The sequence below is a fragment of the Diplotaxodon limnothrissa genome, linkage group LG2, assembly GCF_057381915.1.
Source record: "Diplotaxodon limnothrissa isolate DT_005_m linkage group LG2, D_limnothrissa_male_GT1.1, whole genome shotgun sequence".
Taxonomy (NCBI): Eukaryota; Metazoa; Chordata; class Actinopteri; order Cichliformes; family Cichlidae; genus Diplotaxodon; species Diplotaxodon limnothrissa.
Genome location: NC_140597.1, coordinates 7,166,618 through 7,376,519, shown reverse-complemented (window position 1 = coordinate 7,376,519; position 209,902 = coordinate 7,166,618). Strand labels below are relative to the sequence as shown.

At 38.0% G+C, this 209,902-nt stretch overlaps 8 protein-coding genes across 10 annotated transcripts; 4 read left to right on the top strand and 4 right to left on the bottom strand.

The window, feature by feature from the left end:
* Positions 1-19,343: 19,343 nt before the first annotated feature.
* Positions 19,344-26,975, top strand: tmem33 (transmembrane protein 33). The gene is made up of 8 exons (XM_085366465.1): positions 19,344-19,400; positions 20,494-20,561; positions 21,274-21,368; positions 21,480-21,667; positions 24,822-24,889; positions 25,319-25,452; positions 25,681-25,764; positions 25,975-26,975. The coding sequence occupies exons 2-8, from the start codon at positions 20,514-20,516 to the stop codon at positions 26,102-26,104; spliced, it is 747 nt and encodes a 248-aa protein (XP_085222591.1). The 5' UTR covers positions 19,344-19,400; positions 20,494-20,513; the 3' UTR covers positions 26,105-26,975.
* Positions 26,976-28,503: 1,528 nt separating this feature from the next.
* Positions 28,504-35,583, top strand: bbs7 (Bardet-Biedl syndrome 7). Of its 3 annotated transcripts, XM_085366436.1 has the most exons (20): positions 28,504-28,539; positions 28,639-28,704; positions 29,434-29,496; positions 29,571-29,746; positions 29,846-30,032; positions 30,120-30,189; positions 30,281-30,388; positions 30,712-30,842; positions 31,021-31,105; positions 31,212-31,314; positions 31,421-31,613; positions 31,738-31,812; positions 31,913-31,981; positions 32,099-32,238; positions 33,329-33,433; positions 34,083-34,247; positions 34,361-34,470; positions 34,581-34,684; positions 35,222-35,345; positions 35,450-35,583. In XM_085366436.1, exons 1-20 carry the CDS (start codon positions 28,504-28,506, stop codon positions 35,581-35,583), a joined length of 2,244 nt encoding a protein of 747 aa, XP_085222562.1. The 3 variants fall into 3 exon arrangements, with proteins under 3 accessions (XP_085222562.1, XP_085222570.1, XP_085222579.1); XM_085366444.1 differs by lacking the exon at positions 33,329-33,433; XM_085366453.1 differs by lacking the exon at positions 33,329-33,433 and having other exon boundaries at positions 30,120-30,193; positions 30,273-30,388; positions 31,916-31,981.
* A 2,845-nt stretch (positions 35,584-38,428) lies between these two features.
* ccna2 (cyclin A2) lies at positions 38,429-41,003 on the top strand. The gene is made up of 8 exons (XM_085366425.1): positions 38,429-38,638; positions 39,152-39,410; positions 39,492-39,598; positions 39,767-39,990; positions 40,081-40,285; positions 40,366-40,479; positions 40,708-40,841; positions 40,952-41,003. The coding sequence occupies exons 1-8, from the start codon at positions 38,429-38,431 to the stop codon at positions 41,001-41,003; spliced, it is 1,305 nt and encodes a 434-aa protein (XP_085222551.1).
* A 12,597-nt stretch (positions 41,004-53,600) lies between these two features.
* Positions 53,601-76,242, top strand: anxa5a (annexin A5a). The gene is made up of 12 exons (XM_085366411.1): positions 53,601-53,639; positions 53,795-53,879; positions 55,120-55,214; positions 57,486-57,599; positions 60,472-60,562; positions 62,366-62,445; positions 62,788-62,838; positions 64,879-64,972; positions 67,522-67,617; positions 67,840-67,898; positions 69,115-69,237; positions 76,183-76,242. The coding sequence occupies exons 1-12, from the start codon at positions 53,601-53,603 to the stop codon at positions 76,240-76,242; spliced, it is 987 nt and encodes a 328-aa protein (XP_085222537.1).
* A 9,735-nt stretch (positions 76,243-85,977) lies between these two features.
* fgfbp1a (fibroblast growth factor binding protein 1a) lies at positions 85,978-86,613 on the bottom strand. Its single transcript, XM_085366398.1, has one exon. It carries the CDS (start codon positions 86,611-86,613, stop codon positions 85,978-85,980), a length of 636 nt encoding a protein of 211 aa, XP_085222524.1.
* A 2,235-nt stretch (positions 86,614-88,848) lies between these two features.
* Positions 88,849-89,484, bottom strand: fgfbp2a (fibroblast growth factor binding protein 2a). Its single transcript, XM_085366386.1, has one exon. The coding sequence runs from the start codon at positions 89,482-89,484 to the stop codon at positions 88,849-88,851; it is 636 nt and encodes a 211-aa protein (XP_085222512.1).
* A 6,247-nt stretch (positions 89,485-95,731) lies between these two features.
* Positions 95,732-177,197, bottom strand: prom1a (prominin 1a). The gene is made up of 29 exons (XM_085366374.1): positions 176,969-177,197; positions 143,963-144,021; positions 143,427-143,453; positions 137,598-137,803; positions 118,234-118,354; positions 117,719-117,782; positions 117,231-117,320; positions 116,906-116,929; positions 113,148-113,377; positions 112,691-112,765; positions 112,446-112,509; positions 111,920-112,079; positions 111,348-111,500; positions 111,005-111,128; positions 109,812-109,915; positions 108,976-109,060; positions 107,116-107,262; positions 106,012-106,083; positions 105,110-105,202; positions 102,448-102,465; positions 101,880-101,933; positions 101,716-101,796; positions 101,564-101,632; positions 100,505-100,594; positions 100,013-100,128; positions 99,250-99,273; positions 98,760-98,828; positions 97,168-97,268; positions 95,732-95,759 (listed from the first exon to the last, which is right to left on the bottom strand). Exons 1-28 carry the CDS (start codon positions 177,195-177,197, stop codon positions 97,199-97,201), a joined length of 2,718 nt encoding a protein of 905 aa, XP_085222500.1. The 3' UTR covers positions 95,732-95,759; positions 97,168-97,198.
* Positions 177,198-182,549: 5,352 nt separating this feature from the next.
* Positions 182,550-207,664, bottom strand: tapt1a (transmembrane anterior posterior transformation 1a). Its single transcript, XM_085366361.1, has 14 exons — positions 207,465-207,664; positions 205,754-205,884; positions 203,972-204,090; positions 197,995-198,157; positions 195,820-195,955; positions 195,044-195,141; positions 194,707-194,776; positions 193,707-193,787; positions 192,269-192,378; positions 192,077-192,136; positions 191,883-191,951; positions 191,599-191,675; positions 189,925-190,094; positions 182,550-183,375 (listed from the first exon to the last, which is right to left on the bottom strand). The coding sequence occupies exons 1-14, from the start codon at positions 207,652-207,654 to the stop codon at positions 183,044-183,046; spliced, it is 1,806 nt and encodes a 601-aa protein (XP_085222487.1). The 5' UTR covers positions 207,655-207,664; the 3' UTR covers positions 182,550-183,043.
* Positions 207,665-209,902: the final 2,238 nt, after the last annotated feature.

Genomic DNA, 209,902 nt, shown 5'->3' with positions numbered 1-209,902 from the left:
GAGGGAGAGAGAAGGGTGTTATTTTTCTATAGAGGTAAAATTGTCTTACAGCTGCTGTTGCTGCTGCTGCTACCGCTGTGTGAATACTGATGTTGTAACACATTATGCAGCAGAGTCTATCAGTAGGATAATAAGAAAAACCTCAGTATTATTGCCATTTTGATGTTTGTCAGGACTTTTAGAGAAGGACAATTAAAAGGAAATGTATGATATTTTAGATATATCTTTATCTGAAGAAAGATAGATTGATAGCACTCTAATGTCTCTCCATTCATTGTGAAACTAGTCAGTGAGCTTGTCTTACAACAAAGACTGGAAATAAGTGGAAACAGTTGGCCAGTCTCTGTCCAGAGTTATCAGTGCATGTCCACCATCACATCTAAAGGACAAATAACAAAATAGATACATCTTGTTTGTTTAAGCAGCCTTAAAAATACATTTAAAAATGTTTTATTCATCTTCTTCTTTAGATTAGAAAAATCCTTTTACAAAATTATAAGCATTCATTGTTTCTAGAAACTATTTCCTTTCTACTGCTAACTAAAAAAAGGGGGTATAGCTTAGTCGCTGTATATAAAAGATAGAAATATCCAATGTTAGAGAAGCATTAAGGCACAACAGATTAACCAGTTGCTTAGGGCTCCCACAGCAACTGGGGGTGTCCAAAAGTGCTTAAAAGTCATACAAGACATGTGGATAAATGTATATTTGCTGTGCGTGTCATACATCACTAGCAATCGTGCAAGACTAAACAAAATATGTTTATAAGTATGTTAGCTGTCTGCAAATTTAATACCACTGGTCTTATCATTTCTACTGCCTTTGTCAGAACTGAAATCATGTTCATATGCACTGTAACTGTTTATAAGTAGATTTCTGCAAGTATGCCCCAAAAAAATGGTTTTTCCCTCTGAGGGAGAAAAGCAAAAAATGAATGCACAAGCAGAACAAGCATTGACTGGTGGTGCTCAGACAGGTGGGGGCGAGGACCCCAGTTCAAAAACTTAAGGCTCCATAACACCTTAAGCTGGTTCTGGAAGGACATTCACCAAAATTTCATAGTTCAAGTTGTCCCATTTAATATGGCAGCCAATGGGAACTGACCAAGTGAAAAACTCTGTATCTAAAGAATGAAGTGTGGAAGTGACAACAACTGCAGTTCCTTTAGGTACCATTTGAGGCTGGCTCCAAAAGGAAGTTGATCCTCATTGACACCTTTGTTAAAATCTCCAATTCTAGTAGCAACGAGCATATTTTCCAGCCTGGTATAAAAACAGTTTTGACTTCTATGCATAGTTTCCACAAAAATAAAGCTAAACTCCATGGACAGGCTAGTCTGCATAGCAAGCCAGATATCTCATAACAATTCTGAATGTGGTGAGTTTTAATGTACAGTAACCCATCCCAATCAGCATTTGTTTGGCCTCTGCTACTCAAACTGGAACTTATGCTGAATGAAATTATACTGCTTTAGTAATCTGTTACTTAGCACCAATTAGCATGCCATCCTTTTATCCATATAAGGTAACCTTTGGCCCCAAAGTACAGCAGTGGCTAAAACTACCAAACTGTAGATTTCCCAATGTTGCATGAGATGTTACACATCTTGTGCTTCATTTAACATCTAACATGAACTTTACCTCTTTATCATTTAAACTGAGATGTTTGTGCTTCATTATGTTTAAGACACAAAGTGAACCATAAACTACATTTGTTTTTGTAAAACAAATTTGAGCCATATATTTTTTGCGTGAAGTGTAAAGTTCTGTAAAATAACTCCAACAAATGCTCTTATCTTTATTTAAATCGGGAAAAAGATGTTCTATTTCAGACAAAAAAACGTGTTTTTAAGACATTTAAAACATTTAAACAGCATATTGGGTTGCTAGAGGATGCCTTTTTTGTTTTGTTTTTATTTTTGTTTTGAAAAGCTAATACTTACTTACGTGACCTAATGATAAGAAGAACAAACACATGGCAATTTCCTGCAAAAACTGTGACATAAACATATAAAAATAAACGATAAAAGAAAATCATGTGCTATGGATATGTTGTGTGAACCTTTTCAACAGACTTTTCTATGAATAAATACCAGTATTGTTGAATAAATGAATTATAAACATTTGATATTTGTTATGAAGGAAATTCTTGGTTTGTATGTGATATTGAGATACCCAAGAAATTTAATTTGGTTCATTTGGATGAAACTTTTCCACCGCAAATACGTTCTTACCTGGATTATTGAACATTTACAAAGGCATGCTCATGAGATACTCTCAATAAATACAGCCTCACTCCCTCCTCTTTCTTCCTTATCTGTGTCACACAGCTGTTACATGCACCTTCCCAAGAATAGGGAAAAAGCTGATGAGAGCTGGAGAACTAGGGGGAAGGTGGGAGGAGGTGAGACAGGATGAGATAGAAGATGGAGGGAGAAACCAGGCAGTAGAGAGAGAGAAGCTCTTAGACAGATTATTGCTCATTAGAGGCTGCCTTGCACCATACCATTATGTCAGGAGGAATCCTTTTTCATTTGCACAAATTTGCCTGGAATTTTTCTTATTTAGCCTGGCCTCCATTATCAGAGCTGGAAATCAGATTAGCCTATGATTATTCTCTGGCTCGCTTGCCAACATTTCCCCATGCGGCCAGCGCCGGTGGCTTGGATTTGTCTTGGCCTTTTGTTAACCTCTGCCCACCAACAATGCACACAACAACAGCAGCAATATGAAATAATTCAGTGCTGGATAATAGCTCCACCTGAGAGCACGCATATTGGATTTGTCCGTGCTGTACAACCATTTCCAAAAACAAAACAAAAAACAAAAAATGGTATGCTGAGTAAAATATAAATAAAAATACATATGCATTTTAAATTTTACTTCAATAATACTTTTTAAAAAACAATTAGGACAGGGCCCAAAAAAGACTATAAAAAGTGGCAAAAATGCAAAAAATTAGATGATTTTATCACCTGAAGTATAAAATATCGTTAAAAGACTCAGAGAATGTGACTGAATATGTGACCATCATTAAAAACATCCATATCAACAGTGTCAACTTTTTGGATTTACTTACTTGGATGATCAAGCATGCATTGAGACTACTGTGCGTAGAATATACGTATAAAATACTGAGAGAAGATTCCAGAAATAGCATTGCCCTTTCCAGGCTTTAACTTCTTCAACATGGATAGAGTGAAGTGGAAAACTGCCCTGTGGCAATGAAAATTTGAAATTCGTTTTGGAGTCCATGGACAAAGAGTACATCCCAGCCACAGATAAGGGGGACTATACTTCATGTTACGAGTGCACATTTCAAAAACTATTACCAGGGATTGTATGGGGGTGTACACAGTATGGAAAACTTAACATCTCTGAAAGCACCATTCATGATAGTGGAGAAACATATGCAGTAATCAAGTCAATATGAATTTTCTTATTTCAGCAAGAGAATCCTGCACCAATTCTGCACATAATGTAACAGGATGGCTCCATGGTGAAAGAGTTCAGGTGTTATACTAGCCTACAAGCTAAACTCATCTCACGTTAAAGCAAGAAGGAGAAGACATTTTGCTTTTAAAATTAGAGCAACTGTTCTCATCAGTTTCTAAATGGTTACAGGAAAAAGTGGGAAATTGTTACAAACCTTCTAATTTGTTTCCAGCACACAAGCATCAGTGAACATTGCATGTATCCCCCTGATTTATACCCAAAACACCATAAACTCCAGCCAGCACCACTGAGGTGAATTTGTGCTAGTTTCCACTGCCCTGAACTTACTTTGGAGTCTGACATCTGACAGATAATTTTCCAGACATTGTTTGAGGACAAAGAACTAAATGTACTTTCAGTTGTAATTTGGAAGATTGTTCTCTGCCACTACATTAACATTTCAACCACAAATATGAAAAGAGCACAGCCAGCTTTCGCTTTGAGTGTATATAGACAAAGTCTTTTTCAGCTTTTATTACTATGAACCATTGAGACCAAATTTTGGACATGCACCATAAAAATAAAAAGTCTATCCAAATATTGCATTTTTATGACAAAGGATGCATCTGAGGCTTTCCTTTTTACTGGTCCTTTAAGATATCTGACTGCTAGTAGGTAAACTAGTTTAAATCAGATTAACCTCATCCAGCTAAAATATTAAATTATGAATGGATGTCACATAAAAATAATTTACTGCAAAAGGAGTTTAGAAGCAGGATTTGAATGCAGGGGCTTTTATTTGCAATGCAGAACTTGTAACTGTATGCTTCAACATGACTTTCAAGCACTGTTGACTCATTCACGTGTACAGAGGGGGGAGCAGGTGGATTGGTTTCCCATTGCTAAATAATCACTCCAATTAAGCAATTAAAATATGAGACAAAATCAAGTTATGGATACCCCACGAATGAGCCCCCCACACTAATCACAAATCAATAAAGACACATTTGATTGTTATCTTTCATCAACCTATTGCTTTTGAACTGCTCACACAGATTTTTCTTGTGGCTTTAATTGACTGTAAAGCAATAAGATGTAATTTGTTGCTAGCTAGGCAGTTTTAGGTTCATTAGTAAATAGTACAAGTCATTCATTCACATCATAAGGAGATTACAAAACCCTAATAACAGGCCATGGATAAGAGGGGTTGACAGAAAAGCCAAGCAGCTTCACACTCCTGAACATTAGTCATTATCATTATTGTTTATTTCATAAACCTAGTTCGTTTGTTTGTTTTTAAACCAGTCTTCCTGTGTTGTTTGAATCTTGAAACCTGACCAGTGTTTTCTAGCTTTGCTGTCTCCTTTGTTTTTATTTTTCTCCTTGTAAGTCCGTCCCCAGAGTTCATACAGTTCATCTAAAAACCCCGAAGTCCTGTCTGATCAGACAGTGTGGCCCTAAACCTGCTTTAAGAGGGTTTGTGAATTTTTTTCGCCCTGTGCAATGCTGCTAAAATATTAAACAATTTAAAATGCTCAGTGTCCTGATATAATTTGTGCTCTATATATTTTGAATTAGTTAAATACACTACATTAATAATCAACAAACGGCAAAAGTTGAGTACAGGTCTAATTTACAATCATGTTGCTTTATGTTTATTTTGAACATCTCTACATCCACCTTTATTTCAAATCAATCCTTATGTGAGTGGATTATACTGGTCTGTCACCATTTTTGACAGAAGTACCTCTTTTCTAGTCTACTTTTAATTTGTTAAAGTGCTCTTAAAATATATTTTAACTCAGGGTTAATTCTTGTCCAGTTAAGTGTTTTTTTCTTCTTTTAAAAGTTCTTGCCTGGTTATTGCAGCACTGCAATAGAAATATCCTAAAAGACAAACTTAACTTTTTCTTTAGTGTTTGGTAAGAAAATGTGTATTTGTAGTGCTTCTATAAGACTCATCTACTTTTTTGCACCTTTAGCAGTCATTTCAAATGCTCAGTCGACTACCACCTTTGATTCAGGGTGTGGGCATTTTGGCCAGGTCAGCAGCAAGGCATCATTGTTCAAGGACAGCCCCTGCACCTTCTTCAATGTTTGACTCTTTGGCTGACATTCATTGACTCTTCCTTTACCTGCTAATCCACTGCTGGAGGTTAGGTTCTGTAGGTTTTGATGCTATTTTGGCTTTAATCGCTTTAATGAATCACATTTCTTTCTTGTTCAGGCTGTTCTACTCAGTTTACAGATGGAGTTTTTTCTTTAATGCTTCCAGCTTTAATAGGAAATTGCGTGATTGTTGTTTCAGTATGTCTGCAGTGTGTCTATCCTGTTTTTTTAAATTATCCTTAGGATCAAATACTTGAAAATTCAGTGACTGATACAACTTTGGATATCCAATTTAGTGTTGATGTTGGATCGGTGATAAATATAACTGCAAATATCTTAAGTTTAGACTATTTATTGGACTTTTGGTACATCTTACATGGCAAACATACAAATATAAAGCATGCTATAGCTATGCCTTCTTTATATTGGTTTTATCATAACATATCAAAAAACACCTTCTCCTCATTCTCTAATCTACTAAAATTACAATTTGCTATTAAAATGTTGTTGACTTGAATCTTCTGCTTAGGTTCACCTAAAATCACCCAGTCAACTACTGCTTTGAGGTCTCAACAGCCTGAGGACGTTAGACTTGAAAGCAAAAACTTGATTAGTTTTGACCTCATAAGGCAATAAAAACTGACCTCACAGTCAATGCCTTCATTCACTGGAGAAATTTGTGCTCTGGGTTACTAGTAAGATTTGGGAGATGTGTGTTTATTCTGTTATTGTGATTCCATTTTTGACCTCCATTGTTTTGACCTCCGATGCTATGCCCTCCTGTCACTGTGCTGCAAGGACACATCAGCGGTAACTATGTCCTGGGATATGTTGTTCTTATATGGCTTACAAACCCTTATACCTTTCCTTGAATCTTCATGCAGGTGAGAATCCTCCATTCAATGTCCAGTGCCAGATAACCTCTAAATTTAAATTTAAAATCTTGACTTCCTTTCTAAAATTTGTGAGATATGGTTTGGACATGTGCTTATGAATATATATATATATATATATATATATATATATATATATATATATATATATATATATATATATATAATATTATTGCATGGTGTGCAAGAGCAGATTAATCAAAGAGCAGATGTAGTTGGTGAAAACTTTGGTAGATTTATTTTTAGAATGCGTTAACACAAAGATGTTCATTAACATGCAATACAAATCCAACGGAAGAAAATGCAGATCTGAATGAGTTAAAATCTGTGCAAAGTATTCTTGGGAGAAGCGCATTCAAACCAGGCCGCAACTGTTATGAAACTTTCATTTATTTGTAAATTGATAGCAAACTTTTTTTTAATATTCGTCCTTATTAGCCCAAGCTCTGGAAAATGTTTCCCTACAACTTTGATCTTTCCAGACCCTCATCAGGCCAACAGTCATCAGGCCAACAGTCCATTCTCTCAACTCCAGCCAGGAGGGTCTGCAGGACATCGTGTAGCCATGCTGGAGTCGCTGAAAGCTGGCTTGGTAGGAGCAGATTATTGCCTAATTGTGCTTTTCAGAGTTGCTGTGAACTAGGGGTTGCAACAGGGCTGCATGGGGCCACAGCCGTGGACGCAGCACCGAAGGAATCCAACCTAGCAGGGTCTCATTGATTTGCTGAAGCAAAGGTCACCGCAGTTATGCATCTGTAGGCTGAATAATGGCCACCAGAGTGGCAGCACTGGGGTCAGATCACTCAGTTTGAGTCTCCAGTCACTTTCTTGTGGTCAACTTTTTTGGCTTTTGATCATTTATAGTGTGCGTGTATGTATGTGTGAAAAGCAGCCTGCAGATCTCATTTCCAGTTTGGTTCATCCGCTTCCCTTTTTTCCATTATGCATGCTGAGACTGGATGATCCATCTCTCGCTCTGTTTTTCCCTCTCTCTCTTTCCCTGTATCTCCCCTCCAGCACTCCACCAGCCAACCCCTGCTATTTTCACCCCACACACATCCGTCGCTGCACTTATCCAGCCTCAGACGGCTGCTGGCTCGATAGCTAAACAGATTATCCAACAACAGAGCACCTCTCCTTCTCCCTCTCTTCCTCTCCCTCTCTCCATGCACTCTTCTAGCCGTGGGTCCTTAGAGGCGGAGGGGCCCTATTGAGCGGGGCCCAGGCTCTCCACTAGCCAGGCTCTTTATTGAGGCATCTATGGGGCTTTATGCTGCTAGCGCTCGGCCTTGCCCTCGCCATCATCAATCATCCTCGGCTCCAGGGCTGCTATCACTGCCCAGACAGACGGCCAATCACAGCCTTCCAGGAAGCTCTATAGGAGATGGAGAGAGAAGCAGAGGAGATGGCAAAAAAATAAAAAAATAGAGAATCAGTGTGTTTCTGTTGCTGCCAGTCTGATTTGATTGACATCTTCTGTACCTTCTGGGTGAATGACAACAGTGGACTGTGTGATATTTGATTAGATCATGAACTAAGAGTGCGAGTCATGAAAGCACATATAACCATGTTAAAATAATAATTATAGAAGGCGCATTTGTCAGCAATATCAAAGCCTTTTATGACAGATCTATATTAATCTTGTAAGAGTTCAGTATAAAAAATATTGCAAACCTATAAATCCCAAAGGAGAAAAAGGCTATTCTGAAAGATTAAAAAAAATCACTAATGAGTGCTGCAGCCGCACTGGAGGGTTCTATAGTAATAATGTGGGTTTATTTAAAGAAAAGTCAGGCAATTTGTATGTTAAAGCCGACTTTCCTCTTTTTCATCAAGCCTCAACAGTATGTTGAATTTCTACTCAAGGCTTAACTTTTTTAATAACGATTTTTTCCCCCCCTGTTCTTTCTTTTTTTGCCCCATCTCTTTCTCTCCGCAGCCCTGAGCTCTCATCCTGCTCCAGGAGGAATAGGCGGAATCTGATTACAGACCTATTTTACAGCAGACGCCGGGGCGCAATAAAGGGAGAGAGAGCACGGAAACGGGACTCGGCCCATCAATTAGATCTCTATTAGCAGCCAATGCAGACCTCACCTCAGGAAACGCCGGGGCTCTGAAATTAAACAATTCTTCAAGCTCGACAAGCCAGTCAGTTCTGTTGTATCTTTTAGAGGGAATGAGGGAGGGGAAGAGTCCTTACAAGAATGCACTACTAGCCTAAAACCATTAAAAGAAAATACGCTATATGAAAACAGAAATATAACCGTGATGATAAAAGCAAAAAGAAAGATACAAACCTAAACCGAAAGTCGCTACTTATAAAGTAGAAACTATAAATTCTCATTTGAATAATAAATAATGTAGGAGGGCCATTGATGGGATTTTATATGAGCAGTAAACACGAAGGTAAAAACCACCCCAACAATGTCTGAGTAACATTACACGGCCTGTTATAGCCGAAAACATTGAAGTGAACAAAATCTTAAGTATTATATTGCAATATAAAAAATTACAGTCAGGTTTCCTTGTTACCTCTTCCTACAACCTCCTTCCGGTGTCATTAATCTCCAACTGCTGACCTGTTGACCTGAGGCGGGACAATATGTCAATACTGGATAATTAGCCGCGGCATTAAGGCCATTTAGATAGAACACCTTCATGGGCTTCTGAATGACCATTAAATCAAAACGGCTTTTTGGGGAAATTAAAAGTTTTAGTCCACTCTAAAGATGCTGAGAGTCTGCACATAATTGAGTTTTAGTCAATGGGATGTGACATTTCCATGTTAATAGAGGTTTATTGGATGGGAGGGAGGGCAGGAATAGTGGACCAGCTCCCTATAGTTCCAGGCCAAAACCTCCTTTAAGTTTATGAGCACGCGTTTCATTTGTTACACTTAACCTGGTAAAATAAAGACCAATATTATCGGTATGATATGGCACCCGTTGGTGAACTTAATGTCTGTCTGTCACTCACTGTTTCGGCTTGAGTAGTTGAAAAATAACCTTCATGGCACTAGTGTAAAAAGAGTTTTAACATTTTTCTTAAGCGTGCGTAATACTTATCGTTCTGGTAATAGTGGCCATTAAGCTACTTAAGTTTTACGTAAGTGTGGATCAGTTAAGATCTAGCCTGCTCTTAAGCCTTACAGATTTCCAGGGTTTGGGAAAATGCAGTCGCTTTTATAGCCTAATGATTTGTGGTGATTCATTTCTGGCATGATCTGACACAAGACCATGAGTCCTCGCCTCACAATCTTCGCCTGTTTCTCAGTACTATGGCACGTATTTCTCTATTTGCTCAATCAAAGGATGGCCATTTATCATCGAGAAGGACAGCTTCGTATTTTCTACCTTGCCCGCTCGGTTCCAGGACCAAATTCAGCATTTTTATGGAAAACTGCAGTCATTTTGATTGATGAAATCCAAAGATGTCCAAAACAATCATGGAGATCCCCAACTGTGGCGCACCGGCGGGGTGCTCCAGTGTTGTCATTGTTCCGCAGAAAGAAAGGAGCGCGTCCGGAGAACACCAGGGGAAAAATCACGATTTTCAGTTCAAAAGGCCCAGAAAAGCAGCATTTCTTTACAGGCAGTGGGAAAGTGCAGGAAAACCTTTTTCCACTTGCAGACGAAAACAATACTTGCTTGGCTTTTTCCTCCTGATGCATTCAGCTATAAAGACATGGTCTAATAGAAACAGGCCAGAATAATGAATTGATTATTTTACTGTGAGGGGTGATGTTATTTGTGTCTGAGCCAGCTGAATGGCTGGTGCAACACATCCCCCTGAAGTCATCCGATTTGCGCATACAGGCTCATTGTGTGTCATGTAGCTGCGAAAAGTAAAATAACTTTTCCTTAAAAGCGATTTCACATAGCCTTTATTTACCCGCGCTTGTCTTGTTTGCTGTGATTCATAATGTCACAAGAAATGTCACCTGTCTGGCCTAATTGCCACCTTCTGTTATTAATACCAGGAGTGTGACTCCCTTTTGCACCCGTGGATATAAGCCTATATTGCGTACTTAATACAGCGTCACCCAAAGGGAGATTCAATAAATCTCCCTTTAACGGCGTTTCCCCTCAAAACTCCTTCAGGCGAGTGGAGGCCGTGTCAAGATTGCGATTGTGCGCCAGTGCTTAGGACCAGCTGCTCCCAGGACAGACAAGCCCTTGTCAATTAGGCGGTGACAAGCAGGTCCTCCAACTGCCTGCAGGCGCTCCACTAGCCAGCAGTGTACAGTCCCTGCAATTAGTATCAATTTCTGTCGAGACCTCCTTGGAGCGCGCAGACACAGGCTGGGTAAATGGCCAAACATTGTCCAAATAACACCAAGAGCCACAAATGACAACGTGTAATGGGCCCAGTGTTAACCGCACGGCGCGCTGCAGAGAAAGAAAAACGTTTGAATTTAGGAAGAGCGGGACATAAACCCAGGATAGCTTTCACATAAACGCACAAACCTTTCGCTTATGACCGCCTTATTGCCTATAATTACCATTACTATTTGCGTTGCTGCAGTTTACCCCAGGCACTGTTTATATTGGTGGAAGAATGACAACATTATTAAATATTTAATCGGAATAATCTTGTTAACTAATCACTTCTCTGGCAGGCGATGCATTCATTAATCAGTCTAATGAATAAACACAAAAATATGTTGCATGAACATTTTGCATTGCTGCGAAAGCACTTTCTGGTTTAAATGTTGCTGGTATTAGCAATTCATAGATACTTACCGCTGTTAGACTGCAGATCGCTTTTATTTATTTATTTATTTATTTACTGCACTAAGAAAAAAGCTGCAAATTTCTAACTACTGACTTTCAAATGATCAAACACAATGCTATTAGACCTGGGGTCTTTCCTCCCTTAATTACGATGGCAAAAGTTACAGCGTGGGTCTACCAGGTTGTTAACCTCTGTATTTGATGCCTTATTTAAACATATTAATACTTCACTGATAAATTGTATGGTTCTTGTCTATAGTTATTAGCATTAATACGTTTTACGAGTCAGTAATTAACACAGATTATCTACAGACTGTTCTCCCCAGTCAGGTAGTTTTCATCACCTGCCAACTGCCAGCATCTTATTATTAGTGGAATATAACTAATTTATAAAGCATTAGCAGATGCTTTCTTTACCTTTGAACCAATGTACAACTTGGCTCTTTGCTTAAGCCAAACCGTCAGTTTTGATCCTACAAGTAAATAAATGTCAGAACAGCACTGTCACAACACTGACAACCCATAGAAGGATTGCTCACCAAGCCCCCTTTGTAAATGGTGTCACCGCAAGCAGCTGGTGGTGACATTCCCGGGCCTTGGACGCTGCCCTTTGCCCTCTGTGGGGGTTGGACTCCGGACAGGGCGGTCCAGCCATCTACACAGCTTCGTGATAGCTCGGGTCAGCAGGGCCAAGTTTCCAGCGGGGGAAGTTGGGGGAAAGTAGGCGAACAAAAACCCCGAAGCTCACCAGGCCAGTGGGATCATTAGTATGAACGTTTGTTTAACTAATTAGCAAGCTGGGCAACCAGAGGGAGGCTTGTATAGACGACATGGACGTCATATATGGCAAAGGTACGGGCATCCGTCACTCTGATTCAACAGAGGATGAATGCAGTTTGGATGATGTGGATGGAGCACACAAATCCAGCCAAGACTGCGTGGATAGTGAGCATCAAGGATCCGATAATAATCCGTCACATCGGCCAAATTATGATGCTCGGACAGTCCGTCCACTCTGTTTTATAGCAAATTAAAGAGTGTGCAACATTTAAGGGACTGACTCCATCCGTTGGCGAACAATGCGTGTTTTTTTTTTCGACGGAAGATTTTACTGCAGAGTTCAAAGTACAGGATGAGGACAGGGCAGCGCACTGAAGTTCAAGAACAGTGCAAACAGCACATGCCAACAAAAGGAGCCACTGAGCATTCAGCTATGGCAGAGCAGAAGAAGTTGGTGGGGAGGAGGCTGCGGGTCCCGCGTTAAATATGGGAAAGTTTGGGGAACGAGGTCGGCAGGTCAAGAAAAGTCAACAAGAGAGCAGTCTTGATGACAGAAGGAATTTAATATCAAAAATACATAAATCTTCAAGTGAGGGCAGGCGCATAATGGGCACAATGGAGGCGAGTGTTAGAGTCAACACAGATTTGTTGGCGATTAAATGAATCAGGCCAAGTTGTTAACATTTAACACAAAACGTTGGCACTAGAATAGAGGTTGAGCGGGATGGAAGGGGGTTTCCTGGCTGGAGCAGAACTGTCAGGGCGTGCAGAAAGACAGCCAATGTGCAGCGACAGATCTGGCGCAAGACTGCACATTTTGTGCGTTTGATATTATGCAGCAGCTTCGTTATTTTAAATTTGAACAAATAATTCCAATTTAAGTTATATGAGTGTTCTTAGACGATTTGCTGATCATTTGTGCCGAGTTGTTGGTGCGCAATTACACACTAAGTTTTAAGAATTGGGTGACTTATCGCGCGTTAAGATAAACCCACCTCAGTTTGTTGAATCATATGTCACTGCAAGGATATCGGTCATCTCGAACAATAGGTATTAATCTTCCCATGGTGTAGGAAATAAGCCTACATTTGTCTCCACTTCCCTTCTGACTGCTGTGCTACACTGGACGCAGCGCTGAGAACTCTGTCTGACCTTCGCCCTCGCCCCTGCAAAGCCCTGCAAGTTCCCCGGCAGTCGCAAACAACTCTGAATTCCATAATTCTTCACGAAAAGGCACTATTAGGGAAAAATCCTTCCTTTTTGACAATTTAATAGTGCAAACTAATCATCTGGTTGACACGGGCCATTCATCTCCGTACAGGCAGACAAAGACAAGGCCTTTTCCATAGGTTTGTCTGGATCCTGGAGTCAGACCAGCCTCTATTTTGAGATCAAGTGCACAATAAAAGCATTGTGACTGCTTAATGGCTATGTTTGCGAAGCCACCCAAAACCCAGTGTATTAAATGCATTTTTTTGTAAAGAATGAAAAATAGGCAAACGTGGACAAAAGGCCGCAGAACTGACAATAAACCTGTTTCCACGGTATAAAACTTTGTTTGGGTGCTTAAAGCAATCAAAACACGAAATAAAAGAAAAGATTGGGGATAAAAACTGGGCGCCACAAAATTGCTTAAACGCCTCAAGTTATGAATTCGTTTCTGAATCAATTTAGCGGTGCAGGCATTTTCCAAACATCCTCTTGCGGGAGTAACAAGACAGGGAAATTGATCCGGTGAGACCTCACCTCTCGGTGCGCCTCAATAAAAGAGACATCAGCCTCTCTTGACGACTGTATAATTTTTAATATATATGCAATAAATGTTCAATTTGTTTCCAGAAATGACGGGAAATAATAACGTCAAATTTTAAAGCCATCCATTACAACCAAACAATGCTCATGCATAGGTGCTCTAGCGCAGAGTGCTTTGATTAATTCGCATTTTGATTGTGTTTGATAAAGCAATAACGTTACGGCGCTCGACTCTGGACCATTTTACACTCCTGGAAAACAAATACGATGGTGGCTGAGTTTTGATTAAAAAATATATGTATTTCAGGATCATTTCTGAAGCCAACAGATCCTCTTTTAAAGGCTTTACTGCTTGTTGTCCGGGTGGAATCTGATAAACTTCAAGAAACCCTAGGAGTGAATTTCCATGGAAATTAAGTAAATCCAATATGAAGAAACAATCTGATTGGTGTCACAGTCCTCGATTTCTGTGGTCATTAAGTGAGCAGTCACAACACCCCTCAACAGAATCTAGTTATAAATTCTGTTTTAGGGGTTGTTATTAGCAGTAAATTCATCAAGATCTTAAATAAACTAAACTTCAAAATAGTAATAGTAAACAGGCTGATTTGTTAGAAAATACATAAAAAAAAATAGCCATGTGCTGTTTAAATTGTCTTCCACTCCAGACTCATACAGTCCAATAACATCGCAAATATATGATTTAGCCTGTTACATAAATAACATTTTTAAAAAATGGTGCCATAGACACATAGCTACTTTCAATACCAGTATATTTAACACCTAATAAGTACCTACAGAAATGATGAAATGGCAACTCATGCTATATTATAAAAAGTCTCTTGGGGAAAAAAAGGGCAGAGACAATTCAGTTTTTGTGGCATAATAAATGTCCCTTTAGAAATTTGATTCAGCCAGGTTACAGTCCATGCATGGATATGTTCAGATGCAGGAAGTCCAGGTAGAAGGGGGCTGAGGTCCCAGATCACTGCAGACCTTGACACAAAGTGCATTAAGTTGGCTGATCTCTCTCAAACCATTTGATTAATTCACTCCCATTCAAAACCAAGCGAGCAAGGAGTGGAGGGACGTGACCAATGACATAATAGGTTCTGTCAAACAGCCTTGCAGAACGCCCAGACCATTTGTGGTGACAATCCTGATGCCATCAGTTCCATTATAGAACCCCCATTCAAGCCACAAACAAACATGGCTTTACTTCCAAAAAAGGGGAAAAGTCAGCTTTCTGGTAGATCCCTTTTTGCTTTTTATCTCAATAGATTTTGGCTCAGTGCTAAGCGTGGACACCAGATACCCTGACTGATCAGTAAATAATATACACTGATCAAAAAGAAAGACAAAAACCAGACCTATGTGCATCTATGCAAATTGCTCTAATTTCATATAATGTGAGCTATAATATCGATAGATGTACGTTAGACTTTAAAAAGAAATAAGGGCTCACATAATACATTTAAAATGGCTACACAATACAGTATGATTGTACACATCTCCCCTGTTACAGGAAGATAAATCTATTTAACGTTTTACCTTCCAAACAAGTTCATTTTCATTTGCCTTAAGTGTTCTGTGATCATTATGTCAATCAAAGCCAACATGTCAGGGAAGGTTTTATTTCTGAGCACTTGCATAAAAAAGGCTGGCATGAAAAAAGATTTCAGAGATTTTGCAAAATGTGATAAAACAGTTTTTAGTGTGTAAACACATACAGCAGCAGACAGTAATGGCCATCACAAACTGAGGGTCGTTACAAATGTAATGAAGAAAACACACTACATGTAAACAACAGACAAAAATGTGGTACAACTGGAGCCACTTGTCTGTTAAACAGTAGATCACATCTCCTCCAAAAGTGTTTAGCTCAAATAAATATTCCAGGTCTAAATCTCCAACAAGATGGTCCAATATCAGGAGTCAACATGCTGTTTTTGTCATTTTGCCTTATATAAGAGCAGCCTGTTAAAGCAATAATGTGTAAGATGACCACTTGCAGGATATCTTTTGAAAATTGTGCATGGTCTAATAAAATTAAGGGATAATTTGTATAACCTAAAATATTTAATCAAAAACATTTTAGTGTGCTGTTTTCTATCTTTTGTGAAAAAAAATATTAAGATTGTAAGAGAACCCTAATCCAAATAAAATCTGCCAAGAGAACAAAGTATATTTTAACCAGCTGACAGAAGTGAAAACAGGCACAGCAAACTCAAATAAATAACTTAAATAACTGACAAGTTACTGCAGGTAAACGGGTATGTAAATATTTGTCTTTCCTTTAGCCTTGGGGGAGATCTGGTACGCGTCTGACTTTATTCCGGCTTTCTTTGGGAGTTTTAAAGCAGTTCAAATGTTTTTCCAACGCGTGATTGGATAAAAATTAAGCAAAAACATTCATTTGTATAAATTGTACAACTTCACTTTTTAAACCTGAAGATATAAAGATATCATTCGGCCTCATCAGTTCGCCTAGAGGTTTCACACCCACCATTAATCACTGCAGTCATCGTGAAATAAGCTTGAAACGCATTCTTTGAGAAAAAAGGCCAGAGTCTGTTGATAACTCGTTTTATTGTTCTTTTAACCAGTCTGAGGGAAATTCACCGTGTCCTTCTTTTCCTCCCTATCAAACCAACTCTCTCTTAACATCTTCTTCCTCGCTTGTCCCGATTTTCATCCCCTTCCACGCCCTGTTTGTTTTGTCCGAATAGATTCAGAGACTAAGATGGAGCCACTACAAGCGCATTCCTTTAAGCATACACGACTGTTTATTTCTTTAAGAAGCTTTTCGCTTTGGTCTGTCACTCACACTCCTTTCTTTTTTCCCTTCTTTTTTCTCTCGAAAACTGTTGAAGAAGCTTTGAAGGAAAAGATTAAAAGCGGAATAAAGTGAGTGCGTAATGCGTAAAAGGGTGTTTCTTTAGATCAAAGACAATAGATATTGTTCTGCTGAAGTCAATTTCTGTAAGTATAATACTTGCATCGTTTTCCCTGTTACTGATAGTCGTACGTGTCCTCGGACGATAAATAACCACAATAACACTTAAAAATCGAAATTTAAGTACAGTTTAAAAAAGAAAAAGAAAAAGAAAAAAATGAAAAAACAGATTGAAGGGCCCCACATTATGAAGGCAAGACAATTTCAAAGCTTATCATTACTTTGGCTGGCTTCCGGATTGTTTATTTTAGATTTTATTTTACTTTATTTTATTTAAACGCAGACTTACGCTGTTTGTGTTCTATTATATTTTTTTCTTACTTTTTAGGAAAAAAAATCGTGTCATATTTTAAGTTCTGGGCTCCTAACCCACAGAACTCGACCCACAGAAAAGGAAAAAATCGAGTAAATTATTCGAAACTGCGAGTTTGTTGATGCTGGTGTTTGATCTCAAGGGGTTTCTAATCATTAAAATGTTTAAAGGCAGTCTGGCTTTCTAAAAGCCAAAATCGTGATAAATATAAAACAGTAATGATATATATTTGTCCCATTTGCTTTCAAACGATAATGTTGAGATTTCAATAACCTTCACCTTTAGAAAGCTTCCTCAGCTGGTTCTCATCCACCCAGCAGCAATGCGGGACTTATACTGGTATCATTAACGTCCCCGAAGTCCCACATTTCTGCAAAAACATCGACATTATAATTTTTGTGACATATTTCTCTCTGCGAAACTTATCAAATACCCGCTCCATTCTTCCGTGGGAGCTCGGCCAAATTAAAAGTTGGCCACATAATGTTCTCTCATTTAAATTCTCACCTTGAGCTCTCTAGTGACTGGTAATGGTCCGAGAGGAGCTGACACCTAAAAAAATCATCAAGGTCTAGTCTCAGTGTACGCTATCGTTCGGAGAGTTCTGTCATGCCCAAAGAAGAAGAAAAAAGATAAAATAGTAATAACGTTTTGAAGCAGGCAGGCAGAATCATCAATTAAACATAGAAAATGCATGCAAGGCAGGGCGCTGCAGCCTTACTTACTCTGTGCTGTGCTGAGTCTCCGCAGTTTAATTACAAGCCCTAATTTCCGATCGCAGATAGTGTCAAAAATCTGCGACTATTTCTCAGAGATTCCCTTTAACAAGTGGAAACTTAGTGTCCTCCTGCACCATTTTATACATGATGAGCCGTCAGTAATGGGATTATTAAACAAAAACGTTTCAGGCGCTGGCGTTAACCTTTTTTAATGCCTAATTAGGTTTTGCAAAGAAATAATTAGATTCTACAGTGCTTACACTGCCTATATTTTCAAATGGCATCTGCAGCAAACACATCATCCTGCGACACTCGTGCCAATAATCTGCGGACATATGCGCCACAGCAGCAGTCAGATGCAAGATTTTAAAACATGATGGGACCAAATAAGGTGCACTTAAAGCTAAAATAATTTTCAGCACATGCTATAGGCCAACCTGCAGCAGAAGGATGCTCTGGTCGACTGCGCCCCCTTGTGGTAGTAGATTTAAGGTTCACCATTACTGAAGGAGATTGGTTAAAGGGAAAAAATAAATTCGATATTGTTATTGTCTAATAAAAAGCCCAGTAAACCTAAAATTTTTAATCCAAGCAGTACCGTTTCTGAGCAGTGCTAAGGCTAAAATAAATAAATACCACTGAAAAGAGCTCTGTGAGGACCATAATATGGGCGTTGACTTTGACGCAGGCGCAGTTTTTCCTTTAAACGGGCATAAGAGGTGCTTTTTAACAACACCAATATCGTTACTAATTTTAGATAACGTTAGACTTCCATCTCCTAATTGTCTTGTTATGACATATAACATTTATAACATTTTTTTGCACATGTCGAGGAGCGTGTCAGGCTACATTTCACTGTGTGTTATACTTGTATAACTATGCATGTGACAAATAAAGAACCTTGAACCTTGAATATCTTTGGTGCCAGACAGCAAAATGGACAATAAAGATGTATCCTCTATATGGGGAATAAATAAACAAAAATAAGTTATTATCTCTTTCTATTCATAGAAAAAATAAATAGAAAATTATTAAATTAAACAAAATATTTTTTTATTTTTTTTATTTTTTTTTTATTGTTAAAAGATACACACTGCGTTTGAAGTACTTCTAATCTTTCGCTTCGTGGTTTACCCTTCTCTTCATGCTATGTTCCTAGCTTTCCATGTTCATGTCACCTCTGAATATTTCGATTTTGTGTATATCACTAACGTAAAACTGCTTTTAATGTTTTCGTTTTTGGTTATCATGTTCTGTGCGAAACCTATGTAGTTTTTGATTTATTACAGCTGTTTATATTATATATCCTTTTTTATTATTCACTGTTCTTTAATTTCGAGTTTGAGCTTTCAGTATTGTTTATATTGGGGGGAGTTTACGGAATGGATTTTGTCGTTTCACTTCAGTTAGAATGCTTTGGATGTATAATTTTAGTTTAGTCTTCATTAGTTCAATTGTAGTATTAGTCGTTTAATTGCCTACAGCCTAATATGGAGGGTATCTGTCAGGAGCACAATTTTCAATAAACTTATAAAACAAAGCTTCATTAGGTACATTAAGACAGTTTTTGATATATCGCGAGAAATAGCGTACTTCCCGTCTTACGCTACAAGGTCAGCTGATCGTTTACTAGAGTAGTTCCCAGAGTGCCAAGCTTCTGCCTGTCACGTTAACCGGTTAGCACGCGACGTAAATCAACGCTGTAGCGCTGGTAAGCAGAATGCTTTATTATTGCCATATATAGGGTCAGGTGTAGCTATTAATTAAGTCTTCTTTAAACTGCCGGGCGACCTAACGTTGACAAAGTAATCAGGGAAGCATTCACGTACGACCTAGGTAGCAACTATTAGCTGAGGCGGTAGCTGACGTGCTAGTAACGATGGTAACAGAATATTCTAGATACACCTGCTGCTAAACAGCGTTAGCCTTAATAAAATACACACAGGGCTGCCTTATGATAAATTTGCAGTCATCAGTCTGGGATTTAACAGCAGTATCTGGATATTTTAACCATTTGGCCTTATAGTGTCTGTTATTAACAAGTCATTACCAGCATAAATTAGCACATCCGCCAGCTAGCTACCGGTATATCTTTCCTTTAGAGGGAATGATCGTTGTTAGATTCCATGTGTCCCATTCATATGTAGTTTGTGCTTACAAAGGTTAACCATTTAATCGTCCCGATTTTACCTTAGCGAATAGATCATCTAAGTGTCCATCTCCAGCGTCAGTTAATAGATGAATCCGGAACCTTTGTGAAAGTTAAAATTTACCAGTATATGGTGAAAGATTCATAAGGCCAAAGGTGGCCTCTTTTGTTTGTTCATCAGACTAAAATCTAAATGAAGCCAGTTTAAAAATAACAAAGGATGGAAAAAACTAACAGAGTGAAACACAAAAGTTGTGGTTTCAGCTTGAAAAACTCAGAATCAATAATAATTAATGTTACTAATTATTTTACCTTTGCAATCAGTCATTTTTATGAGATTTCTGTAGAATAATTGACAGATGTCTGGTGGAAGATTTATGTTTTACAGCAGCTCTTGGTGATACAGTTTGTCAATGGTTTTATATTGACATATATTTTGTTCAGGAAGCTGATGAAACTCAAGCCAGAGAGTGAAAATCATCATTGAGGAAGGGATGATATTTTCATCACTTGTACTCATGTCACACTGTTGTGATCGTGTGATCACATGTAATTGCTAGACAATATTATCGATTGTCCATCTAATCACAGGTGACCTGAAATTTCAATGAGCAGTTAGGGTTACTTCTAAACTTGAATTTTTTTCCCCCAACAGAGAAACCAGCACCCCCAAAGATGGCTGATGCAAACCAACAAAACCCTCCGCCGCAGCTAGGCCCTGTGGTAGGTTGGCTGCTTTAACTCTGTAGTTCAAATATTCCAGTATTATTGTGCCCAAAGGTGTACTCTGATTGTACGCATCCTGGTCAGAAAAAAAAGAAAGAAAATGGTGCTTCATTTTCTGTTAATTGTTTCATCAAGAACTTTTATCAGATATTTTGAAGAAATTGGGAACAGTTTTGCTAAGATTTAAGATATCTTGAGCCCCTTACAAAATGTATGTGCTATGCATAGTTTTGACTGAACAGTTTACTTTTTTAAAATTGATATTATTTATTTGAGTGCTTTAGCCCTAGATTGTTTTATTTTCTACATATAATTGGAATGATTTCATCCTAAATCTGTAATTTTGACACCCAAACGTGTTTATCTTAGGGGGCAAGTAGAGTAGGGATGTGTGGCATGTATTTCAGTGCTGTTTGCAAGAGTTGGATGACATACACTACCAATCATTCACTTGAGTAACATCAGTTGAATGAGGATGACCAAGATGAGTTGCAGCTGCCCCCTGACTTTTGAAGGCAAGGCGGTAAAATTAACTTGTAGATTGCATTAAGATGCTTTTTAGTTTGGCTGAATTTTCTATGCTAGCCACTGAGAGAACCTGACTGTAAGTTTAAAGTCAGTAAATCTGCTACCAGTATATATGAGAAAAATGGAGACAAGAACAAGGGATTGGTTCGGTTTAATGTTGAGCATCTTTGTGTCTCTGCAGCAATTTCTAATGAGCAACAAGCTGGAAACTGCAATGTGGCTGTCACGACTCTTCACTGTCTATTGCTCTGTAATGTTCATTCTACCAGTTTTGGGGTGAGTTCACTGTGCAAAATCATCTAATTATAAATGTCAATTAGCTTTAAAAGTAATTGTAATCCAGCCAAAATCAGCATTTGAGTCTTTGTCACTGCTTGTATATTTCAGACCCTATGCAGCAGCTAACTTCTATCAGAGAGCGTTGTTAGCGAATGCCCTCACCAGTGCGCTTCGCTTACACCAGAGGCTTCCACGCTTTCAGCTGAGCAGAGCTTTCTTGGCCCAGGCTCTGCAGGAGGACAGCTGCCATTACCTGCTCTACTCACTCATCCTGGTCAACTCCTACCCCATTACAAGTATCCTTTCATTATGAGCAAGTCTGCAAGATTAAATGGAGATTAGAGCAGGGCAATATGGCCAAAAATATTTATCACGATATATATTTGAAAATTTGCGATAACGATATAACCGACGATATAATTGATGCGAGACAAAATACAACTCCACAACATTACTAGCGCAAAAAGACAACCTTCCATTTATTTTCACTTAAACAAGAAGCTGGTTTTTATGTACATTAAAGCTTTATAAAAATGTAACAGTGCAAATGCAAATTCCTTGCTGAAAGTTTAACCAAAAGGCATTTCCAGTAGAAATGGGCTGACATATCCTGAGCATAGAGCTGGGCGATAGAACGATAACGATATGTATCGCGATATAACTTTTACTCGATAGAGAAATTAAGCTATCGCGATAGACCTCGCCGCTCTTGTCCTCTTAAAAAAATAAAAAAATCAGCCAATCCAAATTAAGTAGCGCAGAGCCGAACCAATCACAGCCGCAGCGTCACGTCACGTGACTTGTAACGTACAGCACAAGTGCCAAGCCGCACGTGTGTTTGTTTGGGAAGCAGCCAGCAGGTAATGGAGGAAATGAGTGTGCCGACTAGAAAAATCAACCGAGCGTGACCGAAGAGAAAACAGATAATGGTTCCAACGCCGGAGAGATTGTCGAACGGAAGAGCCATAGAAGTTCCGTAGTGTGAAGGTATTTCGGCTATTTCAAGTCTGACAAAAAACAGAGTAGCGTGCACTGTAAATGTGCCGAAAGCAAGTCTGGAAATACAATAAACTGGTGCATGCGTCACACTGTGCGCCACGTTATTGTTTCGGTGAAATGAATTTCTACAATACTGTTAATTCTACTCTCTGCAGTGTTTAAATGCTTACATATACACACAGTTACTGTCCGTCCACACATACGACTCGGTTCTGCTTCTATGCCCCAGCTTTGTTTACTTTTTCCCACCGAGGCTTCTAGACTTCTGATTGGCCAATATTTCTGCACGGTTAGGAATCTAGCGCCACCTGCTGCTTTGGCATGTTCATAGCAGCGTTTTCCTTCATTTCTGCCTTTATGTGTGGACAGGATTATTTTTTAAAATGAAAACGGAAAATCTCCGTTTTCAAAAATACCCGTGTACGTGTGGACGTAGCCTCAGTCTCTGACTGGAAGCGCTAATTCGTCATTCGGCTTTTGTCAGACTAAAGTAACTGTTAAAACTGTTTGAAAAGCTAAGCTATACAACAAGAAGAGATTGAGAATTTCCTTTTAGTTCTCAGTTTATTTGATATTGACAAAAGTTAGTCAGTTTTGTCTGTTCTTCTGTAACACAAACTAAGATTTATTTTTAGAATTAATATTTTGTTTCTAAGTGGAATTGACAATTTAGTAGTCTGTTTCGTTTGTTCTATTTTGAAACTTAAACGCTTTAGCGGCTGCCTTTTGTGTAGTTTTCAATATTTGCCTTTATTTATCTGAAAAAGTCTGATGTTCCTTAAGTACATCTACCCTGTTGAACTTATTATGGGAAATAAATATTTACATAAAAACAAGCTGCTGATTATTTCACATTTTACTTGTGAGCAACGGCACATTTAAATCTTACAAATATAGTTATTTGGCTTATATCGTGATAGATATCGTTATTGCCTGAAATGAAAAAAACATATCGTGATATGAAAAAATCTCATATCGCCCAGCTCTACCTGAGCATAACCATGTATAATATCCACTGAAGTTAAAAAGAGGTGCTTTGCAACATTAAACTGCAGTGTGCAGTACGCATTTTTCGGACCATAAGGTGCACGGGATTATAAGGCACATTAAGCGAAACAAAGCAGTCAGATAAATCAAACTTTATTAAACTCATTCTTCTTGCTTCCTCCACTTCTGTACCATTGATTCATTAATGTTGAATTCTCTGGCAGCTGCTCTATTCCCATGTTGCTGCAGTATATTAATGACTAACCTCGTATTGTGGATGGATTATCTCAGTTGTTCTCCTGACTGAAGTTTGGTCCGTTTACAGCATCCTGCCATGCGATTGCATTTGTCTCTAACCATGAAGAACCTTCACGTTAACTTTTATAAGTGGAAAAGTGTTAGTGTTCGTCCTCCAGCTTCACTGTTTATGTTATGCTAACATAGCTGTGTCGCTAGCGATCACGTAGCACATCATTATATACCAGCTAGCCCAACTTCAGTAACCCTACAAACGTCACTGCTGTTTAGTTTCCTGTCTTTATTTATGTTGGAAGTGATAGCAGAGCTGTGCGTTTGATTTTTTTCAGAAATCTCTCAGTCAGAACATGCAATATCATGCTTAGGTAACTAGCGAAACTAGCGAGCTAACTTCCGCTAGCTTCCTGCTAACTTCTAACTCCGTTAAATGTAATAACTTTTGTTTTCATGGATGCCTGGAAGTTAAACTTTATAGTTACACCTGGTAAAGCAGCAATGCTGATCGTTTTATTAAAGATGAAAGAATTTAGACAGTTTTTAACTCTAAGTGATGCTGCAGTGTTGTTTGACCTGAAACATACGGAGTTTAGGACCCAGATTACTCCCAGATTTAAGAGCATCTTAGTCCGACAAATATGACAATAACAACGGCCGCTTGCATGTTCTGCAAAAAAATGTGCTTTGTTGTGTATCTGATGGACAAACACCAAACCAGTTCCACATCACGGAAGTTGCACCATTTTTACAAACCAGTTCTGGTTCATCTGTTTCACTCAACAATCGGCCATGTGCGTATGAAAACAAAGGCACTGCGCATGCGCGTTTTACTCCCATTCTATCGCGATATTTCATTTTCCTATCGTTGCCTAACATTATACCGGTATTACCGTGAACGGTATAATATGGCCCAGCCCTAATGGAGATGATAGCATTGCTACATACATTGTGTGTTTTTTAGTTTTAAACAATAATAAAACACTATTTCACTGCTATAGTTGGACAGACATTTACTTGTTGCTGCAGTTTTTTTCCAAAGACGGTCTGATAGGAGTCCTTAAAGGGTTCAGACCTGCAGTATTACAAATCAATTAGTCTTAGCAGTAAAAGATTTAGTTTTTCCGTAGTTGGAATCATGCTCCCTTATTATTGTATTATTTAGGAGGAAGTTGTTCTTTTTTGTTATTTAATCTTAACCTTGTTGTCCAGTGAGCATCTTTCCAGTTTTTCTTTTTTCCTTGCTTCACGCAACTACCTACACAAAGAAAGTTCTTGATGTAAGTATGAGTCACCACAGTGACTTATTGAAAATTACTGTGAAATCAGTTTAAACATTATATAGCCACAAGATGGGATATTAGTACCAGCCAGGCCACCATGTCTGAGGCAGCAGAGTAGGTTTGTGGTTGGGTTCACACAGTTGCAACAGAGCAGCGCTTTACATGGCTGCTCTGCTTGTGTGTGTGTGTGTGTTTGAGAGAGATTAGGCAAATGAGAAACACAACGTAAAGAACTTTATACTTAACTGTTACAGTTAAATTGAACTACGAACGTATAATGTACCATTAAGCGACTTAAAGTCTGGAGGCTAATGATTTTTAATGTGTTTTCCTTTACCTTTTACTTCTTGCACCCACTGCTCATTTCAAAATGTTGATTTGCCAAAGCTTTCATTTCACTTTGTGACTGTTTTCTGTTTCTTTAAGACCATGGGCCCAAACAGCATGATGTTTATCCGGGGTCTCCTGGACAAACTGACAACTAATCAGCAGAATATCCTGAAGTTTATTGCCTGTAATGAGATCTTCTTGATGCCAGCAACTATTTTTATGCTGTTCAGGTATGCTTACAACTGTCAACGATTTCTTTTTCTGAAGACCAATTGTAGCATCCCTAATCTAGAGATATGTGAATATTGATTAGTTGCAGTGACTGTTTTGTGGTTATTGTTGTGTTAATCTCATAAATATCTATCAGTTTTCTCTTAACAAATGCAAGCCCTTCTTTGTAATCTTAATACAGAGTGTCCAGTTTTCACATGTTCATGTCAATAATATTTTGTCAACAGCGGCCAGGGGAGCCTATTGCTGCCTTTCATTTATTACCGATTCCTCACTCTGCGCTACACATCCAGAAGAAATCCATATTGCCGGTAAGACTTTGAATTATCCGTTATTGTCACATAGCAACATGGTGACTCAGTGTTTTGCGCTGTTGCCTCACAGCAAGAGGCTCTGGGGTTCAACCAAGGACATGGCCCTTCTGTTTAGAGTTGGCATGCCCTGCTATTCAGAAGGTACAAAGATTAGATTAAATTTGCTTTCAATACAATCCGAGTGAAGTACTTTTCTTTCTATCTCAGCACCTTGTTCACCGAGCTGCGAATTCTTTTGGAGCATTTCATCATGAAGCCTGCCTGCCCTGCCTTCTTCAGGAGGATGTGCCTCAGCAGTATCGCCTTTATCAGCCGCCTCGCCCCCACGGGGGTTTGATTACACTAAATTTGTTTTCCTCATGTTTTGTTTTTCAGTAAGATGTACGATGTGACTTAACTTCGATGGGGAAAGACTTTGCCATCAATGGAAGGAACCGTTTTTTTTGAATGTCAACTTTACAGTCTGTGCTCCAATTTTTGTGTATCTGAGTGCAGCTGAAGACCAGCCAGTAATGCACTGAAGGCTAATGCTGATATTTGCGTTTCCATCCTTTTAATGTGACCTCATTGAAGCGGTGGACATCCTGTTCTGTTACCTTCGATGGGCCGAGCACATTAGCTTGACATCAGCTGGGTTCCCTGTTTATCGGCTGTTATCATTCTTTCCTTTCATGTCTTATTTATTCATTAAAATCACTTATTATATAATGAAACATTAACATTCTCAGATTAGTAAATTAATGAACATGTGTTTATAAACAATGGATTATGATCATTTCTTTAAATAATTATATTGTACTTTTTCAGTTTCCAACTATGTCTGATTTGTAAAGCATCCAATGCTCTTATGTGTCTAAAAGCCTAAATATTAAATGTATTCTATCAATGCCATTGACTCACATTTCAGCAACATGCAAAATCTTATGTAGCTATGATGTCAAAATGGATGTTAAACTGAGAAAATAATCTGCTGTATTTTATAGGATATTTTAAGGTACCAGATGTTCTGCTGTATGATTCACAAATGGAATAACTTGCAGAAAGCATGCCATGCTTATGAATGCACCCTGACCTCATTTCTCAGTTTAAAAGCTGTTTTGATTTTGAGTCATTCATTTTTTATTAGGCTATAGGTTTCTTGCTTAATGCATGCCCTGGTATGTTTTTCTTTCCCTGCCATGTTAATTGTGTTTACTTGCCTACAGACAAACCACATTTTTATAATGAGAATAAAGTTATCTCCTAAACAAACATAGTGTTGAAGAATGCTAATTGGGTTTGGTACCAATAATTTCTTGCATTATAATAGTTGACTTCAATATGAACAAATCCTAATAAGGATTTATTTATGCCTGTTTTTAATTGTTATTCAAAGCATAGGTCTAATATAAAAGTATTTATCACAGATAATTTCAGTGTAATTGTATATTGTTTCTCACTAGAGAAATGTGAGTTAGTGAATAATTGTTCAGACCCTATGAGTACATTGTAAAAACAATTTTACATGTACATATCAAATACATCTTATAGACACACTGCACGCCATTTATCTGGGATATATTTGCAAAAAACGATGTGTGATATTTATGTGTCATTTTAAATAAGAGTTCTTTGATTTTATGATACAACAGATATTTATGTGGGAGAGTAAAAAGAGCTTGTTCTTTCATTTAAGTTCATCCACGTACTCTTCCCTGATTACTCCTGACAACGCCAGTTAGTCATCTGAAAGCACAAGAAAGAAGACAATTTTCAAGAAAACTCTGACAAGATACCATCACTAAAACCAAATTTTAGTTTCTCTACAGTATGTGCCAGCATTTGTATAGGTAAAGGACTGTGTTTATTAATGGTGTAAATGAAAAAAATATATGACTATGACTTTTAAGTACCTTTAACATTGACATAATAAATGTGTCACTATAATTAAATGGTGTTTTATGTTTATAAATGAGAGGTGCCAAGAGGGTCTGGATAAGTAGTAAACTTTGTATTTCCCAAAAATAGAGAAAGAGTAAAAGTTGGTACAGATCCTTGAGTAAAAACTATTCAGTTGTTTCCAAAACTTTGAAAATTCAAAAGGCTAATGGGATTTTTCACATTACTGGCAGAATGGCACACTTAAGCCACTTTTAAAAACATTATTGTCATTATTTGCTGCTTTTATGTTTCATTTCTCTTTTTGTCTTTTATGTATTCTTGTATTGTCTGCTAGATATAGAAGTGATATGACGCACCGGTAGAAAACGTGAATGAGATAGCCAATCAAAATGCAGCTTCAATGTCCGTTACTCCCTTTCAACCAGTGGAATTGCAGTTTTGTTACAGCCTGCAACGTTGCCATTAGCAACGGCAACTGCCCTCTACAAGTCCCAAAATGTTGCACAGATCGTTTATACCTGATATCGGCGTTTAATGGGAATTTATTCGCGCTCACATCTACACACATCGACTTCCTTCGTGTCTTTTTTAAAGATGATTTTCGGTCGTTGAGGAAGCCTGCGTGCCAGTACCAGTTAGCTCCGATTGCTAAAGCTAGCACGTTGAGCTAATCCCATTGCTTTAGATAATCCCAGTCTCAGCTAGCATCGTTATCGTCTTGGAATTGGGTTGAACGTTTTTCTGACAAAGTGTTAATTGTAACGGGCGGCTATGGGCCAAGAGTAGTGTCTGAATAACCTGCTTGGAATATTTGCAGATTTTTTTTCCTACTTAAGTTGAAACAGTAGAAAGAAGATGGATCTTCGCCTCAATAGAGTTGATTACATTCAGGTAAAACAAAGCAGACTACGTCGGGTTTATGCTGTGTGTGTTTTTCTCTCTCTTTAATTAATATTAGGAGTAAAAGTTCTCCTCCATTCTATCTCTCAGGTTGGCGTGACATCTCAGAAAACTATGAGGCTTCTTCCTCCACTGGGAAAAAAGGCAACCCAAAAGGTATCGTTTATGAGCCATACAGTAACCTAAATTAATTAACATTTGTGGTGTTAGTATTGTTTTCTGACTAAATCCAGATTGTTTTCCTGCTTTTGCTGAAAACTGCAGATGATTAATTTTGTTAATTGACCCTTGGGGATAAATAAAGTCTTTCTGATTCTGATTTTAAAAATGTAACCAGTTTTATTATTTGGGTTTTAGTTTATTTATCTGTAATACATATTTTGTTTACTAGATGGTCAGAAATCAAAACCAATGACATTGATTTCTGATAAATAATTGCTTTACCCGAGCCCTTCAAGAAGTAAGACTTGTCATGCTGTGCAGTAAGTTGGGCAGTTGTTTTGAAGTTTTAGTTTAATTGAAAGAGGGACATGTAAACTGCTTGTATAGTCAGTCAAATTTCATAAAGATCAATAGACTTTGTCTCAAAACAAGATTTAGACACTATTTTTCCAACAGGCTTTAATTAAACATGTTTTCTATTAGTTCATTGTAGAAAACTTTAAAAAGTGCATTTTGGGTAAACCTCAAGGGTCATATCACCATGTGGGATCAGTGCTCGGTCGAAACAAATTATAGTATATGTAAGGTCTCTTTTATACTCTCTTTTGATACTGGGCTTATCTTCTAGATATGACTCCTTGCCTTTGCTACAATCGTTAATTAAACTAAAAAATGAAATTGGTAAGTATTAGAGTGCTTGACTGGTGTCTCCTCATGTTTTAGGTTGCTATTGCTGATCATGATGGAATACTCACATGTTTTGGCATCAAGAAGGGGGAAGCAGTGGTGAGTAAATATTTTCCTGTCATCACAGAGATTTGAAATGAACAGCTTGTAAGACTTTTGACTCTTTGTTTCAGCCTGTCTTTAAAACACTTCCTGGCCAGAAGATAGCCCGAATGGACCTTGGAGGTGCTGCGGGAACTCCCCAGGAAAAGATCTTTGTCTGCTCTGGTTCTCAGGTCCGAGGATTCACCAAGAAAGGCAAACAGTTCCTCACTTTTGAAGCCAACCTAACTGAGAGCATTAATGCAATGTAGGAAACATGTTTTGTTTTTTTCCTTCATTTTGATTTACATTACACGATTGAGCTGTGCAGAGTTGTGTCATCTTTACCCCACTGGGTCTTTTCCAGGCATGTCTCAGGCGCTGACCTTTTTGTGTGCGCAAGTTACATCTACAACCACTACTGTGACTGCAAAGATCAGGACTACTACCTCTCTGGAGACAAGATCAATGACATCACATGTTTGTCCACTGAAAACCTCACTCACCTCGTCCCCGTCCTGGCATGCCAAGATCGAGTGCTCAGAGTCTTGCAGGTAGACTGAGCTCTCATTTACTGTTCTGATTATGAGTTGCTCTTTGTCAAATGAGAGATGCCAATTGTTTTATGGTTTTGTATGTAGAGATCTGAACTTGCATATGACATAGAAGTTCCTGGACCTCCTTCTGTGTTGGAACTGTATAAAGAGCAAGGCAAGTTGATTTCTTTGTTTACTGTAACCATAAAGCATAAAGCTGCTTTATATGTACCCGTTTGAACTTAATTTCTGAAATTTCTCTTTAGGAGAGGAAATTCTCTTTGGAACCACAGATGGAAAAATAGGATTGGTTGAGATTGGTGAACTTTCAGCTACGACCAAATGGGAAATTGACAATGACAAAAAGAAAGGAGGTATGTACAGAAATGCATTATTTTCTCATGAACACTGTTAGAAAAGATGGGCATAGCATCGAGTTCTTACACATGAAGCCAGTGTACAGGTGCCTTAAAAGTGCAATATTTTTACTGTCTAGCAGAGGGTGATTGCTCTGAGTCAAAGCAGTCATAAAGCGGAGTCTACTGCATGGGCATGCAGTAACAATTTGTTTCTCAAACAGATCTATCTGATCTCATTTTATACACAATGTATGTTTCCACAATGTTTAAACAGATACTCATGCATACTAGGTGATGACTTAACCTCTGGCAAAGTGATCATGTTTTCTGTCTCCCAGGAATTCTTTGCATTGACAACTATGATATTACTGGTGACGGAGTGAATGATATCCTGGTGGGGAGGGATGATGGGACGGTTGAGGTCTACGGCTTTGACAGCTCTAATGAACCGACATTGCGCTTTGAGCACGTAAGTGATTAAAAATTCACTCTCCATAGATTTACAGTTGTATTTTTGTAACTGTTACAAACCTAAAGTTATTTGAATAATTGTTGCTTAATTTACAAATATTAATGCATTTAGGTATTAAATGACAGACTCCCTTCTTAATCTTCAATATTTTCTCTGCTGTGTTTCCTCATAACAGGTATTGTCAGAGAGTGTGACCTCCATCCAGGGTGGTTGTGTAGGGAAGGAGTCTTATGATGAGGTCTTGACTGCCACCTACACGGGTTAGATGATAATGTTTCCCTTAATACTGCAGCTTATGCATTTTTTCCCCTCAGGAACAATAAGTGTCTGGTGTCTTGTGTCCACTCTTTTCTTCACTTCTTACAGGATGGGTGACTGGTTTGACCACTGAGCCTCAGAAGGCCGAGGCTGGCCCCGGAGATGAGGTCAGGATGAGCAAGGAGACACAGTCTAAAGTAGAAGCACTCAGGTATTAGCAAAATCTTGTTCCCTTTTTTTTTTGTTTGGTTTACTGTGAAGTGTGATTTCAAAACAAGTCTTTCAGTTTTTCAGTTAGTAATGTTGTTAACTTTCAGGGCAGAGCTGGAGCAGCTGCAGGTCAAAGTCCTGCAGGGACGTGAGCAGTACCAGCAGACCTCTCAATCAAGCACGGCTGTCTCTGCTGTCCCCGTCTTCAGCATCAATGACAAGTTTACACTCTGCCAAGACGATGCCAGCTACAGCCTCACCCTGGAGGTGCAGACTGCCATCGACAACCTGCTGTTGCAGGTACATGTGTCTGTTATACCGCACTGTTAAAAGACAAGTTGCAATACCAAAAAAAAGTACACTTTTCATTCCGTGTAGCAAAAGTAAGCTAGCAGAATATGACTGAGACTAATGTTCTACACAGAGTGATGTCCCTATTGACCTCCTGGATGTGGATAAGAACTCAGCTGTCGTCAGTTTCAGTGAATGTGACTCAGAGGTGAGCTGTGTAAACTATGTGCACACAAAAACTTTTACAAACTAAGTCATAAACCTGCTTCTGTGATCAAAGGCCTCACATTCATTCAGTTTATGTTTAGCAGCCCAATGGGAACTTCCTCCTGGCCACATACCGATGTCAGGCCAACACTACCAGAATTGAGCTCAAAGTAAGTGAAAGTGTGGCATTTTTAAAATGGCTACATAATCAACTTGCCTCAGCTATTTGTGATATGATGTGTTACAGAAGAAGTAATATGTTTAATCCACAACAAACTGTTCTATAGGTGAGGTCCATTGAGGGACAGTATGGAACCCTGCAGGCGTATATCACCCCAAGACTGCAGCCTAAGACATGTCAGGTACGCCAGTACCAGATCAAACCTCTGTCCCTCCACCAGCGGACTCACAGCATAGACCAAGAGAGGTAATTAAAAGAATAAAAGAAAAATTTGCACTACTTTGAATTTTGAAAACAGTCTTTTCAAGTATAATAAAATCATAGAGATGTGAATTGAAATTTGGTAATCTCATTCTTTTTGAAGCAGAACACAAAAGATAGTTTTAAAGACAAAAACACATTATTAGCTTTAAACCTAGAGTTGTGAATGGTTCCTACATTTAGACCCTCGAATTGAAACTAAAATTGTCAGTGCAACATAAGACACAGTGTCCAGTTTGCCTTCCATCACAGTGATAAAGAATCCTGAATTTAAAAAAAATAATCTGGATCTGAATTCCCAACAAACATAAATCAAGCCCCAGCTCTGGTGAAATTCTGATGTTATTTTTCCATAACTTTTAGAGTAACAAACCCACAAACAAATAAAAGTGTGAGTGACTACACACATATATACTGACAGTTCCTTTGACATCATGCATGCGTTCCTGGATCCACAAAGACATCTGAAGATTAGTAGCAACTAGAACTGCGATATCTCCCAGTTTTTGTTATTTCACTTTATTATGTGTTTGTTGTGAAATGACATGGAATTTCTAGTTTTGCTTCCAGTTTTTAGCAGACACATAATCTCCTTGGTGGATTTAATATTTTTATTTTATCATTTTTTGTGTGTTGAAAATAAATATGCTTACTTCTTGCTTTTAGGGTACGTTCACACTGCAGGTCTTAATGCTCAATTCCGATTTTTTGATCAAATCCGATTTTTTTGTCTGCTTGTTCACACTACAAATAAAATGCGACAGCAAATGCGCTCTAGTGTGAACGTCCAAAGCGGCCCGCATGCACAAAAGAAGACGTCACACACACAACGCGCTCTGTTTAGACCCAGAGAAAACAATATTGTTTGACTGATGGCCCTTAATGTAAAGACTTCGGACTTTACGTTTCCCAATTTTTGCTTTGAGTTATTTTGTTATTTACATAATAATGTAAATAACCTAATAATGATCCTTATTGCTGTTTTAGAGGAGCGGTGCTTCAAAGGATAGTTGCAGATTTCTGTCAGAATCTGCAGATTATACAGTATAAATAAAATGTTCATGTTTCTCCAAAGTTGTCCTCCCAACAGTTTCACTAACATCTACACTGGATGGCCAGGAAGTGTTCGCGATGTCTTATCGGGTGCTTCTCCGAAGCTGATAATTGGCGTCTGTCTTGTGTAAGTGATGTAAAAGATGGATTTAATGCGACTTGACCTTTCAAATAGCAGTCGCTTTCTAAAACATCGGATATGTATCGGATTCAGTACCACATACGAAAGTGACCCACATCGGATTTGAAAATATTGGATTTGTGCTGTTCACACTGTCATAGCATGATCGGATATGGGTCGCATAGGGTCAAAAAAATCAGATTTGATGCGCTTTCGCCTGCAGTGTGAACGTAGCCTTAGTAACCTCTACTTTTACTATGGTTTTCTATGAGATATGTGTCAGCAACTTTGTGTTGTATGTATATATTACTGTTAATAGCAGCAACACAGGAATGTTCTAACACGGTTCTTTTATCAGGATTTCCCTTTTTTCTCATAAAATCCCATATGGAAAACAAATAGTAAAAACTTATATGTGATTACTCATGAAAGTGGCCACTTTCTCATTACTTTCATACATTGTTTTAGTAAGTATCCAAAACATACAAGTTTCATTATATAATTTTTCAAGGGATCTTATATCTGTTTTCACTCTTATATGCTTTTCATACAAGTTTCACACAAGACAGATACAAACTTTATAAGATTTATATATATCTTTCCCAGATGGGATCATTTGTTTTCGTTTCTCTTTGCTTTTCTCACTCTATTTAAGGCCAATGAACAGGCTCAGTCTGGTTGGGCAGTTCAGTTTTGCAGAGATCCACTCCTGGGTGGTTTTCTGTTTGCCGGAGGTACCTGAGAAAACACCCGCAGGAGAGAGCATCACATTTTATTTCCACAACACCTTCCTTGGCACACAGCTTGAAGCCACCTACTGGTAAATGCAGGCACACAGTAGACAAGCTCTAAACTACATACACTTTAAGTTTTTGAAGAGTTTAATAGGTAGTTTCATATAGTTTAATATATTGAACCATTTTGTATTCACAGCAAAGGGGAGGGTCACTTTAAGTCTGACAACATCTCTACGATCTCCATACTGAGTGATGTTCTGTCTAAAGAAGCTACCAAAAAGAAAATCAATCTCAACATTTCGTACGGTAGGTGTATTATTGTTCTATTTCAATACCATCTGTCAGGTTTTATTTTTGTTTTGTTTTTTTAAATAGAAGAAATAGAAAACCTGTATTTATGTTTATTAATCTTCCAGAAATCAGTGATGACTCTGTGAGCCACACCCTTAACATGATCCATCCAAAGCTGGAGTACCAGCTGTTGTTGGCTAGAAAAGTTCAGCTCATCGATGCCCTTAAAGTAAGTGTAAAAGCAAAAAAGATATTCATTCCTTTGAACTGTGTTGTGGAATTTGCAGTAAAGACCACCCGGTTTGATCAGAATTTAATCAAATACCTTCTAGAAAAAAGTCTTGCAACTCGGCAGCCATCTTGCTAATGCCACAAGCAATTATTTTTAATGGTTATGTAAATGAGAGGTGAGAGAGTTATAACTCTAAGCTGACATAAATTGCACGTATAGAATCTTCAGTTAAACTGATGATTTTAAAATGATGAAAACTGTTTTAAAGCTATTTAAACCTAAAATGAGGATTAAAAAGCTGTAATCCCTGCAGGTTATATTTTTATTACAGAGGCACCAGTTTCACAATATGGCAACGTTATTTCCATTGCATCCCTGCCAATATACTGTTGAAACTGTTGCAAATCTGCTGTGCACGATTTAGTGAAATGATACAGTTTCCTCACATGTTTCTTTTGAGTGTAATTTAATGTAGCTACTAATATCTGCTTCCTATTTCCCAACATGCGTCTCTACTTCCTCTGTGGTCATCAGGAGCTTCAGGTTCATGAGGGGAATGCTGATTTCCTCATTCCAGAATATCGCAACATCTTTGATGAATCCGCTAATCTCCTTGAGGAGTACAAGAAACAGCCTGCACACCTTGAAAGGCTTTACGGTGCAATGTTTTAACAGTTTCATTTAATTGATCTCATTGTGATCCTTACCGTATTAATATTGTTGGCCTATGATAGTTAATATTTTTCATTCTCTTTCCTGTAGGAATGATCACAGACCTCTTCATCGACAAATTCAAGTTCAAGGGCCAGAATGTAAAAACCAAGGTGTCCTCATTGCTGGAGATACTTGATAACTATGACTTGAATTCTCTGTTAGATTTTTTTAATGAGGCCTAAGTTTTTAATAGGTCAGAAGGTATTCATTTAGTTGTCTTTGAATGTTTGTGCTATTTTTGTATTCTAATGAAACACTTGTTTCATGGTAGTATCTCTGTGTTTCTGTAATGTTATTAAATATATTTAGTTACTTTTTGTCATAGCTACTGAGCACAATATTTAAATATTTATGTATTTTAAAGTATCTGGAAATAACTATAAAAAAAGTTACCTGTATGAATAGCTGGCATTTGAAGTGACCAAATATAAGGTTGTTAAAGAAATATGTAATGTATATTTTTATGTTATGGTTTTCATATGAGTGATGTTCATCTCTTCAAATAAAAATGAGATGATGTAAAGTTCATTATTCACTGGACTAATGCTACTACAAAAACCTACTTGTATAGAAGAAGAAATGCATAATACAGTGAATTTTAACAAAGAGCCAATCAAGTCTCATTCATTAAACTGTTACATCTACACTATCATGGACAGCAAATCTATAGATTGCCTATTTGCTTCCATTGTCTGATAGAGTACCAGAGATCAAGTCCTGCAAAATCACACCAACGTTGTGGAAGTTAATTGAATACATATACTTTGAAGGACTGAAAGTCCCAATGTACTTTTTCCACAGAATTTGTATTTTTTGCTACTTTGTGACTTTACACTTTTTACACTTTACACTTTACCATTTATTTGGTATCTAGTTTCTTTGCACTTTTAAATTTGACATACAAGTAGTTTAGAGAATATAAAGCAGAGGCAGATTTAGCAGTTTGCATTGTCCTTTAAACTGGTGCCATCTGAAACGCTCCCTAAAAGACGAGCAAATATATCCTCCTGACTACCAGGAAAAAAAATGTTGTCCTTTTTTTATTTTTTTAAATCCCCTAATGTTTGTAAGGTAATCAGAAGGCTGAAAGGATTTTTTTGGGGAAAAAAAAGTTTTTACTTTTTAGATATCACATGACATTGGAAGGCCAAACATGTAAAACTGATCTTTGATGGCAAACATTTACTTCAACTCTTCACCAAGGAACAGTTTGAAGTCAAGGAACTTGAGTGGTTTCTTCCCCCAAAACTGCAAGTCACTGCTATACTGAAGCCATGAGTTGGTGATTGCCAGATCAAAAAAATAGAGAACTGCACGTGCTGTCAATTTCCGAGTGCGAGAGACCATCCTATAGAAACTCAACATTCGGTCGACAAGGTCCACACCACCTATGTTGGTATTGTACTCAGCAATTGCCAGTGGCCTTGGCACCTGGACAAAACTTTTGTTTTTCTTGGACCATCCTATGTGTGTGTCCTGAGGTTGATTGCCATAGGCAGAGGATGCCATGACAACTGGCTTGTTGTCCAACCACTTAATGACAGCAAGTTCAAGAGGACTTCGTCTGAGTACCATCTCTGATGCTCCTCTTTCTTTCTTCTTGAAGGCCTTATTCCCTATGATCTTCTTCATCAGACAACTCAAGATCCTTGTTTCCCTCAACAAACTGCAATAAATTTCTTTCTGCTTCTAAAAAGGACTCCTTTTCTGGTCATTTAAAAGAAACAGAACAAAATGGAGGAAATGACTGCAAAAGTCCACTACGGAGGACATTTAGGAGGATATGTAACATGCTCTGTAAAGGAGAATTTCCTTTATTATTGTAAGTATATTTTGCTGTTAACATTTAGTGAATATTTAAACATTATATTGTATTAAAGATTAAATATTTAAACTTTTACTTGCAATAAAATACTCAAGGTTATCAAAATTGTTAACTAAATAACTGGATGGAAGTATAGTTCAAACTGCTTTGTAAATAAAAAATATATATATATAAAAAAACAGTCATATCAGTAAAAGCTGATATTTAGTTGCGTTTATAGCAGTGCCTGTTCATATGTCATATGTAAATTATAGCGGTCCACTATTTATGCAAAAGTAGAAGGATATAAACTTTGGTTTTATGTGCAATTTGCAGACAGCAAATAATTAGTTTCAGACTGATTTTAAAGGCAAGCGCACTCAGTTATCCAGGTAACAACTTCTCTGATTATGTATTCATTAAAAATTAAACTATAACCAAGCTAATTCAAAAAGTGGTTTAATTATTGTGTGTATTGCATGCAGTTAGTACTTCCCAACACAAGTCTTTAGTCACTAAGAACAGATTACAAATGGTTCATATGATTAAATGCCTTGGGTAACCTGTGTGTCTGAACATATATGAAGATAGCAAAATTAAAAAAGGAAAAAAATAAAACAAGATCTTATCCTTTATGCGTGCATTTGCTACACAGGCCCAGCTGACTTAATAAAGCGATTTTACGTTCAAACATGCCAAACCGGTTTTGAATTTAGTAATCAGAAGATTATTGTACTCTTCGGTTCCCCGTACATTTTACGCGTCACTGCCTTCGCGGCTTCTGATTGGTCTGTTTCAATCCTCGCGGGCTACTTGAACTGAGAGAAAGCTGCAGTCTCTACAGGTTTCTGTGTAAATGGATCGAGGTTAGCTCCCTTGTTTCCAGGTTTGTAGTGAATTCGAAACTCGTGCGTTATGGCGACTTAAATTCTTGTCTTCCGACTGTAGCCATTGTACCACCAATTGTGCATGTCTTGTTTTTGTCTGCTTTGTTTTAGCACGGGGATTCCAAGTGTGGTTACCATCTCAACAGCTTAGTTTTGATTGTGAACAATTCTTTAAGCTTCCTCGGCAAGGTAGACGCTAATGATAACCTCGCTATAATATCCATATACTTGATCCCTTTATCCACGCATCATATTTGAGGGCTCATTTCACTAGTTAACAAGTACTCAACAATTGTAGTTAAGCTAGCGGAAGGCAGGCTGGAGTTGGAGGGCAACATGTCAGGCGCTAACAGAGCACAGGGAAGCGCGGCTAGTGACTACCAGAATCAGGAAAATGTACTGCAGAGACTCAGAGGCTCGCTTAAAGCCCGACCTGTGGCGACTGAAAACCAAGAAAACCTTCCTCCGAAGCAAGCCGCCAACAGAACCGTGCTAGGAGCCCTGCAGAGCAACCAGAGGAACAAATCCCAAGTCGGCGGAAAGCAGGTAACAATGCTAACTGGTAGCTGCTTAGCTGGTGCTGCGCTTTGCTGTTGACTACATGTTTTGGAGCCAATACATTTTACCATGTCCCTGCTTGTTAAAAAATACTTGATGCTTTTATTATTTCTTAAAACTTAATATTTACAAACTCACGAACGTGTGTGTGTGTGTACGCCCCGTTCCCACCAATTGACCGCCATTTTAATATCAACATTAAGGTGAAGTCAGTCATGTAGTTGGCTGCTTAAAACAACAAACATGCCTTCTTGAGGGTGCTTTATTAACGTTTCCCTCCCGTCAGCGGATGTAACAATTGAGTATTAACATTGAACCTGACTAGTGTAATATCATCTGAATGTTCTCAGTCAAGTGCAGCACACTTAGTGTTGTAATGAAAAGTCTTCATCTAACCACTAAGTTGAGCAGCATGTATGCCCTTGGATGGTGTTGCTGTCAGATCTAATCTAACAAAGTTTCTATTCTGTGGGCCATGTCTGAATATTTCTTTGCTTCCAGGATTCAACACAATCCTTGTCTTGTAAAAATGAAGACTTTGGGAAAAGCTGCTTTGATAAACCACTGGCCAAGCAACCCGCTTTCCAGATCCATATTGATGAGCCTGATGGAGCCTGTGTCAAGAAGCCACTGCAAGCAGTTGAGAGTATCAAAGCCAAGCCCACAGTTGAACAATCCCCACTGGAGATCAGTGCTGTGGCACGGCTCCGGCAGCCCCTTGCCACTATTGAAATTCCATCAGCGATGGATGTCAGCTTTGGTGGGTTTAAAGGAAATGACGCTAGCAACTGTTACTCTGATCTGGGTTTTTACTGTTTACTAAATATAAAACTCTTCTCAGATTCTCCAATGGACATGTCTGTGGTTGAGGGGGAGGAAAAACCAGTGAATGTAAATGAGGCCCCAGAATATGCAGCTGAAATTCACAGCTATCTGAGGGAGATGGAGGTGAGAAATTGGCATACGAAGTGCTAAAGCAAAAAGCATATGAGAATTTTCTGGCAGTGCTGCCATCTTAGACATGTCCCCTGGCAACATTTTTCAACCTAAACCTGTTGATGGTTATCTGATCCTGTTTGCAAACTGGCTCTTTATAACTAGATTGTCACCCCACAGGTGAAAACCAGGCCTAAAGCTGGCTACATGAAGAAGCAGCCTGACATCACAAACAGCATGCGAGCCATTCTGGTTGATTGGCTGGTCGAAGTTGGCGAAGAGTACAAGCTCCAGAATGAGACACTTTATCTGGCTGTTAACTACATTGATCGCTTCCTTTCCTCAATGTCTGTCCTAAGAGGCAAACTTCAGCTGGTTGGCACTGCAGCTATGCTGCTAGCTTCGTATGTACCTCTTTGCATGTCAGATTCTACAAATGTTCAAAGCCCACTACTTTGCAAACATTACATTTGTTCCTTTTGAATGTTATGCAGGAAATTTGAAGAGATCTACCCACCAGAGGTGGCAGAGTTTGTTTACATCACAGACGACACCTACACAAAGAAGCAAGTGTTAAGAATGGAGCATCTGGTGCTTAAAGTGCTCTCATTTGACCTGGCAGCACCAACAATAAACCAGTTTCTCACTCAGTACTTCCTGCAGCATGCTGTTACCAAACAAGTGGAGAGCTTGGCAATGGTGGGCATGAGATTTCTGTAGTCTGAAAGTGATGTCTTAAGTGCATTGTCTAAACATTTGTTGTTGTTTTTCATCTTCAGTACCTTGGTGAGCTCAGCCTGGTTGATTCAGACCCCTTCTTGAAATACTTGCCATCGCAGACAGCAGCTGCGGCCTACATTCTGGCTAACACCACAGTGACTGGTGCCTCATGGGTGAGCTCTATAGACTTGTACAAATGGGCAACTAGGAGGTATTGGTCTATATGTAGGTGGAAATGCCAATGGTGTCCAGCAGCACAGCCAATAACTCAGAGCTTGCATCTACTCTTAACTGTTGTTTAAAGTTAAACTTGTCCAAGTTTATGCAAGCTTTAGTTTAGTGTGTGGGGAAATGTATTTGTATATTTGAAGACACAAACTGACCAAAGTTGTGCTCCTTAGCCCAAGTCCTTGAACGAGATGACTGGCTACTCTCTGGAAGATCTGATGCTGTGCATTGAGGATCTTCACCGCATATACCTCAATGCCCCTCAGCATGCACAGCAGTCTGTCCGGGAGAAGTACAAGGGCACAAAGTAAGTCAGCAGATTTGTTTGAAAACTTCATGGGGAGTCTTTGTTTACATTTGGAACAGTCTGGGTTTCTTTATTTGTGCTAAAGCACTAAACCCTTGTCTCTTCCACAGGTACCATGAAGTCTCAAGCATCAATGCACCAACTAAACTGCAGCTGAACTGACTACATTCCCTTCTATCCATGTTGTACTCCCCTGTCACTTAATGATGTGTGCCACAATATCAAATGCCCTGCTCTTTTTGGAGTAGCACTAGGTATTTTAGATGTTTTGCCTTTTTTTTTTGTAATTTTTATATTGTAAAGTCTAAGATTCATGCCACACTACAGTTATTGGCAAAATCAAGAAATTTTAATCAGACAAATTATAGGCTTTATAGCACTGTTGGGCTACTTGGCTCCTCAGTGTTGCTAATTGACCTGCACATGTACCTAAACCCACAGAACAGATTGTGGCCTCAATTTTTTTTTTTTCTAGCTTAGTTTCCTAAGCAAGGGTGCAGGGTTGCCTAGTTTTTTTTGGGTTTTTTTTTTAAGAGGTGTAACCTTGGACCATTTGGCCTAATGGGATGCAGATTAAAGTGTAGTTTGTCTGTCATTGAGTCATTTGATTACATTGGTGTCTTGAAAGCTTTTTTTGGGACATCTTCTGCACTGTTAAACTATGGCTCTTGTAAATAAAATTCTTTTAAATACATTTTCTGATGCTTTATCAACACCCTAGACTCAAGAGGGCAGCAGAGGACAAGTTCTTAAAAGCTTACATCCGCTTAGGAATGTGCCCTGGTTGTTTGTATAAGGCTAAACTAATTTCTGGGTATCCAAAATGGGATTTCTGTTTGAATTGAGGACAAAGTGCCATTGAGGAGTGGTAATTATGGGAAAGGTAAAGTCAGTTAGTTCTTTAAACCAGTAAGGTTTTCCTGTGCAGCCTTTCTTACAACAGGATAAGTATGGTTTTTGAAATATCAAAAGCCCCTCAAGGCATTTAAGGTTCTGTTCAACAAGGGAAGGGGAAAATAAGGACACACACCCCGTGTTTGGAGTTTTTGTTTCAAACTAAATGCTTTTCCACTTGTCATTCAACAACGGCTTGATTTTTATCTGAACGAGAGTCGGCCAATAGCATTGAAGGTATTGCACGCTCCCCCTCGTGATAAATTGGGAGGCTGGCTTTGTGCAAGGAGTCTGACAGGAGAGGGGAAGTGGAGCCCAGCCGCAGAAAGGATTTTCATCTCAGAAGCATGGACCGCTCAAAAAGCATGCACTCTCTCAGCAGGTTTCCTTTATTACTGACTGCACGCACTTGTGACTAACGGGAGGATTTAACCATGGAAACTGATGGGAATTCTATAACATAGCCTAAACGGCTGGATACCTGGCTGAATGATGACTCGTGCAGCTACGGCATAACATCTGTTTAACTCCTAAGATCTAACTTTGTTAAAGACCATTTTTGGTAGTGTAGAGTGGCTTGCTGCTTAACCCCATGCCTGCCCCCAGAAGATTTGTTGTGGCGTCCACGTCGCTGCCGCTGGCACTGGGCTGGGGCTGGAACCTGAGCTTGTACGTGGGGATGCTTCTCGGTCTCCTGATGCTCATGATGCTTCTCCTCTGGATGCTTCTCAAACAGCTCAGGAACTCTGTGGCAAAATCGATGCTGCAGCCCGTTCGCTCTTTTAGGCAGCCTTGCTTTGAACAGAGGTTGGAGCGTGTGTTGTGAAATATGGGACAAATCTGCCAAAACACTGCCAGGACTGAGGCATGTTGGCGTACTTGATTGTGCCTTTGCAGAACTGTGTAAGAAAATTACTTTAAAAATGATCTGTTATGGACTCGTGCTGAAACTGCCTCACAAATAATAAAAGCTCATGATTTTATTCATAGAAACCCGTTTGTTCTTTCACCAGCTTTATATGTTGCTTATTTTCAGATAAGCGTGAAGCAGGGAGCCTTATCTGTGTTCTCCTTCAGTAATTAAAATTACCGCTAATTTTATGCAAGAGCTATTAAGTGTATTTACACAGCCATAGCCCAAACATCTAAACTGCTGAGTAAAAGCAGAAGCCAAGATTAAATCTGCATCCTGATCCATGCTGATTAAAGCAGTGCATTCAGTAGGCCAATTTGCACTCATCTCATTTTCGTGAATTGGCAGGAGGAATATTAAGGATTTCTGCTGATGAAATATATAAAAGGTGCTATGCCACCTTTATTTTTAAGTATTGTACATATCAAGGGGCAAAGTGTCATGAGACTTAAGGTGAGAAAGCTAATATCAACTAAAAGAACTCACAGGGTTAATGCCATTTAACATTTCCCAGGGATGTAAAAGTGGCCAATACACCTGATCTATTGACCACAGATACAACAACAACAACAACAACAATCTTTATTTATAGAGCACATTTAAAAGCTTTGGGCATACCAAAGTGCTTTACATAAAACAATAAAAGGTTCAAACAGATAGGAAGCTATTTTACTGCCAAGTGTGGAGTCCACTTTTCCACTTATTGAAGGACATGTTTATGTCCTGATGGGAGTGATCTTTTGCAGGATGACATAAGGGATCACTGAATTATCTGATGCATATCAAAATAATGTGCACACTATGGCTTTCCTGATCGCCAGATTTCATACAGCACCAGATAGATGCTCAACACAAACATTAAATCATCAAATGCATAAATATCTTTCGGAAGAAAGACTTTCATCTCTTCAGTTCAGCTCCAGGAACAGAGTCAATGCCAAGATAATTTGTGTTGGGTTTTCCTTTAATTTGCCATTTACCTGTGGTTCTTACTGTGTTTTATTTTTATTCCTCTTCAGTCATTAGTCAGAGGAGGTCATGCAGGCTTTGAATGATTGAATAGTCCCAAAAGGATCAATATCCTGTTAACCTAGAGGGGAGCATGTTCATAACACAATGGCAGCTGATTTCCTTATACTTCAACACAATAATGAAAACACCCATTATTCATATGTAGTGTACCTGTGTGATGCAAGTTATTTCTTGCAAATCATTGTTGCCAGAAATAATATTGTTAAGATTTCTCAAGATCTGTAAATATTTGCATTCCTACATTAACTTTATATTTAAAAGTCAACTAATTTGGAGGTTTTCTTACATCTTTGACTAGAAATAAACAGAAAGGGGTAGCATGGCTAATCCAGCTGCCAAAACTACTAAAGGTCACTTACGCAGATGTGATGGATGTAGAAATTTTTCAATGTGGCTCTCTGCAAGAAAGCAAAGAAGCATAGTGTTCCAAGGTGTCAAGCTGTTTCTGTGAATACTTTCTCTGAGACATGTCTGAAAACACTTCGCCACCTCTCAGCTAATTTCACACCAGTGAATCTTAAGGGATTTTTCTTCAGCAGATTCGTGCACGGGTTATTTCAAAATAATAACAGTTTGTTTATCTGCTCACTCCAGCTGTAACTCAGAGCTCTGCCAGCTCTGATTTATTTTGCACATGTGCTTTTGAGCTTAAAATTCTCCTTTGGTTACAATACTATGATCTCTTTATTTGCAATATATCGTAAAAAAAAAATAAAAAAAAACCTTAGTGCAAATCAATCTGAATCCTGAAAAAGTCAAAAGCAGCAGCATCTGCGGTGTAGGTTCCTGTAGAGTCTATGCTGCAGACAACAGAGAGTTAGACTATGACCACGAAATAATCAAAGCATCTGATCTGATGAAGATGAAGAATTCTGCTGAAAAGAGCAACAAAACTGCTGAATCGGACTCATCTTCTGAGACCAGAGATACACTTTTTAAATAGAGACGTGTTCAAAACACCTGCTTGGCAATAATAATAAAATATAAACCAAGGTAAACTCTGATCAAAACACTAACCATTTTATGGACAAAGATTTTGTTCTTTTTGGTATTTTTAACATTTGGGTTGGAAAGATATTAATAAAATTCATTACCTGTAAAATGGGTAGGCTAGCATTTTTTAATTTTCAGTGAATATTCAAGTGTTGTTTTCTTGATTTTATTAATAAATTTCTAAATTTACTTATTTTGCATTTATCCTCGAAAAAGACGCGTTTTCTATATAAACAATATATTCTAAAATGCTGCTAATCTGACATGCTTACATAGTTTTATGCTGTAGTTTAAGCGCAAAGCTAAAGTCAATCCTAATAAAATATATTTATTATCAGAAATATTAGCTGGAGTTTTATGTACTTTACATCTTTGATTATTGGAAATTAACTATGTATATAGTCAGCCCCCTACCCCCAACCCCCAAAAAGCTAAAAAATAAAAATAAAATAAAGATTACATTTCATGAATATTTGTCTAAATTAAGTCTGCTCTCAAACACGACAGTAGTCTATTTGTTCCCTAATCGCAAATGTTGCATCTAGCACAACATTTATTCACTGGCTTCATACACAAGAGCTGTGGATGGTTTCCTCTTAGTAGAGGCAGTTTATCTGCTCTTTTAATATATTATGATGAACGTTCCTGAAAAGGTATAAGACACAAGTTGAACCTGGCCTCAGCAAAGCTGTAATTTGTGGAAAGTAGTAAACATGTGATCTATGGTGACCCTTTGATTGATGATAGACCTTATTGTCGGTCATTCAGTACTGCATATATTGAGTTGTAGACACAGAGCTCTGTAACACAGCTGTCGCATGGCACACCGCTCATGAATGAAAATCTCTCAGTGATTTGGTTTTAAAGCTGACAACTTGGGAAGGGCAATGGGAAGAAACTGCTGACTTTTGGTTTCACTTCCCAGCAGTTTGCAGGATCACTGATTTAGATGATAAATAATCAATAGATGTTTTCTCATATAAAAACAAATAGATTTTAATACATAAATGTCACATATGATTTTAGAAAGTGCAATTTAAAAAACAAGGTTAACTCACTAACTTTGGTTTTAACATGATTTTCCTGCCACACAAATTGTGCCAAACATTGTGCACATTTGTCTCACCTAAATGTTTCTGATCAAACAAACATGAAAATAGTTTTAATATAAGACAAAGATAACGCATGTTAAATGCTTTAAAAAAAAAAACTATCCAAACTATCTGGCACTGTTGCATTGCTCCCTAAACCAATAAGTGGTTGTGCCACCCTTGGCAGGAAGAACTGCAATCAAGCATTTGTGATAACAGGGAATCAATGATGAACACTGATCTTAACTGAGACAAGTGAGGTCTGGAGTTCTTTGGATGATGTTTTGGGTTCTTTTGTGACCTCTTACATCAGTTGTTGATGTGCTCTTGGAGAAATCTTGTTAGACTTTAGTAATTTTGTTACTGTTCCAGTTTTTTTTTTTCCATTTGTTGATAATGGTTCATTGTGATTAGCTGGAATGCAAACCTTGTAACTTTTTCCAGACTGTCAAGGACTTTGCTTCTCAGCTGTTTCTTTAGATGGTCTCATGATGTGTTGCTTTTTGAGAGCTGAAACTAGAGTCCAAACATTTTGATTAATCTCAGTTAACTCATGATTTAACAAAGGCGACCTTTACTTTTTCACACAGGGCCAGAAAGGTTTGGATAGCTTATTTTCTCTTAAAAGAAATGAAATCATCATTTAAAAAATTGCAATTGGTATGAACTGGCATTACTAGAATTTGTTTGATGATCACAGTGACAAATGTGTGAAAAAGATAAGAATTCAGGAAGCAGCAAATACTTTTTCATGGCAATGTTTGATGTTTTTTTGGACTAGTCTTCAACTTACAGACAGTATGACCAAGTATGTCTCCTTATGTAAGCTTCTTTTTAAGTACATATGTATCATTAATCACTAACTGTCTGAATTTAACCACAACAGCAGTGATTTCTGTATGACTTGACTTGTTTTATTTATTTTTATTTTTTTACATTAATCTTTAAAATTCAGAAAATTAGTTAGGTTACAGGCAGAAAAAAAAGACTTATTAGTTATTAGTTATTGCACATATTAATAGATATAGTGTTACTGCATATTTTAACACTTTGCAAATGAAAAAATTGCAATTTGTCTTATTTAGGCTTAGATTAATTATAGTCGTTAAACACAGCTAATGACATCAATGTTTTTAAGACAGCCAATGTCATCCATCACATTGTCATTGGTAGGAAATTATAGGAAAATCCCTTGCAGACTTGTGTGTATATATATATGTGTGTGTTACAGTTGTGTGTTACTGGCATTCAGAGCTCCCTGCTTGCCATTTGATGGAGTGCAGATTAAAAGAACTTTTGCACTGGTTTTACTTTTCAGACCTGAAGTTATGTCCATCTTTTGTTTACTTACTTACTTTATTTACAGCTTACAATCAAAATCATTACAAATAGATATGTATCTGAAACTATCACCCCCCCCCCAAAAAAAACAAAAACAAAAACAAAAAAACCCAAACATTTCATTTGAGAGATAAAGATGATCAGCTAAAATATTTTTTTAGGTTAATCCAGGCATGAAGTTTGGTGCACTGTATGAGGATTTTGCTAAAAATATGAATTGTAATTCAGTGTCCGTAGCGTTTTTAACAGTCATTATCTACATGCACATATCACATGAGAGAAAGAATGAGAAATTAGTTTTTGTAAAAACTGCACATATTATCCAAGCACTTCATATGAACACTTGTAGCTTATCCGATTGTGAGATATTAAATACTCAGAGAAGTACATAATCCATTTAGTTTGTGTATGTCTGCCTCTGGTGAGTAGACGATATCTCAGTTACCTGAAAAATATCTCCATTCAATCTGATATGTTTGTTATTAGCTGCTATACGCTTGTTTATGTGGGAATCAAGGAAATTGGCTCCTTGTCAGCCTGGGAGACTGTGAAATGAAACTGTGAGCTTCCGTAACTGGATCACCTCAGAGATGGTATTCACACTCCCATCTTCTCACAGGTGCTCACTTTAATTAAGGTTTGCTGCGAAGGAGACAACTATAATGATATGTGAGCTGCGCCGCTGATCCCTTCCCTCCTATCAGCCATCAAGCATCTCCTCTTTGTGTCCTGTCTGCACATTAACCTCTGAGTAGCCATGCTTGAAACCATGTTAATGTAGAGCATGAAACAAAAAGCTAAATGTAGACAGAGGCAGAAAGAACACTGAATTAAGCCTGCATGTTAAAATACTGATTTATTATTTAATAGAACACTAGCTCTCTCAGGCATTCATTCAAGACACTGGAGTAATTATGGGCACATGCTATTAATCACCCAAAGACATTTTCTCATATGCCATTCTGGTTTCTGGGTGGAAGGCAACCAAGTACTGCCAAGTACAATATGTGAGACATGGCTAAGTGGTGGGGCAGAAACAAAGAGCCTTTAAACTGTTCATCAGGTCAAGTGGATCAGTGTTTTATATTTAGTTTGACTGAAACTAATAAAAAATTATCAAAAAAAGAGAAAAAACAAGAAATTAGAAAAAAGTCTGCAGCACCTGCTTTTTTTGACACAAAATAATGCTGCAGCTCCTGTCTGTAATGACAGTATTGCCTCTGATTCCAGGAAATAACAATAGAGTAATAAATTAAATGAATCTTAACTATTTCCTACAATCAACACATCCTGCAAACATTCCCCTCCTGCATACTATACTTAGCACATTCTCCCCAGGAAGTTGACCATAAATGGAATTAAACAGGGCCCTGAATGGTTTTGCAGTTCTTAGTTTCAAACAAGAGAAGAAGTGAGAATAACAAACAAAAGAATCAATACACATCTTAAAGCTTCTGGCCTTCTTTCAGAAAACTCGGTTTTTGCATTTCACTTATATTATACTTCACCTAATTGCTAATTAGGATTTTATACAGAATATATATAAGCTATATGATGATGAATGCATTTTTGTAAACTACTCAGTATTGTCCAAAACATATCAAATTTGCTCCACCTCAGCCAATTGTTGGTCATAAAAACAGAATACAACTATTTTAACTGTCAAACTCAAAGGAGCATTTGTATAAAGAACTACAGAGTACTACAGACTTTAGTCAGGGTTAAATTTAAGATAATTTAAAGCAAATAATCAACCCCATCATAGGGCCACTAAAACAAAGAAAATGTATTTCTAGAGTGCAAACAAAGTTTACCCGCAGAAAAGCTTGGAAACAAAAATATTCAAGACTAGTAATAAAACTTGGAAAAAAGAACATAAGAAAAGAGGAAAGAATAAATGATTTAAAAAATGTATTACTAACAGTTTCAGATAGACTGGTGGAACTTTAACATGTTTGCAATTTTTTAAAGAGTTCAAATTAATTAAATACGTGATCAAAGCTGCTGGGCAGCATCACACATTCTAAAAAATAACAACTGCTGTCTGTGAAAATTTGTAGAAATTTTTAACCGCTTAATAAAAGTCACACAAAGGTGACTTGAAGCATGAGCTAACCATCTCACGTTTGATTGTCAGTGAAAGGCAACACTACCTGCAGATGAGGATGTGCATCTTGTCAGCTTTCCTTAGTGAGGAGGAGTTTTAGGGGGAAGAAAATAAAGAGCGTACCTGACTCCAGATCATCTGTGTGGAGGAGAAGACAGACATCAGTTGGTAAGAACAGAAACTTGTTACTGTTGAGTAATTCCACTCGATTTATACTGTTTTTGAATAAATCCAGTGAATCTAAGCCTTTGTTTCAATATTTTTTAAAATTGTTTCGTTTCCTTTCAGTTGACAGCCATTATCTTCAATCATCAATAAAAAAAAAGCATGGTAAGTGTGTCCTTTCATTGTTTTGTGCTCTGTGAAAAGAGAAGCTATGCAAAGTGCCAAGAATCCCTCCTGTTAAGCTGCAGCTCTAGGACTTTCTTTGTGTAATGAAGTGTGGCTTGACTCTTGAAAGGTCATTCCCTTTTCAAGTCACTGTGACATTCGTTCTGAAACGATGCCCATCACAAATAGCTCAATCAAATGGCTTGCATGTAGCCCTAAATTATTTTTCCCTCTATATATTTAGCTAAATTCTCATTTTTCCAATTTCCTTTTTCCACGAAGACTTGGTGTGTGTGGATACCCTGACTCTTTGATGAGCCTCATTTCACCGAAAGGAGTTTCTGTGTGAAGATGCACTCATTACAAAAACATTAGTATGCCTGCGCTGTATACTTACATTGGCACAAAAAGAGAAGCAGCAGCTTCATTTGATATCCTTGATTTGATTTTATCCCCATCAGTGTGCTGAGATACCTCAGACTGTCTAATGAGGAGACGTGAAGAAAGAACTCAGTTTCAGTTGATGATGGTGGTCTAGTTTGTACCATATTGAATTACCATGTACATGGAAACTGCAGGCACCTGTCTCTATTGTATCCCCACTGGCTTACAATTTCATCAAGAGACAGTTGGGAGATGGCACTGCATGATGGTTTAAAAAGGAGACTACTCCATCTTCACTTAAAAACTAAAATAAGTGAATAAAACAACCACATTTTGAGGTTGGGTATGACTTCTAAATGAACTAAGGCTAAAACCATTTATTTATTCCACCATATAGTCTAGTCGTGAATGAGGTATATTGAAAATGTTGTCATTACAAAGGTCAGAAACACAGGAATAATGATCCACAGTGAAATATATATATATAAATCTACATCAGTAATCCTCTTAAATGTCTTATTTGATGTTCCAGCAGGTGACGTTTTTAGATACAATGAACAAAATATATCCAGCTTATTGCCTCTAGAGAGTTTATATTTGTGTTTATGCTCATTTTATAAAAAGTGCTGGACATAAACACCTTGCTTAAGTAAGTCTAAAGAATCCCATATGTAATTTGGGCATCTATAATCCATAAATCTCAAGTCATCTTTAACTGATAGGACCTGACCTGTGATCTCTCAGGATTTAGTCAGGAACAGCTTTTAGCCAAAAGAGAAAAAAGAATAAAATTTTAGAAGAGGAGATATTGGTGAAGATAAAGTCAAAGGCAAATGTGTAGTTTTTGAGCATGACTTCAATGGTTATACATTGAATGTTATACACAAAAAGTTATTCTGGTCTCTAAAAATGCTCAAAGGACATGTATCAGTTTTCAATGTTTCCCGCTAATGTACAGAATAGGTAACTCATTTACAGTTTGACACACTCACAAACAAACACCCAGTGCTGCTTTTAAGTTAAAATTTGTGTTTGCTTACTAATCCCTTATATCTTCATTTAATTATCCATCCATTCATCCAGACATCTAATGAAAAGTTTGCTATAATACCTACTACAGCATAAAATGGACAATTCCATCTCAATTTTTCATATAATAACAACCAAACAAAGAAAAAAAGCCTTCCCCCTGAAGCTTTTGCCTTGAAAAAAAAAAAAACAATCCAGGGAAGAGACACTTCTTAATAAGAATAATCCCTGATGATAGAAGCCTGTATGTAGGTAGCTGAAAGAACAAGTTTCTGTTAATATGCTAATATGCTAATGCTAATATCCTACATTTCTGATGGTTCTCTCTCTCGTTTTCCCGTTTGAATTTTTGAGTTCAGTTATTTGTTTATGGCAGCCAAAGACTGTTTCAGAAGTAGAGCAAGATATTTTAATTCAATTTATGCACGCTCACTGCCCAGTAAGAAATTATTTTTCCTGGCCAAAAAGAGAGTATGTGTAATCAAGTGAGTCCTATTTTCCTTGTGGAGTTTTGCTCTGGCAAATCCAAGCTGGTCAGCTGGGAGGCAGTTGATAAACTGACATGGAATTATCCATCAGTCGTTTTGCTTTTTGTGTGTTATTTCATGTGATGCAGATTTGACTAATTATCCTTCAGAGCTGTTCTTGACCCCAACGTTCAGTGTCGTTTGGACAATAGGTTCCTTCACATGTCAGAGTAAGAATTTATAAAGGACTTCTTTACATGGTTTTATCTTTCAGCCACACATGACTTTTTATCATAAACTGCTTTGTAAAACTGTTAAGATTACTAGTGTATTTCAGGACAGTTGATCTGATAAATGCTGAGACACCTCAATTAATGTTGGGAAAAGGCTAAGTAAACATTTCCAGATGAATATCTGTTCTAGATTCAAGCCTTTGCACCATTTTTAAAACACCAAGATTGCCAAAGTGAAAATGCCCAACTACTGGGAGATGTTAAAACAGATGTCCATCTTTTGTATACATTGTGTGTCTCAGTAGAAAGGTGGCTTTATAGTGTAGTGGTTTACAAATGCTAGTGCAATTCCAGCCAGAGACACAAATTCCCTTTTGTTTTGCAGTAGGAAGGGTGTTTGGGATAAAACTCAAACACGTTGAACTACTCTTGTTACAAGGAAGCATCTAAAACGAACTGTTGTGTGTCTTAGTAGAAAGTCTGAATGATACAATTTGTAGCAAAAAGCAGAAAGAACAATAATGCTAAAAACTGTAACATAAAAAGCTTTTGAGAGGTTGTGGTGCCAAATTGAACTGGTTGACAATACAGGCAGAATAAACACAGTGACAGTAGCACTGACACTTCAAGGAGACGCTGTCAAGTTGCAGAAGGAGGTTGCTCTCTTGAGCACGCTGTAACATTTATAAGCCATTTTTGTATGAACATACAGAATAGCACACACAAATGATCAACAAGAGAAATAATACAAATCTTTATAAAGAGGTGTAGGAGGTGTATTTGTTCATTTCTCCACCTGCACAGTTTATTACAAGGCTGCAGCTGAGGTTTTACTGCTTCTTCTACAAATGGCCTTTTCCCTTAAGAATGTGTGCACGTCCAAGTAAGATGAAAACACATTTTTTTTTAAATTACCTGCTGACAAAAACCAGCAGTCAGACCTGATTTAGGTTCTACTTAAAGTATTGCCTCACTGTTGGGTTAGACAACATTTAAACCCATGCAGGTTTTTGATGGCCTTTGGCAAAAGTTTATAGTGCTGCTACTAACAGTCGCTTGCAATTTTCAGTATCTTAAAATTTTTATGCCCACAGAATAAAAAATTTCTGCTGGAGTTTTATTCTCTGCCAGAAAAGGGCATTGCATGAAGCACCATCTACCCGACTAGCTGAAATGGTGCTAAAGTTATGAAAGTCTTGTACTAATTCACTACTACTGCACTACCATTGGTTTTAAATTGAGAATTGATCTGGGAAGGATTTAATTTTAAGTGCAATAGGTGCACAAAAAATAATATAATTGTTTTTTTTTCATGTATGATTCGAGCCAGAATTGGTAATAACCTATGTGTGAAAGTACAGTGTTACGATCCAATGTTGTCAGTGTTTTGTGTTAGGCGTGACTGTTATGTGTTTCCTGTTATACTTTGAAGGTCTGTCTTATCTCAGTGTGTTCAGTTTACGCTTCCTTGTCTCGTCAGTTCTGATTTGCCCCAGCTGTGTTTCCCTCCTGTTGTCCATTCCCTGATTGCTCCCTCTATGTATTTAAGCCCTGTGTTTCAGTTTGTCATGGGTCGTGATCTCCCCCCGTGTTGTAAATAGTTTGTTGTATATAGATGTAAATAGTTGTCAATACTTTTTTAACTCGTTAGCTGTAGGGGTGAGAAGCCATTTTTCTTTGGGAACCTTTTCTCCTGTTTTTGGTTAGGGAGGCAGGTAAGACACCTGTAATTTTCATTTGGGGTTTTCTGTGAAGGTAAGCCAGCTGCATTTCATTTCTAGAGTTTTTGTTTGTTTTGGCCATGCTCACCCTGATGCCTGCTACCTTTTGGGACTCAATAAACTGACTGGCTGTTGTGAAATCCGTGGTAGCTGTTTTTTGTTGGTTCGTCCTCCTTGAGAGCAGGGAGTGTGGGGGGCATTTTTTCCTTATTTTTATTTTCCTTATGTCGCACGCCGGTTCCCTGGTCTGGGGTGTAACAACAGTGAGTATTGGGTATATAAAATGCATGCATACTTGCACTTACATGAGTGCATTCACATCAGCATGCTAACTGTTGTTACTAACAAAGACAGATGAAGGAAACCTTTGCTTGTTACAAATGTTTTATTACTTACATGTGTTGCTCTCTTCCTACAGGCATACCGAGGCAGCGTTAGACCTTACGTCAACTTCAATGCCAAACATGATGCTGAAATCCTCCATAAGGCCATGAAAGGGATGGGTCAGTATCCTGCTTAAATGTATTGCTGCTCACTTTCATTTCACATTGACACTAGCATGTCATACGACATTAACTAACTATTGTATGCAACATTTCACAGCGATGACCATAAATACAAAAAATGAATTCTTTGCACAGTTGAAAGCTTTTTTTTTTTTTTTTTTTTTTTTTTTTTTTTTTTATAGCTGCTTAGGTGTGTTTATTTATTTACTTGGCAGGTCCCTATGTAAGTCATTCAATGAAAAAGCTGTACCTCTGAAAATGGGGAACTAAGTATAAAACCACTGTAATTTCTAAATAGTCATGCACAATTTTTGTAACATTCCTTGGTTTAAAGCTGAAATTCTGCACATAATTACATATTGACTGCTTGATTTAAAGTCCACTGTGGTGATGTAAGGAGGCAAAGCTACAAAAAGCATGACCAGTCATTTCATCCTATATTAATTTAATAAAAAACTGTTGTCTTCTTATTTGTCAGTAGTGGTTGTAAATACAGGAAAGGATGTGAAAACAGATAATGAACAAAGATAAAAACACATTACTGACACAGCTGTCAGAGCATCTGAACTGCTCCCTTTTGTAAGCATCATCTGAAAGATGGGAAAGCAATTCATTTTTCTAGTGTGTTTTACCAATTAGTGTATCACCAACATTAAAACTGACGCATGTGTCAGAGAGAGAAAGCGATAACACTGTAAATTATATTTCCTAACACTTTATGACCAGTACAAGCAGAACCATTAGATCTAATTAATGGTTTCCCTGTCTGCAAACTACTGTGGACTCAAACTTGAAACAGCAGACTTGCACTACTTAAGTACAGTTCTTTAGTCAGTGCTGTCACTGCAGATCAGCTGGGCTTTGTGCCATAATTACCTTTCACTAATTTAACATTTGATCCCTGAATTGAAAATGATACATGCTGCTTCAGCCTGTTTGCGTCTCTGAGCCTTTTTTTTTTTTTTTTTTTTTTTTTTTACTAAGGTGCTGTTGACTTTAGAAAGCTATTGGTTGTTAGATCATCTGCCATGCCAATCCTTTTGAATCCTGATCTCATGCTCTAACAGGCTGACTCATTTAGGTTAGGATATACTGGAAGCTATCATAATAAGGATTTGTGTTGTGTTTGAAAAGAAAGACTTGAAATGAAAAGCTTCTTTTGTCTTGACCCACATTGCAGATGATTTCAGAGTCATTTTCCACACATTATTTAAGGTTTATATGATTTCTGGTGCAGGTACAGATGAAGATGCCATCCTCATGCTTCTTACAGCCCGCAGCAATGATCAGCGCCAGCAAATTAAGGCAGCATATAAAAAGGCCCACGGAAAGGTGAGAAGAGCCACTAGGAATTAAACAGAGAACTGATATACAATTACAGGTCGTGCCATCCACTCTGCATTCCTCACTTCACAAAACCAACCTGGCTGATGGTCAACTTCACCCCAGGCACTGAAGACTGAGAATATATCATCCTTCTAAATATGCTGCAGATGTTTCACTGAGCGTGAATAGTTGTCTGTCTTTCTGCATTCACCATGGGATGTATTAGTCTTGTCATGAGTGTACCCCACCTCTTGCACACTGTCAGCTGTTATGTGCCTCCCCACCTTCCTGCACCATGCTTCTGTGTTGGGCTCACAAGTAATAAGCCCAGAAATGAGTATCTGTCTACAGTAGGTTTGTGCATGTGTAACATCTTGACTGTTTTAAGAATTGTATATTTAACATGCACTTCTCATGCTCATTTCCAGCCCAGTATATTTAGTCTTAGACTCCAGCTGTGTGTGTGTTTCACAACTCAAAATAATCCTTATTTATGTCAAATTGGGCCTTGATGCAACCTCTCACTACTTTCTCTGTCTCAAAAAAGACAGTTTAGCTCCTCTTCCTTTAAGGTAACTGTCTTCTGATTGGCTGCCCCTCACAAACTAAAACTCTGAACAGCGGGTACTTGGGGCTTCTGTGTTATTTGACATCAAAACAAAGGGGACTACAACGTGTCGTAGCTTCCAGCTATCGTTTACACCTGAAGGCAATTTACAGTCATTATATTTTACTAATTTATTTTTTTTACTAAAAATAATAATAAAAAAAACAAAGAGGCCCTAGCCTGAATTTAAGGACCTTTTTGCTGTGAGGTGACGGTGCAAAGCACTGCACTAGCATGTCAGAGTCACATTTTAAAGCTATTAAAGAATGAATTAGCTATGTTCAAAATACAAACAAATGTGCTTAAGTAAAGACCTCAATATTGCACTTGATTAGTTTTGAGCTTTTCCTTGGATGAGTTCTCCAATACCTATTTAATCAATTAGGGAGCAGGTACAACTGATAGAGGAATAAATCCTTATGACTTATAACATTTCCATTGCTTTTTGTGCACCTAACTAGGTGAAATTTTGCATACAGGACCTTTGCTTGTAATTTTTTCACATTGTTATATTACTTAAGTATAGAATCTTGCTGGTTTTTCACCATTGGCTGTCTTCTGTTCATCAATTTTTAACAGCAAAAAGGCAGCCAAAAACATTAAGTCTGTGATTTAAAGGGCAAGATTTTGGATCAAGACTGAACAGTCCTCAAATAAGTGGCAGGAAGGGCAGTTCTCCCCAGTCTCTATGGCGCAGAATTCAGTGCAGCTAGTTAGACAGAATTTTAAGCATCCATAGTCTCACTGTTCTGTCACACAGTGAAGATTTTTTTTATGCCCACCTGTGGATTGAAAGCTGAAAGCTAATTTTCTTTCTGTCTCAAGTATAAGTAGATGGAGGAGTTTGAGAGAGCATAGATGTATCACAAAACAGCTCCAGGGATAGCTCTGTATATTACAGTGTTTTATCAAAATGACCCAGAACGTGAGACTTTTTGCTTTGCTCAGTATTGCAGAGAATCTTTATGAGATGTATTAAAATGTCATGACGCCATTACACAATTGTGCTCAACTGCAAAAATATCTGAAGCCCGAGTCTACTTTTTTCTATATAACCGAACAAAATATTACATCCTCTGTCATTTTCTTTTTTCCACATTCTTTGTAGGGATTTGATTAGTCTGACTTGAGAAATTTAACTCGTTCTACACACAAAAAATACGGTAACAAATAGATGGATTGTGTTATCCAGAAATATGGGGAATTTCTGCTTAATATCTAATGTATTCAGCTAGAATCGTGATTTCTGGACTTCTCCAAAGAGCACTTGGATGAGCACAGTGCTGTGGGTGTTTTTCTGTACACAAATAGAGCCACATACTCAAATAACAATGGTATATGCTGTTGTTCATTTGGTTCCTGCAATGCACAAATCATTGGAGGCAGAAAACAATTTAGAGAAAGCCAGCTGTGAGTAATTTGCAAAGTAAATATATTTTCCTCTTCTGCAGGTCACATTGAATACTCTAAGTATAAGCGAAGCAGTGAGATGTAATTTTTTTTCCCCTCATCTTCTTCACATCAAGGTCCTGAATGGCCATTTTGTGTTTTTTAACTTGTTTTTCTGGTTTTAATGTTGGGATCTGGTGTGGTTTATATAAATGTCCCTGTTACCAATATAGTTATTACTGTTTTAGCTCCTCTCATTATTATTAATTATTTGACCACAGGACTTGGTCAGTGCACTGAAATCTGAGCTCGGTGGACTGTTTGAGAGTCTTATTGTGGCTCTGATGACCCCATCTGTCTTATATGATGCTACTCTCCTGCACAACGCTCTCAAGGTAACAACTTAAACCACGTTACAGGTCTCATGTAAATGTGAATGTAGCCTACGTTTTTATTGTGATGTTTTTTGAATAATGTTTGATTAGGAAACACTTCATAGTTGACAACAGACATTTCAACTTCTCAAAGCCAGACAAACAAATGAGTAAATTAGGGACCACTGAAATTTCAATTTTTGGTGTATGTGTGTGTTTTGCTGTTATTCATTATTCACTTTGTACATAGAAACAAAATAATACTGTTCAGCAATGCAGTGGCTTCTCAAATCAATAGGTGATGTCATTATGATTATGTCCATCTTTTATTCAGTCAATGCACTATATTCATATTGAAGCCACTTTACAGATTTCAACTACAAGAGATGAAAAGGTTTAATTTTTTTAATCTACATTACACAGAGTTTCAACATTAGCAATAAAGCATCTAATACATGAAAAAAGAGTTGCAAACATAATTGCTAGTAAGCTATCATGCACACTACCAGCTCCCTCCCTCTCTTTAGCCCACATAAATGGAACTCAAACATTACTGAAAAAGTGTTCTGAAAAGTTTGGTTGAAAAGGTAAAATGTTTGCCACCAGAAGGACCTTTTTCCAGTTTGTCTTTTTAACTAAAAGCAACAGTGGCAGGAACTCTTTCTACATAATAAAAAAATAGTTCCTGCCACTGTTGCTACTAGTCTCTTAACTCAACTCAGCTTCGTTATAAATCTTTGGGCCAACAGGTAGGCCACCTAACATGTATTATTATCTGTTTTCCCACATGACGTTCAAAACCTTTTATTTTATGTTAACAGTATGCGATAGAAGCTGCTTGACAACTCCACAAAGACCATTTAGACCAATCTCTGATGCCCATTCTTTTTTAGATCAACATTTTGGCATTACATCACATTTACTGATATGTTACAATGCTATCATCAACCTCGACTCCAACAGCAGGAAGCAGCTGTTTTCAACCAATAGCCAGGGCTCGTTTCCAGAACACAATAGTTTAGGGTGCTTCTAAAATTAGTGGGAGTGCACTTGTACTGACAGCCAAAGTGATCATCAGCCATTTAAAAACTCATTACTCATACTTCTTATTATCTGACTATTCAGTTTTTGTAGGTCTGCTAATTCATATATCTGAATCAAACAGAAATATAATGAAAATGCAGTCTTTGTAAGTCTTTAATATTTTGAACAAGCAAATTTTCAAAAGAATACCATAATAATGCATGCAACCACTAAAGTATTATTTATTTCTCATTAATTCATACATATTTGTTGTTTCTAATGCCCCTTTTAGACTTCCTAGATTAAGAAACTATGATTATGTATTAATGTAATAATAGCTGAAGTAGAAAAATGTTAAACTCTAGGCTGTCCAGCAACAAATAGCTAGTGGAGACATTATATTTATCTAAGAGTTAAAATTAATAAATTGAATTAAATTTGTTAAAATTATAACATTTATCCAGAGTTTGTGGATGACAAGAATAATATTGGACCTGTTTGTCAAAAGTTTGCTGGAAGTTCACCACAGTTTGATAGCAGTAGCAGCTGTGATGACTGCATAAGGTGATCATACTGCTGGCTTTGAGTTTGTCAGCTTATTGCAGAGCTCTTTTCTTTCAGATTACTTTGTTTGTATTCAGCAGCTTGCTTTAGACTTCAGACAATGTAGCCATGACTAAGACATGTTTAAAACTGAGAACAAAGGCAAGGACAAAACAATTAAATTCAGGCACAAAAGACTTATTGTGTTTTGTCACAGGTACTACATGGTGGTTTTAGCCTTTTTGTTTTCATTGTTACAGTAAAATTGAAACTGTCATCTGATGACTTAGCTGCAGGGGGTAATGCCTAATGATTCAGGGGGTTTTGGTGACATCCAGACAATGAATGACTGATAATCAATAATAGCCAAGACTTTCGGTTCCATGCACTTGATGAATGCACATAATTGTATTTAAAGTTAATTCATAGTTAACTCGTTGGCAGACCGTAGCTCAATATTTTGAGATTGCAGATTTGACAGTTTGTTAAATTGTCAATACAATTTTAAATTCAAACAGACTAAAACTAGAATCTAGAACGTCTCAAATACCATAACTCTTTTTTTCTTTTGCCAATATATTCCAAAAATTCATATACAGATATCTTTAAATTGGTTAAGCTTTCTCTCTATATCTCCTGCAAACATTTTGTTTTGCAGCATTGGAGCATTGTAGTCCATTAGATCTATCTTTTGTACCTTCAGTGAAACTCAAATGAAAAAAGATGTCAGATCAAACTGGACATATTATATTATAGACATTTCAGACATTTTATGAGTGCTCTTTTTCAGGTCACAGGAGGCTCATAAAGTTAGAAGGGAATTGCATGAGGGAAAAACATTTAGCAAACTCTCAGATTCTCATATGATTTACAAATGAAATTTTTTTTCTGTCTCATTATTCTTCAGACACATTTACATTTGCATTACCCATGTGCAAATGAAGTGTTTAGTCAAAGTGAGAGCAAAGCATTTAGGACTTGGCCTCAACATTCCTATCACACCCACTCCTCCATTAGTTAGGTTTGCCAGACAGTCTTGCTGTAAGGTTAATTGCAGCATAGAGAAGTGAACGTCAAAGATAATTCTCTTTAGTATTGAACCTATTCGTTCTCTAATTGCAAACCTTTTAACTCTGCTATGCTCTCAAGTTGTACATCTTTTATTATTTCTATATTTTTCTTTATCGACTTTTAGGCTTTCTTTTTTTCATATTACTAATCAATGATATAGCCTAATGTATAATAAACATGTACTAAAATTTAATATTGAACAGATATGGATATTGTTTCACACTGACTCCATTTATCTCATGCGTCGGGTTCCCAGGGTGCCGGGACTGAAGATGAAGTGCTAATTGAGATCCTGGCCTCAAGGACTGGCGAGCAGATTAAAGAAATCACCAAAGTGTACAAGAAAGGTAAAACACTCCACTGATGAAGAGGCAGAGAAAAACAGACAAACATGGTTACTGTGACTACTACAAATAATGACGCATCTAGAAGAATGCATTAAGATGTTTTGTTTTACTGGCACTGCATTGGCAGAAGATATCTGCGCCTTTAAAAGCTTTATAGCTTTTTACTTTTTAAAAGTAAACTGCCATTAATGTTTTGATAGTTTTTGGCACAAAGGGGATTTGATTAATGTCAAGATCATGTTTTGATTAAAGCTTAATTGGTTATAATTGTCACAGTTAAAAATAACAACGAGGAAATGAGTCATAATTAAAAGAATCCAGTTTGGATTATTAGTGGAAAATGAGAACTTACCAAACGTAATTTAGTTACATGCCCATGCCCACAAGTTTTTTGGGGGCGCTGAAAAAAACACAACAGTTTATAAAAGAACTAAGATGACTATGCCACTTCCAAGTCATCATTTTTCAATGTGTAGGGTTACTGTTGTTACAAAAGGACGTGTGTGTGTGTGTGTGTGTGTGTGTGCGCCTACGAGGCCTTCAAATATTCAAAATCAAGATACCCAGTCTGTGTCTGGAGTGATTTTTTTTATAGGTAATTAATTGTCTTAAAACTATAGAGATGAAATTCGATCCATCCATTTTCTTAATTGCTTATTCCATTCAGGGTCACTTAGTAGCAGGAACAGTGTGTAACAGTGTGAGAGGCGGGGTACACTAGATAGGCTGTGAGTCTATCACACGTTTAAGGATTACACTGACTTGCTAATTAGCTAATAGGCTGAGTTAGCTGAAAATTATCTGGCCTTTCCTTGTGCTTACAATTCCAAGTTGTCCAACTTCTCACTCAGTTTAATTTGTTCCAAATCTTCGTTAAATTTATATGATGTTTGTGTAGGAAACTTGGGGATCTACATTAGAGTACACAGGACAAGTTTGAATCGCTTTATCCTTATGACTCTGTAAGCAAACATAGATTTTATAAGACAACTGTGAATAAGAAATTCACATTTCGAAGCCAAAACATTCATTTTGGACACCACAAAAGCCAGAAGTGACCATATTTAGACAAGATGGTTGAGTGCTAAGTTATTAGCTGAGGGTAGCAAGCAAGGGTATACAGCTTGGATATCCAAGCTGCATAGGAGCAATGCACAGGCACTCATGCCTGCTAGTAAAATAAAGGTCTGGGCTCATTCCCAAGGGCTCACCACAGCAGATGGATCTGCATACTTGAGTTGTAACAGATTTTACATTAAATGCCCATCCTAATGCAAACCCCTCCCTCAAGTATTTTAGTCCCAAACCTATGATGGCGTGCCTATTGTCAATTTACTGCATAGTACAGAAATAACAGTATATCGTATATAGTTTCTTTATTCATATAGATTTATAATATCTCCTCTTTTCTCTAGAGTACCATGCTTATTTAAAGCCCATAGCGTGGTGCTGATCCTTTTTATTTTCAGTGTAATATGTTCTGTCATCCGAGTAATAAACACACTGCACCTCTGTATCACCTGTCACACTTTAATGAAAGGTCTCTAACATAGCAGCTGTGACTTACAACAAACCGTGATGGAAAATATGTGATAACAAAGGCTCAAATGGCCCAAGGCAGAGAATGCAGTTTATCTGATCTGGACGAAAGCATAGACCCTTAGTCAACTAATCAAATCTCTCCTCTCATGGCTCATCCTGCAAAACAGAGGACAGCCTACTAAGGTCGACTGAAATCATTAGCAACTGTCGTGAACAGGAACTGTAAGCAATCGTCTGACCCCCTTCTCTTCTTTCCTCCAGAGTTTGGCGGAAAGCTGGAGAAGGATATCTGTGGTGACACCTCAGGGCACTATCAGAAACTGCTGGTGATCCTGCTGCAGGTAAAGAAGGGCACTGCTGGAAAGACTTATGTTTCTTTTCCTGATAATGAGATCCTACAGTGATGCCATTAGAAAGTCATGAGACGTGTAGGCTGGAAAGGGGGAGGGGGATGACAGCACATTTAGTTTCTTTAATGTGATGTTTATACAGAAGGAAAAGTAATTTTCATGGTTCTTGTAGATTTGAGGGATCATTTAATTAGGTGTTCAGATGTTACCTGGGTTGAGAGGTCTGAGCGCACCATGTTTCCATCCACACTGACCTACTTTACTCTATGTTTGTCCACCTGTCTTTGTACCTGTCTGGTTTCCTACCTCTCTTTTTTTCGTCTGGCTGCAAAGGGGAGTAGGGAGGAGGGAGTAGACGAGGAAAAGATCGAGAAAGACGCTAAGGTAAGAAGGAAGAACATGAGATAAAAATACACATGGCAAGAGCTGGCTTTCCACTTTAGCTTTGTGAGTTTGTCCAGCGAATTCAAGCAACTTCAACACTACATTAACAAGAAATCACTGTTTTTATTATTACCCAATTACACTGGTGTTAATCGAGCCGGGTTTTTTTTTTTTTTTTTATGTCTAATTCCATTGTTTTTACAGGACTACTATGTTTTCCTTATTTTTTGTATACAGTACTTTGAAAAAGTCTTGAGTTACACTTCGTTTCTTAATATTTTACTTGAAAATGGGAAATAAGTGCAGCAATTTATTGAAATGTGGAACATATATGACAAAAACAGAGCTTATGCTATTCTAAAAAGGATGAAAGTCAATATTTGACCATGTTTTAACACAGCCTGAGCTTTCTTGTAATTTCTTTAAGTAGCCTTCAGGAATAGTTGCCCAGGTTTCTTGAAAGATATTCAAAGCTTTTCTTTGGAGGTCGGCTGCCTTTTTGTTCTGTTCTCTATCAAGATGATCCCACACTGCTTCAATAATGTTGCTGTCCAGGCTCTCCTGCGAGCGGTCAATGCCCATAATAGTGTTCCATTGTGTGTTTTTTCTATCTATGCATGCTTTTACTGCCCTGGCAGTGTGGGATCATTGTCATGTTTAAAAATTAAGTTGTTGTTATCAGCTGGTATTGCATGCTGGATCAGAATCTAATGGTTCTTCTCTGCATTAATAATTCATCATTCCATTAATTTCAATAATCTCCAACACCTGTGGCTGAAATAAAGCCCCAAACCATGACAGAGCCTCCACCATGTTCTACGACTGCAGACACTCACTGTTTGCCTATCAGAACAAGGTTAATTTAAATAGGAGGAGATAAAATGGGTTGTTTCAGAGAAAGAATAAATGGAGGCATCTCACCAAAGCCCATTAAAGGGTCAACAGGGATTACTTTAAACATTTCGTCACTCATCCCAGTCACTTGGATAAGTGACGAAACGTTTCTCCGACTGAAATCAATACATCCAGATCAACAGAATTAACTTTTTGGGTAAGGTATAGGGAGGCTTAGAAGATCATTTTTAACATGGCAAAAAAAAAATGTAATAAATAAAAAATAAGGATTATTTCTCAACTAGTATTGATTTCCAGCCACCCAGTGAAGATTCCAAGAAGTTATAGCTCTCTACCAAAAAGTCCTGCACATATCCCCTGCAGTAAATTATTGAACTGTCACGTACACACTTCGATCTTTGTACTGGATAAATAATGTGTGAGGTGTTGAGGTGTAGGGAGGCGGATTTTGTTACCTTTGGAGAGACACAGTCTAACTGTTTCCACATGTCCAGTATGTGTGCTAAGCTCACTGCATGATGTTTAATAGATAGACATTGGGGTATCACTATAAATATACAGTTTTCCACATATTCAATAAGTCTGTTTAAGTTTAAGGAAATGGAAAGTCTGTGCCTCAAGGGGAACTTTACACACTGATATAATTTGTATTACTTCCTATACTTGCACCAAAAGTTGGCATTAGACATACAGAGGTGTGTGTAATTATGGCATCTTGTTTTAAAACCATTACATGTAGCAGACATTAACATTCAATAACATGTATCTAAACACACACCAAATTATCATGACTAGCAGTCCGTCTTGACTCATAACACCAGAGCGTTGTTAAGCCACTCTGTGATCAAATTAGGAGAAATAAGCAATGCTAATTCATTAAAAAGCAATAATAAATGACTCATATGAATATGTTATTATTTTGGTATTTGATCATATGATAAAATATTTCTGAGCAAGGATAGAAAAAAAAAAAAGCAAAAACCTTCGTTTGGTGAAGGACATAAAATCAGGAAATCTAGATTTTCTTTATAATAACAAATAGGGGGAAAAGACATTGTTGATTTGGCACAGTACAAGGCTGTCATTTCTTAACATGTGTTTCAATAAATCAAGTCAGCACGAGGTGTGTGTGTGTGTGTGTGTGTGTGTGTGTGTGTGTGTGTGTGTGTGTCTCTTCCATTACAGGACTTGTATGCTGCTGGTGAGGGAAAGTTTGGCACAGATGAGGAAAAATTTATCACAATTCTGGGCAACAGGAGCGCTGAACATCTCAGAAAAGGTGAGTTTGCCAGTTTGCCTGTGCCAGCCCATTTGGATGTCGTGATATGCTGTGTAAGACAAACACTGAAAAAAAAAAGGAAAACAAAAAAGTCAAAGTGTAAGAAAATGTGCAGGAAATATCAGTGAAGCATGCTTAAACAGCACAGATTGTGGAGAGTAAGTTGAGAGCGTAGAAAGTGCAATGGTTTAGTCAGATGTGAGCAAACAACAAACCGATCGATGTGCTTTAGCAAGTCTTTTAAAAGTCAGTTGTTGGCAAGTTTCTATCAAATTACTTTGACTGCTCGTTTCACAGTTTTTCTGATCTAGTAACTTTAACTTTTTTTATTAAAATAAAAAATGTAGACAAGTTTGGTTTAGTAAAATGACGCAGCAATACTAAGATAAAATACAAAGTAACATATTAATTTCACAATTAAACCAATATAACATAACATATGACAGTGGATATAAACCTGTTCAAACACGTATGCTGACCTATTCTCTGAACTCTAAAAATTGTGGTCCTCATTAAGAGGCGAAAAGCTACTAACTTGCTCCACAACTGCAATATGTTGTTTATCAGGAAAGAGTTAAGTAAACAACAGACAATCTGTGTCTTTTTTGTGGTTGGGACAGTCTCTTTTGCATTTGCGTCAACATTCAACTTTTTAACTGATGAGGCAGTGAGGTACACCAGGAATATGTCAGTTATTTCAGTTTACACTGATGCCTCTGTATCTGTGCCAATTAGTGTAGATTAGCCTTTATTGTCTTCCTTGACAGAAATTTACTTTGGAGAATCGAGAGGAACACGTCATGTACAATAACACACACATATAAACACTTATTTACAATTTCACCTATTACCATTCAGTAATGGCACTAGAGACAGTTTTAACCTTAAAGTTGTCACTTGTTCAACCTTCTCTCCACTAATGAAAACCAGACCGTGATCTCCAATAGATCTTGGATTTATTGGAGATAATAACTACTTGTACCATCCTTGAGAACAACAACAACAGTCAAGCATTTGCAATAATTGGCAATGAGCCTTTCACATCACTATGGACACATTTTGTGAATTTTGACCCACTCTTCTTTGTAGAATTGCAAAATTCATGGTTCCATTGATGGAGTTTGGGTAAGTTGTCCAGGCCCTGAAGCAGCATAGCAGCCCCAGGCCATCCCACTACCACCACCACATTTGACTGTTAGTATGGTGTTATTTTTATACAATGCTGTTAGTTTTGCACCAGATGTAATGGGACTCAAAACTCCCATAAAGCTCAACCTTTGTCTTGTTAGTCTACAAATTTTTTTCCCAAAAGTCTTGGGGATCATAAATGGCAGACATGAGACGAGCCTTTGTGTACTCTCTGATTAACAATAGTTTTCATCTTAGAACTCTCCCATAGGCATGATGCCATGATTACCCAGTCTCCTCCTTGTTGTTGAATCATGAACTCTGACCTTAACTAAAACAAGTGAGGTTTTCAGTTCTTTGGGTGTTGTTTGGGGGTTTTTTTTGTGACCTCCTGGATGAGTTGTCAGTGCGCTCTTAGAGTAACTTGGTAGATAGTGCAAAATGTTCTCAGTTTGTGGATCATGGTTCACACCATGGTCCACTGGAGTCTGAAAGTCTTAGAAAGTCTTGCTTTGTAACCGATTTACTAACAGAAGTCAATGACTTTGTTTCAGAAACAGAATCGGAGAATGAGAGAAACTTTATTAATCCCAGAGGGAAATTGAGTTGTCATAGCAGCAAATATACAACAAACAACAAGTACTCATAAAATGTGAGTGTAGAAACAGTTATGATAGATAAATATTAAGATGAATAGATAAATATAGAGATATAGCATACATATAAACATAAATATACATATATATAAAAGTATGTGTGCAAAAATGTCATGGTGTACAAAAGAGACAGGGTTCATTGAGGTGCAATTAATACTGTATGGATGAATTAGAGAGTCTGATAGCAGCAGGAAGGAACGACCTCCTATAACGTTCCCTCAGACAGCAAGGTTGAAGGAACCTGTTGCTGCTCTTCAGATTTCCAGTGTGTTATGGAGGGGGTGGGAGTCATTGTCCATGATTGCCAGCATTCTGTCACTGTTTCTTATCTCTTCTCGAGTTTCTTTAAATTGTGGGATGATGTGAGATCTTCTAACCTACTTCATTTTCTCAGACAGGTTATATTTAAGTGATTTCTTGATTCAACAGGACTGACAGTAATCAGGCTGGGTGTGGCTAGTGAAACTGAACTTGACTTTCCAAAAAATGTGGTTAATCACAATTAATTCATGATTTAACAAGGGATGGTCAATTACTGTTACACACTGTGCCAGGTAGATTTATATAAATGCAATAAAAAAAATGTAATCCAGTAAACTCACCAAAACACTCGTATTGTGCACAAAGAGATCATCTAAGGGCTGAAACTGACATATTTTTTGCCCTGAAGTAAAAACAGGTTCAAGTTGAAAATTGCTTGATGTGTTTCTCTCTAATGAGGATGTATGAGTGTCTGTCACTGTGGCTGTTTTGGTTATTTTGCAGTATTTGCTGCCTACAAGAAGCTTTCTGGCTCTGACATAGAGGACAGCATTAGAGGCGAGACCACTGGGAATTTGGAGAACTTGCTGCTGGCTGTTGGTAAGAGCCGCAATTTATCTGGGTGATAATTTAGGCGTCACATACGGGGACAAGTAATCAGAATATCCCTGGATGGGGTTTTCTTTCAAGAAATTTTGAATAAAATATGACAGAAGATAACACTTGATAGCAAAAAGTGAACATCAGACAGTGTCAGCTTAACTTTGCAAAAAATGTAGTCTTGCACATAGCCTCATCAGTTTTTGTCTTTTTCCTCCACAGTGAAATGTGCCGGGAGCATCCCAAACTTCTTTGCTGAGAGACTATATAAATCTATGAGGGTATGTCTCATTATCACATCGCTCTAGTCTAATTAATGAAAATACTCACCGATCACTCACCTGTAAAATATATGATATGTATATAATAAATAACAATCTTAACAAAGTTAAATCTGTCAAAAAAGATAACTTGACTACATTAGATTTTGAGGTTAGTGTTGGTGTCATTTTTAACCCTCCATGATGCTTCAGCAAATTATTTTCATGTTAGTCTTGCTCAAATATGAGAATATCAATATATTAAGAAGACTTTAAATTCAAATCAGAAGAGTAGCTACAATACAAGCTGTTGCATTAGAATGAATAGGGCAACAAAAGTGAAGTCAAATCAAGGAGTGACTGTGTAGTCATTTTCCAGTAAACTAAAAGGCTGTTTTCTACATCTAAACAGCAAAAAAAAAAAAAAAAAAAACCCAAAACAAAATGGTGTTTACAGTGATATAGTTTAAAAGCTTAACTAACCTGGAAGAGGCCTGAACCTGCCTTTCAACTCTGGGCAAGAAAATGTACAAGCATTTTTTTCCGAAATGTTGAATTAATATTTGAAGTGCAAACTAAAGGTTCACTGTGTAATAACTGTAGATTTTGGGAAAGAAAGTACACCTTCCATTCTGAAGTTATAGTCATCAGAACCTCTGAGGATCACCACATGACATCATTCAGCGTGTGGAAATTTAACACAAAAAAGCCAAAATGCTAAAGCCGTGTAGGCGGAAGTAAGTACACCCTTATTGTAGCAGCCAGCTACTGCTAATCAAAATCACTTGATCAGCTGATCATCAGCATGTTTAAAATTCTGTTTAGAAATGTAATGTTAACAAAATGTTAAGAATGAACAACATCAGCAATAACTCTAGAGAAGTCATTGTTGCTGCCCATCAATCAGTAAAGGGTTAAAAAGCTGTTTACAAAGAAACTGAAGTCTATAATCTAGAATGATAAAGACTGTTAATATAAAGAAAACATGTGAGGCAGTTGCCAATCTTTCCAGGAGTATTATTATAGGGCCTTTACCTTACAATATAAAGTGCATTGAGGCAACTGTTGCTGTGATTTGGTGCTCCAACCCAGTGTTAGACCACGCAATGCCACAGAAATTGCAAAGACCCCAGAGCTATATCTCAGACTCTACTGGCCTCAGTTAGCAGATTTCTTTCTTTCTTTCTTTCTTTCTTTCTTTCTTTCTTTCTTTCTTTCTTTCTTTCTGTGTATTTAGCGAGCTGGAACTGATGACGACACTCTGATGAGGATAATGGTGTCCAGGAGTGAGGTGGACATGTTGGACATCAGAGGCAGTTTCAAGAAGATATACGGACAGTCTCTGTACACCACCATTCAGGTACTGCTTCAGCCCCCTCAGGATTTCTGTTCATTCCCTTGTGCTCTTTTTTTAATGAAACATACTGAATAGTCTATTACTTCAGAAGAATAACACATTTCTGTAAAATGTAATTTTCCTCAGTTGTCTCCATATTCTGCTAAATATACTCATCTGTCCCTCTGCATGACTTTAGAGCACCAGCTGGGTTTACTATGGATATGATGGCTGTACACTACTCACGTCAGTGCAGTGATGGAGTGGGGATTAGTGATTTACTTTAAATGTCTCCCTCAGTGTGCTTCCCTTCTTTTCACACCAGATGAAGTGAATAATCTGTTCTCCTAATGCCAGATGTTCCTCCATTGAAGAGTTATTACGATCCTCCTGTAGAACTAAATGGCCAGTACTGAATAGATAATAACACATTATGAAATAATCTTGAATAAATATATTATATATTTTTTACAGTTCACCAGAGTTCATTTTTTCCTTAATTATGGCAGTTATTCTACAATTTCTCCACTTTTTAAATAATTTATAATTCATTCTGCATGTTCACAGTCCCCGTACTGTGTACTATTCACTTTGCCTTCCAAATGAATCAGAGCTACATAAAGCTAATGACATTAATTACGCCTGTGCTTTTCCTGCTATTATAAGAGCACGTTTATGTCACACAGTAGTTGCCACAATTAATGGTGTCTAACATGTAAATAATGATAATTTCAACATACAAGCCGTAATTATGACTTGGAGACTTGCTTTTTGAATATTTTCTGACAAAAAAATACCAACCAACCATGGATGCCTGACATTAAAAGTGGAATAAAAATGTAAAGCCTTAACTAAGCTTATTTAAGGCTTTACATTTTTATTCTAAAGTCAAAAGCTATTTTAAGCTTTTGGCTCATTGCTTATACTTAGGCTTACACCCTAGCGTCCACCATTGTAACTGTATTTATATGAGAGAAAATTAAAAAGCTTAATAGGTCTCCTTTAAAGGACAGTGTGCTAAAGTTTCAATGGAAGTTTTCAATGAGGAGTGATTATAAAGTGATATCAAACTTTGCTTTTCCTTATCAATATGATGTAAACATGGATGGTGTAATCTAATGTGTATTGAATAATAATCAACCATGAGTAATTAGAGTGGATCGCTGTAAGCAGTACTGTATAATGCAGAGTATTAATTGTCCTGAAAATAACGTCTCGATTATGCAGGAAGCACTTATTTCATTTGTATCATGGATATAAGTGACGCTGGGATCTCGGATCATTTCCCAGTTATATTTGATACTGGCTTATGTACTAACGAACTACATCCTGCGGCTCCCCTTCGCCCACTACGTGTAATCAATGCTGAAGCGGTGTCAAACTTCTCTATGTCTTTCTTGGATTCTGCATCTGTCACTCCCGACTGTTGTTCATTTCGCTCGGTTGATGACTGTGCTAATACCTTGCTATCATTATTTTCTTCTATCCTTGATACTCTTGCCCCTGTTGTGCCAAAAAGTGATTGTCTGCCAAAAACTGATTGCTTGTATTTAAACTGCTATAAATAACTTGTTGATCTACAATATGTGAAACATATGTCAAATATATCCCTCATGAATTATATCAAGTCATCTTGACCAACAAACAACATTCCCGTAACGAGGTAGAAGCCGCAATCACTTTTTGGCAGTGACTTTTATGTATCCTTTATTTATGCAGTTAAAAAAAAAAAATTCTTGTTTGCTTTAAAAATGTCTCTTTTAAGAGTAGTCTGGCCAAGAGGACAGCTGAAATTGCAACAAATGCAAAAATAGTTCTGTAAACATATTTTAAGTGGACAAAAGGAAGCTGATTGATTATAATTAAGTACAATAACACAGCTACAAAGATAATTGAGAAACAGGTAATTTTTTTAAATTGTGTATTTAACCCCTTTGCAATACCTGTTCACCGAAGTCTATTTAGCAACATACGTAACAATATTACACATAAAAAACACACGGAAACATTGGAAATCAGTTTTTGGCAGGCAATCACTTCTTGGCACAACACCCCTATTAAAATGAATCGCCCTAGAACCTATTCTCAGTGTTGGCTTAATGACACTACGGGCGCTCTACGTCGCGTGTGTCGGCGCGCTGAGATAAGGTGGAAAAAAGATAAACTTCAGGTTTCTTACGACATGCTACAGACTAGCCGCTTAAAACTCCAAAGTGCTGCTAAAATGGCCAAAGCGTCTTTCTTATCCAAAATCATCCGGGCCAATGGTCATAACCCCCGCACCTTATTTAGAATTTTTAACTCAGTGGTTAACCCTTGCCCAGACATGCCTTTACCTTATTCTCAGGTTCTTTGTGAGCGATTTCAAATTCACGTTTTAGAGAAGGTCTCATCTCTTAAGTCCTCCCTTCCCCATGTCCTCTCCCCATTCTTGAGTGCATTTCAACTTTCCACCAGTTTTAGCCTGTGTCACTTTTGTCTCTTAAGCGGCTAGTTGATCAAATGAATAACACCAATACTGTGCTTGACATTCTTCCATCTCGCATAGCTAAGGACTGTTTTGATGTAATTGGACCTAGTATCGTATTTCTTATGAACTTTTCCTTGCTCTCAGGCTGTGTTCCTTTGGCTTTTAAGCATGCTGTAGTCCACCCGATTCTTAAAAAAAGAAACAGACTGTTATGACCTTTTAAACTACAGACCGATCTCTAAGCTTTCGTTTTTGTCCAAGATCCTGGAGAGACTAGTTCTCTCCCAGCTCCAGGCATACTTGGACACGAACAATATTGCTGAGAAATTTCAATCTGCCTTTAAGCCATTGCATAGCACTGAAACGGCGTTGGTTAGAGTTCTTAATGATATTCTTGTAATTACTGATACTGGACACTCTATGGTCCTAGTTTTATTGGACCTCTCTTCAGCTTTTGATATGGTGGACCATAACATCTTATTATTAAGACTTGAGCACACTGTGGGTATTAGAGGCGCTGCCCTTGACTGGTTTAAATTATACCTCGCTGACAGGTCCTTTTCGGTTAACTTGGGCACCTTCTCCTCTTCCTCCGCTCCGGTGTGTTGTGGTGTACCTCAAGTGTCAGTTTTAGGCCCTATTCTTTTCTCATTGTATTTGCTCCCTCTAGGCGTAATCTTTGAAAAATACAATATCGTCTTCCACTGTTACGCCGACAGCATACAGATCTATTTTGAACTTACTGACGACCTTGCTGTGTCCCTGCACTACTTTCAAGAATGCATGCGTGAGGTCAAAGAATGGTTCCTGAGTAATTCCCTCGTTTTAAACGATAAGAAGACTGAGATTGTGGTGTTCAACAGTAAAATCCCTCGTGTCCAGCTTTGTGCTGCCCTGGGTCCCTTTGCTAGCTCTTCCTGTGACTATGTCAGTAACTTAGGTGTACTGCTGGATAGCTCGCTCAAACTCGATGAGCAAGTCTCTGCTGTAGTGAGATCTAGCTTCCACCAACTGCGCCTTATCTCTAAGGCTAGGTATTATGTTCCGCATGAGGACTTGGAGAAGCTTATTCATGCTTTTGTGACCTCCAGGTTGAATTATTGTAACTCCTTGTACTACGGTCTTCCCTCTTCTCTTCTTCCTAGACTGCAAACAGTCCTGCCTCTTGACTGGTACAAGGAAATTTTGCTCTATTACTCCTGTTCTAGCTGGCTTGCACTGGCTGCCCATAAAGTACTGTATTCAATTTAAAATATTACTCCTTACGTTCAAAACTATTGATAAATTAGCACCGAGTTATCTTAGTGAACTTCTCAGGCCGCATACTCCTGCTAGAACACTTAGATCTGCCACTCAACTACTTCTGCCGCAACCTAGATCTCGGCTGAAATCTCGGGGTGACCGTGCGTTTGCACTGGCTGCCCCGGTACGGTGGAATTGATATCCACGCCTCTGATTCTATTGCACTGTTTAAATCACGACTAAAAACCCACTTATTCAATCTTGCCTTTCCCTCTAGTTAACATTTCTTTTATGATTTATTATTATGCACTTTTATGCTCATTTAATTCCTTGTTTGTTCCTATGTATCAGTGACAGCTATCTGCTTGCATACCTAGTACTTGCTTTGGTCCTATTTCTGTTATCTTCCTTTTATTCTCTATGTTACTTGTTAAGCACCTTGGCATACCCTTGGTTTTAAGTGTGCTTTTTAAATAAAGTTTATTATTATTATAGTCACCTCGGCTAGCTTTGCCTCAGTAGAGGAAATGACTGATGGTAGCAGAACTTGAGTACCTGTGGAAATATTTCCCAGCAAAATAGGAAAAGATCCAGAGGAGGCAAAGAACATGAAGAGAGAGAGTCATCAAGCATGCTGGAGCATGACTCTAGACTTGAGAGATTTGCCAAACAGTTGGCATTTCTGTTATATTTTTGATGTTTTGTTGCTTAGTAAACTTTAAATTCAACTGTCTGCATGAAAATCTCTGGGATGATAAATAACGTGCAAGCTTATAAAACCATTCCACCATAAGTATGGTATGGTATAACACATGGTAGCTAGCTGGATAGCCATGTAGCATTTTGCTCAGAGAAGCAAAGTAAATTGATATTTTATTGCTGTATTTATTTATTTACAGCAGTACCTAGGTGACGTAGCCCTGTGATGGCCTGGCGATTTGTCTATGGTGTCCCACCTCACCGTTTGTTCGATGACAGCTGGGGTTGGCTCGAGCCTTCCTTCCAATCAGGATTAGATAAGCAGTTAAGACAATGGATGGACAGGTTAGCTGACCATTAAGAACATGAATGCTCTAGATAAAATATCTGTAACATCAACATTTCAAGGTTTTTTGTCAACAGTTGCAGTTATTAACTTGATATTTTGAGATAACAGATGAAAAAAATGGGACTTTTGATGGCAGAAAATCTGCATTGATATCAATGCACGTGTCAGGGGGAAAAGGTGCTGTGGTTAACTCAAACTGGACACTCTCTACCTTACTCTGTGTAACATCAGATCAGCAGAAGTTGAAGTCAATGTGGAAGGAAAGCTCATATATGTTTATAGCTTTAGCTTCGATTAGCTAAATGTTAGTAGCATTTGTGAAGCTGCCAAAAGACACTGGGACATGTGACTAACTGGAGGATGTTGATGTTGAGTTAAATGCTTTTACTCAAGGACAAACTGACATGTGGAGAGGAGGAGTAGGAGAGCCAAACACCTGAGCTACCCACATGTCAGTATACAGGGAGTGCAGAATTATTAGGCAAATGAGTATTTTGTCCACATCATCCTCTTCATGCATGTTGTCTTACTCCAAGCTGTATAGGCTCGAAAGCCTGCTACCAATTAAGCATATTAGGTGATGTGCATCTCTGTAATGAGAAGGGGTGTGGTCTAATGACATCAACACCCTATATCAGGTGTGCATAATTATTAGGCAACGTCCTTTCCTTTGGCAAAATGGATCAAAAGAAGGACTTGACAGGCTCAGAAAAGTCAAAAATAGTGAGATATCTTGCAGAGGGATGCAGCAGTCTCAAAATTGCAAAGCTTCTGAAGCGTGATCATCGAACAATCAAGCGTTTCATTCAAAATAGTCAACAGGGTCGCAAGAAGCGTGTGGAAAAACCAAGGCGCAAAATAATTGCCCATGAACTGAGAAAAGTCAAGCGTGCAGCTGCCAAGATGCCACTTGCCACCAGTTTGGCCATATTTCAGAGCTGCAACATCACTGGAGTGCCCAAAAGCACAAGGTGTGCAATACTCAGAGACATGGCCAAGGTAAGAAAGGCTGAAAGACGACCACCACTGAACAAGACACACAAGCTGAAACGTCAAGACTGGGCCAAGAAATATCTCAAGACTGGTTTTTCTAAGGTTTTATGGACTGATGAAATGAGAGTGAGTCTTGATGGGCCAGATGGATGGGCCCGTGGCTGGATTGGTAAAGGGCAGAAAGCTCCAGTCCGACTCAGACGCCAGCAAGGTGGAGGTGGAGTACTGGTTTGGGCTGGTATCATCAAAGATGAGCTTGTGGGGCCTTTTCGGGTTGAGGATGGAGTCAAGCTCAACTCCCAGTCCTACTGCCAGTTTCTGGAAGACACCTTCTTCAAGCAGTGGTACAGGAAGAAGTCTGCATCCTTCAAGAAAAACATGATTTCCATGCAGGACAATGCTCCATCACACGCGTCCAAGTACTCCACAGCGTGGCTGGCAAGAAAGGGTATAAAAGAAGAAAAACTAATGACATGGCCTCCTTGTTCACCTGATCTGAACCCCATTGAGAACCTGTGGTCCATCATCAAATGTGAGATTTACAAGGAGGGAAAACAGTACACCTCTCTGAACAGTGTCTGGGAGGCTGTGGTTGCTGCTGCACGCAATGTTGATGGTGAACAGATCAAAACACTGACAGGATCCATGGATGGCAGGCTTTTGAGTGTCCTTGCAATGAAAGGTGGCTATATTGGTTGCTGATTTGTTTTTGTTTTGTTTTTGAATGTCAGAAATGTATATTTGTGAATGTGGAGATGTTATATTGGTTTCACTGGTAAAAATAAATAATTGAAATGGGTATATATTTGTTTTTTGTTAAGTTGCCTAATAATTATGCACAGTAATAGTCACCTGCACACACAGATATCCCCCTAAAATAGCTAAAACTAAAAACAAACTAAAAACTACTTCCAAAAACATTCAGCTTTGATATTAATGAGTTTTTTGGGTTCATTGAGAACATGGTTGTTGTTCAATAATAAAATTATTCCTCAAAAATACAACTTCCCTAATAATTCTGCACTCCCTGTAATCTCCATTAATTTTCTCAGGTCGCCAATCTGTTACTGGGCAAAACTAACTCTGTCAGTACTTAAATTAAATGAAAAGAATTCAGTCATTTCTAAAACGAACATACAAGAGTAGATAAATGAATGTTCAACCTCCCAAATTAAATGAGACTCTTTTTCTTCTTCTTTTTTTTTTCTCTTTACAGGAAGACACAGCTGGAGATTACCAGAAGGCTTTACTCTACCTGTGTGGTGGGAATGATTAATGCAACCTTATGACGCATTTAGCAGCAATGAATGATGAGCCATCATGTTGCTGCTATACACATGAGATGAGGATATTGATCTATAGTTCTTCTTTCTGTTAGTGTGTGTTTATTGAGTTAGTGTGAATTACCTGAGTGTCATTTTGACTTATGACAATATTATATTGTATGAATATTATTTACAAGGCACTGTTCTTTTTTTGTTTGTTTGTTTTTTAAATGCCAGACAGAACATATAGCTCTAATTTAGTCCTTGGTAAACAAGCAGTTTTAATTTTAATGCTGATAATAATGCTTTCTGAAATGATGAAATGCCTGATTAATTTAAAATCTTTGACCTCTTTCTCTTGTCAAGCGTACACACAATGTTAGCAGCTGTTTACCTTATTTGAGCTCGCTTCTCACAGCATGTGTTAAATGCAAGTTTGAAAATACAATATCGCTACTCAATTATTAAACCCTACATGTTGACAACCCCGATGCTCTCATTAATAAGAAATGAGACTGTGATCCAGACTTGACGTGCAATGCGGCTGTCAGTGATCAATAAGTAATGGGACGCTATTAGACATTTGTTGATGCATATAATGAGATCTATTGCTTCCATGCCTTTCTGCACGATGAGGCCAAATGTCAAACAAACGGGGTCCCTATAGGTCACTCGGTGGAAAATGATTTTATTTTGCTGGAACTGAACCACAGGGTGGCAGCAGAGTTTGAAATGAGGACACAATGTCTTTATATTGTTTCTCATTACAGTGATTGATGAGATAGTGTCAATATATTTTACTAAAAAGTAATTTTCTTTTCACAAATTCAAATGCAAATAAATGGAGTGATTACAACAGGGCCTTCGCAGACTAGTACTCGGGCCCTAACTATGTTTTTCAACCCTCCCATTTTAACCACACCGCATATCTTAGGCAACATGTGTAATCTTTCTCATATATCACTGCAATGTTTCCTCATTTTCTTATAATTCAACTTCACATATTTAATACCTTTTAAATACAAATGGGTTATTTAAGTAAAGTTCTTGGTTGGTGAATTTGCTCATTAATGGGCATATTAGCCCATTAATGAGTGCAAATGATGACTGTTATTGATTAAATTTGAGGAGGATGCATATAAGGATGAGTCATATAAATGTTGATCTGTTTAAAATTATAAAGTCATTAAAATAACCCAGAACAGATGTGCATGTCAATACTCTCGAAATGTATCATTTCTCAGTGTGGTTCAGAAATATTCAGTGTTTCAGTTCAGTGTGGTTTGACATATTTTACAGTCATGTGACCTAGACACTGTTAAGTATTCAGAAAGCACCTCAGGGTTAAACCTGCAAAGTGTTTTCATGTATAGTCATGCTTTCTTCTGAGGCTCCTGCTCTCTCTGCAGACACAAGTCCACACTGATTCATTGCAAAAATGACTGGAAAGTTGATGCTCCACATCTCTGTTGGTATTTATTCATCCAAAGAGAAAATTACATTTGCTTTTCAATGCAGCTATACTATTGCTTTACAATGAATCTGCTGTTTATTTACAACTGGATAGATTCCACAGCTCAACAGAAATGCCAGTGCAAAATAAGAAAATAGCACAATCCATATAACATTACTCCAACCAGAATAAAAATACATACATACAGTACAATGAATAGCAAAAGAGAGACACATTAAAATTTAACATATTTAACATCCAATGATTTGAAGGGTTTTGATATATTTAGGTGTAGTATTATAAATTATGAATAGCAGTGCTGGCTGTTAATGACAGTCCAGTAATTTGAGATAAATCACCTCATTTTAAACTTTTTAGTTTTAAGTTTATGAAAAGGGGGTTAATCAGGAAAAAGTTTAGTTAAAGTTGGTAAACCAAAATATCCTTAAATTTAGTACACCAGATGGAGGAAAACAGGTACCCATGTGCAATGTAAACCATACACATATTTTGTGTATGGTAGATCTTTGAAATGTGCAGTTTAAAGTCTTTCCTGTAATCACTGTCACTGCCAGTGCCTATCATAAATCAGGCTTGCTCCATACTAGATGATCATTTCTACTGCAGGACGACGCTGTAGAACTTAATTGTCAGTTATTTCTGGGAAATCTTTGCTCTGAGTCACATTATTTTAAAATGCAGCTTATGCATGCATATTGAGCCTTTATAATATGTCTAGAAAAACGATACTCATACAGCCAGATGGATGGTGATATTTGTTTGGTCTAGACTGCCCACAACAGCACACACTCATCTGTCTAACTTCACACTAACAGTGCCATTTTATGGCATTTATTTTTATTCCCTTCAGTTCTTTGTTATCTTGGCTCCACTGAGCCTAAAGCTTATAAACGAAAAGCTCACTTGCACACATACAAAGGCATTCATATAAGCTTATAAGCCTGACTCACATACACACTGTGCCAGATCTCCTTTGTGTCAATAGTGCTGAAATGTGTTTTGAATATTTTCAGCTTGACCAAGCCTTACATCGCCTCAGCCAATCAGGAGTGGTTGCAGGCAGTCACACCACCTGTACGCCCACCCTTTCCTGGGTTCACTTACTGGGGAAAGATTTGGCTTTACATCCATTCACGTATCATGAAATTAATAGCAGGAACAGACCAATGTTAACATTTGTTTGGATTTTGTTAGAGGCCACCTGATGAAAACATCTTACTAGCTGTTTTTGTTTTCACATACTCATTTCTGCTAATTGGAGTCACTAAACAGTTCTTTTTTAAAATGGTGCTGGGGCTTTTAGAAGCATTTAAATGCAATGATATGACAAATCTGGCTTGGATTTCTTTTAACACAAAGTCTGAAATGAGGTTGTGTTAGTGAGTGAAATTCTAGTTCATAAAGATAAAACTTGCTAGCCAGGTTTTTTGTTAATAGCTGCCTTTTGTTTCCACTTCTGGCATCATAAAACCAATATGTTGATGTATACAAGGGTAAACTGAAGAACCTAAAATTGTAGTCCACAAACGAATTGGTGACATCATGGAGGAAACATTTGTCTGATAATTCTTTCTGTGTATTTGTGACTGCTTTCAAAATGAATTCCCTTGTTTAACTCACTGGAAATGAGGAGATCATTAGTGCAGCTTTAACAATGCCATTAAATACATGACTTATTGACTGTAAACAAAATAATGAATGCAGAGACCTACATACATTTTTAAAGCTATGATGAGCTCATAAAGATAACGTTAAAATAAAATAGTACAAACAAATAAATCAATGTTAAACAATAAAATCATATTTACAAGACATAATATGAAAACACATTGTCTTTAGCCCTATTCCTCAAAAATGCTCACCTTCATTTCCTGTAATCATTCTACAGATACATAACTGAGATGCATGATGTGCTTCTGAATAACACTGGCAAGAGGAATCACAGTGCAGAAAACATACCAAAAAATACATAAATAAATCAGTCGCGCTTATCCGAAGCTTTTATGCAAAGTGTGCCACAGCATCACAATAAATGTGTGACCCCTGTTTGTTCACTCGCAGAGCTATAGAGCTCAGTCCTGGAAAGCAGTTCATTTTGGTCTTTTCTTTGGATCCTTCACTATAAAGCAGAACTAGAACATGTGGCAGTTATGTGCTTTCTGAAAAGTGTCTGGGTTAAAGCTGACACATTGTTGGTCAGGAAAAAATTAATGCATATTGGAGTATAAAACAACTTAAGAGCAATTTTGCAGCATTAGTCTCAGTATTATTTTTCATAGCTTGATTGCATTTAGAATGACATTTGGTGTCCATGTAAGACCCATTTCATTAGCTTTAAATACTGCATTTGGAGTTTTTAAATTCAATTATTTCTTTGCAAAGCTGGCAGAAGAATAGCTCTTAATTTAAAGTACCATTCTTCTGGCATTTTATTATTTTTAACACATGCATCCCCAGGCTTTTACCTTTCTACCTATAAAACCCGGAGAGCAGCCAAATGGGTGGTAGGCTTTTAGCTAAGCTTTAGCTTCAGCCAAGTGGAAGCTAAATTGGCTAGTCATTCATATGTATATTAGGTTGTTACCTGGGAATTCTGGAGGGAGGGGAGTGGGGGTGTGTGATTGAGGGGGTGGGGGAGCTGCTAAAAGCTGTGAACTTCCTTTTGTGTTTCATCTTGATGCATTCTCAATCATCCAGGGAAATAAATCTCCAAAAGTCACCAACTTGGAGTGTTTCAGTTTGCCATCTTAGGGAGAAATCAACACACATGGGTGTATGTCCTTTGTTGCTGAGATTTATTGATAAAAACAGAATAAAAACAGAATGGAATCCAGAGCCACACCACTGTGCCAGCCTCTCTCTTCACATGGCGCTGTTGCCTCCTGTGAGATTCCTGACACCCCTCCCCCACCCATCACCTTCACTCAATACCAGGTTGAGATGCAAATGAGGAGACTTCACTCAGGCAAGTCTGCTGGACCAGACGGAGTGAGTCCCCTTGTCCTCAAGACCTGTGCCCCCCAGCTGTGTGGAGTCTTTCATAAACTGTTTATGCTGAGTCTGAGTCTGCAGAGGGTCCTGGTGATGTGGAAGACATCATGCCTCGTCCCTGTACCAAAGACGCCACGTCCCAGTGGCCCCCAGGATTACAGGCCCGTGGCATTGACCTCCCACATCATGAAGACCCTGGAAAGGCTCATCCTGGACCAGCTGCGACCCATAGTAAGACCACACCTGGATCCCCTTCAGTTCGCTTATCAGCCTCGTCTCGGAACTGAGGACGCCATCATCTACCTGCTCAATCGTGTCTACACCCATCTGGACCAGCCGGCAAGCACTGTGAGGGTCATGTTTTTTGACTTTTCCAGTGCTTTCAACACCATCAGGCCAACCCTCCTGGGTGATAAGTTAGCAGCGATGCAGGTGGATGCTTCTCTGGTGTCCTGGATTGTTGATTACCTGACAGGAAGACCACAATATGTACGTCTCCCACAGTGTGTGTCTGACAAGGTGATCAGCAACACAGGGGCACCACAGGGGACTGTCCTCTCCCCCTTCCTCTTCACCCTCTACACCACAGACTTCAGCCACTGCACAGAGACATGCCATCTTCAGAAGTTTTCTGATGACTCTGCGGTGGTTGGATGCATCAGCAGGGATGATGAGACAGAGTACCGGGCTGTGGTCGACTCCTTTGTCACGTGGTGTGAGCAGAATCATCTGCAGCTCAACGTGGCAAAGACCAAGGAACTGATCGTGGACTTCAGGAAGACCAGGAAACACTTGACCCCTGTTTCAATTCAGGGGGTCAGTGTTGACATTGTGGAGGACTATAAATACCTTGGAGTACACATTGACAATAAACTGGACTGGGCTAAAAACACCACAGCACTTTACAGGAAGGGCCAGAGTCGTCTCTATTTTTTGAGGCGACTGAGGTCCTTCAACATCTGCCAGAAAATGCTGAGGATTTTCTATGAGTCTGTTGTGGCCAGTGCGATCCTCTATGCTGTTGCATGCTGGGGGAGCAGGCTGAGGGTCGCAGATGCCAACAGACTTAATAAACTGATCCGTAAGGCCAGCAATGTTGTGGGGATGGAGCTGGACTCCCTCAAGGTGGTGTCGGAGAGGCGGATGCTGTCCAAGATAAAGACAATGTTGGATAACACCTCCCACCCACTCCATGACATGCTGGTCAGTCACAGGAGCACGTTCAGTGAGAGACTGAGATTACCGAAAAGCACCACTGAACGACACAGGAAATCATTCCTGCCTGTGGCCATCTCCCTGTACAACGCATCCACTTAACACACTGTTTGCTGCTACAACTACACATGTTTCTTTTCCAACTATTTATTTATGAGTGACGTATGTATGTATGTATGTATATATATGTATATATTGTACTATTCTTAGTTAGTGTATTGTCTGTCTTGTCTTAATGTTGGTTTAAAATGGAGCACTGTAACAAAAAATAATTTCCCCCAGGGATCAATAAAGTATTCTGATTCTGATTCTGAATAGAATAGAATAGAATTCAACTTTATTGTCATTGCACATGCACAGGTACAGGGCAACGAAATGCAGTTTGCATCCATCCAGAAGTGCTTTAGTGATATAGATATATTACAATATATATTAGCAATAATATAGATATGTGAGTATATTACAGAAATGGGTCTATTATGGTATGTTATAATGTACACGGTATGAAGTATGTTGTGAATATTCTATAAGTATGTACAGGCTGTAGTGAGTACAAGCTATGTACAGGATATGAACAGGATATAAATATGAAAAACTATACAGAATATGAAATAAATAACTTTACAGAATCTGAGATATACAGCTATACAGAAGTGGGAACTATGCAAGTTGTAAACAGTTGTAGGATTAAAGATTATCGAATGTACAGAATGATTATTTACACAGAGCTATACAGTAGTGCAGTTACGATAAGTGAGGGTGTAGATAGTTTCTACAGAGGCTATATAAAGTGCTAGTGGTTGTGAGTGGTGGTTCAGTCCATGTTATTATTGTGTGTTTGAGGGTACAGTTGTCCATTGTGGGTGTGTGTATGTTCAGTCCATGAGTTTAACGTGAGTCAGATGTCAGGAGGCAGAGTTCAGGAGTCTGACAGCTGTGGGGAAGAAGCTGTTCCGGTACCTGGTGGTCTTAGTCCGGAGGCTCCTGTAGCGCCTCCCAGAGGGCAGGAGGGTGAAGAGTCCATGCGATGGGTGACTGGGGTCTTTGATGATTTTCCCAGCCCTTTTCAGACACCGCTTCCTGTAGATGTCTTTTATGGCAGGAAGTGGTGCTCCGGCGATGCGCTGGGCAGTTTTCACGACCCTCTGCAAAAACAGTACAAAAAACCAACCATTTGTACACATATTTACAAATAATAATAAAAAGTGAGTGAGTACATTTCAACATTTTCAGCAATCACTCACAATCCTGGTACTGCCATGGTATCTGTAGTCTGCATTTACCACATGTGTATCTGTTGCAGTGAACACATCGCACAGTGGCATGATTGTTCTTGCATTTGTGTTTGACCTGACACATGGCTCTTTTTCCAGGGCTAGGTGTGGAGGGTTGTGTCCAAAGCAACTGTTCTTTTCTTGCCTTCTTCGCAGCTACATGAGAGTGAGCCAACTCTCTTGCAAGCTCCACCAGGAAGTCCACCCGTCTTTTCTTCGTCCCGGTGCATGCTTGATACAGCACATGTGCATTCAGTGCTGCCATGTCAATCATGTTCGCTGCAATTTCCAGTGTGTGGGGATCATTTGTCACCAACAGCATCACGTGCTGCAACCCTGATCTACATATCACCGTTGATGAACAGCTTTTCCCATCAAAGACTCGGTGCTGTTTCCTGCAGTATATTGCAAGTAAACCTGACAAGTTTGGGATCAAGTTTTGGGTGGCTTGCGACCTAAAATCCAAGTACATTTGCAATGTCTTCCCATATCTTGGCAAGGACCCCAATCGTCCCACTGGGGAGAGACTTTCTGAAAATGTAGTAATGAGGCTGATGGAACCATTCCTAGACAAGGGCAGAAATGTTACCACGGACAATTTTTTCACATCGCTTTCACTTGCGCAAAAACTTCTTAGACGGTGTGTTGATTTCTCCCTAAGATGGCAAACTGAAACACTCCAAGTTGGTGACTTTTGGAGATTTATTTCCCTGGATGATTGAGAATGCATCAAGATGAAACACAAAAGGAAGTGCACAGCTTTTAGCAGCTCCCCCACCCCCTCATTCATACACCCCCACTCCCCTCCCTCCAGAATTCCCAGGTAACAACCTAATATACATATGAATGACTAGCCAATTTAGCTTCCACTTGGCTGAAGCTAAAGCTTAGCTAAAAGCCTACCACCCATTTGGCTGCTCTCCGGGTTTTATAGGTAGAAAAGCCAAATGGCTGCTCTCTGGGAGTTTAAGTTTAATAGAAACTGTTTAATTGAGCTCAGCAGAATTTCAGTCTTGTTTTCAGCAGCTGTTGTTTTAAAGTCCTTCAAGGAAAGCTACTCCTTATAAGTCTGTATTCACTACATTCCAGCAGTGACTTTGTGGCTGCTGTATAATTTATTTTTTTCTGCAGCCACACTGTTTTGGCCTTTCTGATCCACCAGCAACAGATTTCCTACTAAGCCCAGAATGCAACCTGCTGAGAGTCTGAACTTGATGGATTTAACCTGTGGGCAAACCATTAAGTTTCAGCAGGAGATGAAGACTAAGTGATCACAGAAAGCAGAGTCATTCCACTGTCTAAAATGACAACATGTCTTCCAGCTCTGGCTGAAGAATGTTCTTTCTGGCTTTCACAGAACTGTGTATGATTGGAGAATATTAACAATGGAACTTTTGGGAATGGAATTTTCTGGGATTCCTAGAACATAAACAGCCAGTGTGTATCTTTACAGGACTATTCCCATTAAGTTTTATTTACTTTCTCCTAGTTTGTTGTTCATGGATTGTCAGTACTAGTTTTTTTTCTTCTCTTTGACATCACCTCCCAACCAAGTGTAGCAGATGGCTCCCTGTCCCTGAGCTTGGTCCTGCTGGAGGTTCATTACCACTTCACAGTGTCACCAAGTGCTTTCTCAAACAGAACTATCAGGCCATCTGTATTTTCTCTATTATAGCAGAGATTTTATCTTCCCGTGTGAAACAGTTTTAGGTGATATATAAAAATATAATAAAATCAAGTTGGTTTAATTCAGACTGACGACCTGTCCAGGGTGTACCCTGTCTCTCACCCTCTGGCAGCTGGGATAGGCGCCATCTACTACAGTTTCCTTGTAGTACAACTTTAATTGTTCTGCAAGTTTTTATTTAAATTACTTTAACTGGTAACCTCTCCATTATCAAGTAAATATTGACAGTAAAAAAAGGAAATCAAATTACCCAGGAATGTACTTCATTAGTTAGTTTATACAGCTCATTGATACAGTAATATTAGAAATATTAACTCATATTCCAGTACAGCTTTTCCAAAGCAAATAGTAAGAATTTTACAGTATGTACAAGTGTGGTATGCAAACTTAATTCAAGCTAATTCAAGCTAATGTTATCACGGAAATGATGAATAAGTATGAGAACTTCTACTGATCATAAGTGCCAAAAAATTATGCTAAAGTCTTCGGTTTAACCTGCAAAATATTATTTCTGTTTTATTTTGTCCGTTTAGATACTGGTATCCCTTGATTATGCAAGATGAACATATGAGGTTTTTATGGCTTCACACAGTGACTGTGGCTTCACAGACCTCTCGTTGCCAAGGTATGCAGGCTGAGGTTTCTAGAAATCACACTCCCCCTGGCTTAAATTGCTATGTCAATACCAGACATTCCCAAACATTTAACCTCCCATGAAAAGACTTCAGGCAAGACTGTGCACATTTGGGAGAGACAGAAAATGGTTTGACATTATTTTAAGGAGTATTTTGTCTTTTTATTTAAGTAGGCATTTTATATTGAGAAGGAGAGGTAATTTCAATATGGCTATAATAGGAAAAAAAAAACCCAAGTGAAATTACAAGTTACAGGAAAAGAAATAAAAATCGAGAAACTAATATTCTACATATTATATCTGTCTCAATAGGCTTGAACGCTTACACAAATTTCTCCAAAAGCGATAGATCAAAAACTGTTCATTGAGTATGTTTTTGTTGAGCAGCAAGCATCTATATGAAGAATCTATGGGACAAGTATTTACTGTATGTGACTGCAGAAAAGCTGAACTAATTCCAGTTTTTCTGTATCAGCAATCATAATCCCGCACCATAGTAAATAGAAATGTGCAAACACTTGACCAGGAGTTGTTGCAGAACTCCTCTGCTCTCTTCCTGTTATCAGCTTGACAGGATTTTACAGCTTTGACTGGAGAAGTTGGGGTATACAGTGGAGAAGTCTTCACCCTCTGTGTTACATTCAGTCTGAAATGAGCCTCTCTGGCAGCTCTTCTGCACATACCTGCCCTGACAAAAGCACTGCTGTCCTGGCAGAGACTGTTTAGCTTCTTCAGCTCCCTGCCGATCTGCTTCCAGTAAAGTTTAACATTTGAGGCATACTCAGGACAAGCAGTAGGTCTGGCAATATACTCGCAGCTGAAGCTCCTGTCCTCCTTCTTGCACGTGATGCTGAGAATGACGATATCTTCACCTGTTGCAACCCAAGCACATTCAAACTTGTCTTTGGTGACCACTTTGCCTCTCATGAGCTGTGCAGAGACGGGCTTTGTTTGGCGGCCCACTTTTGCTCCCGACCTATTCTTGTGCTGTCCTTTGTCCATGCCTCGTCCCCTCCGTCCACCGCTCTTTTGGCAGCTACCCAACATCACCTGATGGGAAACACAAGCCAAGACCAGGAGGATGGTGACGTTTGTGAGGAGAGCCATGAAATCAGTAGAACACAACCTGCCAAAGGATTAAATCAGATTTAGATATTTGACCTTAAAACCCTTTAATTTCCCTTTGGAGAAAGACATGTCTTAATCCCTCCGTTAAACTAACATTTCAAATGGAAACTGAATGTTGTGGGAATAGTTTTGGCTTTAGACAGCACAAAACAGCATTAAGTATTTTTTGTACAGCACATTCAAGACAATTTCAAGTCAAAGAGGTATTTTGAAGAACAAAAAGAAGAATGCAAAGATGCAATCTAAAAAATATTCCATAAACGGAATTTTGAAAAAAACATGGAGCACATGCACCTTTTAGTTTGACTTTAAGAAAGGAAGAGGTTTAAAAACTGTTAAAAAGAAGCACAGATTTAAATACTGATTAAAAAATAAAAATGTAAATGCATCATATTACAATTGTGATGGTGCAATTATCCCTTGATTATGCAGTTATGCAACTATATCGCCTACAGTATAACTACAACAGTTATAAACAAAATACAGACTAGTAAATATTGGAAATAGAAATAAAGACAATGTGTTTAACAGGTATTTTATAAATATTGAACCTGGCAACAAGGATTTCACAGAATGCATTTTACAAAAACTTAACTGTGAGCACATTAAATATATACTAGGCTGATGTAAGTAGCACACCCCAAATATTATTGCCAGATTAGGGTGCAGCTTAAGTTGTGGTGCTTTTCCTTACCTGAAGTTTTTAGAGAAACTTCGGTTTGCAGTCCTCACACATGAGAGTGTTGCCCTTACTTGCAGATTGCAATATGCTGCCACATAATCACCCCTCCCCTTCAAATATATACACTTGCACTCACACGCTCAGTCACACACCCTCACACACACACAGCATGACTGAAGAGCTTATAAAGTTTATTGAGGTCTCGAATAGATTAGGGATTCTTTGAACCTGGTACCTGTGTCATCAAACTAAACTGTGTGTGGGGGGGGAGACATTTAAAATTACATGGCTGATAGAAAATGAAATTACCCTAATACATAATAAAAACTTTTTATAAACACTGTCAATTTAGAACCAAAACTTCATCAACCCACAAGTGATACAAGTGTTAAACTTGTTTGCAGCTTCTATGGACCTGAATAATCATGAGCACTTGCAAGGCTTATGTTAAGCTCCCAAAACTAAAAGTTATCTGTTGTTCCAGATTTTCTGCTTCAAGTTCCACCTGCTTTAGAATAATCTAAGTTCATATTTTAAACAAATGCAAATAACCTAGAGTCTTAAAGGACCTTCACAGGGCCAACTGTAAGTGCACCGTGCCAGAGATGAAATGGCTTTGAATATCTTGAAAGGAGCCAGATGTTTCTGCTGGATAAAACTGCTGATTGATTGAACTTAGTCTCAAAGCACCAAACACCTAATGGTCATATACGGTACAGTAGACGAGTCATATGGCTTAAAAATATTAAACTGCACACTGCCATAAGACATAACACCCTAGACAACTCATTTTCACAAATACTGCTGCTTGCAGTTTTATTATCTAATATTTTTAATCAGGAATGTTAATGAAATGGCATTAATCAGCACATAGAGATTGAAAATGGTTATTTAATAAAACATTTTCACATTTATACATATTTTGGGACAAATACACCAGCATGGAAAACCAGAGCAAAAAAAATAAAACAATCCCCCAATAATTCTGAAGGTAATATTGAGTGATGCAAACAGATAATATGCAAGTAATAAACATAATAAACATACATTATATGTTAAAGCAGTATCATTCAGTACAGGTTGTTCATGCAAAACATTTGTCATTACATAGTCAAGTGAGACCTTTAAGTTCTTCCAGCTTGGCTCTTAATGGAGGCTGATAATTGTTGGTTTGAGTGAGAGGAGTACTTGAAAGTCACTGTAATAGCACAGCTTGCCCTGAAGAGGGTGTTACAGTTCTACAACAGGCTAACAAACTCCTCGTTTGGAATTTTCCTCCAAGGGCTGCTTGAGCCAGACGCCAAGTTATTTTCATTAGCGGTTAAAAGCTGTGAATATAACACATAATGTGTGCAAGGTGGAAACTGGGTGCATAGGCAATATAATTAGGAGCAGCAAAATAAATAAATAAAAAAAATGCTGGAATCTAACTTAATTAAATAGCCTCATTCTAGATTAGTTATAAATGAATATTTTTTTAAAAAGTGTTGCATGTTAACAAACAGGCCCAGTACTGCTGCTCACCTTTCTGGTTAATTACGAAACAAACCAATGAAGAACGAGCAGATGCCCTGCAGCGACCTCCAGCAATTCTGCCGAGCCATTCTTTTAGCGTTGCTCTCAACAGCAGGTGTTGTTGGTGGTGGTTGAGTACTAGTTTCCTGAGTGGTCTTTTCTTTTTGTGGCTCTTGAATGGATTTTGCGTCAGCTTGTCTTGTTGGTGTAGGCCGACGTTGAGGTCTTGCTACTTTCCTAGAAGAAGCCTCTGCTCGTGACTGGGAGAATGAAGATGATGAGAAGACCATCTGAGAGTCATCAGTTGCCTTCCTGCACATGTGAGGTTTAATCTGTCTTGGTGCTTGGCAGGCATTGTCCAGCTTTCTCAGATTCCACATCATCTGCACGAAATAGTGTCGAGGATTTTTGTTGTAAGGGGTGCAGGTGTGAGGCTTGCCTATGTAGTCACACCAGTAAGAGCGCTTGTTCCTCTGGCATGACAGTCTCAGCCTCGTGAATTCCCCTTGACCGGTGACAATCATGGTGCATGAGTCTTTAGCCTTGGTGCTGAATTTGATAGGTGGATCCCAAATGCTTTGACCCCTTTCAGTCTGAGCCTCAGCTGGCCAGAGGCAGCAGGCGAGCAGCAGAGCAGCGGTCTGGGCCCACATAGTTTCCAATGGGTGCTAAATGTGAAACTACTGGAAATGAGCGTCCCTCCTGCTTTTTATTGGCCAAGCAAAGAAGGAATTCAGGTTCCAAAAAAAAAAGAAAAAAAGAAAAAAAGAAAACAACCCAGTAGACTAAAAGAGGCCAGCTCCATGGGAGGAGGAGAGTGGCCTTACCAGTTACAGCTGCCAGAAAAAGGAAAGCGCTACGTGCAAAACGATGCTGACACATGTAGGTGTTCTGTTTAAAAAAGAAAAAGAAAAGTACATCCTCTCATGCATGTAACCACTTCTCAGTCATGTTAAATTTACCTCATGGAAAAACATCTTAGTTTCACTTGTTAATAAAAGTTCATTGCAGAATGCAGGCTTAAAATGTCTTGCTTGCTGTAGAAAACAGTAATAACTCTTAACGATGTAGTGCAACCTATTTTCCTAAAAGATCTAAAGTATAAAGAGAAGTGTGAGAAGCCACTCAGACATTGGTCATAAAGTGTATTATGAGTGTCTTTAAGAGGCTTTATTTTCTGGGTCCATCTGTATCTGCATTGAGAGTGCTGTCAGTGATAGAAGAACAAGACATGGTACTCAAAGAATCTATACAGGCAGTATAACTTCCAGGGTTTTAGTGTTTTGAGACTAAGAAGCAATATATCATTGATCTGCATTTAGACCACAATTTTAGAATAGCTAAAAATTATATTCAGTTGTGAATTTTCCATCAGTAATTTGTCTCAGTTTCTAGATGCAAGAGATGAAACTCTTCAGCTATAGTGCCGGTTGGTGCCAAACACAATATTAGCAGTTTCTTCTTAAAATATTCACTACCCTTCCCTGTGAATGTTTCCATTTCCCTGAAATATCAGCATGTTCATTCCCACACTTGAAAATCATAATATGTGGGCTGCCCACTGTGCATAACGACAGTGATATCAGAGCTCAATTTTGTCCTGTAAAGGCAAAAGTATGGTGGCCAGGTGAGCTCACTACACTATAAGGAAACATCATTAATTTTTCATTGAATGTGCAAAATACAACATAACCAAATAAATAAAATCTATTTATTTAGGAAATGGAGTAACACCTGCAAATTGCATGTGGCAGAGCGATACTCGTCAGTGGTGCTGAAAAACAATGAAAAAATGTCTTTTGTGTTTCCTGAAAAATTTTCCATTGTGTTCTTTATAGTTGCGCTGTGTATATTTTAAAACTATGTCTGAAGTATTCTCCCCGGCACAGCATTTGATCTGATGTAAACACACTGAAGAGGGTTTCTCTGAACCGCTGCTTCTGTTTTTATGTAGTTTTGTGCTCATCTCTCTCTACACAAGCCTTTTTAGAAGTAGGGCTGCTATGCGGTTGTAGTGGTGGTGGTTATTCATATACTGAACTATTTAATGTCTCAGAAAACCTCCAACCAGAGGAACAAACAAATGCTTATGGAAGATGATAACCTCTTATAGAAATAGCTGACCAGTAACATAACAGTGGCAGCACCACATAAGAATGTGCACTCTTGCGTTAAACTGTTTTCCTTTTTAAGTTTTTTTGTCTTGTTTGTTAGAAAACCAAATAAAGAAAAAATGAAATTGTTGTGAACTACATTTGCCCATTTAAAACAAGTTGATCCAAACTGTATGGCTCATTCAAAACACAGACCACAAAAGAAAAATGTCACTGAAATGCAAACTTTGGATTTTAAAACTTTATTCACAATTTATACACTTTCTTTCCATCACATCATATAAACCTACTCTTCAGTGGCTCCATCAGTGCCCAACTTTGGAGCATCACAGTTCAAACCAGTTACCGCTGTATCTGATCCATCCAGGGTTAGCATACAGGATATCTAGTGTAAGCACTTAGTAAATTCAAACATTTTTCTCTCACATCCAAACTTTCGCAGAAACCCAATGATAGTCCTGTGAGCACACGGATACTTCAAAAATGTCCATTTTAACAAGAAATGTGTCTCAAAATAAAAAGAACATCAGTGACTCAATAGAAGCCCGTCTGTGTTTAAAGTTCAATATAATTCAGAAACTTCATCTTGATGCTGGGAGTTTCCTACACTGCAAATATGTTCTATTACTACATCATAATTTAGGTTTATCTATACAGAGTATTTCTTTTCTCATCGTCACTTAGCCCTGGTTTACAATAACACAGCTTTGGAAATTAAAATATTGAAATAAGATAAATAAACTGGATATTTCAGTCATATTTCTGATGCTAATTCATTGATGCCAATGTTAGAGACAAATATTCTTATCACTTTATTTTCCCCTAAATTAATGATTGTGTGGTACTTGAAAGAACAACTGTGCTATGTTAACAGAAATATATGTTTCAGTGTTAAGATGGACATTTTTTTTGAGAGTGTGCATCAACACCATGCTGTGCAAAACATGAAGCATGCTTATTTTTCTACTCTTGATTGACAGCACTCACTATTCCCAATCATGGATTGTCTAATTTCTTTTCGCCATCATTACTCTGCTAACAGCAGCTGCAAATCTAACCTGTAAACATAAGGGCAAAGAGAGTGGGACAACTGGATCTGTTTGCCCGTTGCGTTACACATAGATTTCAGCATATTTCTCAAATTCCATATCAAGCAATGTGAAATAAAAAGAAAATAGCTCTTGAATACATTCACTTTTTTCATAGCTTTAAATGTATCCATAGCTACTGTGGGTTTATACAAAGCAGAGGAACAAAATAAGCACATAGTTGATAGACCCCTAAAGACCTGAGAACTACAGTTTAAAAAAAAAAAAAGAAAGAAAGAAAGAAAAGATTTGGCTTGAGAATTATTCTCCACTGTAAAAGTATCACCACTACGAAAAAACAAATCATAATAAAAATATTATGTTAGTGAACTCAACAAAACTTGGTCCCATGTGACAAAGGATTCAATCTGCCACACAGGGAACCTAAAAGCCAGACATATGTCTGTTTGTGTTTTGAATTAAGTCTATGATTTAAAGGGAAAATCCACCTAAAAAAGCTTACACTGTTGGAAAAAAACTGGTGTGATTTTGTTTTATGGTGCTGAAGGTCTGTCCACATCAGTAACATGCTATATGGGGATGAGACTTCCTCAAGGTTCTTGTATACCTGAGATATCCAGAAATTATTATCAAAACAAGGGCCGAGGAGGTGGGGGGTTAGCCCCAACATTTCTGCCCCATAGTACCATTAAAAAACCAGCTTACCTAATCTATGAGGTTTCATTGACCCATCAGGAAGCATTTAAAACCTAAAAGATTAAAACATATTCAGAATTTGAATTGGAGCAATCTTATTCCCAGGGCATCAAATACAGTAATTTTGTCTGAGATGCACATTTTGAATGTAGGACGTTAGTACTGAGACGCACCGGCTAATAGTGAGATGAGTGTTGCTATATGGACTCTTAATTACAAGAGTCCAATTAATATCATTTTTTTCAAGTTGCAGCGTTGTTAAGGGGAATATTTTAATCAAAACGGCCATTTTTTCCTAAAAATAACCAGCTATTCTCGTGCCTAAACCCAACCAAGCACCCAGTGAAGGTGAACGTAAAATGACAACAAAACGGACATGAAACACAAACACTGGAAAACCTGTAATTTACATCATCACCACCTTGCCTCCCACATAATAAAGATGAATATCCTGGTCTCTCAGTATCAAATATTACAGTCAGTGCGTCTCCATATTAACACCACAGAACACCTCGCACGGATCAAAGAGGCCAGCAGCCACAGACAGAATGGCGGTGTTTGACACCCTGGGAAGATAATGCATGAGCAAAACATACTGCGGACATCATCGTCACAGTAGAAAGCATTACAGAATCAGTTTGTTACATTTCATTTCATCTTTTTGAAATAAAGTAATATAACATCCCCACTGGATACAAATGACTTGTTTAAAAGGCATTCTGGAAAAATGTAGGGAATTGCCACCTGTAGATGTAGATGACACAGGGTACGGGAAGATAGGTATTCTAGGAAAAAAAAGAGTACAGTTTGGATCTTTACTGCACAAATAACTCCCAGATTGTTGATTTTCAGCAGTGTAAGATTAGCTGTTGGCAGATTTCCTCTTTTAAAAAGTAGCAGCTCTCAAACTCCATACAAAGGCAACCAGTCTTTTGTAATGCGCATCAAACCAGCAAAGATAAACGTTCCTGTGATATTGTAAACATTTTAAAGAGACTAATGTTTTTGTAGAATACCCCCTAACCTCTATTTTACCACTTTACTCAAATTCTCAATCATGAAGACACCACAGATCCACCACTTCACACATGCTGCACTTAAAAAAAAGTATTTGCACTATTCAACACTTTTTAACAGGCTGTTATCGTTAATTTGCATTCATCACAGATGTAATGACACACTAGTTTGCCACTAGTTTGAGTTGAAAGTGTCACATCTCTTTTTAAATGCAGGAAGCAGGAGAAGGAAAAATAAAGAGTCCTCTGCTTGCAGTTACCTTCGTCTGACCTTCCAGCTTTTGTTTTCGTAAGCACAAAGAAGCACATTAAAATGAACAAGCATCACAGTTAATGTCATGTCCCGTCACTGAATATTTTTCTGCTTTGTTTCATATCTGAACAAATGTAAACGCAGACAAAGCAGTCCTTTACAAAAAATGCAGAACAAGCCTGGCTCAGATTGATGCTGAGGGGAGAGGAGTTTGATATCCTGCAGGCTGTAACCGTACTGAAGGCCGAGAAGGTTCGGTTCATCGCTGAAGATAACGCCTGCAGGGCAATTGTTCTTTTGTTGTGAGGAAACCAGCTTTCACTGAGCCTCATCTGGTCCAAGGATTTAGGAAATTAAAAGCTTAAAAACAGATGAGAGAATAACATGCTTTAGTTAGTCAACCCCAAAAAAGACACCTGGTGGATGTGATGCTGGATAAAGTTAGTTCATAAAGTATGTAGACACAATCACGTTTTGCACATTTTACTATAATGTACTTTACTGAACTGAAACATGCGTTTAAGAAAGTATTTCAAAAGGTATTCAGACATACAGACATAGATCAGATCACAGGTATAAGCCTATTTTTAAATCTTTAAGCAGGGTTAAGATATATGCCCAAACTGTGTGAAGAACAAGCAGTTCTCTCGTCAAGGAGATGACTAAAAATCACTCTAACAGAGCTTCAGTTGTCCTCTGCACAGATGGACGACAACTCAGATAAAAATTCAACCTCTTTCATTTATCAGGTTTTTACGGTAGGGCAGGTATAAGAATATTCCTTTGAGAGTGAGATCCTGGATTATCTGGGCAGAACTCCAAGGATGATATTAGTTGTAGCTGTCAGGGTCAAGTGGTTGACCGTTTGGTCAGAGTGGACTAGAAACTAATCAATACAATGTCAAAGAAGCTGCCAAATGCAACTTGCCTAACAACAAATTCTAAAAATACTGTGAGTACTGTAGTAGTGAGTACTGGCATTTGTCCAGATTTGGAGCTGAGCATAGTGCTACCTTACAGAAAAACAGATCTGATGCAATTTGGATTTTGTTCACATAATTCTGCAGAAACAGCAAATTGGGTCTTTGTCTTTATCATTAAACGTCCATCCTCATTTATTATAATGAGCAGGGTGGCTATCAACCTGCAGCTTTAGCATCATTGTCAGGGTTTCCTTTAGAGCAATTTGCAATCCCAGCAGTAGTAGCGCAATGTGACCAGACTGCTACCACTGCATTGCCAGCTCATTTTGGCTGCTTTCTAAACATCAACTTCAAGTACTAATAGTTCAGTTGATACCTAATATAGCCCATCTTTTGACAGATGCCACTGTGATGATAAGGGGTTTAAATCTTATGGATGATTGGTGCACATTCTTCTCAACCACTGCCCTTTTTAAAATGATAATTATTTTTAAAGTGTAAAGAAGCTACATAGACTCATTGCACCACATAGCACAAATCAACATTTTCAAAAATAAATAAATAAATGAGATCTAAAAATTACCCAGGCCCAAAAGAATTTTTGTTATCTTCATAGTGATGAGCTGTCAAGTTACTATAACTACTCATTTTGCAAACTTTCCCACTTCCTTTGGGGAAAATTGGATTTGCAGAGTGTAAGCTGCTTGTTAAATTGTCACTTTAACAGCAACAGTACTGAACTACTTTAATACCAACTATTGATCCAGGAATCGAAACTCATTCTGTTGATAAAGCCACTGTGGATTCAATTTAAAATGTAAAAATAGTAAAAAGGCAAACCTACTATGACGTATTTCAGTTCCAGTTTTGGAGGGCACTGAGAACACAAATGTTAAGAGAAAAGAGAATTAAGATTTTGTTTTTTAAAACAATTCAGTAAATAACTTAAAACATACTGCATTTCTTGAATGAGATTTATGGAGCTCTGGCTGCTTTGTAAAGCAAAAAAAACAGTCTGTCATACTCCAGAGAATATTTTTAAAGACTACACCGAGCCTTTTGTGGATACAATACTCGCATGAAACCTGCTTTCCACAGAGCTTAAAGCATTTTCCCTGTTTTTGAATTTAAAATGATTCTGGAAAAAATTTGATATTTAATGAACTGCAACTCAAAGATATCATGATCATGTACCAAATTTAAAATGAGAATAAAAGCAGGTCCTTTTTAGTTCTGCAACTGTGAGAATTATATAAAAAAAATAGGGATATTTATTTCAAAATAAAGAAAGCCTGCAAGTGTTGAAAATAAGTTTTTTCTCAGAAATAAAATAAAACTTAATAAATTAAGAAAATAACAATTAATTGTGCAATTCATTACATCTAGCACTTGGACTGCAACAGTATTACCAGCATGTGATGTTAGCCATTACCCAGCTGGCAGTTTACATCACTGTAAAAATTGCATCAGCTAGTTTTCAGATACTGCAGCTTTTCTCTGTGCTTGTTCTGCTTTTCCATGACACAAGTACTCAGTTAGGAACAATTCAGTACAATACAGTCCAAAAAAACAACACGGCCATTATAAAGTGTCTAGACGTAACACTGTAAAAAAGTGCAGCTTGCAGCAGTGTGAGGTGTTGATGGCATAGTAGAATGCACAGAATTTAAAAGTACTCCTATTATTTTGTAGGTCCCATTAAGAAACCCAAGGAGAATAAAATATTTGGAGAAAAGCACATTATATCCACTAAAAACACAAGCTTTTTATCAGAGAAGTGCAGGTGTTACCACTGCTTTGTTGTATTCACACGTCTCAGTTTCAGGAACTTAAAAGCTAAGTGACTGAATGTATTTCACGGCTTGTAATTGTGACACATTTAACATTTTCTCCGAAAAAGGCATAAATGCAGCGTTTGTCAAAAACAAAACAGAACTTACAAGCGACAGAGAACAAACACAGCACACCGACTAAGCAAGCCGTCACACTGAATAAAGATGTTAATGATTCCAAAATTAGTCATTCTCACCATGATGGTTCTTCAGTGAGCAGAAATGCACTAAAACAAGCTGTAAAGAGGTGTTACAGTAAGAGAATTAGGTCAGGGTACAAATACAAAAACATAAGACCAAAAACAGGAGAGAGCACGATGGCACAGTTACTGCAGACAGAACGTCAGGATAAGATGGCAGCTGTGAGAAGGAAAGATGTGAGACTGGAAAGAAGGAGGATTAATTAAAATCATGTTAGAGAAACAGTTGTCTGATTCATTAGCTTTGCAGTACCTTTCAGGAGCCAGAACAAGAGGCGGCTCTGTCACCAGTCGATGTGCCTCGGAGGAGCCGAGGCCCGCGGGAACCTGTTCATAGTATCATAGGTAGGGATGCTACCAGCACAAGAACACACAAGATACACAAAAAGGAGACAACGTTAACAGCTAAAATTAAACAAATCCATCATCGTTTTGTAAAGCCGCCGGTTTCTCCTCTTCATTTATTTGAAATGGAAGAGGAAAAAAGACGAGCGGCTCACAAGGCAGAGAGCAAAACAGCTGCATCGATATCGACTCAGTTAAACTGGACGGCCAATTAAAGAGGCATTAAGTACAATTACTGCAAATGAGAAATGTAGTATTTCACGAGGCTGTTGCCGTTGTTATTGATAATACCTTCAGATTACCAAAAACTGATGCAAAAATCTTTCCATCTCCTGGACTGTTCCGAACAGCAGAGAAAGGTCATCAGGTTGTAGAATACTTACTGCCCCTTTATTTTTTTAGAGAGCTTTGGCTAGATCTTGGACTTTTAACTGGATAAATAAAGGAAAATGCAGGTTTCATTCCATCTCATATTTGTATTTAAAAGAAATATGAACTGCATCTCATATGAAATGTAGGACAGTGAGGAAAACTGCACAAGCAAAGACCATCTTGAGACTGGACTCATCTGTAATTTAGCTGTTTTGCTCTCTGCCTATAGCTCCTGTTAAGGTTGGCTGGTTGGCCAAATTCATCCTCGTCCAAATGCAACTTAAAAATACATAACATGCAATTAGATGTTTTGTTAGTTTAAGGGAAAACAAATAAAAGGAGCATTTCCAGCATCACACAAAAGCTTGACATGCTTGCCTCTCTCTGAACATAATGATCAGGTGTACATTCATCGGACTTTGGCTGACTCTAAACGAGAGGAAAGAGGAAGATTCTTCACTCCACCAGAACGTGTGCACAGAGAGCATGCCTAGTTAGTAACATATTCCTCAAAAGACACAAAGTAAAAAACTGGCAAAATGAGAAAGTGAAAAGCAATCGCAGCAGTTCCTAACTAAACATGTAACTAAAAACATTAAAGGTGGAGGAAGAAGAAAAACTACATCAACCAACCACAACACTTTAGTATCTTAATAAATAATACTATGTAAAGCACTTGAATACTCCTCCACCTCCAACACTGGTTGTTTTGCATAATAGTTGAGCATTAGAGGCCCGGGTAATTAGATTTTTTTCATCTTACACAAAGCCGGGCTATCCATTTTCCTTTACTTCCAGCCTTTAAATTACACTAGTACCTCTTGCATTGCTCAGTGCTTGCACAGAAGTCATGGCGTTACCATCCTGTTCTCCTCTAATCCTACAGAATCTAGATACTGCAATTCATCACACAATTTGTTGATAATACTCTGCTGGCCTTTTTAGGTTTTCACGTTTTCTGCTGCCATTACTTTTCAATTTTATGACCTCCAGATATTCAATATGTCTACACGTGTACATGCAATGAATCAGCTCCCCTGCAGTCTTGCACTATGCCAGGCCAAGCTCCTCCGGCATGCTTCCACCTCCACCATCACATGCACTTAACAGGATTAATGTAATGTTTACCTTGTCATCATAGGATTAGGAATACCTTGTAAGTGCTCACTATGATAACCATTATTACCAATTTCCATACTGAAAACAAAATATTGTAAAAACAAAAAAAGAGCGATGAAAAATGTAAGGTAATACGCCATGCTGAAATGCTTGCATACAAATGCTTTCTTTTTTTTTTGAGAAGCTAAACTTTTCAAAGATGTTAGGAAGTACACATATTTGGAGTAGAAACCATGTTGTTGTTATTTACACTATAACTTACAAAAACAGGTGGACTTGTAAGGTAATGATTGCAAGAGCCCTTCATGAAAGGTAAGGGGCACTTTTCAAAAGGTAGCACATGACAAGAAGCCACACCATCCACCCATAAGAGCAATTCCAAGCTTAGAAATGCAAACCAGCACCAAGAATTTAGTAAACAGTTCTATGTACAAGAATCAGAGAAAAGCACAGAGTGAGAGACGTTGAAAAGGAGAGGGAGGTGGATAAAATGTCTTACGTTTTCATGGGAATTGTCTCAGGGCTATAAAGATACACACAAAAGAAAAAAAAAAACAGCAACATAACATCATTAAGTTGGTAAAGGAAATGCACCAGATAGTTTCTTGTAATCAGTCAGATTACAAAGTAAGGGATGCCATTGATCATCCGAGACGTTATAGAAAAAACTACTGTATGACTGCAGAGTCAAAGAACGTTAAAAAAATGTGTGTAAAGAAGAAAAATAAACAAACAGATGTGCCAATGCTTCTTTTTAAAGTGCCAAGTGCTTGATAGAGAGTGATGGGGAAAAAATGAAAGTTTAAATAAGGGATGTGGGAAATGGAAATAGTAGAAATGGTTATCACAAAGTGAAATGCCAAGTCCCAGAAACAGAGGAACTACAGAGAGGAGAAAAGGGAGGAAAAGAAAGTCAACTGTAAACTTGTAGAGCCAACGTGACAAACAAGACCCATTCAAAGTTCATTTGACTGCAATAAACCCCAAAAATTCAGCTAAAATATTTATATAAAAAATAAAAACTTGATTCCTTCATATGATTTGCAGCTCAACATGCACAAAGCAGATAGAAAAGACAGAATAGAAATAACAGAAGGATGTCCTGCAACCATTATCAAAATGTGACATATAAACTGTCTTACAGTATGTGGACATTCACAGGGCAGTGTAGATGTTACTTAACTTTACACTGACTAGGTATTTAATATGAAAACTATAAATACATTTAAGGGAAAAGTAGAAGAGCATGTACAAATACTCACTCATCGTAAACATCCTCTGTGTCCATCCTGCGGTAGTACTTGGCCAGTTTTACTGCTAGAATAATGCTCGGGAGCAGGAGGAGAGTGCTGCAGCCCAGGCCCATCCAGAAAGTGTTCTGTTGGAAAGGCAAGTACTTAGGGTGGAAATGATAACCCATCAGGATATAAATTCATAATTATTTTAGCCTTCTGTTATTACTGAGGAAAGATTTCATGCAAAAGTTCAGGCTATGCAAGTAATATAAAATATGTCTTCCCTCAGGACATTATATAAATCAAATGAATAATAGATTAAGATAGACAGTAGTCGCTCCAGTTAGAGCCATTTAAAACTGTCACACTTTTGCTATGCTCATAACCATCCATCAAAACAGTACTGGATGTGACTTTTACAGTGGGAATCAACCTTCTTTACTCAGTTATAGAGTTTTTAACCCAAATATAATCTGTTACAAGTCTGTTTAAACAGGCTCTGTCTTCTAATATTGTTACCATAGAGTCAACCACGAAACTGCAAGCCATGATTTCTGCTGTGTCCACCATGTTGCTGAAGGGCTTGCATGGTGCAACTTCCATAGCCAGCTACAGAGGATATAAACAGGAAATGTCAACACACAACAGATTCAGTAACACTGTACAATTACGTTGCACGTTAAAGTCTGTCTTGGAGATGTAAACAATTGCACAACGTCTCCCTGCAGTGTTCTTGGCAAACAAAAAGAGACTTCTGAGATCAACAGAAAAGCTTCATGATTCAAGCATCTTGTTTTTTTTACTTTCATTCCTTTAGTTAACTAAAGCAGAAACCAACATGCCACAGAGCAAATTCCTCAAATTTATAGAGGTCGTAACTGTTATATTTGACTTTTCTTTATACACTCCAAAACCTTTATGCAACATGCAAAGTTTTGCAATGCAACATTCGCTTCAGGCTAAATTAACACTGTGAGAAATAGACCCACACCTTCAAAGGGAGACAGAATGTTCACATTCCAGCAAGTGAAATATGGTGTTACTGAGAATTATTTCTTGTAATTCCTTCTGAATTTTATTCTTTGTAGTTTGAAACATTTTATTGGAAGACTTGAAGTGATTCCAATGGAATCAATGTGAGTCGACAATATAAAGTCTCAATGTAGACGATTCAAGTAAAAGGCAGATTTAAATGCGATCTGACTACTGTAGAGCCTGAGACCTAAAATGTCTTGTGTGTCCAGCTCTCTAGTGTCGTAGTATCTAAATCTGCCTGAGAAAAGAAAGATTTAATATGAGCTTTACATCATTCCTGAAGTAAGACAAAGAATGAGCCGTGTACTATATATCAGATATGATAAATATCATATCTGCTGATTGAAGTTTTCATCGTTTGTGGAAGTGCTATCTAAATCTTGGTGCAGGTTCTTAATGATCAGTAACAGGTTGATATTTGCTTAAAAAACAAACAAACAAAAAAGCAAACAAACAAAAAACAAACAAACAACCTTTTTTGCAAAACTGTAATTTTGTTTCCCCTTCTTAGAAAAAATAGCAAATTAGAACACCAAAACTTACAGATGTTTTCACCCATTCAATGTATTGATGAAAGTAGCCAATAATGGTGTTGGTGTACTTTCTGGACTCCTAAGGAAGATTAGGACACAATGTAAGTACAGCATTTTATACAAATCAAGTATAAAAGCAAAGAAAAATAATTCAGCTGTTACCCGATTTATTAAATGCGTAGCGTTCTGCGAGATGAGGAACTGCGCAGCTTTGATGGCATCAAGAACAGCTAAGATTTTGTTCTACGGAGAAGAAACAACGGGTTTCGTTTAGACGATGATGATTAAATTATTTCTGACTTAAACTTGAGGACTATTTTACTTACAGGAAGATCAGAGGCTGTTCTTTCCAGGAACCTCATACTCTGGTTCAGCGCACTCTGTAGAGCACCAAAATTTTAGGTATAAAGGTCAAAGTTCAGAGGTTAATGACATCCGTTCAAAAAATAAGCCAGTGAAACAGAAATGGAAACCAGAATCAACCGACACTTGATGAATAACATCTTTGCATGCTAAAGAGTTCTGTTCCAAAATTAAATATCCACAACGAAAAGAAAAACATGATTCAGTTAGCTTCAAAGGCCAATTAATTGTAACATATGCAACAACTAACCGGTCTTTCCTTTGCTTCCACTAGTGACTAAGTAGATAGGGTTGCTACACAACATTTCTTTTCTTTAAGTGGATATTTCTGACATTTTAGCACAAAACTCTTCACGTATAACACCAGAGTACATGAGTATAATGTACATTTAATAAAAACACACAATGCAGCCTAAAATTGGACTTTTTTAAAAAATAAATAAAATTGCTCTAAATGATGTCAGTGTTTGTTAATGTTCCACATAATGAATGGGGACACTTATTACACAAGACGAACGCATTTCTGCTTACCCTTGCTCTAACATACTTCTTGAAGTTGAAAGAGGAAAAAGAACAACATAAAAAAAAGCAGCTGTAAAAATCTGTGTTGAAGAATATCACTGCTCGTCTGAACTGCTTGTAGCTGTAAATAATTGCTGTTATTCAGAAGAATGGCATAGAACTGAATATTTAATTTGTTTTTCACAGTCATGTCTTAGATGACACATGCCTGAGGGTCAGAATTTCCCATTTAAATTATATTAAATGAATCATATAAATGTCTTATCTCTGTCAAGGTTTATGTAATTCTCTGAAATATATATTTGCAAATGTTAACAGAAAATACTCCTACTTGGTAGCTTTGAGTTTGGGATCCTGACATCTAACACATATCGATATAGTCATTTATAACAAAATAAATCTACAGGGCTCATGTCTTTTAGCTCTGTTGTGGTCCCGAGTAGAGTAGGGCGATATGACCAAAAATATTTATCACGATATACATTTGTAAATTTGCGATAACGATATAACTGACGATATAATTGACACTAAACAAAATACTTTACAACTCCACAACTTTATTAGTGCAAAAAAAACCCAAAACCATCAATGTATTTTCACTTAAACAAGCAGCTGTTTTTTTATGTGCATTAAAGTTATATATAAATTTAACAGTGCAAATTCAAATTCCTCGCTGACAGTTTAACCAAAAGGCATTTCCAGTGGAAATTGGCCGACATATCCTCAGCATAACCATGTATAATATCCACAAAACTTAAAAAGAGGTTATACACACACAATACGGCAATATTATGTTGAAGCACAGTACGTATCACTCCGCGAGGCTCCGCCTATGATAGCCGTAATGCTCCAACAATCCATCAAGCGGTGCGGGTTCGTAGCTTAGCAAAGTCGTACTAAAACATTTGACAGATTTGCGAGCGCTGTGTAGCACATAAAATCATTTCGAGGTCAGTAAACACAACCAGAATTCATACATAAGGCACACGGGATTATAAAGGGCCACTGTCGATTTTCAGAAAAATCAAAGGATTGATTTAAAGTGTGCCAGTTCCACACCACTGAAGCTGCAGCATTTTTACAAACCAATTCTGGTTCATCCGTTTCATTCAACGATCCGCTTTCGCCTTCCTCATTCTCCGTCGCCGCCGGCATGCTTTTTCCCATATGCGTATGAAAACAAAGGCACCGCGCATGCGCATTTTACCCAAATTCTATCGCGATATTTCATTTTCTTGTTGTTGCCCAACATTATACCGGTATTACCGTGAACGGTATGATATGGCCCAGCCCTAGTCCCAAGTAAAATATGGAGCTCAACTAGCCACTGGTTGCTTATGTCTCTGTATTTTGGCACCAGACAAAGTGTTATGTTAGGCGTCAGTAACACAGGCCTAGAGACCAGTTGGCGATCCCCAGTCTGACTGAGTGGTCCTCAAGGTTACTGTATGAAATAGGTTGTAAAAAGGGTGCTGCAACAAACTCCTCCTTGTAAATGGACTGATTCCCATATAGCGCTTTTCTACTCTCCTGGAGTACTCAAAGCGCTCTATTCAACATGGTGCATTCACCCAATCACACAAGCACCGTCTTCTAAGTTTCTTAGTGCGAACATATCGGAGAGCAATTTGGGGTTAGTATCTTATCCAAGAATACTTGGCATACAGACTGGAGGAGCCAGGGATCGAACCATTAACCTTCTGATCAGTAGATGACCTGCTCTACCTCAGTGTTGTGATAGGTTATATCACTAGCAGTCCATGGTACTTTGCATGGATGACACTAAATGGTCCGCAGACACTCATGAGGCTAACCACTAAAAGGTAATGACACTTGAAAAAGTGTGTCACAAATTGGAAATGGAGACTGTCTGCCTATCTTGGAAACCAAAATGTTTCAAAAGGCACGACATGTACTTTGAAAGCAAATGAGGACGTGACCCATTTCACCAAGCGACTGCCAGCAAACTCCAGCAACAATTCACCAACTTGCTGGGGAATGCACATTTTTTCTTACCGACCAGTAGTTACCAACCAGTACACAGTATAGGCCTGTGCAAGTAGGGCCTCAGGTTTAAAAAGCCTAAAATCAACTACCCACTGAGGTGGGAAAAGTAAAGACAGTGGACCGAAAGATTTTAAATATTCTTTAGAGCTTAAGAGAACTGAATTTTTTGTTTACGATCATACAATATATACATAGCAAACAATATATATATAGGATGCTGCCACCATAATGACACCCTATTTTTTGTCAAGTAAATATCTTATATCTTATTCCGCTTCTTTCCCCATCCTCTTAATTAATTCATTTTTCTTCATTTTTTTAAAGTTTGGCCACTGTTTAGTTAAAATGAAGATTAGCTTGTAATACTTACTGACTAAAACTAACTTAAATAAACACACACCAATAAATGCATCTAATACATACTTTTATCACTTCTATAATTCACCTGAAAGTCATATCAATTCCTGTCTGAAGGGAGGGGCAGACAAACAACCATGACAACTGAATACACCAAATTAATGCAAATTAAATCAGCAACCACTGGCACATAGTTTTGAAATGATGTAGGACGAATCTTTCCTCAAAGAGAATAACTAAATGAATCTAAGCAGAAAACAGAAATAGCTATCTCAATAGTAAACAGAGAAACACAGTAGGGCATTACCATGGATTGCTCCATTGGGACGATCTGTTGCCTGTGGATCTGCCGCAGAGTGCTAACGTGGCCTTTCAGAGCAGACTGTAGATTACTTTTGGGCTGAAACGCACAAACAACCACACAATTTAGTATTTAGTATTTAGTATTTATTTATTTATTGTCATTGTCAAGAACAATGAAATTGCGTTTGGGGCTTCCATACAACCCAAAAAAAAGAAGAAAATAATAAATACCCCTTAAAACCCAAGTGTACATATTTAACCCAGTGTGACTCCAATGCAATAAGACAATCCTTAGCAATAATGTTCGTAGAAATTCAGACAAAGACCTGAGAAACATGAAATATATTACATATACATCTTGAAATATATTAAGATAAATATATCAAAGGCTTAGATGGAATTGAAGCACATATATTATACATTCTTAATTTTTTCCTTGCCTTTTATATAACAGTACATTAGAATATAGTTCTTTATCCCTTTCATCCAGGAGAGGAATCAAATTATTGAATTTACGGAACAGCTGGGTTTACTTCAGGACAACAAACTTATGGGACCTTTAGATTAAAATCTCTTTAAAAGCCCCTTTCTCTAAAATCAACTAACTACAAACTCCATCTTTCTACAGGACCCTAATGGACTTAGAAATTGAAAGTGAATGAGCATGTTGTGCTGCCCTAAATGCAATGGACGGCAGTCACACATCATTGAGAGCTTTTATTTGTTCAGGCAGAGCCGTTGAAAGAGAGCTTAGAGAGCAAGAACACACGTATTTTCTTTTCATTTTTTGCCATCAAGTGCTCCTGTGGCATTGTAAGTACATAAGCAAATTAAATCAGTGTGCACACAAAAGAAAACACTTTATACAACCACTACTGGGTGCTTGTATAAAAGTCAGATTCTTACCATCAGGTCTGTCTGGGCCTCCAGTTCTCTGGCAAATGAGAGTAGATCCACTACAGTGACCCCCTTATTCACCTAAAGACATCAAAGTAAAAGAGAACAAAATATAAAAAGTAAGGTTGTTTTCCTTTATAGTAGCAAAGTTAAATTAAAGATGTTTTTTTGTCCACTCCTTTTCTTTTAGCTACATTTTCACCTTCATCCTGTAGTTTCTTCTGTAGCAGCTTTTCAACTGCACAGATTCCAGTCAATTAGACCGCTAGAAAGCTATTTAATATAACTTTTTGTCACTTATATTATTTCCAACAGACAGCAGAGAGACATGCTGCACATAAAAATGTGTCAGCTTGACTTTTGCAGGGTGTGTGCGTTGAGTATCAGTCAGTCTTTAAAGCTTTTTTTATTTTATTTTCAGTCACTCTGGGGAAATAATTCTAAGGGAACCTGACGGGTTGTGTTAGACAAGACATGAAATGCCAAGTCCCTGCCTGTTCCTACATCCTCTTTGCCTTGGCAGGATCACCTTTGGATAATTGAGCTGCAGTGGTCCTCGACGAAACCCACTGTTCTGTATCACACTGAAGCTCTTATCAGGCGAAGCATGGCTGCCTGTTGTATGTTAACTGACAGCAGTGGAGGTGCCTCTTAGACTGCGCCCACAGAAGTGAGCTATTTCTGGTAGCACACCATTAAAGCACAGCTGAAATATGTTTGTGTGTAATTATGTAAGAATTTATAACAATTCATTATTATTTGACTCCCCACTCTTTCTACTTGGATTGTGCTTTCTCAGATAAACCGGTGCATCTACAGAACAATTCAGTCTAGTAATCACAAAGAAATACCTTGGTTGTGTAGCTGTTTTACACAAATATTGTGTGTGTCTCCTTCTGTGTATTGCTTCTTGTCTTTGTTGTGTATGCTGGCCTGTCCCTTGCAGGCACACAAAACCACACTACTTCCTGCGTGGTTTTGTGTGCCTGATTATCCAATTATGCCCTTCCCCCTTCATTCATGCATATTTTAAGGGATTTATTTGTGTTGCACATTTTTTTCTTTCCCGCTGATGTGTTTGCTCATTCCAGTATGCTTGTGCTGATGCGTCACCTCCTCCAGGTAGTCGGCGTAGTTGATCTCTGACAGCCCTGCTTCAGAGAAATCCAGGAGGTTCTGCCTTCCCTCTGCCTCCAACAGGATTATGCCTCTCAAGTCGATCTTAAGACTGTCCAGCTGACTGACCACATCCTTTGTGAACTGTTAACACAAAGATATAAAATACTTTTTTGTTTAGTTGTTCTAGAATGTATATATTAAATGTTATTCATGCATATTTTATGTGTATGTTCCAATTTTCTTGACATAACATCAGAAAAAAAGACAATCTGGTAATCTTAGGACTTTGAGTAAATTTCCAGTATTGTGACTGTATAGACATGAAAATAATGAAAGGCTTCCAAAAACACAAAACAAATGTTGGCACACGAGCGACCCAAAATCTTAAAGATGTGGTTTGGATGGAAGTCTACATATACCAGTGATGTTTTCTCTTGATTTTTTTTGTTTTACAGTCCCCAGTCATACATTTCTCTACATAATCCTTTCATTTAACATTAAATAGTAAGAGTACTTTTGCTTGCACTGGACTGTATGCTTTAAGGACTGTTGTCCCAAAAAGCAAAGCCATAGCCGTACCGAGACATATCTTGGCAAGTGTGATTTTCGTGAAGGATGTCGTGAATAGAAATATGTAATTTCACAACCAAAAAAGAAGTTGTTGTTTTGTGGCACTTTAAAGACAACCAGACCAAAAATACTGACAATAAAAGCTGTTCTCAGATGACATGGTTGTATGTTTATGTGTTTCCAATAACACTAGAAATGTCCTGCATGTGATGGGTTGCACAACTTTTATTTAACATAGAAAATTCTACAAAGAGATGAGCTGTGCAACACTCCATACACTGAATCCACATACGCCAATGACACCCCCATTTACTGCCTGAAAATATTAATTTTTTTAAAACTTTTTTTTGTAATGAATTTTGAAATGTGAATACTTATGATCAATTCAAAGGTATATATCATAGACTATATAATATAATATTTCATGTCACCATTTGGTGTTAAAGTTAGCACCCATGCTGCATACAACCTAGAGCCATGTGAGAAACTGCTGTGCATTTATACAGTGAGATAAATTAGAGTTACTATGGTGATAACAAGCATGTTAGCTTAAATGAGGGAAGCTCTCCTTAGAATAGATGTATATTCACAATGGGGGGGGGGGGCTTTTTAGATTTGCTGCTTATAGCTTGTATGATTGGTAAATTAACAGAATAAAAAGTGTCAGACTTTTAGAAAGTTTTTCAGGCTTTAATGAAGAAAAATGAACAATATCCAGAAGCCGCATGGAACATATCATCTGTTGGCGACAATGAGTCAAGGCAATTGTGCCAAGTGTCAGGAAAGTGCTGAATGTAGAAGTGGCTGGCTTAAATCAATATAATGTCACACAGGCATACACTGACTTAAGGGCTAAAGCATGCTGAAATTATCAGCTGTCAGCATCCCTTTTAGTTTGGGACCTAAGAACTTATAAGGTAATGCAAATGAAGTACTGCATGCAGCCTTGACTGCAGATGTCTGGGACCTTATTTCCTGTAGAGTCGTTTTTAATCCAGCTGTTTTATCATGTTTTGCGAGTGGGAGGGAAGAGAGAAAATGTTACACGTGGACAAAGATTACTCTGACTTTACCCTAATATGTGAGCAACATCAGAGTTATTCTTTTTCAGCTGATTAAAATTTGTCCTATTAAAGGTTAATATCATGTATCTTTATATGAACTAGTAATGTAAAGTGTATAACACTTTAGGAGAAAAAAAGTAGCTATTTTAGTTGCTCAGCTATTATAAGACAGCATCCTATCATAATAATAACTACAACAGAGTACGTAAAGGTTACTAACCACTGTGGTGTTCAGGTAAGAGGAAATATTGAAGACTTTGTCCAGATGCATGGCAGAGTAGATGCCTTGGTTCTTTTTGCAAGTACTAATGAAGACAAGTACACGAAAACAAATACACACAGAAATATCAGAAAGGGGAAATAAAAGAAAGAGAGAGAGAAAGAGAAATATCAATATGTAACTTTCTGTCATAGTAAAAATATTTGCTGCCACCAAGTGAAACTGACTGGAAGTACATGACTAATATGTCCATTTATGAGAGGACAGTGTATTATTCACGAAAAGCTTAAAATGTTTGCAAATATATTAAAGCTAAAAATGCCTTGAAAGCATTTAGGTAGCCACATATCTTAGACTTGCTTTATAAAGTGTGAAAACTTGAAAACACATTCTGTTTGAAAATGGTGATGATGAATCTGCCATCCCAGTATACTGAGAATGTGCAGCATCACACTGCAGGAAGATGATGAAAGCTCGTGTAATCACTAAGAAAGGGGCTGCAGAAAAGCAGTGCAGACAGCGTAGAAAAAAACGATCCTAATTAGCAAAGCCAGGTTAATAGTAACCCTCTCCTTCTTTCTCATTTGCATTTCCATCAATGGAAACAAGATACTCAGTCACATGCTTGATGTCTGACCCTAAGCCAAATGAAAAACAGCATCATCGATTAATTTTGCAGACTATACTTAGATAAATGGGTTGTCTTGCTGAAAAAAAATCATTCATATTGTTGTAAACTAGTGTATGCATGAAATATAGAGAAGACAGGTGGAGAAGGGTGTGAGAATAATGGCATGACAGTGTCATCTAAATACACAAAAAATCATTTTCTTTGCCTGTATAAGCTCTCTGTTGTCAACTTCAGCTCAGAGTCGTTGTACATGTAGCCAGGGATGAAGTTCTTCCACTCTGGGTTGATCATATATGGAGTATCCACAACCTGGTGAATTAGAGAGCAGGAAACAGGATGTATAATCAATAATTCCTATGGAGAAGCAAAATGAATCCATCAGTAAATTCATTATTGTAAATTCAAATTAGAAACAAATGCACATCATCATCCACGATGCAGTTCGTCCTCACTGAGGCGGCAAGAAAGTCGAGAAGAGCAATCATGGAGGCACAGAAGAAAATGCTGAAAATGAATTTCATTTGCAGAAACTTCTATAAATTACTTAAGAGACCCCGCTCCAAATCTGACAAACTTCGTTCTCTTTCATGAGTGCCGATGCACCATAAATTAAGAAAAATGGCAGAATATTTCAGCCTTTTTTTGCCCATTTCTTTATTTGTTTTTTAAACTTGAGGCAAAATTAGATCTTCTGAATTATGGATGGGTTGAGTGCAGATGCATTCAGACTTAACGCACATAACAGCTTGCCCTTGACAACTGGTAGCAAATGCTATTCCAATGAGCCCACCTAAGGGACACCAAGTTTTATGTAGTGTGCTTATACTAACAATTATCTGTGCCAGTGGTTCCCAGACTGTGGGATCTCAGAATTATAACTCGGGGTGGAGTGAAGCTGAATGAAAATGACACATTGGTTCTGCACTGCTAACAATGCATGGACACGTTTTTGAGAGGACTGCCCAGTAAAGCTAAAACAGATTAATCTACACCAAATGTCACAACCACCAAAACAAAAACTAAACACTATGACGAAGCACATGCCGGCCTCAGCTTCACCACAGTGGGTAATGAAGAGAGATCACAGTGTGCTGTGTCTGAAAATATTCACTTCTGAATGTATGAAGCTAAAGTGAGACTGTCACTTTGTTCACTATTTACATTTTTAGTTGTATCACACACAGATACACACGTTGGATTTTTCTATGAATTACAGTCAGTTTTCAAAGAAAAATATATAGAATGTTTCTTTTACTCTTCAAGTAGGACTTTTATTTAATAATATATATTAATCTTTGAAAGCAGGGCCCTTTGTATGCTTTATGTGTGGGATCCACTTTTACACAATCAAAAAACACTCTGTTTACATTTTATCTCCCTTATCATTGCATGACTTGCCTTGAAAAGCTCTTTGGTGTGGAATGGTTCGCACACAAGTTTCTCCATGTTCCCTCCAGCCAGGAAAATGATGGTCACCACTCCCATCAGTACCCAGGAGAAGAGAAAGCTAAATCCAACTCCACTGTGGAGAAGAACAAATAGTCCCTGTGGTACAGCTGATGTGTACAATTCTAACACAGTGAACTGTAGCTTTATAGTGAAACAAGCTGTCTGTCATAGTACAGTTTTAATAACTGTAAAAACTACTAGAACATGTACAGTTATACTACAGTTGTACTTGTAAAATAGCAACATAAACCTGAGTTGTGGCAGCTTTTTACACTTTGCATACTGGACTTACGCCATAAGCATCGTTCCTCCCGTATTGGAGATGCAGCCCCGTGTTGTAGGTGAGGCATGTTTGTCATAGCCCAGCGTGCCGCACAGCAGGCCCAGGTAGTTGAAGGCCAGGACCAGGACCACCATGCAACAAAGAGCAATGCAGCCAATCCACCTGAAGGCAGCAGGCAAAGCCAAACTATTAGAGATCTCACAGAAGGTGGTTTACCAAAATATAAATAAGCACAGTTCCCACTGTGGTTTATATCAACAAACTGTCAAAGCATCCTCGAGAAAGAGAGCTTTGCTCCACTTGCTTATACAGCCAAAAAAGCACATAAGCACAGAAACTAGGATGGGTACAATGAAAATAGAACACAAAGCTTACTAAAAAGGAAAAGAGAAAAAACATAAAGCAAGATAAATGTCAAACATCAGGCATATTGCATTAATATAGTTACCTCGTTTCAGCACATTTACATGATAGTTTCTATTTAATAAAAATGTTTTTTTTACTTTTACCCTTAGAGGTTTTCCTTTTATGCAAAGCACTTATAAATACACAGATATGCTTTGTGAAGTGAAGAAGAATACCTGTAGAAGTCCATTTTGTCAATTTCTGGGTAGTAGTCTTCAATCTTGGCGTGCACATGGTTAATGAAGATGGTGAAGTTGGACAGGCAGCTCTGCACTGGGAATGCCTTGGAAAAGCTGCTGATGTTATTGCCAATGCTATCCACCAAATTTGTTACACCTGAGAGAAATCATTTTTTCAAAACAGAAAAAATGAAGAGTGTAAAGATACTTGAAAAATAAATAAATTCATCAGTTTTACCATTTTAGGAAAAATATTAACCCGGATTTAAATTTAACATTGAATTAGACTACGATATCAACAAATGTTTAAAGTGAAATCTGTGCAATTCAAAAAGGCCCCATTCTTGCTACAAGAAACAAACTTACAGTACATAACAAAATAAACATAAAGAGAAACGCAGAGAGTGCAAGGAGAACACAAAAATCCATTCATTTATATAAGCACTTATTGTAATAACATATATCAAGAGTTATTAACTTTTGTGTTTGATTTCAGAAAAACATCGGTTCAAAAGCCACTTACTCTCAACAACACTTCTGGTCTGTTCAATCACCATATGCGGCGTGTCATTCAAAGAGGAGAAGCCCTGTGAAAGGAGGAAAAACAAGAAGGAACACCAAGTTTCTTTGTCCATTTTGTGGTTTTGGTTGGATTTGAAAAAAAAAATCAGGAACTAAAGATGAACAACTAAACAAGAAAACTGACAAAATACATCAGAAAATAGACTGGAAGACAAAAAAACTCCAATTAATGTGGTTCATGCTCACCCTCTGAACGACAGCGCTGAGGTCTGTTTTCAATACATCGTTCATCTTTTCCAGCTGTGCATTCACATCGGGTAGCTAACAAGTGAAAAACACAGCTTTGATAAGTATTTGCAATAAGAAATTATCAAAATGTAACAATTCCTGATTGCTGTTCAGAAATCTATTTTTTTCACTAGTTCAAATAACTCCTTAAAAAAATAACCTAAACCTTTCTATTGCTGTATTTCACTGTGCAGCACACTGCATGAGAAACAATGGGACAAAACAATTATTTCTAATGCTTAATATAATGCATAATCTTTAGGGTCAATATAGAAAGGTAGATGATTACTTTAAGACAGACGCAGAAAACGTTGAACTTATCCATTAGCCCAAAGTACTTAAGCCTGATTTTTAAGTGTGAACAATTTTATTGCAAACACGTGCCAAAAAGAGCACCACAGTTACAGTTTTGTACCCGTGTGAAATTTGAGTTGATCTGCAGCTGGGACAACGACTGGCGAATGTTGCGGCATAGCTGGGCTGTGGTAGCATCCGAGTCTTCATCATGGCAGTCAGTGTCATTTAGGGTGTGGTTGATGCTGGTCCGGACTTGGCCCAGGTTTAGGCTCAGTTTCCCTGTTCCATCCTGAAGCACCTCCAGAGATGCATTAACGCTCTCCAAGGCCTCCTTGGTTTCTCGCATGGCTGAAATAACGAGACCACAAGCGACATGGCAAGTGAACTGGGTTTAATATATGAGGGAAAAACCAATAAAGGAGAAATGCCCAAAGCAAAGTACCTAAAAAGTAAAAATGAAGAACAGTGGTTTTTGGGACTGTTCTCGCTGCAGTCACATGTTCTTCCAAAATGTAAATAAAGTCAGCTGGATTGTCTTATATCCTCAGAAAAATAAAAATGAAGGTGTTTTTTCACTAGTTATCTTGAAGAAAATTTTTAAATTAAAGGAGTTGTCATGTAGGGCTTTTCGATTAACTCTATTCCCATTGGATACTACTATGTGGTTTGGCTTCAGATGACTCAAAGAATCATGAATACTTTATATGAATCTTTCAGTTCTCTTCTGGAAAATACTGTAACAGTAAATGTGTGATATTAGACAGCCTTTGATTTCACCAGTGAAGAGGAAGTATGGAGCTGTTTTGTTTGTTTTGTTTTGCTTTTTTTAAACAGTGTATTGGTAACACAAATCGGGTAACCAGAACAAGGCAGTTGAGGCCAGAGGAAATCATAATGGTTGACCAGAAATAGCAGAAATACAGCTTAGAAACAGATATAGCATGATTTTTCATGCTTGTGTGCAACCCTGAACCCTGTTATAAAAAGCATTATGTGTAAAATGGGACTACGTAGGAAAAGAAAATTGTTTCATATTAAATAACTGTTTTGCTAAGTGGTAAAGGAACTATTAAGACCCTTTACCTAATTAAAATCACAATCCTACAATGTCAAAAGAACACATTATGCTGCTTGAATCATTGGATCATTAATGCGTATTTCATTTTAATGTTTCAGCTGGAGGTTATTTAAATTGCTAATATAGTAATAGGTAACTTTAGCTATATTAATAAAACATTATATATTAGTGACTTTATATAGTTAACATCTGCAAAATACTAAGCATTTCAAGTGTTATGTTATGGTATAGAGTACAAAGTACAATGTTTGTTTCAAAATATAATGTAGTTGAAGTAAAAGTCAGCAACAATGAATTATTTAAATAAAGCACAATGATATTAAAACTGTACTTTGTTTCCCAGGCACATACTAAGAAATCCTTACTATCAGCCCAAACTCCACAATCGGTGTATCCCTAGTAAAGCCCAGGCCTGATCCAAGTATATCTTTTGAGTTTCTCATCCAAGCTAATGGGGTCTGACATTTTGAGTGTGTCTGTAGTGTTCTCATATACTAGTGTGAATCTCTAGCATCTAAAATTACACTGTTAACTGCACTGCATGCAACAGAATCGCTTTTGGCGAACATTAAGCAAACAGGAATGCTATGAATAATATGAGCCATTATTAAAGATGTCGCTGTTCAGTAAATGACGCTTTTCCATGCATTTGGGTTCATTGTAAGACAGCAGCCAGTGTTAGTATAGAGTCTGTGAGCAGCCTGCAGAGGATGCTTAAAATTCAACAGGATAAAGAAAACAAAAACACTAGCATCCTTGAACAGAGGCATAAAAGGTGAACAACAGGAAACGGTAAATACACTCTCACATAGTGGCACGATTAGCAACACTGTGAAGCCATAGATGGACGCTTAAGCACCATTTTTAATTGTAGTAGTATATATCTCTTGGTTTTGTATTCCCTTTTTCTATCTTGTTACACTCTGCATTCTCAGTGAATAATAAAAAGCTTTGACAACTTGGCTCAAACCCAACAGAAACCCAAAAGGATATGAATATTAAAAACCCAAATTACAGTACAATCACTGCCATGCCAATGGCCAGACATTTTACCAACTTTACTTTTTTCATGCTTACTGACAGATCTTTCATCTTTTCTTGCTGATGTGGTGCAAGCCTATATATTTGGGTCAAACATCCACACAGTAGGGGTGGGGGAAAAAAATCGATACTGTGTAGTATCGTGATAATAATAATAATAATAATAATAATAATAATAATAATGGATACTTTATTGATCCCCATGGGGAAATTACTTGTTTTTCTCTGCATTTGACCCATTCACTCAGTGAAGCAGTGGGCAGCCCACTAAGCAGGCGCCCGGGGAGCAGTGTGTAGGGACGGTACCTTGCTCAGGGGTACCTCAGGGTAGCCGTTAAGTGGATTCGAACCGCCGACCTTCCGATCATGGGGCGACCACTTTACCTACTGAGCTATCCCTGATATTTTGTTTGCTAATAATGTATCGATACAGGGACAGCAGAAATCGATATTTTGTTACAAAAAAAGTTTTTGTGGACTGGAACATGCTCTGACTTCAGAGCATGTTGATCAGCTCCTTTTTCTGAGCAAGAATCCTGACATTCCTTCGCTGTCCAAATGTGTTTAACTTTTTTTATTGCAGCAATAAACATGACAGTTTGCTTATTTTAATTTAAGACATGTTTTATTTTAATTAAGTTTAAAACTTTTTTATTTAATGTAAAATTATATTTTGTTTTAATTTACTTTCAAATTCTTCATTTGCTGAAGGGGCTGCATAGTTTTCACAAATTGCATAGTTTAGAATAGCTATAATTGTACCAGATGGTTGCATTCAGTTAAGTTGGACTAGACTGTAATACAAACCGTTCAGTTTGTCAACAATAAAACTGACTGAAATGAGAGAATGACTGAGTGCGAGACTTTGTTATTAGATAAAATGAATATTGATAAAGTTTACCTTTATGTACAGAATCTGAATATCGCAAAATATTTTTAAAAATTGCAATAATATCGTATCGTGCGTTAAATATTGTGATAATATCGTATCGTGGGATATATGGTGATTCCCACCTCTACCACACAGCATCTAGTTGTAATTCAGAATTTAAAAAACAAGAGAAAAAGAAAACAAGGTACTCTCATAGTTACATATTCAAATAAAAAAAAAAGAAATAAATAATAAAAGTAACATGATTGGTTACACAAACATGTTTTTTATGCTCACATCACACTGGGGTAACACAGTTACAGTATAAAGGGTTTGGGGATTTTGTCAAAACACCATGAACTTAAAACTGCACTAGGCTGGATTTTTTTTTAATCATTTCCATTTATATTCATAAATGGAAAGAAAATTGAGAGAATTTATTTGTCCAATTTACCTGGTGACAACAGAAGCAGACATTCACATAAAGGAATAAAGCATGAATCTAAAGTATGGATGCCTTATAGTAAAATTATTTATATATATATATATATATATATATATATATATATATATATATATACATACATACATACATATATATATATATATATATATATATGTATGTATGTATGTATACTTCCACCCCCACAAGAAAAAAACCTTTCTACTTTCTTCACTCTGTGGTCACCAAAGTAAGATATAGCATAGTGCAGTTTTTATATACTGACTGTTTATTTTTCATCAAAAACTCAAGAACTGTAACTCGGGGCTCAGGTAGGCATCAAGGAAGAAAACAAAGGGGACGAATCACAGTAGCAACAATGGTGTCAAAATTCACAAAGTCAAGGGTCAAAGGACTGTGGGTCAGTTACTAAGTTATCATTACCTTTAATGGCCCTCTCGATTTTCACTTTATAAAAAAAAAAAAAAAAGCATAAAATACAAAGATTAAGGATTAATGAAACTATTATTATATGGTGGAGGACTTATTACTTATAGGAAAATACTGAAACGAGTCCTAAACCTGTATTTCCACCAAAAAAAGGTTATTCACACTTTAAATCACACATTTAAGGGAAAAACATTGTATTCATCACACAACTGGCAGCACTGCAATGTTTGCAGTGAAGCTGTAGCTGGCATTTAGTAGCTTAGAACCTGCAATATTTTGATCTTAGCTAGAGGAGGAAATTAAAAGTGAGCAACTGTACCTCCAGCCATATTGAGAACTTGGTCCAAGGCAGGACGGACCTCCTTATCCAACTGATCATGTATTCTTCCACCCAATAATGGACCTATGTCTGTAGAAAACATCAGCATAGACACGTTAGTCCAAGTCACTCTTGTTCCCAATTTTGTTCTCTAGTAAACTTGTGTTCTAATGGTTTGAGTATACAAGGCATAACTTCTTCCTTTTTTTGTTTTTAATTTAAAAGCTTAAAATCCTGGCTCTGCTTTTGCAAGTCACAACTTCTAGGAAAGAACTGCCTCCAGAAGAAAGTAGCAGGAATACTCAAGAGATGTTTTTTAAAAGTTGCTACTTTGCCTATGGAGCTAGTTAAGTCACAGTTGTGAAAACAAGTAAAGCAGACACATTAAATTCACATAATAAGCATGCTACACAACTGAGTGTATAAACTTAGTGACTTGTTTGTGTCTACCTAATTTACTATTGGAGAAACAGAGAAGAACTACTTACTATCTAGGTCATAGATGACTTTGTTCTTGGCCGTGGCATACTGTGATATTAGGTATTCAATTTGCTGCATAGAGGAAACACAGAGACGAGCAGAGTCTTAGAAATAGCTGCACAAAAGTACTTTATTGGTCTAGACACCAACAAACTACTTCCGTGTTACACAATTTCATTAATCCACTTGAGAATCTGGTTGGAGTTGGTTTCTTCAGCAAATACCACCCATAAGAGTGAGACTGATTGTTGGAGAAATTTCACCGTATGAGAACAATCTTTTCAAAAGCAACTTTGCAGGTGTTGCGTGCACAAAAGGTGAGAAAATTCTCTTTTCCCGTGTGAAAGGATTACACAAAGCCAGCATGACAAGAAACCCCAGTTTCAACAAAGAAAAAAAGAAATAATATGCACACTGATTCACAAGTGTACCCTCAAGGAAAATTCGTAACTGAACCATCTATAATGCTTCACCCCAATTCTTTATGTAACATCGTGTTTCAAATGGAAACTTTCTGCCTCACCATCGGTGTGTCGTTAGCAAAGGTGTGCAGATCCCTCATGTTGCTGTTGACCAGTCTCCGTACGTTCTTCACCTGAGAGCTCAGGTTCTGGTTGGCGGCATACGCACACAGCACTCCAATCCTAATAAAACAGTGGAAACAAGAACACAAACATGTAATCTGCCTGCTGTCGGACATGTCTGAGTGACCCTGCTGCCCCTGTGTCAGTCAAGAGTAAGGCAGGGGCGAGCCATGCAGAGCAGGGTGATGACAAGCCATCAGCAGTAGGGGTCAGTGTGCACCACCACATTCACTTTACTTTGTTTTTGCAACTGCCACTGAGTGCACCTGTAGAGTGCCTTCATTCTTTGAAAGCCAGCATTACATTGGACTATTCTCGTACTCAAGAAAATAAATTTACCTTAAATCCATTTTAATTAACTGTTACATACAATTTCATTCATTTAATGTAAGTGTTGACATGAAAACACAATTTCCTGTTCATCAACAATGTTTTTAATAGGCTAGAATAAGGTAACATAACAGGCATAGAGGTCTTGTGTAAATGCATCTTTACAATACTGTATGTGTGTGTCATATACTGACATGTTCTGCAGTCTCAAGATCTAAACAACTATTATTTCCCCAAGTAATTTAGAAATAGACTCGTAGCTATAAACCCAGGTGTCTTATCTTTATAATCTAAGGTCCCTGGGTTGTAAGCATATTCAAATTGAATGTGAAAACACAGAATCGCATAGAGCAGACCATTAAAGTGAATCTCTTGCATACTTCAAACAGACCTGAGTAGCTTACTACAAGGCTTAATTAGCTTGAACAACATCAAGGGAAAGACAGCCCATAATATTAAGCGGTTTCCATGACTCACTCTCATCCCAGCTGAATTTTCTCCTTCAGCACCTCACAGCTACTGCAGCACTACAGTGTGTGCACGTATGTTCTTACTGCTACTGATGTGTGTTATTGAGGTTCGCGCGTGAGCAGCTTAAGGAAAGGCGGTCAAAAAGGAAAAAAAAATTGACTCTAAGGATCAAAAACTCCCAAAGTAGAGTTGTATGACACAGTGAATCCCCTTCATGGAAATGCTTCAGTGGAATAAGCAGCTTTATGAATGATGTAAGATGACTGGCAGAGAGGAGTAACAAAAGAACTGACTCAGAAGCTTCTGGGAAGGTTTAGATCAATGGTGTAGAATCGGGGTGCTGTGACTGACTCTATAAAAAAGGCAGGGGTCTTTATGTGTAAGTATGACAACAGGTTGTACGTATGTGACCACAGTGCACCCAGAGATGGGGTTTCTATTGTCTTACTGCTAATGCATGAAGACATTGCTGGGCGCCGTTCTTCTTTACAGAGCAGTAAAGTACAGCCACTGCTGTAATCACAGTTTCCCTTTGTGCATATAATCTAATTTCTATCCTGGATTATGCTGTGGACATTTTGCAACATTAAGCATTGCAGTGTGTTTGCACACTTAGTGTATGCATAAAATGTTTTCTACTTTCAAAAAATGCAGCGCATTGGAGCACATTTCCTTCCACTTTGTTAAACGTATGTATTTTTCTTAATTTCTGGCATGGAAATGCAGGGGAAAAAATGTCTTCAAATATTGTTACACTTTATTCTGTATGCAGACACATGCTTAAGTTTAGGCAGTCTAAGTCAGTACTTGTCAGATATCACAGCATGTAGCCAGCTAAGAGTCAGCATGTTTAGGATTTTTTTCTGGGGTTTAAGTCAGAGGACTGAAGAGTTAATGATTCAATAACAACCTAGTAAAGTTTGAATATTTATAAGCAAGAGGGACAGTTTCACAGATATGCCACAGATACTTTGAGTGGGCCAGTCAAACACCTTGGTTATTTTCTTTTTTAGACAGTTAGCTGTAAATGTGCTGGTGTTCTTGGGCCAAGAACACCTTTAGCTGTGGTTGAGACCGACTCTAAAATACTTTGGTATACACAGGAGTTCATGTTCAACTCAGTGAATGCAACAAGAGGAACCCAAATCATTATGTGGTATGAGGTATTTGTGCTGATATACTGTGCTTGGTTTTTGCCCAGCGTGGCACTGTGTATTACATTCTTGTCAAAGTCTTGCCATTTGTTCAGATGTAACTTTGCAATCCTTTGCAAACTTGCTACCCTGTTCACAGGATTCCCTCGACATATATTTGGTTTGTTTCTAAATCAAAATGAATGTAAATATTCACTTGCTGGCATCTGAAGGAAATTCATAATGAACATCTTTCAAGATAAAAAAGAGCCTTCTAACAGCATTGTCATGGTCTTTAAAGAACAAATGTGTTATAGGATGTGCTGCCCTCAGGAGAAAAATTCACTGATCTGCATGGCATCAAGCTGCACCATCTCTAGTGGATGTGTGATAATGTTTGCCATAAATAGTGAGTGTGCCAACAGAGTAAACACTGTCACCGTACAAGTGGCGACTTAATGAGAAACTAGGCCAAACAAGTAGGCTGGGACACAGTGAAGTGGAGCCATCCGTAACCAGGGGAAGATTCAAAATGGCCACTTTCACAACAAAAGCCTTTTGTCAAACACTTTCTCTGCCCTCCCTCTGTATCTTTCTCACTCACACTTCATACATTTGCTTTCCTCTTTCACACACAAATTCACAATCCCGCACTTTTCTTTTCTATGCTTGCTTTTGGTTGTCTGCTTGTCTTTATTACTTTACTTATGAAGCCTCTATTCCACACCCTCGCTAAACTATTTCTTTCTCTACACCAGTATTTCTCCATATATCTCCCTTGATGAGGTATTTTTGTTTGACTATGCTTTCTTACTCTATCCCAAAGTGAAACGTAACTACCATTTTCCTACTCCACCCTTTCTCTTCTTTAATCTCCTCCTCGGTCTCCTGTTTTGCCCTCAGTTACCTCTCTCTTTTCCCTCTTTCTCTCTCTCTCTCTCCCACTTCCTACCTCCTGTCCCTTCCTTTGTCTCTCTCACTCCCTCTCGTAGCTGAACAAAGACTCTTTGAGGAAACAGCCTGGTGCTTTGCAACAAGCTGTGTTGCTGACTGTCCACCATATTTTATGAGAATCATGTTTGAGTTTAGCTTGAGTTTGCTCACGTTCCAGTTTGAGTCTGTTTTTTAAAAAGTGATTAAATTAAATGAGGGTCTAAAGCTGCAAGAAGACAACAAGGCATACACACATTTGTATTTGAATACGAAATGATCAAACAACCATCAAACTTAAAATGACAAGCAGGGCTTGCTAACCCGCTTTCTCACTTACAGCGTCTGTATCCACGAAACATGCCACTAAGGACTCAATCCCCCTGCAGTGTCATCTTCATTTCACCTTCTATTTAATGGTGTTTATTATATCACATGTGACAGAGAAATATTCCATGGCATTCAGCTGATGATAAGCCAAACTATAAAATTCACTTATGAAAAAAAGATGTGAGCTTTGCATGACAACAAAGAGAAGATCTGAAATTCAAAGCAGATCAAACAGGCATCAGTTCATTATATATATCTCCGATTGAGCTTCTAGCATTTATTCCTATCCTTTAGTCTGTTATCTAAAGTTTTTGTCCATATAAAAGGTTTTCAAAGTTATAAATGCCAGACTCCTCTCTTATGTTACTTATCTACATCATCATATAAAAAGCCCTCAAACCAAGAATAAGCATTTGCCTCCCGGAGGAGCCAGCAACCTTTAGCCAGAGCTGCTTTATTGCTGGTCAGCACAATTTTTAGTTTTGATGACCATATCCTGTTTGCAAATCAGTTATAAGAACATGTGCCTAACATGGTTTAAAATGTTTACAGTTTCTCAGGGATCCTGGATTTGTTTGAATGTTTAGTGTTAGCACTATGTTCACCTAATGCAAATAGACCGGCACTTATATATATATATATGTATGCTAACTGAGCACTCACAGCCCCTTTTTTTCTACAAGCCCCTAATCACACACATGTACTTTATCTAAGCACCTTTTTATAACATTCAAATTAACACTCAATTCAGTATCTTGCCCACACAGACTGGATGACTGTCCACAGCCACCACAAGACATAGGCTACTGTTCCATCTCTTTACCTTTCTCCTATGCTCGGTATTTTCATGCAGCCAAATTCAGAAAAAAAATAACTCAAAATTACAGTTTTTCCACTTCTTTTTTTTTTAAGTCAACAGAACAAGTATGAAAGAATAGCAATAATGAAACTTATTCAAACTAATGTAAACTAGCTCTCACTTTGAAGAGAGTCGCTGATTTGTTGCACTGCTAAAATCCTCATGAGATTCATCTTTCAAATCCACGATGTACTAATGTGCCACCAACTGTTTTCTGTAAAGTACTTGGTGACTCCTGTCTCTCCTGTCTATAAAAAGCATCAATATTGTTTTGAAATAGGAATATAACTATTGATTGCTTATTTGCATATGGAAACTTTAAAAACCTTTGAAAACTGTCTGGCTTGTACCAGACTAGTGTGACGGCTTTAAAATTGACACCCTCATAAAAAGAAATGTTGCATTTCAATGAAGCAGGTGGCCTTTAAAAATACCATTTGTCACCTCATCTGTGCACTTCAGCCATTGATCTTTTGTGCAGCATCATCACATTTCACTGCTATCAGCAACGTCTGAACTGCACAATCAACTCTAGCTATCAACTGTATGGCTGCTTTTTGACTGCAGGGGACAATTCAAACACAGCAGGAGGCAGATTTACCTCCAACAAGCTTGAAAAAGGGCTTTAATTCCTGCTTGAGCAAAAGCCAAATGACACATGAAACTGCCCCATGACAGCAGACGAAGAAGAGCAACAAACTAATGCAGTGCCCCAGAATCTAGGGCACTACTGGGGGCTGGGCAGTGAGTGTTCCATGGTCTGGTGGTTCCATAGCTTTTACAAACTTCAACAATGGCCTGCATTCAGTGTAACTGTAGTTCGGAGGCTGGGACAGTCCCCTTACAGCCCCTTCCTCTTTTAACACTGCCGGAAATGTCTCTTTATTGTCCAGCCTCAGTAAGAAAATGATCATTCTAGTCACTGTAATAACTACAGTGATCATTTTAGTTCACACACATCGATAGACAATGGCAGCGTAATCAGCACATGTGCATAATTAAATATTCTGAGTGCAATATAAAACAGCTACTGTAACTGTCAATCAAAGCCTTATCCAGAATAATCACTATAAGAATAATAATTAATATAAATAATTTTTTTAATTATTATTAAATCTTTATTTTTGTGCCAGTCTGACCTGAATGCAAACGCTAACGAGAAGTGATGCATTTTGGTGCATGTGGGACAACAGAGGTGTTGACTGAAAAATGTCGGGCCTAAGCAATTTGTCCTGTCATATACTGTAGGTTATGTAGCAAATCTTATGTAATCTGAAATAATTCATTAGACATTTTATTGTGCCAACAGGTCACTGCCACAGCCAGCAACTGCAACTTTTTCTCATTTTAGCCACTTCGTGATCTCATTACTCCACTTATTTAAATGTATATAAATGTAATAACTGAATTGCTATTGCATTCATTTTAGTACCTACATAAAGCCTTTGGTTTGCCTGTTTTCATTCCATTAAACTGCCCTTTCTCCTTCAAGTGGCTATTGTTATGTATTTTTATTTGCTGTGTTATTACTGTCCTCAGAGCTTGCCAAGTCACATTCTGAGCCCAACTTCCCATTGGAGCATTGTGTCCTGTGAAGAATTTAATCAAGCAATGAATGCTTAAGCTTCCTGGCTTCAAGGCCTTTGCTCCGAGCATGACAGCCCAGTAAAGACAGTGCTATTAGTTCTCAGTTTTCTTCCTACTCATAAGGATGCTGCGCAAGCTGCTGTCAGTTGCATGTGAAGACTGTCTGGACTAGGTTGATGGGAGACAACAGACCATTAATTTCACAGTAAACAGTCCAGGAATGATATGAATACCAAACTCTGAGCCAAACAGCCTCACGGGGTTGTGTAAATAACACAGAAGGTCACTGCAGCACAATAGGATTTTTATTTTTTTAAATCTGTAGAAGGGCCAAAAGACAAAAAAAAAAAAAAAAAAAAAAAAAAAATCTTCTGCAGTGCATGCATTTTTCTGATTAAATTGTCAAACAGTGTAACCATTGATTAATCATTTTTCCGTCCTAAAGCATAGCTTATACTAATATTTGTTTTTCCTTCAGTGACTGAGTTTGCTCAAATATGATGCAAATGACACATTGTTAAGGACACTACCCTGATTACCTGGGCAAGGACTCTGGTTATCTGGATATCTTTGCTTTTAAAAGTTAAATAGTAAAGTTCTCACAGAAGCAGTCTTTCTATAATTTGTCTTCTTAAGGATGTCCAAAACGCTTTAATAGACATCTGTGTTGCTCAGTAAACCATCCTTGGATAGGCTAAGTTTAATTAACCCCCTTCAAGCAAACATTAGTGGTTTGATTTAAAAATAAATATCAGCTGTCCATAACTAAATAACTTGTGATAGCTAATGAAAAAATGAGGAAATTCAGAGAGCAGATTATTTAATCAGCAAATGCTAACTTCATAACACATGAATGCACTTTATGAAGCATTAACCAGTCAAACCTAAGCGTAATTAACTATTATTTGCATATAATTAATCCACTTTGGAGAAGAAGACGAAGTTTAAATCTTTTACACCTTTTCAGAGGTCCTGGTTTTCTCTGAAGTTAGAGGTCAGCTGAATCACACTGATTTGCTTTGATCGTGCCATCCTCAGTTATTTAGCGAGTTCATCCCTAGTAAAATAATGTTAGTTTGAGGTTTAGCGTCCACTGAATGTGAGAAGAATTCAAAGTCATTCAGTGTTTTCACACAAAATCATCATTAATCCCCTTTCAGATGAACTGCAGTGCAGTTTGTAGGAATTGGCAAAGAAAATTAAAGTATTGACAAACAAAATTACAACTCTAGTGTCTATCAAATATCAAATACAGGTGCAGGTAATTGTGTGGATATCATTGCTTTCATGCTACTGTTCTAATGCAACCATCAGTGGCTTGGTGCTTAACAAAGCACACAGGTCTTGGTTTGAATCTGCGGCCACAAACTTCAGCGTGAAGTTTGTGTGTCCTCCTTCCGTCTGTGGATTCTGGCTTCCTCTCACACTCCAATGATATGCATGCTAGGTTAACTGGTCAGTCTAACTTGGCTGGAGGTGTGCATGTGAGTGTGGATGTTTGTTTTTCCTCTGTGTGTTAGCCATGGGATGACTCTTTTCCTATCCAGGTGGCATTTAACCACTGGGATGAGCTCCAGTTTTAAGGGATGGGATGAGTTTGTACACTGCTAGTAAAGATGGCCCTTTGTACATATGCTGTATTATCCTGTGAGTTCTTGTACGTTTCAAAAATCAAATGGTTAATGTTCTGCTGATTACGTTGATGACCTTTTTCTTGTTCTTCCCTCCCAAGCTTCTAATAATTTGACATTGTTAATATTGTTAAGCTGCTATCATCAGAACCCTTGTTTCTACACTAAACGAAACTACAAAAAAACTACTAAAAAGCAGTTTATTCTATTTGCACTGTTTCTTCACCACTCACCTTTCTTCACTTTCTATTATGAATCACTTTACATTTAATCATTAGTTACTATTAATAGGGGTCGTCTGATTGTTGGGGTTTTCAATATATTATTGTAGGATCTTTATCTTACACTATAGATACCCTGGAGGTGACTGTTGTTGTGGTTTGGTGCTATCAAAATAAAATTGAATTGAATTGTATTATATCTGAGTAACACTCCCAATATAGCCCCCAAAATACTATTTGTTCTTTTATAACCACAAAGCTCTCATACAGTGGCTCATTACTAGTGAGCCTGGTTAGTATAAAGTTGCCAGCCTTCATTTTGCTGGGGTACACCCTGATGACCACAAAGTGACACAAAGACATGTATGACAGATCCATCTCCCAGAAATGCTGATATTTCTGGGTTATACCTCCTACTCGTAAAGCCATCACAGATCCCTGCAGCTTTGCCTTCTCCTATCTTTTCTCTCCTGTGTAACAATGTGCCATATCATCACTACTGTAACATAAATGTCTCCTATAAATTTGAAAGAAAGCCCGGCCTAGCTAGGAAAGTCAGTTAGCTTCACAATATTGAATTCTTCTAAATCGTGTGTTGATTTGTAAGGTGTACACTACAAGAATCCACGACCATTAGCATCCCAGGGTGAGAGGAAAAAATTCAATTAGTAAAAAATAAGGCGGATATCAGCTATAAATGCAAAATGAGGGAAAATTTGAATGATTAGTATGAATGAGGTCTCTCCAGGGGATGTGATAAATTATGGGATGCACTGCAAATTCTGAGAACAACCCCTCCAGTTAATTAGCTTGGCTGTGGCATGTGTAAAGCTGCCATTGTTTGGTGTTTGTGTGCTGTGAACAGGAGATGATAACTTTTTTTTAGTTTATTAATAAAAAAAAAAAAAACTTTAAACAGAGACAATTCAAGAGAAAATAAGGATAAGGCTTAAGGGCCAATCAACGTAAAAGAAGAGCGCAAATACATATTTATGAATCAGAAACATAATTCTCAGTTGCAGCCTGAGAAATTACACAGACTGAAAAGCTGTATATACAAAAATAGCCAGAGGTAAGTGGTTAAAAGCTTTTTGATAACAGTGATTTTTTAATGGGTGGAGTTCAATGAAAATCAAAGCATTAGATGTCCAAAACAATTATTTACTTTTTTATTCATTTATTTACTTATTTTTTTGATGAGAGACTGTTACACACTGCAATGTATTAAAGTGAGATGTTTCACGCTGTTCGCTTGTGCACATTTTCCCCAACACATTAGGTAACCCACATTTCCATGAGCTATGTGTGATTTTAAGATGCAAAAATAAAATAAAAATCAATGGAGACAGTTGGATAATGCACATAATGCATGTTAGTAAAGAGTAGAAATCCTGTGCAGATCTCACCGATTACCTGCAAGCTTTTGTTCTCTTTCTAGTCTGCAGATCAGAGGGGTGTCCAACTCCAGTCCTCGAGAGCTACTGTCCTGCAGCTTTTAGGTGCATCCCTACTCCAACACAGCTGAATCAAATGGTTGGACGACCTCTTCAGCATGCCATCAAGTTTGCCAAAGGCCTGATAACAAGCCATTCATTTGACTCAGGTGTGCTGGAACAAGGATGCGTCTAAAAGCTGCAGGACAGTAGGTATGTCCCAATTCATAGGCTGCACCCTTGAAATTGAAGGCCGAGTACGTCACAGCCAGGCAACGAAGGCTGCTCCAATTGCGGCCTTCATTTCATTCAGCTCTCAAGGGCTGGAGTTGGACACACCTGCGGTAGATTATGACATGCCCACAGATTGCACTTAAGTTCACACTTCAGGTACATTTTTGTTCTTGTTGATGGTTTTAAATTCTCAGGATATCTACCTTATTTTATTATCATTTTAGATTTTCGAATTTTGTTCGACTCAACACTAAATATAGAATGGAGTACAAGAAAAAGGACTGGAAGCCTAGCAAAAACCACCTGTATGGCATTTTTTCATCATTATCATCAACAACAAAACAACAGCGACAACTACTACTACTACTGCCTAATGCATAATGCTATATATAATGCTATACATTATACTGTAACTATACTCTCCAATATATACAACAATAATCCTGGCTATTGCTGGAAAAGAACGGAGCATCAGGATGGGTTAGTTTCTTCATTCTGTGCATATAATCTCAGTCAATCATACTGAAATAATTACTTTGCTTTACTGTACTTTTAATTTTATTTTTAACATCAAAATGTGTTTTTTGGGCTCTCCTTTCACACTAGAATCCTGTTACTTTTGCTGCTACTACTCCAAATCCCCTAGAGGCTTTTAAGTAAAATGTAATTTTATATTTTGCTAGTGTAACAGCACCCTAATGCCGCTCTGCACTGAAAATAAATTACCTCCCAGTAGCCTGACATTTAGTGAACAAGTGACATCTTCATAGTTGTAGCCTCTTTCGTGAAAGAGTTGATGCTCATCACACTATTAATGAGCCCCTAAAAATAGTCCTGCATGTGATTTCTCCCCAGGGAGGCTGTTAACTGAGCAATGTGTGGGTTACAGAAGGTGCAGGATTGAGGTAAAAGTTTACTTGGCTACTTGTGTTTATACGTAGCTAATTGTGTGCTAGTTTTTTTATGTGACAGAATGCAAGAATATGTTTGATCTGTTATCAGCAAGTGAGTGGTTTATAATAAATTCAATGAAAATACTTTTGCAGGTAGATAGATGGATGGATATTGGTTTTTCTGTTTGATCAAAAGGACCTTATACAAGAACTCTTCACAACCACGTGCAATTATTTTGTACAGAACACAGCACATCTGTGAGACAAACTTCAAGGCTTTTTGAAAATCTCACCATTTACCAAACCTCTCAAAGAAAAAACCCAGACAAATTTATTTTAATTTGTTGTGTTTATTTTTAGTATGTATATTGATCAATTTTTATTTTGTTTGCTATTCTATGGACCTATTTTGCCTCATTTTATGAAGCAACGTTACTTTGAGCTATTTAGTTTTATATTATTGATTTTTTTTGTGATTTCTCATTATTGTAGTAAGCATTTACCTCTCAATATAAACCACATTGAGGTAACTATATATATATATATATATATATATATATATATATATATATATATATATATATATATATATATATATATATATATATATATATATATATATATATATATATATATATCTGAATTCAATTCAATAAAACATTAGAATTCTCCAGTTTTTGGGATGAAAGTCACATCTCACAGATTCAATCAGTGATGGAACTTAGGGTCATCGGGTATTTCAGGTCCAGCAGGAACTGTTCATGGTTCCATACTCTGGATGCAAAGCCACCCAGTAGCCTTCTCTGTGACTTCAGATGCTCCATTGCTAAATGATTGCCCTGCAAATCCTGTTCTCTTCTCATTGCAATTTTAATTTCAACATGATCAATTAGTTGGTGGATTTGAATACGATGATCATATCTGGCTGCAGCCATGATGGTGTTATTTGGGCTGCAAAATTCAGCTGCTTGCCAAGGTCCCCTTCCATATGCCAGCTGTTGGAGGCAGTGAGGAGCCCAGCATTTGTTTAGCTTGTGGGTCAGGTTTCTCTCCAGCGCTAACAATGGCAATGGTCTTTGCCTGACGGTGGCCTCTGATGCCTTTAAAGGCCACGGTCCTCGATAAGGACTTAGTTATAGTGTCAGTGATAGAGCCAATGTCCAAAGGTTTTTAAAGCGTTCTGCAAAACAGGTTACATGTGTCGAAACAAATTAACTTACGCAAAATGAGCTGTGATTGCCAATGGTCAGTCTTCTACATTTGTGCATTATATTATATTATATTATATTATATTATATTATGATTTCACAAAACATCAGCCTTGTAGAAACATTTAGCTGATTAAAACGTTGAAATTAGACTGCCATCTTCAGTTTTGTCTTTCAGCTGGTGGAGATATGGATGTAAACAAAGTAGTCATTGTGCACAACACTGTCAAAGATTGTATATGTATTAAAAGATGGATCACTCTGTAACAACACTGTAATAAACAGTTTCCGCAGGCCTTGAAAATGCACAAAGATTTTCTTACTGATCCAATCATGTCTGCAGTTAATCTCTCATTTAAACTTTCATTCACTTTTTTTTTATAAATAAAACTTTAAAAAAGATCAGCTTTAAGCTCCAATTCAGTACTTTCAGTACTCCGATCAAGTTACACATTGTTAGAAGATAAAATGTGCTAAAGGAAGCATACGCAATAACTTTCCATTCCATTTTAATGAGCTGTGAGAATTTCAGTGGGAGGAATTATATTTTACAAATAACTAAAGGAACATGCTGGTATACTGACAAGTTTGTACTTTTATTTCACACACTTTCCCCTCATTATGTGAGAGGAGATAATACTACGGTTGAAGTCTTTTGCTAGGAATGTCAAGGGTTTTAAGGGTTTAAAAGCTCTGAAGTCAAAAAGTTAATCTTATGCGTTGCATTTCTAGATTAATGTATGTAGTATTGCAGAAGTAATTATTTTGACTGTGGCTGCTGAGCTCCTGGTGATGTCCCTTCTGTGTGTTGTGCTCCAACAACTTAAGAATTAATTGGGTCACTTTATTAATAATTCAGCAGGATCCAGTGCTATAACTCACACACCACATAAACAGAAGTGGAACTTGTGTTCACTTTGTTTTAAACTAAACTAAACTGACCCATTAAAATAAAAGCAACTACTTTTTGTGTTTAGCCTTGGTTATAAAAGAAAACACACACACACACACACACACACACACACACACACACACACACACACACACACACACACACACACACACACACACACACACACACACACACAAGAACAGAGCTAAGCCGAACACAGAGACCAGTCTTTGCATTCCTTCACTCCTACTTTGGCCAGAAAACTGTCTGATACACTGGAACTTTTATGAGCTTTGCTTTTTTTGTTTATGATTGTGGCGTGTATTATCATTCTGCGACACCACTAATCTATCTACCACTTAACAGGCAAAGCTGCAACAGTGAGAAAATAACAACATAATATCTTTGAGAAGGTAGGGGAATCTGCACAAGCTTGTCCAGTAGCATAGCTGTCTGTGGACAAGCATGTGCTCAGAAATTTAAGTTTGGTCCAACATAAAGGCAGAAAGTCTTAGCCTGGTTTAAAAAAAATCAAATTTGAATTAACTTGCATACTGAATTCACAGTGGTTGTTTTTCATTCAAGCAGTGATTTCCCATGATATACGAGTATTTTACTCAGCACATCTAACATGGTTTTGCAAGGTCATTTGCTGACCTTCTCTTCCTTCATAAACGTAAAATGATGCACAAAAAGATTACCAACCAAAACTGAATCAGTACAAGATATATTGTACATCGCTTGGGATGCCCATTTATAGATATCCCAGACATCAGATAGCTCATTTACAGACAAACCCTTCAAATCTAATCTGGGTGCCTGAGATTTAAAATTCAGCTTGCTGAATGCTCAGTTCACTGTCGCCTGTATTATCATTAATAAGACCCCATATAATTAGCATGGATTACTAAGTCCATAATATTAGGACTTTTTGTGTTAATAATATTGGACACCCAGCAACTGAAATAGACTGCTGAAGCCCATACTGGATAACAGCATGGGGCAAGGGTCTTCCACTTGGTCAGAACAGAAGCAAAGATCTTATGTCTGTCATTTTCTTATTATAAATCCATGCGGGTGTTGTGCAGAATCAGAGCTGATTAGTAGAAACTGAAATAACTCCTGCTGTTCTTTTAATAAAACAGAGTGGGAATATACAATAGCTGGCAGATATAACAAAACATGCTGTTTAGCATACAGTACACATGTGAGCTACGATATATTAATGGCACAGTGCTGAATGGCTAATGCGTTGCAAAATTACCCCAGCGGTGGCAATCACATTCACAAAAGAAGCATGAGGACACAAACATTGACAATTAGCCCTTTTCATATAAGCAGGAGTTAAACATTTATCTTACCAATTTGCTACTGACATGATACAATCTCTCTTTATTTTAGGTTAGAGATATTATAAAATAAACACTAACCATAAAGAAGCAAACTCAAAGAGCCCAGATATCCCCAAATGATAAGGATCCAATCATATTAAAAAACATATTAATCAAAAACACCACACACACAAAGGAATTATGTAATATAATCTCACTGTGATGCTAATTCAAACTCTGTAGCACACCCTGATATTATTAAACAACTGATGTCCCTTCCTTCCCCAAGTAAGTCTCCATTAAGGCATCCTTCCACTAAGATGACATTGCACCTCGACCGCAGGTTGTTTAAAAGAGGAAAGGTGAAATTTGTCAGCCCTTGGTTCCCCCCAGACTGCCCTGAGCCCCAAGCAGTTGTGTATATATATTCACAAGCTGATGGGGTGACTACATTAAAAAAAGAAAGAAAAGAAGAATCAATAATAATAATAATAATAATAATAATAATAATAATAATGACAACCAATTATCCAGACCTGCAAGTTTCCCAAAACTTGGCCAGGTAGAATTTTTTTGGACAGATGGACAAAAACCTGAATGATCAAACATAATATCTGTGTGAAAGGTATTAATGCATATTCATTATTTCTAAAGGTTTAATCTCACTGTAAACTGAGTTGGATTCTAACTTACTCACTGTGAGTTTTCCATGTTTCTTTTGTTTGCTTTGCTTGTGTCTTTTCCTGCTATGTACCCAAATTTAAAGCCCTATGAGAAATCAGTTTAACGTGCTTACACGCCACAGTAATTATCAATTTCTCAAGGCCTGTTTAATACATCATTTTATGCTTAATTAGATTTCAATATTCCTTCACCTAAATTAACCTGGTGAATGTGTTAATAGTTCAGCTCCACTAATTGGCAAATTGCTGTAATATGTTTCTGATTAAATTATGAGTATGTCCACAAATGTAATTAATCATTCTCATCATGTTTGTTCCCACAAAGCCAATCCAGTGTCTCTGCCTGTAAGATACAACATTAAAAGTCAGTGATGAACATCTGCTTTGTGTTTGGCAGAGTTTAGCACACAATGACAACAATCCTGCCTGCTTTTACTTGGGCAGTACATTTGTAGCCGGAGCAGAAGTGCATGCATTTTCAGCATGACTGGCATCCGTGTGAATCAAACCCCATAGCCCTACAGCGCTACTCTAACCCAGTGAACATTACTCATTCACGTTTACAACTGCAGCTCATTGGCAGCTCCTCTGGGATTTGACCCTACCACCTTCACAGTAGGAGGATGATATAAGAGGGAAATTTTCTCATTAGCTTTCTTGTTACAGATTTTTTTCTTCCCATTTCTACCTGGTTCACCGATTTGCTTTGTTTGTTTTGCTTTTTTTGCCTCCTTTATTTGCCACAGTGGATCCAGGAATGCTCAGTCTGTCGCACATACGCCAGAAACCTTGGCTACATATATACAATTCGCTCATTCAGGAGGAAGTCTTCACCACACACTTCACCGGGTAAAACTGGTAAACTGCTTGTTAACCCCTATCAGATAATCATAGGAAAGTAAGCCAAAACATTTAGATGTACACATGATGAGGTTCATACTGAAGATTGAACTGAGTATGGGAATGGGAAGAAAGATTATTTGCGTGACTCTGAATGTGGCATGTTTGTTGGCGCCAGATGGCCAGGTCTGTTTTTTTCACAAGCTGCTGATCTACTGGGATTTTCCCCATACAACCATCGCTGCCCTCCACAAACGGCCTCCACAGACACCAGGTCTCTCTCTAATAGAGCACTTCTGAGAAGTGGTGAAACAGCACATTCAGTTCATGGATTGGCAGGGAACAAATCTCCAGCAACTGCAAAATGCCAAAATTATTCCGATTCCTATTAATGTTTTTGGCATCTTGTGGAACCTGTGTTCTGCAAGTGAACAATGTTCCAACAAGGAACACCTCATGGAGACACTGGTGTATGTATATATTGCACATCAATCACAATTACAAGTTAAAATATAGCACTTGTAGCTGGTTTTAAACCCAAAACCATAACTAGCTTTGCATGTCTACAGGTTGCCATAGTGATCTAGCCAGGTAAAATTTGAGGCGCCTGCCTTTTGTCAGCCACCTGTCAATGTTTCCTTTTTGCTCCCTTAGATGACTGTTGTTTCTTTTAAATGTATTCTTTTGTATAATTTTACTCTGAGGTTTTTATTTTATTGATTTTTGATAGATTTTTTTATATTATGATTATTACATTTTTGCTTTGCTTTTCAGTGTATTCATGTTTCTGTTTATGTGGGCTTTGTATTTATATTTTTAAGGACTTGAACTGTTAATATGTTTTCCTCGGCTGGAAAGCACCTCAGGGCAACTCCTGTTGTTTTTACATGTGCTAGATAAATAACAGTGACTTGACCTGACTGCAGAGGCCCCACTGCACAACCTACAGGACCGAAATAATCAGCTGCCAACGTCCCAGTGCGAAACACCACAGGACACCCTTCTGTGTTTAGGCAGGTGGTGTACAATAGCAAAAATCTGACTGATACCAAATTCTCCTGACTCACTTTTTTACCATTCTGTTTTTATTTCTTAATTCAGGTTGCCTTCACATTTGGCATGGCCATTATTTAGAGGCAACTATGACTGCTTTCCACTCTGTAATTAGGATAAGGGTATGGGATTTACCTTTTCAGTAAGGGCATGTTATCTAAACTCAGGAAAGTGTAGTGTCTTCAGGCAACAGTCAAAGGCTTGTTTGACATTTCTGGCAGAGTTGATAAGCCCTTAAGCCTATATGGCAGGCTGGATTGTGACAATGTTATCTGTGTGCTTGGGTGTATCTCCAGTAACAGCAGCTTGGTAGCCATCCCGACACTGAAATCCACTTTGCATCACTCGGGTTTTATAAATAAAAGACACAATCCTTCATAAGATCTTGTATATTGAGAGATTAAAACCTTGCTGAGTTAACTGACAGCAAAGCAAGGTAGTAAGAGATTACATCTCTGTCTATACTACTTAGATATGAAGGGATGACTGGAAAGTGCTGCGAAAACTTCCCTACAATGAATGCTTAGCATCAAATATGAGTTGACATAATGCATAATAAAAAGTTACTTGCACTATATTATCTCACAGTGCAACAGAAGGTGATGCCCAGGTTCTGTAGCCATCATTTAGCTGTGTTTATATCTCATTTGTGGTCATTTCGATGTTCTCACCCTTACCTGGGAGTCTTTCCCCTCTCTTAATCCGATTTTAACACTTCTTGGAAAATAAATGTCACCCCCGCCACTTTTCTGTGCCTGGCTGTCAGCTTTTTAGTGGCAGTAAAAAGCAGTCTTGGCCTGGGCTTGGAACTCATCCCTCTCAAGCCTGTAATTGCTTCATTAGAGCCTCTGCTGCATCTCTGCCTGGTAGCTCAGGAGATTTAATAAGAGCTGTGAGGATGCTCTCAGACTCTTCTGTCTGTGCTGCTGGGATGTTGCTGGGGAATTTCATATAACTAGGCTTTGTTCCAATGAAGACTGAAAGTCGAGGAACATCAAACTAAGTACACTCCTGGATGCCTTCAGTCTAGCTCAACTGTTGTTTTCCCACATCTTTTGTAGTGTTGCTATATCCCCAGTGGCTATGCTTCTTGTGCTGCTGAGACTGTAAACCAGAATGGAAGGAAGATTAGGTTTCTTGTGGTCCATTTTCTGACAGATGAGACTCATCAAGTTACAGGACAGTCTGATGGGCTCATAAAGAAGAAGTACAGGGTGAATGTAAAGCTTTATTTCATCCATTTTCAACTGAAGGCAGCTGAAAAGACTTTGTATTCCCCTCATGCCATATGTCTGAATGAGAGCATGAATTGTTGTCCGTCTCTGTGTTAACCCAGGAAGAGATTGCTGACCTGTCCAGTGTGTATCCTGCCTCTCGCCCTATGGACAGGCTCCAGCTCTCCTGGATTAGATAAGCGGAAGAAAATGGATGGATGGAAATCTATATTTTTGCCAAATATGTGCCTGGTTACATTATAATCAGTAGTGATTGGTGATGTCCATCAGTCACTGACTGAAAATGATTTTCATCCAAATATTAAAAACAATCCCCACATTTAAAGTTATACTAGCTTGTCTAGTTATTTTTTTAGCCTCTGAAAAACAGGGTACTTTGTATATTGGAATACTTATAGACTTAATTGAATGTCCCACTTTATCTAACACGATTTTCATGTCAGAATTATGCTCTTAATACACATAGAAAATGCTAGCTTACAACGAGGTTACTGTCCTGCATGTACTTCGGGTTTAAGTAACAACACACAAAAAAAAAAACCTGGGAAACAACAGCAGATAGCTACACTGGCAGATTACTGGCTGCCAGATTAGTATTAGCACGATAAAGCAGCCAGATACACTCACATCCTATCATCTATTTGTAAAAGCATGTGTTTAAACTGACATGCATGCTTATGTGGCATAACAAGCAGAACAATCCCAGTTGCGATCAGCATTGCAGTAATGTGCAGTTCCATTTCCAGAGATTTGCACGTCACGTTGCAGTTGAAGCTAATGAGACTGTCAAAGAAACGGCTAGACAGTATATCTGAGGCCGATTGGTCAGTTTGGTTACGGGGAAAAAAGGGAAAGTGCCGCTAAAGAGAACAGCTCATTCCAAATGAAAAACTAACACTTTAAACTTCGAAAAAGTGAAAGAACTCATATAGCATCTTAAAGCTTTATCACTTGCATTCGTTAAAGCTGAGCTAACAAATCCAATCTAACATTATCAAACTTGGCACATCTCCTGGATAATTGAGAATGCATCAAGACAAACTTGGCACACTTTTAAAGCAGCAAACTAACTCATGTTTACCAAGAGTTTGACTTTAGCCCATAGCTACCTTTTCTATACACTTCTTATATAAAACTTTTCTATCACACCACAGCAAAAAGAGTCAGACTTTAGAGAAACAGATGTGTTTCTGTGTGTGAATATGCAGAATCTGTGGGCAAAAAGGCCCACAGATTTTTGTTTTTGTTTTTTAAAATGATCTGGTCAAAGCAAGTGAACAATGGGGAAAGGAAAACAAAATATATTTTTTGAACTGAAATCTTGAAAATTAAGTCTGCTTTTAAACTCACCGCAGTCCTATTCGAGAAAGCCACTGCTTAAAATGTGCATATAAAAGACAAACAATGACGACTGTGCAGTAATGTGAAAAAAGTTTAACGGTATTATATTCATTACAATGAATACCAAGGAGTACAGGTCTAGGTGAAATTGTGTGTATTGTCAAAAGGTCAGAAGTGTTTACCAGAATTATTGCGGTCAAATTCCAAAGCATATTGCGGCTTTATCTTCGATTTGTAGTATTTTAGATGTGCACTGAGACATTGCCACAAGAGTAAATGAAAGCTTTCAGTCTGGATCCCCAGAAGGTTATAGTGACCAGAGCTTTGAATGAATAAAAGAATGAAGGGTGCTGCCACATGCAATCTACAGTAGGACTCAACTATATATAGCAAACAGCATGGGGGAGGAGGAAAACTGATGACTGTGTGTGTGTGTGTGTGTGTGTGTGTGTGTGTGTGTGTGTGTGTGTGTGTGTGTGTGTGTGTGTGTTACTAACATGTGTACACATGTGCATGAGAGTATCGCCGTAAGAGACAGACATGCATCTTGTTTATAACCCCAGTGTATGCATACATGCATGTCTGCATGCAGAATGTGCACGTCTGCTTGCAAACCGATTTCTGAATATTTCACTTATGTGTGTCATTTCTGCATGTGTCATACTCACGTGATGACCAGTGAGGTGGAGAAGAGCAGCGTTCCCAGGAGGCCACGCCGGCAGTCTGCATTCTTCCTCTGGCGTTGGTGCATCTCACCACCACAGTTGTCACAGCAGCGGCACATGCAGAAGAAGAGCCCGGCTATTGGCATCAGAATGGTAAAGAGCAGGCCCACTGCTGCACAAACTAGGAAGCCTATCTCATAGTAGATGGCCTGGGGTCGGGGGAGAGGAGTGAAAGGGAAAAAGAAAATGAGATGCAGAAAGATGGACAAATTATTTATGAATAATAACAACAAAGAGAGGTGAGTCAGTAAATGAAGAGATGAGGATTGGTTTGGTAGAAGAAGGAGGGGGTGAATGTTTAGGAGTGAGGGAGAAAATGAGGAGAAAGGGATAAATTAATAGCAGAAAACACAAAAAGACGGAAGGATGCACACAAGGAATACAAGGATAAAATGATGAACAAATCTAAAAATATCTGGTAGAATCCCACCGCTGCGAGTTCTCTCTAGTTGTCCAAACAGGATTTGCAGATGAACAAAGACATTGCGTAACACTACTCACTGCAGGAGAATCCTCTCTTTGTTAAATACAGCAAGCTAATTCAATAATTCAACTTCCTGACTGCATTTTTACACAAAACAAATGCCAAAACGAAAACAAAAAATGAGTAGGATGAAGGTTTTTGTCCCTGCACACGATAGTGCAAACTGAAAGTGAAAGGGGAAAATGTGTTGAGACTGTTGCAGAAAGCAATTGTTGGACATTGTTTTTGCAAACATTTTAACCCAACAGCAAAATGCACTGGCAGGATAGTAACAGATGAAGCATGATGGGAAAATACTCAAAGGAGCTTCCCCTGTACAGTAGGCCTGTGGTACAGTTCTTCCCACTATAACGAAGCAAAAAGACAGCATTTCTGATGAAAAACCTGCTTCAATAGGAATGGATTGCAACGCAGTTAACATACTAAAGGGAACGACTTCCTAATCTTTCTTCTTTCAAGAAAAATCAGGCCCCAGAGTGAGATCATTATACCTGTTTCAGTGGAGCTCTGCATTCATTGAAAATAAGGTATATGCCTAAGACCATTATAATTTATTTAAGTTTAGGGAGTCAAACCATGAAGCAAGCGAAATCATTTGTTGGCAGTGGATGATTCTTCTAACTTCCAGGATTCAGGAGAGGATTTTAGTAAGTAATGGTGAGGTGAAGTTCTAAAACAAATAAACAAAAATAATTAAACTTAGGTGGCTGAAACTGAAATTTTACTGTGAAAATTTGTAGCCGGTAATCAGAAAATGTAACCATTTCCTCCGCCTAGCTAAAACTTGCATGCATACTCAATCAGTCAGGTAAGTAAATCCCAAAAGGTTAATCTGTTCATCTGGACATAGCGTTTTCAGTGGGAGAAACGATTCGTCACTCATCCAAGTCACTTCTTCAGTTTCATAAAACAACCTTACAAACTTCAGGAAGATTCTAACGAATGTGTCCATCTTTATTAGACCGAAATACTCATCTTATATCAACTTCATTAACTTCTTAGCATAAGACAACACAACAAGAAGTTTTAAGTTCTGCACCTGAAAGAAACAAAAAACGGACCTGGTTTAAATTTGTCTCTGCATTGCTCTGTTTGTGGTGCTCCTGCTACATTTGAATTGCTCCTAGGAAGTCCTGCTCTGACCCCTTGCAGGTGCACAAATTTTATACCCCAGAGGTCAAACTTGAGCTCTGTGGCAAAGCCTGTGGCCTCCAAGCATAACAAAGCACTCTCATCAGTAGCATCATATCAAGAGTGCAAGCATGAGCATGCAGATATTTTTTAAATATATTTTTAATATATTTATGGGTCTATATGTGGTGAATTCATCCCCTAGGGTCAGACTGTCAAAACTGTGAGAAGGCACATTCTCCTTCACCACTCAGTATTTTCCCGAGTCAGTTCCTGCAACTTTAAAATGAAATGCATGTTAAAGGATCACTGTTGTGACACAGTGGAGGAGATTTTGCATTCGCTGTAGATGTGCACCTCCACAGCACAAGGGCAAGCCTGGAGACGATGCTTTCTATTACTGTATTTACTGGAATTAGAACCCTTTCAACATCACCTATGAAATCTGCACATCATTTGTCAATGACAGCCTAAATAATCCTTAACTTTCAATATTCAATATGACAAGCTTCTTTAGCAAATTCTTTCTGATATACTGAGAGTTAAAATGCTGCTGTCGGCAGCTTCTCACTTGCTCTTCTTGTCATGTGCCACAGTGCTCCTACTTAATCTGCCCCTACCTAAACTGCACGCAGCATAGGCTCTGGAAATTGTCAAAATTAAATAGGGGATTGGTAATTCCCACACCATATGTAACTTGTCACAATGATGTTCAATAGCTTCTCGTTATGAAAGGATCAAAGCAGCACTGCTATCACTGCTTTGAATAGAGGAACTACTCTCCCAGCTGATTTTTACTAATCTTAATCGCCCTCACAAGTCAGTGACCTGCCTCCTTCAGGGACTCCTTCATTGGCTTTTGGCTAAAAGGTAGGGTAGAAATAGATTCTGAATAAGACTGAGAGGAACAGTCTTCTGGTTCATTTTTAAATCTTTACGCAAACATGGAAAACTCGAGTAAAGATAATAACCCACAGTCCTGTCGCTAATGTTTGGAGGAGTGAAGGCTCCAGCTGTGTGACTACATTAATTTCTAAGACATCAAAAAAGTCTCTTAATCGCTTTCTTTATGACCTTAAAAATATAGACTGCAGAGTCCAAAGAGAAAAAGGGAAATCAGAGATTCTGAAAATGCTGTGAGGCAAAAACTAAAGGAAAGACTGTGTGTCTGCGTGGGTGTGTGCACATATGTGTATGTGTATCATCTAAAGGCACCAATGTCAGCACAGTTGTTGAGGACACTGTGCAAACTGTAGTGCTTGCATTGTCATTCTCCTTCTGGGCTCTGCTTGTTATTGGGTGAATCTTCAGCAAAAAAAAAAAAAGGTCAAAAATGTGCCGTTTTTTTCCCACCGCCACTCTTAAAGGGCCTCCAGCTCTTACTATTTTGGGACTATAGCTTTGTCTTGGCAAGTGCCCAAAAGAAGAAGGTGACCTTCCAATAAGAACAAACTGGATGATGGGTTGGCAGCATGTCTGAAGAGTGAAGATGTGAATTTCTTTAACATGAAACAGATTTAATGCCAGCAGCAGCCATGAGGCATGCTGAAGCATCCTCAAGCAAGAAGCCGTTTCCCTTGATTCATTAAAAGTTAACTTAATGCCCAATAAGAGCTCAGCCTACTTCTCTGCTCTGTTTTTCTGGGATTCTGTATGTTTACTATTAGAGTGGATAGATCTAAAATGGCCATGTTTATTTATTTATTTATTAACCTTTATTTAACCAGGAAGATCCCATTGAGATTAAAAACCTCTTTTTCAAGGGAGACCTGGCCAAGATAGGCAGCAGCAGATGTCTCACAGTTACAGAAATTACTCAAACACAGGCAGCAACAACACACATGCAACAATGAGGCCATGTGAGGCCATATGAAGCCCCACTCACCTATTCAAATCAACACAAAGTTTAAGAAGAGCAGCCTATTTTAAGAAAGCTTTGTTTAATACAGGGGAACTGAGATAAAATGAATAACTGTAGCACGGTTGAATGAAGAGGTAAAAGTGTACGATTTGAAGAATTTTGTCAAACTGATTTTTAAGTAGGTGTATAGCACCCACTAACACAGAAAATACCCTATAAAGTCATGAACATACATTTATGTATAAGTACTCTTTAACATCATATACTTGCAGGAAAACATGTAAATACACACACTCTCAAACACACGGTTGGACAATTTAAATCCACCGTAAGCAAACTTTGGTTAAAACTAAGACTACCGTACACACTGCCAGCTGTGATTTTGCATTAAATAGTCTTTTAAAGCCTGATGATTGATTTGCTTTGCATTTGTCTATGAGGGCTATGAAAGGCTGTTCTTAAAAAAATAAATATTAAAAAACAAAACAAAAACTGCAATGCATTGGGCCTGATGTGATAAGCAATTTCCCCAATATGAGGAAGAATTTATTTTACAAAATGTTCAAGGTAGCAGGCATGACACTGGATAATATCATGCTGGGACAGAGTCTATTCTGCTTTGCTCTTCCAATAAAAGTTTGAAATCACTGCCTTTTACAGGCAGGCTACAAGCACAAATTCAAACCATTTAAAAGCTCTGCTGTAGAATCACAGTAAAAATCACTGTTACAGTTTGTGTCATGGTCCTGGGCCATGTGGGCCCAGTATTCTTAGTTTTCATGTATTTTTGTATTTTGTTCTTTATTTAGGCCATGCTTCCTGGGTTGATCTGTTACGTTGTTCCTTATGTGTTTTCCCTTCGTGACTCTTACCCCCTGTGTGCCCCTCTGTGTATTTATGAGCCCTCGTCTCTCTTTGTGTTTTATTCTATGTTTTCCCCAGCCCGTTATGTCTGCGTTCTCCCCGTGCTCTCTCTCCTCCTGTTTGAACCTCTGTGTACTTCCTGTTTTACTTTGCCCATCTCCCATCAGTGTTACGTTCACTCCTGCCGTGTCTTGTTATGATTATCAGTGTCACCTGCGTTCCCCGTGTGCATCCACTTCCCCTGATCATCCCTCATGTGTATTTAGTCTCTGTGTTTCATACAGTCTGTGTCGCGTCGTCTGTGTTCCCACCCTCCATGTTTCCATGCCCGGTCTGTTGTATTCATAGCCTTACCTTAGTTCATTCCCAGTTTAGGTTTCTGTTTAGTTATTGCTTTTGAGCTGCCCTTATTCTTGTTTGTTTCTCTTGCGTTACCAGCCACAATAAAAGGCTCGCTTTTGTTTAAAGTTTACTCCCATGTCACTCGTGTCTGCACCTGAGTCCTCCACGCACTCTCCACACGGTCTGTCACAGCGGACCGTGACAGTTTGTTGACCTGTGAGGTAGTCCGGCCTGTTTATGCTGATATAGAAAAGATTTTTAAACCAGGGAAAATGCTGCACTTAATGCATACTACAAGTCCAGGTCCAGAGTTCTGCCACCATCAGGATCCCAAACATAATGTATCTGTTGTGTTACATGTGGCTTTTACATGCTGTGTTTTTAAGTGGATGTCAAAGTAAATACAGCTGAGATGCTGACTAGTGAATACAGAGATATTCACCATGAGCACTGAACACTGTTTATGCACTGATATAATGAACATAAGTATAATATCCTTGTTAATCATTATAATAATAAAAACTAAAGGAGGAGACTACTTTGCAGTTCAAAAAAGTCAAATTTGAGTGACGATGCTTGGATTGATATGGCAGTAAGTGTCCCGTTTTGTGCTACATATTAGCCTCACAGTAGGTCCTCAGGAGCCAGTGGAGAACTATAGGCAATATTTTACCATAACCCCTGTAACACGAAGTTCAAACTAGATGAAATTCAAAGTAGAATTCTCTGACACTTAGTGGTATAAAACATTTTTTCTATGTTTCTCTATCCAGTCATCTCTGTCACTTCCATAAAAGTGAAAAAACAAAACTCTGCACGAGGATGTGCTTCAAAAAGAAAGAGGGGCTACGGTTTAGGTCAAGCTAAAGGGAAGGTTCCAAGGTGGCTGTGAGGTTGATGGGATGGCTGAGAGAAAGTTACAAGGCTGCAAAACTAATCCTGTATATTCCAATTATCAATATGACAAAATAGACAAAATATACAAGATTAATATCTCAGCTATGATTGTGCAGCCTTGATGACTTTCATAGTGGAGAATTATGGGAAGGGGGGGATCGGTTAGACTTTAAGTCCAGTGTGCAGACTTTACCTGAAGGGTCAGCACTATGTTCTCTGGCTGAAGGAGGCCAGATCAGATGAAGAGGGCATGCAGAAGACAAAGGCAATGCAGCATCAAAAAAAAAGAGCAAAGCCACAAAGTGAACACATGTGATGAAAGAGAACAACAAAAAGAGAAATTAAAGTCATGCATTTCCATACATAGCACATAAATAAGACTGCAAATTGCACTCTTTATTTAGCTCTCAGGCCTAAAAAAGCCTTTGGTTGTCAAACCTGTTTGCTCCAATGAGCTCAAATGATTTATCTCTCTAAATTTATAGGTTGTGCCAGAAGCAATAACCATTTTTTTCCCCTGGAATGCCGGTAAAAAGATGGCATTGCCTTGGCTAATGAAAGCTATTGACACCTTGTTTTAGAGAAGTCACAGACTACTGCGTTTCTACATTTCTAATGTAATGTATTTCATGAGTTGCTGTTTCCAATCAGTAAAAACATGCAGCAAGGAGGATGAAAGGCACAGAAAAGCAATCATTTCACCACACAAACAAGCACACACTCAGTTACCTTTTGATATTCCGTCTGAATGGCTCCAAACTTGTCCTTTGCCAGTTTGACAATAAGATCTGCAGCGGCATAAAGAAAACAAACACATGAAGAGAACTTTGGTGTTTTCCTGTAATAAAAAATGACATGCATGGAGGATTCTTTTATCCAGCAGATTATATCGCACTCTCATTAAATTGTATGAATTTCTAGCATCCGTGGCAACGTTTTTAAACACATCTGCCTCTGTTACAATTTAGACATTTGATATTACTACAGGATACAACACAAAAACATTACATGTCCCAAATTAGTCCCAAATAAATACAAAAAGTGTTCCATACTCTATACTAGTCTTAATTGGGATTTTTTTAGAGTGGTACACAAACATCTTTATAGTTCATGCTCAATATTACTGTTCAGCATATTGATTGACAGTTTGTTTATAACAGTCTTAGTATTGACACTTTACTTAGGTAGGAACTGGAGTAAACTGTAGACTCTGCACATTTTGAGAAATAATTTATGCCAGGCTGAAGAAGGAAGTTGACATTTTTGACATCCAGAGCCACACTGTGACACTGCAGCCTCCTCATCCCCAACTCTTGTGCTGACAGTGTGAGGAACTTGTATTTTATTTAGTTGTAGTCTGTCTATATGTTTGGACTCTGTTGTAGCTATTTGTATCCTGATTACTTAAAATACTCTACCTGGTGGATGTCAGTATCACGATTTTGTTAATCAGCAAAACCACCAACATGTCACATTATTGATATTAAATTAGATACCAAAAATCAATCAAATTAAATGTTTCTCTCGATGAATTCTTAGCTAAAAATATGAGTGTGCAACACCCAGCTCACTTTCTATTTTACTGCGTCTTTAAATAATGAACTAATGTTAGTTATTGCTTTAGCACATGCAGCAGTGGAAATAGCAATAACAGTCACGCTATACAAGAATATATATATATATATATATATATATATATATATATATATATATATATATATATATATATATATATATATAAATAAATAAAGTTAACTGAAATGGACTCATTTTCAACTTCAAAAGCAGAGTTTTTCCTTTTACCTTTCCCCAAATAATCTGAGTAACAAAATATCTCTGTACTAAAAAAATATTTGTGAAATGATCTTTTTGGATGATTGTTTTCTTTTCCCACTTTCCCACATTTGTCATCAAACCATTGCAGAACCTACATAACTATAGTTCTATGAAAAGAAATGCTTCTTGGCAAGAAATCTTATCTTATTTCCTTATAAATAGTGCCACATTTATACGGGAACTATATCTGTGAGTATGTAGACCCATGAAAAACTTGCCGAACCTTTCGTTTAATCTACCTCTTTTATTTACAGTGTAATTCTGATGACTTTTGGTAACATTTTAAAAGCCTTAATTAAAGCCATCCATATGTATATAGAGCAATATGAGCCATTTAGATTTTGGTTAGTTTTCATAACTACGTGATTACTTGGTATCGTGTGTATTTTGTATACATATATACATAAAACGTAAAATTTATTTATTTTTTACACTTCAACTAATAAAAACAGAGATTGTAACAAGAAATGTGCAAATTTATAACAGATACAACTAATAATCTCAAACATGACTTTCACATATGGAAATACATTCAGGACCAGAATTTCTGACCTCACTTTGCTCTGTTATACTTCTTTAAAGTTGTGATAGCAGTGTAAGTATGTAGACATTTGTGTTTCTGTCTGTATGTATGGTACTGTTCATTTAATTGGTAACTGTTCTGCTAGGCATTTAGTAGAGCCTATAACTTACAGTCAGACAGAATTTAAATATGAAATCTTTAAAGAGATTTAGAAAAGAAAATGTTGTCCACCTACAGATTCTTAAAACTCTGAGGAAGGATATTTGTTATCTTCCAAAAGTAGCCAGGAAAGGAAATGAAAAGGCACCGTTTGTTACAAGAATGGAGATGGGGTATTTCCTGATACAGCTGAGTAGCTAAGATAATTAGGTGTTTTCCCAGCAACAGTGATGCATCAGCAGTAGTTTCAAGGTAGACAGAGCACATAGCTCACTGTGTAAATGTTGAATAATCAGTAACATTGCACACCTTTAGGAAGAGTAAGAGTAGTAAAAAGAATATGCAGGGGGAAAACAAAACAATTTGCTTTGCATTTTGGCTCCAGGCCCTTTCCACGCAAGATTTGTCTTTGCTGTCCACTGAAGAATAGCAGCTTTGTGACACGTATCTAAAGATTCATGTCTTTTTGTTTTGTTCTTAAGAAACTTAAAGTGGTAAAAGTTAAACAATGGTAGACCTGTAGTGACCTTACCAAGAGATAAAACTGTCCTCAAGTGGACCCTTTCCACTATGGATGAAGCCAATTAAATACAGTACAGTTGTATTCAATGTTAGAAAAGGAATTTCATGGGTACATCCTAAACAATTATATCTCCTGTCAAACAGAGCATCTTGGTGTTATCTTTTTTATCTACACCTGGAGCTGGCTGTGACTCATCATGCAATGATGACAGAGACAGCAAGGCTTCTTGGAGGCAAAGGGTTTCCAAAAATAATGATGTCAAAGCCACAGCTTGAGTTTTCTTCTGCAATGCAGTGAATACAAAAAATATCTTATGGAATTGTTGAGAAGAATTACTTTTCATTCTAACAACAGATTGTTAGACATCGTATGCTTGCGTCTTGTTCACAGCCAGATTGGTATTAATGGGAAGTTGCTTTATAATAATCTTTAAACCATATATTATGGCTGTTCAGAAACAGGTTATGTCCAATTGTTCAATTTACAGTTAATTATGATGAACATGAATTTGACTAAGAGGCTTCCATGGGCTTCTTTTTTCACATTCATCTGTCTGGTATACCTACAGGCGTCTGCTGGCTTTTGTATTTGATGCCTTGCAGCAGCAATTACTGTAACTACTGTAATTGAAAAGCTGAGCTTTGTGATATACTTTGTCTGAATTTTTTTCCACCACATTTGGGAAACATAATTCTCTATTACAGGTCGATCGTGTCAGTGTTTCCAGCTTTCAGGGTAGTTCCTACACTCCTGCCAGTCACTATTGTGCATTTTGAGCCGAGGTGTAAAATAATCCAGCCTTCTGGAGGAAAACAAGTACAGTGAGTCAAGCCCAGCTATTATCTTTCCTTGTGCTTATGCACATTTGAAAGAAGCTACTGACCTTTTTATAAGGTGTGTTCCCTTTTATTCAGAGAGGATGAAACCTGTGATGTTATCATTTCAGGTAATAAAATATCTCCAAAACAAGTTTTGTGAGGCCTGTACAGTATGCTAACGTGTAACAGCACAAGAAGCGAAACTTCACTTTTGTTGACTTCAGTCAAAAAGTTGAAATTAAGGAAAAAAAGGGCAAATTATAATAGCAATATTTAATTTTGACTTACATTTTATATCTCAGAATTTGTAAACAGTTAAACAGTTATTCAACTTAATAGCTGGAGACGTTCTTCTGATTAAATTAGGACTGCTACTACATCCATAAATGTTTTAGTTTCCTATTAAAAAGCGACAAAAAAATTAGAATATAGTTCACAAAATTATCATCACGCTGCATTTGACAAATAAATATATAACTATTGAAACTATAAAATCAGGAAAATGTTTTCTGCAACTGTAGAGCAGATTTCAAATAATCATCCCAGCTGTTTAGTGTACAATGATTATCTTTAACACTGAATACTGACAAATCCAATGAATAATACTGATCATCTCATTACAATGCAATATTCTGATAGGTCCGGGCATTCAGGTGGATCTTTTGACATGCACCATCCACCTAAACATTGTTCTAAACAAATCCCTACTCCCCAAAGGAAATGCTCAGGATTTGGCCAAGAAACACAACAAAAGCTTTAAAATCCTTTCCAATCTGACATTCACATGCTCAAGTCCCACCCCGCTACTCACAAGACTCCAAGAACGTGCTGTATAAATCCAAGTGCCTGACATCACAGGACACACTTTAAGCTCCAGTGTTTTTACCCCTTTGGGTCAGAGCTGTTTAGGAAGCTTGAGGGAGACCTCCACAAGATTAGAAAGATGTTGTGGTTGATTGGTGTATGAGTGTGACGAGCAAAATGAATGAATGAAAAGCAGATTCTGTTATTACTATTGCCAATAAATGAATTGATGAATGAAAATGGGAGCGATTTTCAACCATAAGGAGTAAAAGAATGTCTGCAGACTAGAGGAATAGAACACAAAGGAAGGAGAAAGATCAAAGACTGCAGGATCACAAAGGAGAGAAATAAGAGGTGAAAGAAAAGCAACAGGGAGAGAGTGCTGGACTGAATCCATCTTCGGCAGTGAGAGGCATCTAATCCTATGTGAACGAAAACCTCACTTAATTCTAGTTTCAACTCACGCTCCCTCTCCTCTCAACCCTCCTGCTGGTACTTGTCATCTATTAAACACATACATATATTAGCCAGGATTCTTTGGCCTTTAACCCCACTAACCTCCTTGTCATATAAACTGTGGCTTCAGCAATTTAAACGAATTGTTCATGGATTTTGAACTGCTTACCCTACAAAAATGTGTTACAGTAATGAATGCTATTTAAAAAAAAAAGTAAATGCCAGCAGTTGAAGCTCCGTCAGTATCTTCTGAACTGAAAACAAAAATCAAAGTAGAGTTTTTCCAAAAGATGTAATGAGGCTTTGCAGGGAGCTCAAGATAAGCAGAACCTGGCAAGATAAATTTTTCATCACTTTGACTAGAAATGAGTCACCCGCCCAGAGGACTCCAGCAGGTCTCTATCATGGTTCCTCTGCTCAGTGTTGAAATGGGAGAGGAAGAAGATTTCTGGACAGCAATGAACAGTGGGGGTTTTCAACCTACTGTGCTTGCTTGGACTGGAATTTTGATCTCACTAGGGTGGAAAAGTGAATTATTCAGCCAAAGCATATCCTCTGGCTTTCCAGCGTAATTGTATAAAATCGTTTTAAAGAGTATTCTTACCTTGTGGAGCATGGATATGTATATTGTGAGCTTGACAACAGGGAGTCAAAACAAATCTGATCGCAACACATCTAACCTTAGTTCTTCTGGTCTTTAAGCCAGCATGAAATGCATAAAAAAGGTTTCAGTGTTACCAGCTCAGATCCACTTTACTTCAATTTGACATGTTTTATAATTTGCTTTTTTGTGTTTTATCATTTCTCAACATGCTGCTCTTTGAATGGACTTAAAATCAAAATTCAATACATGCATTTTAAAGGGTCAAAACAGACAAAACATCTTAAAATACACCATCCATCTGTTATTGGTCTACACTAAATTAAATGTTTGCTTTGAGAATTTGTGTTTTTTACAGTTCCATTAATTTTGCCACCAAAATGTACAGATTTAATCAATAAAAATAGGCTGGTTAATACATAATAAAAAGAGTGTTGTGACAGATGCCAAGCACAATACTTCCAACTGTAAACATCATCCATAGCTCTTTACTATAAGAGCTTGCATTTCATTGGTTAATTAGAGTAATACATAAGAAAAGCAAATTAGATGTGTGACTGGTAATCCTCTCAGGAACTTCTCCAGAGTTCCTGAGAAAAAAACAACAAGAAAACACAAAACAAAAAGGCGATTAGACCCATGGATTAAATGATCTGACAGGAGTGTTCAAACCTACACATTTAGTGACTGAATATAATAAACCCCAAGTTCTGCTGTGCATTGATTGTTTGTAGGGATTTAGGGCAGTTTCAGATTTAAGGCTCCAGTGTTGGTGAATAGTATTAAGGCACACTCGTATTTTCACCATATGCTGTATTCCAGTTATGTAATTAAGAACACAAAAAGCACTTCTAAATGGCTTTGGTTTAATTTTAAAAACAGCTGAGCTTACAACACACACACACACAAATGTTGTAGTTGTCCTTCTTTGCCACAGTGATTAAAGTAGGCTGCCTATAAAAAGTCTGTTGTCTTCATCTTAACTAATGTCTGTTTCCTTCTTCTAATTTGTTATCCGTGTAAGTTAAAACTGTGTCAAATTCTTCATGTCAGTGTTTTTGTGGTGGATTTATCCTATGAGGTCCATCATCAGTGATGACCCCAACCCTTCTTCTAACGTCAAGGTCAGGGGTGTCAAACTCCAGTCCTCCAGGGCCAGTATCCTGCTTGTTTTTAAGATATCCCTGCCCTACCTGCTGCTGATTACCTGGACCAGGTATGCTTTGCCAATAAGAAGCTACAAGGCCAGGTTAGTTGGAAAACAAGCAGGACAGCGGCCCTCGATGCCTAGAGTTCAACACCTGTGGTCTAGGTAATCAGATTACATAATTTCTGTTCATTATTATATTATTATCTCAAGTCTTGACAAACCTGGAATAAAGAAAATAATCGTGTAACTGAAACACAAGGGAAAAAGAAAGGTGTACTTTTTACTTTTCTCAAGAATATGCAGTTAGCATAAGGTTAATGTTACACTTACCATTTATGATGGCTTGGACCTCAGAGGGTTAACACTTTTGATACCAGGACAGTAAAATATCATACCATCCACAATAACATGGTATAGATTGATACACGATTAAATAAAATGTCATCTTGCAGTATCAATGGTATGATGACACCACAAATTTACAACCCTAGCACACAACACAACATCTGGTAATGATTTAGTGTCTAAACAGACTTATGCTATAGCATTATACTTTAATATTGCTGTTGCTGGCACCTTTTGGCAATAGATTTACACTTCGAATTATGTAGTTTGTTAGTAATGATAGCAGCTAACTAGATAACAACGATGGATAGTACCCTTCATGTCCTTACAGTCACAAATGCTGCTATTTGATCAAGATCCCCAACTATGAATTTATAAAATCTTAGTGTTTAGAATTAAAATCATATCCTGTGAAGGTCACTTTAATAGAGAGACAAAGATCTTTCTTTCAGCCTCCTATCAAATAAAATCTGCATTTATTAATTCAGGCTTCCTGTGAAACTTCATTTACTATGTTGGTCGTATCATATGATGACAAACATTAAAAAATATTTATATATTACTGTTTCATATAGGAGTATACATATTAATGGATATATGTCTGTGATCACAACATTCATATTCAGTTTTGTCACTTATCAAATGTTTTTTCCACCAACAGTAGTTTTTACAGTGTTATGGAAACAACCAGCCTTTCTGTTACGAGGCTGTCTGTGTAACCAATAGGACATCCTGTGCCTGTTATTGAAGCAGAGCTGTTGAAATGACTGACCTTTGTAAACGCTGCGCTGAGGCTCAAACAGCATCAGCTATTCAGGACTATCATTTAACACAGTCTTTGAAAAACCAATAACCTTTTTCCTGTGGGGAACTGGAGCCTTTTTGCTCAAATAAAAGACACAAAACAGAGGTCCAATTGACCATGAAGCTGCCTGTTGGGGGTAGAAGCTATACAGGACTTTCCCGCTATAAAAATGAAAAGAAAATGCTGCAACCACGCTCAAGTTTCACCAATTCAGTGCTCAATCGTCACCCATTCATCAACTATGGCAATTCTGTTGTTTATTAATGATATAACCTTGTCAGAGATGTAAATGTCAATCTGATGTCTTGTACTATGCACAAATCTTTAGTTACCGCTCATTTCTTTATACACTGCTTCAAAGGAATTAGACTTTTTTTTTTAAATACATTTTTAAGTAGTCTCGAATGATGGTTCTTCAGCCTTTCTGAAAGTTTTTCAAAGTTTTAGTTTGGAGATTGACTACTTCTTCACTCAGTGTCAGTTCAGTCCTTGGACCTGACCATTTTCAGAAGAGTCGGTTTTTTGTTAAGCCACTTAACACTGATCTATGAATCATTCAAGCATAAAAAGAGATCTAACGTTTTAAGGCACTTAAGAAATAAACCAATGTTGTGTCTACATGTAACAGACAAAAAAGCGATTCTAAATTATATCATTAGGGACTTTGGTGTCTAATGGTAACTGTATGATAAATGATGACATTTTTGTAGTTTATTTCCCAATTATATATACTAAGAAATAATGAAAAAGGTTTTTCACAAATTCATCTGTCTAGAAATTGAAATCAAATACAGAAACCGGACTTTAAATGGAGCAAATCTCGACAAATAAGACGAAAACCCTGGCACACACACACATGTTCACTGCTGCTGGGTTTCAGAATTTATGCTTATTTTACATACAGACTTATTTTAAGTGGTTCCGCAAAAAAGCATAAGCTGAACTGCTAAAATGCAAAAGCTGAAAGTGTGAAAGAAGAAGAGAAAGACATCTAAGTGTAACAGAAGGATCTGAAACAAACCAAGACAGATGGACAAAGAAAAACAGCAGAGCAAGAGTGTCAGAGGCAAGCAGAGAGAATACTTAAAGGAGCGGTGAATGTATCATGGAGAGTTGGTAAAAATGCACGAGGTGGTAAAATGGGAAGAATTATAGTTTACCTAGATTGTACAGTATTACTGCTCTTGTCACTGCATATACAATAGAGTACAGAGTATTTACTGTTGGCGCAAAAGATGGCAGAACTTTTATGAACTACACACAAAAAAGGAAAAAAGAAAATTCCAATCAACTTGCTCCAAAAGCCACTAGCCGAATCAACAAAACTCTAATATTTCCTCCTGCTAAGCCCCGACAGTCGTGTGTGACAACATCCATTGCTAACAGGCTTATTATAAAAAATAAATAAATAAATAAGTAAGTAAGCCTGGCCATGAGATACACTTCCACACCACAAAACTCCATTTAGCCCTGCTCTGCTTGTGAGGCGAAAGGAGCAACAAAAGCAGACAGCCAGTTGGGGATTTTTCCTGAACAGAGGGACGCTGTTGGCAACTACATGGATTCATCCTCACAAAGTTATCTGAGGCCACATACATAAACAGGGAAGAGATTTGTGGTAAGGAATACATTCAACAGGAGTTGTAACACTAATGCAGAATGGAAACTCTGCATGGACCTCATTTTTTCCCCCTCCTGCATAATAACTTCTGATATTTACATACAAATAGAAGTATGCAAAGCTGCTATAATCAATACTTTTTGGATCAAATGATGATGAGCATGTGCAAAAGGTCACATGAATAGATAAGGTATCACCTGACTGCAGTTTCCTCTCACCTTTAAGGGAATTCTATGGTTTGGGTTTTGCCATCTGAAACCTTTAATTGTATGGCTCATTCTGACAAAGTTTCATTTGGGGTTTATTTGGAACCAAGAAAGAGTCTTAAGGGCTTTATCTGCACAATAGTCATGTTCAAACACCACAAAACCTGTTGAAATGAATGGAAGGAAAGGACAGGAAGGAAAAAGCTGATGACTGCAGCCTTGAGAGGAGTAGATTATAAGTTGATTCAAGAACTTGCCAGAGCTTCACAAGGAGCCGACTGAAAGCTGTGTCAGCGCATCAAGAGCCACCACACACACACACACACACGTGTGTATTTATATCCTTGTGGGGACATCTCATTAACATAATGCTTTCCCTAGCCGCTTACCCTAACCCTAACCATCAAAAATGAATGCCTGACCCTTACCCTAAACCTAACCATAACCTAATTGTAACCCTGACACTAAAACCACATTTTGAGTCTCAAAAATGCCTTCAAAGTCGTGGTCCCCATGAGGGCTGTTTGTCCCCACAAGTATAGTAAACTACCAATTTTTGGTCCCCATGAAGATGTTAATACCCCCCCCCCCCCACACACACACTTTCAGGAAAGGGGTACAACTGTTGCATTAATATAAAGACACTCCCAAACTCACTTCATTTGGAAATCAAGGTCCTAAAATTAAAAAAGAGTGGAGAAGCACAGAATCAAATGTGAAGTTTCATCAGTCTGCGATAATTCTGCTCCAAAGTCCACACAGGTGTTTAGCAGCAGGTCAGGCATCAGGGTTTGTAAAGATGCTTATTTCATTTTAAAGCAGGGTGTTCCAAGACAACTACCAAATGGTTTGCTCACCATGTACTAGGCTGGCCAAATTGCCTGAACTGAGCCCCCATAGAGAATCTGTGGGATGTGGACAAGAAAAAGATGAAAATTCCAGACCCCAAAACAAGCTGAAGACTGCTATGAAAGTAGTCTGGGTGTCAGTAAAGCTGATCGCCTCCATTCCATGTTGTACTCATTCATTGTAAAGGAGTGTGTATAATGAATGAGTACATTTTTATAAGTTGGATGTATCTACTGTTTTATAGTTGACATTTCTGTATTGTGAATCCTTTTTTGATTGATCTTAGGAAATGTTCTAATACTATGCTGGACCCAACAATATATCTGAACAGATTTTTCTGCTTCAAACACACAATTATCGACAATACAATATACCGAATATTTCTTAATCGTCATACCATTGTTATTTTACATAATATGCTGTGGTTGTATTGTATCATTAATTCTGATTCCCATCCTTAGAAGCAAGCCACATGTTTAAAGCAACACCAAGTTATCGGTACAGGAAAGTCTATTTTGAGTATAGCCTTTAGAGCTTCTGCTAGAATTCATAGGATATCCAATTTGACAGCAAGAGTTGAGTTTCTACATAAGACCTGGCATCACACGTCTTCTCCATTTTTTTGTTTGTTTTCGTGGGTCTAGTTGCACCCACTCATGACGCCAGTGGCATCATGAGTGGGTGCAGGCATCTGGTACTTCCTGTGAATCAATATTTTAGGTTCCAAACTGATCCGTTTTGAAATTCTCTGTTTGTGGTGTTGGGGCGTGAACTTTAAACCACAGAAAAACTACTTAAGTACATCTACTCACTTCATGATAAATGTACATTTCACTTGGTAAAATTTATACAAACCCGTGTAAATATGAAACCTTTGGACTGTGCTGAAAATTATCAGCTAGAAACTAGAAACTTTAAAGTCATGTAGGTTACACAAAATGGGAGAGAACAGAACAGAATAAGATCTCATCAGGCGGACAGAAGAATAACTCTAATATTGACTTAGATAAACTTGTTCATAGCTTGATTCTTCAGCCTACAAGTGAACAAAAAATTGAAAAAATAATAAATTAAAACATAAGCTTGCATGGTTTACCAATTCAATAACGGCATGTGTCTTTCAAATATGTTTTCTCTACTGAGGCATGCTAGTATCCAAACCCACCCTCTCACACTTTCTGGAGGTGTCTGAACCTGACACGATAATCAGACATGAGGTTTTTCTCCAAGTGTTTCTGTAGATGGCTTGAGTAACACAAGGAGCTAAAAGCATACAAGGAGCATTTCATCATCCTTCAACCTGTTGCTATGCAACAAAAATGTTTTTCAGCACTTTTAGAAAATGGCTTTGTCCTTTTTGTGTTTACTATCTAGTTCAAAGTGAAGGCAGAAAAGATAGACTGAGAGAGAGAGAGAGGTTCAAAGTTGGCCGTTGTAAACATCCTGCCACCAAAGAAAACCTCGAACTTCTGACAGTGTCGTATTTTAGGATGATCCTCTTAAAATATCACCCGGACATAATAAAATCAAGGTGTAGCGTTCAATAAGCCTTAACTGGAAATCTAAGTGAGAACACCTAAGAAAAGGGTTATTTCACACTGAATCTGGAAGATATTAGCCATCCTATTACTGCGTTGACGTATGCGGCGATTACAAGTTTACTATAGCTTCTGCTGTTGTGTTCCTTTATTAGTTATTGTTCTTAAATTATTTGTTTAAGACTTTCTTTACTTAGAAGTCTGTGTTTATAATGGTTGAGCAGAAAAAAAAAAAAGAACTGTACCAACACTGGATATTTGTGAGGAAAAAAAAAACTTTTTAAACCTTTTATTCTGGGTGAGAAACAGCATGAATTTCAAATCTGTTTTTTGTTGTTGTCGTTTCTCTACATGCAGTTTTTATGTCAAGGTGACCACAGAAATTAATGTCGAGGCTCTCTCATTGTTCATTTAAAAAGAGGCTTCAAAATAGAACTAGTGGGAAATGGTAAATTGCACTTTTCTACTCAATTTATGCACTCAAACCGCTCAAAGAATCCTGTATTAATTCTGTGTAGCAGAGTGCTCAGTGACACATTTAAAAAGAAAAAAGAAAACAAATCTAAGAAGCTTGGGAGAATAAAACCCACACCATGTTCCCTATAACCATCCCACACTGTGGCCTGAAGTAAACTCATTAAATTGAAAAATATTTCTGTTTGCCAGCATTTACCTGTCAGGTTTGCAAAATTCATTATTCAAAATGTTCATCTATGAGCCTGGGTACACCTATTCAGTTCATCATCTGTCTGAAACAAGTATTATAGCTCCTTTTCCTGTCTTTATGCAAGTTTCCTTTTGATTGGCTGACGCTCATAAACAGAAAATTTGTGCAACTGGTGGTTAGGACCTGTATGGTGGCCCCGAGCGGTCAAAAATAACAATATGATGATTTACCTGCTTTTGACAGCTGAACTTCTGTTAATAGGGTTTATTTAAAGCTGTGGTACAGTATACACCATTGACCTTATTATTTGAAACTTCAGCCATCTTAAATATGAGCATCCATTGTAACAGTATAAAAAAATGAGCCTTTTGGCAAGAGCCTGATTACTTTATACCAAGATGTTGAATTTGGCATACAAGAGAACACTCCACGAGGTGTCACTTTTTGGTTTATCTGCTTACAACTAATACAACATATTGAGTTTACGAGAAAACCATTTCACATGACATCACCTTGAAGCCGTGTGGTCATAAGGCTACTATATATGTATAATAACAAATTACCAACCTATAGAAAGGAGGCAGATGCAATACTTGGTTTGGGTTATTCTTCCAACACATTCTGCTTGGCAGTAAAAACTTTGCTGACATTTAACTTAAAAGCTCCCAGTAAAGTAGAACAGGTGTATGTGTTTGTGAGTGTGTCCTGGGGGCTGACTGTTAGCATCCGAGCTGACTTCCCATGAGCTTCATGTTAAAAACACTGGATAAACACACTGTTACCATAGAACCTGTAACTATGGAGAAACAATCTGGCTTAACTTTACACAACTAAAAAGACGACAGGGGAGAAAACACACAGACACACTCATATGAGGTGGAGAGGCATTTAATTTAAAAGTGCTAATCTTTTACTTCAATGCAACAATGTTCCCACCCGTGACATATGGAGAATTAAAGTGATTGAGAGGTTGAGAGTGTGTGTCTTTTCTTGTGTGTAACTAATAAAAAAGGTATTAGTTGAGAATTATGACTTAACCTGCCATGAGAAAGTCATCTCACATTTCAATTAAACAGAATACTCCACAGCCTTACGATAGATCTTGATGTTAGTGCATGAAAGATGATGGGGATGGATTTTTCTGTCTAGATACATAAAGTGAGTGTGTAGAGGACAGTTCTATGTGAACAGCTGAGGCTTTTGACTACATATACAGCTGGACTCCTACAGTTCTTATAAATATACTCACCTCGCACAGGGGCCAGATGAACCCATGACTAAAACATGTTAATAGTAAAAAAGTCTGTGAACCCATCAGCTACTCTGATGGTTTAGCCTTTGGGGTCAAAGAACACATTTTTGGGGCTTCTCAAGTATCCAGAAGATACCTGGATCAAGAGTTTTGCATTTCCGTCCACTGGATATGGTTTAGATTGTGGTAAAGATATACAGATTAAAACAAACATTTTTCCTGTCATTTATGGCTATTTGACAAACAAAAATGTCTATTTATTTTAGCCTTCATTTCTTCAACAGGACAGCATGGATGGCAGAGAGAGTAGCAGGAATGACACGCAGGAAACAGAAACTCAACAGTGGCCCTTCTGCACATGGGTTGCACACTCAGCCCAGCGAGCTATACTGATGCCCTAAAATCACTTTGCTTCCTCTCTGAACTTCCCCAGGTAAAAACCCTGCTGTCTCAGATGTTTCAGTTGCCATTCAGTTAAGGAAGACACGCTTATCAGTTATTAGGAAGCCCATGCATGATCATTTATTTCATGTGATAAAAAGAAAACTGATTTAAAACTATTTTTGGTTAGACAGCGTATTTCTTTTACTGCACCATGGTTTAAAGTCCCATATATTTGTCAACTCAACCAGTTAGTCATTACTCTCTTCTCATGTAAAACTGACAAATAGCATTTAAAACACCTCTGACACATTAGAATGTAAAGTTTGCTCAAGTTTCTTTCCATGCTTGAAAATGGCTAATTTTTCTCCTTGTGACTGTTCACATAGTAGTGCCAGAGCTCAGTAAACCAGACTGAAAGAGAAAATGTATATGTTATCAAAAGTGTTTTCAAAAAGGGCCGTTTGGTTTTACAAGAAAAGATGGAGTTTAGCAAATATGGACTTCTTTTATGAGACCAGACCAGAGCACTTCCACCTCTCCACGAGTTTATGCCCAGCACAGTGGATGAGAGCATTTGCTGAATTAAATCTCAAAACAATACTAAAATGCTAAAAGGTTGCAAAGCTATCTATTAAATAACTATTAAATAAGTCACCACGGAAAGATTTATTTTTTAAATTGCTGCTTTTGCGTTAAAATGACACAATATCACCGTATAAACTCACTCTTTAAATGCTAATACTGCCCATGTTTTTAAAGTACATTATTCTGGAATTCAGATGTAAGAGAAAACAATCAAAAGACTGTAAGGTTGAAATTAACTGCACTATATTATATTACTGCACTATATCAATCACTCTATATTAATAAAAACAAAAAGTGTGTAGTTCATTGCACATGGTTTCAATACTTTTGCCTCCAGTGTTTTCCCTAGTGTGACATTAGCATTACCTAATCTGAGTGGGAGACTGACGCAGGCTACGAGCAGTAACTGTTAAGTGAGTGCCAACAGCAGCCAAAGGATTGCATTATTATTTAAATCAGTAATGATAAGTACTGATTGAAATGGAATTTATGTGTAACAGCTCAGATAATTGGCCAGGCTTTTAAAATGTGGACCACTACTTAGACCATTGTCCAGATTTCAATCACAATCCAAGCAGGTGACTCTCTTTGTTTCCCCTCTCTCGTTCTGTGTGCAAAGGTAACAGACCAGATTTAAATCAAATGAACACAAAATATGGTGAAATTGGCTGGTAGCTGAGTTAGTCTTTAAAAGAATTTAAAATCTTCTCAAGCTCTCTGTTTACATTCTCAGCCTCTTTATGAGGATAAACCTTATTGGATTGTCACAAATGCTTGAAGAAGGAACATTGAAAAGGTGTGCACCATTATTCTCATTTGTATCATTCATTTTCACGATACTCAATGCAAAGAGACTCATAAGATAAAAGAGCAAAAAGGTCAGAAAGGCAGTGTGATGCAGCCGGGAGAAGGTTATAATCATAAGCTTTTAGCTCTGATACTGTGTGACTTTTATATCTGACCAGATATAAAATCTGCCTTTAGATGTAGTCAAAATTTCTACTTTCTTAAAAGCCCCATGTTCGAGCCAGTTTTTGGCGACATTTTGTATTGTAAAAGCAAATTACTATAGCACAATGTTACATGAATTAAAACTGTAACAGAAGTGATTTTGAGAGGAAAAAGAACCTCAGCTCTGTATATACTCACATATACACAGTGAGTCAGAATTAAGGTCTTCCGGTCATGAGCCTACTATTCTAACCTTTAGCCCAAGTAGTTAATTGAAAGTACCAAGGCACATGTAGTCTGTAGTGGAGTCTGGTCAGCATGTCTACTGCCTGACAACCAAGAGGATTGTCTCTGCAGTCTGGCCCAGGTAAACAACGACCCAGATTACCATCAGCTAATCAAGGCTGAAGCAATGCTGCAAAGGTGACAATGACAGACAGGACCAATGACCTGCAAAGGGTGAAGACTGACCAATCACAGGAGACAATCTAATGGCTGCCTGGTGACAGATAACAGGAGAAAGCACACCCACACACACACACACATACACACACAAATTTTCATTCTCATTCCAGTTGATGTAATTTTTCTTGTCAGATATAAACTCAGGTTCTTTCTTTTTTTTTTTTTATTAAATGCTTGATCCATTCATGCTGATGACTACTGTCTGTCAGTTTCCCCACACGTCGCCATAACTACAGTTTGCTCCTAATTTTTGTTGTGGATGTATTTAAATTCTGTCATGTTCTCTCTAGAGAAATAGCCACAGTGCTCCGAGTGCACTCTACATGCCAAAATTATTATTGTCAACCCACATCACAAACAAAGCACAGTATTTGCAGCACATAAAATTATTTTATCCTATCTATTTTATAGAAAATTATACAGTAAAGTCAACAAGCATGAGCAATACGGTTCTCGTTACAATGTCATAAAGTTCTCATTGTGATACAATTTCCACGCTTTGATAAGAGAGGAAGCCCTCAAGCTGTCACTGAATGTGCCTGCTGTTATAAAGTAATATACTGATATCAAATTCCCAAAGGTTTGGAAAACATACAAACACAGTTAGCCTATCATTTCTACATGATAGGGCATGTTGATTGTTGAGGAGATATACAAACTAAGTGCTTCCCACAAATTTGGATTCTATTTGTGGAAGATGAAGGAGGCATGTGCGCAGTGAAAAGAGGCACACACACACTTTCCTAGAGTGAGTTATTAAATAAGTCCCTTCAAAAGTTTCTGCTGTAAAAATATATTTGCCAAGTGCTTTGTGACAAACAAATAAGCAATACATTAGTTCATCATCCTGTGGATAGGTTCCAATGCCAGTAACTTGAACAGCAGTTGGCATTGGTAGTCTTTGTTCTACAGCCTCTTTCAGCTTGGTGTAGCTGCACATGAACCGAATCTCCACTTGCAGCAGTTTATGGTTTGAGTACCAGCTAGCTTGGAGCAGCTCTCCAGAAAATACTAGGATTACTGTAGAGTGAGGTTTGAGATTCAATCTGAGGAAGCAGTTAAATGATACACTGAAGGCTCCCACAACAATGCAAGCCGATCGTTAAGATGGAGACAGGAAGGTCTTGGGCGTGCCAGTTAACTAGGTGTTTGTCGACTACTAAATCCACCACAGATAGCATCTTTCATTCAAATGAGGAAAAATAACCGTTATGCACTTAGGTGCAATTAAGTGGACAACAGAAGACTGGAAAAACCTTTATGCGTCCTATAAGTCTGGATTTATTCTGCAATTTTCAAATGTTAGAATCAGAATTTGATGTGAACAACGTGAAAGCAAGGATCAATCCTGGCTGATATCATCTACCTAGTTGCTGACTGCTGGTGGTGGTAGTCTAACGATTTGGTTTATATATTCTGGCAAAATGTCAGGGTAAAACCTTGTGTGGGAAACACCGCAAAGTGCTGCTTAATCAGCTAGCACTTGACTTTTTGCCATCCTTTATTGTAAATAGTAGCTGCATCGACATGGTGTTAATTAGTTTGGAGCCAACTCAAGCGCCAAGCTTTACTTTCAGTAAACATTTTACATAAACCAGCTGGACTCAGCAGTCCCCATACGGTAAGTTCGGAGCAAAGGAAAACACACAATTCAGCTGCACACCAAAAGTCTCTGAGTGTGGCATAGTCGTCTTACTGTGACACATCCCACTCAGTGAAACAGTCTCTGGAACGCTGAGTGAAGGGTGCAAGGATATTGCGAAGCGTTGTGACGAGCGGCTAAAGAAGGAAGAGCACCATTTAGAGTAGTCATCCTTGGAGTTGGCAGGTTGACCCTCTTTCGCCACACATCTGCAATTACAACTCACCATGTCCCCAGAGTCGACTCGTAGCAGGCACCGCTGCACCCACCAATGAAGCGGAACAAAGGGACAGAGAATGCATGACTTGCCATCCATTCAGCAGGACTGAGCCGCTTGCTTCGTCTCGACTCTCCTGCTTGGCTACCCAGGCCTGACCCAAATATGACGTTCCCGAATGAAACAGGGCTTTAGCAGCAGCTGGGGAACCGACAGCTCTTTCACCAGCAAACTCCCTGCATTTATTTCCTTTCAATTTTGCTTCTTTCTTTAAATAAGCCCATATCTCCACAGCTTTTCTTACTACAACGATCTTTAGATTTTCTACCTGTGCTGTCCCCATGTATGGCTTTGCCACATTTCTCACCTGCACTGTCAGATAGCTGGGAGCTTAAGCTGATGGTGGCATTATAATATTACCCTGAAATGTCTCAACTTATCTTAATGCCACAGCTCTTATCTCCCCTTACTTCATCTGCTAATATGCCAGCCGTTAGTGAAGCAAACCTTCTAAATGAGATGCATCACTTTTCTCTCATAAACTGCCTGTTCAGTCTATTGAAGTACGCATTTCCCTTTAAACCGGATAGAAATCTTTCAACACTGAGACTGAAAGGTATACTGAATGGCTTTTCATTTCAAAAGGTTCAAACCAACACTGTGATGTGCAGTGCTGCTAGAGTCCTACAGTTTCTTCAGTATTGGACAAAAACGAACGAGTGCTGTTTCAGTGCTGCAGCTCTAATTATAAAATCATTTGCTTGATGAGCTAGTAGTCCGAATGGTCTTAAAAGCAACAACTCATAACGATTCTCTTGTGTTGCAGTTACCACCAATAATGAGAACATATTGATGGAATTTGTTAGGCAATTTAAAGATCCTCATCTCTCTTTGTCCTCATTTTCTGTCATATAAAACCATGTAATTTTAATGATAATTATCCTTACTCTGGAAAACAATTTACAATTTTCCAATTATTGTTAGTTTTAACAAAATTGTCAATAGGAAATAGGAATACATTTGCTCTTAATTCGAGGCGATTCATTGGGAGGTTAAACACTGAATGCCTGCACTAGCAGGCTGGTGGAAAGCCGAAAGCAAACTTGTCAGTGATGGTTCACACATTTAGTCCCGAAAATAGAAGAGTGTCAGTCAACAAATCCCTTACATATTTTTCCCAAGCGAGACATCAGACTCTGTATCCACCAGCTGATGCTCTGACCTCAAGTAAGAGCAGGGTGAAGGTTAAAGATTGTTGCTAATGTAGACTTGCTGTAACGATGTCACCTCTGACAGTATGATTGCCTCAATATTAATCTAGCTACGTCTCATCATTTTACTCAAGTCAATTTATTAGAGCAGAAAAAACTAACAATTCATCTCCCTTTACTAGCAAAATTAATAATATCATGCCCATTTTATTTATTAAATGATTTTTCGCAGTTCCTCGGGTAAGCTTGGATTTGTTGGTGTTTAATAATTTGCTGTTAAACATGTCTTGTCCTCTTTAAATGGCTGTGTAATATATTTAGCATTGAGGCAATTCATTTAGAGCTGGCTACCTCACCTGCCTCGCTGAGCCTTCAGAAAGACTAATCCCAGATTTGTGGATCCATTTCAAGTGTAACAACACGTAGCTAAAGGCTATTTTGATATCTATTCACAGGGCTAGAGCTGCAGGCAGGGAATTAAAGTGCTTTACAATATTACTTTTTTGTTCTCATTAGGCAGTGTGATCTTTTCTTACAAAGCTGGGGCAGCAGCAGCTTAAATGGAAGACATCCTGTTGTGCGACAAGAGCATTAGCAGTCTGTATACTCTACCTACTAGACATGTTTAAGATAGGAAGAAAAAGCATGTTTCTTTCATTGATCCTATCAACCTATCAGAATACTAAATACCACAACAAACACATGGTAAAGATATGTTCCTTTGGCATTAGGAGAAAAATCTTAGGTAACAGAAAACATAATTTATTGATCCAGATTCAAAAAAAACAATCAGACCAAGAATGTGTTGATATTTATAATAATATTGCTATACATGGCAAGCATTGTTGTCTATGTAATTACATTGATGCAACCCTGAAAATGTTAAATCCTGAAAAACTTTAATCTTGGGAATCCTGAGATACACCTGTTCAGCTTTTCATCAACACAAATATCTAATCAGCCAATCAAATGACAGCAACACAGTGCATTTAGACATTAAGGCATGGGGATGATGACAGGTGACCTATCTGTGGGATGCTATCTTGACAGCACACACCAAAATCTCTGAGGAATGTTTCCAGCATTAACATTAAGGTAGTTCTGAAGGCAAAAGCTGATTCAGCCTGGTCCTATCAATATTTGCCAAACAAACTATACAGTGAACGTATATTACCCCACTCACAAGCTCCATTTTTAAGCAGCCCTAATATGCTTCTGTTCTCAACCAACCATCTGTTGTGAAATTTCAGGAAATTCGTCTACATTGTCCTGGTTCCAAATGTAAAGTATCAAAAATTGAGACTGGCATCAACCTCTGCCGACTGCACCAAGTATACATGGAATAAGAGTAAGTCTGTGTAACCCATGACAAAATATCTGAAACAAGGAGATCTGTGTGGCCGAGTGTACATTTTCACCTGTGATAGCCTCTTTAGCACTGTGCTGCACACAGTGACACATCGCCTGTGGCAATCAGCTGCCATTATGCTACAGGCGACTAAGGCTGTCCCTGTTTGTGTCCTCAAGCATCCCAGCACTAACAACCATCACTGTCAGTGCAATGACACAACTGTGTGTGACAGCACAAAACCACAGCAGAAGAACGATACACATCACTTTCTGTCATCCAGATGCTCCAAGAGTATGACTGGGCCAGGGAATCATGCAGTGATGCTAAATTACACAGCAGTTTATTTATAGCCTGGCAGTTTAGTAAGATTGTTAAAAATGAACCAGATTTTGCAAACAAAAATGTATCTTTCTGTTACATTAAGGATTTGTGAAACATACAGATCAGTTGAATAGATGGTTAGATAATGAGATGATAATAAATCCACACACAGTCGTATCAGATCTTGTTTAGTAACAGATGGAAGCTATGAAAAGTTTAAAATACTGGAGGACATGAAAGTGTTCCTCACATGTTTGCATCATGGGCCTCAGGGCAGTAGTTCTACAAAAATAATGAAAAAGGCAGCAACGTGACCCTGTTTCCTCTACATATGTGTTACAGAAGCCTCGATAAACATGATGCAGTTGCCCCAAATCTGTGTTTTTATAATATTTTAAACACTCTACACACAGTAATTAATTATAAACTGAATATTGCACATATATCCGCTAATATTGTACATATTTTAGCCTGTCTGCAGACAAAAACACAAAAATTCTTAGCAGATGATAAATACTTATAATTTAAGGAGGAAGGTGACAAAATATTTCTTAGCAGTCCTTGTGTTACATATGTTGAAGTGCTTTAATCAGATCATTATGGCTTATAATATGTTTACGAAGGATCTTTAAAGTAGACTCAATCTGCTATTTTTCCCTGAATACATGATTCATTAGCTTTTTGGGGTTCTCCAAAATATTATGCAGTAGGGTTAATTTCATTAATATTGCAAAAAAAATTGATATTAATATCAATAATCAGAGATTTGACACTTGAAATCCCAGTAGGATGTGACAAAAACACCTTACCCAGGAGGTGTCCAGGAAGCAACCTAGTCAGACACCAAACCATCTCAGGTGGCTCCTTTTGCTGAGGAGTAGAAGCTGTACTCTGAGCCCCTCCAGAATGAGCTTTTATGTGCAATCTACTCTTTTGGTCACTATCCAGAGCTTGTAGCCATAGGTGAGGGTAAGAACCTATGTTGACAAGTACCACAGAAGACCAGTACAGCATCCGCATCATTGAGGACATTGACAGAAGGATTGGCCCACTGTACGCTCACCTCTTGTGAGCAAGAGTTTAAGACATATCCCCCCCCCAAGCATTCCCCACAGATTGCTCCAAGGTACGCAGTCGAATAGCATCTCCAAGTCCCCAAAACACTCAATGCCAATTTCCATAAGGCCAAACAGAAGAACAAAATTTCCCATTCAGTCTGTGCTCAAATCACCATTATTCATAATTCTCTCTGTCGGCAGATAAAAGATTTATAAGGGATTTGGTATTCCTTTCTTGCCTTTGTAAAACAGAAATAAAATATTTTGGGAGGAATATTTTTTTTGCAATAAAAGTGTACATTTTTATTTTATTCCTGGAATAAACGGTCTCTTTCCTCTATGGTCTCTATGCCTATGTTGTGCTTACAGATGCACAGCAGGTAGCAGCAGCTGGTTTCTTATTCAATTCAGTTCAATTTTATTTATATAGTGCCAAATCACAACAATAGTCACCTCAAGGCGCTTTGTATTGTACAGTAGATCCTACAATAATATATAAATTATTATTAAGATTCTTATTACACATATGCTTAACAGTAGTATAACAATAGTAACAAAATTACCAATAACAAAAGTAATAATGATTAAAGAATTCTAACTCAAATATGTCTGAAGAATTTCATTTGTCTTTGTGACCACAAAAGTAAACTTTCTTAAAAGCCCCGGCAATGTTAGCATACCATCCAACCATTCACCCACACCACCCCCTGTGATTAAGGGCCCTCTTACCTCACACCAAGTCTCTCTCCCTACTGTTGGATAGACTCTGAACTACAGCTGGTAACAGAAGTTCATGTTCTTGCGCTTGAGATCTGCTACAAGCTCTAAGTAGAACATACAGGAGGTGGAGAGCTGGTTCTGCTACACAGAGCAGAACATGGACTACCATTTGTTGGTGTATTACCATCTTCATCTCACAGCAAGAGGGGCCTGGGTTCCAATCCAGCAGCCAGATGGGGTCTTTCTGTGTGGAATTTGCACTGTCTCCTTGTGTCTGCTTGGGTTTGTTTTTTTTGTAATTTTGTATTTTTCCCCAGAAAACAGTTCAGTTTCCCCAAGTTTAACATTGTATTTGTGAACAGGAGGTTGGCAGATTTTTAAAGAAAGCTGACTAATGAACATTACCACTTAACTTTGTGACAATTTAACAGAGCAACAATCACTGCCTGTCCAGTAAGTTCTTTATTCTGTGGATGGACTTGCGTTTCCCTGTTTTGGACTACAGCTGCAGATGGCAGTCCTTGTTCTACTCTAGCACCAGCTCTCCACGTATGTTCTACTTGGAGCTTGAAGCAGATCTCAAAGGCAGAACAAGAACTTCTGTTACCAGCTGTAGTTCAAACAGAGCAATTAGAGCCTGTCCAACAGTAGGGAGAGAGACTTGATGTAAATGAATGATACTGAGTACATTGAACAACTTGACCAACCTGTCCCCAGGGAAACACTAGATAGTTAAGACCAGATATAGCTGGTTACCAGCAACTGAACTTAGACAATAAAACAGAGACTACTAAATCAAACATGTGAAAAACTTTGAATATAAAAAGCAGCTGTTTGTGAAAATGTGTCGTATCTACTGGACCTGCCAGTACCATCAACAAGCTATCCTGAAACTGAGATCTGTACAGCAAAATTTAAGTACGGGTTGCATACATAGTTTATACTGGTTTCAGTCTAAACTTTTTCGGGATGGCTGTAGCTCATGAGGTAGAGCAGGTCATCTACTGATTGGAAGTGTCTGTGAAGGTTCTCAGTCATCCAGGTCATCGTAGTCAAAGGAGCTTGCAAAGAAAAGCGTCTGGACTTTAAGTTGCTTGAAGACGTTTCACCTCTCATCCGAGAAGCTTCTTCAGTTCTAAGGTCAAATGGTGGAGAGTCCCAGATATAAACCTAGTGGGAGTAACCCCCCACAGAGGGACAAAAGGACCCCCTGATGTGGGGGGTTACTCCCACTAGGTTTATATCTGGGACTCTCCACCATTTGACCTTAGAACTGAAGAAGCTTCTCGGATGAGAGGTGAAACGTCTTCAAGCAACTTAAAGAAGTCCAGACGCTTTTCTTTGCAAGCTCCTTTGACTACTGATTGGAAGGTTGGTGGTTCGATCCCTGGCTGCTCCAGTCTGCATGTCAAGTATCCTTGGGCAAGATATTAACCCCAAGTTGCTCTCCGATCGGAGTGTGAATGTACTTAGAAAGCACTATGTATAGAGACAGTGCTTGTGAGAATGGGTGTGATTGGGTGAATGTGGCATGTTGTATAGAGCGCTTTGAGTACTCCGAGAGAGTAGAATTAAGTATAGTATATAGGTTCTATATAAGAATCCATCCATTCACTTTTTTACCTTTATGCACAGTGCTTCCACTGTGTCACCTACTCAGCAAGACATGTACACAGTAAAGACTTGAAATACTTGTTGAAATTGGTCTGGCAAGTAAGCCTAATTTTTTTCACTGGATCTTTGTGTCTCATAACAAAACGTGCAAAATAGGACACCAGCCCATCATGTGGGCACATATTGTTCTGGAAGTCATCTGTTTATCCACTGACTTGTATTATGAATAGAGAACTGATTCAGATCTGCCAAACATCGTGATTGTAAATTTAAGCCCCTTTGAGCGAATCATCACAGCATCTAATAGTAATCTCCACAGATGTGCCTTCTGCTGAGAAAATCTCTAATTAGGAAAATGTTTAACTGGCTGGAAAAATGCTGAAAAAAAATAACCACTCATGACTTAGTTTCCCATATTTCCTTCTTTACTGTGATCCCCCCCAGTCACCCTCCTCAACAGAAACGATGGGGTCAGTAGCAGATACACTCAGTATCTTGCTCAAGGACACTTCAGCAAAACAGATGCTGGCTGTCAAGGGGCTCAAGCCACGACCTTCCAAATGAAGGACGCTCTCTTTAATCACTTTAGCGCTAGACCGTTATCTGACAAGGCCTTTGGCATCACCCAGTCATTCTCATGTGCTATGAATGACCTTTGGGCATGTGCAATTCAATATCCAACACTAGCTTTTTGGTTGAGTCAAATTAAACCCTGAAGAGTGGACAGCCTCAGCTGTATTCAAGGTCAAACATCAGAAATAACCTAAACCCTGCCAACCTCTCTCTCATCTGCATATGTCATCTTTTTCCCTTCATTTTTTAATGTATCAAACAACCTCCAAAAGGCAGACAGATTCCAAATATTACTTTTGTAAAGCCACATATATTGGAGAGTAATGAGGATGTAGTGCCATAATCAATTTTACAAGCAAATCAGTATTTCGTCAGCAAATTCTCAGATTTGTAAACCTAGTAAAACATTCAGCTAAAAACACAGAATGCCAAAGGGTCAGTGTCTGCAGTCTAATCCCACCGCAATAATCTGTTATTCCTATCATTTTACTTTTTTTCATAAGCTATAATAATGTTAATCAGCTTCTGCAAAAAATTCAAGGCAAGAAATAATGTTCACATTAGTAGAACTCTCTTAATGTGACTAAAAATAACTAGCTGCCTTGGTTTTTTAAAACTGAGTGTTTGCTGCTATGGTAAGAGAAAGTTAGAAAAAACTATATGCGTTTACCAGCAGGATCAATTCTTCTGTCATCAGAAACCATGTCTGAATAAACAATTATTCAAAAAGTATAAATACCCATCTTCTATCAGTCTAGTTCATTATACGCAGCAACAATCATGGGGAGACTGCTGATGTCCAGTTGACTGTAATCAACACCCTCTGCAATAAGGATAAGATACAGTAGGTCATTGCTGAAAAGGCTAGGTGGCCACAGAGTGCTGTATGCAAGCATATAAATGGAGAGCTGAGTGAAAGAGAGAAGTGTGATAGGAAAAGGCGAACAAGCAATACGGATGAGATGGACATGAGATGATTGTCAAGGTGATTCAAGATTTTGAGAATGCTTCACAAAGAGTGGAATGATACTGGTGTCAGTGTATCAAGAGACACTACACATGGATGTCAGGAAAAGAGCGGCAACCGTCGGACTCCTAATATCAAGAAACTCCTGAAGAAGAGACATCATGAGTGTCTTACCTGGACTAAGGAGAAAAAGAATAAGACCACTGCTCAGTGGTCCAGAGGCCTGTTTTCAGATTAAAGTAAATGTTTTGCATTTCATTTGGAAATCAAAGTCCCGGAGCCTGGAGGACGAATGGAGAGGCACATAATCCAAGGTGTTTGAAACCCAGCAGATGAAATGTCTGCAGTCTTTAGAATGTCATTTCATCTGCTGGTGTTGCAGGTGGTGGTCCACTGTATTTTATCAAGTCCAAAATCAATACAGCAGTTTACCAGGAGATATTATGTTGACAAGCAATATAGAGATCCTGTGTTCCTTTTCCATCAGCATCTGTCCACAGTGCCAAACTACTACCAAATTGTTTACTCACCATATTACTACTGTACTTGACTGGTCAGCCAACTTGCCTGACCTGAACCCTAAAGACAATAGCCCATTCTCTACAGGGTATTGTCTCTAGAGGAAGATGAAAAACACTGGAGCCAAAAATACAGAGAACCTGAAGACTGTAATCAAAGCTCAAAAATCTCAGCAGTGCCAATGATGCATTGATGTAGAAATTCATTGTAAAGGAGCCCCAACAAAGTAGTGAGTGTACAAATTAGCATTAGATATATACAAATCGAAACTGCTCTGTTAAGGATTACCAATGACCTTCTGATGGCAGCTGATTCTGGTCTCCTATCCATTCTCATCCTTCTTGATCTTAGTGCGGCGTTTGATACCATTTCTCACAATATTCTCCTGAACCGGTTAGCTTCCATTGGTATTAGTCATACCCCACTTACCTGATTTACCTCCTATCTCTCAGACCGCACTCAGTTTATCCAACTTAAATCCCATTCTTCAGCTCTCTATCCTGTTTCTGCTGGTGTGCCCCAGGGTTCAGTATTGGGGCCTCTTTTATTCATTATTTATATGCTTCCTCTTGGTTATATATTCCGAAAATATAATATAAATTTTCACTGTTATGCCGATGACACCCAGCTCTACCTTTCTTCTAAACCCAATTCATCCCTCCCACCTACCTCCCTCTCAGACGGTCTTATTGAGATTAGATCCTGGTTCTCCTCCAATTTCCTCAAACTTAACAGTAATAAAACTGAAGTTTTACTTGTTGGTACACCATCTATCTTAACCAAATCCCACAGCTTTTCCATTAACGTTGAAAATTCTCCCACCCTTCCCTCCCCTCAGGTTAAGAGTTTGGGTGTCATACTTGATAATACTCTTTCATTCCAGTCTCACATTAATTACATAACACGGTCTGCTTACTTCCATTTACGTAATATTCACCGACTCCGTCCCTTCCTTACTCCCCATGCTGCTGCCATCCTTGTCCATAGTCTTATTACATCCCGTATTGATTACTGTAATTCCCTCCTATTTGGTCTCCCTAAAAGGTCCCTTCATAAACTCCAACTTCTTCAAAATTCTGCAGCTCGGGTCATAACTTGCACTCCGTTAAGTGCTCATATTACCCCAGTTCTTCAGCAGCTTCACTGGTTGCCCATAGAAGCCAGGATAAATTTTAAAATCTTACTTCTTGCATACAAGTGTATCCATAAATCTGCTCCTTCATATTTGTGTGACCTGCTCCATATCACCACTGTTTCCCGCACTCTCAGATCATCATCTGCTATTCATCTTACTGTTCCGTCCTCACACCTTATCACTATGGGGAACAGAGCTTTCAGTCGCTCTGCTCCTCGGCTCTGGAACTCTCTTCCTCCTGCACTAAGAAATATTGACTCCCTCTCCGTATTTAAGACACAGCTCAAAACACATCTGTTTAAACTGGCTTATTCGCTTTAATGCTGATTTTATCTGTTGTCACGCTCTGTTTTGTAATTTTAACTTATTTTATGTATTTTATGACTATTGTTCCTTTTATTAATTGTGTTTTTTGTAAGGTGACCTTGGGTTTCTGAAAGGCGCCCTCAAATAAAATGTATTATTATTATTATTAAATCAAATGGAGAGGGATCTAAATCAGCCACTCAAGTAATCCGTGGTGGGGCAACCATAAGAAAGCTTGTAACAGTAAACATAATGGGACACTTAAATAACCCTCACCAAGGTAAATATATAATTTAAAGAAGATTAAAAAAAAAAGCAAAGTTGCTAAAGTTGAAGCTATTCTGAGTTCAGAGTGAGCCACTAGCCAGCAGCCACAATATGAGCAAAGAATCAAAGCAGTTAGACAAATGAGGAGATAAGTGAAAAACAGAAGAAGGTTGCTATCCTGTTATCTGCTGAAACAAATGTAAGTAAATCACATGCGTTTTGTTATACCAATCTTCTGTGCCTGATTTTGGTTGGTATACTAAAATGCATCAGATAAAGGTGGGTGTACGTCAACAAATTTTCAGTTAATTATTTGTACCAGTATGAGAGCACAATTTTCAGTTGTTTTTTTTTTATACACCTTTCCCTCAGAGTTTTAGTGTGTCCATTTTATTTCTGTAAACTAATGTGTTTTTATATCTAGTTTTAGTTTTTAGTTTAGATTTCGTTAACTATAAAAACCTTGGTGTTACTGTAAATCCCAGCAAATCTTGTAGCGCTCAAGAATGAGAGAGAACACTAACATCTTCTGATTAAATCCTAGTTATTCCAACCTTTTACTTTCATTTAGCTACTTAATTGAGATTTCTCATCATTTAACTTTAAACAAACTCTGCTATATTAAGATTTCTTCCAAAGAACATGAAAGAAAGAAAAAACCTCAGAAATGCAGCTCACGATGAGCTTCCTTGTCTTTGTCCTTGGTTAGAAATCTTTTGAAGTCTTCCTCTTCAGTTTCTTTCATGTCTACCTGTCCCTCACTGAACACTAAAGTCGCTTCATGCCTCTTTGCTGGAGAAAAAAAAAACCCACCCTGGGTTCCCTTCGAATGAGTGTTAAATAACAAACATTAGGTAAGACCATATACCCTGAGCTGCATAAATCTACATAACTCCACAGTACTTTTCATGATCATGATGATGCAGTAAGATACACAAGCCAGCGAGGTGAAGCAAATCACACAGGTCATGATCACTGGTGATGGGTTTCCCTGGCAACTGTTAGGTTCTTTGAAAAACGTCCTCTGTGGTCTGAATTCCACCTAAACATGGTTTCTTGAGAAAAGGAAACACTAATGAGGAAACACTTTCCAACAGGGATCTGCTGCACGATAATGGCTGGCACTGGCTTCCCAGCTGCGCTCACCCACAGGCATGAAATGGTACATTTCAAAACCGCAGACGCAACTTAATGCACAGCTATTCTCAAGCGATGGCTGACTTACACCAGGATTAATTAGCAGACATGAAAACCTAAATAGATGCAACTAAATGCAACTATTATGTCATGTTTACATTCTTACTAATTCGGGAAGGGGAATTGATTGAATGCTTTCTGATACTGTTGATATCAATATTGTCAACCTACATTCATGTTTTCTACTGAAATGCTTTTGAGCAAAGCATGTCATTGCTACTTAATCATTCCCCTGACAGGCAAACTGGATGAGAGTAAAAGAAAAAAGAAAACGTTTCTAAATGAGCTTGCAATATTAGGATGAGTGCGGGCACTATGAGGACACTATCTGAAATCTACTAGTGTATTGGCTCTTATTTTGAAAGTTCAGACGCTGCCTAGAAGAAAGCACAGTCCTTTCCTTTTCCTTGCGATTTCCCTACCAGCTGGCTCGTAAACCAGTTTGCTGCATTGGTCTTGAGATCATTCACCTTTGCTTTAACAAACACAGATGATTCAGTGTCCTGCTCAAGCACCCTTGTGCATTTGAGGGAGTAGGGCTCAAACCTCTAACACTGCAAACTTTTCAATTCACAACAGCGATACTACTACTTCCCCTGCATCTGTAACCTCTGGTGTCAGAGGTTACACAGGACCCTGGGCTTTTTTGGAAAGTATCCATTCACTTTTGATGAAAAAAAGTCAACATCCTAATGAGAAGAATTCATCACAAAGCCATAACTGCTGTGAAATTGCAGTGTAAAAAGGGTTTGTGATCCTATACATCAGCTTGAGTATTGGATTGTAGCATCTGTGTGTCGGTGAGAGTGTGGGTAAGTGTGAGGGAGGCGTCAACAGCTCCTGGAGGCTTCCACACTGCAGCTGTTGGAGACAAAAAAGTTAGAGAATATGTCGCTGTTTGTTCGATTTGTGTGGGTGCTGATGAAAGACATTTGTTGCTTCTTTTCTAATCAAACCTCCTACGAGCTCGGAGCCGCTTGCCGCACATACAGCGTGATGAACACATCAGCTGACTAAATTGAGCATTCATGAGATTATAAAGACATTGCTCAATGTAATGTGCTATGCGCACTGATAGTAAGAGATGTGATGATGGAGCGTCGCTAATTACTCATCAACATAATGTTCATCTCACACTTGTTTATAGGGTTAGCCTAACTGGCTGTTGACTGTATTGGATAAAAATCCACAAGGGTCGAACAAGCCTCGGGGATATAGCACATGTATGAAACCTTTGATATTGGAGCTATAATTTAAAAAAGGAAAACAGTTTCATTAACTGACATTAACATGAAACACAAGTACTCTGCTGTCTATTCAAAAATCTGAAAATATGACAATAATTGTGTTTTCTGTGCTACCAAAAGCAATGTTCAGGTAGATGTAGTGGATAAATGAGAAAAGTAAGACCTATATACGCAAATGCCTGCATGTTAATGTAAAGCAGGGGTGGGGAACTCCAGGCCTCAAGGGCCAGTATCCTGCAGGTTTTAGATATCAGCCTGGGTCAACACAACTAATCCAATGATTAATTCATTACCAGGTCTCTGGAGAACTTCAAGACATGTTGAGGAGGTAATTTAGCCGGTTAACTCAGCTGTGTTGGATCAAGGACATCTAAAAACTGCAGGACACCAGCCCTTGAGGTCTGGAGTTCCCCACCCCTGATTTAAAGGATGGTATGCTATCCTTTTCTGTAGCTCAACCTTCTCCTTTTTCCATCAACAAAGGTACTGCGCCAACTACACATTACTCCTGCAGTGCTCATCCATGGAAACCAATGCCATGAAGCTCATGACACATAGTTTCGGTGCTGATGTTATAGCGAGAAGAGGTTTGGAATTCTGCATTTATTCAGTGAGCAGAACGTTGTTGACTTTTACCATTTGCACTGTGCACCTCAGCACTCGGTGACCCTGTTCTGTAACTTTTTATGGTGTGTCATGGTCTACAATAAAGGGCTATTCTATTCTTTTCTAGATAGGAAGAAATATTATGAACTGACTTGCTGCACTGGTGGCTTTCTATTACAGTACCTCACTCAAATTCAGTCAGGCCATTCTTTTACAATTGTCTTTAAAGGCAGACTACATGGAAAGGTGCTTGATTTCATAGACCTGAATTCAAAGGTTAAAGGTGTGGCCCGATACTTTCGCCCATATAGTGCTTGTCAATCAACTGTAAATAAATTACAAAAAAATATTAAAAATGACTCATTCTCTGCTAATGCTCTGAGTATGGTTTTGCTTTCAATTATGGGTTTGAGAAACCTTTGAAACAAACACCTGGTCCAGATGTTGGGGAAGGAATGAGTGGCTGACGCTGCTCGTCTGTATTGGGATATGAATAACAAGATTTGTCATGGTCCAAATGTATCCACAAAAATAAATACATAAATAAAGTCACATCCACAGAACTAGTGTGTGTGTTTGTGTGTATATATAGCAAGATGTTCATTTGCACATTTTCTAATATCTTCATTTTCTAACAGAAAATAGAAAATTAATAAAACATTTGTTGTAGCCATCATCATCTCAAACAAATGCCCAACAAATGAATGGTAGTTAGTAGTGGGATCACTCCAAAAGACAAGATGTTGTTTTGTTTGGGAGTGAACTGTCCCTTTAAATCAGATGTGATTAGGAAACAGATGAACAGAATTTAAGAGCCTTTTTTGCTACAGGATTCAGTGATTCATTCTTTAAAAGCCTGCTGTAACAACGTTAACACTGTATCTTATCACAGGCTGAAGAGAAACGACACCCAGGTCGACCCAGCCTAAACAGTGCTCCACTCTGACATCTGCGCCACTTCAAGTCACAAACCACTGGAGTGGAAACCGAGTGCAGATCTTTCTTCTGGCTCATCTTATAGATTTTAACATAACTCCAAGTTATGTAATGGCGCAGCGCAAGAGATGTAGTTGACAAGCCGTGAAAGGCCAATGGTTTCCTGCAAACCAGCTTGTAGCCTTATAATCAAAGCAGCCCTGACAGAATTGGATTTAGATATGCAAACATGCACAGGTTCTATTAATAACCAATGACCTTTACTTGCAAAATTTCCTTTCATGACCCCCCCCCAAAAAAAAAAAAAAGAAAAAAGAGAAACATCTGCGTGAAATTTCTAGTCAAAGAAATTAAACATACATGTCTCTGAACTGTCGTTTATTATCCTATCCCACTGTTTCCACATGACTTCCACCCTCTTCCTTGGATTATTTAGTGTGTGCACCCATGAATGAACTAACAGCTTCACTGCGTAGTGGTCTGTCTGCTCCATAGGATTAGGCCATGAGCCCCCAACTGCCGGTGACAAACTGAAAACTAAAAGCGCCAACAGCATATGGCGCAGGGGTTTATGGGATTACTCAATTAACAAGGTGACTCAGAGAGATACTAATCTGCAAAATGTTTCTTCGACTGAAATGCATGCAGTGGAGTAGAGTCTTTTGAGCACCCAATACCCAATTAAACACACACAGAGACACCTCCGTGTGTGGGGGTGTGGTTAAGCAGCCAGGTATAATTGTATTAAATGTAAAGCCATGCGCGTTCAAGCTCTTCGGGTGCTCATACCAACAAACTACCCAACGACGTTCATTCACAGAGGCAAAAACAACGTGCACCGCTGCTGTCAGCGGGAGGCTCATTAATTGTAATTATCCTGACACAAAGTGCGCCGCAGGCAGAAACACCACCTTCAAGTGCGTGCTGTGAGCGCTGAACGGGGCGCATGACGCACAACTGGACCAATCCGCAAGTGGACACCTTTTTCACGCAGTGAGACCGAAGAAGCGCTATAAAATTCAAAGTTTTGATTCCTAACCCAATATCCACAAAACTAGAATAAATATTTATGTGCCTAATTCATAAAAACGTTTAAAAAAGTCAATTTGTAATCCAGTATAATAACCTGCAGTTTCTCTCTTGTTCGTGTCCCTGTTTGCGTCCCACAAGACAACCAAGCGGGAACAACACTCATAGATTCTCATAACTTATTCCCCCATGACTTCCATATACATTTCAGACACGTTGCCCAGGGCTCGGTCTGCATTTGTTGTGCTGTAGCCACCGTGAGCTCGATTGGGGATGCTTACCGTGTGGAAAAGCGTTGGGTTGTACCGCATACAGGAAAGCATGGACCATGTGGAACAGAATCCCTATCGGTCCAGGTTCGTAATGGGCCAGCGTCTCGTAAACTCCCGCTGGCACATAGCCGAAATTCAACTTTCCTGGGGGTGGGAGTCTCCGCGGCTCCGTCTCTTGCTGGAGTTCGCCGGATGCCAGCCACAGCAACAGCAGGAGGAGGGTTCCCGGCTTCCACATCGTGTCCAAACGAAACACCGACCTGTCGTGAAACTGGAACTAAATTCTCAGTGATCGAGAAAACTGGACGGCGACTGCCCGGAATCTTGATTATTATCGGAGTGGGGGAAAAGAGAGAATACAGATAAAAGCTTTTTAAGTCCTGCTTCCCACCGAGCGACTTGTTCCGAGCATCGTTCCCCGCGGTCTGGAGCTCTTAGACGGACGCAAATCGGACGATCTTCTCCCACGTCCCCTGTGTTCGATGCGTTTGGATGAGCGCGCCTGTCGCTTCCACTCCGGCATCTGTGCAGCACGGGGATGCGCTGCGTCACGGGAGCGGGCGATGGTGCGCGCCGCCGTTTGCAAAGGGAGGACGGGTCCAGAGGGAGGTGCTCCTCCTGCCGGGGAGAGGAAGTAGAATCTTAAAGATCTAACCTACTAACGTTTTGATTGGAGAGATTAGTTTGGGGCAGAACACGTTAAAACCACCTTTAGACAGTTTACATATATTGAAATGCCGTTTTGAGGCACTGTTCCCTCGGGTCTGCTGGAAATCATTCGATTTTATATTAGAAAATCATGCTTATCCAGCAATATTTGACTTTAGTATCACTTAAACATGTTTACAATTAATTCCTCACCTTTTGATAGCATTGGATTGTTTATAAGATCCATCTACACAACCCACATTAAGCGTTATTTTTAAAAATGCTGAGATGTGAGCTTGAAAAGAGACAATGAATGTTTTTTTCCACAACAGGAATTCTAGTTGTGATAATAATGAAATCTTAGCTGTAATAAATATGCAGTGTTACTGTGTTAAGAAAGCTGATTAATTTTCAAATAAATACTTTAAACAGTTACAACTTTCATTTTCTTATATGACATTTGCAGCTAGCTTTCACCCACTGGTTAGTTTTAAGAACTAAAAACAATTTTTTTAGGGGGACACTATTGTGGCTGTGGGTTAAAATACACTGCTCCACAGAGGTAACCCTTCAAGTTGAAACATGCCAAGTTGGGAGGAAAAGTGATGTCTAATGCCAACTTTATGGTTTATGCACTAGGACACCTTGTTCCCTATAGGACAGTAGATTTGTTAAAAGCAGATTATTTTATTCCCCGGAAATGAGAATGACCGATTACATGTACATTTTCAGACCAGGTATTAAGCAGTATAAAGTCCATGTCGAATGTAATATGTGGTGCTCCAGTGGGTCAGGCAGAAGGCTTTTATCTGGGAGAGTGGGGTTGGGGTCCTGTGTGAAGCCAAAAGCAGCACTGAATTACATTTGCCAAGTATCAAACACCTGAGTATCCAGGCATGCACTGAAGAAAAAAGAGGAAAAAGGCTTTTTTTTTCTCTTTCACCTTTTCTGTTCACTGCAGCTTTAAATTGTCAGTTGTGGGGGAATATTATCATTATATCCACTACAGAAGTATAATTACTCTTATTTAAGTTAGACTCAAAGTTAATAAGCTGATTACAGCCTTAGATGTTCATGTGGGGCCATTCTGGCTGTTCCCAGGCTGAGGTTTAAATCTGAAGGTTGTTGTGTTTTCGCCATCTTAGATTCTGACTCCGGAACAACCTTCCTGAGGAGATGAGGTTTATGGAATGACTGACTTCCTTCAAATATCTTTTGAAAGCAGAGTTTTACTTACTTGCCTTTTTTCATTTCAGAAATTAGAAATGTAATTGTTATGCTCTTCAACATGTTCTTTAAATGTGAACAATACAATATCTTACATAATTTCTAATGTAAAAATGTTTTCTTGTATCAGCTATTCCCTAGTCAGCTTTCTCTTCTTCCCACTATCAGGCTCTTCACCTTCTTGACCTTTGACCTTTTCCCCCAGAGGGCAGACAGAGGATACCTGCGTGCAGCTCATAGGATTGATTTCATTGGCAGAGAAGCAAACAGGTGGGTTTTGCTTCTGTCTCTTTACACAGTAACATCCTTGTCCTCTTTCTGGAGTGCATGGGGCCCCAGCTCCTGGTGACAGAGGGGCCTCCTGTTTGGAAACCTTTGATCACTGATTGTGAGCACATTTCTTCAGTGACAACACACACTCATTAGACCTGCAGAGGAGCAGATGAGACTTTCAGTTTTACAGACACATGATATGCTAGACTGAGGCAGTAGAATTAATTAGTAGATTCATTAAGAACAGTTTTTAGTGTATCTACAACTAAATGATCTCATTAAAAATATAAATGCAAGATTAAATTCTGTCCTCCTTTTTCATACTGCTCTAGAAAGACGATAAATTTAACACTTGCTGCATCATGACTACAGATAATTTTTCTCTTCTTTCAGCTGCTGATAGTCTTCCCTATATTGGTTTTAATAATTTTATCAAGTAAGATGTTTCAGAAATTGGAATGTAAATGACCACCATATCTTGCGTATGGATGTGGACTTTGTCCAAGTGTCACTATCATTCCCGTCAACCTTTCTCAAGACAAATTCCTGTCAGATCTGACAGAGCTGAAGCTCGTCTCAGTTCTCAGCAGTGTAAGGAGCTTAGCCCTCTAAGAATGTCTGTTACAGATTTACTCTGCCTGTCCTTCACTTCTGAACAGGTACTCAGGTACTGTGCAGCCCAGTATCAGGTCAGGCAGGGTTCATGGATAAAGCTTACAGGAAGTTTGACGGGGGGAAAAAAGAAGCACCTTGATGCTTCCTGTCATCAACAAAAAAAAAAGGAAATCCTAATCTGACTTTGTACTCTGAAAGCTAAAGCCACTGATGAGTGGTTCTTTAAATGGCTAAATTAAAAACATTCACTCAGTGACATCAGTTTATTTTCTCTTTATACTTCTGGAAGCACTGTAGGCCTGCATCTTTTTGTAGCCTGCATCCTTATCACACCACTGGTATCCGTCAGCAAAAAGTTTGCTCAACTGTCCTGCAAGCAAAGCAGTTTCTATGATTTCATTCATAGAGCTGTAAGAACTTTTTACCAATGAACGTTCGGTCTTGACCTTACAAAATCCCAACTCAAGATCCAGTTCCCAATGTTCATCCAGAGTTCGAGTGTATCACAGGGAGCGAGTGATACAGGTCAGGATCATCTGAAATGATGGATCATTAGATAACAAGCATTATCATATAATTTAATACAAAACGTTTGGTAAGATGCTGCATTTGGGTAAGTAAAATAAGCTTGCGCATACTCACAGTGAACTTTAAAACATAGTTTCAGACTTGAAGTTTGAATAATTCTGATTCTCAGTCATGAACTTGAGTTAAACAGCAAATAATTTGAGGTTCGAAAGTGAACTTTTTCCAAATACATACCCTCAAAAACACAACCCAGAATGCTTTAGCTCTGCATGTAGCTACAATAAAACAGCACACTTAAGAAATCAACTTTATTACTCCAAATGGGCAAGTTCATACAATATCAAGGTAGGAATTAAATATGGAATCAAACTGAAGAAACAAAGGAGGCAGTGTACTGGACCATCGCAGCTTGCATAAGAGCACTTCTACAGTGCTTCTATATCCATTAACCCCGTTAAGCTCAGGTGTGCTCAGCTGGGCCCAGTTGAGGTTCGGTCAGATCTCCACTGCACACCTGGAACATCAGCACCAACTCTGTGTACAGTGAAGACTGAACCAGCTCCATCAGGCAGCTCCAAAAATAGATCGTCCTTATTACAATAAAGAAACGTTTCTCCAAAATACAATCAAACAGATGCTGATACATGTAAACACTATATACACCTTCTGTTTAAAAAAACAAAAAGCAAGCTTTCTTTGCCAAAATAACATTAAATATATCACTGTTAAGTATTTTACAACCAAAAAAGTACTTGTTTTTACATCCCCAAATAAAAGAAGCGATGGGCAGAGTGCGTCAAAAAAGCGGAACGTGAACACAAGTGACCTGAGTTTTTAATCTGATGATTATAAAATAATTAGTGTGAGTGAAGGGTTTGTCTAACTCTGCCATTTTTGATTAGCTGCTGTCAATCAAAATGCTAAGATCAACTTTGTAAACATGGAGGAAACAAGAAAGTGCTCAGTGATATATTGCCGTAATTTTACAATTCAGATCTGATGAAACAAAAGTGATTGAAAGATTTGGCACGAATTTGAATCATAAACTTCTAATAAAGTTACAAAAAATGTATTATGTTTAAACTAAATTACACAAATGGGTGTCAAATTAAAACTTGATGACATTCCTGGTCTCTTTAAGGTGTTTTTACTTTTAGATGATTCACACAATTTACAAAAAAAAAAAAAAAAAAAAAAAAAAAATCATAGCGAACAACTCTGCAAGGTCAGTCAAAAAAAAAAAAAAGTCTTAAAACACACACGCAAAAGGCATTTTGTTGTGTAAATATTGCTTCTATTATCCTAAGATGTAAACATTAGAGCATCACTAGAGTCGAATGAGAAACATGACCGTATTTAAAGGCAATACGGCCCATCAGTGCATTCAAAAGTAACTAAAGATTAAATACCATTCATCAAAAAATTATGCTCCAATTTGAGGCACCCCACCAAAAGAGAACTCTTCCGATTGATTATGTCCATTTAACAGATAGCTGCGTGTAAACTGTCTTAAACTAAGTGATTGGAAAATCAAGATTATAATGGGCTATGACATACAAATGCACTTTTTCCATAATTTTAAAAGGACTTCTGCTCTATGACTGGCTATGTAAGTGGGTGGTAGATGCAGCAGATTTAGAGTCAGCAGTCATTAACTGCTTTGGCTAATACTGTACGCTGACTGGGTTGTTTAATGAAAGGCTGTTGAGTTGGCGAAGGCGCAGGATGGCTGCAAATGTCTTTAGCTAATGGCTGTGTAAATGAATGTTTTTTAATCTAAAAAATAATCACTGTTTTTAGCTGTGTTTGCAACACCTGTAATTCATACTGGATTGAAAAATTTGAACCAGCTTCACTGAGGTACGGACTTTAATCAACAGATCTCTAATATTGACAGTGTGTAACCGTTCAGAGCCATGTTTCCTAACCTTTCAGTCATGTCAGTTTCAGTCTCTTAAATCAAAACAATGTCTGATTAAAAACCCTTCATTATTCAGTTTTGACTCCAGTTTTTTCTGCTCTGCTTTTTAAGTTCATCTGAATATTTTCTAGACAACCACAATGTAAAAAAAAAGATGAGAATTTTGCGAGCCTTGGGTTGCAAACTGCCATATAATAACAGAGCTACATTTCTTAGCTCAGATGTTTTAAATAACCTCTGTTTTTGTTTTCTTGCAAATTTTCATATGTTGAATGTTTAGTACTTAGTACTTAAAATAAACCCCAACACTTGTTTTCTGGTGGAAAAAAGCAAATTCTCATCATTCAAGTGTCACTTTTGATGTCAGAGTTTGGAAGTTTTTTCTGGCTGCTGAGCGAACTGAGAAACTTCTCTCCTTCTGGTCCCACTGCTGCTCATACAGGAAGTGCTAGAGTGCCTTCACACTTACACATATGCTCACTCGCACACACTCTCGCACCCCAACCCTGATCCTAAATCGCGTGCACACACAAACACACACACACACACACACACACACACACACACACACACACGCTCTGACATATGCCAGTTCATCCTGACAACTCGGCTGCAACACTCTCACTTTCTGTCCTCTTCTGTTTTATCAGCCAGGTGAAGTTTTCCCTGTGAAACTTCTCGACTTCAGCTTTCAACAGCAGCAGGATTGTCTGACTTTTTCTTTTTTTTAACAATAATTTACTGTAATGTCACTGATTTTATAAGTACTCAGCGTTCTGCTGCTGTTGGCCAGGAGAGCCAGGCTGGGAGGCCATTGGTCTCCGTCTTTCCTGAGTGGTTAGTCGCTACATCAGTGTCTGCTTGGAGGCTGATCAGTCAATGCGGTTTCCACAGATTGTGAATCGGTCAATCTCAAGGAGGTCTTTTTTGGAGGTCTTGTGCTTTGTTTCAGAGGGCAGCTGTGCCTCCTCCTCCTCCTCTTCCTCATCCTCGTCATCTTCCTTTAAGAGCATGGATGGAAGTTGTTCAGCATCAGCATCAGGTGGTGGACTAGGTGGACGGCTAGCTGGTTTAGCAGGTGAGGGATAGGTAAATGGTGGAGGAAACAAATCAGTCCTAGGGATAGGCTGAGTGGTCACAGACGAGATGGAAGAGGATGTTGGGCTGCAGGGAGTGGCAGGGATCTGCACCACCTTAGATTCACCTGTGAGGAACAAATTTAAAAACACATTTAATGACAAAACAAATACCATGTAGATGGGTTCATTTATGCATAGGTAATTTGCCACTAAGACTGGCTTTAACAAAGAGCCAACCCAGCAGCTTCAATCCCGCTCGTCTCAGTTCTACACGTGAGCTTAGGAACAGTGCTCTGTGCAGTCCAATCACTGTAGGAAGTTGAGTACAACACAAGTAAACAAATCTTCACACCCACAGTGCAGGCAAAATGCAAGCTGTACAGAGTAGACCGCTAGATTTATTCAAGCATGTCCCTTTCATCAAACAAGTGTGAGGCAAGTGAAAACTGATTAATGTCTGTGTAGACAAGCTTAACATTTAAAAGACATAATTCCACTGGTTTTTCCAGTTATTAAGATTAATCCCACCGTTATACGGTCCAGCTGTGTACTAGTTCAGTTTCAGAATCACAATACTTTATTAATTCTGATTCTAAAATCGAACTGATAGGCGGGAGGAGGTTGACTGCATCTGCACGGACAATAACTGGACAAACCAGTTTCAACACAGCAGGAGAGAAAACAACCAGAAAAAGATGCTGATGTAAAACATACACCAGCACAGCTGGACCTCACAATTCACTTCATTATGTTTAGAGAAACACTGCAAAGGCTTTTCACTTTGAGAGCAGACCACAGTTACTTTAGGAAAATCAATTAAACAGAATAATTCATCATATCAGAGAGAATTGAGCAAGAAGACTGTCCACAGAGACGACTGCCTCGCCCCGGGCTATCTGACTACAGCAAACTTTTGGTTCTTTCTGTAGACAGAGATGAATAGACATTTAACTAGAGAGAAAACTACAACACACTGAGCAAATGGACTGTGTAGGTTAGACACGCACTACATGTGTGTGTCTAAGCTATCAAAGAAAAAAAACATCAACCATGATAAAAGCCATGAAAAAACAAAAATCAAAAAACAAAAAAACAAAAAAAAAACCCAAAACAAAAATAAAAGAAAGCAAATGTTTTAGGCAAACAGAATATAGGAAAATTCCACGTTCAGTTCCACCTAAATAATTTAGCATTAAATCAGTGAAGAATATAAAATGAGGCATACCTGTCAGTGGCGTGCACACCCTTTCTAAGCTTCACCATTTCATTTATTCTGATGGGGTCAGGCTTCACAGTACTGCTGTTTTATTAGGTGGTGAATGTCACATATTTGAGAGTCTTAAATTCTTCCCATGACAGAAAAGGTGGACTCTGACCAATCAAAGCTCCTCATTTTCACAACTTATCTATTGTGTGGCAGTTCAAATTTTTTTTAAAAAGAAGCCATTTTCTACTGAGACCTGACAGCATCAATGATATTTTTTGATTTGAACTGAGGAAAAAAATTATATATTTAAACTACATGAATGAAACAGTCATCATTTGCATAATCACAGCTGTTATAAGAGAAACATGACACTCAAAGAATCCTGAACTGAAACCTAGGAAAAGCAAAGCAAACTATTTTATCAGACAGGCAATAAAAACTATAAATGTATTTTAAAAAAAAGATTGTTCAAATGGCTTACTTTTAGAAGCATTTTCTTATTAGCAAAATATTGATAAACCGATCAGACAGAGTCTTCTACCTCAAAACATGATGTAGTGAATGCTCTGCTGCTATAGTTGTACACTCAGTTATTCTTGTGTTCCTCATTAACACAGAACTTGCCAATGATGCTGAGGAAATACGTAAAAGCAGTTCAGATTCTACACCGAAGATGGAAAAATCGAAACTATCAGTTACCCTGATGGCAAAAATCACTCTGCAACAAACAAAGAAGAAAAAAATACAGTATCAGTTGATAGCCATCCTCTCATCTCCTTAACCACTTCACTTATCCAAATTATGGTCACAGGTTCAATTCAATTGACTGATTCTTATACAGCGCTTTTCTACTCTCCCAGAGTACTCAAAGCGCTGTATACAACATGCCTCATTCACCTATTCACACCCACTCATACAAGCACTTCTAAACTCAAGTGCAAACTAATAAACATTCACACACATTCACACTCCGATGAGCGCATCAGAGAGCAACTTGGGGTTAGTATCTTGCCCAAGGATATTTGGCATGCAGACTGGGGAAGCCAAGGATCGAACCACCAACCTTCCAATCAGTAGCTGATCTGCTCTACCACCTGAGCTACAGCCACCCCAGGTGGGCTGTGGTTTATCCTAGAAACTGGTTGATAGGAGGCTACAGTCTGGACAGGTCAACAGTCACACTAATAGCCTCAACTCAGAATCAGAATCAGAATCAGAATGGGGTTTATTGCCAAATGTTGAGCAGGTTTACAACATTAGGAAATTGCTGCGGTGCTTCAGTGCAAACATGCTGTCATAAATAGCACTTAAATAGACATGGAAAAAAATAAAAGTAGGGATAAGAATTAAAAGTGCTACGTGGAAAGATATGTGCATGAGATATACATGAGATATATACATGAGAATAAGAATTAAGAGTGCTACGTTGAAAGATATATACATGAGTGCAGGTGGTGATCAGTGCCAAACATAGAATGATGCAGTGACACAGCGTAGGGTCATGTGTTAGTGGCGGGTACAGTCATATGGTTATTGTTCATGTGTCCAACAGCAGAGGGGAAGAAACTGTTCTTATGGCGAGAGGTTCTGGTGCGAATGGACCGGAGCCTCCTGCCTGAGGGGAGCAGGTCAAACAGACTGTGTCCAGGGTGAGAAGGGTCAGCTGAGATCCGAGCTGCACGCCGCAATGTCCTGGAGGTGTACAGGTCCTGCAAAGATGGGAGTCTGCAGCCAATCACCTTCTCAGCAGAGCGCACAACACGCTGCAGTCTCTGTTTGTCCCTGATAGTGGCTCCAGCGTACCACACGGTGATGGAGGAGGTGAGGATGGACTCGATGATTGCAGTGTAGAACTGCATCATCGTCCGTGTTGGCAGGTTGAATTTCTTCAGCTGCCTCAGGAAGTACATCCTCTGCTGGGCTTTCTTGATGACGGAGGTGATGGTGGGCTCCCACTTCAGGTCCTGGGTGATGGTGGTACCCAGGAAGCGGAATGAGTCCACAGAGATGATGGGGGTGTCAGTCAGGATGATGGGGGGGAGTGGGGCTGTGTGCTTCCTGAAGTCCACAATAATCTCCACTGTCTTCTGGGCATTCAGCACCAGGTTGTTGTGGCTGCACCAGGACACCAGACGTTCAACCTCCCTCCTGTAGGCAGACTCGTCCCCGTCCGAGATGAGTCCAATAACGGTGGTGTCATCTGCAAACTTGATTAGCTTGACAGACTGGTGGGTGGAGGTGCAGCAGTTGGTGTACAGGGAGAAGAGCAGAGGAGAAAGAACACAGCCCTGAGGGGAGCCGGTGCTGATGGTCCGGGAGTCCGAGACATTCTTTCCCAGCCTCACATGCTGCTTCCTGTCCGTCAGGAAGTCAGTGATCCACCGGCAGATGGGATCAGGCACATTCATCTGGGAAAGCTTGTCTCGGAGATGGTCTGGAAGGATGGTGTTGAAGGCAGAGCTGAAGTCCACAAACAGGATCCTGGCGTAGGTTCCTGGGGAGTCCAGATGCTCCTTATAATCAATGGCACAGAGCAGGAACAAAATCATAGCATGCTAGCCTTAAGCTGTCTTCCACTATAAAGCAACCAGGCCAGATGCTCATGTCAGTTTTGTCAATGTCATTTAGCTGCTAAGGAACCAGATATCGGTTTCACTAGCTTTTACATTACAAGGATATGTAACAAAAAAAATCAAGCGCTAAATTAGCGCTTCTTGTGTATTGTGTACAGACAGACAGATGATGTCTGTTGTTATTAAATATCCCATTATCTAATTTTTATATTAACTTCCTAACTAATTTTTCCAGGTATAGTCGAGGGGGCTACATTCCCTTCAACCCTAGAAAAAAAAAAAATCTATAGATCTGTTATTTGAGTCACACATTGCAGCTTTCTCCATTTCTCTGGAGATATGTGAGCTTTAATAAAAGTTAACCACCATCTGGCTTGAAATGGCTACTGTGAAACTGCTCATTACACATTTCTCCCCTTTGGAGAAAAACATGCAGTATAGACAGATGGCAGATCTTCGTATTATTTGAAGGCAGAGCATTGCAAAGACAAAGACATAGTGCAGTGAATCCAGTTGAGCAGCAGGTAAAGCTTGAGGCGCCCACCAAATTAGTTTAATGTCAGAAAAGTGAGCATGGTATTTAAGGTCGACGGTTCAAATCCCAAAAGCTAAATATGAAGAAAGCATAAAGAGACTTGCATTAGCTTCCCACAACCTCAAAGCATTTATTATTATACTCTGCATGCTGGAGCGTGAAGCTGTAAGCCATGTTGCTGGAGCTCTGTGAGAAACCAGATTCATTAGAAACATGAATGCTTTTGATGTTCCATGACATGATGCACCATCAGGATCTTTGTCATTTTAAAGCTCCTGCTTCGGCACAGCAGGCGGGTCTGAGGCACACACGGGAGAAAAGATCTGCAGGGATTTGGCTGAGGATGACAGGGAGATAGTGTCACCTCCAAATCTGTTTCATCAAACGTAGGTGCGGGACCAGTGAAACTCTATGCCAGACTATGAACTAAACTCTTTTGAGGAAATTCACGTGTAAATATCAGAATACAGAAAAGGGTTTGCTGTGTACTTTTTTGTTGAATAGTCTTTTTCTTAGAATATGACATAAGATGACGATCCAGTACAAAGTGCTATGACAGAACACTGCAACGTTGTATGTTTTACTACATTAAGTGTAGTGCTGGATATGTCTGTATAATTTACCAGAGAATACTGTGCCCACCTTTGTCCATTCTATCAAATATAGAAGACAAATGAAGAATTTGTTCAATAAGTTGAATAACAAAACACATTTGATAAATGTATGTTTTTGAGCCCAGACAAATTAAATTCATCACCTAATCAAAAGGTTGAAGTTCTATACTGTAGCAAATCAAATGTTGCATTAGTAGTTATTAATTGCTTGACAAAAACATCTCCAGGCATAACAGATTCATTTTGTAATTAACATCATAATGTACCAGGTTACACAATGACAAATATCAATTCATTGCAGCTCTGGAAATAAGCATCAAGGAAAGAAAAGGAAGTAGATAAAACATTATGTATACTGTTTGATTTTTTTTTTTTTTTTTTTGCCCCGCAAAATAGTTTTGGGATCACAGAGTTGTGTTTTGGTTTTTTTTGTTTTTTTTTTTAAATGCTGAGGGAATTAATCAAGTGCTAACCTGTAATCTTGAAAAGACTTACCTGACCCAAAAAAATCAAATCAAATCAAATCAAGGTTTCAAGGATCCCCACTTTCTGCTTGTTTCCACTAAATGTCTGAAGCTGAGCCGGGGCTTTACCTGTTGCCACATTTGTCTGTACCTAAATGTCAGCTAAATGTCCAACATTTACATTTAAGTGCCAACTAGATACCTAAAAAGATCAACGTAACTCTGTTAGGTGGGGGGCCCATTTGGTAAGACTTTAGAAATTGCATGAGACTGAAAGCAATATCTAGCATCACTTCAACAAATATGTAAATTGCTATTCTGAATGGTAGTCTGAGACATAAAGAGTAATAAAACATTGTTTTCTTTTGAAAACCATTACAGGTTTCTATTGCTGAACAAAACGAAAGAAAGAAAGGAAGAAAGAGAACAACTGTGTAGGAGAAAGAGCAATACGAAACATTCATCAACAAAATTAAATCCCAGGACGTCTCATTTACAAGATATCTATTCCTGCCAGCCAAACAACACCCTCTCAGGTCCCAGCATTTTTCATATCTCTAAAATAAGATTCAGACTTCAAAATACCACAAAAGTTTCAACCAAAAGTTTTTTGTTCAAAGGTGGTGTGTATGTAATTCCAAATAAATACTTATGATATATTTGTACTGTAGCTATTTAAATATTAATAATTTATGTCAGTGCTTCATGTTCTGCATGTTCTTGACTGTTGGAGACCTGATAGATACAGTGTAATTAGTAAAAGTGAGTATAATCAAGCTGAGGTGAATGTATAATTACGTAAAATGACTGGTAGCACTGACCATTAGACAAGGTCAAACTCTGGTTTTCTTTGCACTGAATGTTTGATTATAATTTATTACGGACTGGTTAAGCTACTGGTGACATGCTCTACGCTTGAGGTCACAGCTGATGTCATCTTGTTTAGAAAGCATCACATTTATAGATATAAAATGTAATTGCTTTTATGTGTAATTTACAATTATCTATTAAATTCATCTTTAAAAAGAACCACTAACACAAAAACTGTTTTCTGTTTGACTTTTCACATTTCTCTGGCATGCAAATGTTTCATGAGTCATGCTGAATCCCTTCAAGAGATAATTAGTGTTGTAGTCATAAATCCCATGGGGACTCAAACCTATGGATCCTTGTGGGTGTAAATAATAGCTTTTACAAAATATTAATCCATAACATATCTGGGATTTTTATTATAACCAAGGTTTTTTCTCATCTTAATCTTTTGAGGGTTTTTTTCTTTACCTGAAGGTGTGCGGCACCTGGCTGGGTCAGCTTTGCTAGGGCTCTTGGCAGAGGAGGATGGTGCAGTCGAGGGCCTCTCAAACAGTTTGTCCTCCATTTTGGCTCTCTTGACATAGACACATGATTTCCCCAGGAGTACAATACTGTTCAACACTTTCAGTGTTACCAGTCTACAAAGGGAAAGGGGAGGGAAAGGGGATATTTGATTAGAAAAAGACTACATTTTTTTCCTGTTCTTCAGGTAGTATTGCAGAGCTTTAAATGTACCATCCAGCTAGTCTGGACAGATGAAAGTCTATTAAAAAAAACTTACTCTAACTTAAAGTGATGCCATAATTTAAAATCAGCTTTAATTTCAAACATATTAAAGCTTTGTAGTTTTTTCCAGTCTGCGGGCTAAATTAAATAATAAATACATTAGGTGTCTACATTTTGATCAAAACACAGCCTTCTAATGCAAATTACCATTCATATAATAGCTTTTTGAATCTTTCTTTGTTTTATTTAGTGCTGAAATTTTATCACAATGCTATCTTGAACTAGGGCATAGCTATAATGAATCTCTTACCATCTGGCTTCAATCGCCAGTGTTCACATCCCACCACCAACGCCAGGATGTTAGTGTGCACTGTCTTTCTGTGTTTGTGGGCTTTGCTATAAGGCCGAGAGTCTGGTACTGTGATGAGTGAGAGACAGACACATTTGGGTCTGTGGACCACTCCTTGCTGTGACAGAGCGTGTCAGCGCAGCTGAATCTTTGCCAAGGCACAGCGGTCTGTTCAAGCTAGGGCTATTTTTAAATCGGAGGATAGGGGAGGCCAGAGATGGCACAAGAGATGACAACATTGTATTCTTCACCCTAAGGGAAACTCTTCAATGGTACGTGCCCCGATGGGATCCGGCAAATGAGAATGAGCAAGGCTATCAGCAACTCAGCACAGGGTGGATGTGAGAGCACAATGTTAATGCTTATGTAACTGTGTGTGTCTCTGAATATGAATGTGTGTTTATGACAGTGCCTGCATGGGTGAGTGTGCATCCATGAGACAACGCAACCATGTTTTTACCTTCACCACGTGACGATGTTTGTGTGAGGTTCTCTGCATATCTAGCACAAGTAAATTAAAGTATCCCAATATTTTAGTCTTTACTGACTTAAAAAAACATGTCATGTTAAGTGGGTTAAGCATTTAGTTTACTAAACAGAAGGGGTTATCACAAAGACCAGTTTCAGTCATCAATCTTTCCTAAAGATACTTTTCATGGTCAGATTATATTACAGCCGAGCCCTGGTATTCGTGGGGGTTAGGGACCACAACAGCCCGCGAATAGCTCAAATCTGCGAAAACTTTAGACCCCATCTAAAAACGCTTATAATTGCCTATATTTTAATTTTCTGAAGGCTTTGTATTTGAAATTTGCATACTGTTTGGAGAATGTTCTTTTTTAAGAAAACAAAATTTTCTGTACAAATACAGAAAAAAGTGAATAGGTGAATATATGATTACTGAACTGCAAATGGCTGGGGTTCAACTACACTTGCATGTATTTAAAACAACAACAACAACAACAAAAAGATCTTCTGTGAGGTAAAATGGCATAATAAGGATTAAAAGCTCACTCATTTTGCAGGATGTATAAAAAAATCAATACAGGACAACTCTAAAAACTCACCCAAGATAAAAGAGCAGTACACAGGTGTATGATAGTGCTCCCTGCAACCTCACTGAACTCATCACCACTCTGATGAGCTGTTAAAAAAAACAGAAACACCAGTATTAATGGAATTATTTATCCATTTTGAAAACAAAATGGAAACATTTCATTTTAGCAATAATAAGAACCATTAAACACTTTTAGAACATCGTGGAGTTTTGAAACTTGCTTGTGTGCCAACAACCAACTCTATTCTGGTATTTAGTTCCTGAATATCAACAACAGACTGCATTCTCTCTTACCAGAACAGCCAATGGCAGGGGGATGAAGCCCATCCTCCGGGCCACTGAGTCACTGTAGTCAGTACAAGCCTACACAGTGACAGACGAGCATAAATTACAGCACTTGACAAAACTGAATTGATTAGCTGCGTGGGCTCCACGCTGTTTATGTAAGTACAATGATGGCAATGTGAAAAAACGAGGCAGTTGCTTACATTCTTCTGCCGACTGCTGACGAGATCAAAAGCCAAACTGGCTCTATATTCACTGTACACCTGGAAAATGGACAAGAAAATAATTCAGTACAGGAAAAAGAAAAAGGCAAGGTATCCCATATAGTATCATACATGTTCTCATGCAAAGTCACGGTGATGACTGAAAGAAAGGACACCAGGTTCTGTTCTTACATCTGCAGTGATGTCATTGAATTTTGTGATAAAGGCATGTTTGATGACATCAACTGCAACTTCAGAGGTGACAACCATAAAAACGTCAGGGAACAACACCCACAGGTGATCTGAGAGGGGGAAAAAAAAGTTAATTATTTTAGCCAAAATTTTTGGAAGGATCAAATAATCCTTCAATATTTGTATATGTATGTTTCTCCTTGTTTTGGTCGTGTTTTATTTTTTTCTATGTTAATACGCTACACCATTAGCCAAATTATTGAAGTCATCTTCTAATTGTATCCGTTTCTCTAGTGGCTGCCCAAAGAAAATTTACATTACTGCAAACCTTCACTGAATATACTGGACTTGCAGCACTGCAAGTTTTCTTTGGGCAGCCCACTGGAGCAATTACAAAAATAAGTTAATTAATTCAGTTAATGGTATAGGGTATTAAACAGAAAATACTAAAGCATAACCAAAATAAAAGGATCATTTTCCAGTGCGTTTGATTCATATTGATACAAAAATACCAAAACAGCAAATCCTCATATTAATTGAGATGATGGCCACCTTAATATTTTTACTGTTTCACTAAACCACATCAGTTTTGCGTGATCAGCAGGTCAAAATATTCTTTGTCTTATACTCATAGTCAGTCTGTCCTAAACAAGACTTTCTAACAACTCCCTTTTTAAGACCAGACTCTCCCTTTAAGGCAGCTTGCTTCTGTTTGACACTCCCATATGAACACAACGAAGCAGGAAAAACAAGGGAAGCAAGTGTGAAACTGAGTATTTAAAGCAATATTAAGCCTGAGCTTGTCACTCTTAAGAGAAACATTAATGATTTTTTAAAGGTGTTCACTTAATGGCATTTCCATTTAATGTACAAAACAGCTAAGCTTTATCCATTAGGGCTCAGTAAATATTGTGCTGTTGTACTGAGAAAAGCTCAGCCCATTCTGAGCCACACCTGACAAATTATATGTTGTTTGAAAGTTTTTGTGATTTATATACCTCTTTAGCAACAGTAGCTCTGCTGGTATTAGTAAATCAGTGTTATGATTTCAGCTGACAAGCCACATCTGTCATCTACTGTGTGTCTGACTTTGAGACTGGCAGGAGGAGCTGACTTTTCAGAGAGCTGTCATAGAGAAATATCCCAGCCCTCACTCCTCACTTTGCTCCGTCTCATTGACTGAGGTTTACTGGAGAAAACTCCCCAAGGTGTTGCAATGTATCAGCTGAAACAGCAAGAAAGGAGCTGCTCAGGATTTTTGTAAACATTTTTACCATGGCAAGCACTGACCCCAGTCTGTTTTTTTCCTGTTGTTGTTTTTTTTTTTTAACTTTTAAAGACATTTATGATAAAAAAACAAAACAAAACAACAACTTACTTTTCTAGTAATATAAAAATGTGCATAAAAGTATAGTTTAAAGGAGGGAAACATGATTACCGGGGTTCCAGGAGAACTGCTCCATATTTCTGAGACAAACGATGAGTAGAAGGACATAGCTGGTGAACCGTTCTTTGATATCTGTGGGAAAAAATTGTTATTATAGTCTCCCATCTATGGAGAAACCTGTGTAAGAATATTAGATAGATAAGCATCTCCATTTTAGCTGAACACATGGTCTTCAGTCTGCTGTAGTTCAATATCTAAACAGCTTGAGTCAACAAGACAGATCTGTGAATTTTCAAAAAGCATTTCATGTTACAGTGGATTTTGCGACAGCAGTACATCCTATAAGCATCGCTGTATTATAATTTTAATAATGTGGCTACAAAGGTTTGGTTATTATCCATACAAATGATCTTATGGTAACAAGAGCCCAGCTCCATGACCAGCCATTGTACTGGGATGGAGTAACCAGAGAGGCAAATGGCAGATGATTCAGGGTTGTTGTGTTCCCCTGTCATCTGATTACAATAAGAATGATCAAGATAAAAAAAAACAACCCAAAAAACAGTGCCTTTGGGAATACAAAAAGAGAACCAAAGTTTTTAATCAAATACACTGGCTGTACTGTTCTTTCAAAATGCAAAATGAATTAACTTTCCCAATGAAGCAAGATTAATTCAATTCTGTAACTTAAATCCATCCATCAGTTTTTTAAAGATATCCAATAGAAATGTCATGAATCTATCTAACTACAGTATTTTTCTATCTATCGCCACCATTCTGACTTTGGTACAAGTATTTCCAAGGGATAATTCAGTTTTAAAGAAGCTTCAGAGAACTTCGAAGTATATAATTTAGTCTGGATTCTAAACTTTTCCTGTTACTACGAACAAATCATTCTTACTGGTGATTATTTTTGTAGTGTAATTGTTGACAGTGACAAAGCAGATGTGAAATTCAATAAAATACATGTTTTATGTATTTTTAGACCAGTACTTTTCTAAAATAGTACTAATAATGTACTGCATTTTTGATAAAGCGCTGGATAGCTCACCACTGTTGGACATTTGGAATAAATTGTTCTTCTCAAATTTCTTGAACACACTTCCTTTGATTTCCACAAACTATGTTTGAGAGAAAAGAAAAAAAAAGACAGAAATGTAGTCAGCACTTTTATGACAAAAAATAAAAACAGAAGACGGTCATGTTGCAGGTACAACATTTCATCACTAATATACCAGCGTTAATGTTTCTGGATACACCATCATGCAAATACTTTTTTTTCTGTTTGTATAAGTGTTTCATTGCAATTCAAAAAAAAAACACTTCAGGTGTACACTATTGTGTTTTATACTACAACACTCTGTGTGTGTGAGTGTGTGTGTACTAACATTGTTGGACATCATGATGGTGAGCAGGGACTTGTTGTGAGAATTAAAAGCGACATTCAGGGTAGAGGCTTGGACCATGATGAGGATAGCATGAAGGACTGAGGAAATGATAATCAGGAAAACAACATCCGAATCAACCTAAACCAAACAATATGATCACTGAACTCAGTCACATTAAAAATGAATTAAAAGTAATGTAAGCTAGTGCTTAGATCAAACCTGACCTGAAACAACACATTCAACACTTAACTTGGCATCTTGCAACTATAACTGGGAGTCATTCCTTTGAGATACTCTTGAACAGCATTACGTCTAGTCCTTTCACTGAAGGCTGTTTAGTAAATAATAAATACAAATCTCAGCATATGAAAACTTACATCAAGCAACAGATGTATTAAATGTAACAGTTATAAACTTAAGGAAACTATAGCTAAAATTATATTGCTTCAGTCTTCCTCTAGACTACAGCTAAAATTAATCTTTGTTGCCTTTCAGTACCAGTCTGTCACTCAAGCCAAAAGAAACTCAAAACAAAATTTCACTCTAGTGGCACTTGGAAATGAAGAGTTCACAATGAAAAATAAAAACTACAAGTATTATGTGAGACTATAACTGTATATCATCTGTCAAAAATAAAACTGAAGCTAAAAAAAAGAAAAAAGAAGAAACTAGAAGATGCCGCCCTTAAAATCCAATTTGGTGTACTTTACTGATGACTTTAAAACTTGCCTCAAAACTCTCACAACGCTGCTATGAAGCTTTAGCAGGAAGGATACAGACATAAAAGACGGCCATGAAAAAGTGAGGGATGACTCCAATATTATCTCTTTTCCGTTCTTTGGGTTCTGTGGCTGTCCAGTACAGAGCATCCAGGATGTCTTGCCCAAAAGAAGAGAATAGACGGTCTGCAACCTAACAGTGGAGGGAAGGATGAAATCACAAGTTAACTTGATATAACGTAACTTAATATGACAATAGTTACATTAGTAATGTCTAATATAATATATCAATATCTTATCTGTATGAACAGGTAAGATTTTAGCAACAAATTCACTGACGTAACACTATACCTCTTATTAAAACTTTGGGATTAAAGCTGTTAGAGGAGCTTTTCAATCAGAATAATTACACTTCCCCCCAAAAGTAGAGCATTGTAATATGACAGATACACAAATTCATCAGATGTTCACTATGACACAAATTAGATCAACATTTTTGCAGCTCTGTCCTTATGCTTCATATGGTTGTCTGTCATTACCATCATTAGATATTTTTTGGTCTAGTAGGGTCTTATAAAACCACATAAAGCTCATGATCCACAGAGAAGTGCTAAGCTTTATTATGTATGCTGGTGTTTCCCCGAGGTTGACTGCTTGTCAACCTCAGGGAAACACTGTGCTAAAATGAGATGAGGGCACACAAATTAAGTAAAAAAATAACAATTTAGTTTTAATTTTTTTATGTATTTATATCCCCTTTGGCTTCTTTTTGGGGTGGAGGGTTATTTTGTAGGGGGATGGGCTGCCCTTAAATGAAAATGGTAACACTGGATATCAGAAGAAGTAGACCACCACTTGCTGTACACACTGTTTAAGTTCTAACAATTAGTACCGTATTTCCCGGACTACAAAGCGCACCTGAATATTAGCCGCACAAGCTAAAATCAGGGGAAAATCCTGTTTTGTACATACATTAGCCGCACCTGACCAAAAGCCGCAGGTGTTTCAATGTTGACTTATCATATGTAAGAGAATATGCACAAAGGGAATTGTCAGGAAAGAGATGGCTGTTTGGAGACACACCCCTTTTATTAATATTTTGAAAAACAAGTTATGGGTACATATTTGCATAACTTTTTAGGTATATGAAGTGACACGGCTTTAACAAGAAGAAAAGTCAGTCATTCACCACCATCTTCCTGCGCACTAAAACCACCAAAGTCCTCTTCTCCGGTGTCGGAAACGAACAGGCTCAGGGTGGCTTCGTCATCCACTCTCAGCTTCTTTCCTTCGTTGTCACTTACAAAACCAACCAAAGAAATCCTCGTTGTCAGTGTCGGAGTCGAACACCCTCAGAAGGGCCGTGGCGGTGTCCTCCTCTCCATGCAGCAGTCCAGCCCTTTGAAATCCGTTGGTGATCGTGGATGTTTTCACACTTTTCCACGCTGTCAGAATCCACCGGTGGAGTTGAGCATAACTTGCTTTTCGCAAGTTTATCGGCGCTCGTCATCCACGCCTCCCGCTGAACGCGTAGCGCTACTTTGAAGTTTGTTTTTCGCGCTACTTGTACAGCACTATGTTGCCTGGCGGATGGACATGTGACCAACATACCACTCTTGATCCCCGATACTGTGTGTCTGATCACATGCCCTTCCGCCAGGCAACGTAGTGCCGTACAACAGCGGAACAAACAAAACAAATCGTCTTACGATATGACAAAAATCATGGACAATCCATAGAAAAGCCGCACCTGACTAAAAGCCGCAGGGTTCAAAGCTGGTGCAAAAAGTAGCGGCTTATAGCCCGACAATTACGGTAATAAAATCCATCACGTAACACGACCATCACTCTTTAGTGTAGTAATCCTTGGGTACTTCCCTAAACTGGCAGTGTATTAACACACGGGCTGCATAAACAAACTGACTATTCATATAAAACAGATGGAAAATAAAATTACAAGTAAAATTTGTTGTAAGGAGGCAAAACAAGGAAAGTAGAAGTAAGATGTAAACAAAGACAAAATATGTCTATACAGTTTGTATTTAATAAGTACATGTTTTAATAATTGAAACATGTATTCACACTAAACTGTAAAAACTAATGTTAAAATTCTAGTTTGTCTCAGATGTAATGTCTTTGCAGGAGCAACATCTGCATCCTTGCATATAAGCATGTGATCAAAGTATAAACTGACATCAGTTTTTAGACATCAATGTGTGAAGTGTGGGTTACCTCGAGCATGTTGTAGATGATGTAGAGTTTGATGACGGACTGTCCTCTGATCAGGTGGTACATCATGGAGTAATCCACATAATGCATCATGGAGAAGCAGAGCACCAGGATCAGGCCTCTCAGCATGTCACACACCTGCGCTGGCTGCAGAAGCCGCGACCCACTGACCACACACACACACACACACACACACACACACACACACAAAGTATTGGCATTAATACTGAAAGACAAGAGTGCACTGCTTTGACCATTCCTGTGTATGTAAATGCACTGTGCCATGCTAAGACATATATCAACATGCACACACGAAAAAGGTTAAACGTGTTATTACACCTTATAACACCATGCCAAAAGGTACAAATGCTTACAAATACAAACACATTTTTACCAGGGGAAAAGTGTGAACATGAAGACATACAAGCATTTAAAGCATCAACACATAAAAACACCCTTTTCTAATCTTGCCATCAGTAAGAGCTTTTCTAGCAAACAGTGTGGTCAAAGCAGCTGAGTGAAGACCAAGTACACAGACAGCTGATTTAATTCACTACCAGAACGAGCTCTGTTTTCTTTCTTTTTTTTTTTAATCTCACATGAGGAAACATAAGACCAACACAGGCAGGGAACAAGAATTCATTTCTGTTCAAAATGAGATAAACCTTACAAAGGAAAAGGGAACCGGGAGTGATAACACACAGAGTACATGATGAAATATTAAAGATAGTATCTCCTTTATACTAAAGTTATCTTATTCATAAGATTTATCTCTTTTTAATATGGTTCTGTCTTTGTTCAGTCTTGTCTTTGAACATCTGTCTTTATGGACAAATTAGTGCAGCACTTTGAACAGAAATGTTTAAAATAGTGAACAAGTAAATGAAAGGTGAAAAAAACAAAACAAAACAGGCTTCAACATCACATACTGCAGTGATAGTAGTGTGTTCATGTCTTTTATGACCACATGTGTCAGAGTTGCATTTTGTTTTAATACTAAACATCTATGGCTGGCAGTGGCAGCGTGTTAAGAGGAGGGCAGACAAATCCAGAGGACCATTTAGTATTTAATATGTGGCTGGGAAGAGCGGCTGAGAGCTTCATTCTAACACATCCTGCATATTTTCCATGTAAACTGTGACTGGTCTGTATGTGCAAAACTCCCCCTGACTACTGCAGTAAAAATACATTGCATTCATTAGATTTTTTTCACAAAGGGAAGCAGTTTCCATAGATGGACACTGATGTGCTGACTTTTAAAATACGATGAAGCACAATAGTTTAACTGATCTTAATTACGAGACTTTCTTGTAATGAAGTTATTTTGTTGTTATTTGAATACAACTTACAGTACAAATACTATTTAATGGTCTTCAACTAAACTAGTATAACCTACACTAAGAAATTCACAAGACATGGCAGTACAACAGTTAACTCTAACACCCATCATTACCTTCAGTTAGTTTAGCTGAAGCTGATTAATTAAAAATAAATAAATAAAAATCACACGTGAACAGAACATGTTTTGAAATAGCAGTGCTGGAGACATTGAAAGTAGGGCTGGGCGATATGGACTAAAATTCATATCGCGATATAATTTGAAGCACGTGCGGTAACGATATATATCACGATATATTCTTTTCTTCTGTATAACGTATTTTCCACACTATAAAGGCACACTTAAAATCCTTTAATTTTCTCAAAAATCGAGAGTGTGCCTTATGTATGAATTCTGGTTGTGCTTACTGACCTCGAACCGATTTGGGCGTGCAGAAATCTGTTAAAAAATGTTTTTAGGGACAAATGCAATCGCATAGCAGGATGCTATACACGGGCCAAACTTCAGTCAGGAGAACAACTGAGATTATTCATCCACAATACGAGGTTAGTTATTAATATACTGCAGCAACATGGGAATAGAGCAACTGCGAGAGAATTCAACATTAATGAATCAATGTTACGGAAGTGGAGGAAGCGCAGTTTTTGGCTTTTCCCTTATTTCAAAAGTGCTTCATGTCTTTGCTATGACTGTCACCCGGCATAATTTGCAGATGATAATGGTTGTAGCCGGTGCGATGCTTTCGACTAAAACAGGCGCAGCTTAATGACATCATCAACATGCGCTATCGCGATAGAGATTTTGACTATATCACTCTATCGTTGGCCAAATTTATATCGTATATCGTATATTGTTTATATCGTTTATATCGCCCACCCCTAATTGAAAGTTGTAAAATATGAATTATTCTGGGAGCTGACTACAAAATGAGTGTTTGAAAAAAAAAAAAAAAAAGAGCTGAGCTTGTGAAGATGTGATGTGAACCAGTTTTGTCATGACTCCCTCTCTTTTTTAAAATCACTGCACAGCTGAGCACAAAGCTAAGAAAATAAGATAAAGAGCTGTGTTTTTTCTGTTAAGCAAAAACTACAATGGTTGTCCCAACAGTGAAGAACTTGGATGTTTACACAAAAAAAATAGATATTCAAACACAGTTGTTTGTTGCGGAAACAACTGTGCAAAACCAGAGATAAACTTATGGCACTGATGAGTTCTTCCCCCCCTTCTCTGATGCAATACCGCCATCCAGTGGTCACACTAAAGTCATTCATTAAAAGATGTTTGAGTAGAAACAAAAGCATCAGAGATCCTGAATTCTTCATTATGAATAGTTTTACTGTTGTGCACCAGGATAAAAATGTGCTGCCAAAAAGATAAAGCTCAGTTATAGACGCAGTTGCTTAGAGATATAGTAAGTGTGTAAGGTGAGTGTAAGAAGAGTAAACACACATAAAGTTTATGATAATTTTATCATTTTTCCACTTAACTGGATAATTGGCTTTGTCTGCAAAAGACAAAGTGAGTTATTAAAGGAAATGACTCCAAATGTTGTTTTGTCTACAAAATACCTCAGGCATTCATTTATAACTATATAAAATAAAAGCAACACGATCTCACACTTAAAAAGTCAATTTAAAAGACTATTTATCCTGTCTTATTTGGCACATTACTTTTGCATTTAACAAATTGTTGAAGACTTTATTCCAATCCAAAACAGTTGTACCCTGCTCTCTAAAATATGATTAAAGTGCTAGCAGAAAACAAACCCCCTTACCACACATACTCCTCTTATTCTAAACATACTTTCTAGATACAAAGCTGCTTCAGACAGCTGGTAAAGCACACTGCGCAAAGTAGTTGTCATAGTCTTTATTCTAAAAGCATTATCTCCACAACACACATGATTATTATGTTTTATAGTTAGCTATGCGCTGCATTTAAAATAGCCATCACTTTGTGCCAATACAAGACATCAGCCTAAAACAGTCATTCAAAAGCACAGACCAGACATGAAGAGCGCTATGATAGAACCTTGCTAAAAAAGCTGAGTTTTTTCCTACCAAAAATAACAACTGAAAGCAAAGAAAATAAGCCCCAAACTGCTCCAAACAGGCAGCCTTCCAGTTTGAGCTAGTGTAGTCACGGTCACGCAATACTGTGACAAGAACACAGTCTCACAACAGTTTGTGAAAAAGTCACAACCTGTAATCTACTCATTCATGTTTCTGGACATGAATTTTAATATTCTTTCGTTTTGTGTCCCTAAACATGACTTTTTCAATGGTCTCATATGTACACAAACTTTATATTGACCGTTTTTAAAAGGTTAAAAAGTTCAAATGTAAAAAGTTCACCTTTGAATGGTGGTGGATTTGGTGGTGGAGTGAATAATTTTAACACCCACACACAGGACATATTTTTGGTTATGCTTTTTACTTCATGTATCTTTGGTAAAATGCCTTGGTTATGTTTCAGCATTACAAAACAAACAAAAAAAACGCCCAAAACTGCTCATATTTAGAAAAGAACACTTCTTTTAAAGCCCTGTGGTGTCATATCTATGATGGAAGAGTTTGGACAACAGTGCAACAGACACAAAATATCATTCTTACTAAAACACATTCGTTTTGCCCAAGTTGTGCCAACTGTCACGAAATAAAAAGAAGAAAAATGTGACAAGTCATATCCATGAACACAAACAGATAGGTTTTTTTGTGACTATTTCACATTTTGTTATGAGACGGGGCTGGATAAGACTACCATGCACACTTATTCTTTGGATCAGTGTTTGGGGGGGGGAAGAAAAACATAAGAGACCAACATGGAAGCTTTGCCTTGGAGACTGGGACATGATTTGCGGTGGCAAGCTATATATTAACAAACATGACAGACATGAAAAACCCATGAATGGATGTCGGGGACAGTGATAATGTTTATGAATCCTTAATGCCCTTGTGGGAGCGTACCTGCTTCTTCTGCAGTAGGGGCATGTGCGTGCCCTGCATGGGGAGGAAGGCAAGGGGAGACAATATACTATCAAGTACTACATCACAACAATGTGACAGCTGGCTTAAAGCTACACAGAGCACTGGCACAAACCAATAATTTCTATTTTGTTGTGGTGAAACCATTATCAAATAAACTAATTGTTAACTACTAAATCTGTAAATAAAAAAGAAAAAATGTTGGGAGTTAAATTGCAGAACAGACACCACAAGATGTCTGGAAGACCTATTTTTAGACACAAATTTCTGAAAGTTTCTAAAAATACTGAAAATTGGTGGGTAGACTGGTAAAATCAGGTGTTAGGTGTTTCTGTTAATAAAGTAACTGAGTACATATGACCTACAGACTGTATATGGAGGACTGATAGAGATTAGTGACATTCCGGGCATTTTGATCTGACAGAGAAATCATATGGCATTTCCCACTTATAGGGTATAAACTCATCACAAGGTAGCCCATCTTAAAGCACACTGTGCTTTATCCTTCTTCTTCTTCTATTTTTTTTTTTTAAACACATTTAACATCATGTTGTACTTAGAGGTATTTGAAAACAGCAGCGACCTTTCCTTGTCTGAGATCACAAAAAAAATTAGCTCAAGGGATGTTTTCTCATACACTTTTCTAAAACTCAACTTCTTTCATTTAGAAAGGTCGGGAAAGAAAGCAGGTTTAAGGCCTTCTGCTTCACTTTTCACACTCGGGCACCAACTCCATCTTTAATATACAGTCTGTAATATGTTCATGCTAAAAGAAAGGAAACACAAACACACTGTCAAAACCTGTACTTGAAGTTCAGGTCAGTATTATAAAAGACTACGTGATTAGATTCATAATAATATCAAGGTAAAGCTCAAAGACAACTCATCAAAAAAGGATCTGTTCAAGATCGAGAATCATTAGAAGCAAACACCAGGACAAAGTATGAACTTACATTTAACAGAACAATACCATCTGACCAAAACTTCCATTATCAGATCAATATATGTTTGTATATGTATCTAACCCTCAAAAACACAAGTGCTTATTTTCTTTCCTACAGTGTATACATAGAAAATATTTACAATGTTATTTCCAGAATGCTACTTATCTTATTAACAGTGAGTCAGCAATATTACCAAATGACAAAAGAAAGAGCCTAAAACTGTGGCTCACTCTCTAAACAACCTAGGGAAGGGGGTAAATTAATCATCTGAATTAGTTTGCCAAACTTTGTAGTTAATAAAAGTAATCCCGGTTTTATTTTTATTTTTTTAAGCAAAAGCAAAATTTGGACAGATTACTATATCCGAGTCATATCATATATACTTATTTCACCACACTCTGAAAAGCTACAAAATACAACAAAGACAGCCAGATATGCCTAGTGTTAACGCTAAGAAGCCAAAACAAAACTTATAGTTTGAAGTTTACAAATATACCCAGAAATGGAAATAATTAATGTGGGGTGGTTATATCTTATATTGTGCTCCATCTTTTGTGTCATTTTATCTTATTAAGCTTTTTTTGTACTGTATAGCTTATAGCTCATTTTAAATGATCTGGTTGCTGTAAGACAGTAGTTTCCCAAAAATAAAGTACTTCTTGTCACATCTCATCTTATTCCTTTAGTAAGCAGATATAAGCAATGTATTTTACCTGAAGCCACAGCAAGGCAGAGTGAAGAGCCGGAGAAGGGCCAGCAGCACCCTGAGGGGCAGTAGGGTGAAGACGTACAGAAAGGCATCCACACACAGGAAGAAGCCGAAGATCATCAGCTGGAAAAGTCACACACAACACCACCACAAATCAAACTATGAGTCTGTAGGGTACATAGTGATCAATCATCATAAGGAAAAAAAGATGAATGAGAGTATGTACACAAAGGACATCAATCAATTACAATAACATGATGAACATAAAAAAGGTACGATTTTATCTATTTTTTTTTCTTTTAACAAGTGGAAGAAATTGTACATAGGAGAAACACCATATGTGACAAAAAAAGTACACTTAACCTTTTTATTATGCAACAGGCACATACCTTTACAGTTTCCAATATATGAACAGCCATTACCTCATCATATTCAAAGGAATGTTTTACAAGAAATGCATTGAAATGCATCTGACATCTTATTCCTACTTCTAACAGGGAAAACAGCAAGGCAACAACTACTGGTAGAATCTGGTGGGAGGGTCTGTTTGTCATTGGTGGATCCTGTCTGACCTGGGGCCTCCTGAGGTACCCTGAAGGTAGTAAGCCTGTTTCACCGGCAGTTTGTGGCTACACACATTCCTCTCCCTTCAACAGGAAAACCAAGCCAGTAACAGATATGTTAGTCTGGGATTATAAGGACACAAAGCAGCTGACAAAGCATCAACTCTGAAATAAAAACAAATAATAAAGACCTTTACAGATGAGGAGGAACTCAATAGACTGTGTGTAACTGTATAGGCATCACATTAATTTTAACTTTAGTTGTGACCAGGTTAGATGACATATATATTGAAGAAATACACATTTATTAGAGATGCCGTTAAAAATGTATGATTCCTAGAAAGTCAATATAATGTCCAGCCTGTGTGTCAGAAGAAATCAGTCTTTAAGTTCAACACTGCCATCTGGTGACTACTGAGAGGAACAACAAAAACCAAAAAATTACTAGGGTCAGTAAGGCATATTGTAAACAAACAACATAATTTTCTGATATTTCGGTGTCTACCTAATATCTATATTAATTATTAATATATTTCCCAACATTGAAAGTATGTTATAATGATTTCTCTTGATATCTGTGTAGATTTCAGTGAGGGTAGTCTAAGGACCGTGTCTCAGAATGGAACAGGGAAGAAGACCTTGGGAAAAAAAGTGAGTGGATTTCCTTTAAGTTTCATGAAGGCGTTTTACCTCTCATGCAAACCCAAATGGTGGAGAGTTCTAGGTAGGACCCACTATTGATCATGTGCCTTATCACCTTGGCTTTTCCACAATAACTTTTATATGATTAATTCATTCATTTTATTCCTTGTAACTTCATAAAAGGGTTAACATGGCTTCAATGTCTTTTTTAGCCTTGTAAGGGTTATGTGGCTAGCTCTTGTACATACAAAGTTATAAGGTCTCAAAAAGAAATAAAATAAAACAATGTAAAAACCATCAAAGCTAAATGAGCTCACTGTGAAGGACTCAGGTGAGATGTACATATCGATAATGTGGCAACCTAAGAGCAAGTTCAGGAGCAATGCAAAACTGACTGAGGATTCAGAATTGTAGCAAAGTCAGGAGCCAGAAGAAGAAGTGTCTCCAAATAAAGCAAGCTTACGGGCTGACTATAAAATAATCGTATGCTTTCTGTGTACTGATGGAAATGACAACAGACAGATGGAGAAAGCTGCAGAGAAATCAGGGCAGATAAGTTCAGGGCTGTTAATATACACTACCTTCTCGAGTTCCTTGGGAATACGCATGCATGTGTAAACTCTCTCCCTTCGTTCAGTGTACTTTGCCTCATTGTGCTCCAGGAAGTAACCTCTGGTGAGCTCGGTGCAAATGAAGCGCGTCAACGATGGATCTGGAACAACGTGAGAGCAACAGTGTTATGACAAAACCATTGTCCACAACAAATACAGCTGTCAACACAATGAGAACTCCAACAGTGACTCTGTAAAGTGAAAGAGGAGGAAGCATCTCTGTATGATGAAAACTAAAAAGTGAAGGTTTAATGGCCTTTTTAAGTGTTGTTTCAGTGTTTGACTCAAGGCTTAGACAGCTGATATACAGTGTCTGTGGCCTCTCTCTCTTTAAAGAATAACAACCATCTGCCTATGACATAATGAGTCTTGTGCTCCAACTACAGTAATTCTTCCATCATTACCAAAGAAAATATTCTATAGTTTACTTACAATCTTTTGTAACTGAGCAATTAGATGAAATAGCAGTTCAATTACAATTTAGGTTTCCAATTGTTATAAGAACAATTGAAAAATGGTGAAAAATGTCCACCATGATTTCTGTCAGGCTATCACAATAAAAATCTGGAGGGTTTTTTGTATAGAACAAAATATTGGACAAAAGAATTGTTAAAAATAGTTTCAGTCAGATTTATACTCTAATTGCCACTATCTGTGAGAACATGTCTGGCATGTCACGCTTCATAAATTGCAAACAGTAATGATTTATACATTTGGGTTTCTTTTCAGCTACAGTTTTTGTTAATAAATAATGTTAACAGTCACATTGAAAATGTATCAGTGTCCACTTTATCTAAGCCACGGTGTATGTGTTCAACTGTGTTTGCCTAATTAGACACACACTTGTAGTTAAAAGAGACGCAACGCGTTTCGGCTTGTGGCCTTCATCAGGGTCATGACCCTGATGAAGGCCACAAGCCGAAACGCATTGGTCTATTATTAAAGTTGTTCATCTTCCCTCAAGTGCTGCTGGAGTTCCTGCTTTGAAAATACTGCTGCTGCCAAAGCAACTGAATATTGTCCTATTATGTATGGGGTCAGGTGTTTCCTACTACAGCTCTTAAAATCCCCTCTACGTACTAAAGTTTAAAGCTTCCCAATTGGGGCGAAGATATCTATATATAACATCTGTTGTCATCAACTCTGGTTAACTTTAATTTCAACATTAATTAAACAGCAAAGGAGACATGTGATCTGAACTAAACCGGCCACAGCCTTACAGGGAGCCATTGTCAGACATAATCTTGTTTCAATAATTGTTGTAAGCCAAAGGTAGTAGGTTACAGGTTACAGAACCTGATCTGTGACAGGTCATGCAATAGGTGGTGTGAAATAACGTATAGAGAAACTTAGAGCAGATACAGAAGAAGGTTATGGAGCCATGCAAACTCACTAAATAGATAGTTGCACTGCCAAGATAATACGAGAGATGTTGTTTTCTCCTCTTTCAGTTGATGTGAAGCAAACGCTAGCACTGACTGTAAACAAGCTTCGACACAGCTTTAACAAACTACAGTCGTTACAGACGAAGCTTCACTCACATTAAACACTACTCTTTTGTTTAAAACGTCGTATTCACGATGCCGCAACATTATCAGAGTTAATGCCCACAGCCCCCCCAAAATAAGTTGGAAACATTTAAGACGTCTAACGGTTATTAGCAGTGCGACCCGACAGTTACCTGCTGACAGCTCCCGTTGCTCCCTCCTGACAGCGCTTATGTCGTAAAATCCCAGGGTTTCTGGCAGTTCCGGGGTTATGCCGATTTTACCCGACTTGTGCAAGCCCTCCCATGTTCTTTTTTGCCTTTTCTTCAGCTCAATTTCGGCTTCTTTCTCCTCTGACAGCTCGGTCCCCAACTGGTCCGCCATCTTTACTTTGCCCGCCTTGTCGCCCTGCGCAACGTCATCGCGGTGTGGCTGACAACGTGCGACGTCACGATGATAAAGGTAGTTTCAACATTTTTTTAAAAAACATATTTTTGAAATGTTTTTTATTGGCATTAATATTTATACATTTTACTTTTCCAGTGATTCTCCGTTTAATTTAATCTAAAATGTACACAAATCTGCCATTTGTTTCCTTATTTGTTCTTTAAAATAATAATACAAGATTTTAAAAATAAAGTTTTTGGAAACGCCTTAAATAAATGATTACCTGGCTGGAAAATGGTTTCCCAGTATGTTTCTGTGGACCAACTAGTCACACTAATGGGGCTTTTTATTTGATTTCAACAACAAGATAAGAAGAAAAAACGAGCATAATAATAATAATAATAATAATAATAATAATAATAATAATAATAATAATAATAAATTAACTCTTTATATAAAGAACGTAAATGTATGTACACATAGTGGTATTTTTAAAAATATATTTTTCCCGGCATCACAACTTTTTCTTAAATAAACGCATATGCTGTTAGGAAATTAACAAAATGAAATATTGTTAAAGACTTTCCAGTGAATATAATCATTGGTTACGAAAGAGGAAATATATTGTGTTATATTATATTATACTATGTACTTTCTACAGTAATGTCGTATAGAGATCGATAACAAAGAAAAGTTAATTGAGTATTTTGCAGTACCCAATATCCTCCACTTGGTGTCCCCAAAGTTCCATGAAATCTTCTTGAATTTAAAGTCTACCCAACAACAGTACTGAGGCGTCTTCCCACTGATTTATATATACAAGTTTGGTACGAACGGCATATATAGAGGTTATAGTTCATGTTAGAGGTCGTTCTGAGTATATTCAGGTATATTTTGTTGACGTTACTCAGGTGCGGTCATCTACATTTTAATATTTTAATAAAACCTAAAAGGATATCCCAGAATAAATAGACTAAATCTCCAGTGTTTAAAATGCTGCTATACATAACGCCTACGTTCATGCGCCTCTTGAATATATACCTGACATTTAACTGCTCATCGAGTAAGTAAAGAATGTCCATGTCCTTGTGGTCTTTGTGCAGTCAATTTACCTTAACGGCAGTTATAATTAAAGAACAACTCTATACTATACCTAGAGATACCTTGTCCTCAGTTATTATTCATGTACTTACATTTCCCAGAATGCATTTTAAGAGGAAGTAGTGTATGAACATGTAGTTAAGGGTCTTAATATTAACAAGGGTATGTATGAATGTATGAGGCATATGCATTTAAGTTGACCCCTCTAATGATTTGACATCTATGATCATGGCTTAATATTTAAAATTATGCTGCACTGAATTCTGAACTTCTGCAGCAGACATCTCCCAGTATGCTCATTAAAGGTCATTAGAAAATCCATGAAGAAGGTGTTTTTGGTAGATGACAGTCATTTTCTGCTATTATATCCTATTATGGATACAGGGAATATGAAGAAGTGTGCCTTGCTTTGGCTGGTAATGAACAATAATAACAAAAACAGAGCATAAAATAATGATTATGCCGCCAAAATATGATTTCCTTTCATTTAAATGTGTAGCTGAGAATTTAACTCTACCCTCATCTTGCTGTCTTTGTCCCCCCAAAAAAACTGTTTTGTGAAAAGCCCTTCAAAATAAAAGAAAAAAGAAAAAAGAAGAAAAGAACCTGCAATGATAATTTATCAACTTGATCTGCTGAGTTCCTCCAATAACATATAAATACAGCTTTTTAATGATTTAGACTGATGAAGTAAAAATTCAACCCCTAAAAAAATCAGACTGGAAAAGTCCGGCTCCATGCTCACATCAAGCATAATCAAACCAAATTCAACTACTTTGTAAGCACGGTTTATTGGCACACATAATGGTAAAGCATACATACCAGACATCAGATATGACACTGAACACCTCTGCTATATAATGTACAAATGGTGTCTAATAATACTAGGCGCAAACATATTTAGAAACGTGTTAGCTTCCTTACAAATGCACAAATAAATACCCATAAGATCCAATTGTATAAAGACATCCATCATTGTCTTCTTGCCCATTTTTAAACAAAAATCCAACAAAAGAGATCAGGGATATACTGTAGTATCAATTCAATTAATTATTAAAGAACAAGTGTGAACACAAACACAGGGATCTCAAAGTGTTTCTGTCGGGTGGATGGGATTTGATCTTGTCTTTAAAATGTTACTGTT

Excerpts from the sequence above, each read along its gene's own strand:
- ccna2 (XM_085366425.1), top strand. The coding sequence starts at position 38,429 with ATGTCAGGCGCTAACAGAGCACAGGGAAGCGCGGCTAGTGACTACCAG. Across the intron at positions 39,411-39,491 it reads AGCGATGGATGTCAGCTTTG|ATTCTCCAATGGACATGTCT; the intron begins GTGGGTTTAAAG and ends AACTCTTCTCAG. Across the intron at positions 40,842-40,951 it reads GAGAAGTACAAGGGCACAAA|GTACCATGAAGTCTCAAGCA; the intron begins GTAAGTCAGCAG and ends TCTCTTCCACAG.
- fgfbp2a (XM_085366386.1), bottom strand. The coding sequence starts at position 89,484 with ATGTGGGCCCAGACCGCTGCTCTGCTGCTCGCCTGCTGCCTCTGGCCA.
- fgfbp1a (XM_085366398.1), bottom strand. The coding sequence starts at position 86,613 with ATGGCTCTCCTCACAAACGTCACCATCCTCCTGGTCTTGGCTTGTGTT.
- tmem33 (XM_085366465.1), top strand. The coding sequence starts at position 20,514 with ATGGCTGATGCAAACCAACAAAACCCTCCGCCGCAGCTAGGCCCTGTG. Across the intron at positions 21,369-21,479 it reads TTCATTCTACCAGTTTTGGG|ACCCTATGCAGCAGCTAACT; the intron begins GTGAGTTCACTG and ends TGTATATTTCAG. Across the intron at positions 25,765-25,974 it reads AGAAGAAATCCATATTGCCG|CACCTTGTTCACCGAGCTGC; the intron begins GTAAGACTTTGA and ends TTTCTATCTCAG.
- tapt1a (XM_085366361.1), bottom strand. The coding sequence starts at position 207,654 with ATGGCGGACCAGTTGGGGACCGAGCTGTCAGAGGAGAAAGAAGCCGAA. Across the intron at positions 195,142-195,819 it reads CATGGCCGTCTTTTATGTCT|TCCTTCATGCTATCCTCATC; the intron begins GTATCCTTCCTG and ends TCATTTCCTCAG. Across the intron at positions 192,137-192,268 it reads TCAATGACATCACTGCAGAT|GTGTACAGTGAATATAGAGC; the intron begins GTAAGAACAGAA and ends TCCATTTTCCAG.
- prom1a (XM_085366374.1), bottom strand. The coding sequence starts at position 177,197 with ATGTGGAAGCCGGGAACCCTCCTCCTGCTGTTGCTGTGGCTGGCATCC. Across the intron at positions 118,355-137,597 it reads TCCACCTCACTGGTCATCAC|GATTGGAGTGCTGTGTGCGT; the intron begins GTGAGTATGACA and ends CTGTTTTATTAG. Across the intron at positions 97,269-98,759 it reads CCTAATCCTATGATGACAAG|CATCCCTACCTATGATACTA; the intron begins GTAAACATTACA and ends TTGTGCTGGTAG.
- anxa5a (XM_085366411.1), top strand. The coding sequence starts at position 53,601 with ATGTCGCACGCCGGTTCCCTGGTCTGGGGTGTAACAACA. Across the intron at positions 60,563-62,365 it reads CACCAAAGTGTACAAGAAAG|AGTTTGGCGGAAAGCTGGAG; the intron begins GTAAAACACTCC and ends TCTTTCCTCCAG. Across the intron at positions 69,238-76,182 it reads CTCTGTACACCACCATTCAG|GAAGACACAGCTGGAGATTA; the intron begins GTACTGCTTCAG and ends TTCTCTTTACAG.
- bbs7 (XM_085366436.1), top strand. The coding sequence starts at position 28,504 with ATGGATCTTCGCCTCAATAGAGTTGATTACATTCAG. Across the intron at positions 30,190-30,280 it reads GGAACTGTATAAAGAGCAAG|GAGAGGAAATTCTCTTTGGA; the intron begins GCAAGTTGATTT and ends ATTTCTCTTTAG. Across the intron at positions 33,434-34,082 it reads ATAATTGGCGTCTGTCTTGT|GCCAATGAACAGGCTCAGTC; the intron begins GTAAGTGATGTA and ends ACTCTATTTAAG.